Here is a 288,358-nt window from a genome sequence, read left to right on the forward strand (position 1 = left end):
CATCCTGTTCCCTTTGCAGAGAAACAGCCCCAAAGCATGATGTTACCACCCCCATGCTTCACAGTAGGTATGGTGTTCATTGGTTGCAACTCAGCCTTATCTCTCCTCCAAACACAACGAGTTGTGTTTCTACCAAACAGTTCTACTTTGGTTTCATCTGACCATATGACATTATCCCAATCCACTTCTGGATCATCCAAGTGCTCTCTAGCATACTTCAGACGGGCCCGGACATGTACTGGCTTAAGCAGGGGGACACATCTGGCACTGAAGGATCTGAGTCCCTGGCGGCGTAGTGTGTTACTGATGGTAGCCTTTGTTACGTTGGTCCCAGCTCTCTGCAGGTCATTCACTAGGTCCCCCGTGTGGTTCTGGGATGTTTGCTCACCGTTCTTGTGATCATTTTGACCCCACAGTGTGAGATCTTGCGTGGAGTCCCAGATCGAGGTAGATTATCAGTGGTCTTGAATGTCTTCCATTTTCTAATTATTGCTCCCACACCACAGTTGATTTCTTCACACCAAGCTGCTTGCCTATTGCAGATTCAGTCTTCCCAGCCTGGTGCAGGTCTACAATTTTGTTTCTGGTGTCCTTCAACAGCTCTTTGGTCTTCACCATAGTGGAGTTTGGAGTGTGACTGTTTGAGGTTGTGGACAGGTGTCTTTTATTCTGATAACAAGTTCAAACAGGTGCCATTAATACAGGTAATGAGTGGAGGACAGAGGAGCCTCTTAAAGAAGAAGATACAGGTCTGTGAGAGCCAGAAATCTTGCTTGTTTGTAGGTGACCAAATACTTATTTTCCACCATAATATGCAAATAAATTCTTTCCAAATCAGACAATGTGATTGTCTGGATTTGTTTCCACATTTTGTCTCTCATAGTTGAGGTATACCTATGATAAAAATTACAGGCCTCTCTCATCTTCTTAAGTGGGATAACTTGCACAATTGGTGGCTGACTAAATACTTTTTTGCCCCACTGTATATGCATACAATAATATAAATGTCTTAAACACTACACATTAACCCTTACTTATAAAGTTCAGATACAGATATATGCATACAATAATATAAATGTCTTGAACACTACACATTAACCCTTACATATAAAGTTCAGATACACATATATGCGTACAATAATATAAATGTCTTGAACAATACACATTAACCCTTACATATAAAGTTCAGATACACATATATGCATACAATAATATAAATGTCTTGAACAATGCACATTAACCCTTACTTATAAAGTTCAGATACACATATATGCATACAATAATATAAATGTCTTGAACAATACACATTAACCCTTACATATAAAGTTCAGATACATATATGCATACAATAATATAAATGTCTTGAACAATACACATTAACCCTTACATATAAAGTTCAGATACATATATGCATACAATAATATAAATGTCTTGACCAATACACATTAACCCTTACTTATAAAGTTCAGATACACATATATGCATACAATAATATAAATGTCTTGAACACTACACATTAACCCTTACATATAAAGTTCAGATACATATATGCATACAATAATATAAATGTCTTGACCAATACACATTAACCCTTACTTATAAAGTTCAGATACAGATATATGCATACAATAATATAAATGTCTTGAACAATACACATTAACCCTTACATATAAAGTTCAGATACATATATGCATACAATAATATAAATATCTTGAACACTACACATTAACCCTTACATATAAAGTTCAGATACACATATATGCATACAATAATATAAATGTCTTGAACAATACACATTAACCCTTACATATAAAGTTCAGATACATATATGCATACAATAATATAAATGTCTTGACCAATACACATTAACCCTTACTTATAAAGTTCAGATACACATATATGCATACAATAATATAAATGTCTTGAACACTACACATTAACCCTTACATATAAAGTTCAGATACATATATGCATACAATAATATAAATGTCTTAACCAATACACATTAACCCTTACATATAAAGTTCAGATACAGATATATGCATACAATAATATAAATGTCTTGAACACTACACATTAACCCTTACATATAAAGTTCAGATACAGATATATGCATACAATAATATAAATGTCTTAACCAATACACATTAACCCTTACATATAAAGTTCAGATACAGATATATGCATACAATAATATAAATGTCTTGAACACTACACATTAACCCTTACATATAAAGTTCAGATACAGATATATGCATACAATAATATAAATGTCTTAACCAATACACATTAACCCTTACTTATAAAGTTCAGATACATATATATGCATACAATAATATAAATGTCTTAACCAATACACATTAACCCTTACATATAAAGTTCAAATACACATATATGCATACAATAATATAAATGTCTTGAACACTACACATTAACCCTTACATATAAAGTTCAGATACATATATGCATACAATAATATAAATATCTTGAACACTACACATTAACCCTTACATATAAAGTTCAGATACATATATGCATGCAATAATATAAATGTCTTGAACACTACACATTAACCCTTACATATAAAGTTCAGATACACATATATGCATACAATAATATAAATATCTTGAACACTACACATTAACCCTTACATATAAAGTTCAGATACAGATATATGCATACAATAATATAAATATCTTGAACACTACACATTAACCCTTACTTATAAAGTTCAGATACAGATATATGCATACAATAATATAAATATCTTGAACACTACACATTAACCCTTACTTATAAAGTTCAGATACAGATATATGCATACAATAATATAAATGTCTTGAACAATACACACAAACTACATGAATGCAATTACTTCTTACCTGAGCTGATGTTGCTTCCTGGTTATGGTATTTGTGCTTAGTTTGTAAACTAAACACAAACAAAAGCTTATGTAGATGTAGTGGGTGGAAAACCATTAAGGGCTTGTAAGAAAAGGCAAGAGGTAATGATGTGCACACCTGATTAACTGATGTATCTATAATACATGGCTTAAACTTCTTTCAAATTTTCGATGATGCTACTGGGAGTGACACCAAAGTTATCCTTTGATTATCATTAGCAAAGGTGATCAATAGCTCAGAATTCATAAGCTGGAAAGACACTTCTGAGAGTGACACACAACTATAATTGTAGCTTGATACACCAAAAGAGCGTGTGTCTGTGAAGTCTTAATGGCAGTAACATGTTTAAGAGTTCAGTCCCTACTATGAATGGTGCATAATGTTAATGACATCCTTAAAGGGACAGTTTACTCAAAATGTTTCTCCCCTTTAATTTGTTCCCAATGATCCACTTTACCTGCTGGAGTGTATTAAATTGTTTACAAGTAGCTCCTTTACCCTTATATTGGCATTTGAAATAGTTGATTTAGCATGTGTTATCCCCACCTATTCTGAAAGTTTGTGGCCGCAGGTCCCAGCTATAGATAAGCTTTGTAAACACAGCTAGCAGAAGAAATTATACTCCCAGTGGGATATAGCAGAGATAAGGTAATACAATGTTGATTTTCCATTGTTCTCTCCAAGAACTGGTGATTGTTTTATGGACAGATATAAGATAAAGAAGCAGGTATATGTACACAATGTGATAATGTAATGAGATCTGATTATACCTACAAGCTCAACCCATTTTATTAGGTTGTGGCTTCAAAACACAAAATCAGAGCTTTAATATACACAAAAAAACATAAAAAAAGCTATTTTTCATACATTTTTTTCTCTGCAGTTAGTAAAAAAAGCAATTGTAAACACATTAAGTAAAAAAATATTTTTCAGTATACTGTCCCTTTTAATGCCTCAGTCTCTGCTTAAAGAATAGTAAATTCTTTATTAATCATTTGATTTTTGTTAAACAATCCATAAACATCATCATAATAATCTAACAATTGTATAAGATTCAGTACATTTTATTGTTATTAAAATAAGTTAACGGAAGAAAACAATGAAAAGTAAAGGATAATATTTCCCTCTCATATATTTCCTTTATTTTAAGAAATTTTAGACATAAAGGGCCAGATTTAACAAAGTAAGGCTGACAGGAGCATACATATTTGTCCCTGTACACCTGGCTTTGTGTCTACTGGGCAGCAATATTCTGCCTGCATTTATCATTGCACACTACGGCTAGTGTGCAATGCTGCCCCCTACTCATGCGCAGCCAATTGTGCATGAGCAAAGGCTGTCAATCTCCCTGGTCAGAAAAATCTAGAAGATTGAGATAAGCAATGGTTTGCCAATTGGCATTTGCAGCCCACAGTTATTAGTGCACAAGCAATCAGATGTGCAGCCCCATCTTTTTCTCTCGCTCACCCTAAAAACTTCAGGACTTTGGATATCAGGACAAAGGCTACAAAGGAGTGCGCTGTTAGGAGAAAAACATAAGACTTATCGCTCACGTGCTAACCCAACACTGCATTAGATTAATTGCGCTAATGCTGAAGGTAGTTATGAATCCTTTAAATTCCAACATTCTTCACATAGAAAAAAATGTCCTTTAAATTTAATTTAATATATATACAAAATAAACAGATAGAGTCCAGCACTATATCCAAACTTTTTACCTGGCTGTGTGCTCGTCACAATGGAGTATCAGCAAGACCCCAATAAATACAGTCCATATGTAGAAAGTAACAGCACCACTGCACACCGGTATTCTTAAAGGTGAATTATTTCTTTATTAGGGATATCACAACCATAAAACAGCGTCGTTTCGGACCTACATGGTCCTTAATCATGCATATATATATTTATATACATGTGATACTTTTTTTAAATATATATATATATATCTATACATGGCTTGTCAATCGTGTTATACAGATCAGATGTCAGTGAGGTAATATTAGCAAGCCATGAGGTTTCCAAACCAATATACCAATGATGTAAATTTTAAAATAATTTACAGTTTTACAAACCTAATAATAAAGATTACAAATTTATCTCACCTAGCAGCCATCCTTCAGGGATTTGCCCTTGCTCAAATTTCTGTTACAGAGCAACATGTGTTTTGAATAGACATACTTAAAATTTCAATGTTCTTCACATAGACATCTGTGTGTCTGTCTATACAACATTTAAAATTAGGGGGAGGTAAAAGGTGAGTTTAAAATCCTTCACTGCGCACAAAATATAGAGAAAATAACTCATTGTGTAGTTCATTAACAAATCTAGACAGGCCAGAAGGCTTGTTTTTCCCACAGAAAACCTCTGAATTACACTGTTTCCAAAGCAGCAAAGGAGTCTGGGTAAGATATTCAAATTTGGTTCACAATAACACACCTTTTTACTTCAAGTCTGTTTTTCAGCAGATTCCCATTACGCCAAAGCATCATTGTTCACATAGCTTATAACTTAGCTTAGCCAGGGTAAGTGCAGTGATTCATAACCATCCCATTACAGACTGATTCATGGTTTTTGCCACTCATCAGCAGGGAGATGATTTGAATCACTGCTGGGTGAAGTTGCTTTTGGGGCAAAATACAACAACATTTAAAATTAGAATTAAAATTCTCTCTCTCTCTCTCTCTCTTTTCAGTATTTTTGAATCATGATAAAACATGTATATGTTTATTTGAATCCGTTTAAAACTAAGATTTTTTTGTTTCTAAAATATATAAATAATAAAACTTGTCGTAGTAAAAAATCTATACAATATCTCTCTCTCTCTCTCTTTCTCTCTCTCTCTCTCTCTCTCTCTCTCTCTCTCTCTCTCTCTCTATATATATATATATATATATATATATATATATACTATCACATTTATTGGACCAGACCACCTATAAGAAATTACACTGTGATCCCACTTCTGGATTTAAGAAGAAGATTGATCAGTATCTTTTGGCAGCATTCAAACAAGGCTTTCTGGATAAAGACACACTTGCCTACCTGACTGTTACATATCCTAGGACACCAGGGTTTTACACACTGCCAAAGATACATAAACAGCTAGATAAGCCACCTGGGAAACCCATTGTCTCCACTATTGGGTCTATCCAACAACCCATAGCTACTTTTGTGGATTTATTTTTCCAACCTCTGGTCATGAACATGCCCGCTTATCTTAGAGACTCTTCTATGTTATTACACTCTCTAAAAACGCTTGATGGGATAAGTGAAGATGACATATTAGTAACTCTCGATGTAACAAGTTTATACACGGTCATCCCCCACACTGAGGGTCTTCATGCCATTGCGACACAAGTTTCAAGATATCCCTATGTGGAACCATGCACGAAATCCTCTTATACCTTCTTGAATTTTGCTTAAGTACTAATTACTTTCAATTCGAAAACCAATTTTTCTTACAACTAACAGGGAAAGCAATAGGGTCCAATGTCGCCCATCTTATGCAAATTTATTCATGTCCATCTTTGAAGAATTTGGCACTGATCTGTTCCAAAGAAAGGAGATCAGTTCTTTTCAGAAGGTATATTGACGACTTGTTTGTCATCTGGACAGGAACCAAACAAGACCTGCAGATATGGTTTACAGAACTGAACTCCACTAATGAAGCATTAAAATTCAAAATGCAATATGATCAATTGCAAATTGATTTCTTGGATGTACGGTTATATAAAAGAGATGGAAAGATACAATCCACACAGAAAATAAACTGACCGCAACGCCTTGCTACAATTCACGAGTTGCCATCCCCTGGCGATTAAAAAGGCACTCCTGAAGTCTCAGCTACAGAGGTTTCTAAGAAATAATATGGAAACGACTAACAGGGATACCCAACTGACTGAGATGGAATGCCGTTTCAAACAGAGAAGTTACCCAGTGAAACTCTTAAAAGAACAACGGAAATACTCTTGGAGTCCCCAAACACTGGAAATAAAAAGGATGTGGATAACAGAATGACCTTCGTCACTACTTATACTGGTGACAAGAGGGGGATAGGCTCATCATTATGCAAACACTGGGATATCATCAGTTCAGATCCATCACTACCTCTGGATAACATGCCGCCACCACGGATAGGCTACAAGAGAGCTAGATCCTTACGTGACAGTCTCATTCAAACAGATCCCCAACATTGCTATACAAGATCTACTTGGCTGGATACAAAGAAACAAGGAGTTTATTGTTGTTTAGACTGCACCACTTTTGCGATGTCGGGTTAGCGATAAGTGTTGTGTGTTTTTTCATAACAGCACGCTCCATTGAAGCCTTTGTCCTGATATTCTGAAGTTTTTACTTGCAACTTGTAATACAATATTCCCTTGTAATCTAGCTCCTATGGTTGTAAATACAGATTGTAGTTCTAATTGAATCATTACATCTTAAAAATTGTTTAACAAGATATCTGTTGAAGGATCTGTGGATTACCATATATGGGTTTAAGCAATGATAAATACAATAATTTAATAATTAACTCTTAACAATTGTTTAATACGATATATGGTTAGAAACTTCATATTCCCAATATATGGTAGTGAACAATTGTTAAGATGTAATGAATCAATCATTATATTCACCATTGTTTATCGCCATATATGGTTTTACAAATATTGCTTGAAAATAATGTGTAATTGAAAAAAAAGGCTCATTAGTTTTATAAGTGAGGCATTAACAATAGAATTATACAAGAATTGAACAAGGATGGGGCAAGACACAAGGCACGTACTTTTGTAATATTATGTTTTATGTACCTCATTATTTCCTTATTCAACTGCTACTGTAATACTGTGTCTTATGTGTTTAATTGGTTCCCACTTTTGTAAAAATGCTCAATATATTCACATTCCCTTTTGCTGCCTCTTATCTCTATAACAAAATACATTATTCAATTACTCCTTCTCCCTCTCCACCTGCACTGTTCATTAGCCCATATCTCAAACCCACCTTACCTTTGTACTCATGAACTTTACCTATTCCTAAACACTCTCTCCCCCCTGCACCTCGTCTCAAAACAGTCTCATTACTGCAAATCTGTATCTCATCTCATGTCACTCTCCCTCTTGCTTTTACTAACTGCTGGTGACATCTCCCCTAATCCTGGTCCCCAACAACTGCCTAGCCGTGCACATCCATGTGTACCGTCCCATAGACTAAGAAAAAAAAACTCTGCCAAAATTACTCACATTCCTCTTGCATCAAAAGCCACTACCCCTTTCACTTGTGCACTCTGGAACTCTTGCTCTGTTTGCAACAAGCTCACTTCTATACATGACCTCTTTATCTCTAGCTCCCTCAACCTTCTGGCCCTAACAGAAACCTGGCTCTCTCCCCTAGACACAGCATCCACTGCTGCTCTGTCACATGGGGGTCTCCACTTCAGCCACACTCCTAGGTCTGGTAATAGACAAAGAGGTGGGGTAGGTATTTTACTTTCCTCTTGTTGCACCTTTCAACAAATACAACCCATCTCTTCCCTCACATTTTCCTCATTTGAAACCCACATGATTCGCTTATTCTCTCCTCTCTCTATACGTGTTGTAGTCATATACCGAAACCCTGGCTCCTCAACTCAATTTCTAGATCAGTTGGCTGCCTGGCTACCTTATTTCCTTTCTTCAGACACCACTGCCCTCATTCTTGGCGACATCAATTTCCCTCTTGACAATCCCACTGCCTCATCTGCAAAACAACTTCTGCAACTCATTTCCTCTTTCGGTTTGTCACAATGGACTGATTCTCCCACTCACACAGACGGTCACTCTCTTGACCTGAACTTTAGCTATCGATGCACTCTCTCAAACTTCACAAACTCCCCCTTTCCTCTTTATGACCACCATCTCCTTGCCTGCAACATATCATGCCTCCCTACAACTCTCCCTCCTTCTACTCCTCACACCAAACTTCACAGAAGCATTATGTCATTAGATCAGCAACAACTTGCTAATTCCCTTGAATCTCTCCTCTCATCCTTCTCCTCCTTTTCCTGCCCTGACCAATCTATCTGCCACTATAATTCCACCCTTATATCCGTTCTTGACAATCTGGTCCCTCTTACCATAGCTCGGAAATTACACACTCATCCTCAGCCCTGGCATACTCCTTTGACACGGTACCTACACAGATGTTCCCATACTGCTGAGCGGCACTGGAGAAAATCTCGGAGTTCAGCTGATTTTCTTCATTACAAATTCATCTTGAACTCCTACTATTCTGCCCTTAATCTCCATAAGCAACACTACTTCTCTACTTTTATCTCTAATCTTTCTTCAAACCCAAAACATCTGTTCTCCACTTTCAATACTCTTCTCCGCCCTCCCCCTCCTCCTAATACAACTTATCTGTCAGCTCAAGACTTTGACAGCCACTTCATTTACAAAATCGACTCCATCAGAAATGAAATCAGCTCTCAACATAATTCGATTCTCCCCCCCTCAAATGCTCTCAATCAACCACAACCCACGTAACCTTAAACTTAGCTCATTCTCCCCTGTTACTGAGGAAGAAGTTTTGGCACTTATACTGCGCTCTCACCTCACTACTTGTCCCTTTGACCCTATCCCCTCACAGCTACTCCCCTCCCTCTCTGCTACCATTACCCCTAAACTCACACACATTTTCAACCTCTCCCTCAGCACCGGTATATTTCCCTCATCTCTGAAACATGCGCTAGTCATCTATCCTCAAAAAACCATCCCTTGATCCTACCTCCCCATCCAGCTACCGCCCTATTTCCCTCCTCCATCTTGCCTCAAAGCTTCTTGAAAAACTAGTATATGCACACCTATCCCATTTGCTTACATCAAACTCCCTCCTTGACCCACTGCAATCTGGATTTCATCCCCATCACTCCACAGAGACAGCAATTGTTAAGGTTACCAACGACCTAAAAAAAGAAAAGGCCACTTTTCGCTGTTTATCCTCCTTGATCTGTCCTCAGCCTTTGACACCGCAAACAATACAAAACCACAGATGCGCCACATGGCCCAATATTGTTTGATTTAAAGTGGAAATAATATGTGATGGATACACTCACATTTATTGTGGCACCCCTAGTGGTGCAGAAGAAGCGATCTGGGATCAATTGGCAGTCACCCAGAAGACTGACCTCTGGTGGATATTCAGTGATCTGCAGGAGATGGTAAAAACCAGTGGTGCCTATATGGCCTAGTATTGCTTGTATAGGTAGATAAACATCTAACAGTGATATATATTGCACTCACATTTGGAAGAGCACCTTCAGTGGTGCACTCAGAGCAGACTGGGCTATATACAGTCACCCAGCAGACTTGTATCAGGCAATCTGGAACTCCCAGTGATCCAAGGGTAATGGTTATAATCAGGTATTAGATGAAAAAATAATAAAAAATTGTAGAAACAATCCGGCAGCAAGTGGTAAGTATTAATAAAACTTACTTTATTTAAAAAGTAAAATGAGTATTAAACACTTGCTATATATATAACACACTACCCTAAATAATGAACTGCACCTGAGTAGGGAGTGGATCAATTAGACAGTCATGTGAGTAGATAGTCCAATCAGACTTGTAGATGCCAAGAAGCTTCACAGTATAATAAAACATTCATTGTCAGAGCAATACATCTTATAGTAAACATTAACAATAGACAAATGATCCTTGATAAAACATAGAACCTAATTCACAATAAATGTAAAATGGTTGCAAATATGTTTCCATATTATAAACATTTATGCAGGTCCTATCATAACATTAGAGCAAGTAATACAAATGACAAGCCGTCCCCCATTGGAGATATAAAACAATAGATGAAGTGTTTTACAATGTGATATGATCGCATAATTTCAATTTGAGATCTCAATACAAAAGGTTACCAACCCTAAATCGTTTTATTCCAAGTTTACTTACTGAGATTGTGTATAACGATCTCAAAGTTTGCAGTAATAATGGCATAGTAAGCAGCTGACTCCGATCTATACTTACAACTCGTGTGTTTGTTAAGTGACGTAAAGGTGAATCCTAATGATGTTTGCTAAACTGGTAGGTTCTATACGAGTAGTGTGGATTGGCTAACGACTGAGGAGTGGGAGGGCTGTGAACAGAGCAGTTACGTGAATAAAGTCAACCCATTTTTACATAACACAGGATATATAGTGTTATGTTAAACTAGGTTGTACCATTGATCTGGTTATATAATATAATACATAAGATATGTCAATAGTGTAATTAAGGTGAATATGTGCAGAGGTGAACCTCTAAGTAGGTGCGTGACTATAATGGTGACTGGTCCTAGTGGAATGTGTATGTAGGACTTAAAACTATTATGATTCCCAATATACTTGTGGTAAGTCGTCAGTCGCTGGTTATTCATCTATCTAATATTTGAAACCTAGTGTTTCTTTATTAAAATGAATTGCTGATAGGAATCCCTATCTCGTTATTTGTAGTGTATATACTAAATAGGTAAGCTAAGTGAAACAAGTGTAAGTGACTATTTAGCGTTAGTCTGAGTATAATATGTGAAAATATATAGTCTAATAAACTAGCTAGTTGGTTTCTCCAGAATAGTGAGCGGTGAATTGAGTATGTCAGGTTATAACCTCTATAAGGGGTAGTGGAATTTTGTATTGTAAATAATCTATCATGTTAGTGTACAGGTGGCATTAGAGTGACAGTATTCAAATCATATCACTAATGTTAGTGTGTAGATATGGTATACCGTCTAAATAATAAACCAATTTTATTATAGATCAAATGCTGCTAAATCTACACATTCATTTAGGCCATCTGGATTGAGGGTTTTTAGTTTCTGTATCCAATAGGTCTCTCTGCGAAGAAGGCACAGCATCAGGTTATGACTTTTTCTTGAAATCTGTTCCATCGGAATAATAGACAGTGCTTTAGAAGTTCCCTTATGGGTATATATACAATTTCTAGTTACACTGTGTTTCAAAAACTTTCTTTTGATGTTATATAGATGTTCACTCTATCGTCTCTTTATTTTACGGCATGTGCGGCCTACATATTGGACCCCACATGAACAGCAGATAAGATAAACCACATATGTAGATTTACAGGTGAGGCATTTTTTAATCTTAAATTGTTCTCCTGTATAGTTGGAATGAAAGGTTTTTGTATCACTCTTTATTACTTTGCACATACTGCATCTGGATTTGTGGCATTTGAATACTCCACTTTGGGGTATATAATTTCCCAAGAATGTTCTATTGTTAGTGTTGGTGGCCATGGTTGGGGGTATTAAGATTTAATTTGTCTGTAACAATTTTACTTGGTGCTAGTTTGTTTCTAAGTGTAGGAGCCCTTCTATAGACTATTTTGGGTATGGAAGATATATGGTTTTTTAAGTGTGGATCATCACAAATGATGGGCCAATGCTTAGAGATAATTCTTTTGATCTCTCGATGTTGACCACTAAACCCAGTGATAAACAGAGGAGTTTTAGTGTCCTCATTGGGTTTCTGTCTATCAATTTTATTCTTTTTTGGTATGAAGTAAGAGGTCCTATCATCATGTAAGGCTCTAAGGTAACCTTTTTGTATTAATTCTAAAGGATATCCTTTCTCAAGGAATTTATCCTTTAGTATAATAGACTGAGATTCATAACTCTCTATAGTACTGCAGTTGCGTCTAAAGCGTCTAAACTGTCCGTAGGGTACGTTCTTTTTCCAGCTGTAATAATGGTTGCTATTAAAGTCTAAAAAGCTATTGCAATCTACTTTTTTGAAGTATGTCTCAGATGCAATTGTGCCTGAGGAAGAAAAATATAATATTAAGTCGAGAAATTCAATTTTAGTCGACTGAATATTAGTATTAGTAGAACCCCTCTTGTAAAAGAGAATATAATTGTTTTGAAAAGATTGTAGTGGGGTCCTTAACCAGTCCCCTAAAATAGCTGGCATCTTTGTTGATACGGTCTGCTTCTGATATATAATCATAGAGATTTTGTAAAACCACTCCGCCCACCTTGTCCGCCTAGCAGATTACTAAATTTTTGTTCTTAGTTAGGGAGTTAATCGCATGTCGTTCTCCTGGGCTAAGATTATGTTTATATTTAAGTTTTTTAGGTAGTTTCTCTAGGTATTTTAATACCATAGATTGGAATATACTGATGTGTGAGTTTTTCATTTGCGGGGGATTAAAATTGGATTTTGGTTAAAATCAGTGTGTAAATATTTCTCTGTAAGCTGTTCTAAAAGAGTGTCAGGTTCATATATCACACAACCATCCACTAGGCGCTCATCCATATAGTCAGAGACAATCGGAATACTGTTGGTATTTTTAACGAGTTTCTCTGCAAAATATTTTTGTAAGGCTAGTTTCCTAGTAAAATTGTTTACATCAACAAAAAGTTGAAACATGTTGGAGGTATTTGAAGGACTATAAGACAGACCTTTCCCAAAAACTCAAATTTCATCGGAATCAAGCACATGTTCAGATAAATTGAAGATCCCTTTCTGATATTTCAATATTTTTTCTTTTTTGGAGGTTGTGGATTTTCCTCTATTTCCACGCTTGCGTAGGTTCTTTTTTGACGTGGCGGTCGAGGGGACATTGTCCACTGTTCCAATCGATGGTCTGAGCCTACATCTAAAAAAGGAGTGGAACATTGTTTTTCCTCATATGGTGTATTAGGACCCATATTGGGTTTTGGACCCTCAGGACTACCTGATCTTACGGGTTGAAACCTATTAGAAGTTTCATAGGGCCTATAAGTGTCATGGGTCCTAGGGGAAGAATGATTTTCGAAGGTCCTAGAGGAATTATGTGTTAGTCTCTCAGTGTATGGGGGTCTATCATTGGAATTTGGTCTTTCATTGTAAATGGGTCTATCATTATGATAATGAATGGAGGATCTATTTGAGAAAGGATTATGGGATTGATGGTGTCTAAAGGAGCTGTGGTCATTTGGTCTATTCCAATTTTTATGTTGATAGCTGTATGAGTAATATTGATGATTCTTATTTTCATGTGATTTATTGGAAAAGAAATGAGTATTGTTATGTTGTTGTCTATTCTCAGCATTATTGTGTTATTGTCTATTTCCGTTGATACTATTTCTTGTAGGGGGCTCATTTGTTTTTGAGTCATTGTGTGAGTAAAACAATCTTTCGTGATTGTGTGAATTATGATTAAATTTTGTATAACCATTGTAATCATTTTGATTTTATCGTGAGTAGTTGGCATTGCTATAGTATTTACCATTATCATTTAATGTCCTATATGTCTGTTTGGATTGGTTTGTATGTGTATTGTCATTGTGGGGGTTATAATTATTTCTTATATTTTTGTTACGATTATAAGTGTATATCTCCCCCTTAGAGTAATCTTCCTCATCTCTGGCAAATTTTTTAATTTTCTGATATTCATCAGCTCTATCATAAACCATTTTTCTATGTTTTTCAAAATCACTATGCTTGAGACATTTTTCTAATTCTTTCTGTGTTTTGTCAATTTCTATGCCTGTTTCATTATACAGTTTGTGACAATGTTTAATAAGGATATCTATAAAAGTGTATACACATACCGTTAATGCATCCTCCCACTCTTTTTGGACTTCAGCATAAGCATTATTCTTAAATTAACAATTTTTAAAAACTCTGAGTCCTCTGGAAATTTGTTTGTTAGTTTTGTATTTCTGGAGGGTTTCTGAATCCCACCAGTGTCTATGTTCAACTTTTAATAGATTTTCCAGTTTATTAAGTAAAGATGACATAGACGGGTCCGGGCTATTATCATTTGGTTCTATAACATCAATGTTGGTATTATTTTTCCTTCTAGTTGATCTTTCTAAGGCTGATAGCATGATAGATAAGGTCTGCTGCCCCTAGTAGCCTAATAAGTAAGAATCCTAGGATTCTACTAATAGATGAAAAAAAATAAAAAACAGGGGGCGCCCTTATGGTGTCGTAGGTATATTAGTAAGTATATATGATAATCAGGGGAGTAAAATTCTCATATAAATATAAATAGTACCAATTGTATATGTGCAGATATTTTACACACACCTATATATACTTTAATATATTGTGTGTATCTATTTTCCTCTATAACTCAGACATATATTAACACCAATATAGAGTTGAAAATGTAATATAACATCAATAACAACAGTGGTATCTCTATATAGATTTAGAGTACTAAGCATGTCACATTTAGTAGACAAAAAAGATATGGATTAGTATCCTTTGTTAGTAATGTGCAAGCTCTAACACAAATGATGCCAAGTCAAATATGACGAATTCAACTTAAAGTAAATAGTGATGCAGGTGGGGGATCACGGCCACAATCCAAATTCAATGATCTGCAAACAATACAAAATTACAGATGCGACACATGGCCCAATATTGTTTGATTCAAATTGGAAATAATATGTGATGGATACACTCACATTTATTGTGGCACCCCTAGTGGTGCAGAAGAAGCGATCTGGGATCAATTTGCAGTCACCCAGAAGACTGACCTCCTGTGGATATTCAGTGATCTGCAGGAGATAGTAAAACACAGTGGTGCCTATATGGCCTAGTATTGCTTGTATAGGTAGATACACATCTAACAGTGTTATATATTGCACTCACATTTGGAAGAGCACCTTCAGTGGTGCACTCAGAGCAGACTGGGCTCAATACAGTCACCCAGCAGACTTGTATCAGGCAATCTGGAACTCCCAGTGATCCAAGGGTAATGGTTATAATCAGGTATTAGATGAAAAAATAATTAAAAATTGTAGAAACAATCCGGCAGCAAGTGGTAAGTATTAATAAAACTTACTTTATTTAAAATATTAATAAAAGCAACGCGTTTTTCAACCATCCAGTGGTTGTTTCATCAGGCTTAGTAAAATGAGTATTAAACACTTGCTATATATATAACACACTACCATAAATAATGAACTGTACCTGAGTAAGGAGTTGATCAATTAGACAGTCATGTGAGTAGATAGTCCAATCAGACTTGTAGATGCCAAGAATCTTCACAGTATAAACAAACATTCATTGTCAGAGCAATACATCTTATAGTAAACATTAACAATAGACAAATGATCCTTGATAAAACATAGAACCTAATTCACAATAAATGTAAAATGGTTGCAGATATGTTTCCATATTATAAACATTTATGCAGGTCCTATCATAACATTAGAGCGAGTAATACAAATGACAAGCGGTCATTACTCTGTCACTCTAATGCCATCTGTACACTAACATGATAGATTATTTACAATCAATATTCCACTACCCCTTATAGAGTTTATAACCTGACATACTCAATTCACCTCTCACTATTCTGGATAAACCAACTAGCTAGTTTATTAGACTATATATTTTCACATATTATACTCAGACTAACTCTAAATAGTCACTTACACTTTTTCACTTAGTTCACCTATTTAGTATATACACTACAAATAACTAGATAGGGATTCCTATCAACAATTCATTTTAATAAAGAAACACTAGGTTTTAAATATTAGATAGACGAATCACCAGCGATTGATGACTTACCACCAGTATAGTGGGAATCATAATAGTTTTAAGTCCTACATACACATTCCACTAGGACCAGTCACCATTATAGTCACGCACCTACTTAGAGGTTCACCTCTGCACATATTCACCTTAATTACACTATTGACATATCTTATGTATTATATTATATAACCAGATCAATGGTACCACTTAGTTTAAAATAACACTCTATATCCTGTGTTATGTAAAAATGGATTGACTTTATTCACTTAACTGTCAGTTTTATAGACATTTTAACACTCTTGTACTAATTGGTAGGATATTTGGCATTGCTATATTCGTTACCATTTTTTATAATAACCTCACAGAAAGACACATATGTTTATTCATTGTAGCAAGACGTTACTATTCAACATAGCCTTATAGCGTATTTTTGCAGTTTTATAGATGCATGTAGGTATTATATTATGATATTCATACAAGATATTACAGCTCACGATTGTGGATACAATAGATCCACCTATTTGGCATAGATACACTCACCTGTTACAGAGACAGTTACGCTGCTCTGTTCACAGCCCTCCCACTCCTCGGTCGTTAGCCAATCCACACTACTCGTATAGAACCTATCAGTTTAGCGAACATCATTAGGATTCACCTTTACGTCACTTAACAAACACACGAGTTGTAAGTATAGATCGGAGTCAGCTGCTTACTATGCCATTATTACTGCAAACTTTGAGATCGTTATACACAATCTCAGTAAGTAAACTTGAAGTAAAACGATTTAGGGTTGGTAACCTTTTGTATTGAGATCTCAAATTGAAATTATGCAATCATATCACATTGTAAAACACTTCATCTATTGTTTTATATCTCAAATGGGGGACCGCTTGTCATTTGTATTACTCGCTCTAATAATATGATAGGACCTGTATAAATGTTTATAATATGGAAACATATTTGCAACCATTTTACATTTATTGTGAATTAGGTTCTATGTTTTATCAAGGATCATTTGTCTATTGTTAATGTTTACTATAAGATGTATTGCTCTGACAATGAATGTTTGTTTAAACTGTGAAGCTTCTTGGCATCTACAAGTCTGATTGGACTATCTACTCACATGACTGTCTAATTGATCAATTCCCTACTCAGGTGCAGTTCATTATTTAGGGTGGTGTGTTATATATATAGCAAGTGTTTAATACTCATTTTACTAAGCCTGATGAAACAACCACTGGATGGTTGAGAAACGCGTTGCTTTTATTAATATTTTAAATAAAGTAAGTTTTATTAATACTTACCACTTGCTGCCGGAATGTTTCTACAATTTTTAATTATTTTTTTAACTAATACCTGATTATAACCATTACTCTTGGATCACTGGGAGTTCCAGATTGCCTGATACAAGTCTGCTGGGTGACTGTATTGAGCCCAGTCTGCTCTGAGTGCAGCACTGAAGTTGCTCTTCCAAATGTGAGTGCAATATATATCACTGTTAGATGTTTATCTACCTATACAAGCAATTCTAGGCGGTATAGGCACCACTGTGTTTTACCATCTCCTGCAGATCACTGAATATCCACCGGAGGTCAGTCTTCTGTGTGACTGCCAATTGATCCCAGATCGCTTCTTCTGCTCCACTAGGGGTGCCACAATAAATGTGAGTGTATCCATCACATATTATTTCCACTTTGAATCAAACAATATTGGGCCATGTGGTGCATCTGTGTTTTTGTATTGTTTGCAGATCATTGAATTTGGATTGTGGCCTTGATCGTCCACCTGAATCACTATTTAGTGGACTTTGTCATATGTGACTCAGCATCATTTGTGTTAGAGCTTGCACATTACTAACAAAGGATACTATTCCATAGCTTTATTTGTCTACTAAATGTGACATACTTAGTACTCTAAATCTTTATAGAGATACCACTGTTGTTATTAATGTTATATTACATTTTCAACTCTATATTGGTATTATAGAGGAAAATAGATACACACAGTCTATTATAGTATATATAGGTGTGTGTAAAATCTCTGCACATATACAATTGGTACTATTTATATTTATATGAGTATTTTACTCCCCTGATTATCATATACACTTACTAATATACATACAACACCATAAGGGCGCCCCCTATTTTTTTCTTATTTTTTTTTTTTTATTTTTTTTAGCCTTTGACACTGTTGACCACCCTCTTTTGCTCCAAACCCTCCAATCCTTTGGCATCTGTGACACATCCCTCTCGTGGCTCTCTTCCTACCTGTCAAACCGTACCTTTAGTGTAGCCTTCTCTGGGGCCTCCTCTGCCCCATCACCACTTTCTGTTGGAGTACCACGATGCTCTGTCCTCGGTCCCCTTCTCTTCTCAATCTACACATCATCACTAGGTTCCCTAATAAAGTCCCACGGTTTCCAATATCATTTGTATGCCAAAGACACCCAAATCTACTTCTCTGCACCAGACCTATCTCCTTCCTTGCTAACCCGTGTCACTAACTGTCTTTCTCACAAACTTTTCCTGGATGTACTCTCACTACCTCAAGCTAAATCTCTCTAAAACTGAGCTCCTTATTTTCCCCCTTCTTCCAAAATCTCCACCCCCAATCTCTCTATAACTGTCGACAACTCTATCATTACCCCCACCCCGCATGCCCGATGTCTCGGGGTCATATTTGACTCAGATCTTTCTTTCACTCCTCACATTCAGTCCTTGGCTAAAGCCTGCCGCTTCCACCTTAAAAATATCTCTAAAATTATACTCTTCCTTACACAAGACACAACAAAGATTTTAATCCATTCTCTCATCCTTCCCCGCCTCGATTACTGCAATTCTGTCCTCTCTGGTCTCCCCACCTGCCGTCTAGCTCCTTTAAAATCCATAATGAATGTCTCTGCCAGGCTCATCTTCCTTACAAATCACTCTTCATCTGCTGAACCTCTCTGCCAATCCCGTCACTGGCTTCCTCTTACCTCTAGGATCAAACACAAAATTCTCACTCTGACATACAAAGCCCTCAACTGCACTGCTACCCCATATCTCAGACCTTGTCTTCAGATACTCTCCCTCCCATTCCCTTCGCTCTGGTTATGACCTCCTACTCTCCTCCTTTCTTGTTACCTCATCACACTCCCATTTACAGGACTTCTCCAGACTGGCTCCCATCTTGTGGAACTCTCTGCCTCGCTCCACAAGACTTCCCCTAGTTTTGAAAGCTTCAAGCGCTCCCTACAGACTCTACTTTTCAGGGATGCATACAACCTATGCTAATCTTTATTTATACCAGTTTCTCTCCTCCATCGCTATCCCCTGAACCCCCTTAGCATGTAAGCCTAAGAGTCCAGCTGTTTGTAGATCACCTTCTTAAGAGCTGACTACAGCAGTGCAACTCTTGGCAGGGCCCTCTACCCATTTGATCCATATAATTGTTTTGTTGTACTCTGCCTTTGTTTATATCTCTGCGGAATATGTTAGTGCTCGACAAATAACCAATAATAATAATAAAAAATAATAAAATAGCATTGCAGCTTTTACCTGTAAAAAAATACAAAGACCCCCCAACAGTAAAACCCACCCCCCAACCAACCCCCCAAAATAAAAAAACTAACTCTAAAAAACCTAAGGTACCCATTACCCTGAAATGGGCATTTGTATAGGCATTTCCCTTAAAAGGGCATTTAGCTCTTTTGCATTGCCCTGAAAAGGGCATTTTGCTTTTTAAAAAAAGCCCAAACCCTAATCTAAAAAAGTTTAAAAAAACCTAACACTAACCCCTGACGATCCACTTACAGTTTCTGAAGTCCGGACATCCAGGCTGCAAAGTCTTCATCCAGGCAGCAAAGTCTTCATCCATCCAGATGGCGTCTTCTATCTTCATCCAGACGGCATCTTCTTTTTTCATCCCGGCGGCGCAGAGCAGGTCCATCCTTGAAGACATCTGGCGCAGAGCATCCTCTTCATACGGTCGCTGCCATATACTAAATCTTCAATGCAAGGGAGCCAATTCAAAATTGCGTCCCTTGCATTCCTATTGGCTGATTTGATTTTTGAAATTCAAATCATCCAATAGGATGAGAGCTACTCAAATCCTATTGGCTGTTCAAATCGGCCAATAGGATGAGCCCTACTGAATTTCTATTGGCTATTTAAAATCAGAAACAAAAGAGTCCTGGATGCTCCTGAAAGGTATAATAAAACTTTGAAGACTTTATTCAAAATATTAAATAGTTAAAAACGAACAACACTGGAAGAAATTGGAGTAGACAATTTGCAGGCGCAGCACCAGGGCTTACGCGTTTCGGCTATAGAGCCGTAGTCATAGCATGCTATGACTACGGCTCTATAGCCGAAACGCGTAAGCCCTGGTGCTGCGCCTGCAAATTGTCTACTCCAATTTCTTCCAGTGTTGTTCGTTTTTAACTATTAAATATTTTGAATAAAGTCTTCAAAGTTTTATTATATCTTTCAGGAGCATCCAGGACTTTTTTGTTTCTGTATTCGTTTCCAGTTACCTGGATTGCCCCTTTACATTGCTCCGTTGCACCCGCCTCTGAGTCAAGCCTAAACCCGCCCACCCGCTGCAGAGTCTTTGGATTACTCCTTGCTACGGAACAGACGTATGCTAACGAAGGAGGTTTGCGAAGGAGGATCTTCGCCGCTGCAATCTGGGATCAGCGCACACATACCGGCATCCAAGGTAATCTTTAAACCAGCCTTACACAGATTCTCACTGGCTCACGAAAGAAGTCGAAGGACACCTGATATACCCAAGTCGTTTACACATCGGGAACAGGTAGGAGCTGCAATTGCCAGCTTTCTAATTGTCCGTTTCCCTTTCGTAAACCTTACGCACACAGTACTTTTGTCTGTTTGATTGATCTGTATATTTACCGCTGAATAACTTGCTGACTGGTTACTACTACGTTTTTTGGCTGACTCAGATTACACACTGTGCTGGACTGTCACTCACGCCTCCTACATTCCTTTTTGTGACTATTTAAAATCAGCCAATAGAATTTCAGTAGCTCTCATCCTATTGGCCAATTTGAACAGCCAATAGGATTTGAGTAGCTCTCATCCTATTGGCTGATTTGAATTTCAAAAATCAATACAGCCAATAGGAATGCAAGGGACACCATTTTGAAAAGGCTCCCTTGAACTGAAGATTCAGTATATGGTAGCGACCGTATGAAGAGGATGCTCTGCACCAGATGTCTTCAAGAATGAACCCGCTCTGCGCCCCCTGGATGAAAATAGAAGACGCCGCATGGATGGATGAAGACTTCGCCACCTGGATAAAGACTTCGCCGTCTGGATGTCGAGACTTCAGAAACTGTTAGTGGATCGTCGGGGGTTAGTGTAAGGATTTTTTAAACTTTTTTGGGGTGAGTTTTTCTCTTGTAAGGTGTATCCAGTCCACGGATCATCCATTACTTGTGGGATATTCTCATTCCCAACAGGAAGTTGCAAGAGGACACCCACAGCAGAGCTGTTATATAGCTCCTCCCCTAACTGCCATATCCAGTCATTCTCTTGCAACTCTCAACACGCATGGAGGTAGTAAGAGAGAGTGGTAAAAAATAGTTAGTTTATTTTCTTCAATCAAAAGTTTGTTTTTTTAAATGGTACCGGAGTTGTACTGTTTTATCTCAGGCAGAAGTAGAAGAAGAATCTGCCTGAGTTTTCTATGATCTTAGCAGGTTGTTCCATTGCTGTTCTCACATATGTCTGAGGATTGAGGTAACTTCAGCGGGAGAATGGCGTGCAGTTTATTCTGCTAATGAGGTATGTGCAGTTATAATTTTTTCTAGGATTGGAAATGCTAGAAAATGCTGCTGATACCGAATTAATGTAAGTTAAGCCTGAATACAGTGATTTAATAACGACTGGTATCATGCTTACTCTCAGGGGTATTACCCTTATATAAATACAATATAAAACGTTTGCTGGCATGTTTAATCGTTTTTATATGTGTGTCTGGTGATAAAAATTATTGGGGCCTAATTTTTTCCACATGGCTGGCTTTATTTTTGCCTAGTAACAGTTTCCTGAGGCTTTCCACTGTTGTAGTATGAGTGGGAGGGGCCTATTTTAGCACTTTTTTGCGCAGTTAAAATTACAGACTGAGACATCCAGTTTTCCTCAGAAGTCCCCTGAATGCTGCAGGACATCTCAAAAGGGCCTAAAGTCATTTATTGGCTAAGGTATGGCCACAGCAGAGCTGTGTTGATTGTGACTGTTTAAAAACGTTTATGTCGTTTTTTATGTCGTTTTTTTGATCCGTTTTTTGAACTAAGGGGTTAATCATCCATTTGCAAGTGGGTGCAATGCTCTGTTAGCTTATTATAAAAAAAAAAAATTTCGTTTGTGTAACTGCCTTTTTTCACTGTTTTTCAAATTCAGACAAAATTTGTTTCTCTTAAAGGCACAGTACCTTTTTTTATATTTGCTTGTTAACTTGATTTAAAGTGTTTTCCAAGCTTGCTAGTCTCATTGCTAGTCTGTACAAACATGTCTGACATACAGGAAACTCCTTGTTCATTATGTTTAAAAGCCATGGTGGAAACCCCTCTTAGAATGTGTACCAAATGTACTGATTTCACTTTAAGCAATAAAGATCATATTCTGTCTTTAAAAAATTTATCACCAGAGGATTCTGACGAGGGGGAAGTTATGCTGACTAACTTTCCCCATGTGTCAGATCCTTTGACTCCCGCTCAAGGGACTCACGCTCAAATGGCGCCAAGTACATCTAGGGCGCCCATAGCGATTACTTTACAAGACATGGCTGCAGTCATGGATAATACACTGTCAGCAGTATTAGTCAGACTACCTGAATTTAGAGGTAAGCGAGATAGCTCTGGGGTTAGACGAAATACAGAGCATACTGACACTTTAAGAACCATGTCTGATACTGCCTCACAATATGCAGAAGCTGAGGAAGGAGAGCTTCAGTCTGTGGGCGATATTTCTGACTCAGGAAAGATACCTGATTCTGATATTTCTACATTTAAATTTAAGCTTGAACACCTCCGCGTATTGCTAAGGGAGGTTTTAGCTGCTCTGAATGACTGTGACACAATTGCAGTGCCAGAGAAATTGTGTAGACTGGATAAATACTTTGCAGTGCCGGTGTGTACTGATGTTTTTCCAATACCTAAAAGGTTTACAGAAATTATTACTAAGGAATGGGATAGTCCAGGTGTGCCGTTCTCTCCACCTCCTATTTTTAGAAAAATGTTTCCTATAGACGCCACCACACGGGACTTATGGCAGACAGTCCCTAAGGTGGAGGGAGCAGTTTCTACTCTTGCAAAGCGTACTACTATACCTGTCGAGGACAGTTGTGCTTTTTCAGATCCAATGGATAAAAAATTAGAAGGTTACCGTAAGAAAATGTTTATTCAACAAGGTTTTATCCTACAGCCCCTTGCATGCATTGCTCCTGTCACTGCTGCTGCTGCGTTCTGGTTTGAGTCTCTGGAAGAGGCTTTACAGGTAGTGACTCCATTGGATGACATACTTGGCAAACTTAGAGCACTTAAGCTAGCCAATTCTTTTCTTTCTGATGCCATTGTTCATTTGACTAAACTAACGGCTAAGAATTCTGGTTTTGCTATACAGGCGCGTAGGGCGCTGTGGCTTAAATCATGGTCAGCTGACGTGACTTCAAAATCTAAGCTGCTTAACATTCCCTTCAAGGGGCAGACCCTATTTGGGCCTGGTTTGAAGGAGATTATTGCTGATATCACTGGAGGAAAAGGTCATGCCCTTCCTCAGGACAGGTCCAAATCAAGGGCCAAACAGTCTAATTTTCGTACCTTTCGAAACTTCAAGGCAAGTACGGCATCAACTTCCTCTAATGCAAAACAAGAGGGAACTTTTGCTCAGTCCAAGATGGTCTGGAGGCCAAACCAGACCTGGAACAAAGGTAAGCAGGCCAAAAAGCCTGCTGCTGCCTCTAAGACAGCATGAAGGAACGGCCCCCTATCCAGTAACGGATCTAGTAGGGGGCAGACTCTCACTCTTCGCTCAGGCGTGGGCAAGAGATGTTCAGGATCCCTGGGCGTTGGAAATTATATCCCAGGGATATTTTCTGGACTTCAAGGCTTCCCCCCCAAAAGGGAGATTTCACCTTTCACAATTATCTGCAAACCAGATAAAGAGAGAGGCATTCTTACACTGTGTACAAGACCTCCTAGTTATGGGAGTGATCCATCCAGTTCCAAAGGAGGAACAGGGTTTTTTTTACTCAAATCTGTTTGTAGTTCCCAAAAAAGAGGGAACCTTCAGACCAATTTTGGATCTAAAGATCTTAAACAAATTCCTCAGAGTTCCATCATTCAAGATGGAAACTATTCGTACCATCCTACCTATGATCCAGGAGGGTCAATATATGACTACAGTGGATCTAAAGGATGCTTATCTTCACATTCCGATACACAAAGATCATCATCGGTTTCTCAGGTTTGCCTTTCTGGACAGGCATTACCAGTTCGTAGCTCTTCCTTTTGGATTAGCTACAGCCCCAAGAATCTTCACAAAGGTTCTAGGGTCGCTTCTGGCGGTCCTAAGGCCACGGGGTATATCAGTGGCCCCTTATTTAGACGACATCCTGATACAGGCGTCAAACTTCCAAATTGCTAAGTCTCATACGGACATAGTACTGGCATTTCTGAGGTCGCATGGGTGGAAAGTGAACGAGGAAAAGAGTTCTCTATCCCCACTCACAAGAGTTTCCTTCCTAGGGACTCTGATAGATTCTATAGAAATGAAAATTTACCTGACGGAGTCCAGGTTATCAAAGCTTCTAAATTCCTGCCGTGTTCTTTATTCCATTCCGCGCCCTTCGGTGGCTCAGTGCATGGAAGTAATCGGCTTAATGGTAGCGTCAATGGACATAGTGCCGTTTGTACGCTTACATCTCAGACCGCTGCAATTATGCATGCTCAGTCAGTGGAATGGGGATTACACAGATTTGTCCCCTCAACTAAATCTGGATCAAGAGACCAGGGATTCTCTTCTCTGGTGGCTATCTCGGGTCCATCTGTCCAAAGGTATGACCTTTCGCAGGCCAGATTGGACAATTGTAACAACAGACGCCAGCCTTCTAGGTTGGGGTGCAGTCTGGAACTCCCTGAAGGCTCAGGGATCGTGGACTCAGGAGGAGACACTTCTTCCAATTAATATTCTGGAACTAAGAGCGATATTCAATGCTCTTCAGGCTTGGCCTCAGTTAGCAACTCTGAGGTACATCAGATTTCAGTCGGACAACATCACGACTGTGGCTTACATCAATCATCAAGGGGGAACAAGAAGTTCCTTAGCGATGTTAGAAGTCTCAAGGATAATTCATTGGGCAGAGATTCACTCTTGCCACCTATCAGCTATCCATATCCCAGGTGTAGAGAACTGGGAGGCGGATTTTCTAAGTCAACAGACTTTTCATCCGGGGGAGTGGAAACTCCATCCGGAGGTGTTTGCACAATTGATTCATCGTTGGGGCAAACCAGAACTGGATCTCATGGCGTCTCGACAGAACGCCAAGCTTCCTTGTTACGGATCCAGGTCCAGGGATCCCAAGGCGACGCTGATAGATGCTCTAGCAACGCCCTGGTCCTTCAACCTGGCTTATGTGTTTCCACCGTTTCCTCTGCTCCCTCGACTGATTGCCAAGATCAAGTAGGAGAGAGCATCAGTGATTTTAATAGCGCCTGCGTGGCCACGCAGGACCTGGTATGCAGATCTAGTGGACATGTCATCCTTTCCACCATGGACTCTGCCTCTGAGACAGGACCTTCTTCTTCAGGGTCATTTCCACCATCCAAATCTAATTTCTCTGAGACTGACTGCATGGAGATTGAATGCTTGATTTTATCAAACCGTGGCTTCTCCGAGTCAGTCATTGATACCTTAATACAGGCACGAAAGCCTGAAACCAGGAAAATTTATCATAAGATATGGCGTAAATATCTTTATTGGTGTGAATCCAAGGGTTACTCATGGAGTAAAGTCAGGATTCCCAGGATATTATCCTTTCTCCAAGAAGGTTTGGAAAAAGGATTGTCAGCTAGTTCCTTAAAGGGACAGATTTCTGCCCTGTCTATTATTTTGCACAAGTGTCTGGCAGATGTTCCAGACGTTCAGGCTTTTTGTCAGGCTTTAGTTAGAATCAAGCCTGTGTTTAAACCGGTTGCTCCGCCATGGAGTTTAAACTTGGTTCTTAAGGTTCTTCAAGGAGTTCCTTTTGAACCTCTTCATTCCATAGATATCAAACTTTTATCTTGGAAGGTTCTTTTTTTGGTAGCTATTTCCTTGGCTCGTAGAGTCTCCGAGTTATCTGCCTTACAATGTGATTCTCCTTATCTGATTTTCCATTCGGATAAGGTAGTCCTGCGTACCAAACCTGGGTTTTTACCTAAGGTGGTATCTAACAAGAATATCAATCAAGAGATTGTTGTTCCATCCTTGTGTCCTAATCCTTCTTCAAAGAAGGAATGTCTATTACACAATCTGGACGTGGTTCGTGCTTTGAAGTTTTTCTTACAAGCTACTAAAGATTTTCGGCAAACATCTGCTTTGTTTGTTGTCTACTCTGGATAGAGGAGAGGTCAAAAGGCTTCGGCAACCTCTCTTTCTTTTTGGCTAAGAAGTATAATCCGCTTAGCCTATGAGACTGCTGGACAGCAGCCTCCTGAAATGATTACAGCTCATTCTACTAGAGCTGTGGCTTCCACTTGGGCCTTTAAAAATGAGGCTTCTGTTGAACAGATTTGCAAGGCGGCGACTTGGTCTTCGCTTCATACTTTTTCAAAATTCTACAAATTTGATACTTTTGCTTCTTCGGAGGCTATTTTTGGGAGAAAGGTTTTACAGGCAGTGGTACCTTCCATTTAAGTACCTGCCTTGTCCCTCCCTTCATCCGTGTACTTTAGCTTTGGTATTGATATCCCACAAGTAATGGATGATCCGTGGACTGGATACACCTTAAAGAGAAAACACAATTTATGCTTACCTGATAAATTTATTTCTCTTGTGGTGTATCCAGTCCACGGCCCACCCTGTCATTTTAAGGCAGGTAATTTTTTCATTTAAACTACAGTCACCACTGCACCCTATGGCTTCTCCTTTCTCTGCATGTTTTTGGTCGAATGACTGGATATGGCAGTTAGGGGAGGAGCTATATAACAGCTCTGCTGTGGGTGTCCTCTTGCAACTTCCTGTTGGGAATGAGAATATCCCACAAGTAATGGATGATCCGTGGACTGGATACACCACAAGAGAAATAAATTTATCAGGTAAGCATAAATTGTGTTTTTTTTTAAGATTAGGGTTTGGGCTTTTTTAAACGAGGTAAATGCCGTTTTCAGGGCATTGTTAAAGAGCTAAATTCCCCGGATGACGGTACAGGCTGGAACGCAAGCATTTTAGCCTCACAGCAAAACTTGTAATGGCAGCGCGATGGAAATCCCACGCAAAAATGTAATTTTTTGGAGTGCAGGGATTGACGTTGTGTTACAGGCTAAAATGCTTGCATTACAGCTATACCGACAAGACTCGTAATGGCTGCAGTCCGGTTTTTACACTGAAATGGCCATTTTTTCAGCATTAAAACCCGAATGCAAAAGATAATTGTCATTCTGCTATTTTAGTAAAGAAAATGGGATCTGGAGACACCCCTTATTTTAGGGTGATAACTCATCTTGTTTAATAGTCTGAAATGGTTGTTCTAATGAATTATGTTTTTATATGTTAAAAATAGCAAATAGATAGCAGACATTTTGCTATATTACAACTTATATCTATTGCATGAGAGAAACACAGTGTTGTTTCTCACCTGACACTGGGACATAATTTTACCAGCCTGGGAAATGCTGCACGCAACTATTGTATATATCATGTATCAGCTATAAGTTTACAGAAGAGGTCTGACATTGGGAGGTGTTGTTTCGCTCCTGATGATGCAGTGTCCTGTTGAGGGCAAGAAACATTCTGTTGCAGCATATAATAAGCCAAATGTAGCACATGTCACTATCACTACCCTCTTAAATTGCTTAATTTAATGCTGCAATTAAATGTAATAATTACATTTTATTATGTGTGCTAGCTGAAACCAAAAAATATGAAAAATACAGCTTTCATGCAATGCTAAAGTATCTAGAGGCTTAAAAAGTAATAATTAGGTATGGGCAAATATTTAGGAAAATTAAAAAAAAATAATGAATTTTAACACGTTTGTTTGTTTTGAATTTCGAATGTTTATACATTATACCATTCATTTAATGTAATAGTATTTCTAATGCTTTCTATAAATTTAATATTCGATTTAAATTTTTCTAATAATTTAATTAGAAATATGCAATATTCCCGCCCACTTACTTTGACCAATATATATGCTCCTAACACTAAGCAAACCAAATTTTTCCACAATCTAAAGCGCCATATTCTCTTAAATCAGATAGGCCCCTTAATAGTAGCGGGGGATTGCAACTTAGCACTTGACCCATTACTAGACTGTTCTTCTGGCCGAAGTTGTGCTCCCCCTAAGACAATATCTGATACAATATCCTTACTCCAACAATTAGCATTAATAGACACATGGAGAACGAAACACCCCTCTCAACACACTTACACCTTCTATTCAAATTCCCACAGAACCTACTCTCGTATTGATTATATTTTCGTTGACCAACTTTTATACGACATGGTTAGCGATGTTGATATAACCTCAACTACTTGGTCTGACCATGCCATGGTCTCTTTAAATGTACGGTGGTCAGAATCTCCTCTATCCACATTTGTTTGGAGACTCAATGAGTCCCTACTTAAAAATAACGCCCTAACCAAACAGCTCGCAGAAACAATAGAGGAATATTTTAGACTTAACAATGTGGAAAATATCTCCCCCCACATCCTTTGGGAGGCCCACAAAACTGTGTTGAGAGGTGAATTTATCAAGCTTAAGGCCAGACAGAGGAAACAATTTAGAATTCGCCAGGATAGTATCTTACAGACCATACGCACACTGGAGAGGCAACACCAGGGAGAACCCTGGGACACTTCCCTTTCCACTCAACTCAGACAGTATAGGAACGAACTGAATCAACTTCTATACGCAGAAGCCCAGACTAGAGCCTTATTCCTTAAGAAACTCTACTTAGCCAGATCAAATAAAATAGGTCCGTCACTCGCTAGAACCCTTAAAGAGCGTAAACTTAACTCATATGTCCATAAAATATTAGACGAGCCAGGGGATCACGCGATAAGCAATCTCTCGATCGTGGATACATTTAAGAAGTACTATTGTAACCTCTACAACCTGCCCCCACCACACTTAGCAAATGCTCCTCTAGCTACTGAACAGTATATCGCAGCTGCTAAACTCCCAAACATGCCTAAAGAAATCTCCGAGACACTAGATAACCCCATTTCACCCCAGGAGGTGCTGGCAGCTATAAAGTCCTGACCTTCCCACAAAAGCCCAGGCCCCGACGGCTTCTCTAATATGTATTACAAGCAGTTTAGGAACTTGTTAACTCCTTACCTGACATCACTGTTTCAATCTATCGACGAAGGCACACAATGGTCCAAGAGCTTCCTCGAGGCACATATCTCAATGATAACCAAACCCGGTAAAGACCCCACATTAGTGAGTAATTATAGGCCAATTTCCCTTTTGAACTCAGATTTGAAAATATACGCCAAGATCCTTGCCACTAGAATTAATCAAATACTCCCCCACATTATCCATGCCGACCAATCAGGCTTTATACCAAAGAGGGAGGCCCGCGACAATACTATCAGAGTTCTGCAGCTGATCGAACAGTCCAGCCGGTCTGGCATCCCCTCTATTTTAATTTCTACAGATGCTGAAAAGCTTTTGACCGGCTGGACTGGAACTTCCTGAAACATAGCCTTGCGTCCTTTGGCTTTGGCTCCATTATGACCCAAAGGATCTTAAGCTTATATACCCTCCCCACGGCAAGGGTCTGGGCGAACGGAACCTTATCAGATAGCTTCAATATACAAAATGGAACGAGACAGGGGTGTCCCCTGTCTCCTTTACTATTTGCTATCTCTATTGAAGTGCTTGCGTCCCACGTTAGGAACAACCCCATGATAACCGGTTTATAATTAGGCGCCAATACGTACAAACTCACTCTTTATGCCGATGATGTCCTCACACTGCTCACTCACCCATCTGACTCCCTGCCCTACTTACTAGAGGAATTTGAGATGTTCGGGAAACACTCTAATTTTTTGATAAACACTCAAAAATCAGAAATCCTCAATCTTAATATACGGAGAGGAGATTTTGAAGCCCTTAAGACCCACTGCCATTACAGACTTTTACATGACAAAATCAAATACCTAGGAATATATATAACCCCATCTGTAGATAAAATATTTCAATACAACTACCTGCCCCTCTTACACAAGATTAGGAAAGACTTTGATACCTGGCAAAACAAACCTATATCCTGGTGGGGTAGGATTCAATCGGTTAAGATGACCACTCTTCCCCAGATTCTATACGTCCTCCAGGCTGCCCCGGTACATTTACCTGAATCATATTTGACTCAACTACAGTCGTTAATAAACTCATTTATATGGGGGAATATCAAACCCCGTATCAGCAAAAGAGTCCTTGTGAAGCCGCTGGGGGGGGGGTCTGGGAGTACCTCTGATTTCTCAATACTACAAAGCGGTGTCGCAACAGAGGGTGTGGGATTGGCATGACCGTACTCCAACAAAGGCTTGGACATATATCGACTCACATTTACTAGGCACTGCTTTCATAGGCCCACTTTGCTGGATTAAACACAACTGCAGACCCACACACGCTAGGACCTCACTGCTACACTCTCACATCTTTCGGACATGGGACTCAATCAGGACCAAACACAAGGGAATCTCTACATTTGTCTCTCCTATGACCCCAGTACCGATAAACGCAGAATTTAGTGGTGGGATAATCCCCTCGGAGCCATGTCACATAGACATAAACCACACAATCCCATTTACATGCCTGACCGACAGGGGAACCCTTAAACTAAGATCACAACTAAAGGACACTAAAGGGGGGGTTTTCTCTCATTGGTTAAAACACGTGCAATTATCACACCTGCTGAGCTCTTCACCCCATAAGCGGGATCTTCTGAGAGAACTGACATGCTTCGAGCGTTTCTGCTATGAGGGGACTGTACTTAGGGGATCTTTATCGATTGTCAAAAAGCTATTAGACACAACCCTAAAGCTACCTCCCTCATCCTACGATTCCCTTTGGCAGGCGGACCTCGGTCTCCCTATATCTAAAGAGCAATGGGATAACATATTTTACCACTCCTCTAAATCATCATCCTCCCCCAGGATTTTGGAAATGAATCACAAAATCTTGTACCGTTGGTACCTTACCCCAGACAGGCTTAAACATATTTGCCCCAACACTAATGCAACTTGTTGGAGGGGCTGCAGGTCTCCTGGCACGATGGCTCACATCTGGTGGCATTGCCCTAAACTGCTCCCCTTTTGGAGGGACATAACGAACTACATGAAAATAGTCCTAGGAGATCAATTCTGCCTATCACCTCTCACAGCACTATTTAGTTATAAGCCGGGTAAAGGGTGTAAAATTAGATGGAAACTCCTCCAATATTGCCTAAACAGCACCAGACTGCTTATAGCCTGCAAGTGGAAATCCTTAGATGTACCTACTGTGCAGGACTGGTTACACAACACATCTGAACTCCTCTCAGTAGAGGAATATTCATATTACAAAAATGGCTGCCTGCCTCTATACCACAACATTCAGTTTTATTGGCATTCACTCCTCCACTCCCCTCACAAACCACTTTAGATTATTAAGTCAAATACTATGATTGTTCTCAGCCCAGTCGGACCCCTCCTTTTCCCCCCTTTCCTTCCTTTACCTTTTCATTAGCTGGAATGATTGTTAGTTAATTTTAGCTAATTTTCGAGTTTGTAGTTATAATCTTCCTTTAAACTGTAATTTTAATGGTATGATGTGAATACCTCTCTATATAGAATGTATGCCTTATAAAAGTCAGACACGCATATGGCTTACCCACCTGTTAAACAATAGACTTTTCCTTTACTTACTAATTACCATTTCTTTTACTGGTATGTGGCATGACATTCTGTACTGTGTTTGTTGTTTCTTTTTTCCTGAATAAAGCTTTTTTTTGAAAAAAAAAAAAAAAAAATATGCAATATTCGAATTTGAAAAATCGATATATACGTAATAGTATTTCTAATGTTCTTTTTAAATGTAATATTCTAATTATGTAAAATTCAAAATAGAAACATTCAAATTGACATATTGGTATCTGTTATGTATGAATTGACATACGGCTAGAGAACAAGTGTTGCGGTACAGCTTTTATGGTCATGCCAGCGTAATTATTATTATTGTTATTATCAGTAATTTGTAGAGCGTAATTCCAGCGTAATGGCCAGGAACGCATATTACGAGTCGTGTCGGTATAGCTATACCGCAAGCATTTTAGCCTGTAAAGCAACATCTATTCCACACTCAAAAAAATTACATTTTTGTGTGGGATTTTCATAGCGCCAGTATTACAGGTTGTGCGTTCAGGCTAAAAAGCTTGCATTACATCCTATACCGACACAATCCATACCGCCATCTGAGAGCAGTAGCTATGGATTTTGCGAAACAAAAATGTTTCACAAAACTCATAACTAAAGTGTTACAATGTACACTAACACCCATAAACTACCTATTAACTTCTAAACAGCCGCCCTCCTGCATCGCAAACACTATTTAAAACTTATTAACCCCTAATCTGCTGCCCACCCACATTGCAACTATTAAATAAACCTAATAACCCCTAATCTTCCGCCCACCCACATCGCCAACACTATTTAAATACATTAACCCCTAATCCGCCGCTCCCCGACATCACCGCAACTGTAATAAACCTATTAACCCCTAAACCTCCCCCCCCACATTGCAAAACACTAAATTAAACTATTAACCCCTAAACCTAACACCCCCCTAACTTTAAATTAAAATTACAATATAACTATATTTAAATAAATAAAAACTTACCTGTGAAATAAAAATAAATCTCACATTAAACTATAAATTAATTAATTGTTTTGAACAGCCAATAGGTTTTCAGAAGCATTCATCCTATTGACTGATTTGCAATGAAGCGTCAGTGTACGGCGGTGACTGTATGAAGAGGATGCTCCACGCAGGATGGGATCGTCTTCCAGGATTGCTATGCTCCACGCCGCTGGGATAAAGATAGAAGACGTCACCGAGATGGATGAAGGTGTCGCCACCTGGATGAAAACTTCTCGCTGCCTGGATGAAGATGGATGTCCGGAATTCAGGAAACGTGAGTAGATATTCTGGGGTTAGTGTTAGGATTTTTTTTCTTTTTTTTGGGTGTTTTTTTTTAGATTAGGGTTTTGGGCTTTTGTAAAAGAGCTGAATGCCCTTTTAAGGGTAGTGAAAAAGAGCTGAATGCCCATACAAATGCTAGTTAGGTTTTTTTATTTTGGGGGGTTGGTTGGGTCGTGGGTCTTACTGTTGAGGGGACTTTGTATTTTTTTTACAGGTAAAAGAGCTGTTTAACTTAGATCAATGACCTACAAAAGGCCCTTTTAAGGGCTATTGGTAGGTTATTGTAGGCTAGGGGGTCTTTTAATTTTTTTGGGGGGGTGTTATTTTTATAGGGCTATTAGATTAGGTGTAATTGTTTTTATTTTTTGTAAGCTTAGTGTTTTTTATTTTTCGTAATTTTGTGTTTATTATTTTTTGTAATTTTAGATTTTTTTATTTTATTTCGTAGTGTTAGGTTTTTTTAAATTTGTAATTTAGATTTTTTAATTGGTAGTATTTTTTTATTTTATTAGAATAGTTATGTTAGGTTAATTTATAGTTTACTGTTGTTTTTTTTTATTTCACAGGTAAGTTTTTATTTATTTAAATATAGTTATATTGTAATTTTAATTTAAAGTTAGGGGGGTGTTAGGTTTAGGGGTTACTAGATTAATTTAGTGTTTTGTGATGTGGGGGCCGGCGGTTTAGGGGTTAATAGGTTTATTTAGTGGAGGCGATGTGGGAGGCCGGAGGTTTAGGGGTTAATATCTTTATTATAGGGGCACTTTATTATAGGGGCGGCAATGTGGGAGACCAGAGGTTTAGGGGTTAATAACTTTTTATAGTGGTGGCGATGTTAGGGAGCGGCGGATTAGGGGTTAATAGCTTTTATTGATGTCTGCAATGTTGGGGAGTGGTGGAATAGGGGTTAATTACTTTATTATAGTGTCGGCGATGTTGGGGGCGGCGGAATAGGGGTTAATAATTTTATTTAGGTGTAGGTGATGTCGGGGGCGGCGGATTAGGGGTGTTTAAACGTAACTTTTTTTTCCCAATAGACATCAATGGGGTTGCGTTACAGAGATTTTTCATTCCGCACTTCAGGTTTTTTTCTAACACTCTTTCCCTATTGATATCTATGGGGGAAAGCGTGCAAGAGCACGTCAAAGCAGCCCTTGGATTTTGTGCAGTATGGAGCTTAACGCCAACATATCGCATGCACAAGGAGGCTTTTCAGTAAGTCGTAATGGCAGTGTTATGGAGAGTGAAATGATGTAACTTTTTGGTGTTAGTTTTGCACCCTGTTTAGCGCAAAACTCGTAATCTAGGTGTAAATTTCCTACCACATGAACTATTGCACTTCTGAATAGTATTTGTTAAATGAAATGTTACATTCGAAATTAAAAATTGGATATTCAATCTAATTATGAACATTCAGAAAACAAAAGTAAAATTCGAAAAATGGGAAATAGCATTCGATTACAGAATTTTAATGGATTGTCATTCTTAGCAACATTCGATTGTCCAAAACAATTATCCACAGGACTATTTGTTCCATTAAAGGAGTCACACATACAGCACATTCTCGTGTCCCTCATTAAAATGACTTTATTTTAGCTCTTTCTACTAAAACATTGACCTTGCTACTCTTTTCCTACTCACCTTTTCCTTATTCTTCTATTTATTCCATCTGTCACCATTCCTTATGCTCCCTGATTCTTACTAATTCTATCTTCCTCCTTTCTTGTCTTTTCCTTACCATAACATAACTTTTTCTCCAGTCCTTATCTTTTTCCAAACCCACCTGTCAATTCCACCATGTGTAGATTACAATGAATGAATGTAAATGAGAAATATGATAGAATTAATGTTTGCATCTGTAATGTATGGGATCACAATGTTTGTGTATGGAATGGTGTACAATGAACTGCTATGTGGGTCTGCATGAATCGAGATATTAGAGGTGGGTGAAATTGTTAATGCAGATATATGAGGGGCAGCTGTAAAATGTATATTTGTGTGTATGTATATAATGCAGACATGAAAGGTGAGTGTGTTTATGTCTGTGCTATGTTCTAGTGAATGGAATATATTTAAAGTGTGGAAGAAAATAGTTGAGAGAAAGTGGGAATAAATTGGTGTGCAGAACAACAAGGGGTATTTCTAAGTGAATGACCACAAATTAACAAGCTCAACAATACAGCTGATCAATCTATGGTAGAAGATCAAAAATAGGATGCTCAGAAAGCGAGAAGGGAACTTAGAACCTCCTGGAAAATCTCCCCGCATCAATAGCAGTACCTCTTTTTCTCTGCTTGTCACCTGGACATAAGCACTGGATGAAACAGATCGGTGCATCAGCAATTTGGTCAGAGGTACTTAGGTAGAAGCAGCTATGCAGAGCAAAGATCAGAGAGCGGTCCCTTATTTTACTGGGATCAGAAGATGTTTCTTTATGACCAACAACATCCTGAATCCACTAAGGTCACTTCTTTACCAGAGGTCTGGCCATGCTAGGGTTGCTATGCTGATTCATTTTATATCATTGGGCCCTAAATGTGGCAGTCTGACAAAAGGCTAGAACCCAGGAAACATGAAAAAAAGAGTTTAAGATTTGACAGATTCTCACAGAAGGATTATATCATTGTAACTTCAGAAGCCTTAATACTACAGTCTGACTAGGATAGTCAGTATGGTCTTGAAATAACACATGCAAACCATCAATAAGAAGTTATTGATCTATAGTGATAGGTCTATCATCTATCTATCTATCTATCTATCTATCTATCTATCTATCTTTCTATCATCTCTCTATTTCTCTATCTATCTATCTATCTATCTATCTATCTATCATCTATCTATCTATCTATCTATCTATCTATCTATCATCTCTCTGTTTCTCTGTCTCTATCTATCTATCTATCTATCTATCAATCTCTATCTATCTATCTATTATCTATTTATCTATAATTTCTCTGTCAGTCTGTTCATCTGTCTGTCTAACTATGGGACAGATTACAAATTGAGCGCAAAATGTTGCTTACGCGAAAGCAATATTTTGTGCTCAACTGAGTAAATGTGCATTGGTATTACAAGTGAGGAGCAATGCAAATGCAACCTCACATTCGCATTGCACAGAAGCATTGCGCTCACGAGAGCGAAGTTCCATAGGCTCTGATGGGAGCCTCATTCTCATGCCGTCAGACACGGCATGAGAACTAGTGCATATAAGGGGGTACGTCACGCATCAATAGGCAGAAAATGTATATATTTATGTGTATATATATATATATATATATATATATATATATATATATATATATATATATATATATATACAGTGGATATAAAAAGTCTACACACCCCTATTAAAATGTCAGGTTTCTGTGATGTAAAAAAAATGAGACAAAGATAAATCATTTCAGAACTTTTTCCACCTTTAATGTGACCTATAAACTGTACAACTCAATTGAAAATCAAACTGAAACCTTTTAGGTAAAGGGAAATAAAAACAATAAACTAAAATAATATGGTTGCATAAGTGTGAACACCCTTAAACTGATACTTTATTGAAGCACCTTTTGATTTTATTACAGCACTCAGTCTTTTTGGGTATGAGTTTTTCAGCATGGCACATCTTGACTTGGCAAGATTTGCCCACTCTTCTTTGCAAAAACACTCTAAATCTGTCAAATTGTGAGGGCATCTCCTGTGCACAGCCCTCTTCAGATCACCCCATAGATTTTGAAGAGGATTCAGGTCTGGGCTCTGGCTTGGCCATCCCAAAACTTTAATCTTCTTCTGGTGAAGCCATTCCTTTGTTGATTTGGATGTATGCTTTGGGTCGTTGTCATGCTGAAAGATGAAGTTCCTCTTCATGTTCAGCTTTCCAGCAAAAGCCTGAAGGTTTTGTGCCAATATTGTCTGGTATTTGGAACTGTTCATTATTCCCTCAACCATGACTAAGGCCCCAGTTCCAACTGAAGAAAAGCAGCCCCAAGGCATGATGCTGACACCACCATGCTTCACTGTGGGTATGGTGTTCTTTTGGTGATATGCAGTGTTGTTTTGGAATTATGGCCAAAAAGTTCAACTTTGGCTTCATCAGACCAGAACACCTTTTGCAACATGCTTTTGGGAAACTTCAGGTGTGTTTTTGCAAAATTTAGCCGGGCTTGGATGTTTTTTTTGTAAGAATACGGGCGATTGTTGTCACATGTACCACACAGCCAGTACTTGCCGGATATTCCTGAAGCTCCTTTAATGTTGCTGTAGGCCTCTTGGCAGCATCCCAGACTAGTTTTCTTCTTGTCTTTTCATCAATTCTGGTGGGACATCCAGTTCTTGGTAATGTCACTGTTGCACCATATTTTCTTCACTTGATGATGACTGTCTTCACTGTATTCCATGGTATATCTAATGCCTTGGAAATTCTTTTGTACCCTTCTCCTGACTGATACTTTTTAACAATAAGATCCCTCTGATGCTTTAGAAGCTCTATGCGGACCGTGGCTTTTGCTGTAGGATGCGACTAACAACATGTCAGGAAAGACCTACTAGAACAGCTGAACTTTATTTGGGGTTAATCAGAGGCACTTTAAATGATGACAGGTGTGTACTGACTCCTATTTAACATGATTTTGTATGTGATTGCTTAATTCTGAACACAGCTACATCCCCAGTTATTAAAGGGTGTGCACACTTATGCAACCATATTATTTTATTTTTTTATTTTTATTTCCCTTTACCTAAAAGATTTCAGTTTGTTTTTCAATCGAAACAAAAAAAGAAAGGGCGCCTCCTAGTGTAGCCAGTATATATAAGGATAAATAGAATGAGATATAGATTTTGTACTCACATGTAGTGAAGGCAAAGATAATGCCTAGATAAGCAGTCTGGAAACTTATCAGTGTCCCAGTTGACTGTGCATTAGAATGCTAGGGCAGCTCCTCTTAGTAGATTTCCAAAATCATCTGAAAAGTAAGAAGATATACAGAGGGCGACTCCTAGTGTGGAATTAGTAAGCAGAGTGTGAACCCACCAGCTTTACCCTTCAGAGATATACTCACAAAGTATAGAGCACACTGTAGTGCTAATGAAGCAAGCTGGGTATATTAAAAGTGGCCCAGCGCACATACCACTCCGGTGAAAGATTTTTTATCTGAACCTTCTGAATACATTGGACCATCTTTCACCGGAGTGGTATGTGCGCTGGGCCACTTTTAATATACCCAGCTTGCTTCATTAGCACTACAGTGTGCTCTATACTTTGTGAGTATATCTCTGAAGGGTAAAGCTGGTGGGTTCACACTCTGCTTACTAATTCCACACTAGGAGTCGCCCTCTGTATATCTTCTTTCTTGTTTTTCAATCGAGTTGTACAGTTTATAGGTCACATTAAAGGTGGAAAAAGTTCTGAAATGATTAATCTTTGTCTCATTTTTTTACATCACAGAAACCTGACATTTTAACAGGGGTGTGTAGACTTTTTATATCCACTGTATATATATAATTATATACATATATATTTATGTGTTAATATGTTTGCGGGCATGCAATAAATTAGTGCTCCACTAGCCATATATGCCCTTTTCGCGCTCCACTAGTCCTATATGTCTATCTATCTGTCCATCTGTCTCTTTTCTATCTATCTATATACAATAAAAATAACATTTTCATCTGAACAAAGAACAATATTTCTATTTTAAAAAGCAAACAATTGTTTTAAAGAGATATGGTATATGAAAAGTTGCTGATTTGGGAAGGGGTCAAAGGTTTATCTATCTATTTCTCAGTCTGTCTGTCTGTCTGCCCGTTTGTCTAACTATGGGCCAGATTAGGAGTTGAGCACAAAATATTGCTTACACAAAAGTAATATTTGCACTCAACTGAGTAATACCAGCACATGCAAATGTGCGTGCGTTGGTATTAAAAAGGGAGGTGCAATGTGAATGCAACCTCGTGTTCACATGGCACGGAAGCATTGCGCTCACGAGAGAGCGATTCCATAGTCTCCAATAGGAACTTCATTTTCATGCCATCAGACGTGGCGTGAGAACTAGCGCAGCGAAGGGGTAAGTCGCACAGAGATGGGCAGCAAATGTAAATATATATGTATATGATTATATACATATATATTTATGTTAATATGTGTATTAACACATATTAACACATACATATATATGTATATAAGCATATACATTTATATTTACTGGGAACACACAGTTCCCTTTGACCGCAATGCAAAGGCACTTTTTACCCCACACCCGCCAACTGTCAGAATTAAACACTGCTTTGTGCAGTTATTTTATTAACCCCTTAAAGTGATGGTAAACTCTCCCCTTTTTAAAATCAGATCTGGAATGTAAGCGCTATTTTAGATGCAGTTTTATTCATCATGTGCAATGAAGATGCGCTATAACTTAGTTATTAATATAGATATGAAATTCAAATACCCCACGTTACACCACCCACTTCAAAAGTCAATTTTCCTGTCAGCTAAATGATTGAATTACTCTCCAATCAATGCTCTAGCTACAACAAAAGTGCCAGATGGGGAGAGCGCTGATTGGACAGCAATTCAATCTGTTAGCTCACAGAAAAGTTTACTTTTGAAGTGGGCGGAGAAGCATGCAGTATTTGAATTTCATATCTATATTAAAAAGCATGTTATACTGCATCTTCATTACAGCTAATGAATTAAACTCCATCTAAAATAGCGCTTACATTCCAGATCTGATTTTAAAAAGGGGAGAGTTTACCATCACTTTAAGGACTGGGCATTTCATACAAAAAATATCCATAAAAAAACAGAGGATTTTTAGCATTTTTGCCATCATTTAAACAGAAATAGAGCTTTTTTTATATTTACCTATCAAAACTATATATATATTTTTTTAGTAGACAACCCAAAGTATTGATCTAGACCCATTTTGGTATATTTAATGCCACCATTTCACCGCCAAATGCAATCAAATAAAAAAAAAACATTAACTTTTTCACAATTTTAGGTTTCTCACTGAAATTATTTACAAACAGCTTGTGCAATTACGGCACACGTGGTTGTAAATGCTTCTCTGGGATCCCCTTTCTTCAGAAATATCAGACATTTATGGCTTTGGCATTGCTTTTTGGTAATTAGAAGGCCGCTAAATGCCGCTGCGCACCACACTTGTATTATGCCCAGCAGTCAAGGGGTTAATTAGGTAGCTTGTAGGAATATTTTAGCTTTAATGTAGAGATCAGCCTCCCACCTGACCCATCCCACCCCCTGATCCCTCCCTGACCCCCCTCAAACAGCTCTATTCCCTCCCTACCTTACAATTGTCTCCGCCATCTTTTTTCTTTTAATATTTTTTTTTTAAATATATTTGTTGCAGTGTAGGTTCCCACCTAACCCCCCCAACCTCCCTGATCCCCTCATAAAAGCTTTCTAACCCTCCCCCCTCTACATATTTGGCACCATCTTAGGTACTGGCAGCTGTCTGCCAGTATCCAGTTTGCTGCAAAATTGGCAATATTGCAGTGTAGCTGCCCCCTTCAATACACTACCCCTCCCCCTCCCAGATCACTTTCTGTTAACGGATCCCACATGGGATCCCCCTCATTGCCCCTACTCCCTCCTCCCTCCTTCCCCCTCAGTGACACAGTTTTTGGTGGGTTTTTTTTAGTCCCTGTAGCGTGGTCGAGTGGTCCCACCCACTCCCACCCTCCTCCAGCGATGGACCACCCACCCGCCTCCCTCCTTACCCTCCCACCCACCAACGATCGGCACCTCTGCTGTCCGATGCAGAGAGAGCCACAGAGTGGCCTTTACAGCAGCTGTGCTATCCTTTGAAAGTATAGGGTGCACTAAATAGATGTTGGCAATGCTAAATATTCTCTGGTAATTCTGTTTAGCACTCTGCACTTTCAATAGGACACCACTTGTAAACTCAGCCTATACATATGTGATGTAACATAGAACCTCTTCAAATACCATACCACACTAGCATTTCAGAAATATACGGTTAAAAACTATTTGCACAAAAAATATTGAAGTTCCTTTAATGCTTGAGTCATAATTCCTTGTATGATTTTTTTTACTCAAACTGAAACATTTTACAATCTCAGATTTATTCAACATATATAGCTTAAAAACAAATCTATTTCATTTGCTATGACTTCCTCTGGAGGATGTATATTATTACTGGCAAACGCAATTGTCATGTCCCAAGCATCCACAATTGCAACATTTAAGTCTTTGAAAAGGTAATTGAGTATCATATACTGTAAGTAGCCATGGAAATCACTGAGCATTTCTACTCTTTCACTCATAGCACTGGTATTCTCAGTTTTAATGATGACTTTGGTGTCAGGGCTGCGCAGGAGCAGTCTTTCAGTGGCCTGTCGGATATTGATTGCCCTGCGGATGAAATGTTCAATAGGGAAAAGTCGGAAGTGCATTCCAAGGGTAAATGCAATCACAGTGTAGCTATCTCCCCCAATCTTATCAATCTGATGTGAAATTGTGAATTCTTCTTTAAAACTATGAAAACCTAGAAAAATAAATGGGTTGGCATGTTTCCTCCACTGTATTTTAATGTTTTGCTCAGTGTCCACTGAAAGAAGAGTCTTACACCAGTGAGTTCCATGGAGGTCCAATGGTTTTAAATCTAAAATTGAGGCAACAAAAGAAAAGGGAAACACATCAAAGGTAGAATGTTTTGTATGCTGACAGATACACACACAGAAACCTACGTGTGCCAAATACATACCAGACCTCAAACCAGATACATACATCAAAGATATCTTACTTCCAAAATGATCATTATTTTCTGCTCTTCATCTTGTGTATTTAGGACCGTTTGGATTTATCAGTAATTTATACGGTCTCTGTGATAGATTGCTCTCTGACTGATATAGACTGCAGCCACTTGTATGGAAGGCTTGTATTATTTTTTTAACTACAGCTGTACATTAGCACATATTGTTAATATTAAAGGGACAGTCTACTCTAGTTCTCCAGTTTTGCATAATCAGCATGGTTATATTAACATTCTTTTTACCTCTGTGATTACCTTGTATCTAAGCCTCTTCTGACAGCCCCCTTATCACATGGCTATATATTTATTATCTATTTACTTGCATTTAGCCAATTATTACAGTGTCATGCACAGCTCCACAGGAGAGAGCACAATGCTATCTATATGGCACACATGAATAAGCAGTCTCTTGTTGTAAAAAGCTAATAAAAAAGCATGTGAAAAGAGGTTTAAATGTTATAAAGTATATTAATATATCAATGTTGGTTGTGCAAAGCTGAGGAATGGGAAATAAAGGTGTTATTTTTATTTAACAATTTTGGTGTAGACTGTCCCTTTAACTGCACAGTTTACAATTACTATGTAGTAGCAGGAAACATAGCAATGGCCTGTTGCACTTGTCCGAGTAGCGTTGCACACAGTTACCTGTCTGCTGTCATTGGAAACAATCTGTGTAGCGTGCACTACAAAACGCGTTGGTAAAAACAATACACTTTCCAGTGCAGTTATACAACTATTCTCCATGCAAGAAATTGACTTTATAGGGCTGATTTATCAAGCGGACACTGATGCCCCTGTGTCGGCGCAAGCCTTCAGGCTTTCCCCGGAAACAGCAGTTATAAGACAGCTGCTCCTTAACTGGCCCACCACCTCTGAGGCTGCGGACATCAATTCGCCCGATCCTATACGATCCGGCTGATTGACACCCCCTGCAAGCGGCCGATTGGCTGCGAATCTGCAGGGGACGGCATTGCAAAAGCAGTTCACTGGAACTGCTTGTGCAATGTTAAATGACGACAACGTATGCGTATGCTACAGCGTATCATGTCCACCAGACATTGATAATTCGGCCCCATATCTCTAAATGTGGAGATTTAAAGGGACAGTAAAGTTAGAGTAGGGGTATGTGGGTGGTGGGTTGTAATGTTGGGGGGGTATTGTATGTTTTTTTTTACAGGCAAAAGAGCTGAATACTTTGGGGCATGCCCCGCAAAAGGCCCTTTTAAGGGCTGGTAAGGTAAAAAAGCTTTAAAGTTTTTATTTTAGAATAGGGTAGGGCATTTTTTATTTTGGGGGGCTTTGTTATTTTATTAGGGGGCTTAGAGTAGGTGTAATTAGCTTAAAATTGTTGTAATATTTTTATAATGTTTGTAAATTATCTTTTTATTTTTTGTACTTTAGTTAGTGTATTTATTTGTAGGTATTTGTATTTAATTTATTTAATTTATTTAATGATAGTGTAGTGTTAGGTTTAATTGTAACTTAGGTTAGGATTTATTTTACTGGTAATTTTGTATTTCTTTTAGCTAGGTAGTTATTAAATAGTTAATAACTATTTAATAGCTATTGTACCTAGTTAAAATAAATACAAAGTTGCCTGTAAAATAAATATTAATCCTAAAATAGCTACAATATAATTTTTATTTATATTGTAGCTATATTAGGGTTTATTTTACAGGTAAGTATTTAGCTTTATATAGGATTAATTTATTTAATAAGATTTATTTGATTTTGTTAGATAAAAATTATATTTAATTTAGGGGGGTGTTAGGGTTAGACTTAACTTTAGGGGTTAATACATTTATTATAGTAGCGGTGAGGTCCGGTCAGCAGATTAGGGGTTAATAATTGTAGGTAGGTAGCGGCGACATTGGGGGGGCAGTTTAGGGGTTAATAAATATTATGTAGGTGTTGGCGGTGTTAGGGGCAGCAGATTAGGGGTACATAGGGATAATGTAGGTGGCGGCGGTGTGTGGTCGGCAGATTAGGGGTTAATAATTGTAGGTAGGTAGCGGCGACATTGGGGGGGCAGTTTAGGGGTTAATAAATATTATGTAGGTGTTGGCGGTGTTAGGGGCAGCAGATTTGGGGTACATAGGGATAATGTAGGTGGCGGCGGTGTGTGGTCGGCAGATTAGGGGTTAAAAAAATTTAATAGACTAGCGGCGATGTGGGTGGGTCCTTGGTTTAGGGGTACATAGGTAGTTTATGGGTGTTAGTGTACTTTAGAGCATAGTAGTTAAGAGCTTTATGAACCAGCGTTAGCCCAGAAAGCTCTTAACTCCTGGCTTTTCTCTGCGGCTGGAGTTTTGTCGTTAGAGTTCTAACGCTCACTTCAGCCAAGACTCTAAATACCGGCGTTAGAAAGATCCCATTGAAAAGATAGGATACACAATTGGCGTAGGGGGATCTGCTGTATGGAAAAGTCGCGGCTGGAAAGTGAGCATTAGACCCTTTCCTGACTGACTCTAAATACCAGTGGGCGGTAAAAACCAGCGTTAGGACGCAGAACTCTAAATCTAGGCGTACATTTTTAATTAATTAAACAAAAAAGTTTAATTTAGAATCTAAAAAAAAGTTTAATTCATTGGTACAATTTTAAATTGTATTGTGTCATTACCTTCATTAGGGGCTGTGTACTGTTATTCTAAATAATATTTTTTACCGTGCAAGTTAGTTTATGGTGCCAAGGGGTTGAAGCCCAAAAACGTTTGGGAAACACTGCTCTATAGTAAAGATTAGCTGTTTGTTATTATTATTATTATTTTATATAAAGTCAACTCAATGGCCCCTATTTATCAAGCCGTCAACCGCAAATACGCTGGAATTCCGCAGCGTAATTGTGGCGAGCCTGATTCCCCTTATTTATCAAGCCTACAGACCAGCAAAAGTAGAATTTTGTGATGTAACATACGATCCGCCGGTCTCAGTCCGACATAGATCAATGCTTACGTCACTACAGATGTTCCGAATGCAAATTCGGCACTATCTGACTACTTTTGCTAGTTATCAAATTTCTACCAGTTACGCTCGCCACTATTCCGGCCCAGCATACCTGCTTTTCAATCCGCCGCCCTGGAGGCGGCGGATGCCATAGGAATCAATGGGAGTCTGAAAGCAGCGAAAGCTTATGTTTGATGCTGCCAGATATCCCATTGATTCCTATGGGAGAATAAAGTTACGTTTACACCTAACACCCTAACATAACCCCCGAGTCTAAACAACCCTTAATCTGCCGCCCCCTACACCGCTGCCACCTACATTATACTTATTAACCTCTATTCTACCCTCCCAACACCGCCGCCACCTAAATTATACTTATTAATCCCTAATCTGCCCTCCCGACACCGCCACCACCTACATTATACTTATTAATCCCTAATATGCCGTCCCCAACGTTGCTGCCACTATATTAAATATATTAACCCCTAAACCTAAGTCTAACCCTAACCCTAACACCCCCTAACTTAAATATAATTTAAGTAAATATAAATAAAATTACTATCATTAACTAAATTATTCCTATTTAAAACTAAATACTTACCTATAAAATAAACCCTAAGCTAGCTACAATATAACTAATAGTTACATTGTAGCTAGCTTAGGGTTTATTTTTATTTTACAGGCAAGTTTGTATTTATTTTAACTAGGTAGCATAGTTACTAAATAGTTATTAACTATTTATTAACTAACTAGCTAAAATAAATACAAATTGACCTGTAAAATAAAACCTAACCTAAGTTACACTAACACTTAACATTACACTACAATTAAATAAATTACATATATTAAATACAATTAACTAAATTATATACAATTATCAGTATAAGTGCAAAAACAAACAAACACTAAATTACAGAAAATTAAAAACAAATTATCAGATATTTAAACTAATTACACCTAATCTAATAGCCCTATCAAAAAAAAAAAATACCCTAGCCTAAACTAAACTACCAATAGCCCTTAAAAGGGCCTTTTGTGGGGCATTGCCCCAAAGTAATCAGCTCTTTTACCTGTAAAAAAAAAATACAAACAACCCCCCCCCAACAGTAAAATCCACCACTTACACAACCAACCACCCAAATAAAATACTAACTAAAAAAACCTAAGCTCCCCATTGCCCTGAAAAGGGCATTTGGATGGGCATTGCCCTTAAAAGGGAAGTTAGCTCTTTTGCGGCCCAAAGCCCTAACCTAAAAATAAAACCCACCCAATACACCCTTAAAAAAACCTAACACTAACCCCCTTAAGATAGACTTACCGGGAGACGTCTTCATCCAAGCCGGGCAAAGTGGTCCTCCAGACGGGCAGAAGTCTTCATCCAAGCCGGGCAGAAGTGATCCTCCAGACGGCAGAAATCTTCATCCAGACCGCATCTTCTATCTTCATCCATCCGGCGCAGAGCGGGTTCATTTACAAGACTTTCGACGCGGTGCATCCTCTTCTGCTGACGATTACCCAACGAATGAAGGTTCCTTTAAGTGACGTCATCCAAGATGGCGTCCCTTAGATTCCGATTGGCTGATAGAATTCTATCAGCCAATCGGAATTAAGGTAGACAAAATCCTATTGGCTGATGCAATCAGCCAATAGGATTGAAGTTCAAATCTATTGGCTGATTGGAACAGCCATAGAATGCAAGCTCAATCCAATTGGCTGATTGGATCAGCCAATAGGATTGAACTTTAATCCTATTGGCTGATTGCATCAGCCAATAGGATTTTTTCTACCTTAATTCTGATTGGCTGATAGAATTCTATCAGACAATCGGAATCTAAAGGACGCCATCTTGGATGACATCACTTAAAGGAACCTTCATTTGTTGGGTAGTCATCGGCAGAAGAGGATGCTCCGCGTCGGATGTCTTGAAGATGGACCCGCTCCGCACCGGATGGATGAAGATAGAAGATGCCGTCTGGATGAAGACTTCTGCCGTCTGGAGGACCACTTGTGCCCGGCTTGGATGAAGACTTCTGCCCTTCTGGAGGACCACTTCGCCCGGTTTGGATGAAGACGTCTCCCGGTAAGTCGATCTTCAGGGGGTTAGTGTTAGTTTTTTTTAAGGGTGTATTGGGTGGGTTTTAGTTTTAGGTTAGGGCTTTTTGCCGCAAAAGAGCCAACTGCCCTTTTAAGGGCAATGCCCATCCAAATGCCCTTTTCAGGGCAATGGGGAGCTTAGGTTTTTTTAGTTAGTATTTTTTTTGGGGGGGGGTTTGGTTGTGTGGGTGGTGGGTTTTACTGTTGGGGGGGTTGTTTGTATTCTTTTTTCAGGTAAAAGAGCTGATTACTTTGGGGCAATGTAAAAAAATGTAGAGAGTGGTGTACTCAAAAGTACACCACACACTTAGGGGGGCGCTTCCTGATAAGAACAAATTCAGAAAGCAGAATCAAACAATTGGTATATAAAAACATCAAACATAAAAAATAGCATTACAAAAAAAAGTCCATAAAAACCAGTGTATGGTAATATTCCAGATGGAGGGGCAGCTCTTTGTCAAAGGATGGTCATCCTGATAATCGTTGTCTGCAGAGAAAGAAAAACAGAGGTGCCACCATGGCCTAGTACCACCAGAGCTTATGTAGATAGATGCAAATAGATGTATATACTCACAAACAGAAAGCACCCAGTGGTGCTAATGGGCAGACTGGAGCTTCACAGTGGTCCAGCTCACTGGTATCCTCCAGCAGACACTCAATCAAATTTCCTTAAAGGGGCCTGTTGTCTGGTGCCTGAGTGAATAAAAGAGGCAAGCAAACATAGCCCAGTAACGTTTGCAAAGGAGCAATGTATAACCATAAGATTGTACTTACAAGATGCAGTGCACCTCCAGGTGCGATAACAGCATACTGGGACCTCACAGCCGCCCAGTTGACTGTATAAACCAAGGCAAGCAGCAACAACCACAAAAATTGTTCCAATGTTCCCAGCAAAGTGTAGACAGTGACGATACCACAATAGCAAGTGTATAATAAAAAAGATACTTTATTTAAAAAGTGACGCGTTTCTCAGCCTCCTGCAGGCTGTTTCATCAGGCTATAATTCACAATGTTAAAAAACACTTGCTATATGACAGAAATCAAAATTAAAAACAGTTTACTGACAAACAATTAAAAGCTCACACCTGTATGTATTCACAATTGATTGGTGGGTATGGTAACATCAGTAAACATAGAGCCTCCCAGGTGAAATCCAAAGAACATGTGATTCGCAGGTATTCAGTTGTCATAGCAGCCACATATAAACACAGGCCTAAAGAGCTTGTTCAAAATTGACAAATCACAATATACCAGCAATTTACATCAAGTAAAATAACAGATCACAATAACATAAAAAACATGTAAAAAAAATACAGACCATATATTACAATATGTTTCTCACCTAATATGTTGATAAAATATATATATTCATACCCATGCGTGTTAGACAGATTTGTGCAAGATTAATAGAAATCCTTTGTTGGAAAGCTATATTGCCTAATATATAATCTATCTCGCTCCCCCCTCGACACAACTCATAAAGCCGCTATTATGTTTAAAGTGAAAAGGAGGTAAAGACTTTTACCTTAGGGAAACGATTCCTTGTAGCGGAACCTTCTTATTTGACAACCTAATATTAAATATTGTGGGAACTTGAGCTAGACATAATGATTCATATTAACAACATTCAGATACAATTACTATGATCTGTGATCAAAAATGGAGACATTATTTACCAAAAAGTCCAGAAAGTGAATGTGTAACACAAGTGTATTTCCAGACGTCATCGCCACTGGGTAGCTCCACCAAACGGGTCCTGCTTCCTCCCTGCCAACTGCAGCTATGTAGCTGGCAAGTGACCACAGCCTGTAGCCACCCCTGATGCCTGACAGCATCAGTACTCAGGGTCCCACCCTGTGGCAGACTCCAGCTACCCAGACTGGGTAGCTCTGCCTGATGATCCTTTCTCTGCCTGGAACAGGCTGCTATGTAGTCCAGGAAAGTGATTTTAGCTGGAGCCAACCCAAATAACTAGACAGACTAGCAATCAGGTTAAACAAGAACTGATTTTATTGTAAAACATACACTCCTTTTATACACACAGCTCATCTTGATAACACAAAGGACAATCCCACAATTTTCCCACCATTCCAGACAGCCCGACACCTCCATAGGATCCACAGTCTCACATAATCCCAATACCTAGGGGTGGTGGTTTCGAGTGATCGGGTGAATCAGCATGATTCGTTACTGGGGACCGGAGTTACAATCCATTGAAGTTATGGGGGTAGGGGTGTCCAAAACCCCCAGTTCCCAAATGAGCTCTCCTCTGATAATTGCCACAGCTCTTGTCCTCCTTAGGGGCTACCAATCCCCAAAAGAGCGGAGCTCTGGGGCAAAAGGCTGCTCGAGTGACCAGGGGTAAAGTTAGCGGGTGTCCTGCTGTCCTGTACCCAACCGAGAGTTCCAGGAGCACAGCCAGCTTGAGAGAAGTTAGGCGGGTGTCCATTGTGAGGCGGCTGACTGGGAGTTCCAGAAGCCCGGCCAGTCTAGGAGGGTTTTCCTGGTCATACACCAGCTCTTCACAAGACAAGCAAACAAAAGTTTCCAGAGATTGTGGTTACTCTGAGGAGACCAAAACCACTGAAAAACAACAGCGGTGAGGTTGTAGGGGGGGTTAGAGGTAGCCTTAGCTGTCTGGTATCCGTAACATCTCCCCCCCCTCCAGTTCAGCAGACCCGGCTAGACCCTTAATGGGTCGGCCTGGGGCTGTCCGACGGTGGCCCTCCACTTCTCGGTTGCTGGGAGAGGTTATACCATCTCTCCTGAGCTTGGGGTATCCGGGGTGGGGGGTTCTGCTGGAGTTTATACTCTGCGCCCTGGGCGCAGGGATAGTCACATAATGCAAAGTCCCAAACAAGTTTGCTAAGGCCAGCTCCCAAACAATTGCTGTTCCACAAGTTCCAGTGTCCTTAAGTTCCATGGCCAAACTGTCTCCCTCTGTGACACTTTGTTGAGAACCGGCTGACCCACCCACAAACAAAGCCAGTGCCGGTTTCCTGGCTGTATTCCCACCCCAGACCGGAGGGGGAGGTTGCTCCTTGGTGTGGCAGGCAAAGCTTGGGTGCCCAAACATGTGGCACTAACTGCATAAGCTTTAACCCTCCTTCCCAATGCAACGCCTGCCCCGGTGAGAAATACTCCGGGACAAGAAAAGGGTAGAGACCCTGCCAAGCTACTGAGAGGAGAGTCCATCTGTCTCTTCTCCAGAGAAGGAGATCTACCGCTGGGGAGGTCTGCTACCTCCGCTCCATGGGAAACTGTGCTGCGGCTGGGGAGAGAGACCAACCGTCTCCTCTCCCAGAAAGGGATTTGGCCGCTGGGGAGAGAGACCAACTGTCTCCTCTCCCAGGAAGGGGTTCTGTTTACGGGGAGGTATGACGACTACCTCCGCTCCCAGGGGATGACTCTGCCGCTGGGGAGAGAGGCTGACTGTCTCCTCTCCCAGCTCCTGGCTCTGCCACTTGGGAGAGAGACGGACTGTCTCCTCTCCCGGGAAGGGGTTCTGTTTACGGGGAGGGAGGATGACTACCTCCGCTCCCAGGGGATGGCTCTGCTGCTGGGGAGAGAGACCGACTGTCTAATCTCCCGGCTCCTGGCTCTGCTGCTGGGGAGAGAGACCAACTGTCTCCTCCCCCAGGAAGGGATTCTGCGGCTGGGGAGAGTTATCTACATCCATCTCTCCCTGCAAGGGGTTCTCTGTAAGCTCTCCCTAGTTTCCTGGAGCTGTTACAGGTGCTGGGCAGAGGCCGGCGGCTCTTTGCCCTGTTGCCAGCGCTTCTGCTGGGGTGGCTCCTTTGTCCAGGTCTATAAGCTCAGGCCCACGCTGCTGATCTGTAGAACTCGGTCTAGCAGCCTCTTGTATGCCTTTTCCAGTCCCCATTCTTGGACAATAAGCGATACCATATCGGATACCAGCCAGCCAGGGTACCCCCGAGAGATCCAACAGCTGCTCTCGGGAGTGGCCAATGTTCGTTACTCTCAGTTCCACCCCCCTCCCAAATTGTGGGTCTTCTGTCAACTTTTCCAATAGTAACCCAGGGCTGCAAAAGCCCTCTGTGGGGGAGCAATCCTCCAGCTATGGCCGTACTTGCATAGCGAGCCATCGGAGGTCCCGATATCCGTCCTCCACCCACATCTCTGCCCGGACCAGTTGATCTAGATCTGATAGCCATTCTTCCATGGGCTGCTCTCCCAGGAAAAGCACTTGCAAGTTCCACCGGACCCCGTACCTCTCATCATCTGTGGGGAGGACCTTTCCATCACAATCCTTTTCTTGTTGAAGCCTCTCCCTCCATAGTTGACAGCGGACAATGCTACTGCAGCTCAGCTGGTCCAGTTCAGAACCAGGATTGTCCAGCTGGGTCAGTGCCTCCTTTACTCTCCTTAGGTACTCGGCTTCCATAGTTACCAGTTACTGTGGCCCTTCTCTGTCAGCAGGAATCGTGTGGAAGAAGCAGATCCCACCACTGCCAGCCAATGTGACGGATACCCCAGCTACCCCAACTGGTTAGCTCTGCCAAACGGGTCCTGATTCCTCCCTGCCAACTGCAGCTATGTAGCTGGCAAGTGACCACAGGCTGTAGCCACCCCTGATGCCCGACAGCATCAGTACTCAGGGTCCCACCCTGTGGCAGACTCCAGCTACCCAGACTGGGTAGCTCTGCCTGATGATCCTTTCACTGCCTGGAACAGGCTGCTATGTAGCCCAGGAAAGTGATTTTAGCTGGAGCCAACCCAAATAACTAGACAGACTAGCATTCAAGTTAAACAAGAACTGATTTTATGTAAAAAATACACTCCTTTTATACACACAGCTCATCTTGATAATACAAAGGACAATCCCACAATTTTCCCACCATTCCCGTCCCTCCAGACAGCCCAGCACCTCCATAGGAGCCACAGTCTCACATAATCCCAAAACCTAGGGGTGGCGGTTTCGGGTGATCCTGGTGGAGCGGCAGCACTTCCAGGGTGTCATTTTAAAGCTCTCTGTCCCCAAATGCCACAGTCCAAAAATCAGCATAATTTGTTACTGGAGAAATGAGTTACAGTCCATTGAAGTTATGGGGTTAGGGGTGTCCAAAACCCCCAGTTCCCAATGGAGCTCCCCTCTGATAATTGCCACAGCTCTTGTCCTCCCTAGGGGCTACCAATCCCTAAAAGAGTGGCACTCTGGGGCAAAGGGCTGATGGAGCAACCAGGGGTAAAGTTAGCGGGTGTCCTGCTGTCCTGTGGCCGACCGGGAGTTCCAGGAGCCCGGCCAGCCTGAGAGGAGTTAGGCGGGTGTCTGTTGTGAGGCAGACGGCCGGGAATTCCAGAAGCCTGGCCAGCCTTGGAGGGTTTTCCTGGTCATACACCAGCTCTTCACAAGACAAGCAAACAAAAGCTTCCAGAGATTGTGGTTGCTCGGAAGAGCCCAAAACCACTGAAAAACAACAGGGGTGAAGTTGTATGGGGGGGTTGGGGGTAGCCTTAGCTGTTTGGTATGACTTTATGATTTTAACTCAAAAACCTAAATGGAAGTGTTACAAGAACACAGATCTTGTAACACTGATTGTGTATATAATTCTAAAATAACAGTGTCTATGAGGTGATAAAAAGAACCGTGCAATATTAGTGATAGGGGCAATGTAACTAAATAGTGTATATTTCTAAACCGGGTGATAAACCACCTACATGTCGGATGTTATAACTTTTCTGGCCACTAAACACTGTAAAGGAGTTAATATAAAGGGCATAGTGAAGTGGATAATTTATGTGCTTATTATAATGATTTTACTCATGAGCGATCAATAAGTGTGTGAGTGGCATCTAGTGTAAGAGACTGTTAGTAATGTGACGGAAAATGTTGGGAAGTGTGTGAATGACTTGTAGTGTAAAAGGCTATAAGTAATGTGACAAAGAGTGATAAAATATTAAATACTATTTAGTGATGTGAATGAAAATGGTGGGATGTTATACAATACTCTTGTAAAAATATAGATATATCCTAATGTTCGTAATAGTGGTGATAGTGCTGTTAAACTTGACATATTATCTACTACAAAAGAGTGTGATAGAGTTAATATAGAATTAGGAATAGCAGCTCAACCCAGCCCCAGTCGTATAGATCTTGTGATAAAGCTGTATTGTGATATCTGATTATATGACTGTATTGCGTCCCCTAATGATATTTAAGATGTGGGTAGAATAGTCGGGTTTTCAGGGATGGTATAAACTGTGATAATGGTATACCTCATATATATATATATATATATATATATATATATATATATATATATATATATATATATAAATAAGTGATCAAGAGCTCGGATCGCCCGTATGGAAACTTAATACTAAAAACTAAAAGGGGACTACTTGAGTGATATACGGAATGTTCACTACTATTCATGTATATATTATTTATAGATCATTATAAAAGATATAGTCTAGCAATAAATTGTCCCTATAACACACAAATTAAACAGGATTCATTGGACACTGATACAGTGTATATCAGATCCTTTCAGATAAATACTCTCTGACTTAAAATAAATGGTCAGAAAGCCGCCATGTCCAAATTTTCATTGAGCCCATCGGGCTGAAGTGTTTTCAATTTTTTGATCCAATATGATTCTCTTTTCCTGAGAGTCATACATGCATCACAGCAGGATCTAGAAATCACTTCTATGGATGTAATTTTCATTGAGTTTTTCTGCTTCTTGTGGTGAATCAAACAATGTCTAGATACACTGTGAGATTTAGAGTTCTTTTTGATATTGTATGAATGTTCACCCCATCTTTTTTTGATCTTCCGACAGGTACGGCCAACATATTGTACCCCACATTTACAATTTAAAAGGTATATGACGAATGATGTTTCACATGTCATAAATCCATTAATGTTGAAAGTTTCACCTGTAGTGTGTGATGTGAAGGTAGAAGCCCTATGAGATATAAAGCTACACATCCCACAGCATTTCCTACAGCACTTGGATATTCTATTCCTAAGATGACTAGTGCCCATAGGATCAAAAGATGAGATGTTGCTAGTGGAATATTTTCCCCTAACAATCTTGCTAGGAGCTAAAGCAGTTTTTAAAGTAGGTGCTCTTCTGTACACCACTTTGGGTTTATTACCTATTATTTTCTTGAGAATCGGGTCATTGGTCAAAATAGGCCAGTGCTTGGTGAGGATCTTATTAATGGCAAGATGGTTAGAATTGTATCTTGTAATAAATAATGGTGGATTAAGTTCTTTGAATGATTCTTGGTGTCTGTGTTTCTTGTTAAAATAACTAGACCTATCCTCATTTCTAATTCTATTAATTCAACTTCCAACATTTGTAATGGTTACTCTCAAAGTGGAGAAAACTGTTACAATCGACAGTTTTAAAGAAAGTTTTGGAGGAAACTTTCTCATCAACAGTCTTCCCCAGAATTAGATCAAGAAATTAAATTTCATCTCGTTTGATGTTGTGAGTGAAGGATATCCCAAATGTGTTATTATTTAGATGATCTATAAAGCTATGAATATTCTCTTCAGTCCCTTTAAAGATAAATAGAAGATCATTGATGTAACGGCCATAGAACACCAGGTTCGTTGCATATTGGGTATCATATATATATGATTGTTCAAAACCTCCAATGAACAGGTTGGTAAAGCTAGGAGCGAACCTGGTGCCCATGGCCGTTCCCTTGATCTGGAGGTAGTATCTGCTTTGATAAAGAAAATAGTTATGCTTTAAGATGAAACTTATCAATTGAATAATAAAATCTACTTGTTGATCAGACAACAGGCACTTTTAAGGAAATTTGATTGAGTCTCTGCTGGGGGATACCAGTGAACTGGACCACTGTGAAGCTCCAGTCTGCCCCATTAGCACCGCTGGGTGCTTTCTGTTTGTGAGTATATACATCTATTTGCATCTATCTACATATGCTCTGGTGGTACTAGGCCATGGTGGTGCCTCTGTTTTTCTTTCTCTACTTTGGGGCAATGCCCCGCAAAAGGCCCTTTTAAGGGCTATTGGTAGTTTAGTTTAGGCTAGGGTTTTTTTATTTTGTGGGGACTTTTTTATTTTGATGGGGCTATTAGATTAGGTGTAATTAGTTTAAATATCTGATAATTGTTTTTTTATTTTCTGTTATTTAGTGTTTTGTTTCTTTGTACTTTAGATAATTGTATATAATTTAGTTAATTGTATGTAATTTATTTAATTGTATTTAATTGTAGTGTAGTGTTAGGTATTAGTGTAACTTAGGTTAGGTTTTATTTTACAGATAAATTTGTATTTATTTTAGCTAGGTGGTTATTAAATAGTTAATAACTATTTTGTAACTATTAGTTATATTGTAGCTAGCTTAGGGTTTATTTTATAGGTAAGTATTTAGTTTTAAATATAAATAATTTAGTTAATGATAGTAATTTTATTTATATTTATTTAAATTAGATTTAAGTTAGGGGGTGTTAGGGTTAGACTTAGGTTTAGGGGTTAACAAATTTAATATAGTGGTGGCAGTGTAGGGGGGGGCAGATTAGGGGTTAATAACATAATGTAGGTGACGGCGGTGTATGGGGGCAGATTAGGGGATAATAAGTATAATGTAGGTGGTGGCGGTGTAAGTGGGGGCAGATTAGGGGTTAATAACATAATGTAGGTGGCGGCGGTGTAGGGGGGGCAGATTAGGGGTTAATAACATAATGTAGGTGGCGGTGGGCTCTGGGAGTGGCGGTTTAGGGGTTAATAACTTTATTTAGTTGCGAGATAGGGGTAAAACAGTTTAGTATAGTGGCGGTGTTTAGTGACAGTATACCAATAAAGCTGGGAAAAAGCCGAAGAGCAGCGAGATCGATGACTGTTAGTTAACAACAGTCCGCTGCTCATCGCCCCGTACTTGGTGCGCAGCTTTTTGACAGCTTTTTTGGTAACTTTGGAGAGTGTATTCAGGTCCGCGGCAACGATGTTAGGCGATCTTAGGCGAGCGTATTGGTGACGGCTTGATAAATAGGCCCCAATAAGTGCTTATTTACAGTGTTACAGTGACATTACATATTAGGCATCATTTGCCCAGTAGCTTCTAGGACAGGGAAGTCTAGGTTGAGTGAGGAAGATCTATGACTGAAGTCGTAGGTATTTATTTTTTGGGTTGGGGGCCATCAGTGTGGTATGTCAGACCATGGGAAAGGCTGTTGTATGTGGTCCCTGCTTCTAATTTGTGACTTAGGGCTTTAAAACTTTGGGAAGAACAGGGGAGCGAGTCTCCCAAATGTGATAATACTGTGAAATGTGGGTCTGTTTTGAGCTTTGCAATAAATAAACCTTTATTGCATTAATTTCAGTTGAAATCCCCAGCAATTAATGGAATAATGCTAAGGGAGATCAAGTTTCTCTTGCTACAGTAATGATTCAGGAGGATATGATATGCATCTTCAGCAATTATACAGATATCCTACTTTACCATTCAAACAATTCATCTAAACTCAACAAATCATCTAAACATTGCATGAGATTGTTCTATCCAACTTTATAGCTACTGGTACATCCACTTTTTTTGTTGTTGTTTTTTTTTTTTTGCAAAGCTACTTATTTTAGGGTGTTAGATGCACTTTAATTTAACATATTTTTTAAATACCTAGATCCAATGACTTACTTGTGGCAGTGCTTGTGATATACTTCATCCACTGTAGCATGGTGGAATCTCCTATGAGATATAACATCCTGCCTTTAATGCATTTATTAATATTCACCATGCTGCGATAACGTGATATATTGCACGAAAGATGATACCACATGTTCTGATAAAAGTATCCACCGGGAAACTGATATTTCCTTCCTGGTGTGCATTTCCGCTCTAGTTGCTGGCTGTTACCTAACAGAATGAAGCAAAACATTGCAGAAATCAAAATTAGTACAATAGTACAATCATAAAGGCCTAGATTACAATTGTAGTGAAAAAATGTAAGTTTTATGGAACATTAACATTGCTGGAGCACAATCTATACCACTCACATTTATGAGCTGGTACTTTGAGTCCATGGTCGGAGGTAATTTGCGTGTTACCAGTTGAAAGTAAACGTGAATTTAACGTGCATCAGGTTAGCGTGACCAGAGAGCTCTAGTTAACCGTTAGACTCAAATACAAAGTTGCACACACACATCAAAAATACATTAAAAATACAGTTACACTCATAATAACCCCATCAAATAAAAATGATTAAGAAAAAAATACATTCAAAAGTTATAAATTAGAATTAAAAAGACTGCACAGGGCTTTAACATAGAGATACATACATATACATGTCTAAATATGTATATGTATGTATGTATATATTTTGATATGTGTGTACCTATGTATTTATGTATGTATAAGTGTATATATGTATTTACAGACATATATATATATATATATATATATATATGACATCCAAAAATTAAGGCATCTCTAGTAGATAACCATAGTACATAAAACACATTACCAAGTGAAATATAAAAAACAAACACAACCTACATAAGTGAAAAACCTGACCGGTCAGGGTAAGCATAAGGCGCCAGTGAAAATGTATAAAGGGAAGATTTTTAAGTAACATAGGATAACATAGTTATCTGATCAACTACACCCTGCTGCGCACAGAACTCACAAATAGATGAGGGGGGTGAAACGCGCATCAGCATTAGCTGACCGGCTCTTGTGGTGTAGGCATCTGACTCCAGTGCATTTCAGTGTATAAGGTAGAATATGAAGCGGTCTCTGTAGCATGGATTTAAAGCAGCAAACCTAACTCTGACGTATGTGCAACAGCTGAGGTTTCCAAGTAGCCGTAAGAATCTTCAGGAAAGTGTAGTGTATACCCTGAGTCCCGGACTCCCACAGAAAAACTGTGCCACTGTGTCCGTGTAGGAACCGGCTTTTCTTACTTAATGACTGTGGTTGCTGATGATGCTAAACTAAGCAGATCCCTGGGATACTCACCTTTACACAAAGCATAATTGACAAATCCATAAGTCTGCACGGCTGTACTTTTGCATGATACATGTGCTCTGAATGGAACGTTCTCTGGCTTTACTGCCCCTTGGACTGCCTATACTAACTTTGGCTATACGTGCTCGATTGAGCTTTCTAACCTCCTATGATTGAACTGCACCTCTGTTCTATATGCTTGAATTGCACTTTTGTTCTATAGGGTGGGTTCACTGACAACGTAGATCCTGTTTACTTTACCTGCCCAGGTTATACCTCCTGATATTTTTCATGGGGGTTCTGTGTGCAGCAGGGTGTAGTTGATCAGATTACATCCTATCTTACTTAAAAATCTTCCCTGTATACATTTTTTACTGGCGTCTTATGCTTACCCTGACCGGTCAGGTTTTTCACGTATGTAAGTTGGTTTTGCTTTTTATATGTCATTTGGTAATGTTTTTTATGTACTTTGCTTATCTACTAGAGATGCAACTTTTTTAGCTTGTTTTAAGAGATACGGTGGATCTCCACAAGGAAATAATTGTGTATACTAATAAATTGATATTGCTATATCCTCTATCTCTCTGAGCTGTTCTTCCCCTGTCTTTATGTTAAAACAATGATATTTACTTTGTTTCCGTCTTTTCTTTTGGAATTTCTTATACATTTTATATGGGTCTGCACCATTAGCCCTAATAGGCATTATATATATAGGATACATCTTGATATTACATTATCCTCTTCTACAGCTCTACTACTAGCAATTGCTTCCCACTATGTTATTTTCTTGATACTATAACAATATACCCTGTATATTATGGCCTGGTTGCCCCCTCTTCTTTAGTTTCCATAGTGGTAGCTCCCTTCAGCTGGTCTTCTTTTTATAACTGATTAAGAACGTTTATTATTTTATTTTTCTGGAGATCCATTGTGTTTTCTTTTAAGAATACGTTTACTTTATCAGATGAGAATGGAGAAGCAGAATTAACTGCCTCCCTGTCTGTATCTGGCCTTGCAGAGAGTCAGGACAAAGATAATACTCCAACAAATATATATGGAGCATTCAAAGACTATAAAAAACAGTTGGTTAAACAGGTAAAACCTAGGGCAGAAACTTCTAGCCTAGAAAACTAAATAAAAAATAAAATCATACCCAGAGGCCTGAGACTAAGACTGGATCCAGGTACTAACCTTAGGGAAGATGAAGGAGGAGAAGAGTTTATGGAGGAATGGAACTCTAGTTTATCTGACTGTTCCATCATTTTGATGAAAAAAAAAAAAAAGGTTAAAAGTAATAAGGAGAGACTTGATAAGACCTTAGCACAAGTTGAGGAGTCCCTAAAAGTGGTAAACAATTTTGAAAATAATCCTAACTTTGGCAAACTAAATGAAGAGATAAGAGATCAAATAGCCAGACTCCAGACAGATATAAAACTGAGAAAACGAAGGAAGTTCTCAAGAGACAATGATGACTTTAAAAACAACAGAGTATATAGTTATCAATCAGTAACAGGGTCATATGACTATGGTACCGATGGGTCTGATATTGAAACTGAACCCCCCAAAAAATTGAGCCAATAACAAGCAAGGTTTTTAGGAGGAGGAGGAGAGGGGGTAGGAAGAGAATTAGGGGGAGGCAATACCAATTCTAGAGAGAAGTGGTATCCCTCCAGACTATGACAGCAGAACTACAACCAAAGCCAGGAGAAGTTTCAACAGAGTCTACCACAGAGATTTCAGGATCACAGGGGCTATTAGCATCCCCTAACCTAGATCTTCAGATAGTCAACCTATCCTCCTTCAATCTCAACCTTGCTCATATCAGTGTACTTAAAAAGGACTTGTCCTTTTGTCCCACAAACAATCTAGATAAATTTGAGTTTCTCAAAGATCTTCATCTTTTTGCTATGCATGTAGTACTATCTCAGATTATGAAAGGCAAAAGCAAACATCTGCTAGAAGATGTAGCGTTGACTGGGGAGGACAGTCTGGCTGTGAGCTACTGATAGATTCAGAAGGCAGCAAAAATACACAAATTCAAAATGAGGCAGAAACCATACAGACTAAGGTCTCCTCCCAATTTAGACCGAAATAAAAATATATTCCTCAGTTGGCAATGGTACCTGTGGTGAACATCTTTGTTAAGCAAGTAGAAAAGGACATACAAAAATTGCCCCCCCCCCCCCCCCCCGGCATAGTAAATGATAACCTAACTAAATCTGAGAGAAAAGCTATGAAGTAATTAATGAATGCCAAAGAGGTAGTCATAAAACCAGCTGATAAAGATGGGAATCTCCTCCTTTGGGATGAGACTAAATACACTCTGGAGGTTAGGAGACAGTTACTAGACAAGAACCAATATCTTCACCTTACTCATAGCCCCATTTCGTCTCTCCAATCTGCGATGTTCAAGATTTTGAATGATGCCAAAATTGATGGCATCATTGACTGTGCTGAACTCAAATATATGTACCTTGAATTCCCAGTGATGCCGAACTTTTACTGCATACCCAAAATACATAAGAACTTAAATAATCCCCTGGGACGTTCCATTATAGCTGGGATTGGCAGCCTCACTGAGAATCTGGGTAACTATATTGATTCTTTCTTAAGACCCTTCCTCAACACAATGCCCTCATTTGTGTTGGACACTGCTGACTTTCTGTGCAAAATAGATGGCTTGACTATTCCACAGGGAGCCCTCCTAGTTTCCCTAGATGTGGAAGGGCTTTACTCATCTATCCCGCATGAAGTGGGTATAAAAGCCTGTTAACATTTCATCATGACAAGGGGGAATACGTACCAGAATCATACTGATTGTGTCATAAGATTGTTACTTTTGTCCTAATGAACTACATCTTTATGTTTGATGGCAAGATTTATAAACAACTGAGAGGGATGGCTATGGGCGCCACATGCGCACCTACGTATGCCTGCCTCCACCTTGGTTCATGGGAAATTAATGATGTGTATCAGAATCCACTGTTTGAGACACATATCCACATATTTTGAATAGCAAAGGGATACCAACGGCACTACTTGTTTATTAAAGCCACCTATGATCTGTTTATTTCTATATCGTTAAGTATTCATATAGATCTTGGTGCTAGTGTATTAAAACAATTACAATTGAAGAGAGCAAGAAGAGACTTGTTCTGAAAAGAATACACTTGTAGCACTCTAGATGGCTTGGAGTAAAACAGAATTTATGCTTACCTGATAAATTACTTTCTCCAACGGTGTGTCCGGTCCACGGCGTCATCCTTACTTGTGGGATATTCTCTTCCCCAACAGGAAATGGCAAAGAGTCCCAGCAAAGCTGGTCACATGGTCCCTCCTAGGCTCCGCCCACCCCAGTCATTCGACCGACGGACAGGAGGAATATATATAGGAGAAACCATATGGTACCGTGGTGACTGTAGTTAGAGAAAATAATTCATCAGACCTGATTAAAAAACCAGGGCGGGCCGTGGACCGGACACACCGTTGGAGAAAGTAATTTATCAGGTAAGCATAAATTCTGTTTTCTCCAACATTGGTGTGTCCGGTCCACGGCGTCATCCTTACTTGTGGGAACCAATACCAAAGCTTTAGGACACGGATGAAGGGAGGGAGCAAATCAGGTTACCTAAACGGAAGGCACCACACCTTGCAAAACCTTTCTCCCAAAAATAGCCTCCGAAGAAGCAAAAGTATCAAATTTGTAAAATTTGGCAAAAGTGTGCAGTGAAGACCAAGTCGCTGCCTTACATATCTGGTCAACAGAAGCCTCGTTCTTGAAGGCCCATGTGGAAGCCACAGCCCTAGTGGAGTGAGCTGTGATTCTTTCAGGAGGCTGCCGTCCGGCAGTCTCATAAGCCAATCGGATAATGCTTTTAAGCCAAAAGGAAAGAGAGGTAGAAGTCGCTTTTTGACCTCTCCTTTTACCAGAATAAACAACAAACAAGGAAGATGTTTGTCTGAAATCTTTAGTAGCCTCTAAATAGAACTTTAGAGCACGGACAACGTCCAAATTGTGTAACAAACGTTCCTTCTTTGAAACTGGATTCGGACACAAAGAAGGTACAACTATCTCCTGGTTAATATTTTTGTTAGAAACAACTTTAGGAAGAAAACCAGGCTTAGTACGTAAAACCACCTTATCTGCATGGAACACCAGATAAGGAGGAGAACACTGCAGAGCAGATAACTCTGAAACTCTTCTAGCAGAAGAAATTGCAACCAAAAACAAAACTTTCCAAGATAGTAACTTAATATCTATGGAATGTAAAGGTTCAAACGGAACCCCTTGAAGAACTGAAAGAACTAGATTTAGACTCCAGGGAGGAGTCAAAGGTCTGTAAACAGGCTTGATCCTAACCAGAGCCTGAACAAATGCTTGAACATCTGGCACAGCTGCCAGTCTTTTGTGTAGTAAGACAGATAAAGCAGAGATCTGTCCCTTTAGAGAACTTGCAGATAATCCTTTCTCCAAACCTTCTTGTAGAAAGGAGAGAATCTTAGGAATTTTTATCTTATTCCATGGGAATCCTTTGGATTCACACCAACAGATATATTTTTTCCATATTTTATGGTAAATCTTTCTAGTTACAGGTTTTCTGGCCTGAACCAGAGTATCTATCACAGAATCTGAAAACCCACGCTTTGATAGAATCAAGCGTTCAATCTCCAAGCCGTCAGTTGGAGGGAAACCAGATTTGGATGTTCGAATGGACCCTGAACAAGAAGGTCCTGTCTCAAAGGTAGCTTCCATGGTGGAGCCGATGACATATTCACCAGGTCTGCATACCAAGTCCTGCGTAGCCACGCAGGAGCTATCAAGATCACCGAGGCCCTCTCCTGATTGATCCTGGCTACCAGCCTGGGAATGAGAGGAAACGGTGGGAATACGTAAGCTAGGTTGAAAGTCCAAGGTGCTACTAGTGCATCTACTAGAGTCGCCTTGGGATCCCTGGATCTGGACCCGTAGCAAGGAACCTTGAAGTTCTGACGAGACGCCATCAGATCCATGTCTGGAATGCCCCATAATTGAGTTATTTGGGCAAAGATTTCCGGATGGAGTTCCCACTCCCCCGGATGAAATGTCTGACGACTCAGAAAATCCGCTTCCCAATTTTCCACTCCTGGGATGTGGATCGCAGACTAGTGGCAGGAGTGATCCTCCGCCCATTGAATTATTTTGGTCACTTCTTTCATCGCCAGGGAACTCTTTGTTCCCCCCTGATGATTGATATATGCAACAGTCATCATGTTGTCTGATTGGAACCTTATGAATTTGGCCTTTGCTAGTTGAGGCCAAGCTCTGAGAGCATTGAATATCGCTCTCAGTTCCAGAATGTTTATCGGGAGAAGAGACTCTTCCCGAGACCATAGACCCTGAGCTTTCAGGGATTCCCAGACCGCACCCCAGCCCACTAGACTGGCGTCGGTCGTGACAATGACCCACTCTGGCCTGCGGAAGCTCATTCCCTGGGACAGATGGTCCAGGGTCAGCCACCAACGGAGTGAATCTCTGGTCTTTTGATCTACTTGAATCATTGGAGACAAGTCTGTATAATCCCCATTCCACTGTTTGAGCATGCACAGTTGTAATGGTCTTAGATGAATTCGTGCAAAAGGAACTATGTCCATTGTTGCAACCATCAATCCTACTACTTCCATGCACTGCGCTATGGAAGGACGAGGAACAGAATGAAGCACTTGACAAGAGCTTAGAAGTTTTGATTTTCTGACCTCTGTCAGAAAAATCCTCATTTCTAAGGAATCTATTATTGTTCCCAAGAAGGGAACTCTTGTTGACGGGGACAGAGAACTCTTTTCTTTGTTCACCTTCCATCCGTGAGATGTGAGAAAGGCTAGAACGATGTCCGTATGAGCCTTTGCTTTTGACAGGGACGACGCTTGTATTAGAATGTCGTCCAAGTAAGGTACTACTGCAATGCCCCTTGGTCTTAGAACCGCTAGAAGGGACCCTAGCACCTTTGTGAAAATCGTTGGAGCAGTGGCTAATCCGAATGGGAGAGCCACAAACTGGTAATGTTTGTCCAGAAAAGCGAACCTTAGGAACTGATGATGTTCTTTGTGGATAGGAATATGTAGGTATGCATCCTTTAGGTCCACGGTAGTCATAAATTGACTTTCCTGGATGGTAGGTAGAATCGTTCGAATAGTTTCCATTTTGAACGATGGTACCCTGAGAAATTTGTTTAGGATCTTCAAATCCAAAATTGGTCTGAACGTTCCCTCTTTTTTGGAAACTACGAACAGATTGGAATAAAATCCCATTCCTTGTTCCTTTATTGGAACTGGGTGTATCACTCCCATCTTTAACAGGTCTTCTACACAATGTAATAATGCCTGTCTCTTTATTTGGTTTGAGGATAAGTGAGACTTGTGGAACCTTCCCCTTGGGGGTAGTTCCTTGAATTCCAGGAGATAACCTTGAGAAACTATTTCTAGCGCCCAAGGATCCTGAACATCTCTTGCCCAAGCCTGAGCAAAGAGAGAGAGTCTGCCCCCCACCAGATCCGGTCCCGGATCGGGGGCTACTCCTTCATGCTGTTTTGTTAGCAGTGGCAGGCTTCTTGGCCTGCTTACCCTTGTTCCAGCCTTGCATTGGTTTCCAGGCTGGTTTGGGTTGTGAGGCATTACCCTCTTGCTTAGAGGATGCAGAATTAGAGACTGGTCCATTTCTGCGAAAGGGACGAAAATTAGGCTTATTTTTAGCCTTAAAAGACCTATCCTGTGGAAGGGTGTGGCCCTTTCCCCCAGTGATGTCTGAAATAATCTCTTTCAAATCAGGTCCAAATAAAGTTTTACCTTTGAAAGGGATGTTAAGCAATTTTGTCTTGGATGACACATCCGCTGACCAAGACTTTAGCCAAAGCGCTCTGCGTGCCACGATAGCAAACCCTGAATTTTTCGCCGCTAATCTTGCTAACTGCAAAGCGGCATCTAAAATAAAAGAGTTAGCCAATTTAAGTGCGTGAACTCTGTCCATAACCTCCTCATATGGAGTTTCTCTACTGAGCGATATTTCTAGTTCCTCGAACCAGAACCACGCTGCTGTAGTGACAGGAACAATGCATGAAATTGGTTGTAGAAGGTAGCCTTGCTGTACAAAAATCTTTTTAAGCAAACCTTCCAATTTTTTATCCATAGGATCTTTGAAAGCACAACTATCTTCAATAGGAATAGTAGTGCGTTTGTTTAGAGTAGAAACTGCCCCCTCGACCTTGCGGACTGTCTGCCATAAGTCCTTTCTGGGGTCGACCATAGGAAATAATTTCTTAAATATAGGGGAGGAACAAAAGGTATGCCGGGTTTTTCCCACTCCTTATTTACTATGTTACTATGTTACTATGGGTATAGGAAAAGCGTTGGGGGGCACCGGAACCTCTAGGAACCTGTCCATCTTGCATAATTTCTCTGGAATGACCAAATTGTCACAATCATCCAGAGTAGATAATACCTCCTTAAGCAGTGCGCGGAGATGTTCTAATTTAAATTTAAATGTCACAACATCAGGTTCAGCTTGATGAGAAATTTTTCCTGAATCTGAAATTTCTCCATCAGACAAAACCTCCCTCATGGCCCCTTCAGATTGATGTGAGGGTATGACAGAACAATTATCATCAGCGTCCTCTTGCTCTTCAGTGTTTAAAACAGAGCAATCGCGCTTTCTCTGATAAGTAGGCATTTTGGATAAAAGATTTGCTATGGAGTTATCCAATACAGCCGTTAATTGTTGCATGGTAATAAGTATTGGCGCACTAGATGTACTAGGGGCCTCCTGCATGGGCAAAACTGGTGTAGACACAGTAGGAGATGATGTAGTATCATGTTTACTCCCCTCATTTGAGGAATCATCTTGGGCAATATCATTATCTGTGGCAGTACTGTCCTTACTTTGTTTGGACGCTATGGCACAATTATCACATAAATTTAAATGGGGAGACACATTGGCTTTCATACATATAGAACATAGCTTATCTGAAGGTACAGACATGTTAAACAGGCTTAAACTTGTCAACAAAGCACAAAAAACGTTTTAAAATAAAACCGTTACTGTCACTTTAAATTTCAAACAGAAAACACTTTATTACTGAATATGTGAAAAAGTATGAAGGAATTGTTCAAAAATTACCAAAATTTTACCACATTGTCTTAAAGCCTTAAAAGTATTGCACACCAAATTTCAGAGCTTTAACCCTTAAAATAACGGAACCGGAGCCGTTTTTCAATTTAACCCCTATACAGTCCCAGCTATAGTCTTTGCTAAGACCCAACCAAGCCCTGAGGGGAATACGATACCAAATGACGCCTTCTAAAAGCTTTTTCAGAGATTCTTAGCTCCTCACACATGCATCTGCATGCCCTGCTCTCAAAAAACAACTGCGCATTAATTGCGCGAAAATGAGGCTCAGTCTATAACTAGAAAGGCCCCCTGACTGAAAAAGGTGTCCAATACAGTGCCTGCCGTTTTATAAGCGTTCCCCAAGATTATAAATGTCAAATGTTAGCCTAAATCTGAATAATATGCACAAATAAAGCAATCGATTTAGCCCATAAAAATGTCTACCAGTTTTTTAGCCCATAATAAGCCCTTTATTCTGTTTGTTTGACTAAGAAAATGGCTTACCGGTCCCCATGAGGGGAAATGACAGCCTTCCAGCATTACACAGTCTTGTTAGAAATATGGCTAGTCATACCTTAAGCAGAAAAGTCTGCTAACTGTTTCCCCCAACTGAAGTTACTTCATCTCAACAGTCCTGTGTGGAAACAGCAACCGATTTTAGTTACTGTCTGCTAAAATCATCTTCCTCTTACAAACAGAAATCTTCATCCTTTTCTGTTTCAGAGTAAATAGTACATACCAGCACTATTTTAAAATAACAAACACTTGATAGAAGAATAAAAACTACATTTAAACACCAAAAAAACTCTTAACCATCTCCGTGGAGATGTTGCCTGTGCAACGGCAAAGAGAATGACTGGGGTGGGCGGAGCCTAGGAGGGACCATGTGACCAGCTTTGCTGGGACTCTTTGCCATTTCCTGTTGGGGAAGAGAATATCCCACAAGTAAGGATGACGCCGTGGACCGGACACACCAATGTTGGAGAAATATAGTTGATCGGGACATTTGTTTGAGCTTGTGGAATGGATTTAAAATTTAACTTTTATTAGTTATATCATAAAATAGGAAAAATTCTTAAAAACTCTCTTACGTATCCTCACGAGAATTAATTAGTAGATACTTTATTTTAGATACCTTCCTGCAGTATATATATGCACATATAAATTAGAATTGTTCTCCCTTAACTGCTGATTATGATCATCAGTGTATATATTTGTTTCTGAAAGTAACCCCAAGGGTCAATTTTTTTAAGAATATGTCCACAATTGGTCAGTTCTCCTCATAAATATTACCATAGGTTATTGTATGATATTAGCACATGCATTAATTCATAATATTCAAGCTTGGCTTTAACAGCACGTCAGGATATACAACAATGTTGTGTCTTTATTTTATTTTGAACAGGATCGTTACTTGCCCTTTAATATTTTGGTGTTGGAGTTTCCAGCTTGAGTGGATAGTTACAATGTATATGCATATATATATATATATATATACTCAAATCAGCCGCAAGTTGCAATGTATATGCATATATATATATATATATATATATATATATATACTCAAATCAACTGCAAGGGTTAAGTATTTAATAACTTTTTTGAACAAGATCGTTATTTGTCCTTTGATATTATAATGTTGGAATTTCCAACTTAATTGGACAGTTACAATATATATGCGTGTACATATACTCAGATCAACCTCAAGGGTTAAGTATTTAGTAACTATGTCAGTAGAGAATTGGTTACTATTCTGTACATAAGGAAGGTTAATTTCTGTGTGTTAGTCTCATATGTAACATTCAAACATTTGCTTACCACTCACACCACCTTTGGGTAAAAGTAACTCTTTGGTTTTTATTGTTAGAATTTATACACTTGTATTTATTGATAAATGTAAAGTATATACATTTTATTTGAGATGTGTTTAATATGACACCATTTGTTTGGTATTAGTAGCGCATTTTAGACACAGATATGTGTTTTTTAACACTTTATTTGGAGTCAGGTTAAGATTTCGTACTCAGCTGTGCAGTGTAATGTTTGTCTTGCCTGATAAAGTTTAAAGTATCCAAATATCAGTAAGACATTAGCACAATTTAAATATATTGCAAATAATGTAACCTTATTTGCTTAACATTAGTAGCGCATATGAGTATCTGTATGTAATGTTTATCTTACCTAATAAAGTTTGAAGTAACAAAGTATCAATAAAACATTAGCAGAATTTAAATATATTGCAAATGTTATAACCATATTTGTCTGACATTAGTAACGCATTAACGTATCTGGTATTATTGTGAACACGGTTTATATGTGTGATCCAACTTACGTTAAAGTTAAACCATTTCTATACCATCCCTATGTACTGACAAGCTTGATCTTAAAGTTGTCTATCTGCTTGTATTTTGCCCAAATTTTTGGTGGTTTAAATCGTACTTCAATTTAAGTATGAGTGGCAGCTGTGCAGTATATTATCTAACATGCGTGGTAAGGTTTAAAAGTATCAGAGTGGGGGGCGGAGCTAGCCGGGTGTCTGAGCGGTCGCACTTTGAGAGAGCTCTGCTCATAAGCTTCCTTTATCTTCAGCAAAGACCGCTCAGTATCGCCCTAGACCCTGCAAATTGGTCCCTTATGATATGAAGCTCAGCACTATAAGATCCGGTGGAGTAGAGAGGATCTAAGGAGCCTATCTGGAGCTTTCTTCATCACCCACAACCCTCACATTGCCCGACTGGGGAGCGGCCATCTTGCAGACCACGTGGAGCTAAATACCCTAACCAGACAGACCGAGAGTTGGGGACTCAACAAAATTACTCTAGCTATTTTGCACCTATCCACGATCCCCATGTATACCGGGTGAAGTATATCACACTTTAAGGGGCCATAAAGGTTGGACTCGCGAGTTTATAAGGTGACTGAGCATTATACCGGCAGCCTGCGTATATACCCATATCCCATGATGGCAGTCACTGTGGGGACCTTACTGCGGCAACTCACTAATAAAATGGAGAGACAGTTTGATTCCCTTATGAGCATCCTCAACGAGAAACGGAGCATCATACCTGCAGGAGATACGGAGTATCTATTAGCACAGGCCTCCTCCAGCTTACAGGATACAATAGCGAGTCTCATGCTCCCGGGGAGAGACCTGGAAGAACTAACTCTCACAAATACACAACGAGTCAGCCTCACCCTTCAAAACCAGGTGAAGATACGCTCAGAAGTTAATTCAGAGCTGTGTACTGGTGGGGACCTGTCTGTGGACTCTATGACACTCTCCTCTGACCCCCCAGCCATGGGACGCCAGAACCAGTCTAAAAGCTGTTTAGATACTTGGACAGCCAGTGACAGTACATCGGTTACAGATACAGTACCGAGCCCAATACATCGCAGGTTCACAGCTTTCACTCCCACTGACCTAAATGCACTCACACAGTTACCGCATGAGACTTGGTCAATAATGTCGCAGATGAGGTCTGCTCTGAGTCTCCTAACAGTCACACAGCTCCTGAGATCCCCTACGACCCCAAGAAGTCAGGAACATTTACTTGCCCTAGGGATGAGAGTCTCCGGAGCCATCCTGACCATGTTCAGCTGTAGATTGGGCATCGGGTAAACACTCCCAGCAACACTCCATCTTTTATAAGACTGAGACCTTATCTTTCGCTCTCCCTTTCTTTTATGTTGAAAGTTAATTCTAATATATGAGGAGCAACCCTGTTAAGTTTCCTAAAAGTATTACAAGTTCCTGCAGTGGCCGTAGCTCATTTGATTTACTGTCAAGTTTTAAACAGCCCAAAAGTTCTTGTTATTTTACATATTTAAATATCTGCCTATCTGGATGTTGTTTGGCGTTATAAAATCTGCTAGATGACATTTATTGTATATAATATATAGTTTGCTTAATGGGTGCTATCTAGGTTTGCAGCATTCTTATTCTACCAGTAAATATCTCTTTTATTAGCGACCGCATAAGCAGGGGTATGTGACGGCTCTGCATGTATATCAATCTCATCTGGCAGGCATTTCTTAACATTGACTCTTGATCTTATACACGAACATTTGCTTGCACAGACTGTTAATTCAACTTTCCAGGTTAAAATGTTAGTCTCTGTTCTATATATATATAGCCTAGTTATATTTTAAGCTCTGTGGTAATCCTAGCACCTACAATTTTGTACACAATAGGAGATTTATTAAGTTACCCTAACCCTACTACTGATACTTATTGTCTATGTGTTTGGAGATCTACGTTGAATCATATTGTGTCTCTATAGGACATATCTTGTTAACCCTAAACTTGGGGTGTTCTCTCCTTAGATTGTTATTAAGTAATCCTAACCCCACTACCGCTACTTTTTGCCTATCTGTCTGGGGATATGTGTACACTAGGGCATTATTCTTTAGGTTCTGATATCTTACAGTTGCTTTTATTTTATCTATCTTTTTCTTATTCTTAGCTTTCAAGCCCATCCATTATGCTCAGAGACACCTTATCTCACACTTTTGGGTCAACCATCTCTTATAGCTCGCTAGGTCACAATTGTTACCCCTCAATCATCACCACTATAGAACTGAGATTTACCTTAAAGTGCCACTCCTCCCAGTATATCATTTATCCCACTTGATTAGCTCTTTCTTAAACTTGGGACCCAGGGATAAGAGGGACAACACTCATATTGGGCTCCTTCCACACTGCACTTCAGACCATCTCTTAAGGGGATGATAACACTAGGTGGAACTATACCATTAGCTAAAAATCTATAATGTTAAAATGAATTTCCATCACTGGTTTGGATAGCTATAGCTATGGTTATGGATGTGGTGGAGCTTACTGTAACCAGCCCCTACTATATTCTACTCATTTATAGCTCACATCAGACTACAATCCCTCCTGTAATTTGTTCCTTAGAGCCTGTATTAGTTGGAGGCGATGTTGAGAGGGTAAGACGTACCTATTTTCACTTATATATATTGTTTTAGAGATCCTATGTATAAGCGTCATTGGCACCAATGAAACACGCAGGTATATTTATGACTTAAGAATGTATGCAGGTGCTGCTCCCTATAAATCATAGTATTTGAGGTATACCACATTTCTATATGTTTATCATTCGTTAGGTTTTATATCTCTCCACTCTCCCTGGAGATGCACTGTTTAGTGTTTTATTATTGTTAGTATATAGCTGCATCAATCCTCCTCCATTATGCACATAGCTTTTAACGTAATTATATCCACATAGCTGGGCAGCATATCCCCTTTTTAAAGTTAACAAGTTATATGCAGAATTGTTTGTTTTACTTATGTTTTTAAGTATGAGAATCTGCTAATTATTATGGGACTTTGTGAGTGAAACTTCGCTGTATTATATTAACTGGCTATTGTGTATCCGCGCTCCTGAAAACCTGGGCAGTTATCCCTAGCTCACTCAGCCCACGCTTGCTTGTAAATACATGTATTGATAACATTTGTCCTGTACTGTAAAGGATGTTTTGCCCAACATGGCGCACTGGAGATTTGACAAAGTGGGACCATGGAAAATATTACAACTATCTGATAACCACATATAAATCCCTAAAGTCATACAGAACCTGAGCTCTATAGCAAGATAACTACAAATGTCTTGTGCTATTATTGTATGATTTATGGCTGTAAGGAATTTGCTGTAGAGGTTTGTGGAGGGTATTATGATAGCCAGATAGTATTTCCAATATGTATGGCTGTTGTATATTTCTTTAGAAGGGTTCCGTAAGCTACTCTAAGCCTGATCTGCTGGTTGCGGCCGAACCAGTGGAGTTGGCATTTTACACTTTGCTATTTCCTGTTGTGGTATCACATAGCCTATACCCGCTAGAAGTCTTAGCATGTATATAGTTTCCATACCCTACAAACCCTGATGTTGTAGGTATGTAGTTTCAGATACAGCACCACCTCATCATAAGAGCACATCATTTATTAATGTTAGGCTCCTCTCCCCCCTTTCCCGCCAGTACTTGTTGCCTGCGGGTCATACCCCTATTCCCTTTTCCCTTATCGCCTGTAGGTGCCATCTCCCCAGGAGAGGAGCTCATATGGAAGCCCCCTATATCTCATTATATACCATGTATGATATCATTTGTCTTATATCTCATAGTGCATACATACTAATACCCCTCTTTGAGAATAACTGCTTCAGAATGTAATTTTATTCATTTTATACACAAAAGCCCAGGGACTTTTATCAGGTTTCTACTTAAGCATACTTATAAAGATCAGCCAACATAATAACAACCTGGGAAATTTGTTGGCTCCAATATCACTTATGGCTCCGCCCCCCCCCCCCGCCCACAATATTTAGCTACCGTCCACCCTTATTTTAGGTGGACAAACAAGCGGTATTTACCCGCTATTGATATTGTACTGTTATAAGTTGCTCTTATGCTTTTGTCTATAAAGAAAATGAGGCAACTTGTCCTCCAATAATGTGCATTTAGTAGGAGCAACTTGTTGTGACACCCTATAATTTGTCCATTTCCAGATAATTAATACATCCATATTATAATTAATCTACCATCCTATAAGAAGTATAAGATTTTCAGGCTGTTTAAATTCTATCACTTGGTTATGTGTTTATATAAGAAACAAAAAGAAAAAAGAGGTAATGCTTGATTATATGTATTTGATTTTGTATTCGCATACAATGCCCTTCATTTTCATTACGTTCTTTTGGTGAGATACATGTATGATATCTGAATTAAGATTTCTTTATTCTTTTATATGAAAAGGTTTCATTGTTCAATGGATGAACAATGTCTTGTATGCAAAATTTACCAAAGTAATGCAAAAAGTATATTCTGTATATGTTCTTTCTTTTTCTTGTATTGCCTCAATAAAAATCTTTGATTCTAAAAAAAAAAAAAAAGTATCAGAGTATTGACTAAATATCCATAAAGACTATTAGTATTGACTACAGTAATTTTGAGGATAGCTTAAGCATAAGGCTGACTAATAACCAAAAATTTAGCTATCAGAGATGGTATCAGAACTTCAGTGCAGTAAAGGGGTAAGCACTGCATAGAGATTATATACTTATATATGTATGTGTTTATATGTGTATATACACATAGTAACACATAACTATATATGTATATACACATAATAACACATAAATATATATGTATATACACATAGTAACACATAAATATATATGTATATACACATAATAACACATAACTATATATGTATATACACAAAGTAACACATAACTATATATGTATATACACATACTAACACATAACTATATATGTATATACACATAGTAACACATAAATATATATGTATATACACATACTAACACATAAATATATATGTATATACACATAATAACACATAAATATATATGTATATATACATAATAACACATAAATATATATGTATATACACATACTAACACATAAATATATATGTATATACACATACTAACACATAAATATATATGCATATACACATACTAACACATAAATATATATGTATATACACATAATAACACATAAATATATATGTATATACACATAATAACACATTAATATATATATGTATATACACATAGTAACACATAAATATATATATACACATAGTAACACATAAATATATATGTATATACACATAGTAACACATAACTATATATGTATATACACATAATAACACATAAATATATATGTATATACACATAGTAACACATAAATATATATGTATATACACATAATAACACATAACTATATATGTATATACACATAATAACACATAAATATATATGTATATAAGCATAGTAACACATAACTATATATGTATATACACATACTAACACATAACTATATATGTATATACACACAGTAACACATAAATATATTTATGTATATATACATAGTAACACATAAATATACATGTATATACACATAGTAACACATAAATATATATGTATATACACATAGTAACACATAAATATATATGTATATACACATACTAACACATAAATATATATGTATATACACATAGTAACACATAAATATATATGTATATACACATAGTAACACATAAATATATATGTATAACCATATAGTAACACATAAATATATATGTATATACACATAGTAAAACATAAATATATATGTATATACACATACTAACACATAAATATATATGTATATACACATAGTAACACATAAATATATATGTATATACACATAGTAACACATAAATATATATGTATATACACATAGTAACACATAAATATATGTGTATATACACATAGTAACACATAAATATATATGTATATACACATAATAACACATAAATATATATGTATATACACATACATATATATGTATATACACACAGTAACACATAAATATATATGTATATACACATAGTAACACATAAATATATATGTATATGCACATAGTAACACATAAATATATGTGTATATACACATAATAACACATAAATATATATGTATATACACATAATAACACATAAATATATATGTATATACACATAGTAACACATAAATATATATGTATATACACATAACACATACATATATATGTATATACACACAGTAACACATAAATATATATGTATATACACATAGTAACACGTAAATATATATGTATATACACATAGTAACACATAAATATATATGTATATACACATAATAACACATAAATATATATGTATATACACATAGTAACACATAAATATATATGTATATACACATACTAACACATAAATATATATGTATATACACATATTAACACATAAATATATTTGTATATACACATAGTAACACATACATATATATGTATATACACATACTAACACATAAATATATATGTATATACACATAGTAACACATACATATATATGTATCTACACATAGTAACACATAAATATATATGTATATACACATATTAACACATAAATATATATGAATATACACATAGTAACACATAAATATATATGTATATACACATAGTAACACATAACTATATATGTATATACACATAGTAACACATAAATATATATGTATATACACATATTAACACATAAATATATATGTATATACACATATTAACACATAAATATATATGTATATACACATAGTAACACATAAATATATATGTATCTACACATAGTAACACATAAATATATATGTATATACACATAGTAACACATAAATATATATGTATCTACACATAGTAACACATAAATATATATGTATATACACATATTAACACATAAATATATATGTATATACACTTAGTAACACATAAATATATATGTATATACACATAGTAACACATAACTATATATGTATATACACATACTAACACATAAATATATATGTATATACACATAGTAACACATAAATATATATGTATATACACATACTAACACATAAATATATATGTATATACACATAGTAACACATAAATATATATGTATATACACATAGTATCACATAAATATATATGTATATACACATACTAACACATAAATATATATGTATATACACATAGTAACACATAAATATATATGTATATACACATAGTAACACATAAATATATATGTATATACACATAGTAACACATAACTATATATGTATATACACATACTAACACATAAATATATATGTATATACACATAGTAACACATAAATATATATGTATATACACATACTAACACATAAATATATATGTATATACACATGGTAACACATAAATATATATGTATATACACATAGTAACACATAAATATATATGTATATACACATAGTAACACATAAATATATATGTATATACACATAGTAACACATAAATATATATGTATATACTCATAGTAACACATAACTATATATGTATATACACACACTAACACATAAATATATATGTATATACACATAGTAAAACATAAATATATATGTATTTACACATACTAACACATAAATATATATATGTATATACACATAGTAACACATAAATATATATGTATATACACATAGTAACACATAAATATATATGTACATACACATACTAACACATAAATATATATGTATATACACATGTAACACATAAATATATATGTATATACACATAGTAACACATAAATATATATGTATATACACATAGTAACACATAAATATATATGTATATACACATAGTAACACATAACTATATATGTATATACACATACTAACACATAAATATATATGTATATACACATAGTAACACATAAATATATATGTATATACACATACTAACACATAAATATATATGTATATACACATAGTAACACATAAATATATATGTATATACACATAGTAACACATAAATATATATGCATATACACATACTAACACATAAATATATATGCATATACACATAGTAACACATAAATATATATGTATATACACATAGTAACACATAAATATATATGTATCTACACATACTAACACATAAATATATATGTATATACACATAGTAACACATAAATATATATGTATATACACATAGTAACACATAAATATATCTGTATATACACATTGTAACACATAAATATATAAGACAGTGGAGGGCAGCATAGCCCAGAACGACCATAATAATTAAGGCCCTTAGGAGTGTGCTGCTGTGAAGTTGCAACAATGTTGCATTAGTGAGGGTGGGGTTTAGCTTACCTTTAAGTAGTCAGCTCCCAAGGCCCAAACCCTCTTTTCCAGCTCGTCTTCACAGCGTCCCTCCCTCCCTCCCTGCACTTGTTCATACGGCAATCTTTAGGCTGCTACATCACCAGGGTGTTTCAGCTAGGTGTCCGAGGCTGGATGAGAGCTACGCGGCTTGTTTCCTTAAGTCCAAGGACGGTAGTTTTTGACTCCCCAGGTAGTGGCATGGAGACGCGTCTAGTCACACCTGGTCCTACTGGTTCGGAGATCGTTACTTTACACCCTGGTTAGGCGGTTGGTCCGCGCCCCGGTTTGCCATCAGAGGTAGAGTGACGGCTGCCCAGTGGAGGGTGATCTCTGCAGGCGCGCGCCTGGGGTCCCTCCCATTCTAAGATGCAGAGAACTCCCTAAGCTTCTGCGGCAGCTGAGCTCCGCTTGTGTGGGCATTCACGGGCGCGGTCCATTCTTCCTAGCAGGGGGTTCCTACTCCTAACTAGATTGCCGCCACATGATTTAGCTGGCCCCGTTGAGTCCAGCCGGTTCTCACGTTCTACAATAAATGCGACCTTCGGGTCTTTTCCCATATATCTGTGTCTGCGTGGTTATTCAAGTATTACAGTTTATGTAAAGTTATTTAAGAGTTATATTTGTACATAGTTATGTTGTTGAGTCAGTTTTATGGCTCCAGTTATTATTTGTACATAGTTATGTTGTTGAGTCAGTTTTATGGCTCCAGTTATTAAAGTTTTCCAGCAAGCCAGGAGGATAGGGCATTTAATTAATTATGTATATACACATAATAACACATAAATATATATGTATGTACACATACTAACACATAAATATATATGTATATACACATAGAAACACATAACTATATATGTATATACACATATTAACACATAAATATATATGTATATACATATAGTAACACATAAATATATATGTATATACACATAGTAACACATAACTATATATGTATATACACATACTAACACATAAATATATATGTATATACACATAGTAACACATACATATATATGTATATACACATACTAACACATAAATATATATGTATATACACATAGTAACACATAAATATATATGTATATACACATAGTAACACATAAATATATATGTATATACACATAGTAACACATAAATATATATGTATATACACATACTAACACATAAATATATATGTATATACACATAGTAACACATAAATATATATGTATATACACATAGTAACACATAAATATATATGTATATACACATACTAACACATAAATATATATGTATATACACATAGTAACATATAAATATATATGTATATACACATAGTAACACATAAATATATATGTATATACACATAGTAACACATAAATATATATGTATATTCACATAGTAACACATAACTATATATGTATATACACACACTAACACATAAATATATATGTATATACACATAGTAACACATAAATATATATGTATATACACATAGTAACACATAAATATATTTGTATATACACATAGTAACACATAAATATATATGTATATACACATAGTAACACATAAGTATATATATATATATACACATAGTAACACATAAATATATATGTATATACACATAGTAACACATAAATATATATGTATATACACATAATAACACAGAAATATATATGTATATACACATAGTAACACATAAATATATATGTATATACACATAGTAACACATAAATATATGTATATACACATACTAATACATAAATATATATGTATATACACATAGTAACACATAAATATATATGTATATACGCATAGTAACACATAAATATATATGTATATACACATAGTAACAGATAAATATATATGTATATACACATACTAACACATAAATATATATGTATATACACATACTAACACATAAATATATATGTATATACACATAGTAACACATAAATATATATGTATATACACATACTAACACATAAATATATATGTATATACACATTGTAACAAATAAATATATATATATATGTATATACACATAGTAACACATAAATATATATGTATATACACATAGTAACACATAAATATATATGTATATACACATAGTAACACATAAATATATATGTATATACACATAATAACACATAAATATATATGTATATACACATAGTAACACATAAATATATATATATATATATACACATACTAACACATACATATATATGTATATACACATAGTAACACATAAATATATATGTATATACACATAATAACATAAATATATCTGTATATACACATAGTAACACATAAAACAGAATTTATGCTTACCTGATAAATTACTTTCTCCAACGGTGTGTCCGGTCCATGGCGTCATCCTTACTTGTGGGATATTCTCTTCCCCAACAGGAAATGGCAAAGAGTCCCAGCAAAGCTGGTCACATGATCCCTCCTAGGCTCCGCCCACCCCAGTCATTCGACCGATGGACAGGAGGAAATATATATAGGAGAAACCATATGATACCGTGGTGACTGTAGTTAGAGAAAATAATTAATCAGACCTGATTAAAAAACCAGGGCGGGCCGTGGACCGGACACACCGTTGGAGAAAGTAATTTATCAGGTAAGCATAAATTCTGTTTTCTCCAACATTGGTGTGTCCGGTCCACGGCGTCATCCTTACTTGTGGGAACCAATACCAAAGCTTTAGGACACGGATGAAGGGAGGGAGCAAATCAGGTCACCTAAACGGAAGGAACCACAGCTTGCAAAACCTTTCTCCCAAAAATAGCCTCCGAAGAAGCAAAAGTATCAAATTTGTAAAATTTGGCAAAAGTGTGCAGTGAAGACCAAGTCGCTGCCTTACATATCTGGTCAACAGAAGCCTCGTTCTTGAAGGCCCATGTGGAAGCCACAGCCCTAGTGGAGTGAGCTGTGATTCTTTCAGAAGGCTGCCGTCCGGCAGTCTCATAAGCCAATCGGATGATGCTTTTAAGCCAAAAGGAAAGAGAGGTAGAAGTCGCTTTTTGACCTCTCCTTTTACCAGAATAAACAACAAACAAGGAAGATGTTTGTCTGAAATCTTTAGTAGCCTCTAAATAGAACTTTAGAGCACGGACAACGTCCAAACTGTGTAACAAACTTTCCTTCTTTGAAACTGGATTCGGACACAAAGAAGGTACAACTATCTCCTGGTTAATATTTTTGTTAGAAACAACTTTAGGAAGAAAACCAGGCTTAGTATGCAAAACCACCTTATCTGCATGGAACACAAGATAAGGAGGAGAACACTGCAGAGCAGATAACTCTGAAACTCTTCTAGCAGAAGAAATTGCAACCAAAAACAAAACTTTCCAAGATAGTAACTAAATATCTATGGAATGTAAGGGTTCAAACGGAACCCCTTGAAGAACTGAAAGAACTAGATTTAGACTCCAGGGAGGAGTCAAAGGTCTGTAAACAGGCTTGATCCTAACCAGAGCCTGAACAAATGCTTGAACATCTGGCACAGCTGCCAGTCTTTTGTGTAGTAAGACAGATAAAGCAGAGATCTGTCCCTTTAGGGAACTTGCAGATAATCCTTTCTCCAAACCTTCTTGAAGAAAGGAGAGAATCTTAGGAATTTTTATCTTATTCCATGGGAATCCTTTGGATTCACACCAACAGATATATTTTTTCCATATTTTATGGTAAATTTTTCTAGTTACAGGTTTTCTGGCCTGAACCAGAGTATCTATCACCGAATCTGAAAACCCACGCTTTGATAGAATCAAGCGATCAATCTCCAAGCCGTCAGTTGGAGGGAGACCAGATTTGGGTGTTCGAATGGACCTTGAACAAGAAGGTCCTGTCTCAAAGGTAGCTTCCATGGTGGAGCCGATGACATATTCACCAGGTCTGCATACCAAGTCCTGCGTGGCCACGCAGGAGCTATCAAGATCACCGAGGCCCTCTCCTGATTGATCCTGGCTACCAGCCTGGGAATGAGAGGAAACAGTGGGAATACGTAAGCTAGGTTGAAAGTCCAAGGTGCTACTAGTGCATCTACTAGAGTCGCCTTGGGATCCCTGGATCTGGACCCGTAGCAAGGAACCTTGAAGTTCTGACGAGACGCCATCAGATCCATGTCTGGAATGCCCCATAATTGAGTTATTTGGGCAAAGATTTCCGGATGGAGTTCCCACTCCCCCGGATGAAATGTCTGACGACTCAGAAAATCCGCTTCCCAATTTTCCACTCCTGGGATGTGGATCGCAGACAAGTGGCAGGAGTGATCCTCCGCCCATTGAATTATTTTGGTCACTTCTTTCATCGCTAGGGAACTCTTTGTTCCCCCTTGATGATTGATATAAGTTACAGTCATCATGTTGTCTGATTGGAACCTTATGAATTTGGCCTTTGCTAGTTGAGGCCAAGCTCTGAGAGCATTGAATATCACTCTCAGTTCCAGAATGTTTATCGGGTGAAGAGACTCTTCCCGAGACCATAGACCCTGAGCTTTCAGGGATTCCCAGACCGCACCCCAGCCCACTAGATTGGCGTCGGTCGTGACAATGACCCACTCTGGCCTGCGGAAGCTCATTCCCTGGGACAGATGGTCCAGGGTTAGCCACCAACGGAGTGAATCTCTGGTCTTTTGATCTACTTGAATCATTGGAGACAAGTCTGTATAATCCCCATTCCACTGTTTGAGCATGCACAGTTGTAATGGTCTTAGATGAATTCGTGCAAAAGGAACTATGTCCATTGTTGCAACCATCAATCCTATTACTTCCATGCACTGCGCTATGGAAGGACGAGGAACAGAATGAAGGACTTGACAAGAGCTTAGAAGTTTTGATTTTCTGACCTCTGTCAGAAAAATCCTCATTTCTAAGGAATCTATTATTGTTCCCAAGAAGGGAACTCTTGTTGACGGGGACAGAGAACTCTTTTCTTTGTTCACTTTCCATCCGTGAGATGTGAGAAAGGCTAGAACAATGTCCGTATGAGCCTTTGCCTTTGACAGGGACGACGCTTGTATTAGAATGTCGTCCAAGTAAGGTACTACTGCAATGCCCCTTGGTCTTAGAACCGCTAGAAGGGACCCTAGCACCTTTGTGAAAATCCTTGGAGCAGTGGCTAATCCGAATGGAAGAGCCACAAACTGGTAATGTTTGTCCAGAAAAGCGAACCTTAGGAACTGATGATGTTCCTTGTGGATAGGGATATGTAGGTACGCATCCTTTAGATCCACGGTAGTCAAAAATTGACTTTCCTGGATGGTGGGTAGAATCGTTCGAATAGTTTCCATTTTGAACGATGGTACCCTGAGAAATTTGTTTAGGATCTTCAAATCCAAAATTGGTCTGAACGTTCCCTCTTTTTTGGGAACTACGAACAGATTGGAATAAAATCCCATTCCTTGTTCCTTTATTGGAACTGGGTGTATCACTCCCATCTTTAACAGGTCTTCAACACAATGTAAGAATGCCTGTCTCTTTATTTGGTTTGAGGATAAGTGAGACTTGTGGAACCTTCCCCTTGGGGGTAGTTCCTTGAATTCCAGGAGATAACCTTGAGAAACTATTTCTAGCGCCCAAGGATCCTGAACATCTCTTGCCCAAGCCTGAGCAAAGAGAGAGAGTCTGCCCCCCACCAGATCCGGTCCCGGATCGGGGGCTACTCCTTCATGCTGTCTTGTTAGCAGTGGCAGGCTTCTTGGCCTGCTTACCTTTGTTCCAGCCTTGCATTGGTTTCCAGGCTGGTTTGGGTTGTGAGGCATTACCCTCTTGCTTAGAGGATGAAGAATTAGAGACTGGTCCATTTCTGCGAAAGGGACGAAAATTAGGCTTATTTTTAGCCTTAAAAGACCTATCCTGTGGAAGGGCGTGGCCCTTTCCCCCAGTGATGTCTGAAATAATCTCTTTCAAATCAGGTCCAAATAAAGTTTTACCTTTGAAAGGAATGTTAAGTAATTTTGTCTTGGATGACACATCCGCTGACCAAGACTTTAGCCAAAGCGCTCTGCGCGCCACAATAGCAAACCCTGAATTTTTCGCCGCTAATTTTGCTAATTGCAAAGCGGCATCTAAAATAAAAGAGTTAGCCAATTTAAGTGCGTGAACTCTGTCCATAATCTCCTCATATGGAGTTTCTCTACTGAGCGACTTTTGAACCAGAACCACGCTGCCGTAGAGACAGGAACAATGCATGAAATTGGTTGTAGAAGGTAGCCTTGCTGTACAAAAATCTTTTTAAGCAAACCTTCCAATTTTTTATCCATAGGATCTTTGAAAGCACAACTATCTTCGATAGGAATAGTAGTGCGTTTGTTTAGAGTAGAAACTGCCCCCTCGACCTTGGGGACTGTCTGCCATAAGTCCTTTCTGGGGTCGACCATAGGAAATAATTTCTTAAATATAGGGGGAGGAACAAAAGGTATGCCGGGCTTTTCCCACTCTTTATTTACTATGTCCGCCACCCGCTTGGGTATAGGAAAAGCGTTGGGGGACACCAGAACCTCTAGGAACCTGTCCATCTTGCATAATTTCTCTGGAATGACCAAATTGTCACAATCATCCAGAGTAGATAACACCTCCTTAAGCAGTGCGCGGAGATGTTCTAATTTAAATTTAAATGTCACAACATCAGGTTCAGCTTGATGAGAAATTTTTCCTGAATCTGAAATTTCTCCCTCAGACAAAACCTCCCTCATGGCCCCTTCAGATTGGTGTGAGGGTATGACAGAACAATTATCATCAGCGTCCTCTTGCTCTTCAGTGTTTAAAACAGAGCAATCGCGCTTTCTCTGATAAGTAGGCATTTTGGATAAAAGATTTGCTATGGAGTTATCCATTACAGCCGTTAATTGTTGCATGGTAATAATTATTGGCGCACTAGATGTACTAGGGGCCTCCTGCATGGGCAAAACTGGTGTAGACACAGTAGGAGATGATGTAGTATCATGTTTACTCCCCTCATTTGAGGAATCATCTTGGGCAATATCATTATTTGTGGCAGTACTGTCCTTACTTTGTTTGGACGCTATGGCACAATTATCACATAAATTTAAATGGGGAGACACATTGGCTTTCATACATATAGAACATAGCTTATCTGAAGGTATAGACATGTTAAACAGGCTTAAACTTGTCAACAATGCACAAAAAACGTTTTAAAATAAAACCGTTACTGTCACTTTAAATTTCAAACAGAAAACACTTTATTACTGAATATGTGAAAAAGTATGAAGGAATTGTTCAAAAATTACCAAATTTTCACCACAGTGTCTTAAAGCCTTAAAAGTATTGCACACCAAATTTCAGAGCTTTAACCCTTAAAATAACGGAACCGGAGCCGTTTTTCAATTTAACCCCCATACAGTCCCAGATACAGTCTTTGCTAAGACCCAACCAAGCCCTGAGGGGAATACGATACCAAATGACGCCTTCTAAAAGCTTTTTCAGAGATTCTTAGATCCACACACATGCATCTGCATGCCCTGTTCTCAAAAAACAACTGCGCATTAATGGCGCGAAAATGAGGCTCAGTCTATGACTAGAAAGGCCCCCTGACTGAAAAAGGTGTCCAATACAGTGCCTGCCGTTTTATAAACGTTCCCCAAGATTATAAATGTCAATTGTTAGCCTAAATTTGAATAATATGCACAAATAAAGCAAACGATTTAGCCCATAAAAATGTCTACCAGTTTTTTAGCCCATAATAAGCCCTATATTCTGTTTGTTTTTGAATAAGAAAATGGCTTACCGGTCCCCATGAGGGGAAATGACAGCCTTCCAGCATTACACAGTCTTGTTAGAAATATGGCTAGTCATACCTTAAGCAGAAAAGTCTGCTAACTGTTTCCCCCAACTGAAGTTACTTCATCTCAACAGTCCTATGTGGAAACAGCAACCGATTTTAGTTACTGTCTGCTAAAATCATCTTCCTCTTACAAAAAGAAATCTTCATCCTTTTCTGTTTCAGAGTAAATAGTACATACCAGCACTATTTTAAAATAACAAACACTTGATAGAAGAATAAAAACTACATTTAAACACCAAAAAACTCTTAACCATCTCCGTGGAGATGTTGCCTGTGCAACGGCAAAGAGAATGACTGGGGTGGGCGGAGCCTAGGAGGGATCATGTGACCAGCTTTGCTGGGACTCTTTGCCATTTCCTGTTGGGGAAGAGAATATCCCACAAGTAAGGATGACGCCGTGGACCGGACACACCAATGTTGGAGAAATATATATGTATATACACATAATAACACATAAATATATATGTATATACACAAAGTAACATATAAATATATATGTATCTACACATAGTAACACATAAATATATATGTATATACACATAGTAACACATAAATATGTATGTATATACACATAGTAACACATAAATATATATGTATATACACATAGTAACACATAAATATATATGTATATACACATACTATATATGTATATACACATACTAACAGATAAATATATATATGTATATACACATACTAACACATTAATATATATGTATATACACATAGTAACACATAAATATATATGTATATACACATAGTAACACATAAATATATATGTATATACACATACTAACAGATAAATATATATGTATATACACATAGTAACATATAAATATATATGTATATACACATACTAACACATAAATATATTTGTATATACACATAGTAACACATAAATATATATGTATATACACATACTAACACATAAATATATATGTATATACACATAATAACACATAAATATATATATATATATATATATACACATAATAACACATAAATATATATATATATATATATATATATATATATATATATATATATATATTTATATATAAACACATAATAACACATAAATAAATATATATATATTTACACATAATAACACATAAATATATATGTATATACACATAACACATAAATATATATGTATATACACATAGTAACACATAAATATACAGGGAGTGCAGAATTATTAGGCAAATGGGTATTTTGACCACATCATCCTCTTTATGCATGTGGTCTTACTCCAAGCTGTATAGGCTCGAAAGCCTACTACCAATTAAGCATATTAGGTGATGTGCATCTCTGTAATGAGAAGGGGTGTGGTCTAATGACATCAACACCCTATATCAGGTGTGCATAATTATTAGGCAACTTCCTTTCCTTTGGCAAAATGGGTCAAAAGAAGGACTTGACAGGCTCAGAAAAGTCAAAAATAGTGAGATATCTTGCAGAGGGATGCAGCACTCTTAAAATTGCAAAGCTTCTGAAGCTTGATCATAGAACAATCAAGCGTTTCATTCAAAATAGTCAACAGGGTCGCAAGAAGCGTGTGGAAAAACCAAGGCGCAAAATAACTGCCCATGAACTGAGAAAAGTCAAGCATGCAGCTGCCAAGATGCCACTTGCCACCAGTTTGGCCATATTTCAGAGCTGCAACATCACTGGAGTGCCCAAAAGCACAAGTTGTGCAATACTCAGAGACATGGCCAAGGTAAGAAAGGCTGAAAGACGACCACCACTGAACAAGACACACAAGCTGAAACGTCAAGACTTGGCCAAGAAATATCTCAAGACTGATTTTTCTAAGGTTTTATGGACTGATGAAATGAGAGTGAGTCTTGATGGGCCAGATGGATGGGCCCGTGGCTGGATTGGTAAAGGGCAGAGAGCTCCAGTTCGACTCAGACGCCAGCAAGGTGGAGGTGGAGTACTGGTTTGGGCTGGTATCATCAAAGATGAGCTTGTTGGGCCTTTTCGGGTTGAGGATGGAGTCAAGCTCAACTCCCAGTCCTACTGCCAGTTTCTGGAAGACACCTTCTTCAAGCAGTGGTACAGGAAGAAGTCTGCATCCTTCAAGAAAAACATGATTTTCATGCAGGACAATTCTCCATCACACGCGTCCAAGTACTCCACAGCGTGGCTGGCAAGAAAGGGTATAAAAGAAGAAAATCTAATGACATGGCCTCCTTGTTCACCTGATCTGAACCCCATTGAGAACCTGTGGTCCATCATCAAATGTGAGATTTACAAGGAGGGAAAACAGTACACCTCTCTAAACAGTGTCTGGGAGGCTGTGGTTGCTGCTGCACGCAATGTTGATGGTGAACAGATCAAAACACTGACAGAATCCATGGATGGCAGGCTTTTGAGTGTCCTTGCAAAGAAAGGTGGCTATATTGGTCACTGATTTGTTTTTGTTTTGTTTTTGAATGTCAGAAATGTATATTTGTGAATGTTGAGATGTTATATTGGTTTCACTGGTAAAAATAAATAATTGAAATGGGTATATATTTGTTTTTTGTTAAGTTGCCTAATAATTATGCACAGTAATAGTCACCTGCACACACAGATATCCCCCTAAAATAGCTAAAACTAAAAACAAACTAAAAACTACTTCCAAAAATATTCAGCTTTGATATTAATGAGTTTTTTGGGTTCATTGAGAACATGGTTGTTGTTCAATAATAAAATTAATCCTCAAAAATACAACTTGCCTAATAATTCTGCACTCCCTGTATATGTATATACACATAGTAACACAAATATATATGTATATACACATAGTAACACATAAATATATATGTATATACACATAGTAACACATAAATATAAATGTATATACAAATACTAATAGATAAATATATATATGTATATACACATACTAACACATTAATATATATGTATATACACATAGTAACACATAAATATATATGTATATACACATACTAACAGATAAATATATATGTATATACACATACTAACACATTAATATATATGTATATACACATACTAACACATTAATATATATGTATATACACATACTAACACAAATATATTTGTATATACACATAGTAACACATAAATATATAAGTATATACACATAGTAACACATAAATATATATGTATATACACATAATAACACATAAATATATATGTATATACACATAGTAACACATAAATATATATGTATATACACATACTAACACATACATATATATATGTATATACACATAGTAACACATAAATATATATGTATATACACATAATAACACATAAATATATATGTATATACACATAGTAACACATAAATATATATGTATATACACATAATAACACATAAATGTATATGTATATACACATAGTAACACATAAATATATATGTATATACACATAGTAACACATAAATATATATGTATATACACATACTAACACATACATATATATATATTTATATACACATAGTAACACATAAATATATATGTATATACACATAGTAACACATAAATATATATGTATATACACATACTAATACATAAATATATATGTATATACACATAGTAACACATAAATATATATGTATATACACATACTAACACATAAATATATCTGTATATACACATAGTAACACATAAATATATATGTATATACACATATTAACACATAAATATATATGTATATACACATACTAACATATAAATATATCTGTATATACACATAGTAACACATAAATATATATGTATATACACATACTAACACATAAATATATCTGTATAGACACATAATAACACATAAATATATATGTATATACACATAGTAACACATAAATATATATGTATATACACATACTAACACATAAATATATATGTATAGACACATACTAACACATAAATATATATGTATATACATATAGTAACACATAAATATATATGTATATACACATAGTAACACATAAATATATATGTATATACACATAGTAACACATAACTATATATGTATATACACATAGTAACACATAAATATATATGTATATACACATAGTAACACATAAATATATATGTATATACACATACTAACACATAAATATATATGTATATACACATAGTAACACATAAATATATATGTATATACACATAGTAACACATAAATATATATGTATATACACATATTAACACATAAATATATATGTATATACACATAGTAAAACATAAATATATATGTATATACACATAGTAACACATAAATACATATGTATATACACATAGTAACACATAAATATATATGTATATACACATAGTAACACATAAATATACACTATATGTATATACACATAGTAACACATAAATATACACTATATGTATATACACATAGTAACACATAAATATATATGTATATACACATAGTAACACATAAATATATATGTATATACACATAATAACACATAAATATATATGTATATACACATACTAACACATAAATAAATATGTATATACACATAGTAACAAATAAATATATATATGTATATACACATAGTAACGCATAAATATATATGTATATACACATAGTAACACATAAATATATATGTATATACACATAGTAACGCATAAATATATATGTATATACACATAGTAACACATAAATATATATGTATATACACATAATAACACATAAATATATATGTATATACACATAGTAACACATAAATATATATGTATATACACATATTAACACATAAATATATATGTATATACACATAGTAACACATAAATATATATGTATATACACATAGTAACACATAAATATATATGTATATACACATAGTAACACATAAATATATATGTATATACACATAGTAACACATAAATATACACTATATGTATATACACATAGTAACATAAATATATATGTATATACACATACTAACACATAAATATACACTATATGTATATACACATACTAACACATAAATAAATATGTATATACACATAGTAACAAATAAATATATATATGTATATACACATAGTAACGCATAAATATATATGTATATATACATAGTAACACATAAATAAATATGTATATACACATAGTAACACATAAATATATATGTATATACACATACTAACACATAAATATATATGTATATACACATACTAACACATAAATATATATGTATATATATACATAGTAACACATAAATATATATATATATATATATATACATAGTAACACATAAATATATATGTATATACACATAGTAACACATAAATATCTTTGTATATAAGCATATTAACACATAAGTATATATGTATATACACATATTAACACATAAACATATACATATAAACACATAATAACACATAAATATATATTTATATACACATATTAACACATAAATGGGACTTCCGGTGGGAGGAGCGTACACGTGTTGTGTGCGGAGTGTGTGAGAAGCGCACACACGCTGTATGAGATCCTGCTCGTCTGCCATACGACGAATATACAAGAAGATCGTCGTCTCGCCTGATTCCTTAGCAGCTGTTACCTTAGGCGGCTTGGATACTCTGAAGTCCCATGCTGTGGGACCTGGTGAGTGGAAGCTAAATGACTGGGCTGTAAGCCGAGCTGCCCCGGCTCCTGCATACCCGAGCGCCAGAAGTAAATACCGCGAGCGCAACACATGACCTGACCTGACATAACGAAGGTGAATACCCCGGCATTGGAAGGAATAGAAAGTGCGGTGGTATACGGATCAACAAATCCCTTAAAAAAGCGACAATCTGTTATAAGCAACTGAAGAGGGCGAAGAACCGAAGAACCGGCAGAACAGGTACAGTGCTGAGGGTCATCTATGCCCTATGCTATATAATTACTTATTAAGCTAGTTTGGTTCTCGGGCTGACCTGATGCTAGCGTGCTTCACACCTGGCCCAATCTAAGTACTGCCTGATGAATGCCGCCCAGGGTAAGTCCCTGATGCGATCAGGGTGAAGATAGGGCGGTCTTTTTGTGTGGGCCAGGTTGTTGTGTTACATTCCGGACTATACACTGTTTGATACAAGTAAGCCCAATATAAAGTGTTGCAAGGTGTTGTAAGGGATCTTTTCTACATAGCAAGTTATATAATACACCCTGATACATGTCTACATATGGAAAATAGGCATTAATACGAGTGCCCTCTGATTTTGTTAAGCTCTAAAAACATACCGGGAGTATACTAGTCTTCCGGGAAGTTATCTTCAGCTGGAATCCTATTCATATTTTAAAGCCTATACAGAGTCTACGATTGACTATATATATGAACTGGCTACTGAGAGATTATAAGTAACAACACAAGTCTTTCTTTGAAGTTCTTTTCTCTCTTACTTATCAGGATAAAGATAAAAGAAGAACAATTTATATAATAATATTCCTGGACATGCTCATGAATCTTTTTTTCTTTTTTTGCTACAAAAGAATATCTTGTTTGAAGTAACTGCTTCTGTTAAGTTGAAAATTGCTGGAAAATAATCTTTAATGGTGCCTGCTCTTTTAGAGAAACTCTGAAATACAAGAGCTCTGAGTAAATTCTGCCTACTACAGGTTCAATAGCTACTAAATAACAACATATCAAAAAAAAAAAAAAAAAAAACACCTGATAGTTATAGTAGGCAGTTATAGATTTGTTAGACGTTGGCTGCTGAGTATTTAAGAACAAATTTGATTCAAAGGGGAAAAAAAAAAAAAAAAAAAAAATTTTTTCCAAATACTGTATACTAATTATATATATATAATAGGTGTGATATCTAGCTTAGACTAATGAATGTTAAAAGCAACAGAAAATGCTGATATTTCTCACTCTCTCCACAGGAATTACATTTTGTATATAGTGTTAAGTCTATAGAGGGGTTAAGTGATATTGAAATGTGCCCATATTTTCTCTTTCAGCTGCTACTGCTAAGAATGTCAAAATAATTCTGCTTATGTTTATAGGTCCAGATTAAGTTCTTCTCCTTTATACTGTGGGCCTCTTGAGTACAGACTATTATTACGTAAAGCTTGAAACATATATATAGCTTTTGATAGTAACATATCTTATGATTTACTATAGCGACTGGTAATGTAAATAATCAAACTCTAGCTGCGTAGAATCAACTTAAAAATAGTAAGGTGACATAGCCACAGACACAAATAATTTCTCCTGTATATATTTCACTATCTATAGGCCTTCTGATGAGGTTTAAATATTCCATATATAGAATTAAATAATTAATTCACTTTTTTGATTTATAATACACTTTCACCCTTTTTTTTTTTTTTCTTTTTCCTCTCTCCTTAGTGTGTGTGATCTATCCGTTTGATACACTTAATGGACAAATTTTTGTCCTCCTCTGCTTTTTCACCCCTAGCTATGCCACCTAAATCAAAAGATAAAAAGGGACCCAGAACTAGTTTAAGTTCCCAAGAGGAACCCTTATACTTTGAAAGTAAACAACTATTACAGAGTATGTCAGACTTATTTACGCCACAATTTGCAGAGATTAAAACAGAGATATCCAATCTTGCAACAGAAGTCCGCCAATTTTCTGGCCGACTTGATGAGGCAGAGCACAGAATTTCCAACTTAGAGGACTTACTAAATAACCAAGATATAACAGTAGTGGATCATGAAAAAAAAATAGCTACCATGCAAGCCAAGATCGAAGATCTTGAAGACAGATCCAGACGCAATAATTTAAAAGTAGTAGGCTTGCCTGAGAGCACTGAGTTTAATGACCTCATACATTTTGCATCAGTTTTACTACCACAATGTGTGGGCCTACAGAACCAACTACCCCTGTTAATAGAAAGGGCACACAGACTAGGAGTAGTTAAGGAGAATCCTTCAGGTCCTGCTAGACCCAGACCGATTATAATAAAATTTCTTAACTTCCAAGATAAGACTTTAATAATGCAAAATTACCGTAAAATACAGGAATGCAAAATAAACCAATATAAATTACTTCTATTTCAAGATTTTTCTGCAGAAACTTCGGCAAAACGGAGAATCATGGCACCGTTTTGTTCTAAACTTATCAATGCTAATCTACAAGCAAAACTGGTTTATCCAGCAAAAATCATAGTTAAAATTAACGATACCACCCAAATAATCACAGGACCGGGAGCAGCTCAAACACTATGTAAAGAACTCAAACTTAGTTAGAATGAATAGATTTCTAGGTTTAATTCTCATCTGTTCTTTATTAGACTTAAGCATGGTACTTGGTTGGAATGCAGGTATGAATGTTGTATGTATGAGAAAGGGTTTGTGTGTTTTTTTTTTGTCTTTTTTTTCTTTCTTTCTCCCCCTCCTTCTTCTCCACCTCAACCCCCCATCCTCGCCTCACTCCTTTAATGATTTTCTTCCAAAGAAGCATAGCAACACACTTCTAGTAGAATAATATGAGTACAAATGAACTCAACTTTTTATCCTGGAACGTGGGGGGAATAACATCTCCAATCAAAAGAAAAGCAATTATTAGACACCTAAACTCCCTTAATCCACAAATAGTCTTCTTACAGGAGACGCATTTAAAACCAGAGGAAGCTTTAAAACTAAAATTTAGATGGGTAGGTAATGTAATATATTCACCATATTGTGGCAGGAAAAGAGGAGTGGCGATTTTACTTAATAAGACCTTGCAATGTGAGATTCTCTCCCAAATTATAGATCAAGAAGGGAGATATATTATCTTAGAAGTACAGATACATGATCAAAAACTAGTCCTTTGTAACGTTTATGGCCCCAATAAACCAGAAAAAAATTTCTGGGAGAATCTGAAATCCAAATTAATGTATTATAGTAATCAAAGAATAATTATCGGGGGAGATTTTAATATTGCTCACAGGCCTCGATTAGATAGGTTTAAATGTGTTAACAAATCTGAATTTGGGAAAAATCGAATCTTGTCCAAATTTATGATGGATCTTGGGCTCTCGGATGTTTGGCGTGTACAATTTCCCGATACAAGAGCATTTACATGCGAATCCAAAACATTCAACACTCTTTCACATATAGATATGTTTCTGATATCAGAACCTTTATTAAATCAAGCTATTAAAACAGGTATCAGAGATATAATTATTTCTGACCACGCAATCATCTCCTTACGAATCAAAACGGGTGTAAATTCCGGGCCTAACTTCTCTAGACTTTTTTTTCCCTCCTATCTAATAAATAATCTGCAATTCACTAATTGGTTGAGAGAGAAATGGAATGAATATAAGAATAATAATATCTTCTTCTGGTTTAAACCAGAAATATTTTGGGAAGCATTTAAGGCTACCATTAGGGGTGAAATAAAAGCTTACCTATGTAAGCTAAAAAAAACCTGCAAGGCCCGAGAAACCCAGTTAACAAATCAGACTAGGAACGCCTATGAGGCATATATTAGGGACCCCACTAAACAAACTTGGGATAACTATTCTGAGAAAAAAAATGAAAGGGATCTATATATTAAACACAAGACTACCCAAGAAGACTTAAAATTGAGAGCTAAATATCAAGGGAACTTTGGGAGATCTGCCAGGTACCTTGCTAATCTAATTAAACATAGACAGAGCAACAGAAGAATCAATAAAATTAGAGTAGCAGGTAAAAATATCACCAACCCCGCAGAAATTAAAGAAGCCTTTTATGAATTTTATAAAGAGATTTACAAGAAAGAGGAAATAAATGATCAAAATAAATTAAACTTCTGGATGAATCTTAAAATACCCAAAATATCCAGTCAAGAGCTTGAGTTATTAAATGCACCAATTACAATGGAAGAAATTGAAAAACAGATTAAGGCGGCCAAAACCTCTAAGGCTCCTGGCCCTGACCAATTGCCGATGGAATTATATAAAATCCTTCTGGAACATGTTCCGGAAACACTGGCAAAGTTGTTCAATTCGTATTACATAGAAAATAAGAAACCATCTAGATACTTTTCGGCATCTTTAATTACCCTCATACCGAAAAAGAATAAAGATCCAGAAAACATGGCGGCATATAGGCCTATATCATTATTAAACTGTGACTATAAGATTCTCACTTCAATTTTAGCAAATAGATTGAAAAGTTGTATTGGAAATCTGGTCCACGCGGATCAAGTTGGCTTCATGCCAGGTAGAAATGTGTCCAAAATCATACGCCGAGTTTTGACAGTTCTGGATTTCTTCTGGTTAGAAAATAAGGGCAAAACATGTCGAGAAAGATCCAATATGGCCTTGGTGGCGATTGACGCCGAAAAGGCCTTTGATCTCATTAATTGGGATCATCTATTTTGTTCCTTAGCAACTTTTGGTTTCATGGGTAACTTCCTAACAATGATTCATACAATCTATCAAAATCCAATCTCTAATCTATTAATAAATTCTGAACCTTCTCCAGATATTATTCTAGGCAAAGGCACACGACAGGGCTGTCCACTCTCACCTCTCTTGTTTAACTTGGCGTTAGAGCCTTTTGTGGTGAAATTAAGGCAAGACTTACCTGGGATAATGATTGGTAAAAATAAAATTGTGCTCACGTTATATGCGGATGACTTACTCCTTTTTATAAATGATTCAGATCTAGCTATACAACACTTTTTGACCCTAGCTAAACAATTTGGGTCTTTTGCGGGCTACAGGATCAACCCAGAAAAATCCGAAATTTTATGGTTTACTCAAAATGACACTCCACCGGGTAGATATCCCTTTAAATTGGTAGATTCAATAAATTACCTAGGGATAAAAATTCATAAAGACCCTAATGCATGGTATGATCTGAATTTCACACCGTACTTTCTCAAATACAAACAAGAATTGGACAGGTGGAACGCGCTCCCAATCTCGCTATCTGCGCGAGTTGCCATGATTAAGACTCTTTTCTTCCCCCAGCTTCTCTATTTACTTCAAAATCTGCCGCTCCTGATTAAAAGTAAAGATGTAACCTTATTTAATAATCTTACTGCAGGGTTCTTATGGAAACAAAAACGTAGACGTATATCTATACAAAATTTAGCCTTACATACAAATATGGGAGGTCTGGCACTTCCAAATCTTAAATATTATAACTTAGCCATATTAAGCAAATACATTCTCGATTGGATCACGGAATCAGAGTATACAACTAACCTACATCTGGAAATGGAAACTGTATCTCCATTTAGTCTGAGAGCGCTGATTCATCTAGATAAGAAAGAGCTACCTAAACGACTGGCAAAGATGGGGACTCTGCTGCACCCTATCTTGGCCTGGCATAAATTGTGTCATGAGCTAAGGATTAATTGGAAATCCTCTAAATATTTGCCCATTCAAGGCAACCCTAAATTTCCAGCGGGAATTTCTACTAGGACTTTTAAAGTATGGTTTAATAAAGGATTACAGGATGTGATCCAAATAAGGGATAATAGGCTAGATATAGCTAAGTCGTTCTCAGATCTCCAGAGTGAATTTGGGATCTACAAACATAGCTTCTATGCATACTTGCAACTAAGACACTTATATGAAGAATTGTGGCAGGACAATAAAACTGATTGGAAGCTTGGAGATATTGATATAATAATTAAAATTTACAGACAAGGTATCAGGTCTATTTTTCCCTTGTACAATTTGTTAATCCAGAAAGCTGGCCAGGCCCGACTTGAAGTTCTAGCTGAGAAATGGAAAATATATTTCCCCCAGCTTACCCCACTAGAAATTGAAGATAGTTTTAAAAGAATAGGGAAAACTACCAGCATAATATCTTGGAGAGAATCGCATTGCAAACTTCTTAACTTGATATACGTCACCCCTGCACATCTTAAAAAATGGTATCCTCTTGGTAACAATGTATGCTTGAAGTGTGGGAACTTGAACGCAGACATTATGCACTGTTTCTGGAACTGTCCAATAATCTATCAGTTTTGGAATAAGATAAATTTTTGGTTAGCTCTTAGTTTAGAAGTCCCACATAAGATAGGCCCACTAGAGGTTTTCCTCCTGTGTAAACCCTCCGAAAATAAATATTACAAGATAATTAACACAATCATATTAATTGCCCGTAATATGATTTTATTAAATTGGAAAACTAATAAATTTATATCTTTCTCAAAATACAAATCAATGGTGGCCAATACAATTATTATAGAACAATATTCCAGTGATCTATTTATAGAAAGGAATTTCAAGAAATATCTGCAAAAATGGCTGGGTATAATAAAATCATATTCCCCCTCAATTCAAGAGCAGTTAATCTCTGGTATAAAGAAAACAACTTTTTTTGACATTTGGGTGCAGCTAGGTAGTTTACCACCGGAATGGGCGTAAATTTCTTACTACAGAATTTGGCTAATTATAAAATACTGGGATAGTCGGAACGAGGATGGGGGGCGAGAGAGAAGTGGAGGAACCCTTTTCCCCTTTTTTTTTTTTTTTTGTTTTTTTTTTTTGTTTTTTTTTTTTGTTTGTTTGGTTGTTCTGTTTTGTTTTGTTCTAGCTAGTTTGATTTGGGGCGGTTGGCCAATATAATAATAAAAACACACCAACATCAACCCAATGTTAATGTAAAATTGAAACAAGAAAAGAAAGGAGTGAGAAAGGAAGAAAATGTTAGTTGAAGTAAAATTATATATTTAGATAATCAAGCTGATATAAATAGGTAGATATGCTTATTTCTCCCTTCCTTTTCTCCCCCCCTTACGAGCTTACTGATATAGTATTTGTTAAGTTTTGTTTCAAATTACCCTGCGTGGTAAGATTAATATGTGCATGTAACAAAATTTTCTTTTTCTTGCTACAAAGAATGTCTGGATATTCTGTTGGTTTATAAATAAACATTTAAAAAAAAAAAAAATATTAACACATAAATATATATGTATACACATAGTAACACATAAATATATATGTATATACACATACTAACACATACATATATATATATATACACATACTAACACATAAATATATATGTATATACACATAGTAACATATATATATATATATATATATATATACACACATACTAACACATAAATATATATGTATATACACATAGTAACATATATATATATATATATATATATATATATATATATACACATACTAACACATAAATATATATGTATATACACATAGTAACACATAAATATGTATATATATACACATTGTAACACATAACTATATATGTATATGCACATAGTAACACATAACTATATATGTATATACACATAGTAACACATAAATATATATGTATATACACATATTAACACATAAATATATATTATATACACATAGTAACACATAAATATATATGTATATACACATAATAACACATAAATATATATGTATATACACATAGTAACACATAAATATATATGTATATACACATAGTAACACATAAATATATATGTATATACACATAGTAACACATAAATATATATGTATATACACATAGTAACACATAAATATATATGTATATACACATACTAACACATAAATATATATGTATATACACATAGTAACACATAAATATATATGTATATACACATACTAACACATAAATATATATATGTATATACACATACTAACACATAAATATATATATATGTATATACACATAGTAACACATAAATATATATGTATATACACATAGTAACATAAATATATATGTATATACACATAATAACACATAAATATATATGTATATACACATACTAACACATAAATATATATTATATACACATAGTAACACATAAATATATATTATATAAGCAGATACATATATATTAACAGGGAAAACACAGTTCCCATAGACTTTTCAGAGCCTTTTTTTCTAACACCCCATTCCCGCCAACTTTACCCATAGAATACTGCTTAGTGCAATTATTTTATTAATAAAGATGCTGTCATCTTTATTTTTTTAATTAAATACACTAGACAGTATTTCTGGGGGCATTTGGGGCACATTTATAAAATTAACTAGAGATCTGTGGGCATATTTATCAATGCTCGCCGGAAACAGAAGTCATGAAGGAGCGGTCTAAAGACAGCTGCTCCATAACCTGTCCGCTTGCTCTGAAGCGGCGGACAGAAATCGTCAGAAATCAACCCAATAGAATATATTCGGGTTGATTGACACCCCCTGCTAGCGGCTGATTGGCCGCGAATCTGCAGGGGGCGGTATTGCACCAGCACTTCACAAGAACTGCTGATGCAATGATAAATGCAGAGAGCGTACGCTGTCAGCATTTATCGATATGCAACGGACATGATCCACTATATCGGATCATGTCCACTTGCACAATCATAAATATGCCCCCTGTTCTCTGGTTAATTTTATAAGCACTAATTGCTACTGCAAACTCACGGTAGCAATAACCAGCTACTTGTAATGGCTGATTAATTATCGCCCACCTGCTAATGGGCAAATTTGCAGGTTTGCAAGCACATGATAATTTAGTGCTCCACTTGTAATCAGAGATGGCATCAGAACCTTGCGCAGTGAGGGAGGTAAGTAGCGCAGCGATGGACAGCATTTAGTAAATAAATATGTATATGCTGATATACATCTATATTTATGTGTTAATATGTGTGTATACAAATTTTAAACACCTAAATATATATGTATACACGCATATACCTATGTTTACATTTCATAAAAAGTGAAGAGGCAAGCACCACAATAGGCTGAGGTGATAAGGTAAATGGCGATAGTCTAGACTACAAAACAATAAAATAACCTTTAGAAAAAGAACAACAACAGTGCTGCAAAAAAGGTATACAAATAGAACCAGATAAAGGTAATAAACTTGCTTTGGTTATGTTGACGCGTTTCGGCATCTGAATAGGCCTTTATCAAGACTGAGTTTATTACCTTTATCTGGTTCTATTTGTATACCTTTTTTGCAGCCCTGTTTTTGTTCTTTTTCCACAGGTGCATACATGCCCTTAGAGAGATACAACTGCACCTGACTGACGAGGCCCATAGGAGGCCGAAACGATCATCTGGGGTTGTTGTTTCTCTTGTTCAGGAGGAATTGCCTGATATTTCGGCACTAGATTGTCATTGGACAGGGTCAGACTGATATGCAACATGAAATTTTTTCTCTGTGAAAGGGCATAGCATGCTAAAAGAATGCGCACCCTGAGTTGCAATAAAAAGGAACAGGCATGGAAATTATTCTAGCTTTTGTTCTATCTCAGGGGTGCTGTTCTCTCTCTTTTGACATTTATAAAAATTAAATACATTACTACTTGGAGCAAGGTGACAATATTGTTGCTCCAAACTTGGTGCACTAGTAGATATATAGATAAAAATGAAATAAATACATAACATAATATAGCTAACTTCCTTTTTTATTTTTGCATGTAATACAAGTCCCACTCTCCACTTCGCACCAAATTTGACGCAACACTTTTCGCACTAAATATGACGCAATATTCATGGACAACCCAAACAATAGTGACTTTTTCAACCACTTTTGATTGGGATATGAATAATCACACGATTTATGACATCATTCAATCAAATTTAAATATACATTTTATACTATCACTAACAAATCAAATTGCTCGATACGTCTGTCATTGATCACTCAGAACTTGTAAATGCCATTTGTTACATTGTGTATTATACTTTGAAAGTATGTATATGTGTAATTAGTATTACAGATAAACATTGATGCTGACATTAGGACACGCAGTGTAATATTATAGACAATGATTTTAAAAATGATATAATCTTAAACTGATAGCTCAAAGGGATAGCCCACCTAACATTAAACTGTCATGAATCAGATACAGCAGAAATTAAAATCACCTCTTTACTGTCATGCTATATTCAGTGTTTTTCTTCCTTCTCTTGAATTTAATTTTCATTAAGAAATGTCATCTTATATGCCAGCCCATTTTGTAACACTTGTGTAGAGGTGGTGTTTTAAAATACACTGCAATCAGAAAGGGTTACACAGGTGCAGAGAGAAAACTGGCCCAGCTCTTAATATATCCATTGATTGCAAATAAATACATATGATACCCTGATTACATGTTATATTCACAATTATTCTTGCTCAGAATAAATAATATATTTACACTATATACATATAGAGGCCTACTTATCAAGCCGCCAACTTTCTTGCATTCGACTGCACCAATACGCTCACCTGACATCGCCTAACATCGCGGCCACAGACCTGAATATGCTCTCCATATTTATATAAAAAGCTCTCTTTATTTATACCCTGTCACTAAACACCACCACTATACTAAAATGTTTAACCCCTATCCCACCGCTCCCCGACCCCGCCGCAACTCTAATAAATGTATTAAACCCTATCCCGCCGCTCCCGGACCCCGCCGCAACTAAATACATTTATTAACCCCTATCTCGCTGCTCCCTGACACCACTGCAACTCTAATAAACTTATTAACCCCTATTCCGCCACAACTAACTAAATGTATTAACCCCTAATCCGCCAGCCCCCCACATCGCCATAAACTAAATTAACCTATTAACCCCTAAACCTAACAACCCGCTAACTTTATATTAAATATTAACTCATCCCTATCTTATAATAAATGAAAACTTACCTTTAGATTTAAATTAAACTATATTAAACTATTAATTAACCTACCCTAACTATTATACTAAAATTACATTAAACTATATTAAACTAATAATTAACCTACCCTAACTGTTATACTAAAATTACATTAAACTACAAATTAAATAAACTATATTACATATTTAAACACCATACCCTACTCAAATAATTTAAATCTACTATTAAAAATTAAAAAGTTACAAAAATCTAACAACTAAGTTGCACAAAATAACAAACACTAAGTTACAAACAAAAATAAACACTAAGTTACAAAAAATAAAAAATAAATTATCAAATATTTAAACTAATTACACCTAATCTAAGAACCCTATGATAATAAAAAAGCCCCACAAAAATAAAAAAAAACCCTAGCCTACAATAAACTACTTGGTTGATTGGAATAGCCAATAGAATGTGAGCTCAATCCTATTGCTAATTAGATCAGCCAATAGGATGAAAGCTCAATCCTGTTGACTGATTGCAACAGCCAATAGGATTTTTTCAACCTTAATTCTGATTGGCTGATAGAATTCTATCAACCAATAGCAATCTAAGGGACGCCATCTTGGATGACGTCATTTAAAGGCAAACCTCATTGTAAAGAAGAATTCGAAAGAAGAGGATGCTCCGCGCCGGATGTCTTGAGGATGGAGCCGCTCCGCGCCGGATGGATGAAGATAGAAGATCGCGTTTGGATGAAGACTTCTGCCCAGTTGGATGAAGACATTGGCCCGCTTGGATGAAGACTTCTGCCGGCTTCGATGAGGACTTCTGCCGCTTCGTTGAGGATGGTTTCTGGCTCTTCAGAATCTGTAAGTGGATTTTCGGTGGTTAGTGTTAGGCTTGTTTAAGGGTGTATAGGGTGGGTTTTAATTTTAGATTAGGGTTTGGGATTTTGAAAAAGAGCTAAATGCCCTTTTAAGGGTAATGCCCGTACAAATGCCCTTTTCAGGGCAATGGGGAGCTTAGGTTTTTTAGCTTAGGTTTTTATTTGGGGGGTTTGGTTGTGTGGGTGTTGGGTTTTACTGTTGGGGGGTATTTGTATTTTTTATTTCCAGGTAAAAGAGCTGTTTTCTTTGGGGAAATGCCCCACAAAAGGCCCTTTTAAGGGCCATTGTTAGTTTATTGTAGGCTAGGGTTTTTTTTATTTTGGGGGGGCTTTTTTATTTTCATAGGGCTCTTAGATTAGGTGTAATTAGTTTAAATATTTGATAATTTATTTTTTAATTTTTGTAACTTACGGCTAGATTTAGAGTTCTGCAGCCAAAGGGGTGCGTTAGCTATGCATGCTTTTTTCCCCCCGCACCTTTTAAATACCGCTGGTATTTAGAGTTAACAGAAGGGCTGCGTTAGGCTCCAAAAAGGGAGCGTATAGCATAATTTACCGCCACTGCAACTCTCAATACCAGCGGTGCTTACGGACGCTGCCAGCTTCAAAAACGTGCTTGTGCACGATTCCCCCATAGGAAACAATGGGTCCGTTTGAGCTGAAAAAAAAAACTAACACCTGCAAAAAAGCAGCGTTCAGCTCCTAACGCGGCCCCATTGTTTCCTATGGGGAAACACTCTCTAAGTCTACACCTAACACCCTAACATGTACCCCGAGTCTAAACACCCCTAACCTTACACTTATTAACCCCTAATCTGCCGCCCCCGCTATCGCTGACCCCTGCATTATACTATTAACCCCTAATCTGCCGCTCCGTATACCGCCACAACCTACGTTACCCCTGCCGACCCGCTACTCTAATAAATGTATTAACCCCTAAAGCTAAGTCTAACCCTAACACCCTCCTAAGTTAAATATAATTTTTATCTAACAAAATAAAATAAATATTATTAAATAAATTAATCCTATTTAAAGCTAAATACTTACCTGTAAAATAAACCCTAATATAGCTACAATATAAATAATAATTATATTGTAGCTATTTTAGGATTTATATTTATTTTACAGGCAACTTTGTATTTATTTTAACCAGGTACAATAGCTATTAAATAGTTAATAACTATTTAATAGCTACCTAGTTAAAATAATTACAAAAGTACCTGTAAAATAAATCCAAACCTAAGTTACAATTAAACCTAACACTACACTATCAATAAATAAATTAAATACAAATACCTACAAATAAATACACTAACTAAAGTACAAAAAATAAAAAAGAACTAAGTTACAAAAAATAAAATAATTTACAAACATTATAAAAATATTACAACAATTGTAAGCTAATTACACCTACTCTAAGCCCCCTAATAAAATAACAAAGCCCCCAAAATAAAAAAATGCCCTACCCTATTCTAAAATAAAAATTGAAAAGCTCTTTTACCTTACCAGCCCTTAAAAGGGCCTTTTGCAGGGCATGCCCCAAAGAATTCTGCTCTTTTGCCTGTATAAAAAAAACATACAATACCCCCCCCAACATTACAACCAACCACCCACATACCCCTAATCTAACCCAAACCCCCCTTAAATAAACCTAACACTAAGCCCCTGAAGATCTTCTTACCTTGTCTTCACCACGCCGGGTATCACCGATCCATCCAGAAGAGGGTCCAAAGTCTTCCTCCTATCCGGGGCTGAGGAGGTCCATCATCCGGCTGAAATCTTTATCCAAGCGGGGGCTGAAGAGGTCCATCATCCGGCTGAAGTCTTCATCCAAGCGGGGGCTGAAGAGGTCCATCATCGGGCTGAAGTCTTCTATCAAGCGGCATCTTCAATCTTCTTTCTTCCGGCTCCATCTTCATCCCGCCGACGCGGAACATCCATCCTGGCCGACGACTTCCCGACGAATGACGGTTCCTTTAAGGGACGTCATCCAAGATGGTGTCCCTCGAATTCCAATTGGCTGATAGGATTCTATCAGTCAATCGGAATTAAGGTAGGAAAATTCTGATTGGCTGATGGAATCAGCCAATCAGATTCAAGTTCAATCCGATTGGCTGATCCAATCAGGCAATCAGATTGAGCTCGCATTCTATTGGCTGTTCCGATCAGCCAATAGAATGTGAGCTCAATCTGATTGGCTGATCCAATCAGCCAATCGGATTGAACTTGAATCTGATTGGCTGATTCCATCAGCCAATCAGAATTTTCCTACCTTAATTCCGATTGACTGATAGAATCCTATCAGCCAATCGGAATTCGAGGCACGCTATCTTGGATGACGTCCCTTAAAGGAACCGTCATTTGTCGGGAAGTCGTCGGCCAGGATGGATGTTCCACGTCGGCGGGATGAAGATGGAGCCGGAAGAAAGAAGATTGAAGATGCCGCTTGATAGAAGACTTCAGCTGGATGATGGACCTCTTCAGCCCCAACTTGGATGAAGACTTCAGCCGGATGATGGACCTCTTCAGCCCCCGCTTGGATAAAGACTTCAGCCGGATGATGGACCTCTTCTGCCCCGGATAGGAGGAAGGCTTCGGACCCTCTTCTGGACGGATCGGTGATACCCGGTGTGGTGAAGACAAGGTAGGAAGATCTTCAGGGGCTTAGTGTTAGGTTTTTTTAAGGGGGGTTTGGGTTAGATTAGGGGTATGTGGGTGGTGGGTTGTAATGTTGGGGGGGGGGGTATTGTATGTTTTTTTTACAGGCAAAAGAGCAGAATTCTTTGGGGCATGCCCCGCAAAAGGCCCTTTTAAGGGCTGGTAAGGTAAAAGAGCTTTTCAATTTTTATTTTAGAATAGGGTAGGGCATTTTTTTATTTTGGGGGGTTTGTTATTTTATTAGGGGATTTAGAGTAGGTGTAATTAGCTTAAAATTGTTGTAATATTTTTATAATGTTTGTAAATTATTTTTTATTTTTTGTAACTTAGTTCTTTTTTTATTTTTTGTACTTTAGTTAGTTTATTTATTTGTATTTATTTATAGGTATTTGTATTTAATTAATTTATTGATAGTGTAGTGTTAGGTTTAATTGTAACTTAGGTTAGGATTTATTTTACAGGTACTTTTGTAATTATTTTCACTAGGTAGCTATTAAATAGTTATTAACTATTTAATAGCTATTGTACCTGGTTAAAATAAATACAAAGTTGCCTGTAAAATAAATATTAATCCTAAAATAGCTACTATATAATTATTATTTATATTGTAGCTATATTAGGGTTTATTTTACAGGTAAGTATTTAGCTTTAAATAGGATTAATTTATTTAATAAGATTTATTTTATTTCGTTAGATAAAAATTATATTTAACTTAGGGGGGTGTTAGGGTTAGGGTTAGACTTAGCTTTAGGGGTTAATACATTTATTAGAGTAGCGGTGAGGTCTGGTAGGCAGATTAGGGGTTAATAATTGTAGGTAGGTAGCGGCGACGTTGGGGGGGCAGATTAGGGGGTAATAAATATAATATAGGGGTCGGCAGGAGTTAGGGGCAGCAGATTAGGGGTTCATAGGGATAACGTAGGTTGCAGCGGTGTATGGAGCGGCAGATTAGGGGTTAATAGTATAATGCAGGGGTCAGCGATATCGGGGGCGGCAGATTAGGTGTTAATAAGTGTAAGGTTAGGGGTGTTTAGACTCGGGGTACATGTTAGGGTGTTAGGTGCAGACTTAGGAAGTGTTTCCCCATAGGAAACAATGGGGCTGCGTTAGGAGCTGAACGCTGCTTTTTTGCAAGTGTTAGGGTTTTTTTTCAGCTCAAACGGCCCCATTGTTTCCTATGGGGGAATCGTGCACGAGCACGTTTTGAAGCTGGCCACGTCCGTAAGCACCGGTGGTATTTAGAGTTGCAGTGGCGGTAAATATGCCTGTACGCTCCCTTTTTGGAGCCTAACGCAGCCCTTCTGTGAACTCTAAATACCAGCGGTATTTAAAAGGTGAGGGGGAAAAAAAACATGCGTAGCTAACGCACCCCTTTGGCCGCAGAACTCTAAATCTAGGCGCAAGTGTTTGTTATTTTGTGTAACATAGTTGTTAGTTTTTTTGTAACTTTGTAATTTTTAATAGTAGATTTAAATTATTTGAGTAGGGTTAGGTTTTTAACTATATAATATATTTAATTTAATTTGTAGTTTGATGTAATTTTAGTATAACAGTTAGGGTAAGTTAATTATTAGTTTAATATAGTTTAATGTAATTTTAGTCTAATAGGGTATATTAATTCATGGTTTAATATAGTTTAATGTAATTTTAGTATAATAGTTAGGGTAGATTAATTATTAGTTTAAGATAGTTTAATTTAAATCTAAAGGTAAGTTTTAATTTATTATAAGATAGGGATTTTGTAATTTTAATGAAAAGTTAGCGGGTTGTTAGGTTTAGGGGTTAATAGGTTAATTTAGTTTATGGCAATGTGGGAGGCTGGAGATTTAGGGGTTAAAAGGTTTAGTAAGTGCTAGTGATGTGGGAGGCCAGGGGTTTAGGGGTTAATACATTTATTTAGTTGCGGTAATGTAGGTGGCGGCAGGTCTGGGAGCGATGTAATAGGGGTTAATAACTTTATGTAGGTGACGGCGGTGTCGGGCAGCAGATTAGGGGTTAATAAGTATAATGTAGGTGGCAGCGGTGTAGGGGGTGGCAGATTAGGGGTGTTTAGACTCGGGGTACATGTTAGGGTGTTAGGTGTAAACATAACTTTTATTCTCCCATAGAAATCAATGGGATATCGGGCAGCATTGAACATGAGCTTTCGCTGCTTTCAGACTCCCATTGATTCCTATGGCATCCGCGTCCTCCAGGGCAGCGGATTGAAAAGCAGGTACGCTGGACCGGAATATAGGCGAACATACCTGTTAGACATTTGTTAACTAGCAAAAGTTGTCAGATAGTGCCAAATTTGCATTCGGAACATCTTTAATGACGTAAGCATCGATCTGTGTCTGATTGAGACCTGCGGATTGTATGTTACATCACAGATTTCAACTTTTTCCAGTCTGTAGACTTTGATAAATAAGGGGAATCAGGCTCTTCACAATTACGCTGCGGAATTCCAGCGTATTTGCGGTTGACGGCTTGATAAATAGGCCTCAATGTGTTATAAATAAACACAGAGATATGAAAGACAACATTGTTTAGAACATAAAAAGTAATTTAGGGACACATAAATATGTTTGCAAAAAATTTCTTACATAACACACACACACATATATATATATATATATATATATATGTGTGTATATATATATATATATATATATATATATATATGTGTGTATATATATGTATATATATATATATATATATATATATATATATATATATATATATACAAGTTTGTGCAAAGATATATGTACAAATTCTAGCATTAATAATCATTTAAAATAAAAATAAAAAAACATGAGATAGGCATATCATGAATCAGAGAAATACTAAAACACATTAATGTATGTGAAAATATCATATATCAGATTTTTTTTGTATAACAAATAAAAAGAAAAATAAATATCTATGAGCTATTATTGTTTATTCAGGTATAAATATAGCTTAATATTAACAGATGGAAAATAAAAGATTAGCTTTAGAGAAAGGTTCTTGTTCATGGACAGTAATGAAATGGTATAAATAACGTCGGAAAAAACAGAATATCCGCGACATTGATGATTCTAAATTTATCAAAAGTCTGATGCTCATCGCTCCATACTTGATGCTCGTGTTTTTGACAGACTTTTTGATAAATAAGGGCGTTGTATGTAGATCCGCAGCAGCGATGTCTGGCGAGCATATTGACGCCAGCGAATGCACCAAGATTGACACTTTGATAAATTGAGGCCCAAGCTTCTCCTAATAACCCCCAACCCCCCAAAAAATAAGTCTATCTAAAAAAATATATATATATATTTAAAAGGGCATTTGGCTGGGCATTGCCCTTAAAAGGGAATTTAGCTCTTTTGCTGCCAAGCATAATATAAAATAAAAACCCTCATGTATAAAGAAAAAAAAAAACTAACACTAAACCCCGAAGATGGTACTTACCAAAGATGAATCCAGGCGGTGGTTCTCCATCTTGATTCCGGCGGCGATCTTCTTATCTATTTCCCGGCGGTGGTCCATCTTCATTCCTGCAGCAGTCCATCTTCTTATCTTCATCCCGGCGGTGGTCCATCTTTATTCCGGCGGTGCTCCATCTTCTTATCCTCATCCCGGTGGTGGTCTACATCCATCTTCTTATCTTCCATCCCTGACATTCTCTGATCACCAGCCCCACACTGAATTTTGTGAAGTACCACTTTTATATACAGATACCCTTGCCATGAAAGCTTTTTCTATTGGCTGATTTTTATTTTCAAATTCAAATAAGCCAATAAAATCAAAGCTTTTTCTATTGGCTGATTTGAATTTGAAAATTAAAATCAACCAATAGAAGTGCAAGGGTATCCCATATAAAAGGGGTACCTCACATTCTAAATTCAGTGTACAGCTCTTGAATGCAAATAGGACGTTGGGTACGGAAGATAAGAAGATGGATGAAGATAAGAAGATGGAGCTCTGCAGGAATGAAGATAAGAAGATCGGCAACAAAATGAAGATAGAGCATCGCTGCTCGGAGTAATCTACGGTGAGTACCATCTTCGACGTTTTGTGTTAGATTCGTTTTTAGGTGTTTTTTTTAAGATAAACTTTTATTTGGGGGGTGTAGGGTTAATGGTAGAGGTTTGTAGTTTTATTTTATTTTTTTAAGAAAAAGAGCTAAGGCACTTTAGAACAATGCCCTACAAAAAGCCCCTTTAAGGGCTATATTTGTAGTTTAGTGTTAGTATGTTTTTTTTTTGGAATGAGTTTATTTTACTGGGGTTTTAGAATAGGCATAACTATTTTTATTTTTAGTAATTGTAATGGTAGGTTTTTTATTTTTTGTAATGGTAGTTTTTTTTTGTAAAGGTAAGGATATTTTATTTAACTTTTTACGGGTTATTTTTATTTTTTATTTTTAATGGTATTTTTTTTATTTTTTTGTAAAGCTAACTTTAGTCTGTTTTGGGCTAACTTAGGGGGTGGGAGGTTAGGGGGTTTAGATGCTAGTGGGTTACTTGGCGGTGGAGGGGGTGAGGGGTTTAAGGGTTAATAGTGTAGGGATGTAGTTTGCAATGGGGTTTTTTGGCAGTTTAGAGGTAAATTGTGGGGACTTTGCGGTGGGCTATTTGGTGGTTTAGGGGTTGTTAGAAGAGTAGGTAGCATATTATTATTATTATTATTATTATTATTATTATAATTATTATCGGTTATTTGTAGAGCGCCAACAGATTCCACAGCACTATAAACAAAGGGGGAGTACAACAAAACAATTATAGGGATCAAATGGGTAGAGGGCCCTGCCAAGAGTTGCACTGTTGTAGTCAGCTCTTAAGAAGGTGATCTACAAACAGCTGGGCTCTTAGGCTTACATGCTAAGGGGGTTCAGGGGATAGCAATGGACGAGTGGAACTGGTATAAATTAAGGTTAGCATAGGTTGTATGCATCCCTGAACAGTAGAGTCTTTAGGGAGTGCTTGAAGCTTTCAAAACTAGGGGAGAGTCAAGGCAGAGAGTTCCACAAGATGGGAGCCAGTCTGGAGAAGTCCTGTAAACGGGAGTGCGATGAGGTAACCAGAGAGGAGGAGAGGAGGAAGTCATGAGCAGAGTGAAGAGGATGGGAGGGAGAGTGGCAGAACAAAAAAGAGGGTCCAATGGCACTACATGAAAATGAAAAAAAAATACAGCCCTATCAAAGGATACTCAGGTATTATTGACCTGAATTTCAGGGTTGTTGCTGGTCAACTTCTCTTTTTATTTCCCAGCTCACATGTAGATTAGTATACCGTTGGTATTTTTGTCACTTTCACTTTATTTTGTTAGCAATTAGTTTATCACCTGAACAATGTCACCATTCATGCTCACCAAACACTTACTTCTATTAATTACGATTAATTCACTCTCAGATAATGTCCCTTTACAGAATTAACATCGATCCCTACAATGGAAATCATTTCATGTTATGTTAGAGCACATCAGACACAGCTTAGGACCCAGCATATTTTACAGACAGGACTGCGTGACGCCATCTAGGAGGCGGTACATCAAGACACTGATGGCATATAAACCCATCCTTGCACGCCGCGCACGCACCCTTTGACAAAGCCGATAAGCGGCGAAACATGTTAGGGAAATGGTGAGGAGCCCAGTGAGCTCCTGTGTTTTAGGAAGCGCCTAGTGGGGAACGATTAGCGTGTCCCAGCTCTGTATACTCCTAATATCAAGTTCCAGTTCCAGCAGCCCAGCTATTTGGGTATATTTGATACTTATTTTTACAAGAGGTTCTCATGTTATGCAGCACTCTGATTGTAGACGCTGTGAATAGACCCGGTTTTAATGACAACCTGTGACTTATACCGGCGTTTACACTATCTACCTCCATCAACAGTCTAACGTTGTTATACTACAACTAATGGGGTTAATAAGCAGTATCTAATCACATAGTGTTGATTCGCTATATATTATAAACGGTGTCTTACATTGTAGCCACATATTGAACCACCGATACAGAGTTAACACTGCACATTTTTGAGCTGACAATACAAAGGGCCTGCATTGATATATTAAGTTACAGTTCCAGCAGCCCAGCTACTTGGGTATATTTGATATTTATTTTTACAAGAGGTTCTCATGTTATGCAGCACGCTGATTGTAGACGCTGTGAATAGACCCGGTTTTAATGACAACCTGTGACTTATACCGGCGTTTACACTATCTACCTCCATCAACAGTCTAACGTTGTTACATTACAACTAATGGGGGTTAATAAGCAGTATCTAATCACATAGTGTTGATTCGCTATATATTATAAACGGTGTCTTACATTGTAGCCACATATTGAACCACCGATACAGAGTTAGCACTGCACATTTTTGAGCTGACAATACAAAGGGCCTGCATTGATTGCCTTTGCAAACTGAGTGCTCAAACCAATTCAGTTGATGTTTAGAGCGGGGAGCAATTAAATCTTTTTAGCAAATAATAGCAATGTTTTATTTCAAGATAACTGTTTAACATACAACAACTTGATTCTGACCAACCCACTCCAACGCAATAAGATATATTATATTGCAAATCCTATTCAACCCAGAATGTATCGTCTTAACTTATAAACTGCATGCTCATATGATACAACTCATATTGTGTGCATTCTAGTGGCTTGCTGTTACATTTTACTAATCCTGCCTCTATATCAACACTGACGATCTGTTACCCCATAATTAGAGTCAACTCTGAATGTAATTTGAGATTGGATAGAGTGGTCACCGGTATTGTAAGCTCAACGTTATAGTACCCACAATTTCTATTAAGTACGTTTGGTTGCCTTACATTAACCCAGTGGTCCATTAATAGGGCCTCCATTTGTGAACAATACAATTATAGTATTCACACCAATCTTTAAATATACGGAATATCTCTAATTCTGTAGTACTCTTTACTCTTAACCAATTTTGATTGCTATTTGAATGATACTACAGATAGCAAAAGTATTCTAGTATTGATGTGTTGAAATATACTATCATCAACCCTATTATAAACCATCACTGTGGTATATCTACCAATGTATGGTACCCTAATAATACTATTCACCCAGTTGCTATTGATATAAAACCACACACTTAGAGGTTCGAATCTCAGTGTCTAGCAGCACTAACATTTTGCACGTATCTTATAGGGACTATTTAGTACCCAACCTATTATACCTCTTTGCTAATATACTCTATAGTTATACCCATTGCTGCTGAATCACACCTTTATTTATCTAGGAGTATCAGCTACTTATCAATCAATATAGTATAGAGCATGAGAAATATTCTCAGTGTATTCTAGTCATTATACAATTAACCACTCACTTTTTCTTGTATATATTGTTAACGTATGTGACTATAACACTGGGTCAGAGTCACAGGGTGCAGCTGGTGTTTGGGGTCAGACGGTTGTGGCTGCAAGTGTGTCGCAGCCAGTGGTTGGTCAGGATAGGGCGAGTACGGTAGTTGGAGAGACAGGGGCTCCCGTAAGCATGGGGGGTGTTTCCGCAGTAGGCGTTGTCGCACTGAGTGCTTCAATCGGTACTGGTGGGCTAAAGTTGATGGAAGAGGCATTTCGTCGACTGTGCCTATGCTCCATTGCCCCATTGGGTGTGCACCTAGCGGCCGACATTAAAGATAAAATATGGAAGGGAGAGTTTCTTGTAAACTTCTCTTTGCTTCCGGTTGACCAGTTTGTAGAGATTAGGGAGGACTCCAAGGGTAAGTCAGGAAAAATGGAGAAGGAGGAGAGGAAAAAGTGGTTTAGGAAATTGGCAAAAACTCTCAGTAATTGGTCCTGATCAATTTGTATCTTAGCTAGTGAAATAACAGAAAAATTCCCAAAACAGGGATCGTCCCTATTCTGTTATTATGATGCGTTATCTTTGGGGTTAGCGTGGTGGCGCTATGATGAGCAGTTTTGGCAGCGCTTAGCCATGCGCCCCGAAATGCATTGGGATGACAGGGACATGGACATTTGGCTTGAAATCACGACTCCTTTGAAGTCAGGCCAGTCCTTTTGAGTTGGGGGTTCCACCACCAAAGGTGGCGCAGGTGCCAGTACCGCTGCCTCGGCCCGAAAGGGTTGTGTTTTCAGTTTAATGAGAGAAAATGCTGATTCAGTGTCTCCTGTAAATACAAGCATAAGTGCTACGGTTGTGGGGGACTGCATTTGTACGCTAAATGTTTTAGGAGATGGCGGACAGGGAATAGGCCCGGTGAGGTGGCTGTATCAGGCCAGGATGCCAGTGAGAGTAAAAGAGAAGGTCTCTTGGTAAAGACAATACGCTAGGTTGAGGGGTAGAGCGGCTGATGTGGAGTTGTTGCTTACTGGGTTTAGCTTGGGTTTCCGGATCCCCTTTGTAGCATGCGAGGGGTCGAGGGTATCTGGAAATTTGAGGGAACATCCGGAAGTGGTTCGAGAAAAATTGTTCAATGAAAAGGCATTAAGACGTATGGCAGGACCTTTTAAGGAGTTGCCCATAGCTAATTTGAGGGTCTTTCCATTAGGAGTGGTCCCTAAAAAGGCTCCGGGTCAATCCTGGATGATTCACCATCTGTCCTATATGAAGGGAGCTTCGGTTTTAGAATGGAAAAAATTACTTGCCTCCTACCATCTGATCCAGAGTTTTCTGCAGTTAACAATGCTTCCTTTGATAAAGCGGTGGGGCTGGTGCGATCTGCTGGGGCTGGGGCGCTGATGGCAAAAGTGGATGTGGAAGTTGCCTTCCGGCTGCTTCCGGTGCATCCTACATGCCACCACTTACTGGGTTGTATTTTTGAAGGGGTTTTTTTGGTGGACCTCTGCCTCCCGATGGAATGCTCCATATCATGCTCATACTTTTAGAAATTTAGCTGCTTTGTGGAATGGGTGGTAAAAAGAGTGGCTAGGCAGAAATCATTGGTTCACTACTTGGACGACTTTTTGTTTGTTGGCACTCCACAGTCTGAGGTGTGCGCTAGTTTGGTGGCGGCATTCATGCAGGTAACGGGGGACTTTGGGATCCCTATTGCTAGGGATAAGTCTGAAGGTCCAGGGGCGGTTTTGAGTTTTTTGGCCATTCAGATTGACTCTGTGGCGATAACGTGCAGTCTGACATTTGAAAAGGTAGAGGATCTGGAGTCAGTGTTAAAGTCAGTGGTGGGTCAGCAGAAGCTGAAGTTATGGTAAATGCAATCGGTTTTGGGTAAGCTCAATTTTGTCCGCCGGATTATTCCGGTGGGGAGAGTGTTTTGCTGGAGGTTGTCCTTGGCAACAGCCGGAGTGTCTGTGCCCTTTCACCACATTTGGGGAACTACTCAAATACGGGAGGATCTCAGAGTTTGGCTATTGTTTCTGCAAGATATAATGGCAGGTCTTTGATTCAGTGTGGGGGTCCAGTAACTGAAGTGAACTTGTTCACGGGTGCCTCAGGGGATCATGGGTTTGGAGCCTACTTAAACGGTAGATGGTGTGCTCATTCTTGGCCGAAGGCTTGGGTTCATGTGGGTTTGATAAATAATTTGGTCTTCCTGGAACTCTTCCCGTTATTGGTGGCTTTGAAACTATGGGCTGGGGTACTGAGGGACAGAAAAGTCATGTTCCATTTGGATAACATGGGGGTTGTGATGGCAATCAACAACTTGTCGGCTTCTTCCCCCCCTGTTGTGTTTTTACTCCGGCTGTTTGTATTGGAATGCCTGAGATTGAACATTTGGGTTAGGGCAGTACATGTGCCTGGTTCATCTAATGATATTGCTGATGCTCTCATGTTTGCAGTGGGAATGTTTTCGGGCCTTGGCACTAGAGGTGTTGGTGGACAGGGATTGATGCCCAGCGACCTTGTGGAGGGAGGCTTTCCCAAACTGCTAAAGGTGGTAAGGGCAGCATTAGCCATGAGTGCCTGGAAGGCATATGTACAGGTATGGGGGGCATGGCACCGGGTTTTGCGTGAAGGGAATTATCCCTTTTCAGATGAGGGTTGGTTTTGGGCATTACTAAGGTGGTTTTCTGCTTGGAAACAAGCTTGGATTTTTAGGGCTTTGGTCCAGAGGCGTTTAACAATGGTAGCTTGCTTGTGTAAATTGATGGGCCTGAGTGATGTTACTAAGTGCTTTTTGATTTGGCTGGTGGTGCAGGGTCTGAGTAGGGAGCGAGCTAGATCAGATGGTAGGAGGCAAGTAATTTTTTCCATTCTAAAGAAGTTGGTAGAGGCATTACCCTGGGTGTGCTTAGACGAGTATAAGATTGCTTTATTTAGGACAGCTTTTGTGCTGGCGTTTTTCGCGGCTTTTCGCGTTTCAAAAATAGTGGCGGTTAATAAAAAAGATAAAAGCGGTATTCAGGTGGGTGATATGGTGGTTTTGGATAAGCAAGTAGAGATTTGGTTGCGGAGCTCCAAGACGGACCAGTTGGGAAATGGCCAGACGATCCATTTGGGATCTATTAGGGGTCCTTGTTGCCCTGTGGGGGTGGTGGTTGAATTTTTGCGGGTTAGGCCAACTGTTGCTGGTTTGTTTTTGGTTCACGTTGATGGTTTGTCATTGTCTAAATTTCAGTTTGTTTCGGTCTTTCGGAAGTCGTTGATTATGGGTTTGTCTGCACTTGATTTCGGTTCTCATTCATTTCATATTGGGGCTGCTACTGAGGCAGGGATGTTGGGGATGAGTGATGAGAGGATTAAGGGGATTGGGAGGAGGTCTTCTGGGAGGTTTAAATCTTATATGTGTAACAGTTTAGTGTTGTAGTTTGTTTGTCATTTTGTATTTTTTTAGGTGCCGTGAACTGTTGAGTTAGAGGGCACTCATACATATATTGGGCCAAAAAAGCAGCAGCGGTAAAAGTTGATGGGTGCCAATTGGGCTTTCCGGCATTGGAGGTGGTTTTTCGTTGACTGGGAGTCTGGGACATGAAGTAGGAGCAGGTAATTTTGAAAGTAGCTGAGTATTCACGGCTGTTCGACCCACCAGACATTTTAGTGATTCATGCGAGGGGTAACGACCTGGGCTTTACGGCACAAAAAGATTTGCGGGTAGATTACGAGTTTTTATCGGTAAGGCTGTGCGGTGCTAACGCTCCTTTTTTTCTCACCACTCACTTAAGACAACGCTGGTATTACGAGTTTTCTGCAAGCCGGCGTTAGCCTCAGAAAAGTGAGCGTTGAGCAAAATTTTGCTCCACATCTCACCTCAATACCAGCGTTGCTTACGGTAGCGGTAAGCAGCTAATACGTGCTTGTGCACGATTTCCCCATAGGAAACAATGGGGCAGAATCGGCTGAAAAAAAGCAGCAGCAAAAAAAAAAAAAAGCAGCGTTCAGCTCCTAACGCAGCCCCATTGATTCCTATGGGGAAAGAAAATGTATGTCTACACCTAACACCCTAACATGAACCCCGAGTCTAAACACCCCTAATCTTACACTTATTAACCCCTAATCTGCCGCCCCTGACATCGTCGCCACCTACATTATAATATTAACCCCTAATCTGCCACTCCGGACACCGCTGCCACCTACATTATACTTATGAACCCCTAATCTGATGCCCCCAACATCACGAACCCTACATTTTATTTATTAACCCCTAATATGCCCCCCCAACTTCGCCGCAACTATATTAAATTTATTAACCCCTAATCTGCCGCCGCCAACGTCGCCGCCACTATAATAAATTTATTAACCCCTAAACCTAAGTCTAACCCTAACCCCCCCAACTAAAATATAATTTAAATAAAACGAAATAAAATTACTATAATTAACTAAATTATTCCTATTTAAAACTAAATACTTACCTATAAAATAAACTCTAAGCTAGCTACAATATAACTAATAATTACATTGTAGCCATCTTAGGGTTTATTTTTATTTTACAGGCAACTTTGTATTTATTTTAACTAGGTACAATAGTTATTAAATAGTTATTAACTATTTAATAACTACCTAGTTAAAATAAGTACAAATTTACCTGTAAAATAAACCCTAACCTAAGTTACAATTACACCTAACACTACACTATAATTAAATTAATTACCTAAACTAACTACAATTAAATATAATTAAATTAAATAAACTAAAGTACAAAAAAACCAAACACTAAATTACAGAAAATAAAAAAGAAATTACAAATTTTTAAGCTAATTACACCTAATCTAATCCCCCTAATAAAATAAAAAAGCCCCCCAAAATAATAAAATTCCCTACCCTATACTAAATTACAAATAGCCCTTAAAAGGGCTTTTTGCGGGGCATTGCCCCAAAGTAATCAGCTCTTTTACCTGTAAAAAAAAATACAATACCCCCCCAACATTAAAACCCACCACCCACACACCCAACTCTACTCTAAAACCCACTTAATCCCCCCTTAATAAAACCTAACACTAACCCCTTGAAGATCACCCTACCTTGAGCCATCTTCACCCAACTGGGCACAAGTGAACCTCCAGACCAGCAGAAGTCTTCATCCAATCCGGCCAGAAGAGGACATCCAGACCGGCAGAAGTCTTCATCCAGGCGGCATCTTCTATCTTCTTCCATCCGGAGCCGAGCGGGTCCATCTTGAAGACATCCGACGGCGACTGAAGAATGAAGGTTCCTTTAAGTGACGTCATCCAAGATGGCGTCCCTTCAATTCCGATTGGCTGATAGAATCCTATCAGCCAATCGGAATTAAGGTAGGAAAAATCCTATTGGCTGATGCAATCAGCCAATAGAATTGAGCTTGCATCCTATTGGCTGATTGGAACAGCCAATAGAGTGCAAGCTCAATCCTATTGGCTGATTGGATCAGCCAATAGGATTGAACTTCAATTCTATTGGCTGATTGCATCAGCCAATAGGATTTTTCCTACCTTAATTCCGATTGGCTGATAGGATTCTATCAGCCAATCGGAATTGAAGGGACGCCTTCTTGGATGACGTCACTTAAAGGAACCTTCATTCTTTTTTTAAACTAAATATGCTATATATCCCTTCCCCATCCTTCCCACAATATGCCCCAAATGTTACAACAAATGTTACAACAACAAATAAAAATATAAATTAGTAGATAGTCTGAAATTAACAGAGTGCAGTTAAAATAAACACGAAGCCCCTGACACGGTCGCATTTCACTTATACGCTTCCTCAGAGGGGTGTCAGCTGGGAGACAATAGAATGTTTGCCTTTTCCAGCAAATCGGGGATCACTTCCCTTTGTTTTGTTTTGTTCTAATTGGCTGATGGCTGTCACATGATGCAATGGGTAAGAAAATAAAACTACCTTTAAAAATTTGTGAGAAAAAAATTATTACTCATGTGAAATTTAAACTAAGTGCTTTTGCATTATCTATTTATCATGCATTTATTGATTATGCAGTTCTACTGTGTTTAAAGGTTCTTCAAATGTAAAACAATCATATTTGTGCCTTTTCCTGCACATGGGAAAAACACTTCAGCTCTATAGTAGCAGCAGCTTCAGAGTGCACGGCTATACAACAAATGGTAATATTTCCATTGGTGCCATTGCTGCCAGCAGGAAGTAAAAATAATGCAGCAGATAGCGTAGCAGCCAAATGGTACTTGAAAACTGGATATTAAATGGTAAGGAGTATAGTGACTGCACTAACTTGAAAGCTTATTACAAGCTGTAAGTAAATACATTGGCCTAAGTGAAAAATAAATTAACGCACGTCAGGTTTGTGTGACTGAAGACCTAGGGGCCATTTTAAGAAAGTGCGAGTGGACATGATGTAGTGGATCATGTCCGCCGCACATCGATAAATGCCAACAGCATATGCTGTCGACATTTATCATTGCTGGTGAACTGCTTGTGCAATGCCGCTCTCTGCAGATTCACGGCCAATCGGCCGCTAACAGGGGGTGTCAATCAACCCGATCATATGTGGATTGCTGTCCACTACCTCAGAGGCGGCGGACGAGTTAAGGAGCAGCAGTCTTAAGACAGAAACAGAAACATTGGGGTACATTCGGCCCCTAGAGTAAGGGTTAAAAAAAATGTGGTGTACACAACATAAATTACATTCAAATAAAGTGATACACTCACATATACTCTATCTGATAAAAATATTCATATAAATATTGATAAAGACAATTTTATAATGGTTAAAATTTATATGGTATATGAAAATGTATTTTGCTGGGAAGGGCTATATTGTATACATATATGTCTAAATGTGTGTATGGGTGTATATGTGTGTGTGTATATGTGTGTGTGTGTGTGTATATATATATGTATATATATATATGTGTGTGTGTATATGTGTGTGTGTGTGTGTGTATATATATATATAACAATAAGATGGAGGCGCTCACTGGTCCTATTCAATGGTGTATATATATATGTAGTGTTTGTAAGTCCAGGTGATTTAGAAATATATCTGACACAGAGTCCATTTATACAGCAACTAACTCTAACACTTTATTTCCTGGTTCCTCACTTCCACAACACTGCCCCCGCCCCTGCTTCTTTGCAACAATTATATACATTAACAAGTCAGAGCACAAACTAGGAAGAAAGCATTATATATTATAATATCACAGCAAACACCATGGCATCTATTTATCAAGCTGTCAACTTACCTGCATTCGACGGCACCAATACGCTCGCCTAAGATCGCCTAACATCGCTGCCGCGGACCTGAATACGTTCTCCAAAATTATCAAAAAAGCTGTCAAAAAGCCGCGCACCAAGTAAGATGCGATGAGCAGCGGACTGTTGCTAACTAACAGTCATCGATCTTGCTGCTCTTCGGCTTTTTTACAGCTTTCTTGGTACCCTGTCACTAAACACCCACATTATACTATACTGTTTACCCCCTAAACTGCCGCTCCCGGAGCCCACCGCAACTAAATAAAGTGTTTAACCCCTAAACCGCCGCTCCCGGCGCCCACCGCAGCTCTAATAAATGTATTAACCCCTAAACTGCCGCTCCCGGAGCCCACCACAACTAAATAAATTGTTTGACCCCTAGACCACCGCTCCCGGAGCCCACCACAATTCTAATAAATGTATTAACCCCTAAACCGCCGCTCACGGACCCTGCCGCAACTAAATAAAGTGTTTAACCCCTAAACCGCCGCTCCCGGAGCCCACCGCTAAATAAAGTGTTTAACCCCTAATCTGCCCCCCTACACAGCCGCCACCTACATTATATTTATTAACCCCTAATCTGCCCCCCCTACACCGCCGCCACCTACATTATATTTATTAACCCCTAATCTGCCCCCCCTACACTGCCACCACCTACATTATATTTATTAACCCCTAATCTGCCCCCCTACACCGCCGCCACTATATTAAATTTATTAACCCCTAAACCTAAGTCTAACCCTAACCCTAACACCCCCTAACATAAATATAATTTAAATAAATCTAAATAAATATTCCGAGCATTAAATAAATTATTCCTATTTAAAACTAAATACTTACCTATAAAATAAACCCTAAGATAGCTACAAAATAACTAATAGTTACATTGTAGCTATCTTACGGTTTATTTTTATTTTACAGGCAACTTTGTATTTATTTTAACTAGGTACAATAGTTATTAAATAGTTATTAACTATTTAATAACTACCTAGCTAAAATAAATACAAATATACCTGTAAAATCAAACCTAACCTAAGTTACAATTACACCTAACACTACACTATAATTAAATGAATTCCCTAAATTAACTACAATTAAATAAAATTAAATAAAATTATCTAAAGTACAAAAAAACAAACACTAAATTACAGAAAATAATAAAATAATTACAAGATTTTTAAACTAATTATACCTACTCTAATCCCCCTAACAAAATAAAAAAGCCCCCCAAAATAAAAAAGCCCTACCCTACACTAAATTAGCGTGTCCATCTTCAAGACATCCGACGCGGAGCATCTTCTTCATCCGGAGTCTTCTTCAACAATGACGGGTCCTTTAAGTGACGTCATCCAAGATGGAGTCCCTTCAATTCCGATTGGCTGTTAGAATTCTAACAGTCAATCGGAATTAAGGTAGGAAAAATCCTATTGGTTGATGCAATCAGCCAATAGGATTGAGGTTGCATTCTATTGGCTGATTGGAACAGCCAATAGGATTGAAGTTCAATCCTATTGGCTGATTGCATCAACCAATAGGATTTTTCCTACCCGGGTGTTAGGGTTAGGGTTAGACTTAGGTTTAGGGGTTAATAAATTTAGTATAGTGGCAGCGGTGTAGGGGGGGGGCAGATTAGGTTTTAATAAATTTAATATAGTGGTGGTGGTGTAGGGGGGGCGGATTAGGGGTTAATAAATATAATGTAGGTGGCGGTGGGCTCCGGGAGCGGCAGTTTAGGGGTTAAACACTTAATTTAGTTGCGGCGGGGTCCGTGAGCGGTGGGTTAGGGGTTAATAAGTTTATTAGAGTGGCGGTGGGCTCCGGGAGCGGCAGTTTAGGGGTTAATAAGTATAATGTAGGTGGCGACGGTGTAGGGGGTGGCAGAATAGGGGTGTTTAGACTCTGGGTACATGTTAGGGTGTTAGGTGTAAATGTTCCCATAGGAATCAATGGGATATCGGGCAGCAGCGAACATAAGCTTTCGCTGCGTTTAGACTCCCATTGATTCCTATGGCATCTGCCGCCTCCAGGGCGGCGGATTGAAAACCAGGTACGCTGGGCTGGAATAGTGCTGAGTGTACCTGGTAAACTTTTGATAACTAGCAAAATAGTCAGATTGTGCCGAACTTGTGTTCGGAACATCTGTAGTGAAGTAAGCATTGATCTGTGTCGAACTGAGTCCAGCGGATCGTATGTTACGTCACAAAATTCTACTTTTGCCGGTCTGTAGGGTTTGATAACTAAGGCGAATCTAGGTCACCACAATTACGCTGCGGAATTCCAGCATATTTGCGGTTGATGGCTTGATAAATAGATGTCCATATCTCTCCCTTACTTAAGATTAGAAACATAACAATTAAACTAAACATAAATATAACTATATCTATACTATGCTTAACCCCTTAACGACACATGTCGTACAGGGTACGTCGCACACAACCTGGTCTTTAAAGACCAGTGACGTACCCTGTACAACATCAGGGTTTAAAGCGGCTGGAAGCGATCCTGATCGCTTCCAGCCGCTTTCAAGGTATTGCTGTGATGCCTCGACATTGAGGCATCACTGCAATACCTTTTTTCCAAAACCGATGCAGAGAGAGCCACTCTGTGGCCCTCTCTGCACCGGTAGCGATGGGCCCGATCGTTGGTGGGTGGGAGCAGCTGCAGGAGGCATCCGGTTCCTGAATGTGCAATGTGCACGCCGGGTGCCGGGAGCGTGCGGGGGCCTGCAGGGAGCGCGCGTGCGCGCGCATATATGCGCGCGATCGCGTAACAGCCACTGCCACCAATGAATTTATGAATGGGAGAGAGGGAGAGGGAGGGGGGGAAATAATTTTCAAAAGGATCTGGGAGGGGGAGAGGGAGGAGGGTATTAGGGGGGGCAGCTACACTACAGAAAACATTTAATTACATGCAAAAAAATTAAAAAATAATTTTTTTGGAGGCAAATTGGGTACTGGCAGACAGCTGCCAGTACCCAAGATGGCAGCAAATAGGATGTGGGCAAGTGTTATAGAGCTGTTTGGGGGGGATCAGAGAGGTTAGGGGCTAAGGGGGGGTCCATCACAGCTAAACAGATATTTTTTTTAAAAAAAAAATTCATAAAAAAAAAAAAAAAGCCTTTTATTTTAGTACTGGCAGAGTTTCTGCCAGTACTTAAGATGGCGGGGACAATTGTGGGGTGGGGGAGGGAAGAGAGATGTTTGGGAGGGATCAGGGGGTGGGATCTCTCAGGTGGGAGGCTGATCTCTACACTAAAGCTAAAATTAACCCTGCAAGCTCCCTATAAGCTATCTAATTAACCCCTGCACTGCTGGGCATAATACACGTGTGATGCGCAGCAGCATTTAGCAGCCTTCTAATTACAAAAAAGCAACACAAAAGCCATATATGTCTGCTATTTCTGAACAAAGGGGATCCCAGAGAAGCATTTACAACCATTTATGCCATAATTGTTAATTAAAGTTTGTAAATAATTTCAGTGAGAAACCTAAAATTGTAAAAAATTTAACATTTGATCGCATTTGGCAGTGACATGGTGGCATGAAATATACAAAGATGGGCCTAGATCAATACTTGGGGTTGTCTACTACACTACACTAAAGCTAAAATTAACCCTAGAAGCTCCCTACATGCTCCCTAATTAACCCCTTCACTGCTGGGCATAATACATGTGTGGTGCGCAGTGGCATTTAGCGGCCTTCTAATTACCAAAAAGTAATGCCAAAGCCATATATGTCTGCTATTTCTGAACAAAGGGGATCCCAGAGAAGCGTTTACAACCATTTATGCCATAATTGCACAAGTTGTTTGCAAATAATTTCAGTGAGAAACCTAAAGTTTGTGAAAAAAATTATGAAAAAGTGAATTTTTTCTTTATTTGATCTCATTTGGCGGTGAAATGGTAGCATGAAATATACCAAAATGGGCCTAGATCATTACTTTGGGATGTCTTCTAAAAAAATATATATACATGTCAAGGGATATTCAGGGATTCCTGAAAAATATCAGTGTCCCAATGTAACTAGCGCTAATTTTGAAAAAAAGTGGTTTGGAAATAGCAAAGTGCTACTTGTACTTATTGCCCTATAACTTGCGAAAAACGCAAAGAACATGTAAATATTGGGTATTTCTAAACTCAGGACAAAATTTAGAAACTATTTAGCATGGGTGTTTTTTGGTGGTTGTAGATGTGTAACAGATTTTGGGGGTCAAAGTTAGAAAAAGTGTGTTTTTTTCCATTTTTTCCTCATATTTTATAAAAAATTTTTATAGTAAATTATAAGAAATGATAAAAATAATGGTATCTTTAGAAAGTCCATTTAATGGCGAGAAAAACGGTATATAATATGTGTGGGTACAGTAAATGAGTAAGAGGAAAATTACAGCTAAACACAAACACCGCAGAAATGTAAAAATAGCCCTGGTCCTTAAGGGAAAGAAATTGAAAAATGGCCGTGTCCTTAAGGGGTTAATATCTAGAAATAAGATCAACTATATTTCACATAAAAGAGTTGCATGATGACATTATAATACATTACATGAAAACACATATTATTTTTCATAGTCTTTAAGGTATTCAGGAGGTCTTCTGTTTTCTCTGAGAGGGTATTTTTGATTAGTATCTAAGGACTGATCATGTGCTATGTTTTCTTCCCCCCCTCACTGCTCTCTGTGTTATCCATATTATCATCATGTTCTTGAAATAATTTGGGTATATCAGAATCATTATCTTCTGCATCAGATAATTCAGTGTCCTGTTCTTTGTGTAGTTTCTTGAAGAAAGAAGAATTCCGAGTAATTGTATGTCCATTTCTTAATGCAGTGATCATTGATCCTTGAATTCTTGTAACTGTATATGGGACGACATCATATAAAGTATCCAACTTGTGTTGTCTATCTTGCCAACACAGGACTCTGTCTCCAATAGCAAAAAGAGCAGATTTGGTATGATAGTATTTATCCGCATAAGCTTTCATCTTGGCTTTGGCATGACTGTCTTTTTGTATCAAGTCCTTGTTGAGTGTCTCTTTTAGTGAATCATTTATATCCTGGAATTTTGATCCAAAGTACAATGGGGAGTTGATCGATAGTCTCTCAGAAAAAAGTATACATTTTGTTTCCATGGTCTACCTTGCGCTGTAGTTGCCCTTTGAAATTTCCCCATAGAACGCATGAATCTTTCAGCTTCTGCATTAGCTTGTGGCCACAAAAGGAGTAATGCGCCTATGTTTAAATCCAAGATATGAAGCAAATTTATTAAACTGAGTACTGTTAAACCGGGGACCATTATCTGTTTTAACAATTTTAGGAGTTCCCAATAAAGAGAAAACTTTGTCTAAAACAGGAATAACAGTGACTGAAGATGTTGAGCTGATAACTTCTACTACCGGGTATCTTGAATATTCATCTATAACCACCATCAAGTAATCTCTAGTAGGTAATGGGCCATAAAAATCTTTACACACATTACACCATGGTGCTTCAGGCAATGCAGACATTTTTAAAGGTTCTTTGTGAACTCCTGGAGTTGTGGTTTGACACACAATACAATTTCTCAACAACTTTTCTGCTTGTTGATCTATTGATGGAAACCACACTTTTTCTTGTAATAAATTTTTCATTTTAACTATTCCTTGGTGACCTTCATGTGCTAAGGATAATACTTGTTGTTGTAAACATGTTGGAACGACTATTTGATTACCTCGCAAGATAATACTGTTGTCATTATGCAACTCTTTTCCATGTATTTTGTCAGAATCAGCTGTGTACCATTTTCCATTCCGAACTAATACAGCAAGTTTTTGCAGTATAGGATCAGCTAATGTTGCTTGTTGTATTTCTACTACACTCAATGCTTTAGGTATAGCATGATTACTAACAAAATTGATATATTCTTCTGCATCCATGTAACTTGGAGAACTTGTGAATGAATCTGCTGATATAGGATGTCGAGACATATAGGGGCATATTTATCAAGGTCTGGTGGACCTGATCCGACAGTGCGGATCAGGTCCGCCAGACCTCGCTGAATACGGTGAGCAATACGCTCGCCGTATTCAGCATTGCACCAGCAGCTCACAAGAGCTGCTGGTGCAACGCCGCCCCCTGCAGACTCGCAGCCAATAGGCCGCAAGCAGGGGGTGTCAATCAACCCGATCGTACTTGATCGGGTTGATTTCCGGCGATGTCTGTCCGCCTGCTCAGAGCAGGTGGACAGGTTATGGAGCAGCGGTCTTTGTGACTCCTGCTGCAATACCCACAAGAATGGCTGCATGTAATGAATACAACGTCCCTGTGTTTGACTCTGATGCAGAACTTAGCTCAGTAGGCCCAAGATGGCTAAAATGGATTCAGAGATTTGAAAATTATCTTATTGCTTTGGATGTTACTGATGCAAACAGAAAAAAGGTATTATAAATGTCATACACTTTTTCTCCAGCTAAATGAAGCAGTAAAGCCTTTTTTCTGTTTGCATCAGTAACATCCAAAGCAATAAGATACTTTTCAAATCTCTGAATCCATTTTAGCCATCTTGGGCCTACTGAGCTAAGTTCTGCATCAGAATCAAACACAGGGAAGTTGTATTCATTACATGCAGCCATTCTTGTGTGGGTATTGCAGCAGGTTACTCACTGTTTGCTGAGACAAAGCAATAGGGTTCAAACATAATCCTCGTCACCAAAATGTAGTGTTTGTAAATCCAGGTGGTTTAGAAATATATCTGACACAGAGTCCATTTATACAGCAACTAACTACACACTTTATTTCCTGGTTCCTCACTCCAACAACACTGTCACCGCCCCTGCTTCTTTGCAACAATTATATACATTTACAAGTCAGAGCACAAACTAGGAAGAAAGCATTATATATTATAACATCACAACAGACACCATAATATATATACATGTGTATATTTATGTATTTATATATGTAAATATTCATATACATACATATACAGTTGTACCCCTGAGATATTGTCGATTCGGTTCATTGTGCATTATTAAGTCTATTAAGGGCCAGATTACAAGTGGAGCGCTATCGTTAGTGCTAGAAGTGTAAAAGCAATTGCAAGGTCGAGTATTCTTTACGCTCAAATCCATATTACAAGTGGAGCGCTATCAATATTACCATGACTTTGTTTGCACAAACTCGCTGTAATTTATGCTCTCCATATTTTCTATGGGGAGCGTAAAGCGATAATTAGCACTTGTATTACAAGTTGAAAGTAAATGTTTTTGTGCAAGCGCAATCACATTTACCGATCAAACTTTTTACGTGACTTTAAAGGTTGCGTAGTTTATTCAGATAAAACAGTAACACCAAACTACACTAATCACCCTAAACCACCATCATCGTAAAACACATTGCAAACCAGCTAAATAAACTACTAACCACTAAACCGCCATCCCTCCACATTGCAATACCTAAACTATACTATTAACCCCTAAATTGACTTCCCCACACATCACAATACCTATACTATAATATTAACCCATAAACCACCATCCTCCCACAAAGCTATACCTAAACTATACTATTAACCCCTAAACCGGCATACCCCCACATTGCAATACCTAAAATATACTACTAACCCCAAAACCACCATCCCCCACATCAAACTACCTAAACTATACTATTAACCCCTAAACTGCCACCCCCCACATTGCAATACCTAAACTTTACTATTAACCCATAAACCGCCATCCCCACATTGCAATACCTAAACTATACTATTAACACCTAGACCGCCATCATAAACTAACATCTAAACCCCCTAACCTAACACCCCCTTACTTAACCCAAATTAAAATAACCTAAAATTTACAAAAAATCGTAATTACCTTAAAGTGAAGGTCAACTTAACTCTTCCTGAAAGAAGTAACTCTATTAAAATAAACATGTTGCATTCATCAATTTTGTCAATAATGCATATTAATATATTTACTTCTGTCTTAGTTCCTCCACCGTAGCCAAACTAAATTTATTTTCTTTGTTGAGGTTTCCTTTGCTACCCAAAAAATTGCAGCCCAGCTGGCACTTCGGACTATTACGAGTACGCCCGTTAGATGAATAGCGAATGCGCTTGTTCCTCTTTATCCTGGTTGACTTTGTGATAGTTAACAACTGACGCATGCGCAATCGGCTTGCAAGAGAATTCTAAGCCTACATCATTAAATCACAGAACTCGTGAACAGAGCATCATATAAGTTAAGTGGAGTATTGTATTATGTAATTATAAGTGTGCACGTGGATAAATATAAAAGTAACATAAAGTAAAGAGTATGCTATATGAAATATATATGTGCCTCAGATAAGATGTTATTGCGCATGCGTTGACTAATCCTGATTGCACATTCCTCACTACGTAGGACCACTCTCCAAGTCACAGACCCATCATACAAGAGAATATGAAGGGGCGGAGCAACAATTGGAGCTAAGTTAAAGTAATACATTAATTTATATAAAATCTAATAATGAGTGATAAAAAAAAACTAGCCTTTTAACTTGTCATATCAAGCATTAATCATATATGCTTTGTAAACAGGATCACTTTACCATCACTTTAAAATAAAAACTAACCTGTAAAATTAAATAAAAACCTAAAAAAAAAAATACCATTACTAAAAAAAAAATAACATTACTAAAAATAAACAACCTGACATTACCAAAAAAACTATTAGCGAAAAAAGTCTAACATTACAGTAAATAAAAAACAATCTAACAATACAAAAAATAAAAAGTCTAACATTACAGTAAATAAAAAACAATCTAACAATACAAAAAATAAAAAGTCTAACATTACAGTAAATAAAAAACAATCTAACAATACAAAAAATAAAAAGTCTAACATTACAGAAAATAAAAAACAATCTAACAATACAAAAAATAAAAAAGTCTAACATTACAGAAAATAAAAAACAATCTAACAATACAAAAAATAAAAAAGTCTAACATTACAGAAAATAAAAAACAATCTAACAATACAAAAAATAAAAAAGTCTAACATTACAGAAAATAAAAAACAATCTAACAATACAAAAAATAAAAAAGTCTAACATTACAGTAAATAAAAAAGTCTAACATTACAGTAAATAAAAAAGTCTAACATTACAGAAAATAAAAAACAATCTAACAATACAGAAAATAAAAAACAATCTAACAATACAAAAAATAAAAAAGTCTAACATTACAGTAAATAAAAAAGTCTAACATTACAGTAAATAAAAAACAATCTAACAATACAAAAAATAAAAAAGTCTAACATTACAGTAAATAAAAAAGTTATCACTAAATTTTCTTTTATTTACTCCTAATCTGTTATCCCCCCAAAAAAAACACCCCAAAATAAAAAATCCCTATTTTAAAAGTAAACTACGAATAGCCCTTAAAATGGCCTTTTTTAGGGCATTGCCCTAAAGCAAATCAGCTCTTTTTCTAAGGAAACCCTCTAACATTAAAATCAGCCAATAGGAATGTAACGGTACCCCCGTATAAAAGGGGTACCTCACATTCACAATTCTGTGTGCTGCTGAAGACCACATGAAGAAGACCTCTGTGTTCTTTGTGTCAAGATGAGGACCACCTGTGCTTCCGCCTCTGCCGTCACTGCCACCGCCATAGCCTGAAAGAAGATAAGAAGATGGACTGCTGGGATGAAGAAGAAGGAAAAAGGACCACCGCCGGGATGATGATGGAGCGCTGCCGCCATCATCATCGATGAGGACCTTTAAGTGAGTTAGTGTTAGGTTTTTTGGTGGTGTTTTTAGTTTGTTTTACTTTTTTAATGGGCAGCAAAAAACCTGAATGCCCTTTTTAGGGCACTTTGTAGATTAGGTTTTTTAGATAGTTTTTTTTTAGGGGGTGGTGGGGTTAATATTTTTTTTAGAAAAAGAGCTGATTCACTTTAGGGCAATGTCCTACAAAAGACCCATTTAAGGGCTATGGGTAGTTTAGTTTTAGAATAGAGCTTTTTTATTTTGGGGTGTTTTTTTGGGGGGTATTACAATAGGAGCAAATATTATTATTTTTTTGGTAATAACTTTTTTATTTTCTGTAATGTTAGGGTTTTTTTTTTTCAGTAATGTTAGTTGCTTGTTTTTTTAAAGGTAAGATTAGGTTTTTTTTTTTTTTGTAGCTGTTGTCTCTCTCCCAAATACTATATAATTTTTATAGCCACCAAAAATAAAAAAAAAGCTAGTATTGGGATTGAGATTGCAGCACTTTACTTTATTAAATTTATTAATATTTTAAAAAGAGAAAAGAAAAGAAAAAGGAAAAAGAGAAATAGAGAGAGAAAAAAAAAATTAAAGGGGAAAAGGGATAATTCTCTCCTCTCCACCTCTCCTCTCCCATTAGTGCTCATTCATATTCCTTAAGCTCTATCTTTATTCAGGAATTCCTCCCAGTGAAAACGTATCATCAGGAAGAGATCTTCCCTTTTAGACTTTAAGTATGAAAACTCTTCTAGTTCCAGTAGCTCATTTACCCTGGGTATTAACATATTCTCATTTAATGCGCCCTTCTTTTTCCAGTTCCGTGCTATAATGGATTTAGTACCATTTAATATGTATATTATAAGTTTAGCTTTAATTTTACAAATACCTTTAATAGGTTTATTCATAAGGGCGCTATATATATCTAATTGAAAAGATTTATTTAAAATAAACTGAATACATAGTGAAGTGCCTGACCATAGTCCTTGGATCAATGGACAGTCCCACCATATGTGTTTCATTGTCCCAACCATACCACATTGCCTCCAGCAGTTTTTGGAAGCATTTGGGTAAATACTATGCAGTCTAACTGGTGTAAGGTACCATCTGGTTAGTACTTTATAGTTAAGTTCTTGAATATTTGAGGATGCTGAAGTCTCAGCTGATTTTAGAAAGATTTGGTTCCATTCTGCATTTTCAAGATGGTTACCAATCTCTTTTTCCCATTTATGTATATATACATGGTTTTTAGGTTTATCCGTGTCTGTTAAAAATTTATAACTACAAGAGATTATTCCCTTTAGTGGTGTTCCTTTATGGCATATCTTTTCAAAAGTAGTTAACTCTCTTACTAAGTCGCTTCTTGACGGATGATTAGCTATAAAGTTTTTTAATTGAAGATATTTTAGCCATTTTGAGTATGACCCTCCTGCTATGTTTACAAGATTTTCCTTTGATCTTAAATTACCTTGTTCAAGGAAATTTACTAGAGGTGACATTACTTGTGTCTGTTTTGAGTTATAGAGTCTAGGGACTATACCTCCTTGAAATTCTGCGTTAATATTTATTGGTAGTAATGGTGATGGAAAAGTTGATATATTGGGGCATGTGGTCACTATCTTATCCCACTGTGTCACTATATGCTGGATCAGAGGGAAGTCCTCTGTGCCTGGGGGTCTGCTTTCTGCCGTTACCCAACATAAGTTACTAATTGGTTGATGTGCTATTAGGTCTGTTTCTAGTGGTACCCATGCTTTATTATCTTTGTTTGTGTGCCAGTCTATTACTCTCTGTAATACTATTGCCCTATAATAATTTTTAATATTAGGTACCCCCAACCCTCCTTTTTTTTTGGTGTATATAATGTGGAGATGTTAATTCTAGGTTTTTTCCCATTCCAGATAAAAGCATTGATCATCTTCTGGAGGTCAATGCAGTAGTTTTTAGGGAGAGCAATAGGAACTGCCTGGAGAATATATAAAATACGAGGGAGGATATTCATTTTTATTGTATGTATACGGCCAAACCAAGAGAGTGTTTTTTTTCCCATTGAATAAGATCTTGCTGAATATTTTCTGCTAATTTCACATAGTTTTCTGTATAAAGGCCTGCAGTGTCTGACATTAAGTGAACACCTAAATATTTAAGCGAAGATTCTTTCTAGGAAAATGGGTTTTGTTGTTTACATACCTGAATGGTTGATACAGGTGTTGAGGTACATAATGCCTCTGATTTATTGTAATTTATCAAAAAATTTGAATATTTTCCAAACTCCTGAAAAGCCTCTTCTAGGGCACTGATTGAATCAGCTGGATTAGTCAAGGTTAATAAAACATCGTCAGCGTAGAGTGATATCTTATATTCCTTATTCCCTATATTCAGCCCTCTAATTTTGTTGTTGGAGCGTATTCTAGCGGCTAAGATTTCCATAAATATTATAAAGAGTATGCGCGACAGGGGGCAACCCTGTCTCGTACCATTGGTTATATTAAATGGGTCTGAGATCATGCCATTCGCCCTCACCCTTGCCGTAGGACAGGTGTATAAATGGAATATTTCCTGAATAATTTTTTCTCTGAATCCAAACCTCTTAAGCGCTTGCTGGAGAAATGACCAGTTAAGCCGGTCAAACGCTTTTTCAGCGTCCATTGATATTGTTACTAAAGGGATCTTTTTTAATTTGGCATATTTAATTAAATGTAATATTCTAATAGTGTTGTCCTATGCTTCTCTACCAGGGACAAATCCCACCTGGTCTGTATTTATAATATGATGGAGGAATTTATTTATTCTATTCGAAATAATTTTGGAGAAAATTTTTATGTCATTATTAAGTAACGAAATTGGTCTAAAATGTTTCGTACTATTGGGTTCTTTCCCTGGTTTAGGAAGCACTACTATTCTAGCTTCTAACATTTCTTTTAAAAAAGATGAGTTTTTATTGAGTGAATTGAATAATCTAAGTAAATTAGGTGCAAGAGACTCTATATAGGTTTTATAGTATGTTGTATTAAAGCCATCGTGGCCCGGGCTCTTACCAGATGGTAGGTCCTTAATAGTCTGAATGACCTCCTGTAATGTGAATGGCTCATCTAATGATGATCTTTGTGCGTCAGTAAGGGTGGGTACTTCTGTTTCTCTTATGTATGTCAGTTTATCTGATTCAGCGTTTTGAGACAAGGGGTTAGGGTCTAAGTTATATAATTGCTGATAATATTTTTAAATTCTCTAACTATATCCTGACTCCCAACAATGTGATTCCCTTGTGCATCCAGTAATTTTGAGATATGCGATTGCAATCTTTTTTTCTTTAAAGCTCTTGCCAGCAGTTTTCCGGCCTTATTGCCTCCGTTGAAATAGATTTTTTTAAGTGCTAGTGCCCTTCGTTGGGCCCCTTTATTCAAGAAGGCATTAAGGTTGGTACGGGCCTCTTTAAGCTGAGTAGATACAGTCACATTGTAAGGGTCTTTTTATGTGTTTGTTCAATCTTTTACAGTGTGCTGGTAAGTGAAAGGTATGTTCTATTCAAATTTTTATTTAATCTGGCCTTATATTTGATAAATTCCCCCCGTATCACCTGTTTGTGTGCTTCCCACCAGATAGCGGGTGAGGTGTCCCCCCATTGGTTATAACAGAAATACATATCTATTGTTTCTTGGATAGCAGTCTTAATTTGTAGATCATTCAATAGATGATCTTATAATCTCCATTGATATGGAGTTATTGGCGTCTCTGGCCATTTAATACTTACTGAGATAAGTGAGTGGTCTGACCATGCTATGTTATGTATTTTCATTTCCTGGGCTAAAGAGTAACTATTTTGATCAATAAAAAAATAATCGATGCGTGAATATGATTGTTGAGGGGCTGAGTAATACGTATAATCCTTTGTGGTGGGGTGTTGTGTTCTCCAACTGTCTACAAGGGATAAAGAAAGCAAATTTGTTTTAACAGATCTAATTACATGTTCAGGTATGTTACTCTTTTGTTTTGAACAGTCCAACATTGGTTCAAGTGTGAGGTTAAAGTCTCCACCCAGTATTAATGTGCCTTTCATATTTTCTAATATAAGGTTAGTAATTAATTTAAAAAATGCTTTTTGTCCTGTATTAGGTGCATATAGATTGACTATTGTAACGAGTCTATTGTATAATAGGCCAACCAGGCACAGGAATCTACCCTCTAGATCTTTTTCCATTTGCAAAATTTGAAAGGGGGTATCTTTCTGAATTATTATACATACTCCATTGCGTTTCCGAGTATTCGAACTATGGTAAATAGTAGGGTAAAATCTATTGGTAAATTTAGGTTCGTTATTATGTATGAAATGGGATTCCTGAATAAAGATGATATCTCCCTTCTCTTTATGAAAACTGTGTAATACTATTTGCCTTTTATGGGGTGCATTGAGGCCCTTCGCATTTTGAGATAAAAATGTTATTTGTTTAGTATCCATTATATTGTACTTGAAAAAAGCGGCCTATGAGTGAGTAATCCACCATTTGGGGTAGACACATTTCCACGAGAGGGAAGAAAAACCCAGATAATAGGGGATAAAGGAGGGGGGAAGTTGGAAAGGTAAGAGGAGAGGAAGGAGAAGAGAGAAAAAAAAAAAAAAAAGGAAAATTGTCGTGCACAGACCCAAGTAGAACATCCATGTACCTCCTAAGCAGCTCTACAGCAAGAGTAGATAGGAAAAAAATATTCTGTTACCCTTCTCCTCCATGAGAGACGAGTGAGGGGAGAGAGAGGAAGAAAAAAAAAGAAAAAAAAAAGGAAAAGGAAAAGGGGGGCTTCCGCCTCTGTTCTGTGCCTTCATTAAAAAAAAAAAGAAAAAAAAAAATTTATCACAGAGGAGAAAAAAAAACCCAAGGGACTTCCACCTCTGTTATATGCCTTCAATAAAAACTTTAATCAGAGAGGAAAAAAAAAAAAAAAAGAAAAAGAAAAAGGGGGATATATGCTTTTATATTTCTTCATTAAGTGTATAATACAAGCATTTTATGCAAAAATAATTAATAACACTTCTATATATTTTCTTAATTTCTATTAATTATTTACTATTATTTGAAATAAATATTAATGTTATGTGCTATATTGTGTGCCTTTAGTGCATTTATTATTCAAACTTTATGTGGGGAGGGGGTGGGAGTGAGGATTTAGTATGGCCATGTATAAATAGCCTAACTGTCGCCTAGATTTAGAGTTTTGTCGGTAACGACCCGCGTAGCTAACGCTGGCTTTATTCTGGCCGCACCTTTTAAATAACTCTGGTATTGAGAGTTCACAGAATGGCTGCGTTAGGCTCCAAAAAGGGAGCGTAGAGCATAATTTAACGCCACTGCAACTCTCGATACCAGAGTTGCTTACAGACGCGGCCAGCTTCAAAAACGTGCTCGTGCACGATTCCCCCATAGGAAACAATGGGGCTGTTTGAGCTGAAAAAAAACCTAACACCTGCAAAAAAGCCGCGTTCAGCTCCTAACGCAGCCCCATTGTTTCCTATGGGGAAACACTTCCTACGTCTGCACCTAACACTCTAACATGTACCCCGAGTCTAAACACCCCTAACCTTACACTTATTAACCCCTATTCTGCCGCCCCCGCTATCGCTGACCCCTGCATATTATTATTAACCCCTAATCTGCCGCTCCGTAAACCGCCGCTACTTACAATATCCCTATGTACCTCTAATCTGCTGCCCCTAACACCACCGACCCCTATATTATATTTATTAACCCCTAATCTGCTCCCCACAACGTCGCCTCCACCTGCCTACACTTATTAACCCCTAATCTGCCGAGCGGACCGCACCGCTACTATAATAAAGTTATTAACCCCTAATCCGCCTCACTAACCCTATAATAAATAGTATTAACCCCTAATCTGCCCTCCCTAACATCGCCGACACCTAACTTCAAACATTAACCCCTAATCTGCCGACTGGAGCTCACCGCTATTCTAATAAATGTATTAACCCCTAAAGCTAAGTCTAACCCTAACACTAACACCCCCCTAAATTAAATATAATTTAAATCTAACAAAATTAATTAACTCTTATTAAATAAATTATTCCTATTAAAAGCTAAATACTTACCTGTAAAATAAACCCTAATATAGCTACAATATAACTAATAATTATATTGTAGCTATTTTAGGATTTATATTTATTTTACAGATAACTTTGTATTTATTTTAGCCAGGTACAATAGCTATTAAATAGTTAAGAACTATTTAATAGCTAAAATAGTTAAAATAATTACAAAAGTACCTGTAAAATAAATCCTAACCTAAGTAACAATTAAAACTAACACTACACTATAAATAAATTAAATAAACTACCTACAATTATCTACAATTAAACCTAACACTACACTATCAATAAATTAATTAAATACAATATCTACAAATAACTACAATGGAATAAACTAACTAAAGTACAAAAAATAAAAAAGAACTAAGTTACAAAAAATAAAAAAATATTTACAAACATCAGAAAAATATTACAACAATTTTAAACTAATTACACCTACTCTAAGCCCCCTAATAAAATAACAAAGCCCCCCAAAATAAAAAAATGCCCTACCCTATTCTAAATTACTAAAGTTCAAAGCTCTTCTACCTAACCAGCCCTGAACAGGGCCCTTTGCGGGGCATGCCCCAAAGAATTCAGCTCTTTTGCCTGTAAAAAAAACACATACAATACCCCCCCCCCCCAACATTACAACCCACCACCCACATACCACTAATCTAACCCAAACCCCCCTTAAATAAACCTAACACTAAGCCCCTGAAGAACTTCCTACCTTATCTTCACCATACCAGGTTCACCGATCGATCCAGAAGAGCTCCTCCGATGTCTTGATCCAAGCCCAAGCGGGGGGCTGAAGATGTCCATGATCCAGCTGAAGTCTTCATCCAAGCGGGAGCTGAAGAGGTCCATGATCCGGCTGAAGTCTTCATCCAAGCGGGAGCTGAAGAGGTCCATGATCCGGCTGAAGTCTTCTATCAACGGCATCTTCAATCTTCTTTCTTCCGGATCCATCTTGCAGACCTCTGACGCAGAACATCCTGCTGGCCCGACGGACTACCGACGAATGAAGGCTCCTTTAAGGGACGTCATCCAAGATGGTGTCCCTCGAATTCCGATTGGCTGATAGGATTCTATCAGCCAATCGGAATTAAGGTAGGAATATTCTGATTGGCTGATGGAATCAGCCAATCAGAATCAAGTTCAATCCGATTGGCTGATCCGATCAGCCAATCAGATTGAGCTCGCATTCTATTGGCTGTTCCGATCAGCCAATAGAATGCGAGCTCAATCTGATTGGCTGATCGGATCGGCCAATCGGATTGAACTTGATTCTGATTGGCTGATTCCATCAGCCAATCAGAATATTCCTACCTTAATTCCGATTGGCTGATAGAATCCTATCAGCCAATCGGAATTCGAGGGACGCCATCTTGGATGACGTCCCTTAAAGGAACCGTCATTCTTCAGTTGGACGTCGTCGGAAGAAGATGGGTCCGCGCTGGAGGTCTTCACGATGGAGCCGGTCCTCATCGGATGAAGCTAGAAGATGCCGCTTGGAAGAAGATGGTTGCCGGTCCGGATCTACTCTTCTTCCCGGATAGGATGAAGACTTTGGACCCTCTTTTGGACTTCTTCAGCCGTCGGATGATGGATGTCTAGCCCCCGCTTGGGCTTGGATGAAGATTTTGGAGCCAGGACCGATCGGTGAACCTGGTATGGTGAAGATAAGGTAGGAAGATCTTCAGGGGCTTAGTGTTAGGTTTATTTAAGGGGGGTTTGGGTTAGATTAGGGGTATGTGGGTGGTGGGTTGTAATGTTGGGGGGGTTATTGTATGTGTTTTTTTACAGGCAAAAGAGCTGAATTTCTTGGGGCATGCCCCGCAAAGGGCCCTGTTCAGGGCTGGTAAGGTAAAAGAGCTTTGAACTTTTGTAATTTAGAATAGGGTAGGGCATTTTTTTATTTTGGGGGGCTTTGTTATTTTATTAGGGGGCTTAGAGTAGGTGTAATTAGTTTAAAATTGTTGTAATATTTTTCTAATTTTTGTAAATATTTTTTTATTTTTTGTAACTTAGTTCTTTTTTATTTTTTGTACTTTAGTTAGTTTATTTAATTGTATTTATTTGTAGATATTGTATTTAATTCATTTATTGATAGTGTAGTGTTAGGTTTAATTGTAGATAATTGTAGGTATTGTATTTAATTCATTTATTGATAGTCTAGTGTTAGGTTTAATTGTAACTTAGGTTAGGATTTATTTTACAGGTAATTTTGTAATTATTTTAACTATTTTAGCTATTAAATAGTTCTTAACTATTTAATAGCTATTGTACCTGGTTAAAATAAATACAAAGTTACCTGTAAAATAAATATTAATCCTAAAATAGCTACAATATAATTATAATTTATATTGTAGCTATATTAGGGTTTATTTTACAGGTAAGTATTTAGCTTTAAATAGGAATAATTTATATAATAAGAGTTAATTTATTTAGTTAGATTTAAATTATATTTAACTTAGGGGGGTGTTAGTGTTAGGGTTAGACTTAGCTTTAGGGGTTAAAACATTTATTAGAATAGCGGTGAGCTCCGGTCGGCAGATTAGGGGTTAATGTTTGAAGTTAGATGTCGGCGATGTTAGGGAGGGCAGATTAGGGGTTAATACTATTTATTATAGGGTTATTGAGGTGGGAGTGAGGCGGATTAGGGGTTAATAACTTTATTATAGTAGCGGTGCGGTCCGCTCGGCAGATTAGGGGTTAATAAGTGTAGGCAGGTGGAGGCGACGTTGTGGGGGGCAGATTAGGGGTTAATAAATATAATATAGGGGTCGGCGGTGTTAGGGGCAGCAGATTAGGGGTACATAGGGATAATGTAAGTAGCGGCGGTGTACGGAGCGGCAGATTAGGGGTTAATAATAATATGCAGGGGTCAGCGATAGCGGGGGCGGCAGATTAGGGGTTAATAAATATAATATAGGGGTCGGCGGTGTTAGGGGCAGCAGATTAGGGGTACATAAGGATAACGTAGGTGGCGGTCGGCAGATTAAGGGGTTAAAAATTTTTAATAGAGTGGTGGCGATGTGGGGGGACCTCGGTTTAGGGGTACATAGGTAGTTTATGGGTGTTAGTGTACTGTAGAGCACAGTAGTTAAGAGCTTTATAAACCGGCGTTAGCCCAGAAAGCTCTTAACTACTGACTTTTTTCTGCGGCTGGAGTTTGGTCGTTAGATTTCTAACGCTCACTCCAGACACGACTCTAAATACCAGAGTTAGAAAGATCCCATTGAAAAGATAGGATACGCAATTGACGTAAGGGGATCTGCGGTATGGAAAAGTCGCGGCTGGAAAGTGAGCGTTAGACCCTTTAATGACTGACTCTAAATACCAGAGGGCGTTAAAAACCAGCGTTAGGAGCCTCTAACGCTGGTTTTGACGGCTACCGCCCAACTCTAAATATAGGCCTGTGTGTTTTCCAAATTATAATGTAGCCAATAATTCATCTATTTGTGCTTAAATTGTAGCCATGTGCTTCTCGATCTATACTATAACTAATAATCCTTTTATTTGTGATTGTGTTAAAAGCATTTAACAAAAAAAAAAAAAAAAATTAAGTTGTGACCTTATACAAACAACCTTAACCATTTACCTTACATACTGTGCTATCGTCAATAATCTTACTATTTGTAATTGTGTTAAAATCCTTTCTTTATTATTCTCCCTCTTTATCTCCTTTATCTTCTCTCTCTGTTCCCTACTCCTTCCTCCATTCCCCTCACTCCCTTCTTTCTCTTCCTTATCTTTCTTTTCTCCCCCCATTCTTCTATCTATTTATGTGTCACGTTGGACCATTGTGAGCTTTGCAGTTGTAAGGGGGCTTTTGATTGTTTTGGTTGCTGAGCTAGGTTTTTAAAAAAGATTAGGTTTTTATTTAATTTTACAGATAAGTTTTTTTCAAGGAAGTTAGGATTTTTTTTGTAAATTTTATGGCATTTTAATTTGGGTAAAATTAGGAGTTCTTAGGTTAGGGAGTTTAAATGTTATTTTTTTACATTGTGTTGTGGAGGAGTGGCAGTTTAGGGGTTAATAGTATATTTCAGATATTGTGATGTGGGGGGTTGCAGTTTAGGGGTTAATAGTATAGTTTAGGTATTGCGATGCATGGATGTGGCGATTTAGGGGTTAAAGTGTAATGGGAACTTTGCAGTGGGATATGTGGCGGTTTAGGGGTTATTAAACTAGGGGCTTATGTTGATTCGGGTTAGCGTGCAAGTAGGGTGTTAGGTTACTTTTACTTTTTTTGCTCCATTGACTGCTATGGATCAGTAGGTTATTGCACTAGCAGTAGGTCATTTGTGCGAGTCGGGTTAGTGCTTGAGCAATCATCTTTTACTTTCAACTTGTAATACCAGCACAACCCGACTCACATAAATGACTTACTACTAGAGCAATTAGCACGTTAGCTCAAGCGCTAGTTAACGCTCCACTTGCAATCTAGCTCTAAGTGTGCAATAGCCTTATGTCTTAAAAAGCAATGTACGTTACTTAATTAAAAAATGCTTATTGTTATATGTATTTATGTGTTTAAATGTGTATATATGTTGGAAAAATGGCGCCGATAGACTTGATTGACAGAGTGGCAAATAACCTTCAATTTGTAAAAAAGAGCAATATCTGCTTAGTGCAATAAAGTGAAGCACAATAAAACGAGGTATGCCTGTATACACATGTATACACATATATTCACACATATACACATATATTCGCACGTATACACATATATACACATATATTCACACGTTTACACACATATACACATATATACACATATATACACATATATTCACACGTATACACATATATACACATATATTTACACGTATACACATATATACACATATATTCACACGTATACAGACATATACACATATATTCACACGTATAAACATATATACACATATATTCACACGTATACACATATATACACATATATTCACATGTATATACACATATACACATATATTCACACGTATACACATATATACACATATATTCACACGTATACACATATATACACATATATTCACACGTATACACATATATATACATATATTCACACGTATACACACATATACACATATATTCACACGTATACACATATATGCACATATATTCACACGTATATACACATATACACATATATTCACATGTATATACACATATACACATATATTCACACGTATATACACATATACGCATATATTAACACGTATACACACATATATTCACACGTATATACACATATATACACATATATTCACACATATACACATATATACACATATATTCACACGTATACACACATATACACATATATTCACACGTATACACACATATACACATATATTCACATGTATATACACATATACACATATACACATATATTCACACGTATATACACATATACGCATATATTCACACGTATACACACATATACACATATATTCACACGTATATACACATATATACACATATATTCACACGTATACACATATATACACATATATTCACACGTATACACACATATACACATATATTCACACGTATACACACATAAACACATATATTCACACTTATATACACATATACACATATATTCACACGTATATACACATATACACATATATTCACACGTATATACACATATATACACATATATTCACACGTATACACACATATACACATATATTCACACGTATATACACATATACACATATGTAGGAAAAGATTTCAGTCTAAACTGAAAAGGTGTGTACATATATAGCACTCAACAACCGTTGGGGCTAAATTATAATAAATCATACTAGCCAGAACTGATTGAAAATATCGTGTCTGATTTCAATATATAAAATGTAACCTTTATTTCTATAAATTTTTAAAAACACAATAACACAAAAAAATCCTGAATATTTAAAAACACAGTCACCATTTGACGGGTAAGTCGGCAAACAGCACATGTGTGGTGGCTGCCCCTAGTGAGTTGGAGCGCCGATCACACTATTATCACAAGAACAAATAGGGACGATCTAAATAATAACTTGGAGGTGGTCTAGTCACCTGTGTAATGTGACAATATTGAGTAATACAGTCAAAAAATGACTACAGTATTCACCTCTACTATATAACACCAGCGCTATAGAGGGATATGAAAGGTGGGAATGGTATATCCTATCACAAATTCTAGTTTGCCAGTGATGGGGTATTATTCTGTGTTAGATAGATTTAAACAGCTAGGATCTAACATAATAGTGGTTCAACACATATATACACATATATTCACACGTATACACATATATACACCTATATTTACACGTATACACATATATACACATATATTCACACGTATACAGACATATACACATATATTCACACGTATAAACATATATACACATATATTCACACGTATACACATATATACACATATATTCACACGTATATACACATATACACATATATTCACACGTATACACATATATACACATATATTCACACGTATACACATATATACACATATATTCACACGTATACACATATATATATACATATATTCACACGTATACACACATATACACATATATTCACACGTATACACATATATGCACATATATTCACATGTATATACACATATACACATATATTCACATGTATATACACATATACACATATATTCACACATATATACACATATACGCATATATTCACACGTATATACACATATATACACATATATTCACACATATACACATATATACACATATATTCACACGTATACACACATATATTCACACGTATATACACATATATACACATATATTCACACATATACACATATATACACATATATTCACACGTATACACACATATACACATATATTCACACGTATACACACATATACACATATATTCACATGTATATACACATATACACATATATTCACACGTATATACACATATACGCATATATTCACACGTATACACACATATACACATATATTCACACGTATATACACATATATACACATATATTCACACGTATACACATATATACACATATATTCACATGTATACACACATATACACATATATTCACACGTATACACACATAAACACATATATTCACACTTATATAAACATATATACACATATATTCACACATATATACACATATACACATATATTCACACGTATATACACATATATACACATATATTCACACGTATACACACATATACACATATATTCACACGTATACACACATAAACACATATATTCACACTTATATACACATATACACATATATTCACACGTATATACACATATACACATATATTCACACGTATATACACATATATACACATATATTCACACGTATACACACATATACACATATATTTACACGTATATACACATATACACATATGTAGGAAAAGGTTTCAGTCAAAACTGAAAAGGTGTGTACATATATAGCACTCAACAACCGTTGGGGCTAAATTATAATAAATCATAATAGCCAGAACTGATTGAAAATATTGTGTCTGATTTCAATATATAAAATTTAACCTTTATTTCTATAAATTTTTAAAAACACAATAACACAAAAAAATCCTGAATATTTAAAAACACAGTCACCGTTTGACGGGTAAGTCGGCAAACAGCACAGGTGTAGTGGCTGCCCCTAGTGAGTTGGAGCGCTGATCACACTATTATCACAAGAACAAATAGGGACGATCTAAATAATAACTTAGAGGTGGTCTAGTCACCTGTGTAATGTGACAATATTGAGTAATACAGTCAAACAAATGACTACAGTATTCACCTCTACTATATAACACCAGCGCTATAGGGGGATATGAAAGGTGGGAATGGTATATCCTATCACAAATTCTAGTTTGCCAGTGATGGGGTATTATTCTGTGTGAGATAGATTTAAACAGCTAGGATCTAACATAATAGTGGTTCAACAATGAAAGATTGTGTAGGTGATCCAAGTGTGTCACTATCCAAAGTATGGACCTGAACACAATTAGTAACTTATATGGGTGTTTTAATTGGTTTGGGCATTAGACTCAGTATTATCAAAGAAGATTAATGCTTCACATATATATTAATGAAATATTTGTTTTTGCACAGTATAGACCGTAGGTTCACCATCCGTTGACTAATGAAGGTTTATTATAATACTGAAATATCTATGCCGAACATGAACTATATAGATAGTCAATAGTTTCACCTAAGTCACATCAGATAAGGTTGGTCAATGTTATTTATTTAATGGATTGGATATTGAACCAGTGAATAGTTATTCCTATTATTAGCTAGGATGTCTAAATCTCCATGTAGTTGTATATTGATTATTAACATCAGTTTCAACACCAGTTTGTTTATTATAGAGATAGTCTTTATGATATTACTCTAGACCTTAGTCTAATAGGTAATTAGTATAAGTATATTTGAAGATTTTGACATTAAACTATATTATATTATATTTCCAGGATAAGGTACTTGAAATGAAGATCAATAAACTTCATATATGTATTACTGGAGTATTTCTTTTGGCACAATATTGACCATTAATACACAATTAGTTGGCTCATAACAGTTCCTTTATTTAATACAGTGCTGAAATGTATACGCCACTAATGTGGTATATAGGTAGTCAGTAGTTTCACCTGTATCACATCAGATAAAGTTACTCAGTGTAGTCTATTTATTCAATTAGGTGTTAAACCAATGAATAGTTCTTTTCTATTATTGATTAGAATATCCAGATATTCATGTAGCTGTATTTTTACTTTAACACTGGTTTCGACACACTTTTTTTTAGAATAAAAATAGTCTTTAGGCTGTTTCTTTAAGGCAAAACTGATTCGTGTAACAGAGATCCTAGAATAATTGTACTGCTGTGGTGCAGGGTTTTCTGACTTATCTTGATATAATACTATCTATATCCACCACCGTAAGTACCTACTCTGTAAGTGATTATGGGTGTCTTTATATGATTTGGATATTAAAATCTATATACCATAATAATTGTATAGCGATTATCAATATTTCACCTGTATAGCTTAGAGTGACGTTGGTCAGGTTTATCACTCTGTAAATACGATATTAAACTGATAATAAGTAGTTATCTATTACTCGTTATCGAGTGTATAACCCTGTATTGCTATATAGTGTTGCTATTAGAATATGTTTCTAAGTGAAGTGCTGTATAGCAGTGAATAGTTTTATGGCAGTCTAAAACACGCCATCCACAATATCACTTAGGGTAGCTGTGTAATAGTTCTTAGTTATACTATACCCGCATTACCCCTCTTGTTAAATTGAATTATTATGGTGGAAATAACTCTTCACCTTATATTTAGTACAACACGATATCCCTATTGGTTGAAATATATTGCTACTGGTATTGGATCGATAACTGTTCTGTGGAGCAGGTATAAATCATTAAACACTCTGTGCTGAATAAGTTACTGAATTAATGGTGCTCATTTGGTAACCATATCAAGACAGGAAAGGCATTATTGCCGTCAATTGTCTCAAACCTTTGAAAAAGCCTCCGGCGAAACATGTTAGGGGGAGCGGGGACTTAGCGTCTCGCTCCGGTTGTGCTTAATAGTGTTTTTAATTGCAGTCACGGTTGTTGGGCCAATTTATTTAGTGTAATTTAATGGCTCTTTAGAAGAAAATTATACTTTATTAAACTTGATGGGAGATGGCGAAATATATTGACGGCAATAATGCCTTTCCCGTCTTGATATGGTTACCAAATGAGCACCATTAATTCAGTAACTTATTCAGCACAGAGTGTTTAATGATTTATACCTGCTCCACAGAACAGTTATCGATCTAATACCAGTAGCAATATATTTCAACCAATAGGGATATCGTGTTGTACTAAATATAAGGTGAAGAGTTATTTCCACCATAATAATTCAATTTAACAAGAGGGGTAATGCGGGTATAGTATAACTAAGAACTATTACACAGCTACCCTAAGTGATATTGTGGATGGCGTGTTTTAGACTGCCATAAAACTATTCACTGCTATACAGCACTTCACTTAGAAACATATTCTAATAGCAACACTATATAGCAATACAGGGTTATACACTCGATAACGAGTAATAGATAACTACTTATTATCAGTTTAACCCCTTAAGGACCAGCGACGTACCCTGTATGTCACTGGCCTTTTTTTGGGACTTGATTGTTTTATAGCGCGGTCTTGCCACCAGCGTTGAGACTGCTCTATTCCACAAAGCCTGCTGGAGGGAGTGGATTAATAGTGTGTTCTTGCGAGACTTGTGCTATTATGTCCTGAAAAAACCCTTAACGACCAGTGACATACAGAGTACATTGTGGTCATTAAGGGGTTAATATCGTATTTACAGAGTGATAAACCTGACCAACGTCACTCTAAGCTATACAGGTGAAATATTGATAATCGCTATACAATTATTATGGTATATAGATTTTAATATCCAAATCATATAAAGACACCCATAATCACTTACAGAGTAGGTACTTACGGTGGTGGATATAGATAGTATTATATCAAGATAAGTCAGAAAACCCTGCACCACAGCAGTACAATTATTCTAGGATCTCTGTTACACGAATCAGTTTTGCCTTAAAGAAACAGCCTAAAGACTATTTTTATTCTAAAAAAAAGTGTGTCGAAACCAGTGTTAAAGTAAAAATACAGCTACATGAATATCTGGATATTCTAATCAATAATAGAAAAGAACTATTCATTGGTTTAACACCTAATTGAATAAATAGACTACACTGAGTAACTTTATCTGATGTGATACAGGTGAAACTACTGACTACCTATATACCACATTAGTGGCGTATACATTTCAGCACTGTATTAAATAAAGGAACTGTTATGAGCCAACTAATTGTGTATTAATGGTCAATATTGTGCCAAAAGAAATACTCCAGTAATACATATATGAAGTTTATTGATCTTCATTTCAAGTACCTTATCCTGGAAATATAATATAATATAGTTTAATGTCAAAATCTTCAAATATACTTATACTAATTACCTATTAGACTAAGGTCTAGAGTAATATCATAAAGACTATCTCTATAATAAACAAACTGGTGTTGAAACTGATGTTAATAATCAATATACAACTACATGGAGATTTAGACATCCTAGCTAATAATAGGAATAACTATTCACTGGTTCAATATCCAATCCATTAAATAAATAACATTGACCAACCTTATCTGATGTGACTTAGGTGAAACTATTGACTATCTATATAGTTCATGTTCGGCATAGATATTTCAGTATTATAATAAACCTTCATTAGTCAACGGATGGTGAACCTACGGTCTATACTGTGCAAAAACAAATATTTCATTAATATATATGTGAAGCATTAATCTTCTTTGATAATACTGAGTCTAATGCCCAAACCAATTAAAACACCCATATAAGTTACTAATTGTGTTCAGGTCCATACTTTGGATAGTGACACACTTGGATCACCTACACAATCTTTCATTGTTGAACCACTATTATGTTAGATCCTAGCTGTTTAAATCTATCTAACCCAGAATAATACCCCATCACTGGCAAACTAGAATTTGTGATAGGATATACCATTCCCACCTTTCATATCCCCCTATAGCGCTGGTGTTATATAGTAGAGGTGAATACTGTAGTCATTTGTTTGACTGTATTACTCAATATTGTCACATTACACAGGTGACTAGACCACCTCCAAGTTATTATTTAGATCGTCCCTATTTGTTCTTGTGATAATAGTGTGATCGGCGCTCCAACTCACTAGGGGCAGCCACTACACCTGTGCTGTTTGCCGACTTACCCGTCAAACGGTGACTGTGTTTTTAAATATTCAGGATTTTTTTGTGTTATTGTGTTTTTAAAAATTTATAGAAATAAAGGTTAAATTTTATATATTGAAATCAGACACAATATTTTCAATCAGTTCTGGCTATTATGATTTATTATAATTTAGCCCCAACGGTTGTTGAGTGCTATATATGTACACACCTTTTCAGTTTTGACTGAAACCTTTTCCTATGTATTAGTCTTGTCAGGTGTACAGCACCCGCCCAATTGGATATTTATTTGAATATTTTCAGCCTCTGTGAGTGGTGTATCAATACTCAAATTTAAAAACCGTAGTAGTGCCATCGTTTGTTCTTTTTTGTTTTGTACATATACACATATATTCACACGTATACACACATATATTCACACGTATACACATATATACACATATATTCACACGTATACACACATATATTCACACGTATACACATATATACACATATATTCACACGTATACACACATATATTCACACGTATACACATATATACACATATATTCACACGTATACACACATATATTCACACGTATACACACATATATTCACACGTATACACACATATATTCACACGTATACACACATATATTCACACGTATACACATATATACACATATATTCACACGTATACACACATATATTCACACGTATACACATATATACACATATATTCACACGTATACACACATATATTCACACGTATACACATATATACACATATATTCACACGTATACACACATATATTCACACGTATACACATATACACACATATATTCACACGTATACACACATATATTCACACGTATACACATATATACACATATATACACATATATACACATATATTCACACGTATACACATATACACACATATATTCACACGTATACACACATATATTCACACGTATACACATATATACACATATATTCACACGTATACACATATATACACATATATTCACACGTATACACATATACACACATATATTCACACGTATACACACATATATTCACACATATACACATATATACACATATATTCACACGTATACACATATATACACATATATTCACACGTATACACACAACAATAAATTTTTAGTTCTGATTATCCAGGGAAATTTGTTTTGCTGAATATTTGGTGGCTGCCCTATACAGTATTTGTTTAGTTTACAAGCTTTTTTGTTAAACAAACGTAAATGTTTCAAAGCTGCAGGTGAAAAGTTAACCTGTAGCTACAATACTTACACCTAATGTGCTCTGGAGAGCATGGAGAGCACACTAAAGTATTAACCCCTTACAAATAAATTAATTCATTAAACAAATGAATATTTTTTTGTTTTCTTTATTTTTGTTGGTGCATTCATTCGGATATTCGATTTGTTAAAATTAAACAAAAATCAGATTTTCATGATGAATGTGCATTCATCCGAAAAAGTTTCCACTCAAATACATTAAAACTTGAAAAATCATTTTTAAACATTGTTTAATACTTGATAATATTTTTCTACTATTTATTTAATGTAAATATTTTATATTTCAAAGTTCTTCACATAGGAGAAAATGTTCTTAGAGTTCTATCTATACCTGTCATGCTGTGCTGGATCTTTCATTAACTTTTACTATTACTTAGATAACATTAATCTTTTGATTAGGATGAACAAATCTGGTTAACCCCTTAACGACTGTGACATAGGGGCCTATCTATCAAGCTCCGGATAGAGCTTGAGGCCCCGTTTTTCTGGTGAGCCTGCAGGCTCGCCAGAAACAGCAGTTATGAAGCAGCAGTCACAAAGACCGCTGCTCCATAACCCTGTCCGCCTGCTCTGAGCAGGCGGACAGACGTCGCCGCAATTCAACCCGATCGAGTACGATCGGGTTGATTGACACTCCCCTGCTGGCGGCCAATTGGCCGCGAGTCTGCAGGGGGCGGCGTTGCACCAGCAGCTCTTGTGAGCTGCTGGTGCAATGCTGAATTTGGAGAGCGTATTGCTCTCCGTATTCAGCGAGGTGTGGCGGACCTGATTCGCACTATCGGATCAGGTCCGCCAGACTTTGATAAATAGAGGCCATACTCTTTATGTCACCTGCATTAAGAGGTTTAAAGGCTCTAACAGTGAACCTCTCACCATCAGCAAAGAGACCACACTATTTCAGCATGTCTAATTGCCTTATGCAGAAATAGCAAGACCTGCACTATTACACCCTAAATGCACAAATGATAGCCAATGTATTGGGTATGCCGGCTGTCATTTATCCATTTTAATATGAACCCATTCCCTAAATGTATGCATGAATGTATAGTACTGTGCAAAAGTCTTAGGCCACCATTAGATTTGTTGTTTTAGCAAAGTTTTAATGACCACCATATTTATTTTTCAGTCTTAATTAAGATACATGAGAACAGAAAGATGAAATATCCCACAGTGTACACAATGGGTATCGACAAACAATGTGAGTACCTTTTCAAACCTGCACATACTTATTTAGTATCCGGGTCTTATTAGAGCCTACTCACCCCTGAGAAACCCAAAGACTCAGCGTTCCCAAAAGCAGGAACAAATTTTCACTCCTCCTATCGTGCAGCTCTTGATAGCCGTCAGAGGAAGCAGAGTATCCGGGTATCCGTATGCCTTACGGGGCTGAGAAATTGCTCAGCACAATCTGCCCTTTGTATGAGCTTCTATCTCGAAGTCAGTATGCAGCACTAAGCTGTAAGGAGGTGTTGATAGCCGTCAGAGGAGTAAGGAGGTGTTGATAGCCGTCAGAGGAAGCAGAGTATCCGGGTGTCCGTATGCCTTACGGGGCTGAGAAATTGCTCAGCACAATCTGCCCTTTGTATGAGCTTCTATCTCGAAGTCAGTATGCAGCACTAAGCTGTAAGGAGGTGTTGATAGCCGTCAGAGGAGTAAGGAGGTGTTGATAGCCGTCAGAGGAAGCAGAGTATCCGGGTATCCGTATGCCTTACGGGGCTGAGAAATTGCTCAGCACAATCTGCCCTTTGTATGAGCTTCTATCTCGAAGTCAGTATGCAGCACTAAGCTGTAAGGAGGTGTTGATAGCCGTCAGAGGAGTAAGGAGGTGTTGATAGCCGTCAGAGGAAGCAGAGTATCCGGGTGTCCGTATGCCTTATGGGGCTGAGAAATTGCTCAGCACAATCTGCCCTTCTGTATGAGCTTCTATCTCAAAGTCAGTATGCAGCACTAAGCTGTGAGGAGGTGACGTCGAAGTAGGTGTGTCAGTGTGTCGGCATGAGAGGAGGGGTGGAGGCTTTCTTTTCCCAGTACAGGTGTGGATACTTACAACAAGAGAGATACAGCAAGTACCACATGGCTGGTAGTAATCACAGAAAAGGGAAGAGAATGCAGTCTTGCTGATAAAAAGTTCCTTTATTGCAACAGCAAGGTTAAAAAATCCATGCCGGTTCAAATGTGCAGAAAGAGGGTCAAAGCTCTAGACGGTTGACATGTTTAGGCCTAAATTCTAAATATGACATTTTTGGGAGTAAAAGCTTATGGTTATTTCTTTAATATGTCCCCAATAGTGGTTATCATTCTGGTTTCCCCCTATACATAACTTCACATTCTTTCTTTCTCTGTGTGCCTGTTGGCATTCTTTTTTCATTATAGCCAGGTGTCAATTTTTGCTACATATATATATATATATTCTTGGAATTTTGTTTTTTTGTATAGGTAGTCTCCTATACAGGCAGTTATCATTATCAACTTCTTTTCAATGAGGCACTTGTACTGTGCACTCTTTTTTTGGACATTTGTCCTATGGTGTTATAACGAATGAATAAATTATATTCAGCCATATAAAGTATCCATTATGCTAGATTATTGTGCACTCATTGTTCCATACCCCTTTAGTGATGGATTATCAAGTAACTAGTGCCTTGTATTCCCATACACTCTGGTATTGTTCTGTTCTATCCTATTTACATTTTTTCATTCATTTTCTATAATTTACTCTCTTTACCTATTTTTCAAGCACTTTATGGTTATGGTTATTATTACATCATTATCCCCTTAAGGACACGGCCATTTTTCAATTTCTTTCCCTGAAGGACCAGGGCTATTTTTAAATTTCTGCGGTGTTTGTGTTTAGCTGTAATTTTCCTCTTACTCATTTACTGTACCCACACATATTATATACCGTTTTTCTCGCCATTAAATGGACTTTCTAAAGATAACATTATTTTCATCATATCTTATCATTTACTTTAAAAAAAATTATAAAATATTAGGAAAAAATGGAAAAAAACACACTTTTTCTAACTTTGACCCCCACAATCTGTTACACATCTACAACCACCAAAAAACACCCATGCTAAATAGTTTCTAAATTTTGTCCTGAGTTTAGAAATACCCAATGTTTACATGTTCTTTGTTTTTTTTTGCAAGTTATAGGGCCATAAATACAAGTAGCACTTTGCTATTTCCAAACCATTTTTTTTCAAAATTAGCGCTAGTTACATTGGGACACTGATATCTGTCAGGAATCCCTGATTAACCATTGACATGTATATATTTTTTTTTAGAAGACATCCCAAAGTATTGATCTAGGTCCATTTTGGTATATTTCATGCCACCATTTCACCACCAAATGCAATCAAATAAAAAAAATTGTTCACTTTTTCCCAAATATTTTCACAAACTAGGTTTCTCACTGAAATTATTTACAAACAACTTGTGCAATTATGGCATAAATGGTTGTAAATGCTTCTCTGGGATCCCCTTTGTTCAAAAATAGCAGAAATATAGGACTTTGGCGTTGCTTTTTGGTAATTAGAAGGCCGCTAAATGCCACTGCGCATCACACGTGTATTATGCCCAGCAGTGAAGGGGTTAATTAGGGAGCATGTAGGGAGCATCTAGGGTTAATTTTAGCTTTAGTGTAGTGTAGTAGACAACCCCAAGTATTGATCTAGGCCCATCTTGGTATATTTCATGCTACCATTTCACCGCTAAATGCGATCAAATTAAAAAAAACTTAAAATTTTTCACAATTTTAGGTTTCTCACTGAAATTATTTACAAACAACTTTTGCAAGTATGGCATAAATGATTGTAAATGCTTCTCTGGGATCCCCTTTGTTCAAAAATAGCAGACATATATGGCTTTGGCGTTGCTTTTTGGTAATTATAAGGCCGCTAAATGCCGCTGCGCACCACACGTGTATTATGCCCAGCAGTGCAGGGGTTAATTAGGTCATTTGTAGGGAGCTTGCAGGGTTAATTTTAGCTTTAGCGTAGAGATCAGCCTCCCACCTGACACATCACACCCCAGGATCCCTCCCAAATAGCTCTCTTCCCTCCCCCATCCCACAATTGTCCCCGCCATCTTAAGTACTGGCAGAAAGTCTGCCAGTACTAAAATAAAAGGTATATTTAAAATTTAAAAAAAAATTGTAAAGCATATTTACATATGCAGCTGTGTAGGATCCCCCCTTAGCCCCCAACCTCCCTGATCCCCCCCCCAACAGCTCTCTAACCCTCCACCTCTACCTTACTGGGAGCCATCTTGGGTACTGGCAGCTGTCTGCCAGTACCCTGTTTGCAAATACAAATGGTTTTTTTTTTGTTTTTTTTTTTTTTAAAAAAATCCATTTTTTCTGTAGTGTAGCTTCCCCCCCCACAGACAAATCCCCCACCCACTCCCAGATCCCTTAGATTTATTTTTGTTGGGGATTGTATCCCCCCTTACTGCCAGTTTTATATAATTAATTTGCTGTAGTGTAGCGGTTCCCACCCGCTCCCTCCCCGTGCACGCGCCCACCCACCGGCCCCCGTGCACGCGCGCGCTCCCGTGCGCGCGCCCAACAACCCCGCCCCCGATCTCGCCCCCCTCTCTCTTCAATTTGTCACCGATGGCCGCCCACCCGCCTCCCACGGTCAGCTCCCACCCACCAACGATTGCGGCCATCGATGCCGGTGCAGAGAGGGCCACAGAGTGGCTCTCTCTGCATCGGATGGGGGAAAAAGGTTATTGCAGGATGCCTCGATATCGAGGCATCACTGCAATAACCGTAAAGCGGCTGGAAGCGATCAGGATCGCTTCCAGCCGCTTTAATCCCCAAAGTCGTACAGGGTACGTCGCTGGTCTTTAAAGACCAGGTTGTGTGCGACGTACCCTGTACGACTCGTGTCGTTAAGGGGTTAAATTATATTCTTATGTAGTATATTATAGTACTACTATATTTCTATTATGCAATATGTATTTTACCATTTATAATAGTTAGTATATGTTATTTGGTCTTTTTAGACTAATTACAGAGTGTTTAATCTGATATTTGCATATACTTTTCTATATCATATATTTTTTCTTATAATGTTTTACAATAACTTTTGTGCTCCCGCTCATATTTTATATATGTATTTACCTGTGCTCACTTTGCTGCTGCAGCTTGTTGGGCCAATCACTTTAACTGCATTGTGTTTGAGGGTGTTTCCATTCATTATTTTTAACCAATTAAAATAAGTCTTACCCCTTATACTCACCTGTAAGGTGGAGCACTACAGGTTATGATTATGTCGTGTGCCTTCACCCTCTTTCTGCACGTTTGAACCTGCATGGATTTTTTAACCTTGATGTTGCAATAAAGGAGCTTTTTATCAGCAAGACCGCATTCTCTTCCCTTTTATGTTAATTAAGATACAAACAGAAAATACAGGAGATATGTACACAAAATATAAAAAAACACAATTTTCAGAACAAAATGGCTTGTTCAGGCAAAAGTCAGTATTTAGTGTGACCTTCCTTGCACTAAGCACATCTTGAGCTCTTTTGGGGAGACTGTCCTGAAGTTTTCTGAAGTAATCTTCTGGTATATTATACCAGGCTTCTTTCCGCACTTCCCACTTCTTTACATTTAGTTTGTCTTTTATTTATTTCTCTGTCCAGGTGATCCCAAACTGCCTCTTTAATATTCAGGTCTAGACTCTGTGGAGTGTTTTATCAGCTGTTTTTCTCTCCAAATATGATTTCACTGCATTAGCAATAAGCTTGGGATCGTTATCATGCTGAAAAATAAAACCATTCCCAATCAGGCGCTTTCCAGAAGGAATAGCATGATGAATTAAAACCTATCTGCACTTTGTAGCATTCATGATCCCATCAATTCAAACATTATCTCCAACACCACTGGCAGAAATGCATCCCCAAACCAGGACAGACCCTCCACCATGTTTCACTGAGGGCCACAAGCACTCATTGGCCTCTAGTTATCAAGCCGTCTACTTAGCTGCATTCCCCGGCCCAATACGCTCGCCTAAGCTCGCCTACCATCGCCGCCGCTGACCTGAATACGTTCGCCAAAGTTATCAAAAAAGCTGTCAAGAAGCCGCACACCAAGTACGGAGCGATGAGCAGCGGACTGATGTTAACTAACAGTCATCGATCTCGCTGCTCATCGGCTTCTTCGCATCTTTTTTGATAGCCTGTCACTAAGCACCCACACTAAACTACACTGTTTTACCCCCTAAACCGCCGCTCCCGGAGCCCCCCACAACTAAATAAATGTATTACCCCCTAAACCACCGCTCCTGGACCCCGCCGCAACTATAATAAATGTATTAACCCCTAAACCGGTGCTCCCGGACCCCGTTGCCACCTACATTATACCTATTAATCCCTATCCTGCCCCCCACTACCCCGCCGCCACCTATATTCAAGTTATTAACCCCTATCCTGCGGATCCCGGACCCCGCCGCAACTAAATAAATTGTTTAACCCCTCCAATCAGCCAATCGGATTGAACTTCAATCTGATTGGCTGATTGAATCAGCCAATCAGATTTTTCCTACCTTAATTCCGATTGGCTGATAGAATCCTATCAGCCAATCGGAATTCAAGGGACGCCATGTTGGATGACGTCCCTTAAAGGAACCTTCATTCGTCGTTCAGTCGTCGGTTGAAGAGGATGGCTCCGCGTCGGCTCCTTTGAAGATGGCTCCGCTCCGGATGGATGAAGATTGAAGACGCCGCCTGGATGAAGACTTCTGCCGGATGAAGGACCTCTTGGATAAATATTTCGGCCCGGTTGGGTGAAGACAGCTCAAGGTAGGATGATCTTCAGGGGGTTAGTTTTAGGTTTTTTTAAGGGGGGTTTGGGTGGGTTAGAGTAAGGGTATGTGGGTGGTGGGTTTTAATGTTGGGGGGTTGTATTTTTTTTTACAGGTAAAAGAGCTGATTACTTTGGGGCAATGCCCGTAAAAAGCCCTTTTAAGGGCTTGTAAAAGAGCTGGTTACCTTGTAATTTAGAATAGGGTAGGGCATTTTTTTATTTTGGGGGGCTTTATTATTTTATTAGGGGGCTTAGATTAGGTGTAATTAGTTTAAACTTCTTGTAATTCTTTTTTATTTGCTGTAATTTAGTGGGGGGGGGTTTGTACATATTTTAGTTTATTTAATTTAATTTAGGTAATTGTAGTTAATTTATTTAATTAATTTAATGATAGTGTAGTGTTAGGTATATTTGTAACTTAGGTTAGGATTTATTTTACAGGTAATTTTGTAATTATTTTTACTAGGTAGGTATTAAATAGTAATTAACTATTTAATAGCTATTGTACCTAGTTAAAATAAATACAAAGTTGCATGTAAAATAAATATAAATCCTACAATAGCTAAAATATAATTATTAGTTATATTGTAGCTATCTTAGGGTTTATTTTATAGGTAAGTAATTAGTTTTAAATAGGATTAATTTAGTTAATACGAGTAATATTATTTAGATTTATTAAAATAATATTTAAGTTAGGGGGGTTAGGGTTAGTGTTAGACTTAGATTAGGGGTTAATAATTTTAATATAGGTGGCGGCGGTATAGGGGGGGCAGGATAGGGGTTAATAACTTTAATATAGGTGGCGGCGGGGTCTGGGAGCGGTGGTTTAGGGGTTAAACAATTTATTTAGTTGCGGCGGGGTACGGAATCCGCAGAATAGGGGTTAATAAGTTTATGTAGGTGGCGGCGGTATAGGGGGCGGCAGATTAGGGGTTAATATGTATAATGTAGGTGGCGTTGGGTCAGGGAGTGGCGGTTTAGGGGTTAACATGTTTATTATAGTTGCGGCGGGGTCCAGGAGCGGCGGGTTAGTGGGTAATAAGTTTATTTAGTTGCGGCGGTGTAGGGGGGGCAGATTAAGGGTGTTTAGACTCGGCGTACATGTTAGGGTGTTAGGTGCAGACATCTCCCATAGGAATCAATGGGATATCGGGCAGCAGCGAACATGAGCTTTCGCTATGGTCAGACTCCCATTGATTCCTATGGTATCCACCACCTCCAGGGCGTCGGATTGAAATCCAGGTACGCTGGGCCGGAATAGTGGCGAGCGTACCTGGTAGTAGTTTGATATCTACCAAAAGTAGTCAGATTGTGCCAAACTTGCGTTCAGAACATCTGTAGTGACTTAACCATCGATCTGTGTCGGACTGAGTCTGGTGGATCGTAGGTTACGTCACTATATTCTACTTTTGCCGGGCTGTAGGGCTTGATAACTAAGGTGAATCAGCCTCGCCACAAATACGCTGCGGAATTCCAGCGTATTTGCGGTTGATGGCTTGATAACAAGAGGCCATTATTCCATCTCTCTCCAACTCTTCTTCTCAAATATTGTCTACGATTGGACCCAAAATTTCAAACTTGGATTTGTCTCTCCATTATACTCTTTTCCACTGGTCTTCATTCCAATATTTGTGAGCTTTAGCATATCTTAGTATTTTTGCCCTGTTCAACTTACAAAAAAAGTGGTTTCTTGGCTGCTACCCTTCCACAAAGACCATTCCTTATCAAGCTTCTTCGGACTGTAGAAGGGTCAACTTGGCATCCTGATGAAGCTGCCATTTGCTGAGCCAGGTCCTTGCTGGACTTCTTCCGGTCTCTCAAAGAAGAAACTAAGAGAAAATTCTCATTAAATTGTGGAACTTTCCTTGGCCTTACAGTCATTTTTTTGTCATTGACCTCTCCTGATTCTTCAAATTTCTTGAATACCACATCTTGAGTATCCAGTTTGTTTGCTGATCTCCCTTTGAGAGTTGCCTTGCTGATGCAAAAGTATGATTGCATGTCTGACAAATTATTTGATCTTTGGCATTTTGAATGGAATTATGTTATTAAAAATTAGTCTTATTAGTAAGCTTCCAATAAATTAAACTCATTTACATATGCAATGCTCAAGCATATCTTGAACAAACCTGGTGTAACAAACCTTTTTCACAGTAGTCATTTTGACATTAAATAGTAAGACAAATACAGGTGTTAGCAATGACATTGATTAGGGTTCCATTTCATTTAGGTTTTCGAGAGCCAGGTTCCTGCTATTTCTCAAGTGTAAGGGAAGAAATACTTGCCACTTTAGCCTATAGAAGCAGTTTTTTCTGATTTGTTTCTGTATTTTAATCCTGCATACAAATATCCTGTATTTTCTGGTAATATTCTAATAAAAAGACTGAGAAATAATTATATATGGTCATTATATCATTGCTAAAACATCAAATCTAATGTTGGCCTAAGACTTTTGCACAGTACTGTATGTATGTATGTATGTATGTTTCTTTATATCTATCTATCTATCTATCTATCTATCTATCTATATAGTACAAAGTAACATACAGGTAAGTAGGATTTTATAGTGAAATATTTTTGCACACTTTGAATACTCACCACCACAGCTGGAGACAGAAAGGACGCCAAAGCTGTTGGGGATTTGAACACGAATATTTGAGCTTAAAAAGTACAGAACACAAAATAAATTTCTTTGCTTTAATGTTATCTATAAGTCTAAAAAAATGTAATGATGCTGTTGTATGCTTATAATTTTTTTTCTAAAAATTATTTAAAAACAATATCCATTGGTCCTACAAGATCCCTCACACACACTAAAAAGGCAAATTGACTATATCTCTTTGAGGGATCTACCTGCATTTCAGGATTCGAAGGAGAGACAACCAAAATACATTTTTTGTGAATCTCGCCCCTAGGGGCCTATCTATCAAGCTTGATGCCCTGTGTTTCTGGTTATGAAGACCGCTGCTCCATAACCTGTCCACCTGCTCTGAGCAGGCATAGAGACATCCCTGGAAATCAACCCAATCGAGTATGATCAGGTTGATTGACACCCCCTGCTGGTGGCCCATTGGCTGCGAGTCTGCAGGGGGCGGTGTTGCACCAGCAGCTCTTGTGAGCTGCTGGTGCAATGCTGAATATAGAGAGCGTACTGCTCTCCGTATTCAGCGAGGTCTGGCGGACCTGATCCGCACTGTCGGATCAGGTCCGCCAGACCTTATTAAATAGGGGCCCTAGTCTCAATATATACTTCTGTCCTATCCTAAGTTTTAAAGCTTTGTTGAGCAACATGCGTAAAGTAGATTAGAAAATAATTATAAATCAATTCAAATCCCTAGCTGTACTGGAAACACAATTTGCATAGAAAACACATGGAAAGACAGGTTTGCTATAATAAATCTTCACAATTAATTATTTTTAATACACTGCTAGAAATTATTAATATTCTTACCTGTTAAACAGTTTTTTTTCCATGTCACTCAGATAGGAGTGTGAATCTACGAAAGGACTTGACATGCTAGTCAGAGATCCACACGGCATGTTTGCCGGTTTGACACAATAAAAATACTCTTCTTCTTTGGGGTCTGAAAACTCACACAATTCTTCAGTTTTGTTTAAGTCAAAACCACATTTTGTCTTTGCTTCTTTCCCTCCAAAGTTGAAATAACCAGTATAGGCAGCGTAGCCATAACCTTTATTTCTTGCTCTCCATAGAGCTGAGACTCCTTCACTGGGATGGATTAGAAGTATGGACACTTTTACTGTTCCCTCCCAAAAAAGCTTGAAATGTATATGGTAAGTTCCGTTTCCAAAATCCTCAATCCTTCCAGATGCACTAGCTTTGATTTCAGGAGAGTGTATTCTTGCCATTAAGAAATCTCCACCGTAGGATTTTTTGTTGTCCAAAAAATCAAAAGTCTCAACTTGGACAATTAAATGATCCCCAACACAATAATTTTGGAGGGGATTTTTCAATGCTGAAATGCTTCTTTGTGCACTGGTTGTGTTGTGAATGTGGAAGAAATTTATTTTGGGAATCATACTGTCTATTTTTTGGAAGATCTTCTTGATGTCCTTCTGCAGTTCAGTTTCTATTTCTTTGACCTCACAATTTTTTCGGAAATACTCAAATTTGGGCAGCTTGTAACAAAATAAAACAAACCATAATTAATGTGAGTAAGCCAACTTATTCGTCTTAATATGATTAATAATTAAATATGCTTTATTATTTCAGTGACATTTGGGCTGGAGTACTTTTTTTTCCAGAGAGGGGGTATTGTGAAAAGTTCTATAATAAAAATATGGCAATTAAATTTGGAATTTCTCTTTGTTTTCCATTTGCATATAGGAAGAATATCTCTGTGGGATATACAGTATCTAGTGTAATCAGAATATTGACTTGTATTGTAGATACACTATATTTTGTAAATACCTAAAACACTTTATTAATACAAATAGCACTTTTAAGGGAACATATGGTCGTTGGAGGTGCTGACTTTTATTTTAACTCAGTCATTGTTAAAATGGTTTTGTTCCCATTAAGTAATACTAAAATGATCATTTGAAACTGTGTCTAACAGTGTTTTTAAATATACTAGGCTGTCTATACAAGGGTTAAAGGCATATTCCAATTAACAATTTTCAATCAAACAAGAAAAAATGTAAGACCTACATTACAAGTGTAGCGGAATTGATATTGCAGGGTGTGTTATCCTTTGTAAAATATAACAAGAGCAAAGAAAAGATACCTCACAACAGCACTCTTTGTCCAATATTAAGTTTACTTATAAGTATATAGTTTACAATGTCATATAAACTACCTACTGTGCACAGTGGTCACAATAATACATAAGTGTTAGTAACTATATTGACACAAAATCCTGTCATGACTAGCACAATACAGAAAAATAAGGAAACAACACATCACAATAATAAGTGCAATAATATGTGCAGTACAGGTAGATGCAGCCGTTGCTGTGAACACAGTTAATAATAGGTGATACTTATCATCCGCTGTGTGGTTAATGTCACTCAGACTGCTATTCTCAGATTCCAAGTCAATACTAACTTCACAAATTTCCCAAAAGGTTAGTATATTTGTAATCCCAGGGCTACGGTTTACCCCAAAAGAACCAGCACCTGCATCTACCTGTACTGCACATATTATTGCACTTATTATTGTGATATGTTGTTTCCTTATTTTTCTGTATTGTGTTAGTCATGACAGGATTTTGTGTCAATATAGTTACTAACACTTATGTATTATTGTGACCACTGTGCACAGTAGGTAGTTTATATGACATTGTAAACTATATACTTATAAGTAAACTTAATATTGGACAAAGAGTGCTGTTGTGAGGTATCTTTTCTTTGCTCTTGTTATATTTTATTGATTGTTTTATACCTCAGTACCGATATAATTTTATATCTTCTGTCCTAAGGTATTATAAAACCTGAGCAAAGCGAACATTTAAGTTTGTGTTATCCTTTGTGCAACCTTTTTACAAGTGGATGATTAAAAAAGGTTTAATTTTATTTGAGAAAAAAAATATTTGTCAATAGACCACACTTCCTAGTTAAAGGGACAGTCTAGTCTAAATTACACTTTCATGATTCAGATAGGGCATGCAATTGTAACCAACTTTCCAATTTACTTATATCAACAAATGTGCTTTGTTCCCTTGGTGGTATTTTTGAAAAGCTAAACCTAGGTAGGCTCAAACTGATTTCTAAACCGTTGAAAACCACCTCCTAGCTCAGACCATTTTGAAAGTTTTTCACAGTTAGACAGTACTAGATCACATGTGTCATATAGAAAACATTGTGCTCACTCCCTAGGAGTTATTTAGGAGTCTGCACTGGTTGGCTAAACTGCATGTCTGTCAAAAGCACTGAGATAAGGGGGGCAGTCTGCAGAGGCTTAGATACAAGGTAATCACAGAAGTAAAAAGTATATTAATATAAATGTGTTGGTTATGCAAAACTGGGGAATGTGTAATAAAGGGATTATCTATCTTTTTAAACAATACAAATTCTGGTGTATACTGTCCCTTTTACTTGATCCCTTGCACAATTATTTTGTATAAGTGTACAATTAGTTACGTATCTTTTTGTCAAAGTGTAAGATAAATCAGGGGAGGTATAGGGGGATATTTATCAAAGTGTCAACTGACAATACACTTGAATCCCTGATCAGCCAATCAGATTGAGCTCGCATTCTATTGGCTGATCGGAACAGCCAATAGAATGCGAGCTCAATCTGATTGGCTGATCGGATCAGCCAATCGGATTGAACTTGAATCTGATTGGCTGATTCCATCAGCCAATCAGAATTTTCCTACCTTAATTCCGATTGGCTGATAGCATCCTATCAACCAATCAGAATTCGACGGACGCCATCTTGGATGACGTCATTTAAAGGAACCGTCATTCGGCGAGTAGGCGTCGGTAGAAGAGGATGTTCCGCGTCGGCTGGAAGATGATGGCTCCGGAAGAAAGAAGATTGAAGATGCTGCTTCATAGAAGACTTCATCCCGATGATGGACTTCTTCAGCGCCAGCTTGGATAAAGACTTCAGCCCGATGATGGATATCTTCAGCCGCCGCTTGGATCCAGACTTCAGCCCGAGGATGGACGTCACTCTTCAGCCCCCCGCTTGGGCTTGGATCAAGACTTCGGACACTCTTCTGGACCGATCGGTGAACCTGGCATGGTGAAGACAAGGTAGGGAGATCTTCAGGGGCTTAGTGTTAGGTTTATTTAAGGGGGGGTTTGGGTTAGATTAGGGGTATGTGGGTGGTGGGTTGTAATGTGGGGGGGGGTATTGTATGTTTTTTTTTTACAGGCAAAAGAGCTGAATTCTTTGGGGCATGCCCCACAAAGGGCCCTTTTAAGGGCTGGTAAGGCAAAAGAGCTTTGAACTTTTGTAATTTAGAATAGGGTAGGGCATTTTTTTATTTTGGGGGTCTTTGTTATTTTATTAGGGGGCTTAGAGTACGTGTAATTAGTTTAAAATTGTTGTAATTTTTTTCTAATGTTTGTAAATATTTTTTTATTTTTTGTAACTTAGTTCTTTTTTATTTTTTTGTACTTTAGTTAGTTTATTTAATTGTATTTATTTGTAGGTATTGTATTTAATTAATTTATTGATAGTGTAGTGTTAGGTTTAATTGTAGATAATTGTAGGTAGTTTATTTAATTAATTTATTGATAGTGTAGTGTTAGGTTTAATTGTAACTTAGGTTAGGATTTATTTTACAGGTAATTTTGTTATTATTTTAACTAGGTAACTATTAAATAGTTATTAACTATTTAATAGCTATTGTACCTGGTTAAAATAATTACAAAGTTGCCTGTAAAATAAATATTAATCCTAAAATAGCTACAATATAATTATAATTTATATTGTAGCTATATTAGGGTTTATTTTACAGGTAAGTATTTAGCTTTAAATAGGAATAAGTTATTTAATTAGAGTTAATTTATTTTGTTAGAATAAAATTATATTTAACTTAGGGGGGTGTTAGGGTTAGAATTAGCTTTAGGGGTTAAAACATTTTTTAGAGTAGCGGTGAGCTCCGATCGGCAGATTAGGGGTTAATACTTGAAGTTAGGTGTCGGCAATGTTAGGGAGGGCAGATTATGGGTTAATACTATTTCTTATAGGGTTATTGAGGCGGGAGTGAGGCGGATTAGGGGTTAATACATTTATTATAGTTGCGCTCAGGTCCGGTCGGCATATTAGGGTTTAATAAGTGTAGTTAGGTGGAGGCGACAATGGGGGCGGACAGATTAGGGGTTAATAAATATAATATAGGGGTTGGCGATGTTAGGGCAGCAGATTAGGGGTACATAGGGATAATGTAGGTGGCGGGGGTGTACGGAGCGGCAGATTAGGGGTTAAAAATAATATGCAGGGGTCAGCGATAGCGGGGGCGGCAGATTAGGGGTTAATAAGTGTAAGGTTAGGGGTGTTTAGACTCAGGGTACATGTTAGAGTGTTAGGTGCAGACGTAGGAAGTGTTTCCCTATAGGAAACAATGGGGCTGCGTTAGGAGCTGAACGCGGCTTTTTTGCAGGTGTTAGGTTTTTTTTCAGCTCAAACAGCCCCATTGTTTTCTATGGGGGAATCGTGCATGAGCATGTTTTTGAAGCTGGCCGCGTCCGTAAGCACCGCTGGTATCGAGAGTTGCAGTGGCGCTAAATTATGCTCTATGCTCCCTTTTTGGAGCCTAACACACTGAAAACCCAGCCATTCTGTGAACTCTAAATACCAACGGTATTTAAAAGGTGCGTCCAGAAAAAAGCACGTGTAGCTAACGCACCCCTTTGGCCGCAAAACTCTAAATCTAGGCGTTAGTTAATTGCACAATCAATCTCAAGCATATACCTGTATTTACATATGGCCTTCTAAACAAAAACTTTGTGCTCATACAATGACGCATACATTTTTGTGCTCATATAATGACACAAAAATATAGAAAACCTGTCATTAATTGGTCTGTTTTGTAATGTGTGGCGCATAAGTTATTCAATCAATTATTGCAATCATTTACAGCTGGAGAACTTGGCATTATAAAAAGGGGTTTCAATCCACACACTTCATTTCTTTATTCTTTGGCAATGGAAATCGTTAACATGATATGGTTTGTCTTGCTATTACGGAGACACAGGGCAAGATGGGTGATGATAGCAAGCAGGTGCCAAGAGTCTTCCTGCCTATAGTTGGTCTCCATGCCCACAGTGATCGAGAGGTGATCCATCGATTTTGACTCAATAGGGCTTCAATTGAGAGGCTCTATGTCAAAATCAAGGACTCTCTCAAACCACTGACTGCAAGGACTAGGGCAATACCTGGGATGGTAAAATTACTATTGGTCCTCTATTTTTTGGCAACTGGATTACTCCAGGCTGTTACAGGTCTAGGCATAGGTATGAGCCAGGCAACCTTCTTCCGCCATCTAAAGGTTGTCCTTAATGTCTTGCACCAATGCCTAGTCCATCATGTCGAATTCCCCAAATACACCTGAGGAGTGGCATGCTGTCATGCTCCAGTTTTATAATCTTGCTGGGTTACCTAGAGGATTGGGGGTCATAGACTGCACGCATATATTGGTGAAGCCTCCCAGGGGTAGAGAGGAGCCATACCGGTGAATATCTAGGTCATCTGTGATGCCCGGTTTAGGATAATGAGCGTCCGCTATCTCTTTTAATATTTATGCAAATTGCTCTTGGGTCTCCCTAAGAGTAAAAGGGGAAACCAGACGTGGACTCCTTGCACACATGCCCTTAGAGAGATGCGACTGCACCTCACTGACGAGGCCCACAGAAGGCCAAAACGATCGTCTGAGGTTGTTATTTCTCTTGTTCAGAGAAGAATTGCCTGGTATTTCGGTGCTGGACTGTCATTGGGCAGGGTCAGACTGATATGCTACAGGATATTTTTTCTCTGTGAAGGGGCATAGTGTGCTAAAAGAGTATGCACCCTGAGTGGCACCGTAAAATGAACAGGCACAGAAGTTTTTCTAGCTTATGTTCTGTCTCAGCTGAGTGCATCTCTCTCTCTTTTTATATTTATTCAAATTGCTCCTGGGTCTCCCTAAGAGTAAAAGGGGAAACCAGACGTGGACTCCTTGCACACATGCCCTTAGAGAGATACGACTGCACCTCACTGACGAGGCCCACAGAAGACCGAAACGATCGTCTGGGGTTGTTGTTTCTCTTGTTCAGAGAAGAATTGCCTGGTATTTCGGTGCTGGACTGTCATTGGGCAGGGTCAGACTGATATGCTACAGGATATTTTTTCTCTGTGAAGGGGCATAGTGTGCTAAAAGAGTAAGCACCCTGAGTGGCACCCTAAAATGAACAGGCATGGAAGTTTTTCTAGCTTATGTTCTGTCTCAGCTGAGTGCATCTCTCTCTTTTTATATTTATGCAAATTGCTCTTGGGTCTCCCTAAGAGTAAAAGGGGAAACCAGACGTGGACTCCTTGCACACATGCCCTTAGAGAGATACGACTGCACCTCACTGACGAGGCCCACAGAAGGCCGAAACGATCGTCTGGGGTTGTTGTTACTCTTGTTCAGAGAAGAATTGCCTGGTATTTCGGTGCTGGTCTGTCATTGGGCAGGGTCAGACTGATATGCTACAGGATATTTTTTCTCTGTGAAGGGGCATAGTGTGCTAAAAGAGTATGCACCCTGAGTGGCACCCTAAAATGAACAGGCACGGAAGTTTTTCTAGCTTATGTTCTGTTTCAGCTGAGTGCATCTCTCTCTCTTTTTATATGTCCGCTCTGGATTGCCAGGTTCCAACCATGATTCCTTTGTCCTTCGGAATTCAGCCATCTACGATCAGTTCTGGGAGAGACAAATGCCAGAAGGAATCCTCATAGATAAATATCTCTTATATATTTATACGTACACTGTGTGCAGAATTATTAGGCAAATGAGTATTTTGACCACATCATCCTCTTTATGCATGTTGTCTTACTCCAAGCTGTATAGGCTCGAAAGCCTACTACCAATTAAGCATATTAGGTGATGTGCATCTCTGTAATGAGAAGGGGTGTGGTCTAATGACATCAACACCCTATATCAGGTGTGCATAATTATTAGGCAACTTCCTTTCCTTTGGCAAAATGGGTCAAAAGAAGGACTTGACAGGCTCAGAAAAGTAAAAAATAGTGAGATATCTTGCAGAGGGATGCAGCACTCTTAAAATTGCAAAGCTTCTGAAGCGTGATCATCGAACAATCAAGCGTTTCATTCAAAATAGTCAACAGGGTCGCAAGAAGCGTGTGGAAAAACCAAGGCGCAAAATAACTGCCCATGAACTGAGAAAAGTCAAGCGTGCAGCTGCCAAGATGCCACTTGCCACCAGTTTGGCCATATTTCAGAGCTGCAACATCACTGGAGTGCCCAAAAGCACAAGGTGTGCAATACTCAGAGACATGGCCAAGGTAAGAAAGGCTGAAAGACGACCACCACTGAACAAGACACACAAGCTGAAACATCAAGACTGGGCCAAGAAATATCTCAAGACTGATTTTTCTAAGGTTTTATGGACTGATGAAATGAGAGTGAGTCTTGATGGGCCAGATGGATGGGCCCGTGGCTGGATTGGTAAAGGGCAGAGAGCTCCAGTCTGACTCAGACGCCAGCAAGGTGGAGGTGGAGTACTGGTTTGGGCTGGTATCATCAAAGATGAGCTTGTGGGGCCTTTTCGGGTTGAGGATGGAGTCAAGCTCAACTCCCAGTCCTACTGCCAGTTTCTGGAAGACACCTTCTTCAAGCAGTGGTACAGGAAGAAGTCTGCATCCTTCAAGAAAAACATGATTTTCATGCAGGACAATGCTCCATCACACGCGTCCAAGTACTCCACAGCGTGGCTGGCAAGAAAGGGTATAAAAGAAGAAAATCTAATGACATGGCCTCCTTGTTCACCTGATCTGAACCCCATTGAGAACCTGTGGTCCATCATCAAATGTGAGATTTACAAGGAGGGAAAACAGTACACCTCTCTGAACAGCGTCTGGGAGGCTGTGGTTGCTGTTGCACGCAATGTTGATGGTGAACAGATCAAAACACTGGCAGAATCCATGGATGGCAGGCTTTTGAGTGTCCTTGCAAAGAAAGGTGGCTATATTGGTCACTGATTTGTTTTTGTTTTGTTTTTGAATGTCAGAAATGTATATTTGTGAATGTTGAGATGTTATATTGGTTTCACTGGTAAAAATAAATAATTGAAATGGGTATATATTTGTTTTTTGTTAAGTTGCCTAATAATTATGCACAGTAATAGTCACCTGCACACACAGATATCCCCCTAAAATAGCTATAACTAAAAACAAACTAAAAACTACTTCCAAAAATATTCAGCTTTGATATTAATGAGTTTTTTGGGTTCATTGAGAACATGGTTGTTGTTCAATAATAAAATTAATCCTCAAAAATACAACTTGCCTAATAATTCTGCACTCCCTGTATGTATATTATAGATTTTATTCATTCTGATTGCTAATATAAATACTCTATTTCTTTTACGCAGGTGATTCTGGATATTCTTGTCTTCTATGGCTGTTCACACCCATCCACAACCCAAACAGAGTGGAAGAGGTGCGCTACAATGAGGCCCACATTGCCACACGATTGGTGATTGAGCACACCTTTGGCGTATTGAAGAGCTGTTTCTGATGCTTGGACATCTCCATCTGGGTTCTTCAGTACGCCCCCTCCAAAGTCTCTTTTATTTTTATTTTATGCTGTATGTTGTACAACATTGCCATTAAAATCCCTGATATAGATCTGGAGAGCTCGGATGTCTCCAAGTATGGCGATCATTTAGCTTTGTTAGAGGAAAATGATGTAAGGGGAGTACAAGCTCAAGCAGACTATATTCAGGCGGTTTTTGGCCAATAATATTGCCAGCAATTACAGTGTAACATACAGTATTTTTATTTCTGCAATATTATTTTACACTATTGTTTTTATTCTAAAAGATTATATATTTTACATGTTTTAATCTCTCGTGTTTGGTAATGTTAAAGTGACAGCATAGTCACAGTTAAACCTTGAATCAGATAGGGCATGTAATTTGAAGCAACATTCCTATTTAAAATTATTATATATTCTTCTTTCTTCTCTTTTTATTCTTATTTGAAAGATAAAACTAGGTAGGCTCATCTGATAATATCTAAGTACTTCAAGGTTGCTTGTGGCAGACACAACACTAATTGTCTAATATGCAAGGAGTGAGGGAGAGAGAGAGAGAGAGAGAGAGAGAGAGAGAGAGAGAGAGAGAGAGAGAGAGAGAGAGAGAGAGAGATTTGTATTATGAAAATAAAATAAAAACAAATTTATTAAATAAGAATATCATTTAATGATATTATAAAATCTTAAAACAATTAAAAAATTAAAATAAAAATTAACATGCATAATCGAAATTAAATAATTAATTATATATTTTTAAAAATTATATATATAAAAAAGCTTTCTAATCTTTTGAACGCTTAGAGGCAGTGGGAGATTGTGGAGGTGATCTCTCCTTGATGACCGGTGATAAATAAGCATGAAGAGATTTCAGTTACAATGCCGGTTGTCTTTGTCAGCCCTCTCCCTATGCTCCAATTCACCCTGCTCTATAGCTACCCTGGCCCTGTCTACCGCTAACCTCTCCCTATCAAAATTTAACCTATCACTATCCCTCTGTCTTTCATATAAATATCTTTCACTCTCTAAATCTAATCTTCCAATATCACTCTGTCTTTCATATGCAAATCTTTCCATCTCTAAATCTATTCTTCCACTTTCTATTCTCAATCTTTCCCTGTCTTACACTAATCTTTCCCTATCTAATTGAATGCCCCTCTCTAGGATCCGCCCCTGTTGCTCGACAGATAATATCAATGCCCCATGCAACTCCCGGTGATCAACCCTGTACTGCCAGCCAGATTCAACATTTTCACAAACTGCTCATCTTTTTTTATTTGAAGTAGTTCAGGGCCAGGATCAGCACAGCCATGAGCTGCTGGGGCATGAGGAGCAGGGGCAGGAGGGTCACCAGGGTCCAGAGCAGCTGCGTCTTCTGGGGCAGGAGGGGCAGCATGGGTGAGAGCATCTGGTTCTGATGTTCCCTGGGAGATTTCTTTATATATATATATATATATATATATATATATATATATATACATACAAAACACGGAAGGGGACTGCACTCTCATACCGGACTGGGTACACATCCCATGACCCTGCAACATGCTCAGCCCTGGGTGCTCACGGGCACTCACAGGAAGCTGTGCTGTCCCCAGAGTAACAGGCAGCTAACCCCAGAAAGGTCTGGGTGCAAGAACCATAGGGAAAATTACAAAACAAATTAATACAACACACAGAGAAAGTCCAGCACTCACTTACAAGCTCTCAGCTAAGATTTAAAAGCAAAAATGGAAAGGTTAGTTACCATATTTGGCCAAATGGGACAAGCCCAGGTACCACATCAAGGTCCTTTCCAATACCTAGGACCCTAAAACATCCACACAATGCAAGCTCTCAAATCCAAACAAACTGGGAACAAGGGAAGGGTGCACAGGCTTATGTAATCACACTAGACATATACAAAACATGGAAGGGGACTGCACTCTCATACCGGACCGGGTACACATCCGATGACCCTGCAACATGCTCAGCCCTGGGTGCTCATGGGCACTCACAGGAAGCTGTGCTGTCCCCAGAGTTACAGGCAGCTAACCCCAGACAGGTCTGGGTGCAAGAACCATAGGGAAAATTACAAAACAAATTAATACAACACACAGAGAAAGTCCAGCACTCACTTACAAGCTCTCAGCTAAGATTTAAAAGCAAAAATGGAAAGGTTAGTTACCGCATTTGGCCAAATGGGACAAGCCCAGGTACCACATCAAGGTCCTTTCCAATACTTGGGACCCGGAAACAGCCACACAATGCAAGCTCTCAAATCCAAACAAACTGGGAACAAGGGAAGGGTGCACAGGCTTATGTAATCAACCTAGACATATACAAAACACGGAAGGGGACTGCACTCTCATACTGGACCGGGTACACATCCCATGACCCTGCAACATGCTCAGCCCTGGGTGCTCACGGGCACTCACAGGAAGCTGTGCTGTCCCCAGAGTCACAGGCAGCTAACCCCAGACAGGTCTGAGTGCAATAACCATAGGGAAAATTACAAAACAAATTAATACAACACACAGAGAAAGTCAAGCACTAACTTACAAGCTCTCAAGCTAAGATTTAAAAGCAAAAATGGAAAGTTTAGTTACCGCATTTGGCCAAATGGGACAAGCCCAGGTACCACATCAAGGTCATTTCCAATACCTGGGACCCTGAAACAGCCACACAATGCAAGCTCTCAAATCCAAACAAAACTGGGAACAAGGGAAGGGTGCACAGGATTATGTAATCACACTAGACATAAACAAAACACAGAAGGGGTCTGCACTCTCATACCAGACCGGGTACACATCCAATGACCCTGTAACATGCTCAGCCCTGGGTGCTCATGGGCACTCACAGGAAGCTGTGCTGTCCCCAGAGTCACAGGCAGCTAACCCCAGACAGGTCTGGGTGCAAGAACCATAGGGAAAATTACAAAACAGCAGGTCATTGTTGGATCTTAGGGGGCGGGCTGGAGTGTATTTGTTGATGAGTGATGACAGGTAGGGGGGCTGCGTTGGTAAGGGCTTTGTAGGTCAATATGTGAATTTTGAATTTAATTCTACTGTGGATGGGTAGCCAGTGAAGGGACTCGCAGAGAGGTGCAGCAGATGCAGAGCATCGGGAGAGGTGGATGAGCCTAGCAGAGGCATTTAGGATGGATTGAAGAGGGGAGAGGCGGGAGAGAGGGAGGCCAGTTAGTGGATTAGCTGTTTAGTAGTTTCAGCATTATGAAACAGACACTATTTTTGAGATATTACGTAGGTGATTGCGACAGGAGGAAGAGAGCAATTGGATGTGGGGTATGAAGGACAGATTGGAGTCAAGTGTAACTCCTAGGCAGCGGATTTGGGGTGATGGGGAGATAGTGGTGTCACCAACAGTGATTGAAAAGTTAGGACCCGGGTAGAATTAGAGGGGGGATTAGAAGGAGTTCAGTCTTGGACATATTTATTTTTAGGTGGTGAGAGGCCATCCAAGAAGAAATGCCAGATAAGCAGACACTGATGTGAGAAAGGACAGAAGGGGTGGATATGTAGATCTGAGTATTATCAGCATAGAAGTGGTAGTTGAAGCCATAGCTACTGATAAGTTTACCCAGTGAGGAAGTATAAATAGCGAAGAGTAGAGGACCCAGAACAGAGCCTTTAGGTACTCCAACAGACAAAGGCAATGGAGAGGAGGAGTCGCCAGAAAAGGAGACAGAAAAGGACCTATTAGAGAGATAAGAGTGGATCCAGGAAAGTGCAGTGTCAGAGAGCCCAAGGGAGCTGAGAGACGTGGGAGAAGGGGATGGTCAACGGTGTCAAAGGCAGCAGACAGATCAAGTAAGATAAGTATTGAGTAGTGAACATTTTTTCTAGCAGAAAGAAGATCATTGGTAACCTTGGTGAGGGCAGTCTCAGTTGAGTGTTGGGAATGGAAGCCAGATTTGCAAGGGGTCGAGCAGTGAGTTGGAGGACAAGAAGTGGGTTAAGCGATCGAAGACTAGTTTTTCCAGGACTTTTGAAGCTAGCGGAAGCAGTGATATGGGGCGGTAGTTTGCAGGAGGGAGGGTTTTTGAGGATGGGGGTGACCTTTGCATGTTTGAAGGAAGATGGGAATGAACCAGTAGTAAGGGATAGGTTGAATATTTGAGTAAGAGCTGTAATGAGGGTAGAAGACAGAGAAGGTATTAGATTTGAAGGGATAGGGTCAAGTGAGCAGGTAGTGAGGTGTGAGGAAGATAATAGGGAACTCACTTCATTCTCAGTGGTAGGGTGGAAGGTGCTGAGAGTGGTGGAGATGGAAGGTTGCAGTCTTGTGTTGGGATATTACTTCAGATGGTAATTGTTTTGTTGAAAAAGTAGTCTGCTAGGTCTTGAGCACTAAAGGCAGATGAAGGGGGTGGTGCAGGTGGATAAAGTAGAGAGTTGAAAATGGAGAAGAGACATTTAGGGTTTGAGGCATGAGTAGATATAAGAGAAGAGAAGTAGGTTTGCTTGGCTAAGTGAAGGGCAGAGGAGTAAGAATAAAGAGTGAACTTATAGTGGAGGAAATCCGATTCAGAGCGGGATTTCCTCCAGGCACGTTCAGCAGCACGGGAGCATTTTTGCAGGTAGCGTGTTTGCTTAGAGTGCCAAGGTTAGAGCTGATGACGTGGGGTTTTGCGTATTTGGGGAGGAGCGAAAGTGTCCAGTGCAGAGGAGAGAGTATTGTTATAGTGGGTTATAGCAAGGTCAGGTCAGGATGTTGTGGAAGTGTGGGGGAGGTGTTTTTGAATTAGGATGGAGAGTTGTAGAGGATCCACAGTGTGCAGATTTCTACAGGTGCGGGGGCGAGGGGGAGAAGTAGGTTTAGCCTATATGTTAAGCTTAAAGGTGAGCAGATGGTGGTCTGAGATGGGAAATGGACCACAGTTTGCGTCAGAGAGAGAGCAGAGGTAGGAGAATACTAGATCAATAGAGTTTCCGTCACAATGAGTAGGGAATAGGGTGGATTGTGAGAGACCAAAGGAGTTTGCCATGGCGGGGGAACATATGCGATGTTCGATACGCCCCCTATTTGTCATCATTGAGTAAACTTTGACCCTGTATCTCACAGTCTGCAGACACATTCCAGCCAATCAGCAGCAGACCCTCCCTCCCAGACCCTCCCAGCTCCTGAACAGCAGCCATTTTAGATTCATTCGGAAGCTGCATTGTTAGTGAGAGGAGAGACAATGTAGCTGCTGGTGATTTAATAGGGAAATTTATAGCTAGGCTAGTGTATTCAGTGTCAACTACAGTCCTGAAGGACTCATCTGATCTCTGCTGTAAGCACAGCACCCCAAAAAGCCCTTTTTAGGGCTAGAACATCATTTTTGTTTTCCTGTGTAATCTAATTGCAGTTGCCTGCCTGCCAAGCCACTTGCCCGGTGCCACCACTCATATCTGGTGTAACAGTAGTGTAAATTTAAAAAAAAAAAACTTTTTTGACTGTGAAACATCAGTCTGCTAGTGTAATCTAATTGCAGTTGCCTGCCTGCCAGCGTGTGTGCCAGGCCCACTTGCCCAGTGCCACACCACTCATATCTGGTGTAACAGTAGTGTAAATTTAAAAAAAAAAACTTTTTTGACTGTGAAACATCAGTCTGCTAGTGTAATCTAATTGCAGTTGCCTGCCTGCCAGCGTGTGTGCCAGGCCCACTTGCCCAGTGCCACCACTCATATCTGGTATAACAGTAGTGTAAATTTAAAAAAAAAAAAAAATTGACTGTGAAACATCAGTCTGCTAGTGTAATCTAATTGCAGTAGCCTGCCTGCCAGCGTGTGTGCCAGACCCACTTTCCCAGTGCCACCACTCATATCTGGTGTAATAGTAGTGTATATTTAAAAAAAAAAACTTTTTTGACTGTGAAACATCAGTCTGCTAGTGTAATCTAATTGCAGTTGCCTGCCTGCCAGCGTGTGTGCCAGGCTCACAGCATATACTGTGCCCACTTGCCCAGTGCCCCCACTCATATCTGGTGTAACTGTAGTGTAAATTTAAAAAAAAAAACTTTTTTGACTGTGAAACATCAGTCTGCTTGTGTATTCTAATTGCAGTTGCCTGCCTGCCAGCGTCTCACAGCGTATACTGTGCCCACTTGCCCAGTGCCACCACTCATATCTGGTGTAACAGTAGTGTAAATTTAAAAACAAAAAACTTTTTGGACTGTGAAACATCAGTCTGCTTTTCTGTGTCACGCTCACAGTGTATACTGTGCCCACTTGCCACCACTCATATCTTGTTTAATAGTAGTGTAAGTGTACATTTAAAAACAAAACAAAATTTTGAATTGTGAAACATCAGTCTGCTTTTTTGTTTCAGGCTCACAGCTTATACTGGGCCCACTTGCCCAGTGCCACCACTCATATCTTGTTTAATAGTAGTGGAAGTGTACATTTAAAAACAAAAAAAACTTTTTGGACTGTGAAACATCAGTCTGCTTTTTTGTTTCAGGCTCACAGCTTATACTGGGCCCACTTGCCCAGTGCCACCACTCATATCTTGTTTAATAGTAGTGCAAGTGTACATTTAAAAACAAAAAACCTTTTTGGACTGTGAAACATCAGTCTGCTTTTTTGTTTCAGGCTCACAGCTTATACTGGGCCCACTTGCCCAGTGCCACCACTCATATCTTGTTTAATAGTAGTGTAAGTGTACATTTAAAAACAAAAAAAAACTTTTTGGACTGTGATACATCAGTCTGCTTTTTTGTGTCAGGCTCACAGCGTATACTGCACACACTTGCCCAATGCCACCACTCATATCTTGTTCAATAGTAGTGTAAGTGTACATTTAAAAAAAATAAAAACTTTTTGGACTGTGAAACATCAGTCTGCTTTTTTGTGTCAGGCTCACAGCGTATAATGTGCCCACTTGCCCAGTGCCACCACTCATATCTTGTTTAATAGTAGTGTAAGTGTACATTTAAAAACAAAAAAAACTTTTTGGACTGTGAAACATCAGTCTGCTTTTTTGTTTCAGGCTCACAGCTTATACTGGGCCCACTTACCCAGTGCCACCACTCATATCTTGTTTAATAGTAGTGTAAGTGTACATTTAAAAAAAAAAAAAAAAAATTGGACTGTGAAACATCAGTCTGCTTTTTTGTGTCAGGCTCACAGCGTATACTGTGCCCACTTGCCCAGTGCCACCACACATATCTTGTTTAATAGTAGTGTAAGTGTACATTTAAAAAAAATGTCAGGCAGAGGCAGGCCACCCCACAGGTGCCGTCGTGGTCGTGGTGCTGTGATTCCCTTTGGCCCTAGAATAATGCCCAGTGTTCAGAGGCCACGTCCCATGAACTCGAAAAGTTCTGAGGAAATAGTTGACTTTATAACACAGGACACCCAATCTTCTATAGCTTCCGCTCTGAACCTTGACGCACCATACTCCTCCAGCTTATCTTCGGGCACCTCTCAAGTTACCACTCGCCCGCCTGCCGCCACCACCAACACTAGCACCACGGCTGCTTCACTTGATCTGTCAGAGGAGTTTTTTACACATCAGTTGGAAGAAATGAGTGATGCGCAACCATCATTGACAGAGGATGTAGATAACTATATGTCTCAGTCAGGCAGCATTACAGACATGGACATACGGTGTGATGATGATGATGTTGTACCCGCTGCTGCTTCCTTTGTTGATTTGTCAGATACAAGTGAAGCGGTTGATGATGACGATGCGTCCGTGGATGTCACGTGGGTGCCTGCTAGAAGAGAAGAAGAACAGGGGGAAAGTTCAGATGGGGAGACAGAGAGGAGGAGGTGGAGACGAGTTGGAAGCAGGGGGAGGTCGTCGTAAGGAGCTAGTGGCACAGTCAGACAGCATGCATCGGCACAGCCAGACAGCACGCCAATCAACGCATGCTGTTGCCACCACCAGAATGCCGTCATCGCAGAGCTCAGCAGTGTGGCATTTTTTTTGTGTGTCTGCCTCTGATAACAGCGATACCATTTGCAACCTGTGCCAAAAGAAACTGAGTCGTGGGAAGTCCAACACACACCTAGGTACAACTGCTTTGCGAAGGCACATTATCACACATCACAAATGCCTAAGGGATCAACATATGAGTAGAAGCAGCACACAAACTCAAAGCCGCCATCCTCCTCCTGGTCCAGCATCTTCAGCCACGTCAACAACTGCTGTCCTCCTTGCCCCCTCTCAACCATCCACCACTCCGTCTCTCTTCCGGAGCAGTTCCTGCTCATCTGCCCACAGTCAGGTGTCTGTCAAGGACAGGTTTGAGCATAAGAAGCCATTGTCACCAAGTCACCCCCTTGCCCGGCGCCTGACAGCTGGCTTGTCTGAACTCTTAGCCCGCCAGCTTTTACCATACAAGCTGGTGGAGTCTGAGGCGTTCAAAAAATTTGTAGCTATTGGGACACCGCAGTGGAAGGTACCCGGCCGAAATTTCTTTTCACAAAAGGCAATCCCCAACCTGTACTCGATTGTGCAAAAGGAAGTAATGGCATGTCTGGCACACAGTGTTGGGGCAAGGGTCCATATGACCACTGATAGCTGGTCTGCAAAGCATGGTCAGGGCAGGTATATCACCTACACTGCGCATTGGGTAAACCTGCTGACGGCTGCCAAGCATGGAATGCGTGGCTCTGCAGAGGAGGAGTTGGTGACACCGCCACGACTTGCAGGCAGGCCTGCTGCCACCTCCTCTATTCCTCTTACTCCATCCTCTTCCATAACCTCCTCAGCTGAGTCCTCTTCTGCTGCTGCGTCTTGCTCCACATCAATGGCACCCCCCAAGCTCCGCAGGTACTATTCCACATCCCGGATACGGCAGTGTCACGCCGTCTGGGGGTTGACTTGCCTGAAAGCAGAGAGTCACACCGGACCAGCAATCCTGTCCGCCCTGAACGCACAGGTGGATCAGTGGCTGACTCTGCACCAACTGGAGATCGGCAAAGTGGTTTCTGACAACGGTAGTAATTTGGTGGCGGCATTGAAATTGGGCAAGTTGACACATGTGCCGTACATGGCACATGTGTGTAATCTGATCGTACAACGCTTTGTGCATAAGTACCCAGGCTTACAGGACGTCCTGAAGCAGGCCAGGAGGGTGTGTGGCCATTTCAGGTGTTCCTACACGACCATGGCGCACTTTTCCGATATCCAGCGGTGAAACAACATGCCAGTGAGGCGCTTGATTTGCGACAGCCCGACACATTGGAATTCAACACTCCTAATGTTCTACAGCCTGCTCCAACAAGAAAAAGCCGTTAACGAGTATTTGTATGACCGGGGTGCTAGGACAGCCTCTGCGGAGCTGGGAATTTTTTTGTCACGTTACTGGACGTTCATGCGCAATGCCTGTAGGCTCATGCTTCCTTTTGAGGAGGTGACAAACCTAGTCAGTCGCACCGAAGGCACCATCAGCGACATCATACCATTTGTTTTCTTCCTGGAGCGTGCCCTGCGATAAGTGCTGGATCAGGCCGTAGATGAGCGTGAAGAGGAAGAGTTGTGGTCATCATCACCACCAGAAACAGCCTTATCAGCATTGCTTGCTGGACCAGCGGCAACGCTGGAAGAGGATTGTTAGGAAGAGGAGTCAGAGGAGGAATGTGGCTTTGAGGAGGAGGAGGAAGACCAACCACAACAGGCATCCCAGGGTGCTCGTTGTCTCCTATCTGGTACCCGTGGTGTTGTACGTGGCTGGGGGGAAGAAGATACCTTCAGTGAGATCACTGAGGATGAGGAACGGGTCATGAGTAGCTCAGCATCCAACCTTGTGCAAATGGGGTCTTTCATGCTGTCGTGCCTGTTGAGTGACCCTCGTATAAAAAAGCTGAAGGAGAACGACCTGTACTGGGTGTCCACGCTACTAGACCCCCAGTATAAGCATAAAGTGCCTGAAATATTACCGAATTACCACAAGTCGGAAAGGATGCAGCAGTTCCAAAATAAATTAAAAAGTATGCTTTACACAGCGTATAAGGGTTATGTCACAGCACAACGGGAATCTAACAGGGGAAGAGGTGAAAGTAATCCTCCGACTCCCACGACCACGCCGGCAAGGACAGGACACTTTACAGACGTGTTGTTGATGGAGGACATGTGGAGCTTTTTAACTCCTATGCATCGCCACAGCCCTTCAGGGTCCACCCTCAGAGAACGACTTGACCAACAGGTAGCAGACTACCTTGCTGTAACTGCAGATCTCGACACTCTGAGGAGCGATGAACCCCTTGACTACTGGGTGTGCAGGCTTGACCTGTGGCCTGAGCTATCCCAATTTGCGATAGAACTTCTGGCCTGCCCCGCTTCAAGTGTCCTGTCAGAAAGGACCTTCAGTGCAGCAGGAGGTATTGTCACTGAGAAGAGAAGTCGCCTAGGTCAAAAAAGTCTAGATTACCTCACCTTTATTAAGATGAATGAGGGATGGATCCCGAAGGGACTGACATTGGGCGATACATTCGACTAAAAAAGGCCTGATGAGATGAGCTGCCTTTGGCTAAAAATGGTCCACACGGTGCTGTATTTTATCTTCGAATGCCGGATGACTTGCGTGACTTATCCGCCACCAACTAGGGTTCAAGCCACAATGTTTTAGGGCACTTTCTGCCTGGGAAACAAAAATCAATTTTTCTGGCCGCTGCTACAGCAGCGGCTGCAACAATACCTTACCATGGGTCCCAGAACGCACGTCTTGTAATTCTCTGTCTGGGAAATTATCTATCTATCAAATCTATCTATTTATCTATCAAATCTATCTATCTATCGTATCTATCAAATGTATCTATTGCATCTATTGATCTATCTATCTAATCTATGTATCTATCTATCTATCTATCAAATCTATCTATCTCGTGGCCGGACCGACCGAGCATCTTTTTCTATCTCCCGGTTCCTAAAATCCATGCCATATACACGCCCCCTTATTGGGGACGTAACAGGGATTAAACTGATAAGAATAGTACTACTTAACACACCACTCATATCTGGTGGCACAGTAGATTGCATGCGCAGTGCCCCAAATTTGAAGTAGAAGGACCAACCAAGCATCTTTTTCAATCTCCCGGTTCCTAAAATCCATGCCATATACACGACCCCTGATAGGGGACACCGCAGTGGAAGGTACACAGCCGAAATTTCAATGCACAAAAGGCAATCCCCAACCTGTACTCGATTGTGCAAAAGGAAGTAACCTTACTATGGGTCCCAGACCGCACGTCTTGTAATTCTCTGTCTGGGAAATTATCTATCAAATCTATCTATTTATCTATCAAATCTATCTGTCTATCGTATCTATCAAATGTATCTATTGCATCTATTGATCTATCTATCTAATCTATGTATCTATCTATCTATCTATCTATCTATGTTATGTTCTGTAAAGTTATGTGTTAGAACAGGTGGTAAATAAGTTTAGGTACCTAGTATCCGCTATAGTAGGACCACTCAGCCTCACACCAAACCTTGGATTCACACAGATTTAACTTACAGGAATCCGGTTTTGCTCATTGAACTGAGGGTCACTACTGCAGGGTACAGAGTGAAAACGGAGCTGTCACGCAACCAGGTTACAGGATGCCTGTATATCAACCGATAGGAGGAGTATCTATAGATAGAGTAGGTAGTGAAATGGAATGTAATACAAACAGATGTAGTACAAAGAGATATTGTAATTAGGCCAAAATGTATTTGTTAGGAATTCAGCACTTCAGGGAATATCATATGTAGTTAGAATGATATTTTGGAGTATGTTATCATATATAGTTTATGCAAGGATAAGATAGTAACAAACGATAAGTCACTTAGTTAGGTTCAAGGTGGTCACAGCAAATGATGTTAATCAAACAGCAGTTCAAACAGAGTAAGCATTGTGACAGGCAGTTGAAGTTAATCCTGCATTTTAGTGATAGTAACAGTCATTGAATACAGATCATAGGTAGTTTGCTTACTTGAGAGACATAATGATATCCAAATAGAGTAATAAAATATACAGACCAATTCCTGATGGTTATTTGGAAGGCTAAGTCAGAGCCAGATGAAAACCTTACGGTATCCTGAATGCTTGTTTGTAGAGAGGACACAGCGCAGTACACGCGCTGCAGACACGCTGAGATGCCGGGTGTGACGTCACAGCCACCCGGTGTAACAGTTAGGGAATTGAAAGCAGCTCCTTTGGTTCCTAAGAAACCGCGAGTAATAGAATAGGCACACCGGCACACAGCAATGAAGGAATAATGTAGGCTGCAAAGTTTCAAAGCAACAAGTAAGAAATCCCCACAGATTGAGGAAAGGGCTAGGTGTCTTCAGAGAGGAGTCACATAAAGTAACTGATTCAAATTACCAAGCGAGGAGCATAGAGAGGAGGGGCCTTAAATAGGAAAAGAGGATTCAGAATTAAAGGGACAGGATTGTAATAGTGAATACCCTGACAGGACACCCCCCTCAAGGAGCCGCTCAGCGGATCAAGGACCTGGACGGTGTGGATTCCTCCTATGGAACAAGGAAACCAAGCGTGGAGCCATAACATTAGTAGCAGGCTCCCAAGAGTCTTCTTCAGGTCCATAACCCTTCCAACTGACCAAATACTGAAGGTGGTTTCGAAAGTATCGAGAATCTTGAATAGAATCAATCTCGTACTCCTTCTCATCTGTCACATGAGTTAAAGAAGTATCCATCGAAGATGTAGCCCTGATGGAAGCATAGGGTTTAAGGAGTGAGACATGAAATGTTGGATGAATTCTCATGGAAGAAGGTAGTTGAAGAGTGACTGCATTCACATTAACAACATTTTTAATTTCAAAGGGACCCAAGTAAAGTGAAGCGAGCTTTTTGGAAGGAACTTGTAATCTTATATTCTTCGTGCTTAACCAAACTTTATCTCCCACCTTATATTCAGGAGGTTTAGAACGTCGTAGATCGTAGTAATGTTTTTGAGCTTTTTTAGCATCGAGTAGTAGTTGTTTAACGGTGGCGAAACCTTTCACTAGGGTATTGATTTTATCATTAACAACGGGTATAGGAGAATTTTTTGGAGTCTGAATGTCATAAGAAGGATGAAAACCGTAGTTAAGGAAAAATGGAGACATTTTAGTGGAGGAGTTGAGCATGTTATTATGAGCAAATTCAGCAGTGGAAAGGAGAGAATGCCAGTTATCTTGTTCTAGAGAACAGTAACAACGGAGATACTGTTCCAGGGCTTGATTTGTTCTCTCAGTCTGCCCATTGGTTTGTGGATGAAAAGCTGTACTTAACCTCCTGGAGATGTTGAGGGATTTACAAAGATGTTCCCAAAATCTAGAGGTAAACTGAGAACCTCTGTCACTAGTAATGGAATTTGGTAGACCATGTAATTTGACAATATGATCAATGAAAAGAGTAGCTGTTTCTTGAGCTGTGGGTAGACCTCTATGTGGCAGGAAATGAGCCATTTTAGAAAAAAGATCAACAATGACCATGATAGTGTTGAAGTTAGCAGAAGGTGGCAGATCGACAATAAAGTCCATGGCAATATCTGCCCAAGGTCTTTCAGGTATTGGAAGAGATAGAAGGTATCCGTAGGGACGTGTATGTTGATGTTTTTTAGTAGTGCAAAGTAAACATGTTTTGATGTATTGCTTGATTGTATCAGACATTTTGGGCCACCAATAATTCCTTGAGAGGATATGAAGAGTCCTATGTACTCCAGGATGACCTGCTAAAGAGGAATCATGAGCTGCTGCTAAAAGTTGATTCCTGAGATCCTTGGGTACATATAGCTGGTCATGATGATAGAACAGTTCATCAGAATGTTTATTTAAATTGAGGTGTGTTATTAATGAATCCTCCTTCTGTTGCAGCTTTAGGGTCTCCAAGAAATCGTTTGTTAAACAAATGATTCTGTCCGCAGGTATCACTGAGGCAGGTGTCAAATGATCTTGTGGCTTAGGAGGTATACGAGAGAGGGTATCTGCCTTAAGGTTCTTAGAACCTGGACGATAGGTGATCACATAATCAAAACGTGAAAAGAAGAGGCTCCAGCGGACTTGACGAGAAGTCAGGGTCTTGTTTGACTTTAAATACTCTAAATTACGATGGTCTGTGTAAATAGTAATTGGAAATTTTGTACCTTCCAAGATATGCCTCCAGAATTCCAATGCGGATTTGATGGCAAGCAATTCCTTATCACCAATACCATAGTTTATCTCAGCTGAGCTCATGACACGAGAGTAGAATGCAACAGGATGTAATGGCTTTTCTTGAGAGGCCCTTTGAGATAGAACAGCCCCTATTGCAAATTCAGAAGCATCAACCTCAAGCGTAAAATGACAACTGGGATCTGGGAATTGCAAAATAGGGGCTGAAGTAAATTTATTCTTGAGGGTAGTGAAAGAGTCCTGAGCTTTACTATCCCATGAAAACCTGATATGTTTCTTAGTTAAAGTTGTTAATGGTTTGACAATATGTGAGAAATCTTTAATGAATTTTCTATAAAAATTCGCAAAACCAAGAAACCTCTGGACATCTTTTTTACATGAGGGTACAGGCCATTTAAGTATAGCTTCTACTTTACTGGTCTCCAAAGTAATCCCAGTAGGAGAGATACAGTAACCCAGAAATGAAATAGAGTTAGTATTAAATATACATTTCTCTAGTTTAGCGTAGAGATGATGTTGTCTTAAACGAGATAGAACTAGTTTTACATGTTTTAAATGATTTTCAAAAGTGTCTGAATAGACAAGAATGTCATCTAGATAGATAACAATACATACATCCAGAAGGTCGTGAAAAACATCATTTATGAAGCACTGAAAAGTGGCTGGGGCGTTGCAGAGCCCAAACGGCATTACTGTGTATTCGTAAAGTCCGTATCGTGTACGGAAAGCCGTTAACCACTCATCCCCTGCTCTCATCCTGATTAAATTGTAAGCACCCCTAAGATCGAGCTTGGTGTAGATGGTGGCACCCTGAAGGCGCTCAATTAGTTCAGGAATGAGAGGCAGGGGATATCTGTTTTTCTTAGTACATTTATTCAGTTGTCTGTAATCTATAATGGGGCGTAAACTGCCATCTTTATTTTTCACAAAAAACATAGCAGCACCTGCAGAGGAAGTGGATGGACGTATAAACCCTTTTTTCAAGTTTTCGTCTAGATATTCCTTAAGGTGTGCTAGTTCAGGTTGGGACAAGGGATATATATGACCATATGGAATGGTGCAGTTAGGAATGAGATCAATAGGGCAGTCATACTTCCTATGTGGTGGAAGTGTGGCTGCCTCAACCTTATCAAAAACATCAGCATATTCTTTGTAGCAATCTGGTAATGTCTCTACATTAATATGACAAAGTGTATGAGAATCAGTGCAGAATTGCTTGCAGTACTGAGAATCAAAAACTACAGTAGAGTCTGTCCAAGAAATAGTGGGGTTATGCATAGACAACCACTGAATACCGAGTATCATTGGGTAGACAGAACTTGGTAAAACATCAAAAGATATTAACTCAGTATGCCCTGAGTCTGAGGTAACCTTAAGTGGAACTGTATGGTGTGAAATAGGACCAGAACTAAAAAATGATCCATCAACCAAACGGATGGCTAGTGCAACACTCTTTTTTATTAGTGGTATTTTGTGCTTATCAACAAAAACTAAATCTATGAAATTCCCAGATGCTCCAGAGTCAATTACGGCCTGTACGTCTATCTTCTGCTGATCCCACTGCAACGAGAGAGGGATTGATAAATGAAGCAATTTATTATTAACCATATTAACATTGTGCTTAAATCTCACTCTCTTACCCTTCTTTTGACGAAGGAGAGATGGGCAATCCCTTACGCCATGATCCTTTTCGGCACAATAGAGGCACAAATTAAGCAGTTTGCGTCTGGCTTTCTCTTCAGGCTTTAAAGGGCCTCTAATCACAGCAACATCCATGGGTTCATCAACATTCTTGGTAGCATGGGTAGGAAGATTTATATGATAGTGAGTGTATTTCTTAGGAGTGATGTCAGTTGCGGATTTTTCATATTTCCTTTCCCTGAGTCTCCGGTCAATACCAATACATAACGTCATGAGATCCTCAAGAACATCTGGAATGATACCTCTAGCAAGTTCATCTTTTAATGAGTCACTGAGGCCCAAGCGAAATTGATTTTTCAGAGCTGGGTTGTTCCATAAAGTGTCAGGAGCCCATCTTTTAAAATCTGTTATGTATTCCTCTACCATCCTTTTCCCTTGGCGTAAGGATCTCAAAGCTGTTTCAGCAGTATTCTGCTTGTTATGATCCTCATATAAAAGGGACATTGCAGAAAAAAAAGAATCAAGAGAATTTAATATGGGATCATCAGTCTCATAGAAAGTGTTGGCCCAAGATTTAGCTTCTCCACGCAAAAAAGAAATCACAGTCAAAACTTTAATTCTGTCAGTAGGATAAGACCTAGGTTTCAAAGTGAACATAAGAGTGCAAGAATTTCTAAAGTCTCTGAACATGGACCTGTCCCTAGAGAATTTCTCTGGCGGACTTACAACAGGCTCCGGTGTAATCTCAGAAGTGGAAGGTTTAGTTGTCATATGCTCATTAATAAATTTTCTAATATTCTGGTTCTCAATTTGTATCTCTCTTAAACCCTGTAACATACTATCCATACTTTGTGCTAGAGAACCCACTCTATTGGAAAGCTCACTCAACTCCATGATAGTGGATAGAGGTACTTTTATTTTTAGGCTTGGTAATATGTTATGTTCTGTAAAGTTATGTGTTAGAACAGGTGGTAAATAAGTTTAGGTACCTAGTATCCGCTATAGTAGGACCACTCAGCCTCACACCAAACCTTGGATTCACACAGATTTAACTTACAGGAATCCGGTTTTGCTCATTGAACTGAGGGTCACTACTGCAGGGTACAGAGTGAAAACGGAGCTGTCACGCAACCAGGTTACAGGATGCCTGTATATCAACAGATAGGAGGAGTATCTATAGATAGAGTAGGTAGTGAAATGGAATGTAATACAAACAGATGTAGTACAAAGAGATATTGTAATTAGGCCAAAATGTATTTGTTAGGAATTCAGCACTTCAGGGAATATCATATGTAGTTAGAATGATATTTTGGATTATGTTATCATATATAGTTTATGCAAGGATAAGATAGTAACAAACGATAAGTCACTTAGTTAGGTTCAAGGTGGTCACAGCAAATGATGTTAATCAAACAGCAGTTCAAACAGAGTAAGCATTGTGACAGGCAGTTGAAGTTAATCCTGCATTTTAGTGATAGTAACAGTCATTGAATACAGATCATAGGTAGTTTGCTTACTTGAGAGACATAATGATATCCAAATAGAGTAATAAAATATACAGACCAATTCCTGATGGTTATTTGGAAGGCTAAGTCAGAGCCAGATGAAAACCTTACGGTATCCTGAATGCTTGTTTGTAGAGAGGACACAGCGCGGTACACGCGCTGCAGACACGCTGAGATGCCGGGTGTGACGTCACAGCCACCCGGTGTAACAGTTAGGGAATTGAAAGCAGCTCCTTTGGTTCCTAAGAAACCGCGAGTAATAGAATAGGCACACCGGCACACAGCAATGAAGGAATAATGTAGGCTGCAAAGTTTCAAAGCAACAACTAAGAAATCCCCACAGATTGAGGAAAGGGCTAGGTGTCTTCAGAGAGGAGTCACATAAAGTAACTGATTCAAATTACCAAGCGAGGAGCATAGAGAGGAGGGGCCTTAAATAGGAAAAGAGGATTCAGAATTAAAGGGACAGGATTGTAATAGTGAATACCCTGACAATCTATCTATCTATCTATCTATCTATCAAATCTATCTATCTCGTGGCCGGACCGACCAAGCATCTTTTTCCATCTCCCGGTTCCTAAAATCCATGCCATATACACGTCCCCTGATAGGGGACATAACAGGGATTAAACTGATAAGAATAGTACTACTTAAAGGGACAGTCAAGTCCAAAAAAAACTTAAATTTTTCAAATAGGGCATGTAATTTTAAACAACTTTCCAATTTACTTTTATCAACAATTTTGCTGTGTTCTCTTGGTATTCTAGTTGAAAGCAAACCTAGGGAGGCACATATGATAATTTCTAAGCCCTTGAAGGCCGCCTCTATTTTATTTACTTTTCACAGCAGGGGAGAGCAAGCTCATGTAGGCCATATAGATAGCATTGTGATCACGCCGTGGCTAGTGGCAGACACTGCACTAATTGGCTAAAATGCAACTATATGCAAAATAACTAAAAGTCATGTGATTAGGGGCGGTCAGAAGATGATTAGATACAAGTTAGTCACAGAAGTAAAAAGTGTATTAATATAACAGTGTTGGTTTTGCAAAAAACTGGGGAATGGGTAATAAAGGGATTATCTATCTTTTTAAACAACAAAAATTCTGGTGTTGACTGTCCCTTTAACACACCACTCATATCTGGTGGCACAGTAGATTGCATGCGCAGTGCACCAAATTTAAAGTCGAAGGACCGACCAAGCATCTTTTTCCTTCTCCCGGTTCCTAAAACCCATGCCATATACACGTCCCCTGATAGGGGACACCGCAGTGGAAGGTACCCGGCCGAAATTTCAATGCACAAAAGGCAATCCCCAACCTGTACTCAATTGTGCAAAAGGAAGTAACCTTACCATGGGTCACAGACCGCACGTCCTGTAATTCACTGTCTGGGAAATTATCTATCTATCAAATCTATCTATTTATCTATCAAATCTATCTATCTATCGTATCTATCAAATGTATCTGTTGCATCTATTGATCTATCTATCTAATCTATGTATCTATCTATCAAATCTATATATCTCGTGGCCGGACCGACCAAGCATCTTTTTTCATCTCCCGGTTCCTAAAATCCATGCCATATACACGTCCCCTGATAGGGGACGTAACAGGGATTAAACTGATAAGAATAGTACTACTTAACACACCACTCATATCTGGTGGCACAGTAGATTGCACGTGCAGTGCCCCAAATTTGAAGTAGGATTACCGACCAAGCGTCTTTTTCCATCTCCCGGTTCCTAAAATCCATGCCATATGCACGTCCCCTGATAGGGGACGTAACAGGGATTAAACTGATAAGAATAGTACTACTTAACACAACACTCATATCTGGTGGCACAGTAGATTGCACGCGCAGTGCCCCAAATTTGAAGTAGGAGGACCGACCAAGCATCTTTTTCCATCTCCCGGTTCCTAAAATCCATGCCATATACACGTCCCCTGATAGGGGACGTAACAGGGATTAAACAGATAAGAATAGTACTACTTAACACACCACTCCTATCTGGTGGCACAGTAGATTGCACGCGCAGTGCCCCAAATTTGAAGTAGGAGGACTGACCAAGCATCTTTTTCCATCTCCCGGTTCCTAAAATCCATGCCATATACATGTCCCCTGGTGCCGCAACTGCCTCTGGGAACCTTACCATGGGTCCCAGACTGCACGTCTTGTAATTCTCTGTCTGGGAAATTATCTATCTCTCAAATCTATTTATCTATCAAATCTATCTATCTATCGTATCTATCAAATGTATCTATTGCATCTATTGATCTATCTATCTAATCTATGTATCTATCTATCTATCTATCTATCTATCTATCTATCTATCTATCTATCTATCAAATCTATCTATCTCGTGGCCGGACTGTTATCTGACAGCCACTTGTGTTTCGGCCAAATGTCCGTCTGCCAAATGTCCGTCGGCTAAAAGTCCGGCCACGATTACACGCGCAGTGCCCCAAATTTGAAGTAGGAGGACTGACCAAGCATCTTTTTCCATCTCCCGGTTCCTAAAATCCATGCCATATACACGTCCCCTGATAGGGGACGTAACAGGGATTAAACTGATAAGAATGGTACTACTTAACACACCACTCCTATCTGGTGGCACAGTAGATTGCACGCGCAGTGCTCCAAATTGGAAGTAGGAGGACCGACCAAGCATCTTTTTCCATCTCCCGGTTCCTAAAATCCATGCCATATACACATCCCCTGATAGGGGATGTAACAGGGATTAAACTGATAAGAATAGTACTACTTAACACACCACTCATATCTGGTGGCACAGTAGATTGCACGCGCAGTGCCCCAAATTTGAAGTAGGAGGACCGACCAAGCATCTTTTTCCATCTCCCGGTTCCTAAAATCCATGCCATATACACGTCCCCTGGCGCCGCAACTGCCTCTGGGAACCTTACCATGGGTCCCAGACCACACGTCTTGTAATTCTCTGTCTGGGAAATTATCTATATATCAAATCTATCTATTTATCTATCAAATCTATCTATCTATATCTATCTATCTATCTATCTATCTATCTATCGTACAAATGTATCTATTGCATCTATTGATCTATCTATCTAATCTATGTATCTTTCTATCTATCAAATCTATCTATCTCGTGGCCGGACTGTTATCTGACAGCCACTTGTGTTTCAGCCAAATGTCCGTCGGCCAAATGTCCGTCTGCCAAATATCCGTCGGCTAAAAGTCCGGCCACGATTGCAGACGCAGTGCCCCAAATTTGAAGTAGGAGGACCGACCAAGCATCTTTTTCCATCTCCCGGTTCCTAAAATACATGCCATATACAAGTCCCCTGATAGGGGACGTAACAGGGATTAAACTGATAAGAATAGTACTACTTAACACACCACTCCTATCTGGTAGCACAGTAGATTGCACGCGCAGTGCCCCAAATTTGAAGTAGGAGGACCGACCAAGCATCTTTTTCCATCTCCCAGTTCCTAAAATCCATGCCATATACACGTCCCCTGGCGCCGCAACTGCCTCTGGGAACCTTACCATGGGTCTCAGACTGCACGTCTTGTAATTCTCTGTCTGGGAAATTATCTATCTATTAAATCTATCTATTTATCTATCAAATCTATCTATCTATCTATCTATCTATCGTATCTATCAAATGTATCTATTGCATCTATTGATCTATCTAATCTATGTATCTATCTATCAAATAAATCTATCTTTCTGTTGCCCGGCTGTTATCTGACAGCCACTTGTGTTTCGGCCAAATGTCCATCGGCAAAATGTCCGTCGGTCAAATGTCCGTCTGCCAAATGTCCGTCGGCTAAAAGTCTGGCCACGATTGCACGCGCAGTGCCACAAATTTGAAGTAGGAGGACCGACCAAGCATCTTTTTCCATCTCCCAATTCCTAAAATCAATGCCATATACACGCCCCCTAATAGGGGACGGAACAGGGATTAAACTGATAGGAATAGTACTACTTAACACACCTTATAATAACGCAGAGAGAGGCAATGCAGAGAGAGGAGTCTGAAGACGAGGAGTCAGAGGAGGAAGTTGGCTTTGAGGAGGTGGAAGACCAAACACAGCAGGCGTCCCAGGGGGCTTGTTGTCACCTTTCGGGGACCCTTGGTGTTGTACGTGGCTGGGTGGAGGAAGAGACCTTCAATGACATCAGTGAGGACAAGGAACAGGACATGGCTAGCTTGGTATCCAACCTTGCACAAATGGGGAGTTTGTGGTTGTTTGCGGTGCGTTAAACGGGGAGTTTGGTCTGTCACTGTGAAGCGGGCGTAACCCTTACACTACCTGATCGATACAACATCATACCTGATGTTTTTAAGCACGTTATTCCAAACAATTTAGGAATGTTACGTGATGTATGCCCTTTATGGCTTAAAAACAGACTCTGCACCAACTATGTAATTTTCCATGGGAGTTTTGCCATGGATCCCCCTCCGGCATGCCACAGTCCAGGTGTTAGTGTGTTAGTCCCCTTGAAACAACTTTTCCATCACTATTCTGGCCAGAAAGAGTCCCTGTGGGTTTTAAAATTTGCCTGCCTATTGAAGTCAATGGCGGTTCGCCCGGTTCGCCCGTTCGCGAACATTTGCGGAAGTTCGCGTTCGCCATTCGCGAACGGAAAATTTTAAGTTTGCGACATCACGATTCATAATGCAATTTTAAATTCATTTCAATGTATTTTGCAAGCGCAAAGTAAAACAGTGCCATAAACTTGAGCAAAATACATATATATAACTTTTAAAAGGCATTCTACTTCCAAAAAAGCACAGCAAAAGAATGAAAACAGTGACAATATTGATTTTGAGAACTAATATGACTGACTGACCATTTAAGCCTCCACGATGCTGCCATAAAAACAGAAAATCAGAGTTCAGATTTCATCCCTATATAAATACGCATGTGTTGTACATAAATAATTAATAGCATCATTTCATTCTCTTGCTATCCTTTGTGTGAATTTGATTTTCTTTTAAAAATCTTTTTAGTTTCTGTGAACTGTTTTCATTCTCTTGCTATCCTTTGTGTGAATTTGATTTTCTTTTAAAAAGCTTTTTAGTTTCTGTGAACTGTTTTCATTCTCTTGCTATCCTTTGTGTGAATTTGAATTTCTTTTTAAAATCTTTTTAATTTCTGTAAACTGTTTTCATTCTCTTGTTATCCTTTGTGTGAATTGAATTTTCTTTTTAAAATCTTTTTAATTTCTGTGCACTGTTTTCATTCTCTTGCTATCCTTTATGTGAATTGAATTTTCTTTTTAAAATCTTTTTAATTTCTGTGCACTGTTTTCATTCTCTTGCTATCCTTTGTGTGAATTGGATTTTCTTTTTAAAATATTTTTAATTTCTGTGATCTGTTTTCATTCTCTTGCTATCCTTTGTGTGAATTGGATTTTCTTTTTAAAATCTTTTTAATTTATGTGCACTGTTTTCATTCTCTTGCTATCCTTTGTGTGAATTGGATTTTCTTTTTAAAATCTTTTTAGTTTCTATGAACTGTTTTCATTCGCTTGCTATCCTTTGTGTGAATTTGATTTTCTTTTTAAAATCTTTTTAGTTTCTGTGAACTGTTTTCATTCTCTTGCTATCCTTTGTGTGAATTTGATTTTCTTTTTAAAATCTTTTTAATTTCTGTGAACTGTTTTCATTCTCTTGTTATCCTTTGTGTGAATTGTATTTTCTTTTTAAAATATTTTTAATTTCTTTGCACTGTTTTTATTCTCTTGCTATCCTTTGTGTGAATTGGATTTTCTTTTTAAAATATTTTTAATTTCTGTGCACTGTTTTCATTCTCTTGCTATCCTTTGTGTGAATTGGATTTTCTCTTTAAAATATTTTTAATTTCTGTGCACTGTTTTTATTCTCTTGCTATCCTTTGTGTGAATTGGATTTTCTCTTTAAAATCTTTTTAATTTCTGAGAACTGTTTTTATTCTCTTGCTATCCTTTGTGTGAATTGGATTTTCTTTTTAAAATATTTTTAATTTCTTTGCACTGTTTTCATTGTCTTGCTATCCTTAGGTAAATATTTTTGATGAACAGTGAATTACAGGAAGGGAATACTATTTAATAACTTTTTTTGTGTTGCTAAAAATTTTTCAAAGCCTATATACAACAGTAATAAACATGGTGAAAAGAGTTATAAAAAAATATATATTTTCAATTGTTTAAATGATTTCTCTATATAGTGCACTAAATGTGTAGCAAGAATATTGATTGATTTATGAAAGGGTATACATATTTAATAATGTTTTAAATTGAGTTTTATTATGTGACATGCTTCACTCTCTTGCAGCATCGAACATAAGATTTCAGTGTTTTCCGATTCCCATTGACTTCTATAGCATTAGCGACCACAAAGGTGGCGGATTGAAAACTAGGTACGCTGCGTCGGATAAGACGCGAGCGTAACTATTCATTTTTTGATAACTTCTTGACAGCTTCTAATTGTGTCGAATAAGACGGCGAATACACAGAATTACACTTAAATTCAAGGGTTTTCTATTTGCATTGATCTGCGTCAAATTGAGACCGTCGGTTCATATGTTACGTCACAAATTTCAAATTATTCCGATCTTAAGGCTTTGATAACTACGGCGCATTAATCTTGCGACAACTACATCGCGGAATTCAAGCGCATTTTCAGTTGACGCTTTGATAAATAGGCCTCTATGTCTCCCTGCTTTTTATCTTTACAAGTGGAGTGCTATTGATAGTGTAGGGGGCCCTTTCAATATTGCAGACCCGAGCTTGGAATAGTGCACAATCTGGTATTAGAAGTCTGTGGTAAAACAAAATTATCAGAGATTGTTTAGCGTGGACGACATCTCTTCAGCGTGTCTTATACTTTCAATGGATAGCACTAAACATCACTCATATTGCGTTGTCAGTTATTTGTTGTGCGAGTGCAACACATAACAATGCTAAAAGACACTTGAGACCTGAAGTAATGTTTTAGGGCTGCAATAAATCTGCATGAAACACATGTGAAACAATATATATATATACTGTATATGAACTAAAGTGCAGCGAAGGGGTTAAGTCGCACAGTGATTGCGGCATTTATAAATATTTACAGCATGTATATGCTGATATACATATATATTTATGTGTTACTATGTGTAAATCCATATATATTTATGTGTTACTATGTGTATATACATATATATTTATGTGTTACTATGTGTATATACATATATATTTATGTGTTATTATGTGTATACATATATATTTATGTGTTACTATGTGTAAATCCATATATATTTATGTGTTACTATGTGTATATACATATATATTTATGTGTTATTATGTGTATATACATATATATTTATGTGTTACTATGTGTATATACATATATATTTATGTGTTAGTATGTGTATATACATATATATTTATGTGTTACTATGCGTATATACATATATATTTAAGTGTTACTATGTGTATATACATATATATTTATGTGTTATTATGTGTATATACATATATATTTATGTGTTACTATGCGTATATACATATATATTTAAGTGTTACTATGTGTATATACATATATATTTATGTGTTATTATGTGTATACATATATATTTATGTGTTACTATGTGTAAATCCATATATATTTATGTGTTACTATGTGTATATACATATATATTTAAGTGTTACTATGTGTATATACATATATATTTATGTGTTATTATGTGTATACATATATATTTATGTGTTACTATGTGTATATACATATATATTTATGTGTTAGTATGTGTATATACATATATATTTATGTGTTATTATGTGTATATACATATATATTTATGTGTTACTATGTGTATATACATATATATTTATGTGTTATTATGTGTATATACATATATATTTATGTGTTACTATGCGTATATACATATATATTTAAGTGTTACTATGTGTATATACATATATATTTATGTGTTATTATGTGTATATACATATATATTTATGTGTTACTATGCGTATATACATATATATTTAAGTGTTACTATGTGTATATACATATATATTTATGTGTTATTATGTGTATACATATATATTTATGTGTTATTATGTGTATATACATATATATTTATGTGTTACTATGTGTATATACATATATATTTAAGTGTTACTATGTGTATATACATATATATTTATGTGTTATTATGTGTATACATATATATTTATGTGTTACTATGTGTATATACATATATATTTATGTGTTAGTATGTGTATATACATATATATTTATGTGTTATTATGTGTATATACATATATATTTATGTGTTACTATATGTATATACATATATATTTATGTGTTATTATGTGTATATACATATATATTTATGTGTTACTACGTGTATATACATATATATTTATGTATTAGTATGTGTATATACATATATATTTATGTGTTACTATGTGTATATACATATATATTTATGTGTTATTATGTGTATATACATATATATTTATGTGTTATTATGTGTATATACATATATATTTATGTGTTATTATGTGTATATACATATATATTTATGTGTTACTATGTGTATATACATATATATTTATGTGTTAGTATGTGTATATACATATATATTTATGTTTTATTATGTGTATATACATATATATTTATGTGTTACTATGTGTATATATATATATATATATATATATATATTTATGTGTTACTATGTGTTTATACATATATATTTATGTGTTACTATGTGTATATACATATTTATTTATGTGTTACTATGTGTATATACATATATATGTATGTGTTACTAAGTGTGTATATATATATATATATATATATATATATATATATACATATATATTTATGTGTTAGTATGTGTATATACATATATATTTATGTGTTAGTATGTGTATATACATATATATTTATGTGTTACTATGTGTATATACATATTTATTTATGTGTTACTATGTGTATATACATATATATTTATGTGTTAGTATGTGTATATACATATATATTTATGTGTTAGTATGTGTATATACATATATATTTATGTGTTATTATGTGTATATACATATATATTTATGTGTTACTATGTGTATATACATATATATTTATCTGTTATTATGTGTATATACATATATATGTATGTGTTACTAAGTGTGTATATATATATATATATATATATATATTTATGTGTTACTATGTGTATATACATATATATATTTATGTGTTACTAAGTGTGTATATATATATTTATGTGTTATTATGTGTATATACATATATATTTATGTGTTACTATGTGTATATACATATACATTTATGTGTTACTATGTGTATATATAAATATATATATATATATATATATATATAGATATGTTACTATGTGTATATACATATAGATGTATGTGTTATTATGTGTATATACATATATATTTATGTGTTACTATGTGTATATACAGATATATTTATGTGGTAGTATGTGTATATACATATACATTTATGTGTTACTATGTGTATATACATATATAGTTATGTGTTACTATGTGTATATACATATATATTTATGTGTTAGAATGTGTATATACATATATATTTATGTGTTACTATGTGTATATACATATATATTTATGTGTTAGTATGTGTATATACATATATATTTGTGTTAGAATGTGTATATACATATATATTTATGTGTTACTATGTGTATATACATATATATTTATGTGTTAGTATGTTTATATACATATATATTTATGTGTTACTATGTGTATATACATATATATTTATGTGTTACTATGTGTATATACATATATATTTATGTGTTAGTATGTGTATATACATATATATTTATGTGTTACTATGTGTATATACATATATATTTATGTGTTACTATGTGTATATACATATATAGTTATGTGTTACTATGTGTATATACATATATATTTATGTGTTAGAATGTGTATATACATATATATTTATGTGTTACTATGTGTATATACATATATATTTATGTGTTAGTATGTTTATATACATATATGTTTATGTGTTACTATGTGTATATACATATATATTTATGTGTTACTATGTGTATATACATATATATTTATGTGTTAGTATGTGTATATACATATATATTTATGTGTTACTATGTGTATATACATATATATTTATGTGTTACTATGTGTATATACATATATAGTTATGTGTTACTATGTGTATATACATATATATTTATGTGTTAGAATGTGTATATACATATATATTTATGTGTTACTATGTGTATATACATATATATTTATGTGTTACTATGTGTATATACATATATATTTATGTGTTACTATGTGTATATACATATATATTTATGTGTTACTATGTGTATATACATATATATTTATGTGTTACTATGTGTATATACATATATATTTATGTGTTAGTATGTGTATATACATATATATTTATGTGTTACTATGTGTATATACATATATATTTATGTGTTACTATGTGTATATACATATATATTTATGTGTTAGTATGTGTATATACATATATATTTATGTGTTAGTATGTGTATATACATATATATTTATGTGTTAGTATGTGTATATACATATATATTTATGTGTTAGTATGTGTATATACATATATATTTATGTGTTAGTATGTGTATATACATATATATTTATGTGTTACTATGTGTATATACATATATATTTATGTGTTACTATGTGTATATACATATATATTTATGTGTTACTAAGTGTATATACATATATATTTATGTGTTACTATGTGTATATACATATCTATTTATGTGTATATACATATATATTTATGTGTTACTATGTGTATATACATATATATTTATGTGTTACTATGTGTATATACATATATATTTATGTGTTACTATGTGTATATACATATATATTTATGTGTTACTATGTGTATATACATATATATTTATGTGTTAGTATGTGTATATACATATATATTTATGTGTTACTATGTGTATATACATATATATTTATGTGTTACTAAGTGTATATACATATATATTTATGTGTTACTATGTGTATATACATATATATTTATGTGTATATACATATATATTTATGTGTTACTATGTGTATATACATATATATTTATGTGTTAGTATGTGTATATACATATATATTTATGTGTTACTATGTGTATATACATATATATTTATGTGTTACTATGTGTATATACATATATATTTATGTGTTAGTATGTGTATATACATATATATTTATGTGTTACTATGTGTATATACATATATATTTATGTGTTATTATGTGTATATACATATATATTTATGTGTTAGTATGTGTATATACATATATATTTATGTGTTAGTATGTGTATATACATATATATTTATGTGTTACTATGTGTATATACATATATATGTATGTGTTATTATGTGTATATACATATATATTTATGTGTTACTATGTGTATATACATATATATTTATGTGTTAGTATGTGTATATACATATATATTTATGTGTTAGTATGTGTATATACATATATATTTATGTGTTAGTATGTGTATGTACATATATATTTATGTGTTAGTATGTGTATATACATATATATTTATGTGTTACTATGTGTATATACATATATATTTATGTGTTAGTATGTGTATATACATATATATTTATGTGTTACTATGTGTATATACATATATATTTATGTGTTACTATGTGTATATACATATATATTTATGTGTTACTATGTGTATATACATATATATTTATGTGTTACTATGTGTATATACATATATATTTATGTGTTAGTATGTGTATATACATATATATTTATGTGTTACTAAGTGTATATACATATATATTTATGTGTTACTATGTGTATATACATATATATTTATGTGTATATACATATATATTTATGTGTTACTATGTGTATATACATATATATTTATGTGTTACTAAGTGTATATACATATATATTTATGTGTTACTATGTGTATATACATATATATTTATGTGTATATACATATATATTTATGTGTTACTATGTGTATATACATATATATTTATGTGTTAGTATGTGTATATACATATATATTTATGTGTTACTATGTGTATATACATATATATTTATGTGTTACTATGTGTATATACATATATATTTATGTGTTAGTATGTGTATATACATATATATTTATGTGTTACTATGTGTATATACATATATATTTATGTGTTATTATGTGTATATACATATATATTTATGTGTTAGTATGTGTATATACATATATATTTATGTGTTAGTATGTGTATATACATATATATTTATGTGTTACTATGTGTATATACATATATATTTATGTGTTATTATGTGTATATACATATATATTTATGTGTTACTATGTGTATATACATATATATTTATGTGTTAGTATGTGTATATACATATATATTTATGTGTTAGTATGTGTATATACATATATATTTATGTGTTAGTATGTGTATATACATATATATTTATGTGTTAGTATGTGTATATACATATATATTTATGTGTTACTATGTGTATATACATATATATTTATGTGTTAGTATGTGTATATACATATATATTTATGTGTTACTATGTGTATATACATATATATTTATGTGTTACTATGTGTATATACATATATATTTATGTGTTACTATGTGTATATACATATATATTTATGTGTTACTATGTGTATATACATATATATTTATGTGTTAGTATGTGTATATACATATATATTTATGTGTTACTATGTGTATATACATATATATTTATGTGTTAGTATGTGTATATATATATATATATTTATGTGTTACTATGTGTATATACATATATATTTATGTGTTAGTATGTGTATATATATATATATATTTATGTGTTACTATGTGTATATACATATATATTTATGTGTTACTATATGTATATACATATATATTTATGTGTTATTATGTGTATACATATATATTTATGTGTTAGTATGTGTATATACATATATATTTATGTGTTACTATGTGTATATACATATATATTTATGTGTTAGTATGTGTATATACATATATATTTATGTGTTACTATGTGTATATACATATATATTTATGTGTTATTATGTGTATACATATATATTTATGTGTTAGTATGTGTATATACATATATATTTATGTGTTACTATGTGTATATACATATTTATTTATGTGTTATTACGTGTATATACATATATATTTATGTGTTAGTATGTGTATATACATATATATTTATGTGTTATTATGTGTATATACATATATATTTATGTGTTACTATGTGTATATACATATATATTTATGTGTTACTGTGTGTATATACATATATATTTATGTGTTAGTATGTGTATATACATATATATTTATGTGTTAGTATGTGTATATACATATATATTTATGTGTTACTATGTGTATATACATATATATTTATGTGTTAGTATGTGTATATACATATATATTTATGTGTTACTAAGTGTGTATATATATATATATTTATGTAATAATAAATGGTGACCACACCACCTCTCAGTCAGACAAATGCTCAGGCACGGGATGGAGTCTGGCCTAAGACTCTAATAATATAAAAATATAAAGAATCCCAGCCAAAGAGTCTTAGAAATCAATTCAATTTTTTAATTTATAATGTTATAACAAAAGAAAATAGCACACGACAAGATGGAATAGCACGACAGATGAAAGCTTACTCATCTCCACACATACCCCATCCACCAAACATATCCATACTCCCACCAAGCAATCCTAAACATAAAAAAGCAAGTAATACTCAATTCTAGAAAAATGAGCAAAAAGAAAACCCACTGGGCGTCCCCAGTAAGTGAAGACACACTCCACCTCTCACTCAGAAAAAAATGTATTATTATCGCTATAGAAAAAATAGAGCAAACCCTAATACATAATATTTCCCAATCTCACCATAACCTCATATGACATCAACAAAGAAAAGCAACAGTCCATGTTTAGGACATTTGTATCATAGTAAAAAGAAAGAAACAATCCATGTTGAGATTTTTGTATCCAAACTAAAAAAAAAAGGTTTCGTGTATCAATTGGAAAAAAATTCAAATGTAAACTTAAATGTCTTTTCACAAATGAAAAAAATACAAACTTAAATGTCCTTTCTTTTATAAGGTTCAAAATAAAATGTCCTTGCTTGAATATAAGACGTTATATGGTCATACAGTGTAGTTGGAATACACTGGGATATCCTTTTAAGGGTTTGTGAAAAAAATGCTGAACAAATGCTTGAAGCAATCTGAGTGCCGCCCTTATGATCTACGGCTAATGAAGCAAATAATTTAAGCATTCAAAGTGTCGCTCTTGTAATATGCAGCTTGAATCACAATTATATAGCCCACGATATAGATTATTGGTCATCTGCCCACTAGCGAGGTATATTCATATAGTAAGTGCAACCTCACTCACGGTAAAGCTATAATGCTATATGTTTATATCTGTACCAGGACAGATCAATATGCAGCAGCATCATGCAGGGCCAGTCATCAGCCGCGATAATACCTGATACTTCAGATTTGCCAGTGTCATGAGACTTTACCGTGAGACTCGTCTCCGACGTAACCTTCGGTGGGGAAATGTACTCACTGTTGACAATGTCCCATCTCGTTATTGTGGGTTATACCGGTACTCAAAAGTAGTGTAGATCGTGGTAGCCGTTAACAGGGTCGGTTCAGGTGTTGGCGTCTATGCTGGTTCCGACGCGCGTTTCGGGGACTCCTCCCCTTTGTCAAGGAATGTCCAGCCTCAGTGTGAAGGCGAAATTTAAACGCCATATGAGGTTATCTATTGGTTGTTCGTTTATGTACACCTTCAAAAATATAAACCTTATAACTGAATATGGATATGGATAAAGCTCACAGACTTGCCACTCATACCACTTTTATTTTACATCAGACAGAAAAGAATCAGCACACTAAAACCGGAAAAAAGGGAAAAAGAAAAAGAAAAAAAGAAAAGAAAAAGATTCTTGATCAGCATATTTATACTGAGTCAATGAATTCCAAAGATAAAAACAGTATATGCGAACTGCAATTCTATCCACATAATGAATGGATATTTTCCCAACATAAATACATAGTTAAAGTATAAGATATGCACCAATTTAATGAATCTTAGAAAATACCAGTAACAAATGATTATGTTATCCAAAGGTATCAATATGTGGGAACTAATGATTTAGATAACCTGGAATATTCAGGAATCCATCATTAAAGATATTTACTATTTGACCCACCTTTTCCTATACAGCAGCAAAAACCTATTTAAGCCTGACCAAAATAAGTGCATAAATATGGTGCAGATTGTATACTCCATTACAAAGTCATGTGATAATATTTCCCAGAGTATCAATATATATATATATCTGCAGAACACGTAGAGAGTAAAATTAACTATAAGCACCTTGAATTATATCCTGGTCTATACTAAATATCTGATAATGTATTGCCCTCTGGACTAACACAATCACTCCACTAGAGTTATAATCTATAGAGAATGTGGAGTTACATAGAATCAGAACACAAGGCCCAAAACTATTCTCCTGTTTAGTTGATCTAAATTGTATTGAATGCAGTAATAGATGCACCACTACACTGCATAAGAGACAACTCTAACAATCTACTATACAGTGAAATATCATCGAATCACAGCCTAGGAATCGACAAAGATGTTATCTAATCTAAAAGAGATAACTTAGAAGCATTTTCAGAAATCAAATGGGATTCACTGATTAGGATATACAATCAAGCCTACCTAGTGTTCAGATGAAGTTACCCCAGGAAATGTCCCTATTCAGACCTTTAGGGACCATAGTATCCAGTTTCCTGATCCACTGGGCTTCTTTTCTAAATAATAATTGTTGTCTATCCCCCCCTCTTCGTAGGGGTGGAAACCCGTCAACAATTTGAAAGTGTAATTGGCTTTTGTTATTCCCGAATCTGGAAAAATTATGTGCTACCGGGGCATCTTCATCATTGCTGCCTATTGCTGCCCTATGTTGACGTATTCTATCTTTCGCCATTTGAGTAGTTTCCCCTACATAAGCTAAGCCACATGGACATTTAATGACATATATTATGTACTTAGAGGAACATGAGAATCGGCCATGGATGGGTATCCTTTTGCCGGATAGGGGGTGTGTGATACTGTCCCCTTGTTGCATAGAATGACACAAGGCGCAATTCATACATGGAAATGAGCCTTTCTTGGCAATTTCCACTTGTTTTTTCTGGGACCCCCAATCTGCCCGAATCAGTACATCTCTGAAGTTCCTATTCCTCCTAAATGAAAAAAGTTTCGGTATCAGAGAACACATTCCCCACTTGAACATCATCTCTCAATAGATGCCAATGATGAAGTATAAAGCTCTTCAAATCTCTACTGGGAAATCCAAAATGACTCACAAAAGGAACAGAGAATTTTTTAGGATCTTGTTTCTTTCTCGAAAGTAAAGTTATCCAATACTTTACTCATGTTTTGGTTAACAATTTCGAGTGGATAGCCACGGCTTAAAAATTTCTGGGACATCTCCTCTAGCCTCTAGTAAGTGCAACCTCACACTCTGCAATCTTCACTCACGGTAAAGCTATAATGCTATATCTTTTATCTGTATACTCCCAATCTGTACCAGGACAGATCAATATGCAGCAGCATCAGTGTCTCTGTGCAAGTAATAACCAAACTGCAGGGCCAGTCATCAGCCGCGATATTACCTGATGCTTCAGATTTGCCAGTGTGATGAGACTTTACCGCGAGACTCGTCTCCGACCGCGGTTACCAGATCTCTACCCGACAGAACAGGAGGTGACCAGTGAAAGTTTAGTGGTCAATATCTCAGATAGCACTATCTCAGATGACACTCTTAGAGTATTAGAGAAGGGACTGTCTTTTGTCCCCACCACTTTTCCAGATTTTTTTGCAATAGAATGTGATTTACATAGATTTTTTAGAAATCTGAGGCTAAAAAGTTTCTTTGCCAATATAGAAATACATAGCACAGATGATATAAGCAATTCTTTTCAATTGCATTTACAAAAAATCAAACCTAAAAGTACTTTTTAATCCTCCCCACACCAACGCCTCGGTGGAAGCCTATATAACGTTGGTTAAAAAAGATTTTGAGAGAATGAGGAAACACTTCAAAATTAAAGCTAGGACCAATCTGTCTAGAAAAGAGACCAAACTTCTTGAGGAAATCTGGAACCATAATGATTTGATTTTGAAACCGTACGATAAGGGCGGTGCCCTTGTCATTATGAATAAAACATACTATAAATCTGAGGTTCTTAGGCAACTAAATGATCAAGAGAACTATGCTAGAGTTATAGGAGACCCCTCTATGAGAATTGCAAAGAAAATTCAGAAAATAGTAAAGGAAGCCCTGGCATCTGACCTCATTACAACCAAACAAGCCAAATTCTTGATTAAGGACAATCCTATTACACCAGTCTTTTATGTATTGCCCAAAATACATAAAAGGCTGTGTGATCCTCCTGGCCGGCCCATTGTGGCACGCACAGATTCTACCTATTGCTATTTTTTTGGACCAACTAATTAGGCCACTTCTGGGATATTTGGACTCTTACTTACAGGACACCACAGACTTCCTGTGTAAAATTGCAATGAACATTGTTCCATCGGATAGTCAATTGGTAACTATGGATATAGCAAGCCTATACACATCTATTCCTCATGACCTGGGCATTGCAAGTATATTTTATTTCCTGAATAAGGACAATCTATACTCACCGAGCGAGAGACGGCTGATTAGGGATCTATTTGATATAGTTCTATATGAAAACTTCTTTCTCTTTGAGGACACGTATTTCGTGCAGAAAAAAGGTACGGCCATGGGCTCAAATGTAGCCCCAACATACGCAAATCTTTTCGTTGGTCAATTTGAGAAAGATGTAGTATATAAAGATCAAGGCTTTAAAGATTACGTACAAGGCTGGTATCGCTATATAGACAATATATTCTTTATTTGGACGGGGAGTGATGAGGATCTATCTGAATTTGTTGAGAGGCTTAATGCATCGCATGTATCTTTGCAATTTACTATGGAGGCAAGTAAAACTCAAGTCAGTTTTCTTGATACTATGATATCTGTTGTGGATCATCGCTTGCGTAGTGATTTATTCACTAAAGCTACAGATAGAAATAATACTCTTTTGTATCAAAGTTTTCATACACCCTCCCTCATAAGGAATCTTCCCTTGGGCCAACTATTAAGAACCAAAAGAATAGTTGATGACCCTGAAATGTGTTCAATAAGACTAGAGGAGATGTCCCAGAAATTTTTAAGCCGTGGCTATCCACTCGAAATTGTTAACCAAAACATGAGTAAAGTATTGGAGACTAATAGGATAACTTTACTTTCGAGAAAGAAACAAGATTCTAAAAAAATTCTCTGTTCCTTTTGTGAGTCCTTTTGGATTTCCCAGTAGAGATTTGAAGAGATCTATACTTCATCATTGGCATCTATTGAGAGATGATGTTCAAGTGGGGAATGTGTTCTCTGATACCCCACTTTTTTCATTTAGGAGGAATAGGAACTTCAGAGATGTACTGATTCGACAGATTGGGGGTCCCAGAAAAAACAAGTGGAAATAGCCAAGAAAGGCTCATTTCCATGTATGAATTGCGCCTTGTGTCATTCTATGCAACAAGGGGACAGTATCACACACACCCTATCCGGCAAAAGGATACCCATCGATGGCTGATTCTCATGTTCCTCTAAGTACATAATATATGTCATTAAATGTCCATGTGGCTTAGCTTATGTAGGGGAAACTACTCAAATGACAAGAGATAGAATACGCCAACATAGGGCAGCAATAGGCAGCAATGATGAAGATGCCCTGGTAGCACATCATTGTTCCAGATTCGGACATAACAAAAGCCAATTACGCTTTCAAATTGTTGACGGGGTTCCACCCCTACGCAGAGGGGGGGATAGACAACAATTATTATTTAGAAAAGAAGCCCAGTGGATAAGGAAACTGGATACTATGGTCCCTTAAGTTCTGAATAGGGACATTTCCTGGGGTAACGTCATCTGAATACTAGGTAGGCTTGATTGTATATCCTAATCAGTGAGTCCCATTTGATTTCTGAAAATGCTTCTAAGTTATCTCTTTTAGATTAGATAACGTCTTTGTCGATTCCTAGGCTGCGATTCGATGATATTTCACTGTATAGTAGATTGTTAGAGTTGTCTCTTATGCAGTGTATTGGTGCATCCATTACTGCATTCAATACAATTTAGATCGACTAAACAGGAGAATAGTTTTGGGCCTTGTGTTCTGATTCTATGTAACTCCACATTCTCCATAGATTATAACTCTAGTGGAGTGATTGTGTTAGTCCAGAGGGCAATACATTATCAGATATTTAGTATAGACCAGGATATAATTCAAGGTGCTTATAGTTAATTTTACTCTCTACGTGTTCTGCAGATATATATATATATATATTGATACTCTGGGAAATATTATCACATGACTTTGTAATGGAGTATACAATCTGCACCATATTTATGCACTTATTTTGGTCAGGCTTAAATAGGTTTTTGCTGCTGTATAGGAAAAGGTGGGTCAAATAGTAAATATCTTTAATGATGGATTCCTGAATATTCCAGGTTATCTAAATCATTAGTTCCCACATATTGATACCTTTGGATAACATAATCATTTGTTACTGGTATTTTCTAAGATTCATTAAATTGGTGCATATCTTATACTTTAACTATGTATTTATGTTGGGAAAATATCCATTCATTATGTGGATAGAATTGCAGTTCGCATATACTGTTTTTATCTTTAGAATTCATTGACTCAGTATAAATATGCTGATCAAGAATCTTTTTCTTTTTTGTTTTCTTTTTCTTTTCTTTTTTTCTTTTTCTTTTTCCCTTTTTTCCGGTTTTAGTGTGCTGATTCTTTTCTGTCTGATGTAAAATAAAAGTGGTATGAGTGGCAAGTCTGTGAGCTTTATCCATATCCGTATTCAGTTATAGGGTTTATATTTTTGAAGGTGTACATAAACGAACAACCAATAGATAACCTCATATGGCGTTTAAATTTCACCTTCACACTGAGGCTGGACATTCCTTGACAAAGGGGAGGAGCCCCCAAAACGCGCGTTGGAACCAGCATAGACGCCAACACCTGTACCGACCCTGTTAACGGCTACCACGATCTACACTACTTTTGAGTACCGGTATAACCCACAATAACGAGATGGGACATTGTCAACAGTGAGTACATTTCCACACCGAATGTTACGTCGGAGACGAGTCTCACGGTAAAGTCTCATGACACTGGCAAATCTGAAGCATCAGGTAATATCGCGGCTGATGACTGGCCCTGCATGATGCTGCTGCATATTGATCTGTCCTGGTACAGATATAAACATATAGCATTATAGCTTTACCGTGAGTGAAGATTGCAGAGTGTGAGGTTGCACTTACTATATGAATATACCTCGCTAGTGGGTAGATGACCAATAATCTATATCGTGGGCTATATAATTGTGATTCAAGCTGCATATTACAAGAGCGACACTTTGAATGCTTAAATTATTTGCTTCATTAGCCGTAGATCATAAGGGCGGCACTCAGATTGCTTCAAGCATTTGTTCAGCATTTTTTTCACAAACCCTTAAAAGGATATCCCAGTGTATTCCAACTACACTGTATGACCATATAACGTCTTATATTCAAGCAAGGACATTTTAGTTTGAACCTTATAAAAGAAAGGACATTTAAGTTTGTATTTTTTTCATTTGTGAAAAGACATTTAAGTTTACATTTGAATTTTTTTCCAATTGATACACGAAACCTTTTTTTTTTAGTTTGGATACAAAAATCTCAACATGGATTGTTTCTTTCTTTTTACTATTGTTATGAGCTGCTTATTCTATATTCATTATTTTATGTTTAACCAAACTTTTCCTTTTCTTTTACTGAACGCTTCTCTGAAACTGCAGATATATTACTTCTGTATTTTCCAGCAATTCACTCCTGACCTAATAAGTGATGTATCTTTAACAACTTACTTTTAGCCTAAAAAGTATATATCAGTACATCTTAAAGTTATGGCTTCTCCCATACATTGTTTTTTTAAATATCTGAAACTCAAGGTAAAATCCAAGGCTTCTCTGTACAGTATCAACTTCTCAATCCAATTAGCCAGCTAGCCTCTGGTCACATTCCAAGAAAACATATCTCCCAAATTTTAACATAGAGGACCTGTTTTTTTTCTTCCTTTCCTAGTAACCACTAATCATGTGAGATTTATTGGCCAATCATTATCAGCCAATTAGCTCTCTGCTTTGTAAGTTACTGTAATAGTATAAAAATGCATGTATATGAAAATGTGGTAGTCTTGCGTTGCTGTTTTTTGTTCTGGGACACTGTTGCAACAGTGTAATAAAGATTACCTCTCCTGAGGTGAGCCCTTGTTTGATAAATATCTGGTCTGGACCTCTTTATTACTGCACCTGAGACGAGCTCACTCACGACAGTAACTTGGCGACTCTGGTGGGACATGCTTCAGGTCGACCTTTCCGTGCCTCCCTGGCTGGGAACCAACATCTGCGCGCACCCATCTGATTCAGGTCTATAGCTTACCTGTGGGAGGTTTTGTCTTGTTGGCCAGGGAGTCCCGGAGGGCGATAAGGGAGTACGTCCTGAGGAACAGACCACAAACAACGGATACAATCTACCCCTTGGACCAGTCTGTGAGTGTCTTTTTGTCTTTTGTGTTCATGTACGTGTAATATATGTTGTGGGTCTTTTACCCTGTTTTTTTTTTATATACTGGATCACTAATAAATTCAGTGGGACATCTGTCTGGCAGTTAAACGCCATTAGGGTGCCAGCCCACTATAAAATAAAGTTTCAGGTGGTAGGGATTTTACAGAGGCAGAAATAGTGATCCAAGACATATTGTGACTTGAGACTATAGTGCTAATCTCTCCCGCTAAGCAGGGACGTTGAGGTAGTGTCCGTCCGGTAACTGCAGGGACTTGATTGACTATAGTGCTAATCTCTCCCGCTAGGCAGGGACGTTGAGGAAGTGTCCGTCCGGTAACTGCAGGGACTTGATTAGGGATTAAAGTGAGGTGTGGATTTTGAGGAGTTAAAGTGCCCCTGTTTTTGGTCTAATTTTTGTAGACTGGGCACTTTGTCATCAAAATTTACATTCACTTTAAGGAACAGGGGTATAATAATGGGATCCCGGCTGTCTAAAGTAGACAAAGACTCTCCCCTTGCTAAAGTATATGCAAATTAGGGAAAACTCAGTACTGCTTGGTTATAAAAAAAATAGAATTTATACTTTTTGCACAGAGCTCTGAGTTTCCTATACTCTCAGCCTTGATCCTGAATTAAGGTGGCCGAGATTTGGGTCCTTTGAGCTCCCTAAATTAATTGCCCTCCGCAATCTTCTGGTTGATATATGCCCTGACCAGATGGACTACTATTATCTGTTTGAGAATAGTAGGGTTGCGGACGTCAAAACCCAAATGAAAATGTGTTTTCTGTATTACTAAAAGTTTCATGTATGTTAACATTGCTTTAGAATAAATGCTGGGAGGGAAATATTTGAGGTATGCGAGTTGATATGAATTCTGTGTACGATCGCTGCAAAAGAAAGCTGGCCTTGATGTTTGATGCTGGCTGGAGCTGTGTGTGTGTATCAGGGATTCTTAGCTAAGAAATTTGATGACGTAAGGATTTGCTTGTAATTGCTGTAACTTGGTTTTAAAGTCATATGTATGTTCTTCATTTTGTGCGCCAATAATAGAATTTGTTTTAGTTTTAAGTGATATTTGTTTTATGTATGGGCTGATAAGAGATTTAATGTGTTTCCATCTGTTTGAGGCATATAAAATATATCTGCAAGTGAAGTAGCTAAGGACTTTGAAAGTGTGATGGTGTGTGTCATTTTTGTCACGCTCTAGTAAATATGAGAGTTTTTCTTGTATATGATTAATGGGTTAAGTATGTTTGTGGAAAAGATAATAAGGTAAAAAAACTTGTCTTGTTTGCCATTGGAGTTCTGCTTCTTTGCTGTATTATGGACTGTGTGTCATTAGATGTATCTAAAGTATTTGGGTCTGTTTCTTTTGCAATAAATATTTAAGTATATGCAGGTTGTGATGCAGTTGGGAGGTGGAGTTTTGATGGTAAATAAGACAATAAGGTTGAATATGTAATATGATAAATGGTCAGCCCTTATGGGGACAGTACACTGTAAAATTGTTTTTATATTAATGTATTTTCAATGACTTGTTATACAAGCTGCATAGTATAAAAAATAATCGGCAGCTAACAATATAAATTTAAATATCACTCCCCACACTTTACATTTAAAGGGACACTCAGGTTTTATAAAAATTTTCATGATTCAGATACAGGGCTCCATGTACTAAGCAGTCAGCGAGCTACCCGCAACAAATCTCGCGTCAAAACTCGCAAACTGATATGTACAAAGCCGTCAATTATGTTAAAACTCGCATCTTTAAAATTGCGAGCGTACTTATCCGCCAAACCTCGCTACCGCTCCATTTTTCACTGTAATTAGACACATTTGACCACCAACTCGCCAAAAAACGAATGTACTAAAAAATCTATTTGTCCGCTCGCTACAATTTCCACTCCCACCTCGCTATTTTTGCCTCGCCACCTTTTAGGTGGCGGGCAAGGTACAAAACAATAGGAAAGTCAATCTAGACGCCAGTCTAGACATATATAAAAGGCAGTAATATCAGCATTGTACTTACAGCATAACTGGCGTCTAATTTGTCTCTCATTTCCATGTACATAAATTGCGCCCAATTTGTCGACTGTAATTAAAGAGTAATCTATTTAAATTTGTATTGTTAGTTGTCAATCTTTATAATTATTTTTATATTAATATTTATATATTATCAGATCCAGATGAAGCCATATCCAAATTGTAAATAAATATTACAAAAATAACGCTCTGTTATCACTCTTCAAAAAATTTTGAACAATAATAAAGTTGTTTAGATAAGTTGAACTTTTATAGGAGCAAAATTCTATTCCCGCGACTACTATGATGTTCGTGACACCTTGCATGTCACGTGTTAATAATTGGCCAGACAATTCAACTGAAAGTTAAGTACCATCAGCTTAGTCGCGGCGAGCGAGGCGTCAAATTTATCAACAATCCGCAACTGCTCGCGGCGGGCTAGACTTGTCTATTTATTGGGGGAATATTAGTACATAGCGACAGCGGACACCATTTCGCCCGCGGCGAGTAACGGCGAGTTTATCCGCGTCTACAATGACGGATGAATTGACGGCTTAGTACATGGAGCCCACAGCATGCAATTTTAAACAACTTTCCAATTTACTTCCATTAAAAATAATGTGCACAGTCTTTTATATTTACACTTTTTTTTTTTTTAGTCACCAGCTCCTACTGAGCATGTGCAAGAACTCAGACTATACGTATATGCATTTGTGATTGGCTGATTGCTATCACATAGTTCAGGGGGAGTGGGAATATACATAACTTAGAAATGTGTTAGAAAAGAATCTACTACTCATTTGAAATTCAGACTAAATGCTATTGTATTGTCTTCTTATCTTGCATTTGTTGATTATGCAAATCTGCTGTGTTTACTGGTCCTGTCTCTGGGAGCATAATAATTGCATAAGACCTGGATGATTTTCTATATTTTTACTTTAGTTTGTTTTACAATAGTTTGCTTACATAATCACCTTGTGCAGACCTTTCCTTGTATATATATATATATATATATATATATATATATATATATATATATATATATATATATATAATATAAAATCTGTGAGACTAGCAGTGAAAAAAAAAAAAAAGAGTTACATTTGCTTTCCAGCTGATTGAGGCTTCATGCCGATGTGGATTTGACTTCTGAGTTGAATACATACAGGTCTGTGTAAAAGTCTGTTCTAATACAGGAGTGGAATTGCATGTTGCAAACGTTTTCTTTTTCTCTTCAAATAAGTTGCAAACTGAGATATCACTGACCTGAATGTATTCAAGCTCTAAAAAAAAAAACTGCTCACTGCTCAACACAGAGTCAGGGGGTGGAGCAAGTGCTATGCACAGAAGGCAAAAAAAAAAAAATATTTAAAGGGGTTTATGCAAACTGATATAAAATCTGAGATTTCAAAAAAATATTTACAGAGAAAGAAAATGAAGTTTATTGTATGCTCAGCACTAGTATATTTAACTATGTCAAGCAGTTTCAATTAAAAATTATTTTTAATTTGGGTAAACTGTCCCTTTAACTATCCTGCACCCCTGTGAGTGTGGTTTCTTATTACTGGCTTGTTTACTTAGGCTGATTGATAGATGAGACTCCAGTATAAAACTTTTACTATAGGTGGGTATACCACAGACTAAATCAGCTATTTCAAATGCCAAAATAGAGGAAAGGAGCTTGTACAGGGACATTCTTTACACATTTATGTGCCACACGCAGTACACCTCTTACTCAGTCAGACAAATACACAACATTTTTTTAAAACCAACGTCTCACTAGGTATGAGACATTGCTTCTTGTATCTTCTAATATCACTATCATCCACTGTACCTCTCTCAACCCAGCAACTTTGTTACCTCTACCTGATGATGGTACCCCACACTATGACTGTTTATCTGTATCTCTCTTTTAATCCAAACTAAGGGATGGCCTCTCTGATGTGCCTCTACCTAACCTGGATTGGACACTGTTCTGTGATGGAAGTTTGAGGATGGTGAATGTTTCTGGTGCAGTCATGACAGATTCTGTTATAGAGGCCGAGCCCCTCCCATCTCACTACAGTGCCCAAGCGGCTGAGCTACATGCACTCACACTTGCTTGTCAGCTCTCAAAGGACAGGTCAGTAAACATTTACACTGATAGTAAATATGCTTTAGGGATTGTACACGCCACTGGTCAATTATGGAAATTAAGGGGTTTTCTAACTTCTGCTGGTACCCAAATTGCCAATGCACCACAAGCTTCTGCATTCCTTGACTCAATCCATTTACCCACTTCCATCTCTGTCATGCATTGCAAAGCACACACCCACTCACAGGAACCCATTTCACTTTGTAATAGTTATGCTGATCCAATTGCTTAGCATGCAGCTTCTCTGCCATTTACACTACATTGTCTCTCTTTACACTTCTCTTCCTGAACAAACTGTTCACCTCTGGACTATTCTTGGTGTTACCTGTGACTTTTGGTATCTGGTCCACTCCAGATGGATGCCCTGCTCTACCTCAACCACACCTCTCTCTTATGCTATCCTTTCTGCATAACCAAACACACTGAGGTACCACACAACTTTGCCCCCCCCCCACCATCAAGCTGCAAAATGGGTTGTATTGAATTGTGAGACGTGCTCAATTCAATCCAAGGGGGGAACCTAAAGGCCCACCAGGGCGGATGCACATGGGCATTTCAAACTTTTGAATGTTTACAAATTGACTTTTCTGACATACCTCCCTGTAGGGGTTTCAAACATTTACTTGTGATAGTGGACCAACTTACTGGATGGGTCGAGGCCTTTCCTACAAGAACTGTGAAAGTCCAAGAAGTTGCCAAGTGAATGCTAAAAGAACTCATACCCAGGTTTGGCCTCCCAGAGTAATTGAATCTAACAGAGGAACACATTTCACAAGTAATATTATTCAGAAACTGACATTAGCCTTAGGCTTTCCTTGGCATCTCCATACCCCTTGGCATCCAGAAAAGCTCAGGCCAAGTGGAAAGAACGAACCAGACCCTAAAACAGACTATTGCAAAAATTTGTTCTCAAGTAAGCCTTAAATGGGTAGATGCTTTGCCCCTAGCACTGTTTGGGACTCACACAAACCATAGGGGGACCCTCAAGCTCTCACCATATGAACTATTGTTTGGTAGGCCACCTCCTTTGTATAGTGCCAACACCTTACACCTGCCTGACCTTGCAGTAGGTGATGTATAACTAACTGCTTATCTTTTGCAACTGCAGACATTCTCTCCACAGACATGTCTCTCTCTCTCAGTCTTTGCCATTGGACATGACTGCACATCCCTTCCAGTCAGGTGACTTCATTTTAGTCCAGACCTATCAAAAAAAGCCACTGCAGCCTCTCTGGAAAGGTCCTTTCCTGGTTTTGCTGACTACTCCAACAGCTATCAAAGTTGCTGAGGTCGACTCTTGGATCCACTACTCCAGGTGTAAAAGATACAGCCCAGACAAAGAAGTAGCCTGCAACAAGCCAAAGAAAGAAGAAGCTGGGGCAACCAAGGCCTCTGAAGAAGGGGTAACCAAGACCCCTGATGACGATTGGTTAATTCAGACCCTTCTGGGTTTGAAACTCAGACTAACCAGAAATAGTGAAATCTCACTAGCTGAATGAGTGAAACGGAAAGATTTGTCTTTCTCTTATTTTCATTGTCTCACTCCTCTGTTGATATCTTGAGTAACATCCCTCAATATGTCTCCTTTGTTCTGTGTCACACTTTTGACCATGCTCTCTTACTCTATTTCCCAATATGTCTCTTCTGGTCAGTGTGTTTGTCCTAACCCCATTACTAAATACTCTTGTTCTGGTAACCTTGTATCTGTGGCAGTTTTTCCTCCTACTACTAGCTGCACTCAACAAGTAATTATACTCAAAGTTTGTATTTAAAGGTCCTAAGGGGTTTGTTATCCAGTCAATTTGCATAGCCCCACTAGTGAATGTGGTTTGAAAATTATGAAGTGGGTAGCTGAGAAATGAAAGTCACCCCTTCTTGCTTGACGTTCCCCTGTAACTACAATTGCCACAACCCCTATTTACCCCCACGATTCTTTCCCCCATAATGGTAATTTACCTAATGCCCAATTGTCCCCAGAGAACTATTCTTTAGGTGAATGGGGACTAAACTCACACGTTGTCCTACTCCAAACTATAGCCAATCACACAGAGGGCAATTGTTATATTTGTGCTCGCATTCCCACTCATCATAAGAGGGGTATTCCTCTTATGGGTATTAATGTTGATTTGTTTACCTTTGATTTGTCTACTTTTATTCCTCCAGGTACACCATTGTTCAACCCATCAGGTAATTTTATCTCTTTGGGAGGCACCTCATATGGTACTATCTGCAGGGAAATTGGCCAAGGTATGGTGCGGTTGGGGGCCTCCCTATGTGAGTATGTAATCTCCAGTAATGGCACTCATTTCCAGCTGGTAAATTTCTCTGGAATGATCCTGACTGTGAATCATAATCTCACTGCATTTTTTTTTTATTCCTCCAGGGCCCCAATTGTACTTTTGTTTCCTCATCCCTTGTACAATCTTTCCTCAGCAGACCACCCCCTGGGTTGTATTGATATGTGGACAGACAGCGGTGTCAGTCCTCCCTGGTAAATCTACAGCCATCTGCTTCCTGGGTGTGGTAACCCCAGCCATCCGTGTTGTCCCCACGCTGCCCTTGGGCCCAATTCGCAATAAACGTGAATCTGAAAGCTTGCTGCCCCCCCTTGTCCAACAGTATGCTGGAGATTCAACTGGTCGAGCTATCCTCCCGGCCGTTGGTGTCTACCTGAATCATCAGGACATCATCATGTTATCTGTGACACTACAGACCTTCATGAATGAGAGTGCAGGAGTTGTTCAGAGTGTGGCCCAAGAGTTGAAGCAGCTTAGACAACTAGCATTGCAGAATAGGATGGCCCTTGATTACCTCCTGGCATCCCAAGGAGGGGAGGGGGGTGAAGTCTTGTGAGCAAAGAATGTTGTACCTATGTTACTGATCAATCACTTAATTTGAGTCACCATCTCACAGTTATTAGGTCCCTATCCCAGGATGTCCAAGATGTGATTGATGACAAATTTGGCCTTGGAGGTATTTTTAACCATCTCTTTGATTGGCTACCTAATTTGGGATGGTTACACTCCCTTTTTCTGTATGGCATTGTTATTATAGTATGCCTTATCCTGATGTGTTGCTGTATACAATGTGTACCTGGTCTAATCCCTACATGCAAGAATGTTTTCACTGTGTCTCATTCTTCTCCCAAATACTTGTTTCCCTCTATCTGTTTTGAATCTCCCCACCATGTTGAGATCTCTCTTGACCCTGATTTCTTCTGAGTTCACCTACTTCTCTCCTACTCTATGTCTCTTTTGACCTCTTGATCTTACAATGTTATTATCTACCCACCAGCTGTGCCCTAAAATTCCCTGTCTTATCCCTATGCAGGATGCACTACGTCCCTAGGATCGTCTAGAACTTTCCTACATTGGGAAACTGGCCACGGAGAGACCATGGACCATCATCTACCTTGATGGCCACCCCGGTCGTAGCCTGTATACCCATAACCCACTCCTTTTTCCCTCCCTGGTGGTTTCTATTTCTTCATTGTCTTTCTGTATTGTTTTATTTTGATTTCATATTGCATTACCTTATACTTACACTCTCTATATTTCCTTCACAGGTGCAGAATTCCTTCACCTCCCAAACATGCCATGATACTGCCTGACAACCCACTATTCGCCATCAACTCTGCAAGAATGATGGGGATTGTTAATTGTTGTTAATAAATCTGGGAGGGGATGTTTCTGCACTATGTCATGCCACACACATATGTCATGCCACACACACATTTACAGCATAGGAATGTTTAGGTAGTTGTCTACTCCACCCGATGGCGACTAGCGTCCGGTAATAGCGGAATTGCCTACTACCTAATAACTTCACTCCTACCTTGTTTTTGCTTACCCTCTTGTAGTCCTGTGAACCATCTTGGACGCGAGCACCCATGTACTAATAGCATTGTGATTGTAATTGTCAAACCGCCATGAGTCACATTAAGTTTTTGTGATCGCGGCACTTTGACGTTTGTGATCAAAGGGGGGAATGTTATGAGCTGCTTATTCTATTTTCATTATTTTATATGTTTAACCAAACTTTTCCTTTTCTTTTACTGAACGCTTCTCTGAAACTGCAGATATATCACTTCTGTATTTTCCAGCAATTCACTCCTGACCTAATAAGTGATGTATCTTTAACAACTTACTTTTAGCCTAAAAAGTATATATCAGTACATCTTAAAGTTATGGCTTCTCCCATACATTGTTTTTTTAAATATCTGAAACTCAAGGTAAAATCCAAGGCTTCTCTGTACAGTATCAACTTCTCAATCCAATTAGCCAGCTAGCCTCTGGTCACATTCCAAGAAAACATATCTCCCAAATTTTAACATAGAGGACCTGTTTTTTTTCTTCCTTTCCTAGTAACCACTAATCATGTGAGATTTATTGGCCAATCATTATCAGCCAATTAGCTCTCTGCTTTGTAAGTTACTGTAATAGTATAAAAATGCATGTATATGAAAATGTGGTAGTCTTGCGTTGCTGTTTTTTGTTCTGGGACACTGTTGCAACAGTGTAATAAAGATTACCTCTCCTGAGGTGAGCCCTTGTTTGATAAATATCTGGTCTGGACCTCTTTATTACTGCACCTGAGACGAGCTCACTCACGACAGTAACTTGGCGACTCTGGTGGGACATGCTTCAGGTCGACCTTTCCGTGCCTCCCTGGCTGGGAACCAACATCTGCGCGCACCCATCTGATTCAGGTCTATAGCTTACCTGTGGGAGGTTTTGTCTTGTTGGCCAGGGAGTCCCGGAGGGCGATAAGGGAGTACGTCCTGAGGAACAGACCACAAACAACGGATACAATCTACCCCTTGGACCAGTCTGTGAGTGTCTTTTTGTCTTTTGTGTACATGTACGTGTAATATATGTTGTGGGTCTTTTACCCTGTTTTTTTTTTTATATACTGGATCACTAATAAATTCAGTGGGACATCTGTCTGGCAGTTAAACGCCATTAGGGTGCCAGCCCACTATAAAATAAAGTTTCAGGTGGTAGGGATTTTACAGAGGCAGAAATAGTGATCCAAGACATATTGTGACTTGAGACTATAGTGCTAATCTCTCCCGCTAAGCAGGGACGTTGAGGTAGTGTCCGTCCGGTAACTGCAGGGACTTGATTGACTATAGTGCTAATCTCTCCCGCTAGGCAGGGACGTTGAGGAAGTGTCCGTCCGGTAACTGCAGGGACTTGATTAGGGATTAAAGTGAGGTGTGGATTTTGAGGAGTTAAAGTGCCCCTGTTTTTGGTCTAATTTTTGTAGACTGGGCACTTTGTCATCAAAATTTACATTCACTTTAAGGAACAGGGGTATAATAATGGGATCCCGGCTGTCTAAAGTAGACAAAGACTCTCCCCTTGCTAAAGTATATGCAAATTAGGGAAAACTCAGTACTGCTTGGTTATAAAAAAAATAGAATTTATACTTTTTGCACAGAGCTCTGAGTTTCCTATACTCTCAGCCTTGATCCTGAATTAAGGTGGCCGAGATTTGGGTCCTTTGAGCTCCCTAAATTAATTGCCCTCCGCAATCTTCTGGTTGATATATGCCCTGACCAGATGGACTACTATTATCTGTTTGAGAATAGTAGGGTTGCGGACGTCAAAACCCAAATGAAAATGTGTTTTCTGTATTACTAAAAGTTTCATGTATGTTAACATTGCTTTAGAATAAATGCTGGGAGGGAAATATTTGAGGTATGCGAGTTGATATGAATTCTGTGTACGATCGCTGCAAAAGAAAGCTGGCCTTGATGTTTGATGCTGGCTGGAGCTGTGTGTGTGTATCAGGGATTCTTAGCTAAGAAATTTGATGACGTAAGGATTTGCTTGTAATTGCTGTAACTTGGTTTTAAAGTCATATGTATGTTCTTAATTTTGTGCGCCAATAATAGAATTTGTTTTAGTTTTAAGTGATATTTGTTTTATGTATGGGCTGATAAGAGATTTAATGTGTTTCCATCTGTTTGAGGCATATAAAATATATCTGCAAGTGAAGTAGCTAAGGACTTTGAAAGTGTGATGGTGTGTGTCATTTTTGTCACGCTCTAGTAAATATGAGAGTTTTTCTTGTATATGATTAATGGGTTAAGTATGTTTGTGGAAAAGATAATAAGGTAAAAAAACTTGTCTTGTTTGCCATTGGAGTTCTGCTTCTTTGCTGTATTATGGACTGTGTGTCATTAGATGTATCTAAAGTATTTGGGTCTGTTTCTTTTGCAATAAATATTTAAGTATATGCAGGTTGTGATGCAGTTGGGAGGTGGAGTTTTGATGGTAAATAAGACAATAAGGTTGAATATGTAATATGATAAATGGTCAGCCCTTATGGGGACAGTACACTGTAAAATTGTTTTTATATTAATGTATTTTCAATGACTTGTTATACAAGCTGCATAGTATAAAAAATAATCGGCAGCTAACAATATAAATTTAAATATCACTCCCCACACTTTACATTTAAAGGGACACTCAGGTTTTATAAAATTTTTCATGATTCAGATACAGCATGCAATTTTAAACAACTTTCCAATTTACTTCCATTAAAAATAATGTGCACAGTCTTTTATATTTACACTTTTTTTTTTAGTCACCAGCTCCTACTGAGCATGTGCAAGAACTCAGACTATACGTATATGCATTTGTGATTGGCTGATTGCTATCACATAGTTCAGGGGGAGTGGGAATATACATAACTTAGAAATGTGTTAGAAAAGAATCTACTACTCATTTGAAATTCAGACTAAATGCTATTGTATTGTCTTGTTATCTTGCATTTGTTGATTATGCAAATCTGCTGTGTTTACTGGTCCTGTCTCTGGGAGCATAATAATTGCATAAGACCTGGATGATTTTCTATATTTTTACTTTAGTTTGTTTTACAATAGTTTGCTTACATAATCACCTTGTGCAGACCTTTCCTTGTATATATATATATATATATATATATATATATAATATAAAATCTGTGAGACTAGCAGTGAAAAAAAAAAAAAGAGTTACATTTGCTTTCCAGCTGATTGAGGCTTCATGCCGATGTGGATTTGACTTCTGAGTTGAATACATACAGGTCTGTGTAAAAGTCTGTTCTAATACAGGAGTGGAATTGCATGTTGCAAACGTTTTCTTTTTCTCTTCAAATAAGTTGCAAACTGAGATATCACTGACCTGAATGTATTCAAGCTCTAAAAAAAAAAAACTGCTCACTGCTCAACACAGAGTCAGGGGGTGGAGCAAGTGCTATGCACAGAAGGCAAAAAAAAAAAAAATATTTAAAGGGGTTTATGCAAACTGATATAAAATCTGAGATTTCAAAAAAATATTTACAGAGAAAGAAAATGAAGTTTATTGTATGCTCAGCACTAGTATATTTAACTATGTCGAGCAGTTTCAATTAAAAATTATTTTTAATTTGGGTAAACTGTCCCTTTAACTATCCTGCACCCCTGTGAGTGTGGTTTCTTATTACTGGCTTGTTTACTTAGGCTGATTGATAGATGAGACTCCAGTATAAAACTTTTACTATAGGTGGGTATACCACAGACTAAATCAGCTATTTCAAATGCCAAAATAGAGGAAAGGAGCTTGTACAGGGACATTCTTTACACATTTATGTGCCACACGCAGTACACCTCTTACTCAGTCAGACAAATACACAACATTTTTTTAAAACCAACGTCTCACTAGGTATGAGACATTGCTTCTTGTATCTTCTAATATCACTATCATCCACTGTACCTCTCTCAACCCAGCAACTTTGTTACCTCTACCTGATGATGGTACCCCACACTATGACTGTTTATCTGTATCTCTCTTTTAATCCAAACTAAGGGATGGCCTCTCTGATGTGCCTCTACCTAACCTGGATTGGACACTGTTCTGTGATGGAAGTTTGAGGATGGTGAATGTTTCTGGTGCAGTCATGACAGATTCTGTTATAGAGGCCGAGCCCCTCCCATCTCACTACAGTGCCCAAGCGGCTGAGCTACATGCACTCACACTTGCTTGTCAGCTCTCAAAGGACAGGTCAGTAAACATTTACACTGATAGTAAATATGCTTTAGGGATTGTACACGCCACTGGTCAATTATGGAAATTAAGGGGTTTTCTAACTTCTGCTGGTACCCAAATTGCCAATGCACCACAAGCTTCTGCATTCCTTGACTCAATCCATTTACCCACTTCCATCTCTGTCATGCATTGCAAAGCACACACCCACTCACAGGAACCCATTTCACTTTGTAATAGTTATGCTGATCCAATTGCTTAGCATGCAGCTTCTCTGCCATTTACACTACATTGTCTCTCTTTACACTTCTCTTCCTGAACAAACTGTTCACCTCTGGACTATTCTTGGTGTTACCTGTGACTTTTGGTATCTGGTCCACTCCAGATGGATGCCCTGCTCTACCTCAACCACACCTCTCTCTTATGCTATCCTTTCTGCATAACCAAACACACTGAGGTACCACACAACTTTGCCCCCCCCCACCATCAAGCTGCAAAATGGGTTGTATTGAATTGTGAGACGTGCTCAATTCAATCCAAGGGGGGAACCTAAAGGCCCACCAGGGCGGATGCACATGGGCATTTCAAACTTTTGAATGTTTACAAATTGACTTTTCTGACATACCTCCCTGTAGGGGTTTCAAACATTTACTTGTGATAGTGGACCAACTTACTGGATGGGTCGAGGCCTTTCCTACAAGAACTGTGAAAGTCCAAGAAGTTGCCAAGTGAATGCTAAAAGAACTCATACCCAGGTTTGGCCTCCCAGAGTAATTGAATCTAACAGAGGAACACATTTCACAAGTAATATTATTCAGAAACTGACATTAGCCTTAGGCTTTCCTTGGCATCTCCATACCCCTTGGCATCCAGAAAAGCTCAGGCCAAGTGGAAAGAAAGAACCAGACCCTAAAACAGACTATTGCAAAAATTTGTTCTCAAGTAAGCCTTAAATGGGTAGATGCTTTGCCCCTAGCACTGTTTGGGACTCACACAAACCATAGGGGGACCCTCAAGCTCTCACCATATGAACTATTGTTTGGTAGGCCACCTCCTTTGTATAGTGCCAACACCTTACACCTGCCTGACCTTGCAGTAGGTGATGTATAACTAACTGCTTATCTTTTGCAACTGCAGACATTCTCTCCACAGACATGTCTCTCTCTCTCAGTCTTTGCCATTGGACATGACTGCACATCCCTTCCAGTCAGGTGACTTCATTTTAGTCCAGACCTATCAAAAAAAGCCACTGCAGCCTCTCTGGAAAGGTCCTTTCCTGGTTTTGCTGACTACTCCAACAGCTATCAAAGTTGCTGAGGTCGACTCTTGGATCCACTACTCCAGGTGTAAAAGATACAGCCCAGACAAAGAAGTAGCCTGCAACAAGCCAAAGAAAGAAGAAGCTGGGGCAACCAAGGCCTCTGAAGAAGGGGTAACCAAGACCCCTGATGACGATTGGTTAATTCAGACCCTTCTGGGTTTGAAACTCAGACTAACCAGAAATAGTGAAATCTCACTAGCTGAATGAGTGAAACGGAAAGATTTGTCTTTCTCTTATTTTCATTGTCTCACTCCTCTGTTAATATCTTGAGTAACATCCCTCAATATGTCTCCTTTGTTCTGTGTCACACTTTTGACCATGCTCTCTTACTCTATTTCCCAATATGTCTCTTCTGGTCAGTGTGTTTGTCCTAACCCCATTACTAAATACTCTTGTTCTGGTAACCTTGTATCTGTGGCAGTTTTTCCTCCTACTACTAGCTGCACTCAACAAGTAATTATACTCAAAGTTTGTATTTAAAGGTCCTAAGGGGTTTGTTATCCAGTCAATTTGCATAGCCCCACTAGTGAATGTGGTTTGAAAATTATGAAGTGGGTAGCTGAGAAATGAAAGTCACCCCTTCTTGCTTGACGTTCCCCTGTAACTACAATTGCCACAACCCCTATTTACCCCCACGATTCTTTCCCCCATAATGGTAATTTACCTAATGCCCAATTGTCCCCAGAGAACTATTCTTTAGGTGAATGGGGACTAAACTCACACGTTGTCCTACTCCAAACTATAGCCAATCACACAGAGGGCAATTGTTATATTTGTGCTCGCATTCCCACTCATCATAAGAGGGGTATTCCTCTTATGGGTATTAATGTTGATTTGTTTACCTTTGATTTGTCTACTTTTATTCCTCCAGGTACACCATTGTTCAACCCATCAGGTAATTTTATCTCTTTGGGAGGCACCTCATATGGTACTATCTGCAGGGAAATTGGCCAAGGTATGGTGCGGTTGGGGGCCTCCCTATGTGAGTATGTAATCTCCAGTAATGGCACTCATTTCCAGCTGGTAAATTTCTCTGGAATGATCCTGACTGTGAATCATAATCTCACTGCATTTTTTTTTTATTCCTCCAGGGCCCCAATTGTACTTTTGTTTCCTCATCCCTTGTACAATCTTTCCTCAGCAGACCACCCCCTGGGTTGTATTGATATGTGGACAGACAGCGGTGTCAGTCCTCCCTGGTAAATCTACAGCCATCTGCTTCCTGGGTGTGGTAACCCCAGCCATCCGTGTTGTCCCCACGCTGCCCTTGGGCCCAATTCGCAATAAACGTGAATCTGAAAGCTTGCTGCCCCCCCTTGTCCAACAGTATGCTGGAGATTCAACTGGTCGAGCTATCCTCCCGGCCGTTGGTGTCTACCTGAATCATCAGGACATCATCATGTTATCTGTGACACTACAGACCTTCATGAATGAGAGTGCAGGAGTTGTTCAGAGTGTGGCCCAAGAGTTGAAGCAGCTTAGACAACTAGCATTGCAGAATAGGATGGCCCTTGATTACCTCCTGGCATCCCAAGGAGGGGAGGGGGGTGTAGTCTTGTGAGCAAAGAATGTTGTACCTATGTTACTGATCAATCACTTAATTTGAGTCACCATCTCACAGTTATTAGGTCCCTATCCCAGGATGTCCAAGATGTGATTGATGACAAATTTGGCCTTGGAGGTATTTTTAACCATCTCTTTGATTGGCTACCTAATTTGGGATGGTTACACTCCCTTTTTCTGTATGGCATTGTTATTATAGTATGCCTTATCCTGATGTGTTGCTGTATACAATGTGTACCTGGTCTAATCCCTACATGCAAGAATGTTTTCACTGTGTCTCATTCTTCTCCCAAATACTTGTTTCCCTCTATCTGTTTTGAATCTCCCCACCATGTTGAGATCTCTCTTGACCCTGATTTCTTCTGAGTTCACCTACTTCTCTCCTACTCTATGTCTCTTTTGACCTCTTGATCTTACAATGTTATTATCTACCCACCAGCTGTGCCCTAAAATTCCCTGTCTTATCCCTATGCAGGATGCACTACGTCCCTAGGATCGTCTAGAACTTTCCTACATTGGGAAACTGGCCACGGAGAGACCATGGACCATCATCTACCTTGATGGCCACCCCGGTCGTAGCCTGTATACCCATAACCCACTCCTTTTTCCCTCCCTGGTGGTTTCTATTTCTTCATTGTCTTTCTGTATTGTTTTATTTTGATTTCATATTGCATTACCTTATACTTACACTCTCTATATTTCCTTCACAGGTGCAGAATTCCTTCACCTCCCAAACATGCCATGATACTGCCTGACAACCCACTATTCGCCATCAACTCTGCAAGAATGATGGGGATTGTTAATTGTTGTTAATAAATCTGGGAGGGGATGTTTCTGCACTATGTCATGCCACACACATATGTCATGCCACACACACATTTACAGCATAGGAATGTTTAGGTAGTTGTCTACTCCACCCGATGGCGACTAGCGTCCGGTAATAGCGGAATTGCCTACTACCTAATAACTTCACTCCTACCTTGTTTTTGCTTACCCTCTTGTAGTCCTGTGAACCATCTTGGACGCGAGCACCCATGTACTAATAGCATTGTGATTGTAATTGTCAAACCGCCATGAGTCACATTAAGTTTTTGTGATCGCGGCACTTTGACGTTTGTGATCAAAGGGGGGAATGTTATGAGCTGCTTATTCTATTTTCATTATTTTATATGTTTAACCAAACTTTTCCTTTTCTTTTACTGAACGCTTCTCTGAAACTGCAGATATATTACTTCTGTATTTTCCAGCAATTCACTCCTGACCTAATAAGTGATGTATCTTTAACAACTTACTTTTAGCCTAAAAAGTATATATCAGTACATCTTAAAGTTATGGCTTCTCCCATACATTGTTTTTTTAAATATCTGAAACTCAAGGTAAAATCCAAGGCTTCTCTGTACAGTATCAACTTCTCAATCCAATTAGCCAGCTAGCCTCTGGTCACATTCCAAGAAAACATATCTCCCAAATTTTAACATAGAGGACCTGTTTTTTTTCTTCCTTTCCTAGTAACCACTAATCATGTGAGATTTATTGGCCAATCATTATCAGCCAATTAGCTCTCTGCTTTGTAAGTTACTGTAATAGTATAAAAATGCATGTATATGAAAATGTGGTAGTCTTGCGTTGCTGTTTTTTGTTCTGGGACACTGTTGCAACAGTGTAATAAAGATTACCTCTCCTGAGGTGAGCCCTTGTTTGATAAATATCTGGTCTGGACCTCTTTATTACTGCACCTGAGACGAGCTCACTCACGACACTATGATACAAATGTCCTAAACATGGACTGTTGCTTTTCTTTGTTGATGTCATATGAGGTTATGGTGATATTGGGAAATATTATGTATTAGGGTTTGCTCTATTTTTTCTATAGCGATAATAATACATTTTTTTCTGAGTGAGAGGTGGAGTGTGTCTTCACTTACTGGGGACGCCCAGTGGGTTTACTTTTTGCTCATTTTTCTAGAATTGAGTATTACTTGCTTTTTTATGTTTAGGATTGCTTGGTGGGAGTATGGATATGTTTGGTGGATGGGGTATGTGTGGAGATGAGTAAGCTTTCATCTGTTGTGCTATTTCATCTTTTGTGCTATTTTCTTTTGGTATAACATTATAAATTAAAAAATTGAATTGATTTCTAAGACTCTTTGGCTGGGATTCTTTATATTTTTATATATATTTATCTTTTACTATGTGTATATACATATATATATTTATGTGTTACTAAGTGTGTATATATATATATATATATATATATTTACGTGTTATTATGTGTATATACATATATATTTATGTGTTATTATGTATATACATATATATTTATGTGTTACTATGTGTATATACATATATATTTATGTGTTAGTATGTGTATACACCCTAAAAGGGATAATTGGCAAAAAAGTAATCTCCAAAGTATATAAGAAACCCATTAGTGGTAATAAACTATTACACTACAGCAGCTGTCATCCTAGACACACAGCAGCTGCAGTAGCGAAAGGTGAATTCATTCGCCTAAAGAGAAACTGCTCGAATGACGAAGATTTTCGCCAGGAAGCAGTGGCCCTTGAACAAAGGTTAAAAATGAGAGGGTACACACAGAAGACAATAACGAGAGCAAAAAAACAAGTTGAATCCAAGATGAGAGACTCCTTCCTCAGAGGAAAAAATAACAATAAAAAACAGCAAGATAATTTTAAAGGGCTAACATTTGTTACAAATTACAGTGCCCAGTTTCCCGAAATTACCAATATAATAAAAAAGCATTTTCCCATTTTGGCAGCAGATGACAAATTGATCAAGGTTGTCAAAAAGGGAGTTAGGTGCAGCTCAAGGAAGTGTCCTACTTTGAGGTCCTTGCTGTCTCCAACTGAACTTAAGTCCCAAACAAAACCCAGTGGTACCTGGTTGACTAGCAGAGGCATGTATAACTGTGGTCACAAAAAATGCAAGCCCTGCGAGTATTTAGAAAAAACAAAGTCATTTAAGTCCCAGGTGACAGGAGAGGTCTTTCAGATAAACACCTGTATGAATTGTATGACAGAGAGTGTCATATATATGCTCACATGTCAAAAGTGTAAAGTTCAGTATATTGGTCTCACCTCAAGGGACATTAAGACAAGAATAAGGGAGCATATATCCACAATTTCCAGAGGTAAATCCCAAACCCCCCTGGTTAAACACTTCACTGAGAGACACAATGGAGAAATAAACACATTAAGGTGGTGTGCTATAGAGGAAATAAAAGTCCCCAAAAGGGGAGGTAATTTAGATAAACTCTTAGCAAGAAGGGAGATGTTCTGGATTTTGAGACTCAGAACAAGACTCCCTGAGGGTCTCAATTCCAGGTATGATATTATTAACTATTGGGAATGATCTACCCCTATCATTCAACTCCAAGGGTTACATTACCCCTAACATTACCCCTAACACACCATACATGCACTTATATTCTTTAAGATTACTCCAACATAGAAACTAATTTATCTCTCTTTGTATTCCTAGTAAAGTGTAGTTACATAAATAGGTTCTCTGACAAGTAGTAAACATGTTAGATAAGCTTCTAGAGAAGGGTGAGGAGTAGATATTAGGGAAACAATATACACATAATATGTCTGTGGTTTCCCACAGCCAATCTGATCAAGTGTCGAGAAACCCCCAAGAAAAGATATTATGAGGGTTATATAGAACAAACAAGTATATGTAACATTTCCCACCCACACTAATAGTGTATATCGGCATGTCTTTCCAAGAAAAGTTGAGCGAATGTAATTCACTATAATTAATATTTTTGTATTCAAGAGGCCAAACAATATCTTTCCTATAACATTGGGGTATTAAGTAGGTTTTCCTCAGAAGTCTAAGCTATAGATAGATTTGTTCCAATGTGTTTCATCTGGCATATCCCTTTAATCACACATGATATAGAAAGCATAATTCTCTATTATAAGTATGAGTAGCTAAATAATAGCAGATAAAAGTAGTGACTTAAAGAGTGATAGGGTTAAGTACACAGCTGTAGGTGTTCAGCATTACCTGGGCATTAGAAGGAGGAATAGCGCATAATGTTTTTAACCAATTAGAAAAGATTCAGGTGTTCTTAAAGGCAGGGAGCACAGACACACAACAGGCTATGATTACGGCTAACAGCCGAAACGCGTAAGCCCGTGTGCTGTGCTCTTTCCCCAAACAAGTGGCTAGGCTGTCACATATTTCTATTTTTGAATTTTAAATATATTCAATAAATCATCAAATTTTTACGGAGTGTGGTTTTGTCTTTTTTCTTTGGAATTTAGTATGTGTATATACATATATATTTATGTGTTACTAAGTGTGTATATATATATATATATATTTATGTGTTACTATGTGTATATACATATATATTTATGTGTTACTATGTGTATATACATATATATTTATGTGTTACTATGTGTATATACATATATATTTATGTGTTATTATGTGTATATACATATATATTTATGTATTAGTATGTGTATATACATAGATAAGGTCCACAAGTCCCTGAGTAATATACAGGGTTGTCCCATAGTAAGTGGAATATGGTCTCTTTCAGAGCACCTTTCCCAGTGGGTGGACACTATATTACAACCTTTTGTTAAGTCACTTCCGTCATATATTAAGGGCACAAAACATGTCCTTAATATGATGGAAACACAAGTTTGGGATCAGGATTATCACTGGGTAACAGTGGACGCTGTATCCCTATATTCCTCGATCCCCCACGAGGAAGGTCTACAGGCTATAAAATTCTTTCTTAGAAACCTCTCGGAGTTCTCAAGAGAATTTCAGGATTTTGTATTGAGAGTGACCAGGTACTTATTGACCCACAATTTCTTCCAGTTTCAAGATGTTTTCTATCTCCAAAGATGTGGAACTGCGATGCCCGTCTTACGCCAACCTATTTTTTAGGTTGGTGGGAATTTTTCCACATCTTTGGAGATAGAAACATCTACAAGGATAGAATCATCATGTATGGAAGATACATTGACGATATCCTGTTTATCTGGAAAGGGGATCCAACAGACATTGCAGGATTTGTGGAGAGTTTGAATAACAATGACGTGGGTATGAGCTTTACCTATGAACACAATCCTACAATGATCAACTATTTGGATCTAATACTGACAGGCACTGGAGATAATAAGGTCACTACGAGAGTATACAGGAAACCGATTAGTGGGAACAAACTACTACATGGCAAAAGTTGCCACCCAAGGCATACGGCAGCAGCAGTTGCAAAGGGCGAATTAATTCGCCTAAAAATAAATTGTTCAAGCGATAGAGATTACCATCAGGAGGCAGCAGCTTGAGAACAGAGGTTAAAGGAAAGAGGTTATGCAAACAAAACAATTAAAAAAGCCCGAATGCAGGTTGAACCTAGGGCAAGAGTGAATTTCCTTGGGGGGAGAAGGAAACAAAAGGAGGACTATAAGGGAGTGACATTTGTCACTAGTTATAGTGCTCAGTTTCCACAAGTTGCTAATATAGTACGGAAACATTTCCCCATTTTGGCCGCTGATGATAAGCTTATCGAAGTGGTCAAGAAGGGTTTGAGATGTAGTTCGAGAAAGTGTCCAACTCTGGGATCACTACTATCACCCACAGAGTTAAAGTCACAGACTAAATCTCAAGGTACTTGGATGACCAGCAGGGGTATGTACAACTGCGGTCATAAAAAGTGCAAACCATGTGAATACCTAGACAAAACTAAGTCATTTAAGTCCCAAATGACAGGAGAGGTCTTTCAGATAAAAACATGTATGAACTGCACGACTTGTAGTGTGATATACATGCTTACTTGTCAAGTGTGTGGAGTTCAATACATAGGCCTCACCTCCAGGGACATTAATACACGAATACGGGAGCACATATCTACCATCACGAGAGGCAAATCTCAAACACCCCTGGTGCGACATTTCACTGAAAACCATAATGGTGAAATTGGTACACTTAAATGGTGTGCCATAGAGGAATTGAAAATTCCCAAAAGGGGAGGAGATATAGATAAACTTTTGGCAAAAAGGGAGATGTTCTGGATACTGAGACTCAGAACTTGATTTCCAGAGGGTCTGAATTCCAGATACGATATAATAAATTATTGGGAATAAGATAACTCCATTTACAATATTTACAATATTCACAATATTTATATTGTTTGTAATGTTGACAATATTTATAATATTTTTAATATTTTTGATATTTATAATGTTTGTGATATTTAAAATATTGTATATATTTTGATAACAACCATTTATCACAATCACACCAGCAGCATATAAGATATACTCACGTTATATTCACTGTCATGAATAATCATTACTACTTCTCCTAGAGCTGTTCAGCTAAAATGTAAATATAACTATAGGTTGGTAAGGGGTTTATCGAAATTGGTCCTTGATATATACGGCCACAATTGAGTACAATAATCTCCTAAAAACCCCAGCAGTCTAACAAACTCAACACTTAAATGTTATACATCTCTTAATTTGTCTTTTTAAAAATACCCCAAGTATCAAGGATATAAGGGAGAAAATAAAAAGAAATAAAAAGAAACAATAAATTTGTCACAGTACTTTTAAATACCATAATGGAACTTGAATAGGAAGCCATTGACTACACAAAGGGTTAAATCCTATTGTTAGGTATACACAAAGGAGTCAGTGACCACACAAAGAGTTAATTCCCAGTGTTAAGTATCCCTTAGGTGCTTCTAATTAGAGGGAGGGACAAGCGCTTTTTTCATCCTGTCAGTAAAATTTTAGTGGTTCTTAAAGGTAAGGAGGGTACACACACATCAGGCTATGATTACGGCAATCTGCCGAAATGCGTAAGCCCGTGTGCTGCGCTTTCCTCTCTACAAATGTGGCAGGCTGTCACAAATCTTTAAAGTTCATTTTTTTAAATTTTTGGAAATAAAAGATTATTTTTATACATACGGAGTGTGGAACTGAAATTTTTCTTCTTGATTATTATGTGTATATACATATATATATTTATGTGTTACTATGTGTATGTACATATATATTTATGGGTTAGTATGTGTATATACATATATATTTATGTGTTAGTATGTGTATATACATATATATTTATGTGTTACTATGTGTATATACATATACATTTATGTGTTACTATGTGTATATACATATATATTTATGTGTTAGTATGTGTATATACATATATATTTATGTTATTATGTGTATATACATATATATTTATGTGTTACTATATGTATATACATATATATTTATGTGTCAGTATGTGTATATACATATATATTTATGTGTTATTATGTGTATATACATATATATTTATGTGTTATTATGTGTATATACATATATATTTATGTGTTATTATGTGTTTATACATATATATTTATGTGTTAGTATGTGTATATACATATATATTTATGTGTTACTATGTGTATATATATATATATTTATGTGTTAGTATGTGTATATACATATATATTTATGTGTTACTATGTGTATATACATATACATTTATGTGTTACTATGTGTATATACATATATATTTATGTGTTAGTATATGTATATACATATATACTGTATTTATGTGTTAGTATGTGTATATACATATATATTTATGTGTTACTATGTGTATATACATATATATTTATGTGTTATTATGTGTATATACATATATATTTATGTGTTAGTATGTGTATATACATATATATTTATGTGTTACTATGTGTATATACATATATATTTATGTGTTACTATGTGTATATACATATACATTTATGTGTTACTATGTGTATATACATATATATTTATGTGTTACTATGTGTATATACATATATATTTATGTGTTACTATGTGTATATACATATATATTTATGTGTTACTATGTGTATATACATATATATTTATGTGTTACTATGTGTATATACATATACATTTATGTGTTACTATGTGTATATACATATATATTTATGTGTTACTATGTGTATATACATATATATTTATGTGTTACTATGTGTATATACATATATATTTATGTGTTATTATGTGTATATACATATATATTTATGTGTTACTATGTGTATATACATATATATTTATGTGTTACTATGTGTATATACATATATATTTATGTGTTACTATGCGTATATACATATATATTTATGTGTTACTATGTGTATATACATATATATTTATGTGTTACTATGTGTATATACATATATATTTATGTGTTACTATGTGTATATACATATATATTTATGTGTTACTATGTGTATATACATATATATTTATGTGTTATTATGTGTATATACATATATATTTATGTGTTATTATGTGTATATACATATATATTTATGTGTTATTATGTGTATATACATATATATTTATGTGTTACTATGTGTATATACATATATATTTATGTGTTACTATGTGTATATACATATATATTTATGTGTTACTATGTGTATATACAAATATATTTATGTGTTATTATGTGTATATACATATATATTTATGTGTTATTATGTGTATATACATATATATTTAATGTGTTATTATGTGTATATACATATATATTTAATGTGTTATTATGTGTATATACATATATATTTATGTGTTATTATGTGTATATACAGATATATTTATATGTTAGTATGTGTATATACATATATATTTATGTGTTACTATGTGTATATACATATATATTTATGTGTTACTATGTGTATATACATATATATTTATGTGTTACTATGTGTATATACATATATATTTATGTGTTACTATGTGTATATACATATATATTTATGTGTTATTATGTGTATATACATATATATTTAATGTGTTATTATGTGTATATACATATATATTTAATGTGTTATTATGTGTATATACATATATATTTAATGTGTTATTATGTGTATATACATATATATTTATGTGTTATTATGTGTATATACAGATATATTTATATGTTAGTATGTGTATATACATATATATTTATGTGTTACTATGTGTATATACATATATATTTATGTGTTACTATGTGTATATACATATATATTTATGTGTTACTATGTGTATATACATATATATTTATGTGTTACTATGTGTATATACATATATATTTATGTGTTAGTATGTGTATATATATATATATATATATATATATATTTATGTGTTATTATGTGTATATACATATATATTTATGTGTTATTATGTGTATATACATATATATTTATGTGTTAGTATGTGTATATACATATATATTTATGTGTTAGTATGTGTATATACATATATATTTATGTGTTACTATGTGTATATACATATATATTTATGTGTTACTATGTGTATATACATATATATTTATGTGTTACTATGTGTATATACATATATATATTTATTTGTTACTATGTGTATATACATATTTATTTATGTGTTAGTATGTGTATATACATATAGTGTATATTTATGTGTTAGTATGTGTATATACATATATATTTATGTGTTACTATGTGTATATACATATATATTTATGTGTTACTATGTGTATATATATTTATGTGTTACTATGTGTATATACATATATATTTATGTGTTAGTAGGTGTATATACATATATATTTATGTGTTAGTAGGTGTATATACATATATATTTATGTGTTACTATGTGTATATACATATATATTTATGTGTTACTATGTGTATATACATATATATTTATGTGTTACTATGTGTATATACATATATATTTATGTGTTACTATGTGTATATACATATATATTTATGTGTTACTATGTGTATATACATATATATTTATGTGTTACTATGTGTATATACATATATATGTATGTGTTAGTATGTGTATATACATATATATTTATGTGTTATTATGTGTATATACATATATATGTATGTGTTAGTATGTGTATATACATATATATTTATGTGTTACTATGTGTATATACATATATATTTATGTGTTACTATGTGTATATACATATATATTTATGTGTTACTATGTGTATATACATATATATTTATGTGTCATTATGTGTATATACATATATATTTATGTGTTACTATGTGTATATACATATATATTTATGTGTTATTATGTGTATATACATATATATTTATGTGTTATTATGTGTATATACATATATATTTAAGTGTTAGTAGGTGTATATACATATATATTTATGTGTTACTATGTGTATATACATATATATTTATGTGTTACTATGTGTATATACATATATATTTATGTGTTACTATGTGTATATACATATATATTTATGTGTTACTATGTGTATGTACATATATATTTATGGGTTAGTATGTGTATATACATATATATTTATGTGTTAGTATGTGTATATACATATATATGTATGTGTTACTATGTGTATATACATATATATGTATGTGTTACTATGTGTATATACATATATATGTATATGTTACTATGTGTATATACATATATATTTATGTGTTAGTATGTGTATATACATATATATTTATGTGTTACTATGTGTATATACATATATATTTATGTGTTATTATGTGTATATACATATATATTTATGTGTTACTATGTGTATATACATATATATTTATGTGTTACTATGTGTATATACATATATATTTATGTGTTAGTATGTGTATATACATATATATTTATGTGTTACTATGTGTATATACATATATATTTATGTGTTATTATGTGTATATACATATATATATTTATGTGTTATTATGTGTATATACATATATATTTATGTGTTACTATGTGTATATACATATATATTTATGTGTTATGTGTATATACATATATATGTATGTGTTACTATGTGTATATACATATATATTTATGTGTTACTATGTGTATATACATATATATTTATGTGTTACTATGTGTATATACATATATATTTATGTGTTACTATGTGTATATACATATATATTTATGTGTTACTATGTGTATATACATATATATATTAATGTGTTATTATGTGTATATACATATATATTTATGTGTTACTATGTGTATATACATATATATTTATGTGTTAGTATGTGTATATACATATATATTTATGTGTTAGTATGTGTATATACATATATATTTATGTGTTACTATGTGTATATACATATATATTTATGTGCTAGTATGTGTATATACATATATATGTATGTGTTAGTATGTGTATATACATATATATTTATGTGTTACTATGTGTATATACATATATTAACACATAAATATATATGTATATAAGCATATACATATATTTACTGGGAACACACAGTTCCCATTTGAGTGCAATGTAAAGATCCTTTTCAATGCAGTTTTTTTTCTAACACCCACCCCTTGTTTTAAAGCCAAGAAGCCCCTCTTTAAAATAAAGCCCCTATGTACATTTTTATAGCCAATTGATCACTGTGGTAAATGTACAGTTATTTGAGTACAGGCTCATGGGAGCCCCTATGTTCACAGATATATTTATATACCATAAACCCTTTTTTATATGAGGATAACCACTTTTTTATTTGACTATAGTGTTCAGAAAAAAAACACACTGGGCTAGATTACAAGTGCCATGGTTAAAAAAAATTACATTAGCAAAAACATCTATAGCGTTAGGCTTTTTGCACTTGTTGGGTTCCACTAGTATTACAAGTTGAAAAAAACATTATTTTGCGTTAGCGGTAACCTGAAAAGTGCAAAAATCCTAAAAGGGTTTTTGTGTGCGCATGCATGTGTTCCCCCAAAGAAATCCCCATACTACGGCAAGCAGAAAAAAAAGTGAAAAAAAGCACACACAAAAAAACTCTCATTCTATTGGCTGATTTGAATTTGAAGATTTAAATCAGCCAATAGGTATGCAATGGTACCCTTATATAAAACCCTTATATAAAAGGGGTACCTTGCATTCACTATTCAGTGTGCGGCTGGAGACTGCATGAAGAGTGCCTCCGTGTTGAAGGACTGAAGAGGACCACCTATGTCTCTTCTACCTTCACAGCCGACCTCACCTCCACCACTGGGATGAAGATAGAAGATGGATCACCACCGGGGTTAAGATGGATGGAGATGGATCACCACGATAAAGATGAATGAAGATGGAGCACCGCCCATTATCATCTGTGAGTTATTGGTGTTAATGTAAGTTTTTTTTTTTTTTTTAGGGGTGTTTTTTAAATAGATTAGGGTTTTTATTTTTTTGGGCAGCAAAAGAGCTGATTTAGGATTTTTTTAGTTAGGTTTTTTTTATATATTTTGGGGGGGTTGGGGTGGGGGTTGTAATGTTAGAGGTGTTAGTGGGGGTTTTTTTACCAAAAAGAGATGTTCGCTTTAGAACAATTCCCTTTTAAGGGCTATTAGTAGTTTATTTTTAGAATAGGGTTTTTTATTTTGGGGTTGTTGTTTTTTGAAGGGGTATTAGAATAGGAATATTTTTATTTATTTTTTGGTAATTTTGTTTTTTATTTTCTGTAATGTTAGTTATTTTATTTTGGTGTAATGGTAGTTTTTTTTTTTTTTTTTTTTAAAAGGTAATATTAGGTTTTTATTTAATTTTACAGGTAAGTTTTTTTTTCTTTAAGGTAATTAGGATTTTTTTTAAATTTTATTTAGGGGAATTTTAATTTGGGTTAAGTTAGGGGGTGTTAGGTTAGGGGGTTTAGATGTTAAGCAAAAAAGTGGAATCCTACTGCTCTAACACAAGCGCTTCCTCGATCCGTTCAACCGGAAGTGTGCTGTGGGGCCGTGAGGCCGCTTAGGCTGCCCTAGGAGTGCCGTAGTCGAGGAGTGCCGAATCCAGCACCAGAGATAAATGAGAAAGGAAATGACAGGCACTGCAGACCAGGTAAAGTTGCATATGAAAAGTACCAATTTATTCAAAGATAAAAATGGTAAATACCAATCCAAACAGTAGGGACCAAAGTGAAGGTGACTCACAACAGGTAAGGGTGGTACACAGGAGACTGTCTGACGCGTTTCGTGCCCCCTACAGGCGCTTACTCATAGACACAGTACAGGTAAGACAAGGGTGCTATAAATACACATATAGGCGGTAAATTAAGAGTGGGAATTAACCCTATGTAACCCGGACCAAGCAGGAACAGGCCTAAAACAGTGTATGTTTATACTATAGCAAGCAAAACATTTGTACAAGCAGAGTTTTAGTGGACTACTATACAAATCAATGTTTATGTTTTAAGGACTTTACAATGTTAATGAAGATATGATGTAGAAAACATTGGAAAAAAACTTTTTAACAACTTAATCAAAATAGAAGAAAAAGAAGAAGAAAAAGATAAAGAAAAACACTGCAGAACAAAATACTTAGCATATTACAAAAAACTTACAATATGTGCTAAATTAGAGAGTGAACATGTTTTTCTAGAAAAATATACGCTAATGTGCTTAAAATGGAAAGCATATATTAGAAAAAAAATATTGCAACATATTTTTTAACATGGACACTCACAATTAGATTAATACTAAGGTGCAAAAGTATATATGTTATACATTAAAGAATGAACAGTAGACAACATTAGAATGTTATATGGGCTGCTTTTATAGATGGTTACCAGTCAGTAATGCTATGTGTAATTAATGAAATAATCAATGTCACACTCTCTATTAATGCCCATCGGGCTTCTAGTTTGGAGCTGCAAGATCCAATAGATTTCTTTCCTTTGTAGGATGGTGTACCTATTACCACCTCTAGGTGGCACAAGTGCTATGTCAATGATACTGATAGAAAGATTTGCTATATTGGTGAAGTGCTCTCAATTGAAATGGTTAGCAATGGCAGATTCCTTGACATAGTTCTTAGTGTCCCTAAGGTGTTCACCAAACCTCCGTCTGACCTCTCTAGAGGTCTGACCAACATATTGGCGCTGACAAAAGTTGCATGTAAGAAGGTACACCGCAAAGGTTGTACCACAATTTGCATAAAAGCTGGTAGTATGCCTCTTGTGTGTGATGCTGCTCTCAAAATGATTGCCCATTGTGACAGAGGAACACATGCCACAGTTTCTACTTAGGCATTTAAAACTACCATGTCTGCTCAGCCATTGTGTGCCCTTAGGGCGTATTCTAGTAACCTGACTGGGTGAAAGACTGCGTGCCAAGGTTTTCGGCTTTTTCGCCACAAATCTACAATTCTGAATTAAAGGGGCTAGGATTGCTTCTCCTTGAAGAATATGTAAATGTTTTTTAAGCATTTTGGCTATCTTATCATATTGGCTACTAAATTCAGTGGTAAAGACAACCGCTTCATTAAAAGATTTATCGCAAGGCTTTCGTATGTTGGTATCATAGGTTTTAATCTCCACTCTGCACTTTTCAAGGGCTATTGCATTATAACCTCTGGCAATTAATCTATTTTTGAGGTCTAGTGATTGTTTTTCATATGTATCTAAGGACTGAGTATTCCTTTTTAGCCTTATAAACTGCCCTCTAGGGACAGCTTTAATGAGATGGCTTGGGTGTTGAGAAGTGGCATGCAGTATTGTATTACCTGTACTAGGTTTGCGATATGTTTTTGTATATGCTTTGTTGCCACTACTGAATAAGGTGAGGTCTAGATAATTGACCTCTGTTTGGCTGAAATTACCTGTGAACTTAAGGTTCATGAAATTATTATCCAAGAAGCTTAAAAACTTCTTAAATAGAGCCTCATCAACAGGTCTTTTAAAGATGATCAGAAGGTCATCTATGAACCTTACAAATAGAAGTATGTCCTCTAGCCAGGGATTGAGAACACTGTATACATATGTTAGCTCCCACCAAGAAACATACAAGTTTGCGAATGCGGGGGCAAATTTTTCCCCCATGGCCGTTCCGCAAATCTGCCTGTAAAACACATCTTCAAACATAAAATAGTTATGGGATAATGCAAATCGTAAGATGTCACCAATATATTTTTTTATTTCATGCTCTAAAGTGAGTTCTCTATCTAGAAAAAATTCCACAGCTTCTATACCTAAATGTTGTGGTATAGAGGTGTAGAGAGAACTAATATCCACAACCAGCCAAGTGTACTGGGGTTCCCAAACTATAGATTGAATGGTGTGTATAAGGTGGGAGCTGTCACTGAGATTTGATAACTGTTTGATCGCCAAAGGTTGTAAGATGCCATCTAACCATGACCCCAAAGGTTCAAAAAGAGACCCCACCCCAGAGACAATTGGTCTCCCTGGAGGATTGGTGGGGTCCTTATGAACCTTAGGGACATGGTAGAAAATTGGAATAAGGGGATTGCAAGGGACCAAATTTTCAATGTCTGTTTCTTTAAAGATACCTAAATGTACACCTTCCTTTAACAATTTAACCAACTCATTTTTGTAATGACTAGTCGGATTCCCTGGAAGTTTCTGGTATACTCTGGTGTCAGAAAGTTGAGAAACTGCCTCATTGAAATAGGCCTCCTTGTCCAGGACAACAATGCTGCCCCCCTTGTCCGAGTTGCGGATAACGATCTGTTTGTTATCCATGAGAGACTTTACAGCTAGTCTTTCTTTGCGACTAAGATTTTGGGGGGCAGCATGTACATCATGCATGCTATTTAGCCGAGAAATGTCCTCCTGAACCAATCTCTGATATACATTAAGGTGTGGGCCCCTGTATTGCACTGGATAAAAATCAGATCTCATCTTAACAGGTTTTAAAAGGTCAGAAGAAGTTGTTACATTTCTCTCTCCACTATAGAGATCTGCTAGCTGTACTTCTGAGCAGGCCTCACCAAACAGTAAGTGTGTATTTTCTGAAAAGGATTGAATGGGAAAATTCACTGTTTCTTGTGAGGCATCCCCAGTTGGATCTCTAGTGAGAGAGAAGTAACGTTTAAGGGCCAATTTCCTAATAAATTTATTAAGATCAAGTAGAGTGTTAAAATAAGAAAAATTTGACGTAGGAGCAAACCCTAGTCCCTTTCCCAGAACATTTTTTTCATCAATACTGAGATTATACTGAGACAGGTTAATTATGCTCAAACCAGTTATATTTTTATTATTTTGTAAACAGTCCCCTTGTGAATTAGGCAAAAAGCCATTTAGTGTCCCTTCTTCTTCTATGTCTTTCCTGCTCCTTTGTTTCCTCCATCTCTTTCTTCTTCCAATTCTGCATGGTACATCTGTCTCGTTTTGGGTCTCGCCCCTGATGTTGTGATCTCCGATTTGTCCCTCGGCGCTCCCTGTAAAAAAGTAGAAGAAGACGGAGGGGAAAGAGAAGAAGTGACAGAAGAAGGAGAGGAGGAGCCTGTTGAACCATAAGAGGTTCCTGTAAAGGATGAATCCGTCTTAGAGTTTTCCCCTTCTGAACCACTAAAGACCACCTTCTTTGATTTTGCCTTTTCTTTAATATAGATTTGGGGGTATGTGCCAAGGAAACTGCTTGATCTTCATGTGTTGTACTCTCATTCCTTTGTGATTTCTGTTGTTTCTTGTATTTGTTCCTTTTGTTTCTCTGTAGTTTTCTCAATGCTGCCCAGTTGTAAACTTTATCTGAATCATAGTCCTCCTTATCCCTCAGGAATTTTTCCCCTTTTCTTTTGGCTAGCTCTTTATCTTGTTTAGCAATGTTATCACTTAGTTGTTTCTGTAATGTTCCATATTTTGTGGAGGCTGAATACTGCTTTAAATCTTCCTTCAATTCTGTAATGGTATTACTCAATACCGTGCGTTTCTGATTCTTAACACGTATGAGAATTTTAATTAATTTAAAGGAGCACTCTGTGAGTGCTGTATTCCACTCCTCCATATCCTCAGTGTTTTCAAATAGAAAAGAGGGATATTATTTAATACAAAGTCCTCTGGGGATCCTATGTGAGTCTATGTATTTATTGAATGCTACAATGTCCCACATAAGCCTTAAATCATTGGACATTGCATTTTCAAGTAATTTAAATTGTCGTTTCATGTCTGGGTTATCAATTGGTGTATCTTGCATTGAGAAAATCTGATCAAAAAAGTTTTGTCTGTGACTCATTTGGAAAAACATTTCCGGATTAGTATAATCAGGTTCTATACTAGAGTCCATTCTATTAAAGCTGTCCACTATAGTATCAGCTGCACCTGTGTCCACCCCTGCCATGTTAATGTGAGTATCTAGAAAATTGAAGCCTTGAATCTGCTTCAAATAATCTTAGCAAAACCTGGAATACTAGGGTTAGGAGCGTGAAGTGTTAATAAACTCACAGCTATATTTGTAAATGAACAGTTCCTTACAATAAATGCAATATTCAGTGGTAGTCAAACTAAAGTTGGGCTGCATAGATTTAAGTAACGTTTGCACAACTCGTTAATAACAAAACCGTTGGTGTACTCACATCTGCCCAGTTTCAGACCACCATTGCATAGCTGTGAGGCTCTTCTGTGCGAGTTTGGATCCAGGGATTTGTGGAATGTGAAGCAAAAAAGTGGAATCCTACTGCTCTAACACAAGCGTTTCCTCGATCCGTCCAACCGGAAGTGTGCTGTGGGGCCGTGAGGCCGCTTAGGCTGCCCTAGGAGTGCCGTAGTCGAGGAGCGCCGAATCCAGCACCAGAGATAAATGAGAAATTAAATGACAGGCACTGCAGACCAGGTAAAGTTGCATATGAAAAGTCCCAATTTATTCAAAGATAAAAATGGTAAATACCAATCCAAACAGTAGGGACCAAAGTGAAGGTGACTCACAACAGGTAAGGGTGGTACACAGGAGACTGTATGACGCGTTTCGTGCCCCCTACAGGCGCTTACTCATAGACACAGTATGTTTAGATGTTAGTTTATAACTTTGCATTGTGGGGGGATGGCAGTTTAGGGGTTTGTAGTTTAATTAGAAACTTTAGTTGTTGGGGGATTGCGGTTTAAGGTTTAATCATTTATTTAAGTATTTTGCAATGTGGAGGGATGGCAGATTAGGGGTTAATATAATTATTTATTGTTTGAGATGTGGGGAGATGGCAGATTAGGGGTTAATATAATTATTTATTGTTTGCGATGTGGGGCGATGGCGTATTAGAGGTTCATAGAATTATTTATGTGTGTAAGTGTACTTTGTAATGTGTTTTTGTTGTGTTTTGTGCCACTTTTCGGAAAGCAGTTTACCACAGTTCTTAGATCGCAGAAAGGATTGAAGCAGAAAAGACCATTGCGCTAGTGCAATTGCGTTTTTGCAGCACTTGAAATGTCAGCGGAATGCAAATGGTTTCACAAAATCGTGATTGTAATATAGCCCACTATTGTTTATTGAAACTTTAATAAAAATATATATATTTTTTAACACATTTTTTTGAAGACTTCTCACATGTCCTGATATATAAATAAAATAATGGTATAGTTTGAAACTGCTGAATAAAATAATATATAATATAGGTGGAGTTTTCATTGAAAAATGACATACGGTATGACTTAAATGTGAGCAGCATTGAAAAACTCAAAACAGCTCAGTACAGGCGTGGAAATAGCTCAAGAGTTAAAGGGTAAACTATTATTAGTGCTCATTTCAGCTTTAGCACACTTTGGGTTAATGCTCGAGTAATAGCCAGAATAGGGTTTTGTAGAACCCCCATTGAAGTCTTTGAAGAGAAGAATTTATGAAGGCTATGCTATCCGACCTCCAGATTTTAGTGCGCCTGAAGGTTTTGCTTGACCACTAACATTTTACTTTCAACTTGTAATATATGCACAAATATGAGATTGCTATTGATTTAACTTGAGTTCTGTTAGTGCTCAAAAGCACAAAAAATGTTGTGTTCTACTTGTAATATAGGGCATAATTAATTAATCATTTTGTGCTTGCTTCAGCACACGTTGAAAGTCACCAGCTTAAGCTTTATGATCAGTATGTTCATCTGTACTTGCATTTGTTGGTTTTTAAATCCTGTTACCCATATCATAGCTTTAATAAAATTACTGATAAATATTTAAGCTTAAACTGAAAAGGAATTTCATATATGGCTACTTATCAGTTCAATTGGGATACATTTAAGCAGGCAATGCAATCATCTACAGTTTCCATTTTTATAAAAAAATCTTACGGTTTCGTGGGAAGAGTTGTGTATATTAATTAAAGTGACAGTAAACGGTGGATGAAAAACAAAAAATAAATAAGAGGAATGGCTTACCTTGACTATTTTTCGATGTAATAAAAAGCTCATTAGGGTTATAAAAATAAAAACTGTGGCAAATAGTGTTCTGTTCCTCATTACAGGCAGGGTATAGTTCATCTCCTAGGAAGGATAAAGGAATGCATAGTTTTATTCAGATTCTAAATCTTAAAGGGACATGAAACACATTTTTTTATTTCATACACATTTCCAATTTACTTTTATTATTTAATGTGGTTCCTTCTCTTGTTATCCTTTGCTGAAAGGTTTATCTAGGTAAGCTCAGGAGCAGCAAAGAACCTAGGTTCTAGCTGCTGATTGGTGGCTGCATATATATATAAGAAGTAAGTGAGTTGAATCCAGCACCATAGGTTTTAGTAAAGTTTCTTTCCCACCTGTGTGCACGTTACCAAGGAGTATCAGCCAAACTCCAGTGTATACAGTCCATGTAGAAAATAAGGTAACAGCACCACAGCACACAATCTTCTTTTAAAGGTGAAAAATCTTTATTTGAGGTTTAGCAACCAGTAAAAAAGCGACGTTTCGGACCTACATAGTCCTTAATCATGCATAAGTTAAAATCAAACAAACAGACTTTAAAAAGGGTATCTGGACCAATCATGCTTCAATTCTCAGTGTTAATTGGTTTAACCCATACCTATCCAGGTTTGTAAATTTCAACAACACAGTGACCTCTAGTGGTACCAGAATATATTCCATCATTTAAAACCATTATAAAAACAAATACAAATCATAATCTCTATTCAGACCATATGGATGTAATGTGTTCAGACGTTTAATCCACCATACTTCTTTCTGTTTTAGTTTTAGTTCCCTATTACCCCCTCTTCTATGATGGGGGATATGGTCAATCACTTGAAAGCGAAGCTGGCTTACTGTATGGCCCATATTTGTAAAATGTGCTGATACTGGAAGTGACATATCTTTTGATTTAATGGATGCTTTATGTTGACTAAACCTATCCCTGGCGGCTTGGGTGGTCTCGCCAATGTAACAAAGGCCACATGGGCATTTAAGTAGGTAGATTGCATAGTTAGTTTGGCATGTATATAACCCATTGATTGTATATTGCTTTCTTTTGTCATTTTGTGCTAAGAATTTCCCTTTAATAACTGAATTACATTGGGCACAGTGTAAGCAGGGGTAACAGCCTTTATTAGGGGTAGTTAAGTAATTTACATCAGACATTTTAGTTGTACCTATGTCAGCTTTTACTATGTGATCCCTAAGATTTTTTACCCTTCTATATGATGGCATAGGAGGGAGTTTAAATGATTCTATCTCTGGATTATATTTTGACAAAAGGTGCCAGTGTTTTCTTACTATTCTAAAGATGTCATTACTCTTGTCACTGTATTCCATTGAAAGCACTAATCTATCTGTTCCTTTCTCTGTTGGTTTTTTATCATGTATTCTATCCAAATCCTGAATGTTTTTAGCGATATTTTCTTTTGGATATCCTCTTTGGATAAATTTATTGCCCATAGACACTAGTCTTTCTGGCAATACTTTTTGATCTCTAACTATTCTTTTAGTACGCAAAAGTTGACTCCTGGGTATGGATTTAAAAACAGTATCAGGATGGAAACTTTCATATCGCAGCAGAGTATTTCTATCTGTGGGTTTTACATATAGATCTGTACTTAATGTATTTCCATGTCGATATACAGTTGTATCCAGAAAGTTAATCTTTTGGATAGAGTAAGTAAGGGTAAATCTTAGGCCTGTCATGGAGGCATTGATATCCTCAACAAACTGTATCAGGGACTCCAATGAGCCCCCCCATATGCCAAAAATATCATCTATATACCTTAGCCACAGCTTACAATGGCTGATGAATGGCTGATTAGTGTAGACAAATTTGTTCTCAAAGCCACTCATGAACAAGATTAAATCCTTACACAAAACAACATAACCTCACAAAAGGGGAATGGGAGGCTATATCTACTTTGAAAAATAACAAAAATATCACCATAAAAAATGCTGACAAGGGCGGAGCAATAATAGTGTTAGACACTGACTATTATGTGCAGGAGATATTACAACAGCTGTCAGATGGAGGGGTTTATGAAATACTGGATCATGATCCTCTTAAAGAAATACAAAGAGAGCTTAAGGGCATATTAGATAGAGCTTTGACACATAACATTATTTCTAAACAGGTCTATGATTTTTTGTATAACAAATACCCTATAACACCAATTTTTTATACATTACCCAAAGTCCATAAAAGCTTATTACATCCACCAGGACGCCCTATTGTGGCCTGTACCGATTCTATTTTTTCTAATATCTCTATCTTTCTGGACAAAGTCCTCTTTCCATTTGTCAAACAGCAAAAATCCTTTATTAAGGATACAAATGATTTTCTTTCAAAACTTATGGGGATTGAAATAGAGGATACTTGGTTAATTTTTTCACTGGATGTGGTAAATTTATATACCTCTATTCCCCATGAGGCAGGCCTATTGACTGTGAAAAGCTTTTTGAGTGACAGTGGCTTATATAATCTATCTCAGATTGATTTTTTTGATGACATGCTAAGACTTGTCCTATATTGCAATTATTTTCTCTTTCAAGACACTTACTACATGCAAAAGCGGGGAACAGCCATGGGCTCCAATGTAGCCCCCTCATATGCCAATTTGTTCATGAGTGGCTTTGAGAACAAATTTGTCTACACTAATCAGCCATTCATCAGCCATTGTAAGCTGTGGCTAAGGTATATAGATGATATTTTTGGCATATGGGGGGGCTCATTGGAGTCCCTGATACAGTTTGTTGAGGATATCAATGCCTCCATGACAGGCCTAAGATTTACCCTTACTTACTCTATCCAAAAGATTAACTTTCTGGATACAACTGTATATCGACATGGAAATACATTAAGTACAGATCTATATGTAAAACCCACAGATAGAAATACTCTGCTGCGATATGAAAGTTTCCATCCTGATACTGTTTTTAAATCCATACCCAGGAGTCAACTTTTGCGTACTAAAAGAATAGTTAGAGATCAAAAAGTATTGCCAGAAAGACTAGTGTCTATGGGCAATAAATTTATCCAAAGAGGATATCCAAAAGAAAATATCGCTAAAAACATTCAGGATTTGGATAGAATACATGATAAAAAACCAACAGAGAAAGGAACAGATAGATTAGTGCTTTCAATGGAATACAGTGACAAGAGTAATGACATCTTTAGAATAGTAAGAAAACACTGGCACCTTTTGTCAAAATATAATCCAGAGATAGAATCATTTAAACTCCCTCCTATGCCATCATATAGAAGGGTAAAAAATCTTAGGGATCACATAGTAAAAGCTGACATAGGTACAACTAAAATGTCTGATGTAAATTACTTAACTACCCCTAATAAAGGCTGTTACCCCTGCTTACACTGTGCCCAATGTAATTCAGTTATTAAAGGGAAATTCTTAGCACAAAATGACAAAAGAAAGCAATATACAATCAATGGGTTATATACATGCCAAACTAACTATGCAATCTACCTACTTAAATGCCCATGTGGCCTTTGTTACATTGGCGAGACCACCCAAGCCGCCAGGGATAGGTTTAGTCAACATAAAGCATCCATTAAATCAAAAGATATGTCACTTCCAGTATCAGCACATTTTACAAATATGGGCCATACAGTAAGCCAGCTTCGCTTTCAAGTGATTGACCATATCCCCCATCATAGAAGAGGGGGTAATAGGGAACTAAAACTAAAACAGAAAGAAGTATGGTGGATTAAACGTCTGAACACATTACATCCATATGGTCTGAATAGAGATTATGATTTGTATTTGTTTTTATAATGGTTTTAAATGATGGAATATATTCTGGTACCACTAGAGGTCACTGTGTTGTTGAAATTTACAAACCTGGATAGGTATGGGTTAAACCAATTAACACTGAGAATTGAAGCATGATTGGTCCAGATACCCTTTTTAAAGTCTGTTTGTTTGATTTTAACTTATGCATGATTAAGGACTATGTAGGTCCGAAACGTCGCTTTTTTACTGGTTGCTAAACCTCAAATAAAGATTTTTCACCTTTAAAAGAAGATTGTGTGCTGTGGTGCTGTTACCTTATTTTCTACATGGACTGCATATATATATATATACCGATTGTCATTGGCTCACCCATGTGTTTAGTTAGAAACCAATAGTGCATTGCTGCTTTAAATATAGTACATTTGGTACCAATATATTTAGTCATACTACAGCACTACACTCTCACTCATATTTTAAATATACATAACAAGTGTAAATAAAATAAGTGCCATTATGTATGACGCTTTTTAACTTAAAATCCATGAAAGTTCAAAGTTAAGTGGTAAATAATATATAACATTTTATTTAGTTTTAGGCACATAAATGACAAATGTAAACAATGCAATACAAAGCTGAATAATGCTTTTAAAGTATTATATTTTAAAGTACAATTGTTAGATATCATATACTATGATTCATATATATATATACTGTACATTTGTGTTTGTGTATGGGGCACAAGAAAGGGGTTTAGCTCTCTACCTCTAAGAATTAATATCTATAAATAAAAATTAACATTTAATCTATACAAGTAAAATGCACAGGAAACCCTGTTACAATACCAACCACCACAATTAAAAACACTACTCTATCGGTAAAAACACTACTCTATCGGTAAAAACACTACTCTATCGGTAAAAACACTACTCTATCGGTAAAAACACTACTCTATCGGTAAAAACACTACTCTATCGGTAAAAACACTACTCTATCGGTAAAAACACTACTCTATCGGTAAAAACACTACTCTATCGGTAAAAACACTACTCTATCGGTAAAAACACTACTCTATCGGTAAAAACACTACTCTATCGGTAAAAACACTACTCTATCGGTAAAAACACTACTCTATCGGTAAAAACACTACTCTATCGGTAAAAACACTACTCTATCGGTTGCACCCCCCCCCCCCTGTTTCTGGGCCGATAACTGCAGACATCGGCTTCAGGTGCCAGGGGTGTACAGACCATATTTAAACAAAACAAGCGCATTTCGGCATGTCACTGGCCTTTCTCGATGTTACACAATTTTTACAGAGTGTGGACAAACCGAGCATATCTCTGACATCTCTAAGGAATTATGGGCTGTCCTATTTTGTTAAAATGTCATTATAATATTTTATTGTATTTATATGCATTGTGTGTTGGTATGGGTGCTTTTTGGTAAATATGAATATATTCTGTGAGTGTTGTTGCTTCTTTTTGGTATTTGTGTCTTATGTGTAAAAGTATATGAATTCAGTGTATGTGTGTCTATGTGTGCCTATATGAATTCAGTGTGTGTGTGTCTGTGTGTGCCTATATCAATTCAGTGTGTGTGTGTGTCTGTGTGTGCCTATATGAATTCAGTGTATGTGTGTCTGTGTGCCTATATGAATTCAGTGTATGTGTGTCTGTGTGTCCCTATATAAATTCAGTGTATGTGTGTCTATGTGTGCCTATATGAATTCAGTGTGTGTGTGTCTGTGTGTGCCTATATCAATTCAGTGTGTGTGTGTCTGTGTGTGCCTATATGAATTCAGTGTATGTGTGTCTGTGTGTGCCTATATAAATTCAGTGTGTGTGTGTCTGTGTGTGCCTATATGAATTCAGTGTGTGTGTCTGTGTGTGCCTATATGAATTCAGTGTGTGTGTGTCTGTGTGTGCCTATATGAATTCAGTGTGTGTGTGTCTGTGTGTGCCTATATGAATTCAGTGTGTGTGTCTGTGTGTGCCTATATGAATTCAGTGTATGCGCGTCTGTGTGTGCATATATGAATTCAGTGTGTGTGTGTCTGTGTGTGCCTATATGAATTCAGTGTGTGTGTCTTTGTGTGCCTATATGAATTCAGTGTGTGTGTCTGTGTGTGCCTATATGAATGCAGTGTGTGTGTCTCTGTGTGTGCCTATAAACATTCAGTGTATGTGTGTCTGTGTGTGCCTATATGAATTCAGTGTATGTGTGTCTGTTTGTGCCTATATGAATTCAGTGTATGTGTGTCTGTGTGTGCCTATATGAATTCAGTGTGTGTGTGTCTGTGTGTGCCTATATGAATTCAGTGTGTGTGTGTCTGTGTGCGCCTATATGAATTTAGTGTATGTGTGTCTGTGTGTGCCTATATGAATTCAGTGTATGTGTGTCTGTGTGTGCCTATATGCATTCAGTGTGTGTCTATATTAATTCAGTGTGTGTGTGTCTGTGTGTTGCTATATGAATTCAGTATATATGTGTCTGTGAGAATGTTGTGTGTCTATATAGGTTATTTGTTTTTATATGAGCCTGCATGTGTACATGGGTCCCCATTTAATAATACATGTATAATTAAAGTGGAGTTGTGCACATTGATATTTAGTTAGGATCTTATCAAGAATTAAAATAAATTATTCAATATATAAAAGGGGTATCTCAGAATGTAACATTTATTGTGTCCTTCTTTAAATCCAAGCCCATATTTTCCAATACAAGAATGCTGTTATTATTTGCATTGTGATTATTCTGAAGTAAAAAAAAAAGACATTTTAAGAACCACAAACATGATCAACTAGATTTGAATCAATTCCAATTTCTTTCATGTAATTGGCAAGAGTCCATGAGCTAGTGACGTATGGGATATACAATCCTACCAGGAGGGTCAAAGTTTCCCAAACCTCAAATGCCTATAAATACACCCCTCACCACACCCACAATTCAGTTTTACTAACGTTGCCTCCCTATGGAGGTGGTGAAGTAAGTGTGTGCTTGATTTTTCTTCTATGATAAGCGCTTCTCAGCATATTGAAGCCCAATTCCTCTCAGAGTACAGTGTTTGTCAGAGGGATGTGAAGGAAGTATCGCCTTTTGATTTTATGGTTCTCCTCACGGGAAATCTTTTCAAGGGTTTTCTGTTATCGGTCGTAGAGATTCATCTCCTACTTCCCTTTTCAGATTGACAATATACTTCTATATACCATTACCTCTGCTGATACTTTTTCAGTACTGGTTTGTCTATCTGCTATATGTGGATGGGTGTCTTTCGGCAAGTACATATTGTTATTTAAGACAGCTATGGTTTGGCGCTTTATGTATTAATATAAACTTTTAAATATATGTATTTACTTATATTTGCCATGAGTCAGGTCTATGTATATTTCCCTTTTGCAGTCTAAACAGTTTCAGTATAGGAATCATGTTTGGGAAGTTTATTTAAACTTTTTTCTTACATGGGGTTCAGACTTTTTCAAATTTTTTTCAATTTGACTTTCATTTCTTGCTGGCATATCTAGGCCTGCGAGGGCGCAAAATGCTGTTTTTTATTGCGTCATTCTTGGCGCAATTTTTTTTGGAGCAAAGTTGTGCCGTTGATGACGCAAGTTTCGTCATTTCCAGGGTCTGTTCCCACTAATTACTTTGGCGCAAAATTGCGTTTGTTATGACACGAATTGTGTCTTTACCTGGTGATAGTTTTGTGCCAAAAAAATGTAATTCCTTTTTTTGCGTTGTGCGTCATTCTTGGCGCAAAAAATAAAAATGTAGTCATTTTTTCCCCTCTCCCTCTATTGCTCGCTGTTATTATGCCTGCTTTTGTTTTTCTCTACTGAAACTGTTACATTGTGGAAATTGAATGTTTTGCCTAATGTTATTTTTCTTTTTCTGTTACATTGTGGGAGATGTCTCATTCTGATCCTGACTCTGATGTTACTGTAGAAACTATGGTGCCCTGGAACACAATTCTACAAAGCTAAGCGTGTTCTTTTCATTATTAAACTGTTGTTATTTCTTCAGTTCAATTATGTGGCATTTGTTTATTATGTTTTATGCTAGCAATGTTTCTACATGTACAATGACATTTACTGTTTTTTACAAAAGTTCATGTACTTGATTTCATCTGCAAACATCACATGTTGCTGCTTATATCATAAAGTTATGACTGCTATTATGCCTTTATATAAACTTACAAGGTCTTTTAAAAATTGTTAAAATTTAATCAATTTTGTTCTGACCGACAGCATACTTAAGTTTATTCTACTGATGAAGGTTTCTTAGTCTTAAATATCCTGTATCAGACAGTTTGTTATAAATTCTCCTTATTTCTCATTTGATATTTTTATTATGTTCTTTATTAAGGAAATATTTATTATTTATAGCTTTTATGAGTCCTCCTATTAACTATCAGCTAGATTACGAGTTTTGCGTTATGAGTGAAAAAGCTTCATAACACTGCTTTTTCACTACCGCTGGTATTACGAGTCTTGTAGGTATAGCTGTACCACACACATTTTTGGCCGTCACACAACGTAACTACTGCACCTTTCAAAAAGTCCTTTTTCAATGGGACTTCCATAGCGCTGGTATTACGAGTTTGCCTGTCCAGCCAAAAAGTGAGCGGTACAGCCTATAACGACAAGATCTGTACCGTTACCTGAAAGTCAGTAGTTATGGGTTTTACGTTACAGAGCTGTACCATAAAACTCATAACTAAAGTATTACAAAGTACACTAACACCCATAAACTACCTATTAACCCCTAAACCGAGGCCCTCCCGCATGGTAAACACTAAAATAAAATTATTAACCCCTAATCTGCCGCTCCGGACATCGCCCCCATTATAATAAACATATTAACCCCTAAACCGCAGCACTCCCTCATCACAAACACTAGTTATTATTAACCCCTAATCTGCTGCCCCCAATGTTGTCGCCACCTACATAACCTATTAACCCCTAATCTGCTGTCCCTAACATTGCCGCAACCTGCATTACTGTTATTACTCCTAATCTGCTGCTCCCAAAATCGCTGCCACCTAACTACACTTATTAACCCCTAATATGGTGCCCCCAATGTCGCCGCCACTATACAAAAGTTATTAACCCCTAAACCTAACCCTAAGTCTAACCCTAACGTAACCCTAACCCTAACACCCACTAACTTTAACCTAATTAAAATCATTCCAAATAAAAATAACAATTAATAACTAAATTATTTCTATTTAAAACTAAATAAATACTTACCTGTAAAATAAAACCTAAACTACAATATAACTAATAGTTATATTGTATCTAGCTTATGTTTTATTTTTATTTCACAGGTAAGTTTGTATTTATTTTAACTAGGTAGACTAGTTAATAAATAGTTATTAACTATTTACTAACTACCTAGTTAAAATAAATACAAACTTACCTGTGAAATAAAACCTAAGCTGTCTTACAGTTAAACCTAACACTAAAATTAAATAAATTACATTAATGAAATACAATTAACTATTGGCCAGATTACGAGTTTTGCGTTATGAGTGGCTCGGCAAGTTATTTCCACCACTCACCTTTAATAGTGCTGCTATTACAGATTTGCAAAAACCCGGGGGTTAGCAGGCAATATGGCAGCATTGAGCTCCATACCACACAAAAATACCAGTGCTGCTTTGAGCTGGTTTTACATGCTCGTGCACGATTTCCCCAAAGACATCAATGGGGAGAGCCGGCTAAAAAAAAAAATAACACCTGCAATAAAGGAGCATAAAGCTCTGTAACACTGCCCCATTGATTCCTATGGGGAAAGAAAATTTATGTTTACACCTAACACCCTAACATAAACCCCGAGTCTAAACACCCCTAATCTGCCACCCCTGACATCGCTGCCACCTACATTACAGTTATTAACCCCTAATATGCTGCCCCAACATCGCCACTACCTACATTACACTTATTAAACCCTAATCTGCCGCCCCCGACATCGCCGCCACCTACCTACACTTATTAACCCCTAATATGCTGCCCCAACATCGCCACTACCTACATTACACTTATTTAACCCTAATCTGCCCCCCCGACATCGCCGCCACCTACCTACACTTATTAACCCCTAATCTGCCACCCCCAAAGTCGCAGCCACCACTATACTAAAGTTATTAACCCCTAAACCTCTGGCCTCCCACATCACTAACACTAAATAAATATATTAACGCCTAAACCTAAGTCTAACCCTAACCCTAACACCCCTAACTTTAATATAATTAAAATAAATCTAAATAAAACCTACTTTTATTACCTAAATAATACCTTTTTAAGACTAAATACTTACCTGTAAAATAAACCCTAAGGCCTAGATTTAGAGTTCGGCGGTAGCCGTCAAAACCAGCGTTAGAGGCTCCTAACGCTGGTTTTGGGCGCCCGCTGGTATTTGGAGTCAGTGATTAAAGGGTCTAACGCTCACTTTTCAGCCGCGACTTTTCCATACCGCAGATCCCCCTACGCCATTTGCGTAGCCTATCTTTTCAATGGGATCTTTCTAACGCCGGTATTTAGAGTCGTTTCTGCAGTGAGCGTTAGAGCTCTAACGACAAGATTCCAGCCGCCTGAAAATAGCAGGAGTTAAGAGCTTTCTGGCTAACGCCGGTTTATAAAGCTCTTAACTACTGTACCCTAAAGTACACTAACACCCATAAACTACCTATGTACCCCTAAACCGAGGTCCCCCCACACCGCCGCCACTCGATTAAAATTTTTAACCCCTAATCTGCCGACCGCCACCTACGTTATATTTATGTACCCCTAATCTGCTGCCCCTAACCCCGCCGACCCCTGTATTATATTTATTCACCCCTAACCTGCCCCCCACAACGTCGCCGCCAGCTACTTACAATAATTAACCCCTAATCTTCCGACCGCAAATCGCCGCCACCTACGTTATCCCTATGTACCCCTAATCTGCTGCCCCTAACACCGCCGACCCCTATATTATATTTATTAACCCCTAATCTGCCCCCCTCAACGTCGTCGACACCTGCCTACACTTATTAACCCCTAATCTGCCGAGCGGACCTGAGCGCTACTATAATAAAGTTATTAACCCCTAATCCGCCTCACTAACCCTATCATAAATAGTATTAACCCCTAATCTGCCCTCCCTAACATCGCCGACACCTACCTTCAATTATTAACCCCTAAACTTCCGATCGGAGCTCACCGCTATTCTAATAAATGGATTAACCCCTAAAGCTAAGTCTAACCCTAACACTAACACCCCCCTAAGTTAAATATAATTTACATCTAACGAAATTAATTAACTCTTATTAAATAAATTATTCCTATTTAAAGCTAAATACTTACCTGTAAAATAAATCCTAATATAGCTACAATATAAATTATAATTATATTATAGCTATTTTAGGATTTATATTTATTTTACAGGCAACTTTGTAATTATTTTAACCAGGTACAATAGCTATTAAATAGTTAAGAACTATTTAATAGTTACCTAGTTAAAATAATAACAAATTTACCTGTAAAATAAATCCTAACCTAAGTTATAATTAAACCTAACACTACCCTATCAATAAAATAATTAAATAAACTACCTACAATTACCTACAATTAACCTAACACTACACTATCAATAAATAAATTAAACACAATTGCTACAAATAAATACAATTAAATAAACTAGCTAAAGTACAAAAAATAAAAAAGAACTAAGTTACAGAAAATAAAAAAATATTTACAAACATAAGAAAAATATTACAACAATTTTAAACTAATTACACCTACTCTAAGCCCCCTAATAAAATAACAAAGCCCCCCAAAATAAAAAATTCCCTACCCTATTCTAAATTAAAAAAGTTACAAGCTCTTTTACCTTACCAGCCCTGAACAGGGCCCTTTGCGGGGCATGCCCCAAGAATTTCAGCTCTTTTGCCTGTAAAAGAATAAATACAATAACCCCCCCCCCCCCCAACATTACAACCCACCACCCACATACCCCTAATCTAACCCAAACCCCCCTTAAATAAACCTAACACTAAGCCCCTGAAGATCTTCCTACCTTGTCTTCACCATCCAGGTATCACCGATCCGTCCTGGCTCCAAGATCTTCATCCAACCCAAGCGGGGGTTGGCGATCCATAATCCGGTGCTCCAAAGTCTTCCTCCTATCCGGCAAGAAGAGGACATCCGGACCGGCAAACATCTTCTCCAAGCGGCATCTTCGATCTTCTTCCATCCGGTGCGGAGCGGGTCCATCTTGAAGCAGGCGACGCGGATCCATCCTCTTCTTCCGATGTCTCCCGACTAATGACGGTTCCTTTAAGGGACGTCATCCAAGATGGCGTCCCTCGAATTCCGATTGGCTGATAGGATTCTATCAGCCAATCGGAATTAAGGTAGGAATTTTCTGATTGGCTGATGGAATCAGCCAATCAGAATCAAGTTCAATCCGATTGGCTGATCCAATCAGCCAATCAGATTGAGCTCGCATTCTATTGGCTGTTCCGATCAGCCAATAGAATGCGAGCTCAATCTGATTGGCTGATGGGATCGGCCAATCGGATTGAACTTGATTCTGATTGGCTGATTCCATCAGCCAATCAGAAAATTCCTACCTTAATTCCGATTGGCTGATAGAATCCTATCAGCCAATCGGAATTCGAGGGACGCCATCTTGGATGACGTCCCTTAAAGGAACCGTCATTAGTCGGGAGACATCGGAAGAAGAGGATGGATCCGCGTCGCCTGCTTCAAGATGGACCCGCTCCGCACCGGATGGAAGAAGATCGAAGATGCCGCTTGGAGAAGATGTTTGCCGGTCCGGATGTCCTCTTCTTGCCGGATAGGAGGAAGCCTTTGGAGCACCGGATTATGGATCGCCAACCCCCGCTTGGGTTGGATGAAGATCTTGGAGCCAGGACGGATCGGTGATACCTGGATGGTGAAGACAAGGTAGGAAGATCTTCAGGGGCTTAGTGTTAGGTTTATTTAAGGGGGGTTTGGGTTAGATTAGGGGTATGTGGGTGGTGGGTTGTAATGTTGGGGGGGGGGGTATTGTATTTATTCTTTTACAGGCAAAAGAGCTGAAATTCTTGGGGCATGCCCCGCAAAGGGCCCTGTTCAGGGCTGGTAAGGTAAAAGAGCTTGTAACTTTTTTAATTTAGAATAGGGTAGGGAATTTTTTATTTTGGGGGGCTTTGTTATTTTATTAGGGGGCTTAGAGTAGGTGTAATTAGTTTAAAATTGTTGTAATATTTTTCTTATGTTTGTAAATATTTTTTTATTTTCTGTAACTTAGTTCTTTTTTATTTTTTGTACTTTAGCTAGTTTATTTAATTGTATTTATTTGTAGCAATTGTGTTTAATTTATTTATTGATAGTGTAGTGTTAGGTTAATTGTAGGTAATTGTAGGTAGTTTATTTAATTATTTTATTGATAGGGTAGTGTTAGGTTTAATTATAACTTAGGTTAGGATTTATTTTACAGGTAAATTTGTTATTATTTTAACTAGGTAACTATTAAATAGTTCTTAACTATTTAATAGCTATTGTACCTGGTTAAAATAATTACAAAGTTGCCTGTAAAATAAATATTAATCCTAAAATAGCTATAATATAATTATAATTTATATTGTAGCTATATTTGGATTTATTTTACAGGTAAGTATTTAGCTTTAAATAGGAATAAGTTATTTAATAAGAGTTAATTTATTTCGTTAGATAAAAATTATATTTAACTTAGGGGGGTGTTAGTGTTAGGGTTAGACTTAGCTTTAGGGGTTAATCCATTTATTAGAATAGCGGTGAGCTCCGATCGGAAGTTTAGGGGTTAATAATTGAAGGTAGGTGTCGGCGATGTTAGGGAGGGCAGATTAGGGGTTAATACTATTTATGATAGGGTTAGTGAGGCGGATTAGGGGTTAATAACTTTATTATAGTAGCGCTCAGGTCCGCTCGGCAGATTAGGGGTTAATAAGTGTAGGTAGGTGTCGGCGACGTTGTGGGGGGCAGATTAGGGGTTAATAAATATAACATAGGGGTCGGCGATGTTAGGGCAGCAGATCAGGGGTACATAGGGATAACGTAGGTGGCGGCGTTTTACGGAGCGGCAGATTAGGGGTTAAAAGTGTAATGCAGGGGTCAGCGATAGCGTGGGCGGCAGATTAGGGGTTAATAAGTGTAAGGTTAGGGGTGTTTAGACTCGGGGTACATGTTAGAGTGTTAGGTGCAGACGTAGGAAGTGTTTCCCCATAGGAAACAATGGGGCTGCGTTAGGAGCTGAACGCTGCTTTTTTGCAGGTGTTAGGTTTTTTTTCAGCTCAAACAGTCCCATTGTTTCCTATGGGAGAATCGTGCACGAGCACGTTTTTGATGCCGGCCGCGTCCGTAAGCAGCTCTGGTATCGAGAGTTGCATTTGCGGTAAAAATGCTCTACGCTCCTTTTTTGGAGCCTAACGCAGCATTTGTTTGAACTCTCGATACCAGAGTTAAATTTATGGTGCGGCCAGAAAAAAACCCGCGGAGCGTTAACAGCCCTTTTACCGCCGAACTCTAAATCTAGGCCTAAGCTAGCTACAATATAACTAATAGTTACATTGTAGCTGTCTTAGGTTTTATTTTTATTTTACAGGTAAGTTTGTATTTATTTTAACTAGGTAGAATAGTTAGTAAATAGTTATTAACTATTTACTAGCTACCAAGTTAAAATAAATACAAAGTTACCTGTAAAATAAAACCTAACCTGAGTAACACTAACATTTAACATTACTATAAATTAAATAAATTAATTAAATACAATTAACTAAATTACAAAAAATAAACACTAAATTACACAAAATAAAAAGGAAATGATCAAATATTTAAACTAATTACACCTAATCTAATAGCCCTATCAAAATAAAAAAGCCCCCCTCAAAATAAAAAAAAAAACACTAGCCTAAACTAAACTGCCAATTGCCCTTAAAAGAGCCTTTTGCAGGGCATTGCCCCAAATAAATCAGCTCTTTTACCTGTAAAAAAAATTTAAACAACCCCCCAACAGTAAAACCCAAACCCCCCAAATAAAATCCTATCTAAAAAACCTAAGCTCCCCATTGCCCTGAAAAGGGCATTTGGATTGGCATTGCCCTTAAAAGGGCATTAGCTCTTTTTCGTTGCCCAAACCCCTAATCTAAAAATAAAACCCACCCAATAAACCCTTAATAAAACCTAAAACTTACCCCCGAAGATCCACTTACAGTTTTTGAAGACCGGACATCCATCCTCATCAAGCCGGGAGAAGTCTTCATCCAAGCAGGCAGAAGTCCTCAACGTAGCTGGGAGAAGTCTTCATCCAAGTGGCAAGAAGTCGTCCTCCAGGTGGGCAGAAGTCTTCATCCAGACGGCATCTTCTGTCTTCATCCTTCGGAGCGGCTCCATCTTCAAGACATCCAGCATGGAGCATCCTCTTGAAGAATGAAGGTTTCTTTAAATGACATAATCCAATATGGCGTCCCTTGAATTCCGATTGGCTGATAGAATACTATCAGCCAATCGGAATTAAAGGGTAAAAAATCCTATTGGCTGATGCAATCAGCCAAAAGGATTGAGCTTCAATTCTATTGGCTGATCCAAGCAGCCAATAGGATTGAGCTCACATTCTATTGGCATCGGAAGGATGAAGTTAGAAGATGCCGTCTGGATGAAGACTTCTGCCCGCCTGGAGGATGACTTCTTGCCGCTTGGATGAAGACTTCTCCCAGCTTCATTGAGGACTTCTTGCTGCTTGGATGAAGACTTCTCCCGGCTGGATGAGGATGGATGTCCAGTCTTCAAAAACTGTAATTGGATTTTTGGGGGTTAGTGTTATTAAGGGCTTATTGGGTGGGTTTTATTTTTAGCTTAGGGTTTGGGCAATGTAAAAGAGCTAAATGCCCTTTTAAGGGCAATGCCCATCCAAATGCCCTTTTCAGGGTAATGAGGAGCTCAGGTTTATTTAGATAGGATTTTATTTGGGGGGTTGGTTGTGTGGGTGGTGGGTTTTACTGTTGGGGGGTTATTTGTATTTTTATTTTTTTTACAGGTAAAAGCTGATTTATTTGGGGCAATGCCCTGCAAAAGGCCCTTTTAAGGGTTATTGGCAGTTTAGTGTAGGCTAGGGGTTTTATTATTTTTTGGGGGGCTTTTTTATTTTGATAGGTCTAATAGATTAGGATTAATTATTTTTTATTTTTGATCATTTCTTTTTTATTTTGTGTAATTTAGTGTTTATTTTTTTTGTAATTTAGATAAATGTATTTTTTTAATTTAATTTTTTTAATTTTATTGTAATGTTAGGTGTTAGTAAAAGGCAGTTTAGGTTTTATTTTACAGGTAAATTTGTATTTTAACTAGGTAGCTAGTAAATACTTAATAACTATTTACTCACTAGTCTACCTAGTTAAAATAAATACAAACTTACCTGTGAAAAAAAATAAAACCTAAAATAGCTACAATGTAACTATTAGTTATTGTGTAGCTAGTTTAGGGTTTATTTTAAAGGTAAGTATTTAGTTTTAAATAGGAATTATTTAGTTATTAATAGTAGGTTTTATTTAGATTCATTTTAATTATTTTAAAGTTAGGGGTGTTAGGTTTAGGGTTACGTTAGGGTTAGGGTTAGACTTAAGGTTAGGTTTAGGGGTTAATATATTTATTTAGTGTTAGTGATGTGGGAGGCCAGAGGTTTAGGGGTTAATAACCTTAGTATAGTGGCGGCTACGTTGGGGGTAGCAGATTAGGGGTTAATAAATTTATGTAGGTGGCGGGGACATTGGGGGCGGCAGATTAGGGGTTAATACATTTATGTAAGTGGTGGCGACATTGGGAGCGCAGATTAGGGGTTAATAAGTGTAGGTAGGTGGCGGCGACATTGGGGGCGGCAGATTAGGGGTTAATAAGTGTAGGTAGGTGGTGGCGACATTGGGGGCAGCAGATTAGGGGTTAATAGGTGTAATGTAGGTGTCGGCGATGCCGGGGGCGTAAGATTAGGGGTGTTTAGACTCTGGGTTTATGTTAGGGTGTTAGGTTTAAACATACATTTTCTTTCCCCATAGACATCAATGGGGCTGCGTTACGGAACTTTACGCTCCGTCATTGCAGGTAGGCTTTTTTTTAGCCGGCTCTCCCCATTGATGTCTATGGGGAAATCATGCACCAGCACGTCAAAGCAGCTCAAAGCAGCGCTGCTATTTGTGTGCAGTATGGAGCTCAACGCTGCCATATTGCCCACAAACGCCGTTTTTTTGCAAACCTGTAATAGCAGCGCTATTAAAGGTGAGCGGTGGAAATAACTTGCAAGTTATTACTGAGCCACTCATAACACAACACTCGTAATCTTGCTGTATGTTATTAATCCTTTTCAAAACTGGATTTTAAGATGTTTTTGCTCTTGAGGTTTATCCTATGCAATATACTATTTGTATTATATTCTAGAGAATGTTTATCCTGATTCCCTCTTGGTACTGTACTACTATTTCTACGGGAATTGGTACTTATTTTCAGGATTCTTTAGATTTTTTTAATATAACCTTGGTAGAGCATATTCATGTACTGTTTATATTTTATTTATTTTTTTCCAAAAATGTATTTTATTGTATCAAGTTGAAGCGTACATTACACATTATCAATACAGTTTGATCAAGGTACATAAGAACAAACAGTAGTTCAATTATGGAACAGAGTGTATCAAGAAATAATTATTCTTCTTGTGGTGCTAAGATGGTAAAGAGCGTTCATCAGTGGGCTTGGCATAACTCTTCCATTTAAAGGAGCACTCCGCATCATAAAAACAACTTGACATATCTTAATATAATCTTCAACAATTTAAACAAAAAGAACCAAAAAAGAAAACAAGTCCAGAATATGTCTGTCTTTCTGTGGCTATGAATATCAATAAGAAGGTCTAGAGTTTTATGTGTGTATGTGTATTAGGTCTTAATGGTGTGTATTTAAAGCATCAATGGGTTTCAGGGAATGAAGGTATTCCTCCCAAAGCAGACGGATGGACAAAAATTCTTCCGTTTTATGGAGTTTTGTATAATGGTATTGTTCTAGGTCTATAACAGTGGAAACTCTATCGCGCCAGAATTGTATGGTTGGTAAAGTAGATTGTTTCCAATACTATGGGATGTATCTTTTGGCCGTATTAATCATTACAGTGAGGAATTTAAGTCATAGTGAACATGATATCTGTGGGATGTAATTGAAAATAAAGGTCCATGGGGTGAGGGGAAGGGGAATTCCTATCACTAGTTTTATTTCCTCTCTAATATCTGACCAGTATGTTTGTGCAATCGGGCATGACCACCAAAGGTGGAGGAAGGTGCCTCTTTGTGCACAACCTCTCCAACAGTTGATGTTGGAGCCCGGGAATAATTTTCCCAGTTTGTCTGGGGTGTAGTGCCATCTACAGAGAAGTTTCATATTAATTTCTGCTATATTCATGGAGGAAGCAGATGAGCTCATATGTTTAATATTGTTTTCCATGTCTTAGGCGCTTGTTGTTCACTTAGTTCTTTCTCCCAGCTGATGGTATAGGATGGAGGATGGAGTGAGCGGTGTGTGAGCAGTAGCTTATATGATATGGATAAGATGCCCGTTGTAGGAAAAGGTAGATAACATAAGGATTCAAATAGAGTTGGAGGTCGGGTTAGATTGTGTCTCTCTACGTGTGTTGCAAAGTAGTGTGCTAGTTGGTGATATGCGAGCCCATTATTTCGACCATTTCCTCTTTGGGCTTTAATTTACCGTTTTGTATAAGTGAGTAGTGAGGTATTGCCTGGATAAGGGTGTGATTGTCATTGTGGCGGGATGAAGGTTGGTACGGGGTTGCGGGATTACCTATGAAAGGTGTTAAGGGAGAGTGAGGTGTAGAGATAGATTTGTGGCCTCTCAAGATTTTTCCCCATACGTTAAGCGTTTCTCTTACTAGGAAGGGGAGTTCTGTGTTTGTCCTTTCACGTTTTGTTGTAAGCCAGCATCTCCCTCCCAATTGACCCTCCCTTGCAATTTCTTGCTCTAAGCCCACCCACTCTTTATGTTGAGCATGTCTACACCATTCAACTATCCTGGTCATGAAGGTAGCGTAGCGGTATAGTAGCACATTGGGCGCTCCAAGCCCTCCTTCTAGCTTGGAGCGGTATAGAGTTTGTGTAGCAATCCGAGGACGCTTATGGCTCCAGATATATGCATTAATAAGTTTCTGTAAGGAGTAGATAGTGGAATCAGGGATGGGGATGGGCAATGCCTGTAGAACATACAGAATTTTAGGGAGTATCACCATTTTAATGGCGTTTATCCTTCCCAGCCAAGAGATTGGTTTATTGGACCATGAGTGTAATGTAGTGTCAATGTGGGTTTTCAGGGAGTTGAAATTTAGGGGAATTAGCTCTTGTAGGCGGGGTGAGATCAGGATCCCTAGATATTTAATTGCTTTTGTTTGATGTTTAAATTTATGTAGATGTAGTACACGTAAGTCTTCATAGGGTGTTTCTAAGTTAATAAATTCCAATTTTGTGTGGTTGATATGAAAATTGGACAACGTCCCATATTTCTGAAAGAGAAGTATTAATGGAGGGATGGAGGTGGAAATGTTCGTGAGTGTGAGAATAATATCGTCCACATATAGGGATGCCTTATACTCTTGCTGTCCTATGGAGATGCCAGTGATCGAAGGTGTGGTTCTAATATATACTGCAAGGACCTCCATCGCTAGGATAAACAGTGTTGGGGAAAGCGGGCATCCTTGTCTAGTACCGTTGTTTATATGAAAAGGGAGAGATAGGGAGTCGTTTAATTTTATTTTAGCTGTGGGAATATTGTACAGTGCAAAAATCATATGGATAAATTGATCATTAAATCCAAACTTTTTAAAGGTCTGGGTTAGGAAAGGCTAACTGAGGCGATCAAATGCCTTTTCGGCGTCTAGTGATAAGATTATAGAGGGGATATGATTAGTTGTAGCATATTCTATAATATTTAGTATTTTAATGGTGTTGTCTCGGGCTTCTCTACGAGGGGTAAAGCCTGCTTGGTTAGTATGTATAATGTCAGGGATAATCTTATTCAAACGGGTTGCCAGAATTTTCTCATAAAGTTTAATATCCAAATTTAATAATGAGATGGGATGGAAGTTAGAGGGTGTTGTGGCTGGCTTACCCGGTTTTGGCAATACGACCACATGCGCCTCTAGCATGGAAGGGGTGAATTGTTCTCAATCTATTACAGAATTAAATAGCCTTGTTAAGTGTGGTATTATAGTGTTTTGAAATGTCTGGTAGTATCTTGCGGAGAATCCATCAGGACCTGGACTTTTGTGTGAAATATTTTAAGGATATCTGGGGTGGTTTTCTGAGGAGGTTTACCCAGAGTGTGAATGTCATATATGTATGACTTAAGTTTCCTTTTCCTGAGGGTTCTAGCTAGGTATTTCCCTGCTCTATTTCCTTCAAAATGGAACATACTGTTTGTTTTCCTCTATAGTGTAAGGTATTCTATCTGTAGGAAGTCGTGTAGTGCTTTTCATACAGCTTCTATCTCGTCTAGGATAGAAGAATTTGTTGGGAATAATTTATGTTGAAGGGTCAAGTGTGAGAGTTTGGAGGTAAGGTCTAGATATTTTTGTCATTGTATCTTGTTGGTCTTAGATTTTAATTTTGATAAGTTCGCCTCTGAGGAAACACTTATGTGCCTCCCAGACCACGAACTGTAGAAGGGGTGTTAATAAGAAAATATTCCTCTATAGTTTTATCTATCTTCATAACATTGTCTATATTACTTAGGAGGGTGTCATCTAGCATCCAGTGATAGTGGTTTGTGGTGCGTTCTGGCCAATAAATGTGCAATTGAACTGCAGAGTGGTCCGACCATGGGGTAGGTGTGATCTCGCATTTAGTGATTTGGGATAGGCCTAATTGGTTAGTAAAAATATAGTTGATTCGACTGTATGACTTGTTGGGATAGGAGTAAAATGTATAATCTCTGACTTACGAGTGTAAGTATCGCCATGTATCATATAAATTGTGTAGTTTGAGATGTTTCCAGAAGTATGTAAAGAATTTTGTATTGGATTTTGTAAAGGGATTGGTGCTGTCCAATTGTGGTTGGAGTGGAAAATTAAAATCCCCTCCCAAGTAAACCGGGCCCTTAGAGGTGTCTAACAATCTGTTGAGCAGTTTGACAAAAAATGGTTTTGGAGTAGTATTGGGTGCATATATATTAACAAGGGTTATGGGTCTACCGTACAGGAGGCCTATCAAACCTAAAAATCTACCCTCTGTATCAGCTATTTTGTTCAGAAGTGTGAAAGGTAATGTTTTCTTGAGTAGGATACTGACCCCACATTTTTTAGTAGGACCTGAGTTATGGTAATGTTGGGTGTACGTGCGGCCAAAATATTTTGGACAGCAGTTTTTTTTAAAATGAGTTTCCTGCAGATAAATAATATCTGCTCCTCTCTTCGCTAGATCTGATATCGCCTTAGAGCGTTTGCAGGGGGAATTTAGACCCTTTGCGTTTTGTGATAGAATGATCAGAGGGTGGTGTTCCCTGTTATTTCGATGAGCCATGTTGTAAAAGTGTGTGTGTATGGGATAAATTGAGTTGAATATACCTTATATTAATAATACATGGATAGACCTCTATTGCACAAAAAATACACAGTTTTTCATAGCCTTCATATTTTACAGAAAAAAACAAAATAAACATTATGAACATACTCTGAAAACAAGAACATGAAAAAAATTTCAAACACATCTCTAAGTCTAATAATAGACATAAATTAGAGTAAAAGTCCTTTAGGGGGTCAATACAGAAGAATAGGACTCTTAGTGATATAGCATGGTCGCCCCCTCTCCACAACAGGTTGTCCGGGGGGGGGGGGGAGAGTCTTTTATAAAAACCTGGGGTAGATTCTTATCTACAGATAGGTGACCTAGGGCGTCACAACATTAAGTATGTCCGAGTAAATAGGGAGAGGTGGGGGGGGGGAAGGTCCATGGTGTTACAATATATGTGAACAGTATTACCTGACTTAGATTCTTACCCTCCTGGGTATGTACAACTCCTAGGTGTGTTCATAGAAATGAACAGCATATTACAATGGTTGTGTCAGTCTGGAAGGTTGTAGTGTCAGTCATCCTCAGAGTTGGGACGACAGGGGGACCTCTGTGAAGTCGCTTCTCCGTGTCTTCTGGTCTGTTTGTGTTCAGGGTTTTTTCGTGGCATCTTGGTCTGCCATCTCATGGAGTTAGATTTTGTTCTCTTAGGTAATGCTTGAGCGGAGGGAAGAGCAGAAGGTTCCATTGAGGGTTGATCTATACCCAATTCCTTGCAGAAAGAAGAGCATGGCCTCTTAAGTTTGGCATGTGGATCTTGTTCGGATGTCCAATTGCCATCTTTGGCCACTTTTTCTTTGGTTAGCCCTCTTGTTTTAGGGGCTATTTTTTCCATCAGGATTTAAAATTATTAATTTGAAGGTATGGAACTTGTTTGGTATTTATTGATAGAGGTTCTCTGACTCTGTTTTTTATCACTATGTTGCAGGCTTATAAGTCTGTTTTAAAGAATATTTATTATAAGGTTTGATAAATCTATATTTTATAGTGTTTTTCTCATGAATTCTCGTGGCATTCTCTTAGAATTCCTAGAATTTTTCAGTTTCTTCAGGATGGTTTGGTTTACGATTTGTCTATAAGTATTTTAGAGACACATCTTTGCCTTTTCTGTTTCTTTTTATAAGTAAAGATTACTATTCTTCCTGACATTTACTGTTTTGTTCAGACTTTGGTTTGTATCAAGTCTGTTATTTTAGCAATTTCTCCTCCTTGGAGTCTTGAATTGTTTTTTTAAGGCTATACAGGCTCTTCTGTTTGAGCCTATGCATACTTTGAATGTTAGACTATCTCTTCAGCTATAAGAGTTTTCTGAATTGTCTGCTTTCTATTGTCAGTCTCCTTTTATGATTTTTCATCAGGATAAGGCTGTTTTGCGGATTTTGTTTCATTTCTTCCTAAGAATTCTTTTTAGAGATCTTTACATTCTTTGGATATCCTAAGAGCTTTGAAATATTATGTCGAAGCTACTATAGGTTTCAGGAAGACTTCTAGTCTATTTGTTGTTTTTTCTGGTCCTAGGAAAGTCAGAAAACGTCTACCATTTTATGCCATCTTGGTTAAAGCTTTTTGTTTCTAAAGCTTATTTGGAGACGGGTCAGTCTTCGCTTCAGAGAATTACTGCTCATTCTACTAGTTCAGTAGCCACTTCTTGGCTTTTTAAGAATGAAGCTTTGGTTGTTTAGTTTTGCAAAGCAACAACTTGGTTTTCTTTGCATTTATTTACTAAATGTTACCATTCTGATGTATTTGCTTCTTTTGAAGCAATTTTTGGTAGAAAAGTTTTTCAGGCAGCTGTTTCAGTTTGATTCTTCTGCTTATGTTTTAAGTTTGTTTCTTCAATTTATGAGAAAAACTATTTTTTTGTGGATTTATTTTTTTCAGCAGAAATGGCTGTTTTATTTTATCCCTCCCTTTCTAGTGACTCTTCTGCGGTCTTCCATATCTTGGGTATTTCTATCCCATACGTCACTAGCTCATGGACTCTTGCCAATTACATGAAAGAAAACATAATTTATATAAAAACTTACCTGATAAATTCATTTTTTTCATATTGGCAAGAGTCCATGAGGCCCACCCATTTTGGTGGTTATGATTTTTGTATAAAAGCACACTTTTATTTCCAGTTCCTATTCTTGTATGCTTTTTTACTCCTTATTTTATCACCCCACTACTTGGCTATTTGTTAAACTGAATTGTGGGTGTGGTGAGGGGTGTATTTATAGGCATTTGAGGTTTGGGAAACTTTGCCCTCCTAGTAGGATTGTATATCCTATATGTCACTAGCACATGGACTCTTGTCAATATGAAATAAATTAATTTATAAGGTAAGTTCTTACATAAATTATGTTTTTTTGGGATGTTGATGTTAAATTAAAAATTGAAATGGTAAGATATTTATTTAAAATCTACAGATATAAATACCTTTTCCCACTTTAATGATCTACAACCAATTAGATTTAAATGGAAATGAATGTGTTAGGAGAACTAATAATAATAAACTGTTATTGAAGAAGCTAATAGAATAGTTTTTTTATTATATAATTGTTGCACAATGTATTAATTGAATTGAATCAACTGTTTCATCACTGTTACTGTGATTCTAATATTGGCATTGATTCTAAACTAGTCAATCATGTTTGTTGATCCCAATATGCCTTTTTTTAAACTTCTGAATAATCACAATGCAAATGATAACACGATTCTTATAATGGAAAAATATGGCGTTGGATATCTTAAAAGTCACCTATAAGATTGATGGACAGCGTTGACTTCAGTGATTATTATCCACCTGACCGTTATCGACTAAATATCGACAAAAAAATGGACACATTTAATTCAACAGTCAAAGGTATTTGTTAAATGCTTGACACCCACAGATTTGCCAACAACACAAATTGGATAAAGGATAAGGATATCTGCCACCAATCTGCTCGTGCTTGGATCCAAAACACTTCCTATGCAAAGAACGCGACTGCCATTTTTTATAACATTTGAATTGATATAAAACTGATACTGAACAAAACACTACAATCAGATAAATGTAAAAAAAAAAACATATCTATAAGATGTTGACAGCTACTATATAAAGAGAGAGAGAGGAGACCTTTAGGAGAGGAGAGAATGCTGGACTTACATAAGAATAATGAGTTGCCTGGTCAGTTGGTGAGAGCGGCTGGGCAGCCTGGAGAGCAGTTATTTTGTGTGTGTCAATTCAGTTTTTGGTGATCAACAGCCATTATAAGTCATCAGTTGCGCTATTGTTCAAAAAGGGAGATCAAATACTATAGGAGCTATTACTCTCTTTTGTGTTTGACTCACTCAAGATTGTTATCATTTAGATAAAAAACAATATCGGCCGATATTGAATGAGAATTTCGGAAAGTTTGGAATAAATGCCTTGGTATTACGTACAGAACTTTTCAACTCAGTGCTTAGTAAAAAATACAACGTAATTCAGCTGTAATACTCTACTGTACTTGTCAACTAATTCAAAATATGTCCCATAACATGCAAATTTGATAATGCACAGAATATAATATACTACTGCAATATAAAGTATTAAAGGACATCATAGTGAAAAAGTTACATGCTATAATATAAGAACATTTTGCAATATCCACACTTTACCTCTAAGTTTTAAACCCCCCCCTGAACGTCCCACTGTTTGCTTTTCCCAAGCAGGACTTTACATATGTTTTTGCAGCTTTTAGGCAAATATATATATATAGGAACATCAGCGCTTGGAGATTACTGCGGGTCTATTTGTCTTATTTCACATATATTCACAATTATTTCATATACATGTTTTAGACAGAAAATATTTATTAATCTACTAGTCCCGCACAGATTTTAAAATGGATAGTCTTTGGAGCCATAATTTTTCATACAGTCCGCAGTGCTGGTTCCTGTGTGCCTAAAGACCGGGCAGCTCATCTGTTATGGAGCAATAGAGGTCCCTCCAAAGTGGTCTGAAAAGTTGCAGAAATAGACAAGCGCACAGAGGCACTCCTAGTGTAATATGTCTTTAATATATAGATACACATATAAAAAGAAGAAAAATCTGCACTCACTTGGTTTTACCTCATCCACTATGAGGTATTTTATCATCACAGTGTTAAAAGAAGTTCACTCCTTGGTCAGAGCCCTCCAGTGCCTTTTAATTGACCCAGTTGTTCCAGGAGCGTTAAAGGTGATGTCCCATCAGGAGGTATGTGCTGCAAAGGTTCCCACGGACTGCAAAGGGTTAAGGAGTCCTACTGCTGTTAGATCAGTAATCAGACTGATGATGCCGTGGTTAGGAATGAACTAACACGTTATGTATATATTCTGAAAAAAGTTTTTAATGTTAAAAGCTAGTAATGTTACATATATATATATACACAATTACAATAATAAAAGTTTGTTAAGCTGGAGAAACTCTCATCCAATCATAAAGGTACACTTCTGTTACAAGGAAGGGAATATCAAAAAAGAGCTGTAGTCAAAACTTGTTGCAGGATCGATTTATTAATCCTGATACCTGCTGACTAATCTGCTCTTGTTGTGAAATAAATAAATAGAACTATGGAGCGCTTAAAGTATAGAACCACTACTGCACTGTTTGTTCGATGTGCAGCAGCTGTTACCTTACTTCACTCCGTGTACGAAAGTGAATGTCATGAAGTCCCCACCACACGTCATGACATTCACTTTGTCATGACGGTCTTCGAAAACTGTAAGTGGATCGTTGGGGGTTAGTGTTAGGTTTTTTTAAGGGTTTATTGGGTGGGTTTTATTTTTAGACACAAAATATATGTACAAGCCACAGCACTGACCTCCATAATAAAATTTTAAAAAGGGAAGGTAAATGGATTTTCCAATTAGGTTCCCTAACTCTTTGGGGACTAAATCTAGAACTAGATCTAAATTGCCATCTGAAATAAAAAGATTATCCCCTGGAGGTATTAATTCTGCATTATATTTCTTAGACATATGAGTGAGATGTTTCATCTATAAATTATTTCAAATCTTGTATAATCTCTTATTTGTACACCATAGTTTGAAATATGAATTAAAATAGTTTTATATTTAGTTTTTTATATTGCCCTTTATTTCAATTATATTTTATAAAATTACACATATGTCTTAAGGCTTGAACCCTAACTAATTTTCTATTTACCCAGCAATGTGTAGCCCTAAAAATAATAAAATAATATAAAACTAAACTATGAATGATACCCCCGTGAAATTAATTATTTAATATCATGTAAAATTTCTATAAAATTTCTCTTATTTATATGCTTCAGCTATAAATTCATGTAAAACTTCTACAAAATGCCTCTTATTTATATACCACAGTTCAAAAGAATGAAACAGGCTGTCTAGTGAGTGATTTCTGGTTTGCTGTAATAATCCTATTAAAAGGATCGCTGTGTCAAAACAGTATTTTTAAGCAAAAAAAAAGAGAATTTGCATATCTAATTTGCATATTGTATCCACAATTCTCTTGTGCATTGGTAACATTGTATATTAAGAATTTCTGGGGAAAAGCAAGCGGGGATACTTGCCTAGAAGTGCTAATTTCCTATGCAAATATTTACATTGATTTAATTTTGAGACATGGAGGATTTTAATTTCAGGTTTTTTTATCTCCCCCCATAATTTTAATGAATTTTGGTTTAACCATGAAAATAGCTTTACCAATGCAGCAACCAGAAATCTATCTCCTACTGATGAGTTCCAAAAAGAACGAAACAGGCTGTCTAGTGAGTGATTTCTGGTTTGCTGTAATAATCCTGTTAAAAGGATCGCTGTGTCAAAACAGTATTTAGAAGCAAAAAAACGGAGAATTTGCATATCTAATTTGCATATCTTACCCACAATTCTCTTGTGCATTGGTAACATTGTATATTAAGAATTTCTTGGGAAAAGCAAGCAGGGATACTTGCCTAGATGTGCTAATTTCCTATGCAAATATTTACATTGATTTAATTTTGAGACATGGAGGATTTTAATTTCAGTTTTTTATCTCCCCCCATAATTTTAATGAATTTTGGTTATACCACAGTTCGAATTATGAATTGAACCAATCTCATATCTAAGTGTGGTCTATAAAATTAATTTATTTTGATTGCCCTCCATTTTATCTTATTCTATTTTATTGTATTGAGTTGACATTTTTAGATGTCAGTATTTTACCAGTCTCTACTCATTTGATCGCTACTATGTATCTCCATTCATTTTGTTAAAAATATATTAGCATAGAGATGAATTGTTTTAGATACTGATATTGACTTTTACGTTTTATGTTTACTATATATGTACTACATGCATCAAATTGTAATATCTCTTTAAGAAGAGCGTATATATATATGCAATCTGTATACAGCATCAGTATTGAGCTTGAGAAAGGATGTGCTCAGCTGAAAAGCGTTGCTCTTTGCTGTGACCTCATTGGGCTTCCGTAGTCCTGTAAGTCTGACGGTGTGGGAGTTCATTGAACTTGAGTGGATTCACTGTAGTCCCTCCATAAGAGCTTAGGAGGTGCCTGAGAGACTAACGTCATCCGCAGAGAAACCCTTGGAGATCAACTATCGGCAACTGGTGTAAGTATAAGTGTACACCTTGCAATTTGAACTTTACCTCTGTTTTAAAGGATTCTTCTGTCCTTCATCTCATCCACACTTTGCAGCTTTGCAGCTCTGCAGCTATACAAGCCAACTAATCAAGACATCACTTTGCTTGCAAAATACGCCATTTCCGCTTACTAAAAATACTTTTTGCTCACACTAAGACAACTTTGTTTGTCAAAAAAGACTTTCAGTTATCCAGTATTTGCAATAATTTTCAGCTGTATTATGCTTGCTATCATCCACTGTCATGAATTGTTAGACCATATATGTTTATGCTGTACATTTCCTTTTTTTTTTTTTGGTGCACATCGCATATTTATTTATTTTTTTATCCTTGATGTATTTTGTTTTAAAACTGTGTTGAATTTGTTGTGTTCATTTTATCTATTAAATGCTAATTTATATATTTATATATTCAACCCACACCCACTGAGGTCTGCATATTAGTCTGTTTACTACACACATTTAGCTGTCTCTGTGACAGTGCATTAATTCATTGCAGTCAATGTAATAACTTTCCCTAATTTGGGGTTTTATTTTTAGCTTAGGGTTTGGGCAATAAAAAAGAGCTAAATGCCCTTTTAAGGGAAATGCCCATCCAAATGCCCATTTCAGGGCAATGGGGAGCTTAGGTTTATTAGTTAGGATTTTATTTGGGGGTTTGGTTGTGTGGGTGGGGGGTTTTACTGTTGGGGGGGTGTTTGTATTTTTTTACAGGTAAAAGAGCTGATTTATTTGGGACAATGCCTAGCAAAAGGCCCTTTTAAGGGCTATTGGCAGTTTAGTTTAGGCTATTTTATTTTGGGGGGCTTTTGTATAGGGCTATTAGATTAGGAGTAACTCATTTTTATTTTTGATAATTTCATATTTTATTTTGTGCAATTTAGTGGGGGTTTTTTGGAATTTAGATAATTGTATTTGATTAATTTAATTTATTTTATATTATTGTAATGTTAGTTTTTAGTGTAAGGCAGGTTAGGTTTTATTTTACAGGTAAATTTGTTTTTATTTTAACTAGGTAGCTAGTAAATAGTTAATAACTATTTACTAACTAGTCTACCTAGTTAAAATAAATACAAACTTGCCTGTGAAATAAAAATAAAACTTAAGCTAGATACAATGTAACTATTAGTTATATTGAAGCTAGCTTAGGTTTTATTTTACAGGTAAGTATGTATTTAGTTTTAGGTATTATTTATGTAATAATTGTAAGTTTTATTTAGATTTATTTTAATAATATTTAAGTTAGGGGTGTTAGGGTTAGATTTAGGCTTATGGTTACGTTAGGGTTATGTTTAGGGGTTAATATATGTATTTAGTGTTAGTGATGTTGGAGGCCAGAGGTTTAGGGGTTAATAACTTTAGTATAGTGGAGGCAACATTGGGGGGCAGGTTTGGGGTTAATAACTGTAATGTAGGTGGCGGCGATGTTAGGGGCAGCAGATTAGGGATTAATAAGTGTATTTAGATGGTGGTAATGTTAGGGGCAGCAGATTATGGGTTAATAAGTGTATTTAGGTGGTGGCAATGTTAGAGGCAGCAGATTAAGGGTTAATAACTGTATGTATGTGGCGGCGATATCGGGAGCGGCAGATTAGAGGTTAATAGTTTTATTTAGGTGGCGTCAATGTTAAGGACGGCAGATTAGGGGTTAATAACATTATGTAGGTGGCGGCAATGTCGGGAGCGGCAGATTCGGAGGTTTAGACGTGGTTTTTATTTTGGGGTGTTAGGTTTAAACATAACTTTTTTTTTCCCCATAGACATCAATGGGGCTGCGTTACGGAGCTTTTGTTTCTGGGATCGCAGGTGTTAGGCTTTTTTTTTTGCCGGCTCTCCCCATTGATGTCTATGGGGAAATCGTGCACGAGCACATCAAAGCAGCGCTTGTATTTGGGTGAAGCATGGAGCTCAACGCCACCATATTGCCCGCGCAAGCCTGCTTTTTGTAAACTTGTAATTGCAGCGCTATGAAAGGTGAGAGATGAAAATAATGTACACGAAATTAGCGAGCAGCCATAACTTGTAATCTAGCCATAGTGGAAAAAAAAAATCATCCAATTAATTTAGTATAAGATCATTCATTTCAAAAAACCTATTTGCCCAAGCACGTGGTTCTCCTGACAGATAGGAAATGGTAGTACATACTCTTATCTTATCTGCGTGGGTTTCATAGAGAATAGTAAATAACAGGAATTTTTAAAATCTCTAAATTCAGACCTCTTTCCATAAAATACTTGAGGTGGATTAATATGTGACTCAGGTTCATCTCATGTTTTAGGTGTGATAATATCTTTTATCAAACTCTTAAGTGGTTGTTTTCAGCCTGAACTTCTGTCAGACCTCTTGCTAAATAGTCTATTTTCTGATTTAATGTGGTAAATTGACTATTTATTTCATTTGGATCCAATTTAAATCAGAACAGTTAGCTTGATTATTATGTAAGAGTTTGATTTTAGAAAATACAAATATGTGTTTTGTAGCAATATTTGATAACCAGAGGTTAATAATGAATCAGTGGGTTAATTAATATTGCAGGTAATACAGAAGTATTCTCAGTTTCCAGCAACACCTGAGAACAGCTAAGGAATGAGATTATCCTGATTAAACTGAAAAGCAGGATAAGTGAATTACTTAGTAACTTATTTAACATTAATCCTGCAATAAGATTAGGCAGTCCAAAGATTATTGTAATAAAAAGGCAAATATGTACAAGAAAAATATATAACAATCCAGTTTGTGCAAAAAGTTCCCAAGTAGGTTAGTTTAGAAATGATTAAAGAATTCATTTAGTTAGAGAAATATATACAGTTCCTTTTCTTAAGGTTGAAATGATAAGCGGTGACGTTTGATTGAGTAACAAACTTTAACTTCAGTTTGCAACATTTAATTAGTAGCAAGATATTCAATGAAGACAAATAATAATAGCACAGTTCATTGTGTGAAATGAAAAAACCATTGTGCTGCTATTAATAAAGGGACATCAGACCAGCCAGTAGGCAGCATTTTGCTTTTGCCAAACACAGTGTTTCAGATCTTAAATACATCATATTTAATCATGTGCCCACATTACCCAGAGGAGATGACAGGGCTAAGATTTTATTGCAATGTGAATGAAGGGGGATCTATATATTGGGTACAATGGTACCTCAGCGCCTACATTTTGACTTGGATTGGCACCGTTATCTTTAAAATAGGGATTATTAAGTCTAGTTAGGTATAACAATGTTTACGGGTGTACAATAACATATATGCATAGGGTAACATCCATAACTTCAACAACCATATGTGTTATAATGTATTAGAAGAATCCTTAGAAGTCCCCAAGAAATAACTAAAAATCGATGTCTAGACAGAAATAGTTGCACTTTGGAGATATAACTAGAGGGGCCAAATAGAGAGAGATGTAGTCCCTAGTCTAAATGCTGATAACTGAATAGGACTATGAATGATATATTCTTCTCCTCAGGCTTGGAAGCGTATGGCACATATTGTATATTTTGAAATAGTTTAACCACTCTAAGAAGCTTAGTATCCTGTAATATATATGTTTATTTAGGGAGAAGTATGATGCTGCAAAAGGTAATGAGTTGTACAACTGTTGTGCTAATACTATGGGGCATATTTATCAAGCTTCATATGGTCTAAAGACAACTGCTCCATAACCTGTCCGCCTGCTCTGAGGCAGTGGACATAAAGCATCCCGATCGAATACGATCGGGTTGTTTGACACCCCCTGCTAGCGGCCGCAAATCTGCAGGGGGCGGCATTGCACCAGCAGTTCACAAGAACTGCTGGTGCATTGATAAATGCCGACAGCGTATGTTGTCGGCATTTATTGATATTGGATCATGTCTGCTCGCACCATAATAAATAGGCCCCTATATTTATTTTTTTATTTTTTATTTTTATTTCACAGGCATTGGTTGCATGGTGCCTGGTTGTCATGGTAACAGTGAGCATGTAACGTGAGTCACGTGATCACACCGACTGCCGGAACTTCGCCGGCAATGCCGCAAGTGTGGAATGGTTTTCACCTGAAAGCGGTGAGTAAATGTATTGTATCTTATGCTTGTTTGAGGACAGGGGCAACCCTGAAACGTCACTTTAAATAAAGAGGATTTGATAAGACCCAATGAGTGCCTTCCATCTTTTTGGACTCTTATAATATTATATATATATATACTAAAACCAATACAACAAGCGCCTGCTGAAAAATGACCCTTTGCTCGGATGTGTTGACCCCTAGTGGTCAACGGGAAAAGATAAGACTAAAAGAAATATCAGAGCGCCAACTGAGGAAGGCAGGGTCCCCTAATCATAAAGTAATTGTTTGTCTACTACAGCAATAAAGATTAAACCAAAACTACTACAGTGTACCGCAAGGACTGCTGGGTGTTGTAGTTCATTTGGTCTTCAGCATTTGATCCTTGGTTAGTTGGCACGTCAAGACTGCACGGAGAAACATAAGGGGGACCGTGAGCTAACAAGCAGAGGGACAAAGGCTCGAAAGGGCTAAGGGACCGGACGCTTGGGAGCCAAAGGACCCAGGGCTGATAAGAAAATTTCGCACACATAGGACCGTGAGGATTTTAAAACATTGACTGTGGCTTATTAACTGTGGGAATTTAAAAGTTGTCCAGTATTGCACACATTAACTCACTTTTTTTTTTTTCGTTTGGTCTGCCACTTAAAAAGAAATTTTGGAAGGAACACTTATTTAAGACCAATCACTAGTCATTTTTTTCTTTTTTTGATGTTGTAATACCAAGTATTGGTCTCATTGAGGATTGAGATCCAAACTCCGGATTTTTCTTATCACTGTGATTGTTGTTTAATTGTGATTGTTGCTTTTCTTTTCTGTAACACTGGATTTTGTCACTTCAATATTTACACCTGTGATTGTCTTTTCACCATATTGTTTCACATATTGTTTCACAATTTGTGCACCACTTAGGAAGTAATTTTTACTACCACTACACCTAAGCACTTGTATTTTATAATATCGATCCAATCCATATTAGTTCCTATCAAAGGAGATTTTATTCAGCCATATCCTGACCACTAACGAGTATTAGCAGTTAAGGTGTACTTGTTTACTGTTTTATTGATCAGACCTGGAAGGTTCCTATTTTGGAAAACAGGTTATATAATCCATTTTTGTTTAAAATATTATACATCCAATAGTTCCTATCAAAGGAGATTTTATTCAGCTACTGTTTTTTATTGATCAAACCTGGAAGGTTCCTATTTTGGAAAACAGGTTATATCATCTATTTCTGTTTAAAACTTATATACTGATATTACCACTCAACTGTATGTTAAAAGCAAGCTTTAGATTGTTAACATGGATCCATGAGGGTATTAAGCTTTTAATCAATATCCAGAGAATTGTGATTTTATAATTAAATATTATGTTTATATTATATATGCTATTTTGGTATCCAATGTTGTTTAAACACAATATTGGGTTTTAATGTGATTATTTTAGCTGTATTACCAGATACTTAGAAATCCAAGTTGGAGACCATTATTATTGTTACGATTGTGTTGTAATAAATACATTTGTACCCAACTTGTACCAATAATTACTTTATGATTAGGGGACCCTGCCTTCCTCAGTTGGCGCTCTGATATTTCTTTTAGTCTTATATATATATATATATATATATATATTTTTTTTTTTTTAAAGTCAAAAGGGGGCACCAGCGCTAAAAAACTATAACACTTCTTATTTTTTAGTTTGATTTCTGTGTGGGTTACTGTTAAGTGTACGCGTGCTGCCTATGATGCAGTGTACCCTTGTCACTGTGGTTAATTGTTAATAGAAAGAGAAAATCAAGTAATGGCGCACAGCTATTTACTATCGATCAATAAATTGAAGTATTGTCAATATCAATGTATTGCTGATTGATATGTCATACAAATAAGAATAAAAATAAAGTACATATGTCCATAAAATTGGTTTTGAGCTCAAGTTATTTCTTATGCTTCAACAGTTTTTTTCCTTCTAGGGTAAGTAAGATGTGCTTACCAGAAAGTACCTCAATCCTATGAGGTAAGGTGTCAGCTTTTTGGGTGTTTACAGATGGTTCTTGGACTCTTGTCGAGACGAAAAAAACTTTTCCTTTCTTTTGGATTGTGTAATCTTGCAATTTCTGCAGTATGCCTTTAATGGAAATCCTGGACTCTCTTGTGAAGATGTTTCAGCTGGGTGTAATTTGACAAACAGTAATGGAGACTCCTGGACTCTTTTCTTTTCTTTTTCTTATGGTGGTAAGGATCTTTATCTTGTATCAGATCATTCCATGGATCCTGTCGCTTACTCCGTCCCTGACTGCTTCTGTCTGCTGCTCGGCGAATCCTCTAGTAATGCCTGGCTAGCAGAAATTGCAAGATTACACAATCCAAAAGAAAGGAAAAGTTTTTTTCGTCTCGACAAGAGTCCAAGAACCATCTGTAAACACCCAAAAAGCTGACACCTTACCTCATAGGATTGAGGTACTTTCTGGTAAGCACATCTTACTTACCCTAGAAGGAAAAAAACTGTTGAAGCATAAGAAATAACTTGAGCTCAAAACCAATTTTATGGACATATGTACTTTATTTTTATTCTTATTTGTATGACATATCAATCAGCAATACATTGATATTGACAATACTTCAATTTATTGATCGATAGTAAATAGCTGTGCGCCATTACTTGATTTTCTCTTTCTATTAACAATATATATATATATATATAAATAAGAAGAAGTCCTGACTGACTGAATGACTGACTCATCAACGCGCAGCTCAAATTGTTTAACCTAGGAACGTGAAATTTAGAAGGTTCATTGCTTTTATGACGTAGGCACCTACTAATGAAAGATTTTCAGAAATTACGTCCCTAAGGGGGTGAAAAAGGGGATGTGTTTTTTTATGAAGATACCTATATCTCAAAAACAGACAATGTTACAGACGTGAAAATTGGTATTTAGATTCTCCTTCAAAAATAAAGAAACACGTGTTTTACCATTTCCTAAAAATCCACTTAAGGGGGGTCAAAAGGGGGGTCTTATTTATGAAGATACCAATATCTCAAAAACAAAAGATGTTACAGACAATAAAATTGTTATTTAGATTCTCCTTTAAAAATAAAGAAATACGTGTTTTAACATTTCCCAAAATTCCACTTAAGGAGGGAAAAAGGAGGGGGCTGATTTATGAGGATACCTATATCTCAAAAACCAAAGATGCTACAGACGTGAAAATTAGTATTTACGTTCTCCTTTAAAAATAAAGAAACAAGTGTTTTAACATTTCCTGAAAATACAGTTAAGGGGGGTGATTTATGAGAAAACCTATATCTCAAAAAAACAAAGATATTACAGACATGAATATTGGTATTTAGATTCTCCTTTAACAATAAAGAAATACGTGTTTTACCATTTCCCGAAAATCCACTTAAGGAGGGTCAAAAGGGGGGGGGGGGGCTGATTTATGAGGATACCTATTTCTCAAAAACCAAAGATGTTACAGACATGAAAATTGGTATTTAAATTACGAGAAACACAGGCCTAGATTTGGAGTTTGGCGGTAGCTGTGAAAACCAGCGTTAGAGGCTCCTAACGCTGGTTTTAGGCTAACTCCGGTATTTGGAGTCATTTAAAAAAGGGTCTAACGCTCACTTTTCAGCCGCGACTTTTCCATACCGCAGATCCCCTTACGTCAATTGCGTATCCTATCTTTTCAATGGGATCTTTCTAACTCCGGTATTTAGAGTCGTTTCTGAAGTGAGCGTTAGAAATCTAACGACAAAACTCCAGCCGCAGAGAAAAGTCAGTAGTTAAGAGCTTTTTGGGCTAACGCCGGTTCATAAAGCTCTTAACTACTGTACTCTAAAGTACACTAACACCCATAAACTACCTATGTACCCCTCAACCGAGGTCCCCCCACATCGCCGCCACTTGATTAAATTTTTTTAACCCCTAATCTGCCGACCGCCACCTACGTTATACATATGTACCATTAATCTGCTGCCCCTAACACCGCCGACCCCTGTATTATATTTATTAACCCCTAATATGCCCCCCACAACGTCGCCGCCAGCTACCTACAATAATTAACCCCTAATCTGCCGACCGCAAAGCGCCGCCACCTACATTATAGCTATGTACCCCTAATCTGCTGCCCCTAACACCGCCGACCCCTATATTATATTTATTAACCCCTAATCTGTCCCCCTCAACGTCGCCTCCACCTGCCTACACTTATTAACCCCTAATCTGCCGAGCGGACCGCACCGCTACTATAATAAAGTTATTAACCCCTAATCCGCCTCACTAACCCTATAATAAATAGTATTAACCCCTAATCTGCCCTCCCTAACATTGCCGACACCTAACTTCAATTATTAACCCCTAATCTGCCGACCGGAGCTCACCGCTATTCTAATAAATGTATTAACCCCTAAAGCTAAATCTAACCCTAACACTAACACCCCCCTAAATTAAATATAATTTTAATCTAACGAAATTAATTAACTCTTATTAAATAAATTATTCCTATTTAAAGCGAAATACGTACCTGTAAAATAAATCCTAATATAGCTACAATATAAATTATAATTACATTGTAGCTATTTTAGGATTAATATTTATTTTACAGGCAACTTTGTAATTATTTTAACCAGGTACAATAGCTATTAAATAGTTAAGAACTATTTAATAGCTACCTAGTTAAAATAATTACAAAATTACCTGTAAAATAAATCCTAACCTAAGTTACAATTAAACCTAACACTATACTATCATTAAATTAATTAAATAAAATACCTATAATTACCTACAATTAAACCTAACACTACACTATCAATACATTAATTAAATACAATATCTACAAATAACTACAATGAAATAAACTAACTAAAGTACAAAAAATAAAAAAGAACTAAGTTACAAAAAATAAAAAAATATTTACAAACATAAGAAAAATATTACAACAATTTTAAACTAATTACACCTACTCTAAGCCCCCTAATAAAATAACAAAGACCCCCAAAATAAAAAATGCCCTACCCTATTCTAAATTACTAAAGTTCAAAGCTCTTTTACCTTACCAGCCCTGAACAGGGCCCTTTGTGGAGCATGCCCCAAGAAGTTCAGCTCTTTTGCCTGTAAAAAAAAACATACAATACCCCCCCCCCCCAACATTACAACCCACCACCCACATACCCCTAATCTAACCCAAACCCCCCTTAAATAAACCTAACACTAAGCCCCTGAAGATCATCCTACCTTGTCTTCACCTCACCAGGTATCACCGATCCGTCCTGGCTCCAAAATCTTCATCCAACCCAAGCGGGGGCTGGCGATCCATCATCCGGTAGCTGAAGAGGTCCAGAAGAGGCTCCAAAGTCTTCATCCTATCTGGGAAGAAGAGGCGATCCGGACCGGCAACCATCTTGATCCAAGCGGCATCTTCTATATTCATCCGATGACGACCGGCTCCATCCTGAAGACCTCCACCGCGGACCCATCTTCTTCCGGCGACGTCCAACTGAAGAATGACGGTTCCTTTAAGGGACGTCATCCAAGATGGCGTCCCTCGAATTCCAATTGGCTGATAGGATTCTATCAGCCAATCGGAATTAAGGTAGGAATATTCTGATTGGCTGATGGAATCAGCCAATCAGAATCAAGTTCAATCCGATTGGCTGATCCAATCAGCCAATCAGATTGAGCTCGCATTCTATTGGCTGTTCCGATCAGCCAATAGAATGCAAGCTCAATCTGATTGGCTGGTAGCGTTTTTCTCTTTTTTTTACAAATCACAAAATCCACGTGAGCGAAGCCGTGGGAAGCAGATCATATATATATATATATATTTAAAGCAAAAAGAGGTAATTGGGCGCTATGAAAGCATGGTTTATCAAATATATAAATATATATATGTGGGAATATTAAAGATAAGTAGTCAATAATTTAATGAATTTGAAAGAGTAAAAAAACTGCTGCTTGATACCTGGGTTTAGAACAATGAAGTACCCAACTCCACTGTACCAAACTAAGTTATGGAAAAAGAAAGAATATGGGAAAGTGCTGTAAAAAAACCTTAGGAGTTAAAAAAAATCTGAATATAGACTAAAACATTATAGATATACGGAATAAATCTATGTATATATAAATAAAGATATTAATGAATCATAAACTGAAAAACATCAAACAGTGCCGTATAAACACATGAAGATTATCAGTTATAAACGTTTTCAGAGTGAGTAATTCTTTGAGTAGCTCCGACAAAACTCTGTAGTACAATAGTCTTAGATTTAAAGGAAGGGCAATACTCCAGATAAATCTAAATGTCAGACAATTATCCCAAATAAGTGAAATGTCTACTTACAGGACTTAACCTCAACCCATATGAGGTAAGTGTGCATCATCCAGAATAGCCTGGGTTAAAAAACTGCAAACGGAATCCGCCGCCAGATCCGTGGGAAAAAACTTGCAAGTTGTTAACTTCAATGCTTCTTGTAGTAAGGTATAGGGTCAGAAACTTCCCTCCAAGTATGAGCAAAATATGGAATAAAAACAGAAACACAATAATAGTGCAACCCTGTTTGCTTTATTCTAGGTATATATATATACATATTGTATACTAGAGTAAGATACCAGCACTCATTATATCCTCAATAATACCGGGGTGCTCTCAGAAGTATATAGAAAAGATTGTCCATGGAAAGCACTCACCATGTTTCAACAAAGTGATTTATTGGAGTTAATGTTTTCGGGGTACAACCCCCTTCCTCAGACTCCTGTAAAGAAAAGCAAAAAAACTGTTTTGCTTTTCTTTACAGGAGTCTGAGGACAGGGGTTGTACACTGAAAACGTTAACTGAAGTCCAGCACTTACTTACAAGCACTCAGCTAGGATTAAAAGCAAAAATGGAAGAATTAGTTACTGCATCTAGCCAAATGTGACAGGTTTTGGGAGAGACCTTGATGTGGTACCTGGGCTTGTCCCATTTGGCCAGATGCGGTAACTAACCCTTCCATTTTGCTTTTATATTAGGTGAGTGCTTGTAAGTGAGTGCTGGACTTCCTCTGTATGCTATAAATATGTATATATATATATATATATATATATATATATATATATATAAAGAGAAAGAGAGAGAGAGAGAGAGAGAGAGAGAGAGAGAGAAAGTTACAGAGGGGACACAATTGCTGTCTGAGCTTTAACTTATTTACTAATAGGCACATCAGCCAAGTAAATAATAAATCCTGGTGTGTAAAGACAGGGAATTCAGCACTCTTTTAAAAAAGCTCACCGAGAAATTTTTCAATAATAATATTTGATTTTAATCGTGACAAAGTAGTTCTCCACACCAAAGGAGCACAGCAAAGCAGAAATACTCAGCACCAATATTCATATAAGATGGAAGAAATGCATATATGAAATTGAAACCTAGTGATGCTAGAATAAATAAAAAAGGTAAAAGATGACTGGTCAGGGGTAAACACAAGTACAACAATAGTACACAGTCTAGTAGAGCTCAAATATATCACAGTGATCATTAAAGTAATTTTAGCCTGCTACACCCTACTGCACACAGAACCCCTTGTTAAATAGACAAAGAGGTATACCCTGGGCAGATAGAAAAGTGGGATCTAAGAGGCTAAATACAAAAACTGTGAATAGATTTAGACTGTAAATCATGAGCTTGGAAATACAGTAGTTAATTACAAGTACTGAAAATGTGTTAGATCAAGAGGGACCACTTCAAGTCTAACTACACCCAGCTGCACACAGCACCCCTTGGAATAGAGGTATAACGCTGGGCAGGTATAAATAGGTATCTAAGTAGATAGGTAAGTGGACCATCTGGATATACACATAACAAAACAGGCATATAGTGGATATTAGTACTGTACAGTATTACATGCGTCCTCTACTAAGGCAATATATTTGGTATTTATGCATAGCTTAAATATAGAATCATAGCCAGAATGCAGAGTCTTTAAAGCAGAATGCAAGCAGCATGCAGGAAATTGCAGTTAGTAAGCATAGGCAAAGCAGTAGCAAAATCATCTGTGTATAGTCTTTACAGGCATGCGTGTGGTCCTAGGTACTGCTCATCCAGACTTGTGTTAGCTAAGCAGGACATATGCACATAGCGATATCTGTAGAAATTTTGACTCCACAAGCAAGGATCCCTCGACAGGGAAACTCATCCAAGATGATACTACCCAGTGTGATAGCTGGCTACTTTATTCCTTGTGTGTCAGCAAAAAAAGTTCATATGACCTGTTTGTTATGAGTCACTCTGTTCCGAGTATCCATCAAGCTCCACGCTTGTTGCAGCTACGAATGCCTTCAATTCCATCCAATGTCAGTTACTTTAAAAATCTGTTCCAAGAGCGGTCTCCATAGCCGGGACCAAACAAGTGCAGTCCTTGCATGTATCGGGACCTGGTCGGCTCAGCCAATGCCGACGCGTGTTTCACCCGCTCATCTGTAATTCAGACTGGGCTTCATCAGGGCGTTATTAAGCTGTAGTTCATATGTCCTACTTTATATTCTGAGTGTGAATATACAAACAACTCAAGAGCAACCATTATATATAATGTATTAAGGTGCTCCAATAAATGAAAATTGTTTAGAAGTGTAATTTTAAGAACAATATATAATATCATCACTAGGTTTTAGACTATTAAATGGCGTATAATCAAAATATATTTCTTCAAGTGGACATCCACCTCTATCATTACAGTGCTAAAGGCAGATTTATAGGAAGCAGGCCATATTCAACTTATCATTAAGTCCATTTGGAAATTGTGTCTCAAGAATTGAGATCCACCTGCATTCCTTTCTAAGGAGGGCCTTGTCATTGTCCCCTCCTCTGCCATTCATGATGCCTCTATCTATGCCCACAAATCTAAGAGAATCAGGATTACAGTCATGAGCTAGCTCAAAATATCTGGCAAAATTGCTCTTGGGATTTTTGTTTTTTACATCATCCCTGTGTTCGGTGATGCGATCTTTTATAGCTCTCCTAGTTTTTCCCACGTAAAAACGTGGGCAGCTACAGGAGAGTAAATATATGACACCTTCAGTGTCACAGTTCACAAAATATTTAAGTTTGAAGACTTTGCCTGTATTTGTACTGAACTCTTTTGTCTTTTGCATGTACCTACATGCCACACATTTACGAGTCAATAGTGAAAAAGGGTGTGTGTACAAGCGCTAAGGTAAACCCAAGCTGTATCCAAACAGAGATCCTAACCAACCTCCAAAAAATATGCACAAGTAGTAAGAAGTGAATACAGCGCCAACAAGAGGCCAAGGGATAAATATACTCACAGAGAGATAACAGAAGATTATTTAATGAACCATGTTAAAAAGCATCAGTAATAAAAGACTATATATAAAAAATGTAAAAAGCACATATAAATAAAATTACAAATACAGGAATATCTAAAAAGCACAGCCGCTTCTGTAAGATATTCCTGTATTTGTAATTTTATTTATATGTGCTTTTTACATTTTCCCTCTTTAGAACCTCTATATGTGTAGAGTTTAATTTGAAGGAAGACAAGTTGATCATTGCAGGTCATCATTAGCTAGTTTGAGTAACCCCTACGGCCCCGGGACCGTCGTGGTCTGCCCTGACGGTAGTTCCCCTGGTTCTGATCGTAGCCCTGCTGGTGGCGTTGCATGCAGGGGTAGCATCTCTCTCCTGAGTTTAAATTTGTTCCCCCTCCTTCTCTTCCTGCCACCTCTCCTCCTTCCCCTAAAAAAGACTGCTTTTTATCAGAGTTAATTTTATGTTGCTCTGGCTCTGCATCAGAGCCGTCAGTCCCAGAGTCATATACTCCTCTCACCGACTGGTAGTTATAGACTTTGTTGTTTTTAAAGTCGTCATTGTCTCTAGAAAACTTCCTTCCTTTCCTAAGTTTTATATCGTTTTGTAGTCTCGCTATTTGATCTTTAATTTCATCATTTAGCTTACTGAAATTTGAGTTTGATTCAAATGTATTAACTACTTTTAAGGACTCCTCGGCTTGAGTAATTGTTTTCTCTAGTCTCTCCTTATTTCGTTTCACCATTTTATTCATTAATATAATTGAACAGTCTGAGAGACTGGCATTCCAGTCTTCCATAAACTCATTTCCTCCCTCATCCTCTCTTAGATTTGTACCTGAGTCCAGTCTAAGACATAGTCCCCTTGGTATAATTTTAGTTTTAATATAATTTTCCAGGCTTGAAGTTTCTGCCCGAAGTTTGACCTGCTTTACTAGCAGTTTTTGATAGCTCTTAAAGGCACCGTAAATATTTACTGGTGCATTACTTGTATCCTGATTCTCTTCTAGATTTGACAAAGACAAAGAGGCTGTAAGTTCAGCCTCTCAGTTTTCATCAGAAAGCATAAACGCCATAGTAAATGTATTTTTTTTTAAATTAATTTTTTTATTGAAGTTAAAGTATAGATTAACAAACAAGCTTCGCCCTGAGGCCAAAATTACATCAGAGTAAATAATACATTGTCTATAAACTGACATTATTAGAAAAAGAAAGACAAAATACACATGCAACAATATAATTACATATCAAATCTTAGCCTGAAGATAGACAATAAGTTTAGGCGAGGTGGAATATAACTTCATTTTATGTTATATTATTAACAAATGATCTCAACAGTACTATAGAAAACAATCAATAGAGTATCAGAGTCAGAGGTATCAGGCTGTGGAGAATTAGCTTATGTGTCAGCCACTCTTGGGCTGAGATATATAGAGGGGGGGATATTCAGCGGGTAAGCACTGCTATACATATAGGGGAGACGGTGGAGAGGCGGGGGGGGCGGAGCCTTATATGAGTATGAGAAGTTTAAAGTATGTGATAGGAGCTTAGAAATGTTCAAGTGGAGGGACCCCAGAACTGTCTAGAGAAGATTATATCTAGTAAATCATAGAGCGGATTAGGGTATTCTCTGTCATTAAGCTTCCCCTCTATTAATATGATTGTACCTATAGGGTTGAAGGGAAATTAGCTAGTAGAGGAGCATTATCAGGGCTTAGGATGGCTTAGCACTGTCATCACGGTAAGACTTATAAACTATGGGCCAGGAGATTATGGGAGTAGGTTGGTTTTGACCATAGTAAAGTTCTGTAAGAGCGGGGATATTAGGAAGTGTGGAATATAGGGGACTTCTGGGGGAGCTCCTCACCTGGGGAAATGCTAGCTATAAGCGATGTGGGAAAAAGGAGTAAGGGTATGACCCGCAGGCAGCAAACCAGCGGGAAAGGGAGGAGAGGAGCTCAGCTGGAGATTCGTGCTATCAGTAAATTCTACATAGGGAGTATATCATTATTGGCAGGGAGCATGTGCGGGCTAGGTAGAGAGAGTTCCCCTATATAGGGGGAGATGCATCATACTAACCATATTAAGAAAAGATAATAGTATCCAGCTGGATCTCCCTAGTCTAGCTTATCTCTACATACTCTTGGCATATATATAACTTTTGGAGACTATTTGTCATATGGCAAACTACTATTGTGCAGGAAGAGGCTAAGCACCAACAGTATAATAATAACCCAGGTGTAGGGTAACAGTCAGTCCCACCATGAAGAGAGTATATGGTCTATTATCATATGCTTTGCTAAATTACAAGGTGAAATGTTTTAATTGCAGAGACAGAGCCATGTTATATAGCGTGTCATATTTAAACATAAGGAAGCTAATTATTTGTGTAGCTCTTATCTGGAGGAAGCGAAAGACTGAGTACAACACATGAGCCCAAATAATTTATGTGAAATGAAGCGTATCACCTGTGTCATCCTTAGTTAATCCTCTTCTACCTTTGCATTAATACTTAGAAGAGCATGCTGCTCTGTATAAGGCTAGATGTCAGAAGTCAAACATTGCAGGACAAAACCCACCTGTTTAAATATTTACATAGGTATACCTCTCCCATCATTGGGTACTCATACTAGAGCAGAGATGAGGTTTAAAGAATAGGACTGTATCATTAGGGTATATTGAGCCTTATAGCTATATATACATGTAAAGGTCTTGGTGGGTGATAGATTATAAGGAGCAGTCAGGGGGGCTAAGACGTTACAAGCATTAACTATAAAAATATATGTCACAGTAATAGCAATTCACATAGGTATTCAGGACTGACCTAAAAATTAAAGAAACAAGCAGTATATGAACTTACCCAAATATTACTTATTAAACTTGTCCACTAGAAGAAATGGAGTATGACAAAAAATATACAGTATCATAAAACATTTGAGAAGATAGTAAACAGTTATATCTAATGAGTATAAAACAAACATTTCTCAATCTGATGTCCAACCCTTCCAAATTACTGGGCCATGAGAGTAGAAGAATACAAAACATTTAGCCGCCATCTTAGAAAGTTCTTAGAGCCAATACATATCTGTAGCCCAGTCATTTAACTATTTTGTCCATGGTCGCATGTAGAATCAAACATCCTACTGTAGATCACTAGGTGTGCATACAAAGTTTGGAGTACGCAAAGTCTAATATAAGCTGCACAATATATGAAGATAAAAACAGAACTGTCTCATTAGCCTTTAGGAGAAAGACCTAGCGAACAGCTTTGCGCTGATCAGTCTGCTCATGTTTCAAACTGAACGATCAGATAAGTCTTACTCTCACAGAAATATCTATATGAATGTCCAAAAGACACATGTATAAGGAAGCCTTGTGCGAGAGCAAAAGTCTGTGGCTTCCATAATATAGCGTCCACATCACCCTACTCCAGCCCTTGTATGATGGCTTAGGAGATGGTTACACTCAGGCTGCGGTTCTGGCCCGAATGGTGTGTAAATCCCACTGGTTAGCTGCAACCCAAATCCACCAGGGCTAGCCAGGTAGTGCATCCATAAACTGCCCTTCAGGAAATTACGACGAGCTCCCCCCCGTGATCGGCAGTGGGAGTCCATCGGCAATAGCACCTTCAGAAACAGGATCGCGGTTCAGAATAACGGCCTCTATGATGCAAATGTCTGAGCGGCAAAGTTTCATGTTAGAGCTATGTTGCTGTATGGCCATATTATCATTACTTGTAGTGTGTGTGCTACTGGGTCCCCTCTTAGGTAATGCCGCCTCTAGTACCTTATCTGCACTTCCATGTGGTATCTGATCCTCCTTTCTGCTATCGGTGAGGGGCTCAGCTTGCATGGTCAGCGCCCGTGGGGATTCAGCTCTGCTCTCCACCATCTTGATTTTTAATTCTTCTCCTATGGCGCGTGGCGCTCTGATTATGGACGTTAATTCGAGAAAGTTGTTTTGCATCTGCCCCGCAAACTGCGAGAGGAGCATCCAAATCTTGTCCATGGTCAGCAAGTAGAAAGTTTCAGATGTAGCTGGAATCGGCTGTAGCGGGATCAGAGCCACGCTTCAAACTATCCAAGATGTATAAATCTCCTCTCCTCAATCCTCTATTGCAATAAGCTAGTCGTTTGTCCTAGAATGCCCCTAAATCAAGAGTTAGTCACTGATATGCTGAAAAAACTTAGTTTTTTGTTCCAAATATGCATGTATTTTGGCTTTAGATGGGGAGCCCCACAGATATGCGTCTGGATTCAACGGCTGTTGGCTCCGCCTCCATAGTAAATGTATTTTCAACAGAGCTGTGCTCCCACTGTGCAGACAACCTCCCTTTCTTCACAATCAAAAGCTTAGAGAAAAAATCAGCTTGGGATCACCTACTCCGGAGACCTAGGAGAATGGGCCTAGACCCTAGTACACAGGTATATATAGACAATAATCGAGAAAGTTACGGAGGGAACACAATAACTGTCTGAGCTTTAACTTATTTACTAATAGGTACATCGGCCAAGTAAAGAATAAATAAAGAACAATGTGGTGCAGACCCATAAAGATTAAATGTCATGAGAGAAAAAGGAGAATTTCCAGGAATGTAATCATGGTGTGTAAAGACAGGGAATTCAGCACTCTTTTAAAAAAGCTCACCGAGAAATTTTTCAATAATAATATTTGATTTTAATCGTGACAAAGTAGTTCTCCACACCAAGGGAGAACAGCAAAGCAGAAATACTCAGCACCAATATCCATATAAGATGGAAGAAATACATATATGAAACTGAAACCTAGTGATGCTAGAATAAATAAAAAAGGTAAAACCTGACTGGTCAGGGGTACACACAAGTTCAACAATAGTACACAGTTGAGTAGAGCTCAAATATATCACAGTGATCGTTAAAGTAATTTTAGCCTGCTACACCCTACTGCACACAGAACCCCTTGTTAATTAGACAAAGAGGTATACCCTGGGCAGATAGAAAAGTGGGATCTAAGAGGCTAAATACAAAAACTGAGAATAGATTTAGACTGTAAATCATGAGCTTGGAAATACAGTAGTTTATTACAAGTACTGAAAATTTGTTAGCTCAAGAGGGACCACTTCAAGTCTAACAGTAGACAGTTGCTAGATAAAAAACAATATAAATGTCTCTCCTTCAACCCCATTTCCTCCACTCAGTTTGCATTATTTAATAATCTGAAAAGGGCTAAGGATAATTGTACTATAACTGCATCTGAGTTCAAGTATCTGTATCTTCAATACCCTGTAATGCCGGTGTTTTACTGTATCCCTAAGATACATAAAAACCCTGTTAATCCACCTGGCCGGCCAATAATAGCAGGCATTGGCAGCCTTACAGAGAATGTTGGCAATTACATTCATCACTTCCTGCGACCTTTTCTCATTACTATGCCCTCCTTTGTCTTGGACACAGCAGATTTTCTCAGGAAAATCGAAGGTCTGATAGTCCCACAAGGAGCAATTTTGGTATGCCTCTATATAGAAGGACTCGACTCATCCATCCCGCATGAGGTTGGCATTAAAGCATGCAAACACTTCCTCATGACAAGAGGGATTTGTGTTCAAAAACATACTGACTTTGTTGTGGAACTACTTACATTTGTACTCACGAACAATGTGTTTATGTTCGACAACAAAGTATATAAACAGTTGCAAGGCACGGCAATGGGCGCTACATGTGCCCCAACATATGCCTGCCTGCATCTAGGCATCTGGGAGATGGAGGAGGTATTTCAGAGCCCCCTGTTTGAGGAAAACATCCACATGTGGCTCAGATATGTGGATGACATTTTCCTCATATGGGAGGGCTCTGAGAACAACCTTAAAGAGTTTGTTGGAACTCTCAATATAAACAATAGAAACATCTCCTTAACTCTACAATATAGTAGAGCAGAAAT

General features: G+C 37.3%; 1 protein-coding gene across 1 annotated transcript; it reads right to left on the bottom strand.

The window, feature by feature from the left end:
* Positions 1–41,922: 41,922 nt before the first annotated feature.
* Positions 41,923–167,810, bottom strand: LOC128639042 (NXPE family member 4-like). Its single transcript, XM_053691183.1, has 5 exons — positions 167,766–167,810; positions 159,051–159,739; positions 158,198–158,259; positions 57,285–57,503; positions 41,923–42,458 (listed from the first exon to the last, which is right to left on the bottom strand). Exons 1-5 carry the CDS (start codon positions 167,808–167,810, stop codon positions 41,923–41,925), a joined length of 1,551 nt encoding a protein of 516 aa, XP_053547158.1.
* Positions 167,811–288,358: the final 120,548 nt, after the last annotated feature.

The sequence above is a fragment of the Bombina bombina genome, chromosome 8 (genome assembly GCF_027579735.1).
Source record: "Bombina bombina isolate aBomBom1 chromosome 8, aBomBom1.pri, whole genome shotgun sequence".
Classification (NCBI taxonomy): Eukaryota; Metazoa; Chordata; class Amphibia; order Anura; family Bombinatoridae; genus Bombina; species Bombina bombina.

What these genes read in the sequence shown, in the direction of transcription:
- LOC128639042 (XM_053691183.1), bottom strand. Translation starts at nt 167,810, where the DNA reads ATGGAGATGTCCAAGCATCAGAAACAGCTCTTCAATACGCCAAAG. An exon ending in GAAAAAAAACTGTTTAACAG is followed by an intron (nt 158,260 to 159,050) that starts GTAAGAATATTA and finishes GTACTTTTTAAG; the next exon opens with CTCAAATATTCGTGTTCAAA. An exon ending in TTCTGTCTCCAGCTGTGGTG is followed by an intron (nt 57,504 to 158,197) that starts GTGAGTATTCAA and finishes TCATTCTGTTAG; the next exon opens with GTAACAGCCAGCAACTAGAG.